The sequence below is a fragment of the Panthera tigris genome, chromosome C1, assembly GCF_018350195.1.
Source record: "Panthera tigris isolate Pti1 chromosome C1, P.tigris_Pti1_mat1.1, whole genome shotgun sequence".
NCBI classification, from domain to species: domain Eukaryota; kingdom Metazoa; phylum Chordata; class Mammalia; order Carnivora; family Felidae; genus Panthera; species Panthera tigris.
Genome location: NC_056667.1, coordinates 45,218,410 through 45,506,767, shown reverse-complemented (window position 1 = coordinate 45,506,767; position 288,358 = coordinate 45,218,410). Strand labels below are relative to the sequence as shown.

The window sequence follows — 288,358 nt, the reverse complement described above, 5'->3', positions numbered from 1 at the left end:
GGAAAGCAAAATTCCTATGGTATTAAGTGTTAGAGACTAACATAAAGCAGGCACTCAATTAGTGTTATTATTATTAATACTACAAAATGCACGTAACAGTCACAAAAAGAATAATCACCTTATATCTTTGATAGTTGCCCGTTTCAGGGGGTCAACCTGCAGCATATGCATCAACAGAGTGGCAACAGAACGATTGAGATATTCTGGGATATAAAAAACACCCCCTCGGATCTTCTTAAATAACGTAGGTACATGCTCATCGTCAAATGGGAGGGTGCCACAAAGGAGAGCATACAAGATAACACCACAGCTCCAGATATCAACTTCAGGACCTGCATACAATCTAAGAAAAAGGATGACAAAAACCTGAAATACAAGTACCACTTTTTCTCATCTCCATGTACACCCTGTTTCTTCATATACATATTACAGACTCAGTCTATACTGATTTGCAGGCCTTCAATGAGGACCATGACCACACTCCCAACAGTCAATACTTGTTCCCGTAGAGAATTGGTCTATGCAATTACTATTCAAGTTTTCCAAAAGAAAGCAGTATTTTTCTTTGTCACAAACTCACTTAACTTACTAATTGACTAATTAAAAAAAAATAAAACAGGGGCGCCTGGGTGGCTCAGTCAGTTGAGCGACCGACTTCGGCTCAGGTCATGATCTCACGGTTTGTGAGTTTGAGCCCCATGTCGGGCTTTGTGCTGACAGCTCAGAGCCTGGAGCCTGCTTCCGATTCTGGGTCTCCATCTCTCTGTCTCTGTCCTCTCCCACTCATGCTCTCTCTCTGTCTCAGAAATAAATAAACATTAAAAAAAATTTTTTTAAAAATAAAACATACTATGGTTGAATTTTTATGGAAACATCAAAGTAGATAACCATAAACTTGAAAAAAACAATACTATAATGTATACGTTAAATCCTTTTATCATAAAACTACAATAAAGAAAATGCATATACAACAGAATTTTTATCCCTGACATGCATATTTTTTACGGAATATTTGAAACATTACAATGCCTAACCAGTCCTACAGCCATCTCTTTGACAGTACTTGTCCTGTATAACATTATCCTGAGTATGACTTTCATTCCAATCACTTGTTAGGTTAACTCACAGGACTAAGGTTAGCTTTGTTACACATAACCTATGCCTGGAATATTAGTTCTTTCTTCTCTCACCTACATAAAAAATATTAAAATGCTCCTGATAGCACACTGACAAACTCAAACCTAGGTCTGAGGTAACAAAGTAAATCTATGTTATTCCAATTAAAAGAATATAATCCACTTCAAAATGGTGCTGCCCATCATTTATATCATTTGCTGTACTGTCCAAAACTCCTATATCTGTTCCTTGCAATAATAACTTTTCTGTATTTTCTCTCAGAGAATTCTGTTAAGTTTTTAAACAGACACTGGTCACTGTAGAAAGTCTTCAGTTTATCACTGCAATCTGTATGAACATTTTTTCTATATACCAATGGGTAAGCTCCAATCTCTACTTGTACAGTTTAATTTCATGAAGTGACAATACTGTCCCCCCAAAACCTCATTGTTCTAAAAACAAAACATAAAATAATGGTCTATATAGTACCTTATTAAAAATATGTTAATTATTATTTAAGGACTGTCTGATAGGAATGCTTGAATATAGCAAATGCTCTTATCTGTACTTTATCAAAATAAAATCAATATTTCTTTCAGTCATTTTTTTAATGGAAAAACTCCCTTAAAATTTTTTTCAATAATTTAGCATCATCACAGACTCATGGAACTTTGAGAACAGACAGAACAAAAGCTCACCTAAGGGTTTTATGATCATCGATATACTTCTTATCTGTTCCTTCAGCACTTTACTCTTTGCTTACATCTTTATTTTATACTCTCTTCTTTTCCTTGCAATGTCTCAGTGACTTACTTTACACCTCTGCACTCTGCACCCGGGAACCTAGGTGTTTTACATATTGCCAGCATATATAGGACCAGGGACACTAATATTGTCCTATCAGGAACTTAATGCTTGAATTCTTTTGTAAGTGTTTCCAACAAACACAACACTTATTCTCTGTTATTACTATATCAGTAATACTATCAAAAATAACTAGGAATAAAAATAATTACACCTGGAAAAAAGAAAAAATCATTAAATATACTCATAACAAAATTTAAACTGTTTAAAAAATTGTTTAATAAAACTATTCTCTCTTAAAGAATGGAAAAATCAAAAGGACAATTTGTTCCTACTGTGTTAATCTTATCCTCTAAACAGAATATATCATAATTAAATGTTATTAAGATGAACAAAAGATTATGAAAAGTTTACTCTCCACCCATCTATTATTACCTGCCTGAGATGACTTCAGGTGCTGCATAATTGGGAGATCCACAACTAGTTCGCAGAAACTCACCATCCGACATCATATTAGACAATCCTGAAAATAAGAGTAACGTTTACTTCATGCTAGATATTTTTAAAAGTAGATATAAGTACGAGGGAAAATATCTTTAATGTCCTATACATATTTTTTAATTATTAGAAAAAAAGTAGTGGAAATTATTTGTTAGACTAGAAAAAAACATTCCAGCATGCTTAAGCTCTAAAAGATAAAGCACATCATGTATGATTCGAATTCCTTTTTCTAAATAAAAATCTTGATTCACCTGACAAATATGAGGTTGTTCTAAATTATATGAACTCTTCTAAACATAAAAGCAACAAAATATTATTTGCCCATTTCTACAGTTGAAAGAATGAAATGGAACCTATTACTTTTTGTCCTATGCTTTCAAAGCCTTTAAAAATAAAATCTCTAAGTAGAAATCAGACAGGTTCTTATTTATAAAGATTATGTTCCAAAAGCTTTTAATTTGGAAAGCTTATATTCAACACAGAAAAAATAATCTACTGAACCAAAAATCTAACTGGACTATAATATTAAAGAGTTTTTTTGATTTACAAAAGAGAAGGGGCACCTTTTAAAGTTTTTTTTTTTTTAGGGGGAAGGAGTCAACATAGCAGAGCTATAAGTAAGGGGACCCAAAGTTCCCTCGTCCTTCAAACACAGCAATACTGAGGCCAGAAGACGGAATTCCAAGAATCCAGGCTACAGAGTGACAGAAATATCTCTAGGGGCCCACAGGGACAACTTGGTGGTCCATAGGTGTGTGACTGTCAACTGGGAGAGAGAAAATGGGTGGCATAGGCACAGAGGAGAGGGATCCCTTTCTCTGGAGAGACAAAAGGAAGAGAAAGAGAGGCTGTGGAAGTGTAGGGCTGTATTTGGACAAGAGAAAAACCACAGACCGGGGAATAGAAAAAATAGAGAAAGAACCAATATCTAACACGATCCAGGGTTGCAGGTCTTTCTCCGGACTGGAGCCTGCCGCCCTGTATGCACGCCTGGGGAGGAGGAGAGCCAGACCCAGGCTTGGTAGCGAGCTCAGGGGCGCAGTCGGAGAGAGTAGCCCCCTCCCTTGAGTGCTGTGGGAAGAAGGTATATATCCACTCTAAAGACAAAAGACCCTGCGGACACCTGCCACCCAGGCCCAGAGCGGCACTACCCCAGAACTGGGGCGCACGGAGCACGATCCTTTATGACATCAGGGACTGAATTTAGCCAAGTGCCTGGGAGGTGCAGGAGATGGTGGAGTGGGACAAACTGACCCTCTTTGTGTCTGCACGGCACTGTGTGGACAGCCTGAACAGAGCAGTGGGAGACATCTGGTCTGGGGAGGAGAGACAGGAGTGTCCCCATTTTTCTCCCCATCGCCAACAAGGTTGGGCTTCAGGGAAGGGACAACGGACCCACAGTGCAGGCAGGACCTGCCTACACCAAACCACGCCCCTTCGTGCCTGGTAAATGCATATCTACGGAAGCGAGACTGCCACTGAAGCAGACAGTGTTCCAGACCAGCACCGCAGTCACAGGTTCCAAGGCACCATCAGGTATCAGTCCAGTGGTTTTGCATTTTCTGATTTGACTCTTGGTCAGTTCTTATTTTATATAATTTTTTTTTCTTCATTCCTTTTATTACTTCTAATTCTGATTGGTTTATTTAAGCAGATAATTTTTAATCCATTCTTTTTACATCTCTTCTGTATCTCCTTTTTCTTTTTTTTAAAAATGTTTATTTATTCATTTATTTATTTTGAGAGACAGAAAAAGAGCAGGGGAGGGGCAGAGAGAGAGAGGGAGACAGAGAATCCCAAGTAGGCTCCACAGCTGTCAGCACAGAGCCCAATGTGGGGCTCAAACCCATGAACCGTGAGATCATGACCTGAGCCTAAGGCAGACGCTTAACCAACTGAGCCACCCAGGGGCCCCTGTATCACCTTCTCTATTTTTCTTTCTCTCTCTCTCTCTCTCTCTCTCTCTGGATTAAGCAATATAGCTTCTCTCTCTGCCTGGTCAATTTTTTGGTTGCTGTTCTTTTCTTTTTAACCACCCGTCATTTCTCTCTTTGTATGGGATAAGGCTTCTTCCACCACCACACCCATTTTTAAATTTTCTTCAGAGTTACTTCAATGAACAAATCAAAGCACGCCTAGTAGAAGGTCCAAACTACCATTACGGGTAACGAGATAAAGCAACCAGAGTCACAACAACAGAGAGCATGCAATACACTCCAAAAACACCTCCTGAAGGGCCAGGTTCTGGACAGTGTACGACCACTTTTTAATATAATTGTGCTTGCAGGTGCAGGTCATATAACAGGCTATTAAAACACATAAAGGACAGAAAACTAGCCAAAATGATGAAACGGAAGAATTCTCAAAAGAAATTCCAGGAAGAAATGACAGCTAGAGAATTGATCAAAACAGATATAAACAATCTATCTGATCAAGCATTTTGAATAACAGTCATAAGATTAATAGCTAGACTTGAAAAGAACATAGAAGACAGCAGAGAATCTACTGCTACAGAGATCAAAGAACTAAGAAATAGTCACGACGAATTGAGAAATGCTGCAAATGAGGTGCAAAATAAACGAGATGCAGTGACAGCAATAGAAGATAAAATTAGGGAAAACGATGAAGCCAAGAAAAAGAGAGATAAGAAAATGCTAGATCATGAGGGGAGAATTAGAGAACTATGTCATTCAATGAAACATAATAATATCTGTATCCTAGGAGTTCCAGCAGAAGAAGAGAGAAAGGGGCAGAAGGTTTACTTGAACAAATTATAGCAGAGAACTTCCCTAATCTGGGAAAGGAAGTGGACATCCAAATCCAGGAGGCAAAGAGAACTCCCTTCAGACTCAACAAGAATAGGTCTTCACCATGGCATATCATAATGAAACTGGCAAAAAAGAAAGATAAAGAGGGAATTCTGAAAGCAGCTAGGGACAAATGGGCCTTAACCTGTAAGGTAGACACATAACAGTAGAGGCAGACCTTTTCCCTGAAACTTGGCAGGCCAGAAGAGAATGGCAGGAAATAATCAATGTGCTGAACAGGAAAAACATGCAGCCAAGAATCCTTTATCCAGCAAGGCTGTCATTCAGAATAGAAGGAGAGATAAAGGTTTTCCCAGACAGACAAAAGCTGAAGGAGTTCACAACCACTAAACCAGCCCTGCAAGAGATCCTAAGGAGGACTCTGTGAGTGGAAAGCAGCAAAGACTATAAAAGAACAGAGATATCACCACAAGCATAAAACCTACAGATAACACAATGACACTAAATTCATATCTTTCAGTAAGAACTCTGAATGTAAATGGACTACATGCCCCAGTCAAAAGACAGAGGATATCAGAATGGATTAAAAACAAGATCCATCTTTACGCTGTCTAAAAGAGACTCATTTTAGACCTAAGGACACCTTCAGAAAGTGAGGGAATGGAGAACCTCTATCATGCTACTGGAAGTCAAAAGAAAGCTGCAGTAGTCATACTTATATCAAACAAACTAGATTTTAAACTAAAAGCTGTAACAAGATGAAGAAGGAAACTGTATTGTAATTATGGGGTCTATCCATCAAGAAGAGATAACAATTATAAATGTTTATGCCCCCAACACACAGGTTCCCAAATATAGCAATCAATTAATCACAAACGTAAGCAACCTTATTGGTAAGAATATGGTAATTGCAGGAGACTTTAATACTTCATTTATAGCAATGGACAGATCATCTAGGCAGAAAATCAATAAACGAACAATGGCCTTGAATGATACACTGGACCAGATGGACTTGACAGATATATTCAGAATTTTTCATCCAAAAGCAGCAGAATACACATTCTTCTCAAGTGCACATGGAACATTCTCCAAGACAGAACAGTTACCGGGTCACAAAACAGCCCTCAATAAACATAAAAAAACTGAGATCATACCATGCATATTTTCAGATCACAACACTATGAAACTTGAAATCAACAACAAGAAAAAGTTTGGAAAGCCTCCAAAGGCATGGAGGTTAAAAGAACATCCTACTGAAGAATAAATGGGTCTGGGAATGCAAGCTGGTGCAGCCACTCTGGAAAACAGTTTGGAGGCCCCTCAAAAAATTAAAAATAGAACTACCCTATGACCTAGCAATTGCACTACTAGGTATTTATCCAAGGGATACAAGTGTGCTGTTTCAAAGGGACACATGCACCCCAATGTTTATAGCAACACTATCAACAATAGCCAAAGTATGGAAAGAGCCCAATGTCCATGGATGGATGAATGGATAAAGAAGATGCAGTGTGTATACACACACACACACACACACACACACACACACACACACACACACATATATATAATGGAGTATTACTCGGTAATCAAAAAGAATGAAATCTTGCCATTTGCAACTACGTGGATGGAACTGGAGGGTATTATGCTAAGTGAAATTAGTCAGAGAAAGACAAATATAATATGACTCACTCATATGAGGACTTTAAGACACAGATGAACATAAGGGAAGCAAAAATAATATAAAAACAAGGAGGGGGACAAAACATGAGACTCTTAAATATGGAGAACAAACAGGGTTACTGGAGGGGTTGTGGGAGGGGGGATGAGCTAAATGGGTAAGGGGCATTAAGGAATCTACTCCTGAAATCATTGTTGCACTATATGCTAACTAATTTGGATGTAAATTTAAAAAATTAAAGTAAATAAATAGGGAAAAAAAAGAATAAATGGGTCAACCAGACAATTAAAGAAGAAATTAAAAAATATATGGAAGCAAATGAAAATGAAAACACAACAGTCCAAACCTTCTGAGATGCAGCAAAGGCAGTCATTAAGAGGAAAATACACTGCAATTTGGCCTATCTCAAGAAACCAGAAAATTCCAAATACAAACACCTAATCGCTCACCTAAAGGAACTAGAAGCAGAAGAGCAAAGAAACCCCAAAGCCAGTAGAAGAAGAGAAATAATAAAGATTAGAGCAGAAATAAACAATACAGAATCCAAAAAAAAAGAGAACAGATAAATGAATCTAAGAGTTGGTTTTTTGAAAAAATAAACCAAATTGATAAACCCCTAGCCAGACTTCTTAAAAAGAGAGATGACCCAAATAGATAAAATCACGAATGAAAAAGGACAGATCACAACCAACACCACAGAAATACATACAATTATTAGAGAATACTATTAAAAATTATATGCCAACAAATTGGACAACCTGGAAAAAATGGACAAATTTCTAGACACCCCCACACTACCAAAATTCAAACGTGAAGAAACAGAAAATTTAAACAGACCCAAATCAGCAAAGAAATTGAATCAGTTATCAAAAATCTCCCAACAGGGGTGCCTGGGTGGCTCAGTTGGTTAAGCATCTGACTTCAGCCTAGGTCATGATCTCGTTGTTCCCAAGTTTGAGCCCCACGTTGGGCTCTGTGCTGACAGCTCAGAGCCTAGAGCCTGTTTCAGATTCTGTGTGTGTGTGTGTGTGTGTGTGTGTGTGTGTGTGTGTGTGTGTGTCTCTTTCTGCCCCTCTCTCACTTGTGCGCGCTTCTCTCTCTCAAAACCAAATAAAGCATTAAAAAAAAAAAATCTCCCAACAAATAAGAGTCCTGGACCAGATGGCTTTCCCAGGGAATTCTACCAGACATTTAAAGCAGAGTTAATACCTATCCTTCTCAAGCTGTTCCAAAAAATAGAAATGAAAGGAAAACTTCTGGACTCATTCTACGAAGCCAGCATTACTTTGATTCCCGAACCAGAGACCCCACAAAAAAGGAGAATTACAGGCCAATATCCCTGATGAACATGGATGTAAAAATTCTCAACAAGATACTAGCAAATCGAATTCAATAGTCTATTAAAAGAATTATTTGCCATGATCAAGTGGAATTCATTTCTGGGCTGCAGGGCTAGTTCAATATTTGCAAATCAGTGTGATACATCACATTAATAGAAGAAAGGATAAGAACCACATGATCTCAATAGATGCAGAAAAAACATTTGACAAAATACAGCATCCTTTCATAACAAAAACTCTCAAGAAAGTCGGGATAAAAGTAACATACGTTAACATCATAAAAGCCATATATGAAAAGTCCACAGCTAGTATCATCCTCAAGGGGGAAAAACTGAGAGCTTTCCCCTGAGATCAGGAACATGACAGGGATGTCCACTCTCACCGCTGTTATTTAACATAGTGTTGGAAGTCCTAGCCTTAGCAATCAGACAACAAAATGAAATAAAAGGCATCTGAATTGGCAAAGAAGTCAAACTTTCACTTTTCACAGATGACATGATACTCTACATGGAAAATCCAAAAGACTCCATCAAAAAGCTGCTAGAATTGATACATGAATTCAGCAAAGTCACAGGATACAAAATCAATGTACAGAAATCAGTTGCAAAGATGTAAAAGATCTGTATGTTAAAAACTATATAAAACTTACGAAAGAAATTCGAGAAGACACAAAGAAATGGAAAAACATTCCATGCTCACGAATTAGAAGAACAAATACTGTTAAAATGTCAATACTACCCAAAGCAATCTACACATTCAATGCAATCCTAATCAAAATTACACTGGTATTTCTTCTCAGAACTAGAACAAATAATCCTAAAATTTGTATGGAACCACAAAAGACCCTGAATGGCCAAAGTAACGTGGAAAAAGAAAACCAAAGCAGGAAGCGTCACAATCCCAGACTTTAGCCTCTAGCACACAAAGCTGTAATCATCAAGACAGTATGCTTTTGGCACAAAAACAGATACATAGACCAATGGAATAGAGAACCCAGAAGTGGACCCACAAATGTATGGCCAACTAATCTTTGACAAAGCAGGAAAGAGTATCCAATGGAAAAAAGACCGTCTCCAGCAAACAGTGGTGGAAGAACTAGAAAGCAACATGCAGAAGAATGAAACTGCACCACTTCCTTACACTATGCACAAAAATAAACTCAAAAGGAATGAAAGACCTAAATGTGAGACAGGAAACCATCAAACCCTACAGGAGAAAACAGGCAACAACCTCTTTGACCTCAGCCGCAGCAAATTCTTACTCGACATGTCTCTGAAGGCAAGGGAAATAAAAGCAAAAATGAACTACTGGGACCTCATCAAGATAAAAACCTTCTGCACTGCAAAGGAAATAATCAACAAAACTAAAAGGCAACTGACCAAATGGGAAAAGTTATTTGCAAATGACTTATCAGATATCAGATAAAGGGTTAGTATCCAAAACCTATAAAGAACTTACAAAACTTAACACCCAAAAAACAAATAATCCAGTGAAGAAACAGGCAGAAGTCATGAATGGATATTTTCCAAAGAAGACACTCAGATGGACAACAGATGCATGAAAAGATGCTCAATGTCACTCATCATCAGGGAAATACATATCAAAACCACACTGAGATACCACCTCACACTGGTCAGAGTGACTAAAATTAACAACTCGATCAACAACAGATGTTGGCAAGGATGTGGAGAAATGGGAACCCTCTTGTACTGTTGGTGGGAATGCAAAGTGGTGCAGCCACTCTGGAAAACAGTGTGGAGGTTCCTCAAAAAATTAAAAATAGATCTACCCTATGGCCCAGAAATACCACTGCTAGGAATTTAGCCAAGGGATACAAGAGTGCTGATTCATAGGGGCACATGTACCCGAATGTTTATAGCAGCGTTTTGAACAATAGCCAAATTGCAGAAAGAACCCACATGTCCATTAACCGATGAATGGATAAAGAAGATGGACTACTACTTGGCAATGAGAAAGAATTAAATCTTTCCATTTGCAACAACATGAATGGAACTAGAGGGTATTATGCTAAGTGAAATAAGTCAGTCAGAGAAAGACAGGTATCATATATTTTCACTCATATGTAGAATTTGAGAAACTTAATGGAGGACCATGGGGAAGGGGAAAAAATAAGTTTCAAACAGAGAGGAAGGCAAACTATAACAGACCCTTAAATACAGAGAACAAACTGGGGGTTGCTGGGGGGGTGGTAAGGAGAGGGAAAAATGAGTGAAGAAAACTGAGGAGGGCACTTGTTGGGATGAGCACTGGGTGCTGTATGTAAGTAATGAATCATGGGAATCTACTCCTGAAGCCAAGAGTACACTGTATACACCGTATGTTAGCTAACTTGACAATAAATTATGAAGAAATAATTTTTTTTAATTTTAAAAAGAAAAGAAAGTGAAACAGGGAAACTAGTTTCCTTGTTTAAAAAATTTTTTTAATGTTTATTTATTTCTGGTGGGGAGGGGCAGAGAGAGGGGCGGGGGACAGAGGATCTGAAGTGAGCTCTGTGCCAACAGCACAGAGCCTGATGTGGGGTTCAAACTCATGAACTGTGAGATCATGACCTGAAGTAGGACACTTAACCAATTGAGCCACTCGGGTGTCCCAAAAGGGGCCTGCCCAAGTTTCCTAGTTTTTAAAGATTATACAAAATTAGACAATATTATTATTATTATATATTTATATATAATTATATATAAATATATAATTATATTATATATTAATATATAATCATATATAAATATATACTTATATTATATATTAATACATAATTATATATTTATATATAATTATAATATAATTATTATATTATATATTATTATATAACAATTATTACTATTAAATATATACAAAATTATTACAAAAATTATAAATAAGCACTGCTGAACTCTGGTGCCTTTCTACCTTTCTATAATCTCTCACCTCCTAATGTTTCTGCCAAACTCTCTACTATGGTACTCTTTCCAGGTTTGTTTACCCCAGAAAGTGTTCGGTGCCTTAAATTTACATTTCACCTTTTTGTTTACTCTTGACCAAAACTCCTATTCTTTTAGCAAGTTGTTAGATTTTACCCTTGATCAATTCAGAAAGACTTTAAGTCTCCAAAGCTGCATATAAATTTTCATTACCCCTCTTGAAGTACATTCATCAAAGGAAGTTTCCATATTTTCATTAGATTTTCAAAGGAGTTTGTGACCCCCACAAAAATAACAGTTAAGAATTCCTTTAGAAGGAAATGCAGATTAAATGGATTTACCTTGAAGCTAGCCCTAACTTCTCTGGAAGTATTTGCATTTTAAAAAACTGTTTAGATGAATACAATAAGGTAGCCTGGAGACTGCGCAACTAATCCCTTTTCATGGTATAGGATTTGCAAAGTTGAACCTGCAAATTCGTACCTTAACACTTGCTACTGACACATTTTGCAAAGGCAACCAGTACATTTCTGAACAACCTTGGAGTTACATACCAAAATCCGCTATCTTGGCATTCATGTGAGCATCCAACAGCACATTCTCTGGTTTCAGGTCTCGATGAACTACCATATGCCTATGACAGTAATCCACAGCTGACAGAATCTGCTGAAAGAGGCGCCTTGCTTCCACCTCTTCAACCTAGCAAGTGTAACAGAAGCTGCACTAAGAATGTTTAGGACATCTTCGTAGCAAGAGTTTCAGTTTTATAATCAACCCAAACGTAACTGTGTAAGCTAATTAGAACTGGGTCAGAATTTTCAACAAATCAGATAAACAAACCAAAAACTTGCATTAAAGGTCAACATGTTAATCAACAAGGTTTTTCTGTGCTGCTAGGAAGATTTGATTTTCAATTAATATCACTAAATGTGCACAATGTTTTAGGCAATCAACAAACATAATGTAAAACAGAACTTCTATGAAAGTGCTCCGAAAAGAAAATAATTGAAGCTTCAACATGTTATACAACAGATTTTTCATTCTGAAAACACAAATATCATGTTGGCAACTAAGTGGAACATGTTCTCTAAAATCAGTATTTCAAAAGGTGTATTTTTTTTAAGATTTTATTTTTAAGTAATCTCTACATCCAATGTGGAGCTTGAACGTACAACCCCAAGATCAAAAGTCACATGCTGCACTCACTGAGCCAGGAAGGAGCCCCTTGAAATGTGTATTTTTAAGAAAGAAAATATGTCTACTATTCTGTATCTTTAGTTGGGCTTTATTACAGAAGCAACCCTGACTTTGTAGGCATCTTTGTGGTTTACTATTTCCTACTATCCTCTTTCTTAGCTTAGGGGTTTATCGTACTAGATAATAAGTTACTCACCCGTCCATGTTTACAGATGTAGTCAAATAATTCACCACCAGACACATATTCCATTACCATAAAAAAATCTGTTGGAGTGCTGATCACCTGGTATCTTTTTTGTAAATAAAAAGAATCATAAAAAAAAATGTTAGTTTAATTTAAAAAATCAAGCTAGTATATTATTGCTACAATTTTATATTCCAGTGCTTTACAATATTTTAAGATGGCAACAAATTATCAAAACAATCACAGAGCTATAAACATAGCTTTACAAAATTCTCTCCTTTCTGAGGCTTAAGGACTTTTCTTCAGATCCTCCCTTTCGTGTTTACAAATTCTTTGAAATCCGTCATTCTTGAAAAAGTAAGCATTAATTTCTCCATTTAAACAATTTTTTTTATAGTCTGGAGATCAAGTATCATATTGAAACATAAATTAAAAATACTCTTGTTAAGGTTAAATGATACAAGAGATTTAATCAGCAAAATGCAGAAAGTGGACAAATAACCATTTCTTCAACAAATAAAACGTGAGAAAAGAAAAAGGGAGGGGGGAGCTATAGGTTAAAAGTAAATCAAGGGGCACCTGAGTGGCTCAGTCAGTTAAGCATCTGACTCCTGATTTCGGCTCAAGTTATGATGATCTATCACGGTTCATGAGATTGAGCCCCACACTGGGCTCCGCACTTAAGAGAGCGGAGGCTGCTTGGAATTCTCTTTCTCTCTTTCTGCCCACCCTGCCCTGATCTCTCTCCCTCCGTCTCTCTCTCTCTCTCTCTCAAAATAAAATAAACTTTAAAAAAAATTTATGAACCAAAGTCTGAATTATGACTGGGTGGTTGATAATATTGTTAATCACTTTAATTTTTTAGGTGTTATAATGATCTATGCTTGTGTTTTTTAAATAAAGAGTCTATATTCCAGAGCAGATAGTGAAAAGTTTAGAGATTAAAAACATAATATTTTGGGATTTACTTCAAAATAATTTGGGGTGGGAGAAGTGGAAAGAAGCAGATAAAACAGTACACTGGCAATCATTGAAGCCAAATGATGGATACATGAGGCTTTATCACTTTACTTTTTGTATACATCAAAAACGTTCCATAGTAAAAAATTAAATAGACATATATATGAATGTGTGTTTATATATATATTTCTTAAATTGACTTCTCAGCAAAGCTGAGAACATTAAAAAAATAAGAATCTTAGCTCTACTTGAAAAAAATTTCATAAAAGACTTCTCCCCATATACACAATTTTAACAAAGCTTTGAAAACAAGTTAAATACAATTATTAAAGTTTTAACTTTGTTTATAAAGGATTATCTATAATCTGATTGTGAGCAATATGTGATTTCTACTGAGTTACTATTTAGGGCCACTAAGTATAGCTGTGTAGTTTTTGCATGGCTTCCAGGCACCCAGTGAAGACACAAGTAGGAGTTGAAAAGTGGCCCAGATGCTACCCTGTTCAATGTGTCAGAAGCAGGAGACCCCTTCGGTAAATTCGTCCACCCTGATAGAGTACTTTTTACTAATGTGCACAAAAGCAAGTATATGCTACATGGTGGTTCTGGTTATTATTCCCCATTAAAAAGGAAAGGAAAATGGCCCGGTAGTTGGTCATGTAACCACATACTATATATTTTAAGAAAAGATACATCATGTGTAAATTAAACATTTGAAAAAAGTAAAATATTAAAGCTACAGTATAAAAATGATTATAGATCTTCAAAAAAATATTCCTAATAGCAATCTTTAGTCTTTTGGATGAAAAATGACACAGTAACCACTTTATATAAAATAAACTAACACCACTGAAGAATAAAGTTAAGATTACGTCAAATGAACTATGAAAAGAGAATTTTACCTGAGAACTCCAGAAGAAATGGTTCTGTAAGAGCAATCTTACCAGGCACCAAACTCTGAATAAAATGAACAGTGTGAAGCAGGAGCACCTAGTCAACTCACTGCCGGCTAATCTGGTTTATTAACAGAATTCTCTATCGCTTTTCTGCTCTGTTACATCCTTGGGGCATAACAAAAAAACAAGTGATGAAATTCTAATAAACTTAGCTGCTGATTCTTCCACGTATATCACAGGTCTTCAGTGGATACTGTTGGATTGAACTATTTCATGAAACCTCTAACTCCACAGTAGCCACGGTGCACATTAAAGGCCAATCTAGAGCGATGAAAACCACAGCCAACATTACTAATAAGCACTTATACCGTGTGCCAGACACTGAGCTATTAAATTGTGACATTTACTATTTGTTGCAAATCTACATGTATTGCACTCGGTGAGATCAATGGCTCCTGTCTCTGTGGAGCCTACACTCACTGAGGAAGACAGACATCAGACAAGTATTCTTTTCAAAACATGAATCTGTTCTTCAGTAGCCTCCTAATTAAAATCTTCAGGGAGTTCCCACTGCTCTTAGGTGCTGAGTGAATCAGGCCCCCCCCCGCCCCCCCCCCCCCCCGTGTCTACACTGTCTCATCTGTGATTCCCACCACTAGAGGGCACTATTTCTTCCATTCGTTCATTCGTGCTGCACTTGCTCCTGCCTCAGCATCTGTCTAAGCAGTGCCTACTAAGGTGAGTCCTGTACTATGACCTGTACCCGGACCTGTAACTGGCCACCAGTCAGCCTTTATATCTCCGCTTAAGCAGAGAAGGTCACTCCGTAAGCCCAGGTCACCCTTTCTGCTCTCACAGAGCACTCCCTTCCCTTCAGGGCTTGTACCTCAGCCGGTGATCTATACAGTGATTGAGTGTGCACCTAGTGAAGTATCTGTAACAAAGCAGTCATTTAAATAAGTAAATAAATAAATTAGCACTTTTATAATAATAATTGTGACCAGCTCGGAGCCAAAACCAGAATAATTAGGGCAATATTACAACAAAAATTCAATGAATAAAATTTCAGTTAACGAGAATGAAGTCAAGACAAGAAGAAACATGATTTTTAAAAGAAAGAAATCCTAAGAAAACAGTTTCTTTTTTTTTCCTTATTTTTTTTTTAATGTTTATTTATTTTTGAGACAGAGACAGAGCATGAACAGGGGAGGGGGAGAGAGAGAAGGAGACACAGAATCTGAAACAGGCTCCAGGCTCTGAGCTGTCAGCACAGAGCCTGACGTGGGGCTTGAACTCATGGACCGTGAGATCATGACCTGAGCCGAAGTCGGATGCTTGACTGAGCCACCCAGGCGCCCCTAAGAAAATAGTTTCATAGTGGGACTTAGGTAAAAAGGCAAATTCCAGGATTATGTTCATAAACCTAGCCAGGGTAAGCTAAATTTTTGTGCCTTCCAAAATAATAACCACATTGAAGCATTATAAGAAATTCAGTCATGAAACTCATTCATATCATCATTTTCTTAATACAACAGAAAAGTAAGCTAACATGCTTTAGAAACATTTTTCAGAAAAAGTATAATTAGGCAAAAAAATTCCAGTATCCCCCAAAACCTCAAGCATTCTCCAGCTAACCAAGTTATATGCATTTTTAAGCACTATCCATTTAAATAGCATACAGAACTCAGGAAAAATCTGTCTAAAGTTAGACAAAAATCAATATTCATGAGTAAACCTCTTGATGGTTACATCCATAGAGATTTAAAATTATTTATATAGCTGCATATATAGCATATTTTTCTTTATTTAGAAGTCAGTTATTAAAGAAATTAGTAATCATTATTCTTAGTTCATTTATTGGTCCATGAATGGCCTACTTTTAATTACTATTTTTAATATAAGCACCTACAAACCCATCACCCAAACAAAAACCTAGGACCTGAACAATACCTTCCAGCTAACTATACAATGCAGTCCTCTTCCCCCTTCTACTGCTTCTCCCCAAACAAGTTAGCCATCATCCTGAATCCCATTCCTGCTTCCCTTGCTTTCTCTTTTATACATTTGTGTGTGTGTGTGTGTGTGTCCCTTTATCTTCATATGTATGTAAAATTCATACTCTTACGTATATTTTTATTTTAATTGCTCTCAGCTTTAAAAAAAGGGTATCAGGCTATATGTAGTATTTTGGGACCTGTTTTATTGATCCATCCACAATGCTGTGTTTGCTATACTTATTTGATGTAACCATTATATAATATTTCATTGTATTTATTGATCTACTTCCTGTTAATGGAGAAGCTATTTATTCATCCAATCTACCACTGGAGAGTAAATTTTTTCCACAATTTTGCTACCATCAATTGCACTGCTGTGAACATTCTTATATATGGCAAGATCTTCTCTTTCATATACACCTATGAATGAAATTGCTGAGTCATAGTTTATGTGAATGTCCAATTATAGGAAATAATGCCAACTGTTTTCCAAAAACATCTTGGCAATACTAAAATGTTTAGAAAATCTGTGGATTTAGATATTCTCCAACCTTGGAAAACACCATACACATTTCTTATGAAATGCTCACTCCTGTCCTGTGCCCATTTTTATTAGGTTGATCATACTTTATTTATACATGGATATACAGAAAAAATCAGTATCTTCTCTAACATTCTAAAAGATTATTAATATGTCTTGGTTATTAACTTGATAAAAGTATACATTTTTAATCAATTCCCACTGGATTTGGCTCTCATTTTTCTCTGTAAATAGACCTATATGTATTTCTAAAAACTAACAGCCGTAAAAAATGTACGTGTATATACCCATGCAACACTGTTATCAATGCATAATTTAACAAATCACAAATGTCATCAAATATCCAAATAGGTTTCCTGATTAGTTTATAATATCTTTTTGCTTTTTGTTTTAATATTTTAATTAAGGATCCAAATATAATCAATACATTGCAACTGATTAATAATGTCTCTCATGTTTCTTTTAATTTATATATGCTCCTCTACTCTGTTTTCTTTTGCATTCTTTTGTTGAAGAAACCAGTGGCTTGTCCTGTAGAGGATTCCATGGTCTTATTTGGCTGATCCATCCTTTATGGCAACATAATGAACAATTTATAGCACCCTGTTAGATCTAGAGATTGCATCAGATTGCATTTTTTTTTTAATTTAAAAAAAAATTTTTTTTTTTTTAACATTTATTTATTTTTGAGACAGAGAGAGAGCATGAACGGGGGAGGGGCAGAGAGAGAGGGAGACACAGAATCGGAAGCAGGCTCCAGGATCTGGGCCATCAGCCCAGAGCCCGACACGGGGCTCGAACCCACGGACCGCAAGATCGTGACCTGAGCCAAAGTCGGACGCTCAACCGACTGAGCCACCCAGGCGCCCCAAATTTTTTAATGTTTAACTTTGAGACACAGAGACAGAGTGTGAGCAGGGAGGGGCAGAGACACAGGGAGACACAGAATCCAAAGAAGGCTCCAGCCTCTGAGCTGTCAGCAGAGAGCCAGATACGGGGCTCAAACTCATGAACCGTAAGATCACGACCTGAACCAAAATCGGACGCTTAACCGCTTAACTGACTGAACCACCCAGGCACCCCTAGATCAGATATCATTTTGATTTTTATTTTCCTTTGAAGGACTAGATGGTGCTGTGTACCTCCAGGCAAAGGCATATAATGTATGTCTTTCTTTTTTGAGAAATTAGCAGCCATTGCTGATCAGATCCTAGATTAATTCACACGGAAATTTTAAAAGCTAGCCAATTTGCATAATCTAATAATATATTATGATCTAAAGGGAACCCTCACTCAGGGCACCTGGGTGGCTCAGTTGGTTAAGTGTCCAGCTTTGGCTCAGGTCATGATCTTGGGGTTTGTGAGTTCAAGCGCTGCATCAGGCTCTGTGTTGGCTGGTTCAAATAACAGTGTCTCCCTCTCTCTCTCCTCCCCTGCTCACGTTCTCTCTCTCAAAAATAAATAAACCTTAAAAACAATTTTTTTAATAAAAAAAATTAAGGAAACCCTCACTCAAAACGTTCTTACTCAAAAACCCCATTGTCTCTGAAGTACAGGCCATCATCAGATTACATACCCAATACTTTTTCTTGTTACAGTCCATCAACCTATCTCCTTGCCCACTCCCTTTCATTCTGACTTAATGTCTTTTTCCCCACTGCTACTGTTGTCATCATTTAGGGTGTACATGGGAGATCTGTCCAATCAATACATGGCCTCTAATTTCCTGGACCCCCTCATCCTCCACCACACACGGCCATGCTCTCCATGGTCATTTACTATCAAAGACTAACTCTTCCAGTTACTCACTGGATTCCTTCCTCCCACCTACTAAAGGGCTTGCTTTCTGCAACGAGCTCTTCTTTCTCCTGTATCACTCTCTCCACCTTGACTGAACCATCCCCCTTGGTATACAAGCATTAATATCTTCCATCTTAAAAGTAGACCCCACATTCCCCTCTAGTTACCACTCCTATTTATCTCCTTACCTTTTAATAAAATTCCTGAATTGTATATTGTTAATAACTCCTCCTTCATCTCAAATGCTCTCCTAAGCCCCTCATAACAGGATTTATGTTATGTCCTCATTACAATTAATAGGTCCTTTTTGAAGACACCAGCAATCTCCACCTTGCCAAATCTAATGATCAATTCTCAGCACCATCTTATTCAATATTTAGCAGTGAAAGGAATAGTTAATAATCTCTCTCTCAAATATGTTCTTCACTAGGCTTCAAGATACCAGATTCTCCTGGTTTTCCTCCAACCTCATAACTGTTCATTTTCATTCTCTTCTGCTGGTTCCTCCTCATCTTGGACATCTTAACATCATAGTGCCCTACAGATGAATTCATGAACTTCTTGTTTATCTGTACTTACATCCTTGGTGATCTCATCAAGCCTTAGGGCTTTAAATATCTTAACTACTAGTTATATGGTGAGGACTTCCAAATTTCTATCTTACACGGTTCCTTAACTCCAGAATCACATATTCAGTAGCCTTTTATCTCTACTTAGATGCTTAATAAGCATCTCAATATCATAAAACCAGGGGTGGCGGGGTGGCTCAGTCAATTAAGGGTCCAACTCTTGGTTTAGGCTCAGGTCATGAGCTCATGGTTTGTGGGTCTGAGCCCCGCATCAGGCTCAGCACTGACAGTGCAGAGATTCTCTCTCTCCTTCTCTCTCTGACCCTTCCCTACTCGTGCTCACTCGCACTCTCAAAATAAAAAACTTAAAAAAAAAACAAAACGTAAAACCAAAATCAAATTCTTGATTCCACCCTCCACCTCTAACTTGTTCCTCCTACAATCTTCTCCATTTCACTTAATGGCAACTATTTCACTCTTTTATTTGCCAAAGCTAAATAACCTTGGAGTCAATCACTGACTTCTCTCCTCTCACAATCCACATCTAATCTCTCTCGGCAAATGCTATTTACCCTACCTTGAAAGCATATACAGAAGATGCTTACTTCTCAACACCCTCCAAACTATGCTCTATTCCAAGCCACCAAGAATACCGCAATGGACTCCTAACTAGCTTCCCTGCTTCAACGTAAGTCAGGTCATATCATACCTCTGATGAAAACTTTCTAATGGCTTCCCATCCCACTCAGAGTAAAAGCCAAAGTCCTTACAATGGCCTACACAGTTTGGCTCCCCTTTAGGTCTCTGTCCTCACCTCTTACTCCAATTCCCCCTGAATCACACTGCCTAGAGGACTGAATGACTCTGCTCCCTTGATCTCTGGACTGTATTTCCACCTCAGAGCCTTTGTATTTACTGTTCCCTCCATCAGTTATCTTCCTCCCCAGATAATCTGCATGGTATATTCCCTCACCTCTCCACTATCTTACAATATAGTTTACTAATATAAAGTTTACTATCTTCCCACCAACCCGCACTACACACGTACACACACAAATAGAAGCCCCATATGAGCAGAGATGCTATTATCAACTTTTTGTTTGCTGACGCATTCCAAGTGGCCTAAATGGTGCCATTTGCTGAATGAATGGATGAATAAACTAACTTTTTGGCCTTGTTTTCCTCCATTTCCCTACACATACTCTGTGCACCAGACGAGCAAGACTGTTGTTCCCAGTATACCATGTTCTTTACACTTTCATTCTTTGACTCTTGTTGTCCTCCCAGAACCATCAGGACCTTATTCAAAATGTCACCTGCCACTGTGCGAGGTGCTAGGGAGATAAACATGGTATCTAACATCTCCATTTAGATGTCTAATGGGATTCTCAACAGGGCCAAAACAACTATCCTTGATGCCCACCTGTACCCCAACATGATTCACCTCCATTCTCCCTATCTTGAAAAACAGCATCATTATCACCACTTAGCTGCTCACACCGAAATGCAAAATCTCAGTTGCTCAGGCACACGCGCGCGCGCGCACACACACACACACACAATATTTCTTATTCACTTTCTTGTCCTCAGTAATTCATTCGTTTTATCTCCAAACTACATACTGAATCCATCAATTCTCCCCACCTAGACCAGTATTGTCAAATAGAACTTTCTGCATTGACAGAAATGTTTTATGCAGTCTCTGTCCGATACAATAGCCACTAACCACATGTTGCTATTAAACACCTGAAAAACAGCTTCTGTGACCAGAGAACTAAATATTTTAATTAATTTAAATTTATGCTACATGTGGCTAGTGGCTACTATACCAGACAGCACAAATCTAGACTATCACTTTGGGTAAAGTCACCATAATCACAATGTTTCAGCTGGACTATAGCAACAGCTTCCTACCTGGTCTGCTTCCACTTCTGTCCCCACACCCATTCTACACTATAGTCATATCATGTCACTAGATGGCTAGATCTTAATCTTTTATTTATTTTTTTAATGTTTCCTTATTTTTGAGAGAGAGAGCAAACAGGGGAGAGGCAGAGAGAGAGGATGACAGAGGATCCGAAGCAGGCTCTGTGACGACAGCAGAGAGCCCAATACAGGACTCGAACTCACGAACCGTGAGATCATGACCTGAGCCAAAGTCAGATGCTCAAACAACTGAGCCACCCAGGTGCCCCAATAATCTTTCAGGTCTTAGTTCCAACTTTACCTCTTCAGGGAGGTCTTCCCCACAACCTAATCTGAATTAACACTTCTGCCTCGCTAATCACACCCTGGAACAGAACCATATGGCTTCATTCTCCTCAAAGCACGTATCACTGCCTAAAGTAATCTTGTTAATTTGATTACTCCCTATCTAGAACTGCTAGATACCTCTAGAACATAAACTCCACAAGGGCAGAAACCATGTCTTTCACCACTGTATCCCCAATGATAGAACAGTTCCTATTATATAGCAGGTGCTCAATAAAAATTTGTTAAATTGAAGAAAAAAACATAATTTCTGCTTCTAAAGAACTCGGTCTTGTGGGAGGAAACTAAAAAAAAAAAAAAAAAAAAAAAAAAAAAAGAAGAGTGAATACAATGTAATGCCCAGGACTTTAGAAAAGCTGACTGCTATGGTACAGAGAGGATGATACCTAACTCAGTCTTAGGGAGTAAAACAGGTTTTCTAGAGGCAATCACATGTAAAGCCTCAGATCTAAATGGCAAGTTGGAATTGGAAGCCTAGGGGAAGGGAGGTGTGGGAAAACTTTTCTAAGCAGAAGCAACAGCCAAAAGACAAGTAAAAGACCTAGTGACAATAAAAACAGAAAAAAATGGACAGACTCAGGAGATACTTAGGAAAAAGTAGCTTCAGAACTCAACAATTAATTATATGTGATGGAAAGGAATTAAAGATTATGTCCAAGTTTTAGGCTCAGAAAATTGCATGAATGGTACTTTTACTAAACAAACAAAAAAACAGAGAAGTGTGGAAAAGAAAGAAAAGTTCAACTTAGTTTCAGATGATTCTAGGACTTCAGAATGGAATCATCCAATAAAGAGTACATGTGTTCAGAATTCAGGAGAAATACCTGCCCAGAAATACAGGTCTAGAAGTCGTGAACACAAAGGTGACAAATGACAACCAACATAATAGATGGGGGCACCCAAAGGCGGTTCACTAAGATTACAGTTGCTCACACTGCTGAAATGCATCATTATTTAATGGCCATGCAGAGAAAGAGGCCCATAAAGAAAAGTCTTAAGAAGTGGCAAAAAAGAAAGAAAATCAGAAGACTATGATGTCACAGAAACCTAGGGACTGCAACATTTCAAGGTGATGAACAATGTTAAAGAGCTGTCTACAGGCTGAATAAGATTTAAAAAATTAAAAAATAGGCAAAACCAGCTCTACCAAATTAGGAAATATTCATCTTTTGATTAGTAAAATGAAGTTCCCCAAGAACTATGGTGGGGGGGGCGGGGGGAGACAAAAATCAAATCAACAAATTCTAGTTCATGGGTAAGTCTGGAGTTTCCTCTGAATCCTGTTTTCTCCTTTCAGTTTTCTCACAGTGATATTTTTTCAATTTGAGTTAATAGAGATATCATCCAATAAATACCCTCCATTCTTGGTTTTTGGTTTTCAAGCTTTCTTGCTAGAGAAACTAGAGGCCCATTCTGTAACAAGGGAACTATTCTTGGCAGCTAGTCCAAGACTACACAAAACAAACAAAACCACTGAAAGGATCAGGTCTCTCTCTCTATTTAAATCACTAACACTGTTAGAGGCTATGTCAATAAGCTTGTTCTAAACCAAGGATACATGAGTGCTTTTTCTTTTTTTATTTCAGTCCACAATTAAAGAGGCAATCAAGCTGAATGGATTAAGCCCAAGGCTGGAAAGCAGAGCTTTAAACATTAAATTTACCTCCACTAATTACTTTCCGATCAACCCTAAGAACATTCTATATCTCCTACACAAAACAAATAATTAAATAATTATAATTATAAGCAAATAATTAAATAATCCTAAACCAGAATGAGATAATTAGCCAAAGTAAATTTAAAATGACAAATAATTATAGAAATGAAGGCAAGAAAACACTGGTACATAGGACAACAAAAATAAGCATTTAAGGGAGGCTGGGTGGCTAAGTCAACTGAGCATCCGTCCTCGGCTCAGGTCATGATTTCACGGTTCCTGAATTCGAGTCCCACATCAAGCTCGCTGCTATCAGCGTAGGGCCCACTTCGGATCCTCTGTCCCCGTCTTTCTCTGCCCCTCCCTTGCTCACACTGTCTCTCTCAAAAATAAATAAACAGTAGAAAAAATAAGAATAATAAGCTTTTAAATCCTCATGACAGTTGCAACTGCCTCCTGACAAAATCCGATCTGTGTTTGTAGGAATAGAACAGGAACTAGGACTCATACTTTAAATGGGCAAAGTTTCCTTGGGGTCTTTCAGGGTTGGCATTCTAAAAGGGATGAGGTTAAGGAACAAGGCAAATACAGAGGTATCTCCCTTCACTCTCATTCTGGCATGTGATACTTTTAGTCTGACTTCTCAGCTTTCTCCTCTCACAGAAAGTGGCCACTCAGTAAGGAAGAGCAAAGAGATTTAGCTTAGAAGTCACTCAGTAACTAGAATAAAGTCATTATTAACATGGAGTTGAAGTCAGCTATGAACTGTTTCAAAAACAGTTAATCATGAAAGTGGACTGGAATCAGCAGGTGGGTTGCCAATTCCTGCTTTAGACCAATGTTTATCAAATACTAGGCATTATACCAGTGCAAACACATCCTCATTTTAAAGTTAAGGAAACAAAGAATAGGAGAGGTGAGTCACCAAGCTAGTAGCTAGTATTTTAATTCTTAAGATAATCTTTAAAAATCAGTATAAATGTACTCTGGATCTTCTAGAATATAGGTCTTAGATGATAACCTTATAATCAATCAGGTACTGCTGTGCAAATTCAGTGGCCTTATTTCTTGTTTATGTTTATGATCAAGTGAACTTCAAGTCAAGATCAAATGACACTGACGCTTACTGTTATGAAGGAAGTTTTCATGGTAGTGGTTTGAGAGAGAACTGAGTCGTCACAGTCACCCAATAGCACACCAAGCCCCTCCAAAAAAAGCCTTCTCTAAACAGTTGCTTATTCATGTTGTTAGTAAGATGAACGGAACATACCAATTTGCAACAGTTCACCAACAATAAATGTACGCATGTTCCAAATCCTAGCAATAAGTGGATTAGCCACTCATTTAAGGATTTCAAGAATGCTACTGTATTAGTTTCCTATTGCTGCCAATACTTCAAATTTGGTGGCTTACAACAACAAAAATGTATTATCTTGTAGTTTTATGTAAGTCTAATACACCTCACTGGGCTAAAATCAAGGTTGTCAGCAAGGCTGTATTGCCTTCTGAAGGCTCTAGGGGGAAACTTTTCTATTTTCTAACTTTCAGAGCCTGCCTACATTCCTTGGTTCATGGCCCTCTTCCTCCATCTTCAAAGTCAGCAACAGCCAATTAAGTCCTTCTCACATTTAACACTCTGACCTTGCTTCATCCTCAAACCTCTTTCTCTTAGTCTTCTGATTCCCTCTTTCACTTTTATTTTTTTTTCAATTTTTTTTTAACGTTTATTTATTTTTGAGACAGAGAGAGACAGAGCATGAACGGGGGAGGGTCAGAGAGAGGGAAACACAGAATCTGAAATAGGCTCCGGGCTCTGAGCTGTCAGCACAGAGCCCGACGCGGGGCTCGAACTCACGGACCACAAGATAATTACCTGAGCCGAAGTCGGACGCTTAACCGACTGAGCCACCCAGGCGCCCCCCTCTTTCACTTTTAAAGGCCGTTGTGATTACTATGGGCACACCCAGAAAATAAAGGAAAACCTCCCTAAAGTCAGCTGATCAGCAACCTTAAATCTATCTCTAACTTTAATTCCCATTTGCCATGTAATGTAACATAGTCAAAGAATCTAGGAAATAGGATATCTGGGGCAGGGGGATTATTCAGCCTACCACAGCTACTATGCTAGCTTTGTCACAGGCAAATAATATATCTCTATAGGTTATTGAGATGTTTCTCATTAACACTGACACCCAAAGATGACTCACTAACAAAGTTTAGGCTAAATATAATGCCTGATTATAATGAACTAGCAAATAAAATCTCAAAGATATTAAAAATGATTTTTTACGGTACAGTCATATCCACAGGCATTCTCTGCAATATTATTTGAAGGAAAAAATATATATGGCCTTGGACCTCATTCTATTAATTCTACAATTAAACTAACAATGATTTGTTTTTTGAAAACCACCATTATTTGTCACGTTATACTATAGATACTATGAATTTCAATGACTTCATTCATTGTCTTATATTTAAATTGTGAATTTATTTTAGTTTCATAGTTGTGTTGAAGCTATAAGCATATGGAGTTTATTATACCTAATTCTTTGTTTCTATATACTTAAAAAACAATACACTAAAAATAATTAAGGCAAGACCAGGCATCCACAAATTTATTTTTCCCTTAAAAGGGATTTATACAATTTTGTTTTGAGAAAAACTGAAGTAAAGCATTAACAGCATGGCATCAGCTACCAGCTCTTCAATTTACTGGCTATTTGACCTTGGACACACTGATGATACTCTAGATATGTAATTTCCCTATTTATAAACTGAAGACAATAATACCTATCCTATAGGCTCATCAAGAGGATACAGTGAAATTATATATGTAAAATTCTCAATATAGTTCCTAGTCATTATCAGGTACTCAACAAGATTAGTATTTATTTTATAAAACTCTATCCAAACTTTAAGATAAAAAATAAAGAGGGGTGCCTAGGTGGTCAGTTAAGCACCTGACTCTTGGATTCAGCTCAGGGCATGATTTCACAGTTCATGGGATCAAGCCCCATGTCAGGCTCTGCACTGGCAGTGCTTAGTCTGCTTGAGATTCTGTCTCCCTCTCTCTCTGCCCCTCCCCCACTCCCTCTGCACCTCTCTCTCTCAAAATAAACTTTAAAACAATTTTTTAGGATAAAAAATAGAGACAATTATCAGTGTTTATCAGTTAATATAAAACTGCAACTTTAAATGATTTAAAAGAACACTGTTCCATACTCAGTATCTACATTTTCTACGAGTATAATCAATTTTAAATTATTTATCTTTCAATATAATTAATCAGGTTTATCAATCTCTTCAAATTTACTTATCTTTTAAATTTGTAACTTATCCTATCAAAAAAATCCATTTGCCTCCCTAAGAGCTTTGGTATCAGTAATCACAGTAATAACTGCAGTTTTGCAAATAATATACTAGGGTGGATAATCTCTACCAGTTACTTTCTACCTTTTCCAAAAAGAAAATACTGTTATGTTAACGAAAATAGACTAGAAAAAAAATTACGAAATGACTCCAGGAATACCAAAGTCCTAAATGCCCTTTAAAGTGAATACTAGGGAAGAGTCAACTTCTAAGGCTGCATTCATCACCCGAAAACAGTAGCAATTTTGAAAAGTGACTCTTAATTATAAACTAAAAGTATACAAAAAAAGATTAATAGAGGTTAAATGAATTAATATTTGCTGAATACAAATAAAAAAAGAATTATACTTTATAAAAAGTTAACTAAAGATAAACAATTATTTATAAATTCATAGGAATTATTTCAGGACAGTTTCTTTTGCATTATCAGGTACAAAAATACTTACAGTTTGATAATATGAGGATGGCGAAAGAGTTTTAGATTTTGAATTTCTCGTTTTATTTTTCCAACAACATCTAAACTGCGAATCTTCTGTCTATTTAAGATTTTAACTGCCACTTTATGGCCTGTCAATTGATGTTCTCCAACTAAAGAAAAGAAAAAGGGAAAAACTTGCTGTCATAGCAACATAATCATTTATTCATGTTTCCTTCCACTGTAACCCCAAATTTCTTTACTCATATATACCACTTTTATATCTTTTATTGCACAGATCTTCAGTTTCCTTTCCTTCTATTTCTTCTACTGGAGTATGCACTCCTTGAAGAAAGAAACTGTATCTTAGCCTTCTCTGTATCCTCAGTACCTAACATGGAGATGTCCTTTAAATATTTGTGGAAAGGATTACTGAATTCTACATTCCTACCAAAAAAAAAAAAAAAAAGCCAAATTTGGAACATCTTTTGGATAAAGCAGAATTATGTTTTGTTAATCTCTTTATTTCTTCATTTCTGGTTAGTGCCAGTCATTGTATTATAGAAGAATAAATAATTGCTGTAATAGATGAAAAACTTACAACTGATTTCATTACTATTTCATCAGAAAATACACATGTAGCCCTTATTTTATATATTTTTTTGTCTTTTCCATAAAACCTTCCTATTTCCCCATATTTAGTGGGATCTCTTCTTCTTTCAAACTCTCACAGTATGTTTATAAAATTCATGTATCATCATTTTAGGCTATTATAAACATTTGTGGTTCTGACATATCATATGACATGAGCTATTATAGTTCACACCCACCCCCATCTTGAGTAAGGTGGTCAGTATTCATCCAAGTCTCCCAGAAGAAATAACACAGTATTTTGTACAAAATACATGCTAAATAAGTATATCTTCCATTAAATTAAACAATAATCCTTCCCCTTTCATAGAACACATTCATAGTACCCAAATACTGCTCAGATGAAAAATCCCTTCATTGGAGAACAAATCTGCCTCCCCTCTTTTTCTTTCAATTACTATTCTAAATACTGACCATTCTCCTCCAAACACTTAGTCAACCCTTGACTCCTTCCAACAAATTCCCCTTTCTTTTCTTTGGGGAAAATGAAGTCTTTAGGAGAATTTCCTCTATCTTCAAGGCTTGATTATATCCACATCTCTCTTTGTTCCAGTCTCAGATGTTTTCACCTTCCTCCTGTTTAAGACTAGTATCATCAACTTGTGGTCTTGAACCCATCTTTTCTCCATTCTCCTTATACTCAACCTTTTTTTTTTTTTAATATTTTTTTAATGCTTATTTATTCATTTTGGATAGAGAGAGAGATAGTGAGGGGAGGGGCAGAGAGGGAGGGAGACAGAGAATTCCAAGCAGGCTCCCCATTGTCAGCGCAGAACCCGATGTGGGGCTCAAACTCACAAACCATTAGATCATCATGACCTGAGCTGAAATCAAGAGTCAGATCCTTAACCAACTAAGTCACCCAGGCGCCACTCAACCTTTTTCTTTTCTAACAGCCCTTCTTAGCCCATCAATATTCTATCCTGCCCCCAAATCTTCCACTTACCCTGTATCTTCCTTTAGTTTTTAACATCTGCCTCATCAAAATTTCTCAAAACAGTAGTCTACATTTATTGTCTGTTCTTCCTCCCTTTTAACCCTTCAGAAGTCACTGCTATCTGGCTTCTACCTCTATTCCTCTACTGATACAAGAGGGTCACAAAAGACCTGTTAACTATCAAGCCATGTATACTTTCCAGTTCACAGGTTACTGTACTCTCTGTTGCATTAGACAACATTGATACCTTTCCCTTTTTTGGTGTCACTTCTCTCTCCTGGTTCTCAGACCATCTCTAACTCTCAGATTGTCTCCTTTATGGCCTCACCTATTCTTTAAGGTTTAGGGTCCCCAGGTTTCTCATCTATAACCAAAGTAGATCCTTAAGTTATTTCACCCATCTCTCATAATTTTAATTACCAGCCATACGCCAAGGACTCTGCCCTCTTCTTCAAATTTCCGTATCTCAACACTAGTATTCCACAAACATCTCAAATTCAGCATGTTCAGAAGTAAACTCAGCATTCTCCTCCACTTCCTCTACCAAACCTATGTCCTCTATTTCACTTGATGGCACACAGACTATATGCTAGAAATCAAAGAGTCAGGTGACAATATCTCCCAAGAATTTCTTGGAGTCAAGTCAAATCATTAAAACAAATACGTTAATGATGGTAAAAGTAACCATGACATTTATTGCTTATTATGTACTAAGCATTATTCTAAGTGCTAACTAACCTGCTCACTCAACCCTACAACTCTATGAAGTATCATTATCCTCCAGAGTAGAGATGAGAAACCTGAGGCACTGAGAAGTTAACTCGTCCAAAGTGATGCAGTGTGAGGTGGCACATGTCATCTCAGGTCATCATCTCCCTTCAGTTCACAGGAAGCATGTTTAACTACACATAGTGCCCCCAGTCAGAAGAATCCAAACATGAAATGGGCTGACCTAGGAAGAACTGAGTTTCCTGTCACTGGAGATTATTTTTACCTTTATAACTTTCTCAGGTAGTAAATTATCATCTCAAATGCTGTGCCGGCACATAAAACAAACTGGGAGACAGCAAATCAAGTTCAAGCGATCTAACCTAATATAACATTCTAAAATTTGCTTCCAGGACCCCAGAAAAATATTATCAATTTCAGGGACTTTCTTTTATTAATTTTTTAAATTCCAGTATAATTAACATATAATGTTACATTAATTTCAGGTGTACAATACAGTGATTCAACAATTCTATAGATTCCTCAGTGCTCTTAATCCCCTTCACCTATTTCACTCAATCCCCCGGGGTCTCTCCTCTGGTAACCACCAGTTTGTTCTCTGTATTTAAGAGTTTTTTGTCTTTTTTTTCTGTGTTCATTTTTGTCTTGTTTTCTTTGTTTTGTTTCTTAAATTCCACATACGAGTGAAATCATACGGTATTTGTCTTTCTCTGACTGACTTCACTTAGCATTATGTGCTCTAGAGCCAACCATATTGTTGCAAAGGGCAAGATTTCATTCTTCTTTATGGTGAAGTCAATTTCAGGGAGCTTCTTCTACTCAATTAAAATAACTTAAATGGTTTCTTAATGCCTCGGTAGGGTAGTATTATTCACTTTTGAGAATTTCATGATACCCAAACATCTGCTTGCATGGCCTAAAAAATATGTTTCTCCCCTCACATCCCAGATAGTCTCAGTGAGAGTAACCAATGCTGCATCCCTTGCCAATACAATTGAAAAAAAGAGTTCAATTACTCCTTCCCCATTTGATAATTGAAACTACTGACTACTGAGAACATATGGGCTCTTACCAGATCAAAGAAGTAAGACCAAAGACTCTAACAGCCAAAAAGATGGGTGTTTTGTTTTTTAATACCATATGCTTAAACTGAAAAACAAGGAAACCAGAAAGTGAGTGAAATCACTCAAAAAACAATTTAATGATAAAGTATTAATTCGCCAACAAATTCAATAAAGCTGCAGTATACAAAATCAATATACAAAAATCACTTGTATTTCTATACACTAACAATGAATTATCAGAAAGAGAAGAAGAAAACAAGCCCACGTACAACTGCATCAAAAGAATAAAATACCTAGGAATAAATTTGACAAGGAGGTGGAAAGATCTATACACTGAAAATTTTAAGACACTGATTAAAAGAAATTGAAGAAGACACAATAGATATACCACACTCACAGATTAGAAGAACTGATAATGTTAATAAGTCTATACTACTCAAAGCAACCTACAGATTCAATGCAATCCCTATCAAAACTCTAATGGCATTTTTCACAGAAATAGAAAAAACAATCCTAAAGTTTATATGGAACCACAAAAGACCCGCAAAAGCCAAAGCAATCTTGAGAAAGAACAAAGCTTAAAAAATCACACTTCCCAATTTCAACTATATTACAAAGCTACAGTAATCAAAACAGTCTAATATTGGCATAAAAACAAACACATAGATCAATAGAATAGGATACAGAACCCAGAAATAAACCTTTGCATATATGGTCAATTAGTTTACAACACAGGAGTCAAGAATATACAATGGAGAAAGGATAGTGTCTTCAATAAATGGTGCTAAGAAAACTGGATAGCCACATATAAAAGAATGAAACTAGAACCCTATCTTACGCATTATGTACAAATCAACTCAAAATAGATTAAAGACTTAAATTTAATACCTGAAACCATAAAACTTCTAGAAGAAAACATAGGTGGTAAGCTCCTCGACATAAGTCTTGATAATGATTTTTTTGGATTTGACAAAAAAAGCAAAGACAACAAAAACAAAAAGGAACAAGTGGGACTACATCAAACTAAAAAGGTTTTCAACAGAAAAGGAAACAAAATGAAAAGACAACCTACAGAATGGGAGAAAATATCCACAAATCATACATCTGACAAGGGATTGATATTCAAAATATATAAAGAACTCAATTCAAAGGCAAAAACAATAAACACTTGATTAAAAAGTGGACAGAACTGAATAAACATTTTTCCAAAGACGACATACAAATGGCCAACAAATCCATGAAAAAGTGCTCAACATCAATAATCATCAGGGAAATGCAAATCAAAAACACAATGTGTATCACCTCACACCTGCTTGAACTGCTGTCACCACAAACACAAGAGATAAATGTTGCCAAGGATGTGGGAAAAGAGGGAACCCTGTGCACTGTTGGTGGGAATATACATTGGTGCAGCTATTATAAAAAACAGTATGTAGCTTCCTTAAAAAATTCATAGAACTGCCATATGATCCAGCAATCCCATTTCTGAGTATATAGTAAAATATATATATATATATATATATATATATATATATATATATATATATATATATATATAAATTTTTTTTTACTATATACATATATATTTATTTATAGACATATATATTTATAGACATATATGTATTTATTTATATATAGTAAAATATTTATTTATTTATTTATTTATTTATAGACGTATCTGCACTTCCACATTCACTGCAGCATTATTCACAACAGCCAAGACATGGAAACCACCTGGGTATCTGTCAACAAATGAATAAAGATGATACATACACACATACATGTGTCATTCAGCCATGAGAAAGAAGGAAATCCTGTTTGTGACATAGATGGATTTTGAGGCATTATGCTAAGTAAATTAGGCCAGTTAAAGACAAATACTGCCCTGTATCACTTATCTGTAGAATCTAAAAAAAAAAAAAAAAAAAAAAAAAAAAAAAAGGTCAAACTTGTAGAAAAGTGGTTGCCAAGGGCTGGGAGATAGAGCTTAGTAAAAGTGTACAAACTTTCACCTACGAGATGAATACAAAGGTGCCTGGGTGGTTCAGTCAGTTGAGTGTCCGACTCTTCATTTTTGGCTCAGGTCATGATCTCCTGGTTCATGAGTTCGAGCCCCACATCCGGCTCTGCACTGATAGTGCCAGTCTGCTTGGGATTCTCTCTCTGCCCCTCCCCCCACTGTGCCCATGCTCTCTCTCACTCACTCTCAAAATAAATAAACTTTAAAGAAAAAAGAGTCTGAGATTGGGGGGAGGAAGATGGCAGCGAAGGAGGACGATGGGCTCACCGCGTCCTGCTGATCGCTTAGATTCCACCCACATCTGCCTAATTTACCCCGATAACCACCAGAAGACTAGCAGGACGGACTCTCTGGAGCCAAGCATAGACGAGAGGCCCACAGAAGAGGGTAGGAAGAGCGGAGAGGTGGTGCGTGCTACACGGACTGGCGGGAGGGAGCCAGGGCGGTGGAGGGGCAGCCAGCCCACCCGGCAAGGCAGAGTCCCCGAGTCTGGCTTGCAAAAGCGGAGGGGCCAGACAGAGCATGTTCTGACAGCCAGTGGGACTTAACATCTGGAATGTTATAAGTCAACAGCTCTACTCAGAGAGCGGGACGGAGAGTTGTTGAGCCCCAGAAGACAGAGCTCAGCTTGGCGGGGAACAAAGGAGCTGGGAAGCGCCATCTCCCTCGCCCATCCCCCAGCCAAAATCCCAAAGGGAGCCAGTTCCCCTCACGGAACTTGTTTGCACCCCACAAACACCCAACGCTGTGCTTCTGTGGATCCATCCCTCCAACGGGTCTGCCTCCCTCCCGGTGCCGCAGGGCCCCTCCCAAAGTGGACCACTGAAGGCAAAGCCAGCTGAGCCTGCCCCTCCCGCCCCTGTGCACCTTGCAGATCCACCCTGGATAATACGCCAGATCCCATCGAAGCAGCACCACAAGCCTGGCAGTGTGCAAGTAGCCCAGGCAGAGGCCACACCACTCCACAGTGAGTCCTGCCCCTGGGAGAGCGGAAGATAAGGTACACACCAGTCTGACTGTGGTCCCAGGGCGGGCTGGGGGCAGACATTAGGTCTGAATGCGGCCCCGCCCACCAACACAAGTTACTCCAGACAGCACAGAGGAAGAGCCCTGCAGTTCCCCGCCACTCCAGGGACTATACAAAATGACAAAAAGGAGGAATTCTCCTCAAAGGAAACCCAGGAATTAGCGACAGCTAACAATCTGATCAAAAACAATTTAAGCAATATAACAGAAAATGAATTTAGAATAATAGTCATAAAATTAACTGCTGGGCTTGAAAAAAACTATAGAGGACAACAGAGAATCTATTGCTACAGAGATCAAGGGACAAAGAAACAGTCAGGAGGAGCTAAAAAATGTTATAAATGAGCTGCAAAATAAAAGGGAGGTGAACACAATTCAGATTGAAGAGGCAGAGGAGAGAATAGGTGAACTAGAAGATAAAATTATGGAAAAAGAGGAGTAAAAGAGAGAGAAAAAAATCCAGGAGTATGAGGGGAGAATTAGAGAACTAAGTGATGCGATAAAACGCAATAACATATGCATAATTGGGATTCCAGAGGAGGAAGAGAGAGGGAAAGGTGCTGAAGGTGTACTTGAAGAAATCATAGCTGAGAACTTCCTTGAACTGGGGAAGGAAAAAGGCACTGAAATTCAAGAGGCACAGAGAACTCCCTTCAGACGTAACTTGAATCGATCTTCTGCACGACATATCATGCCAGTGAAACTGGCAAAATACAAGGATAAAAAGAATTCTGAAAGCAGCTAGGGATAAACATGCTCTAACATATAAAGGGAGACCAATAAGACTCGTGACGGATCTCTCTACTGAAACTTGGCAGGCCAGAAAGGAATGGCAGGAAATCTTCAATGTGATGAACAGAAAAAATATGCAGCCGAGAATCCTTTATCCAGCAAGTCTGTCATTTAGAATAGGAGGAGAGATAAAGGTCTTCCCAAACACACAAAAACTGAAGGAATTCATCACCACTAAACCAGCCCTACAAGAGATCCTAAGGGAGATCCTGTGAGACAAAGTACCAGAGACATCACTGCAAGCATGAAACCTACAGATTCACAATGACTCTAAACCCATATCTTTCAATAATAACACTGAAGGTAAATGGACTAAAAGCCCCAACCAAAAGACACAGGGTATCAGAATGGATAAAAAAATAAGACCCAACTATTTGCTGTCTACAAGAGACTCATTTTAGACCTGAGGACACCTTCAGATTGAAAGGGAGGAAATGGAGAACTATCTATCATGCTACTGGAAGTCAAAAGAAAGCTGGAGTAGCCATACTTATATCAGGCAAACTAGACTTCAAATTAAAGGCTGTAACAAGAGATGAAGAAGGGCATTATATAATCATTACAGGGTCTATCCATCAGGAGGAGCTAACAATTATAAATGTCTATGCACCGAATACGGGAGCCCCCAAATATATAAAACAATTAATCACAAACATAAGCAACCTTATTGATAAGAATGTGGTAATTGCAGGGGACTTTAATACTCCACTTACAACATTGGATAGACCATCTAGACACAGGATCAATAAAGAAACAAGGGCCCTGAATGATACACTGGATCAGATGGACTTGATAGAAATATTTAGAACTCTGCATCCCAAAGCAACAGAATATACTTTCTTCCCGAGTGCACATGGAACATTCTCCAAGACAGATCACATACTGGGTCACAAAAGAGCCCTTCATAAGTATACAAGAATTGAGATCATACCATGCATACTTTCAGACTACAGTGCGATGAAACTTCAAATCAACCACAAGAAAAAGTCTGGAAAACCTCCAAAAGCATGGAGGTTAAAGAACACCCTACTAAAGAATGAATGGGTCAACCAGGCAATTAGAGTAGAAATTAAAAAATATATGGAAACAAATGAAAATGAAAATACAATAATCCAAATGCTTTGGGATGCAGCGAAGGCAGTCCTGAGAGGAAAATACATTGCAATCCAGGCCTATCTCAAGAAACAAGAAAAATCCCAAATACAAAATCTAACAGCACACCTAAAGGAAATAGAAGCAGAACAGCAAAGACACCCCAAATCCAGCAGAAGTAGAGAAATAATAAAGATCAGAGCAGAAATAAACAATATAGAATCTAAAAAACTGTAGAGCAGATCAATGAAACCAAGAGTTGGTTTTTTGAAAAAATAAACAAAATTGACAAACCTCTAGCCAGGCTTCTCAAAAAGAAAAGGGAGATGACCCAAATAGATAAAATCATGAATGAAAATGGAATTATTACAACAAGTCCCTCAGAAATACAAGCAATTATCAGGGAATACTATGAAAAATTATATGCCAACAAACTGGACAACCCGGAAGAAATGGACAAATTCCTAAACACCCACACACTTCCAAAACTCAAACAGGAAGAAATAGAAAGCTTGAACAGACCCATAACCAGCGAAGAAATTGAATCAGTTATCAAAAATCTCCCAACAAATAAGAGTCCAGGACCAGATGGCTTCCCAGGGGAATTCTACCAGACATTTAAAGCAGAGATATCTATCCTTCTCAAGCTATTCCAAAAAATAGGGAAGGAAAACTTCCAGACTCATTCTATGAAGCCAGTATTACTTTGATTCCTAAACCAGACAGAGACCCAGTAAAAAAAAGAGAACTACAGGCCAATATCCCTGATGAATACAAAATGAATGCAAAATTCTCAATGAGATACTAGCAAATCAAATTCAAAAGCATATAAAAAGAATTATTCACCATGATCAAGTGGGATTCATTCCTGGAACGCAGGGCTGGTTCAACATTCGCAAATCAATCAATGTGATACATCACATTAATAAAAGATAAGAACCATATGATCCTGTCAATCGATGTAGAAAAAGCATTTGACAAAATTCAGCATCCTTTCTTAATAAAAACCCTTGAGAAAGTTGGGATAGAAGCAACATACTTACACATCATAAAAGCCATTTATGAAAAGCCCAAGCTAATATTATCCTCAATGGGGAAAAACTGAGAGCTTTCTCCCTGAGATCAGGAACACGACAGGGATGTCCACTCTCACCACTGTTGTTTAACATAGCGTTGGAGGTTCTAGCATCAGCAATCAGACAACAAAAGGAAATCAAAGGCATCAAAATTGGCAAAGACGAAGTTAAGCTTTCACTTTTTGCAGACGACATATTATACATGGAAAACCCGACAGACTCCACCATGAATTCTGCAAAGTCGCAGGATACAAAATCAATGTACAGAAATCAGTTGCATTCTTATACACTAAAAATGAAGCAACAGAAAGACAACTAAAGAAACTGATCCCATTCACAATTGCACCAAGAAGCATAAAATACCTAGGAATAAACCTGACCAAAGATGTAAAAAATCTGTATGCTGAAAACTATAGAAAGCTTATGAAGGAAACTGAAGAAGATATAAAGAAATGGAAAGACATTCCATGCTCATGGACTGGAAGAATAAATATTGTTAAAATGTAAATACTACCCAAAGCTATCTACACATTCAATGCAATCCCAATCAAAATTGCACCAGCATTCTTCTCGAAGCTATAACAAGCAATCCTAAAATTGTATGGAACCACAAAAGACCCCGAATAGCCAAAGTAATTTTGAAGAAGACCAAAGCAGGAGGCATCACAATCCCAGATTTTAGCCTCTACTACAAAGCTGTAATTATCAAGACAGCATGGTATTGGCACAAAAACAGACACACAGACCAATGCAATAGAATAGAAACCCCAGAACTAGACCCACAAAAGTATGACCAACTAATCTTTGACAAAGCAGAAAAGAATATCCAATGGAAAAAAGACAGTCTCTTTAACAAATGGTGCTGGGAGAACTGGACAGAAACATGCAGAAGGATGAAACTAGACCACTTTCTTACACCATTCACAAAAACAAACTCCAAGTGGATAAAGGACCTGAATATGAGACAGGAAACCATCAAAACCATAGAGGAGAAAGCAGGGAAAAACCTCTCTGACCTCAGCCACAGAAATTTCTTACTTGACACATCCCCAAAGGCAAAGGAATTAAAAGCAAAAATGAACTATTGGGACCTCATGAAGATAAAAACCTTTTGCACAGCAAAGGAAACAATCAACAAAACTAAAAGGCAACCAAAGCAATGGGAAAAGACATCTGCAAATGACATTATCGGACAAAGGGCTAGTATCTAAAATCTATAAAGAGCTCACCAAACTCCACACCCGAGAAACAAACAATCCAGTGAAGAAATGGGCAGAAAACATGAATAGACACTTCTCTAAAGGAGACATCCAGATGGCCAACAGGCACATGAAAAGATGCTCAACGTCACTCCTCATCAGGGAAATACAAATCAAAACCACACTCAGATATCACCTCACACCAGTCAGAGTGGCTAAAATGAACAAAACAGGAGACTATAGATGCTGGAGAGGATGTGGAGAAACGGGAACCCTCTTGCACTGTTGGTGGGAATGCAAACTGTTGCAGCCACTCTGGAAAACAGTGTGGAGGTTCCTCAAAAAATTAAAAATAGATCTACCCTATGATCTAGCAATAGCACTGCTAGGAATTTACCCAAGGGATACAGGAGTACTGGTGCATAGGGGCACTTGTACCCCAATGTTTATAGCAGCACTCTCAACAATAGCTAAATTATGGAAAGAGCCTAAATGTCCATCAACTGATGAATGGATAAAGAAATTGTGGTTTACATACACAATGGAATACTATGTGGCAATGAGAAAGAATGAAATACGGCCTTTTGTAGCAACATGGATGGAACTGGAGAGTGTTATGCTAAGTGAAATAAGTCATACAGAGAAGGACAGATTCCATATGTTTTCACCCCTGTGTGGATCCTGAGAAACTTAACAGAAGACCATGGGGGAGGGGAAGAAAAAAAATGGTTAGAGAGGGAGGGAGCCAAACCATAAGAGACTCCTAAAAACTGAGAACAAACTGAGGGTTTATGGGGGGTGAGGGGGGGGGATTATGGGGGGGATGATGGGTATTGAGGGCACCTGTTGGGATGAGCACTGGGTGTTGTACAGAAACCAATTTGACAATAAATTTCATAATAAAAAAAAGAAAAGAAAAAAGAGTCAAGTTCATCGAGGGTGCCTGGCAGGCTCAGTCAGTGGAGCATGAGACTCTTGATCTTGGGGTTATGAGTACAAGCCCCACTTTGGGTGTGGAGATTGTTAAAAATAAAATCTAAAAAAAAAAAAAAAAAAGGCAAATGCATTGAGATTGCCTCTTCTTTTTCCTGAACTAAATCAGCCCCTATTGCCTAATAACTTAAGTGAATTAGTACTGAGTAATAACTAATTAAATCCAAGTTATCTCATAATCATATTCCATCTGAAAGCCAAATGAATATTCCTAAAAATCTTTTAAGAAAAACAGATTTAAGACCAAGAATTTCTTCTGTATTAGGGCTATAGAGTAATTGAAAGGAAAGGATTGGGTTCATCAGTTTTATTTCCATGCATTTATTCAATCTAAAAACATGTACTGACTACTTCCCACATGCGAGGACTATGTTGAACAAAGGAGACATGAAAAGAGAGGAGTAACAGGACTTCCAATTTTAGTAGAGGGGGAAAAACAGCAATAAAGAAGCTAAAATAAATTCTGTATGGTATTAAACCTGTCTGCAGACTGTTAGGGATACCTTCTTTGTAAATGGAGAGCACAGATAAGAAAAAACATCAAAAAACATCAGGGATGGACGAATTTGCCACAATGTATCATGTATACAAAGTAAATATCAAGATCAATACAAGCAAGGGATGTCTATCCATGGAATGAATCCCTACTATGGTAAGCACTAAACACTTGAGACGTAAGCGGTGAACAAACTAGTTCTGTCATACGGCTCGCTAGCTCTCCCAGTATTTATTCCACCCTTCCATCCCAGACAGAAAGACTCCCAAATTACACTTGAGCACATGGCTACCCAGAGTACAGACCACATCCTAGCCTCTTTTGTTACTAGATGTGGTCATATCACCACGTTCTGATCAACAACACATTAGAAGAAATCTCCCGAACAAGCTTCTTCATCCCTTCCTGCATCATAAAGCCTGGAATTCCAAAGTCACCATCTTGTACCCTGAAGACAGGGTTAGTTAGGCAGGTGGGAGCAACAGAAAAGAGAAGCTCATGCTTTTGATGCTACTGGGCACAACAACAGTCTGAACCACCTGCTCAGACTGTTACAAGAGAGCAAAATACTATCTTAAGTCACTCTTGTTTTGAAGATGTCTGCCATTCACAGGTGAATCTACTTAATTCACTATTATTTCACTTTTACTTCAAATTTCCAATTCTGCCAAACTACCACCAATGAACTAATGGAAATAAATTATTTTATAGCCCATAAAATTTCTCGGATTAAAGAGTTCAGCAAACTTACCACTCGTTAGTGTTCTATAAACTACACAAAATATTTTGTAAAGCTATGGAATTTTATGAGAAAAAAAACCACACTATCTATACTTTCTAGGATTTTATATTTGATAAGGTGAAGAGCTGTTATACAGAAGAATGAAACTGATTTATATCATTTGAGAAGCATAACTGGGAATAACTGATAGAAATTCTTTCAATGAACAGTCACCTGCTGTAGGAATCCTCTCCACACCTCCCTTTTTCACCACTCCAGTCTATACTGAAAATTTCCCATTTAATATAACTATACCCTAAGTATACCTTTATCTCCTTTTTAAAGTCATTTTATTGAAGTTTAAAATTTACTCCTCTTAAATATAGATAGTACTATGAATTTTAAATACATTATAGTACTATGAATTACACATACATGGTCATGTAAACTATCACTAAAATCAAATGTAGCTCATTTCTATCACCATGTAAAAATTCCACTACAACCTTTTGCAGTCAGTCCCTCTCTCCACCCCAATCTCTCCCAACTACTGATCTGTTTTGTTACTACAGTACTTTTCACACTATTCTATAAATAAAACCATACAGTATGTTATCTTTCGACTCTGGCTTCTTATGCTCTAATGCTTTTGAGATTCATCCATTTTTTTAATTTTTTTTCTTTTGCATATACCAGTTTATTCCATTTTATTGTTGAGTGATATTCCATTGTATGTATATTGTACAATTTGTTTATCCATTCACCAGGTGATGGCCATATGGGTAGTTTCCAGTTTTGGGAGATTATGAAATAAGTCATCTATTTGTGTGTTTGTGGTGAGGATGGGTGGGTGGGGCCAATGTGTCTTCATTTCTTTGGGGTAGATTTCTAGGTACTGGATTGCTGGGCTGTATGGTAAGATTTTATTTAAACTGTTTCCCAGCATTATATACCATTTTGTATTCTCACCAGTAGTATATAAGGTGGCTTACTCAGCTGGATGAGCACTGACTCTTGATTTTGGCTCAGGTCATGATCCCAGGATCGTGGTATTAAGCCCCTTATCAGGTTCTGCACTGAGCGTTGAACCTACTTAAGATCTTCTCTCTCGGGGTGGCTGGGTGGCTCAGTTGGTTAAGCATCCAATTTCAGCTCAGGTCATGATCTCTTGGCTCCTGAGTTCGAGCCCCACAATGGGTTCTGTGCTAACAGCTCAGAACCTAGAGCCTGCTTCTGATTCTGATTCTCATTCTCTCTCTCTCTCTCTCTCTCTCTCTCTCTCTCTCTCTCTCTGCCACTCCTGTGCGTGCTCACATGCTCTGTCAAAAATAACAACCTTAAAAAAAATTTTTTTAAGATTTTTTTTTCTCTCTCTCCATCACCCCCCTGCTCACACTCTCTCTTTCACTAAAAAAGAGTTCTAGTTCATTCTTTACAGCATTTGGTTTGTCAGCATTTTCTTTTTTAATTTCACCCATTTCACTAGATGTGTAGTGACATCTCCTAATTTGCATTTCCCTAATGATTAGTGATGTTGAGCATCTTTTCATGTGTTTATCAGACATCTGTATCTTATTTAATGATTTGCCTGTTGAAATCTTTTGTCAATTTTTTATTTTTTACATTTTATTTTTGTCAATTTTTCATTCTACAAGGTCAGCATTACCTTCATTCCAAAACCAAAGACCCCACTAAAATGGAAAACTACAGACCAATTTCCCTGATGAACACGGATGCAAAAATTCTCAACAAAATACCAGCAAACCAGATCCAATTACATTAAAAGAATTATTCACCACAATCAAGTGGAATTTATTCTTGGGATACAGAGCTGGTTCAATATCTGCAAATCAATCAATGTTACATCACATTAATAAAAGAAAGGATAAGAACCATATGGTCCTCTCAATAGATGCAGAGAGAGCATTTGACAAAATACAACATCCTTTTTTATAAAGATCCTCAAGAAAGTGGGGACAAAAGGACCATACTTCAAGATCATAAAAGCCATATATGAAAGACCCACTGCTAAAATCACCCTCAATAGGAAAAACTGAGAGCTTGCCCCCTAAGGTCAGGAACACAACAGGGATGTCCACTCTCACCACTGTTATTCAGCATAGTGTTAGAAGTCCTACCCTCAGCAATCAGGCACAAAGAAACAAAGGCATCCAAATCAGCAAGGAGAAAGTCAAAATTTCACTCTTCGCAGATGACATGATACTCTATGTATAAAACCCAAAGGACTCCACCAAAAAGCTGCTAGAACAAATACATGAATTCAACAGAGTCACAGGATATAAAATCAATGTACAGAATCTGGTTGCATTTCTGTACACCAATAATGGAGCAGCAGAAAGAGAAATCAAGGAATCAATCCCATTTACGATTACACCAAAAACCTATGAATAAACCTAGCCAAAGTCTATTCAATGAAAACTATAGAAAGCTTATTAAAGAAATTGAAGATGACACAAAAAAATGGAAAACGTCCCATGCTCATGGATCAGAAGAACAAATATTATTCAAGGTGAGACCTTGAAATTGGACCTAGGTTTAAGGAGCAAGGGTAGAAAGTTGGGAATACATTATTAAATACTTCCGTAGCAAGAAAGATTAGTTATGAACACTTCCCAGTTGCAGACAAAGCAAGATGACTTAAATAAAAAGCAAAGGGAAGATTCAAGAACTTTTAACAATGGTGTTGGACAGAAGTTCTGGGAGACAGATCAAATTATGGTACCACACAAAATGAACGTTCCACTGATACTAGGAAGCTAGAACCTATCCTAGTATGCTCTGTACTTAGTTGGAAAACTGGAATGAGGAGATAATCTGAATGACTTATATAATGGCAGAGGCTTCACTGAGTTTCATAGATACCCAAACAGTATTTATGTAATACATATTTTGGCATATACCTACCTTTCCAGTATCATCTTTCACCATTCCCTCACCTCAAATGTTATAAATTAGTCATTTAGAGCTATTTTGAATTCCCCATCAAGCTGTGCTTTCTCTCATTTCCAGGGCTAACATATGTTTAGCTCATGATAAGCATTTAGTAAATTTCAGTGGAATTTTATTGAGTATAATAAATGAATGCAGTTAAACATGTGAACCCTTTGTGTCCCCAGTCACCAATCTCCAATGTTTCACCTGTCCAAGTTTCATTTGTCTTTAAGGTTCACTTCAAGTACTATTCCAGCAAACATTTCCTAAACACCATCCTTATTCCCCCACTCATTCCAGCAACTCAAATGTCTGGATTAAATGACCTTCCAATGTACAATCATAGCTCCTCTCCATGATGGCACTGAACATCGAGTGCTATAATTACCTATTTTGTTGCTGTTATTGATCTTCTTCTTTAAACCAATCAGATCCTTCAAAGCAGGGACTGTGTCTCATTTATCTTTGTATCCTCAGAATCTGGCACAGTGCCTGACATATAACTGGCCTTCAGTAACTATTTTCTGTATGGACTGAATGCCTGACTGACATTAATATTTGGTTGTTTGAACATACAATTTAGGTTTCATATACTCCTACTATTGCAGCTTTAGAATTTGAGAGGGGAATTCAAACTGGGTGTGCTAATCTCTCATATATGAGAAAAAACAACAACTATCTGTCAGAGAAAAAATATTATCTATACATCCCAAGGAATCTCTTGTGGTATTACATTCCAGGAGCTCCTAAATATGGAAAAGTATTGATAGAAGAATAACCATCAACTACAAGACTGCAATTTACTTAAAGTCTAGGCATTCCAGAAGAAATCAAATGTCTTCCAGGAAACTAAATTTGGAAAAGAGAAGGTGTAGATAATAAATACATGAAAAGGTGCTCAATATTTTTACTTACCAGGGAAATGTAAATTAAAACCACGATATAAGGGGCCCCTGGGTAGCTTAGTTGGTCAAGTATCTGACTTTTGATTTTGCTCAGGTGATGATCTCCCAGTTTGAGAGACTGAGCCCCACTCCCCAGGTAGATCTCTACACAGTCAGCAACAAGCTTGTTTGGGGTTTCTCCCCTCCCCTCACCTACATGTGCAAGCGTGCACACTCTCTCTCAAAAAAAAAAAAACAACCAAAAACCAAAAAACAAAAAAAAGTTCTCTATTCTGCTGGTCCATGGATTTACATTTTCAGTAGCAAAGATCTAAGAAATAAAAGCAAAAGTACAGAGTGCTGTAGAAAAGGAACCAGAGTGGGTCTCCAAAAGCAGGGTGAAAGGAGCAGACAATTCTGGGGCTCAGGAAGGAAAGCAATTTGGAGATAGGTGGCTATGGTATCAATAGGAAGAAAGGTATTTCTCAAAGGCATGTAATAATAAGTGCTTGCAACATACTGGGCACTTTGTACTTGTGTGTGTGCGTCTATGTTATTAAGTACTTTATATACATGTTCCTATTTAAATGCTACAAGGATTTTTGTGGAGAAAACTGAGGCTCATAGAACTTAAGACACTCAAAATTCATGTAAGAAATTAATGCTAGAACTGTGATTCCAGTATCTTGCTATCTCCAAAGATATTCTCGGGGGGAGGGGGAGGGCAGATTTGCTCCTTTCTCATATTTTGAGCCCTACAGAGTTCTGTGGCCACTGGCAAAGTGACTGGAAACAGCACTTAGACTAAAAACTAAACAAAACAACAACAAAAACAACAACAAAATCCTTTTCTCAAAGATATGCCATATATTCCAAATATAACCTGATTTTTTTTAACCAAAAGTTATACTCCAGAAAAGAGAGTCTTTTCAAATTCAAGGTCTCATAAACCTTTCATATTTACAAAGGTTATTTCTAAATTATCTTGAATGAAGGACTCTGTACAAAAGACACATTTGCCTAAATATGTATCAACCACGAGCTGAGAAAAAACATTTGACCAAATCAGTACACAACAACAAAAAAGATATCTGTCAGGATTTGGTAATATGACATTATTCCTGCACAATGATTTCATACTTACAAATGTAGAATATCATCCTAAATAAAATCAGCCTTCTAAAGATAAAAGATTTTTTTAAAAAGCAGTATGCTGTGTGGTTACAACATTGTGAAGTTCCTAAGCATAACTCTACAAGACAAATGAAAAAACCCAAAGCTCTCATGTTTTATTAGTGGCCACTTGTTATACTATTGTTCACAAATTCAAAATAACTTAAACAAAAGTGAATAGTTACTCTAGAAAACTACGGCAGATGATTCAAAAAGTAGCCCCAGGAATGACAAAACTCTGAAATGTAAAGTAGGAAAAAAATGGCATTTCTAAAACATTTATATGATGATTTTAAATATGCATATGTATATAGTAATATAAATAGAAAAAAAAGACTTAGAAGAATGTTTAAAGTAGCATTATTCATAATAACCAAAATATAAAAACCAGCCACATACATGCCCATCAGTATCAGAACGGATAAATAATGGTGTAGTCTCAACGTAATAGCATACAGCAATGAGAATTAACAAATTACAACTACATGCAGCAACATGGAGAATCTCACGGACATAATCTCAAGTGAAAGAAGCCAGGCGCAAATGGAACTGTTTCTACAAAGTTTAAAAATAGGTGAAACTAATCCCTGGATAGTGGTTACCCTTGGTGGGGGTGGACGATGGAAACAGTAACCAAAATGGGACACAAAGTAGGGGCTTGTGGGATACTGGTCATTTTGTGTGTGTTTAAGTAGCCGTGATATGGATACGTTTAGTTTGTGAATATTCACTGAGGATTTCGTTAAAAAACACTTACAATGCATGTACCTCTTTGTACATGCGGTGCAGCCTAATAAAAAGTTAAGAAGGAATGTTTGGATGACACCCTATCCGTACTTAGGCTACGACAGGTCTGAGAGACACTGTATGTGTTAGCAAGCGGGGCCCTGACAGGCATCAGCCACCCTTACTCATCTGTATCAAGAGCTTTCGCTCCGGGAGTCAGGAAAGTCATCTGAGGCACATGTGTTCTGATCCCTACCATCACCAGACTTTTGCCAAAATAACACAAGGCTCCTTTCTTCCTCACCCCTGGTGAAACAAAACACAGACTCACTGCTTTTCTCTACATTTCCTTTCCCTGAAAGCCCTTTACAGTTCTCTCAAGGATAGTTCTGAACAGGAAGCAAAAAACTTTATTCCTCCTTATCTACCACTGATTAAGCAAGAATTATTAAACACTTTATATACAAGTCTTATTTAATCCCCAGAATTCCATAAAGTAAATATGACTACACCCAGCTTACAGACGAAGCAATTAGGAATGAGACAACAGTGAGCGGCAAGATGGTACATCTGCCCAAGCCCAAAATTCACACTATTTTACCTCCCAATAACCAGGGTCTCTTGATTGTAACATAACAAGAGCACTTACTACATGTTAATCCTTTTATCTCTAGCCCTTGAGTTGAGAAACTAGGGTGATGAAGGGATGGAGCCTCGTTGTAGGTGATAAGCTAAGAAAGGAGAGACAAAGGACGAGAATAATCAAGTAAGAAAAATTGCTGTTAAAATGCAGGCTGGGGTAGGGCTGTAGCCTTTGCTGTGGATCAAACTAAAGGTATTCATCAAGAGCTCCAAATGTCAAGAAAATACAACACACTCCCGTAATACAATATGTAACATGCACTCCATTTTATTTCAGAGAACAAACTCCTATACCCTTGAAGACCTTTTCCTCCTGCTTGTTTTTACCCTCCGTTGGTCTGAGCATCCATTTATTCATTCATTTGACAAATATTTTCTGAGTGTCTAATGTGTACTAGACATTGCTCCAAATGCTGAGAACACAGGTACAAATGGAACTTGCATTCAGGTGGAGAACATAAACGATAAACATGCAATATGGTACTATAATGAAGTACAATGAAAATAAAGCAGAGTATGAGTGACAGGGTAGAGGTGGGAAAACGTGCTATTTTAAACAGATCAGGAAAGCCTGGAGATGAGAACATTTGGCAGACTTGTTCTTCAGCTAATTTCTTTGAAAGTGATTACGTGATATGCTGTATTCAGCTTCATTTTTAAAACTTATGTTTATACTGGCTTTACACTCTAAATGCCTTAACGTATTTCGTTAAAACTTAAAGTCAATCAAGAATTCCACACAAGAGTCAAATTACTTTTTACATAATCATGTAAGATGAATCATTTACAGAGTCATAAAAAAACATTTCTCCAGTATATATTTAAAACTGCTGGAGAGAGTATTAACATTCGGGTCAGAGAAAAGATAAAAACATGCATAGATGTCCTCATGCCATGTGAACGGTAGAATCTTCCAGTAACACTCCCAAAGCTTCTTAAACCATGCCCTCTCTTCTGTCTTTCCAACTCTGGTCTTTTTTTCTTTCTTTTTTTTTTTTTTTTTAAGGTTTACTTATTTTTGAGAGAGAGAGAAAGAGAGAGAGCGAATGGAAGAGGGGGAGAGACAGAGAGACACAGAATCCGAAGCAGGCTCCAGGCTCTGAGCTGTCAGCACAGAGCCGGATGTGGGGCTGGAACCCATGGACCATGATATCATGACCTGAGCTGAAGCTGGACGATCAACTGACTGAGCCACCCAGGTGCCCCCCCCCCCAACTCTGGTCTTTAATGTGTCTATTTTCTCTCTGTGTTTCTCTTATTCTACATGCTTTTTCTTCTCCTTATTCATCCTCCTTTCTTTTCCTATCTTCAAACACTTCCCTTTCTATGCCCATCAACTGGCCCTAACTGAATAGTTTTTTGTTTAACATATTTACTGAACATAACTTTCTGTTCCATAAAATTTCTCTTTAAAGTAAAACTGTGGGGGTGGCCTGGCTGGCTCAGTCAGTAAAGCAGGTGACTCTTGATCTCGGGATCTGAAGTTCAAGCCCCACACTGAGAGTAGAGCTTACTTAAAAAATAAAGTAAAACTGTGGAATGACTTAGCATTCTCTCCAAAACAAAATGAGAACCAAACTACTTTTTACCCCTAAGGCCTTTAGGTTTTCATTTCAATGGCTACCCCAGAGATTTCATTTTCTCTGACCCGAATGTAAGACTCTGACTTACCAGAGTCTAATATAAATTAGTATTAGTATCTTTACCATTTCCTAGACAATCAAGAATTTCAGGACACATTAGCTCTATGCTTCCTCTCCCACTTTTGCTGTTGCTGCATTTAATTCCTGCATATATTTTAAATCTCAAAAGATGTTATTATTTTGTATCATCAGTATCTGTTTAGTTACCCACATATTTACCCTTTGCAATGCTCTTCATTTCCTCCTGCTTCCATTTGGGAAAGTATCATTTTCTTTCTGCCTCAAAGAATTCCCTTTGGTATTCCCTTTACTATGGGTCTGCAGGTGAATTCCCTCAAATTATGCTCATCTGAAATGTATTTTGACTTTATTTTTGAAGGATATTTTTGTCGGGTACAAAATTATAGGCTGAACAGATGTTACAAAATTACATCACAAAATTTTACAATTTTGAAAAATATTATAAAATATTACAAAGTATTACAAAATTATAGGTTGAACAGGGGGCGCCTGGGTGGCTCAGTCAGTTAAGTGTCCGACTTCAGCTCAGGTCATGATCTCACAGCTCATGGGTTGGAGCCCCGCGTCGGGCTGTGTGCTGACAGCTCAGAGCCTAGAGCCTGGAGCCTGCTTCAGATTCTGTGTCTGCCTCTCTCTCTGTCCCTCCCCTATTCATGCTGTCTCTCTCAAAAATAAACATTAAAAAAAATTTTTTTTAATTATAGGTGGAACAGAATATTATTCTACTGTGTCCTTGCTTTGTTCAGAAAATTAGCTTATTGTTCCTTTGAAGATAGTATCTCCTGACTACTTTTAAGATTTTTTCTCAACACTTTCTCCCATTTCTGTGCAAACAGATGCAGTCCACTCCATTACAGGAAAGCCTGAAGCAAAGGGAACCAGTTTTAAGCAGTTTTTCAATAATGTACCTAGGAATGATTTTCCTACATTTATTCTGCTTGAGGTTCATAAGCTTTGAATCTATGGTTTGATGTGTTTATCAGACTTGGAAAACTGTCTGCCATTGTCTCTTCAAATACTGCTACTTCCCCAATTCCCTGTCTCCTTCCTTCTGGACCTGCACGGTGCCCCAGTCTTAGGATCATCAGTGGTCTTATGTTCAAAATAACATCCATGCTCACAGGACGCAATTGGTAGTAATCTAATACCAGTTTTAGTTTTTTAGAAAGAATTAGGACTAGAAACAGCCTATCAGTATGGCAGAAACAAACACATCTTCATCAGAAGTTAAAATATCTAATCCCTGCTTCCCAGAGCCCATATCACACAGACAGAAGAGGTTGTGGGGGATGACACTCACATGAATGGATAAAATCTACTCCAGCATTTGTAAGCCTCAAACAGTAACCACATCAAATAACTGTCCCCTCATGCAGCTTCTAAGCCTCCCACAGGGGGTGCATTGAATTAGAAGAGACATCATAAAGGGGAGCTGGAGTATCTTTTTCTACACAAGTTTAATACTGGTGAAACAGTGAGGTAGTAATACAGTTCTTTGGAGTATTACATGTCCCTTCAGAGACCTCCCAGTCCACATGTAATTCAACAATCACAGGTCATTTTCAAAGTAAACACTGGTGTGTGGTAACAGAACTGAGAAATCACATCTTGGTATCTTGGTATATGTTAAAAGAAACTACATTAAAAGAAGGTAGGAGCACTTGGGTGGCTCAACTGGTTCAGTGTCCAACTCTTGATTTCAGCTCAGGTCATGATCACACAGTTTGTGAGTTTGAGCCCCACATCGGGTTCTGTGCTGACAGCTGGGAGCCTGGAGCCTGTTTTGGTTTCTTTGTCTCCCTCTCTCTCTGCCCCTCCCCCACCTCACATTCTGTCTCTCTCCCCTTCAAAAATAAATAAACATTTAAAAAAATAAATTAAAAAAAAGAAGAAGAAAGTACGTCTGAGGTCACCTTTCTACAAGGGGGAAAAAAACCTTAAGCCTACAATGACTTTTTTCTCTACAGGTTCCATTAACACATGTTAGACTTTTCACTGTTATTTCTATAGGTCTCTTTCACTTTCTATCACTTTGTCTCCCTATGGTTCAGTCTGGATGTTTCTTCTGACTTTTCTTCCAGTTCACAATTCTCTCTGCAACACAATCTAATTTGCTTTAAAGCATCCATGGAGTCCTAACTCAATTATTATATTTTCCAGTTACAGAATTCCCTATTTTTATAGATTCTAGATCTCTGCTAAAATTCTCCATCTTTAACATATAAGTTATTTTAAAGTCCATGTCTGATAACTTTAATATCTGAATCACCCATGAGTCTGTTCCTGTTATCTTGGCCTTGTCTCCTAGAATGTTGAACACCGTACATGAAAAAACTGTACAAGCTCCAGATGATTTTATTTCCGCCAAAGAATAAAGATAGGAAGGAGATCATCTTAATAAGTGTGAAATTAAGCTGATTCTAAAAAGGATTTCGGTCCTCAGAGGGCTGCAACCAGAAACCCAACTGTTTACGAGGGGCTCTCCTTCTTGATAAGTTGTCAACTGCCTTCTCACCAAGACTCAAGTTCTGCTCATCTTTTCTGCCTTTTAGCCACTGCTATCTGTTTGGCTTTTCACATGTACCATAATTACAAATTAGCAAATGACCAAGAGAAAAGCCAAAGTATCAGATTCACTCCAATACCTTTTTCTTCTCACTGGGACACTGACCACCCAAGTCTTGGCTGACTTCAAACAGATTTTTTTCATTTCCTCCAAATTTTCTAATTGTTCTTGACTAGAAGGTTGATTTGATACAAGTTTAAAGTCACAGCAGGTGTGGAAGTTAATCACATTAGAAAAAATGTTCATGCACTAATAGAATATTGAAGCTAAAAAGAACTTTATAAATTATTTATGCCAACCTTCCATTCAAAATAGGAATTTTGTGGCAACAATTTTGATAGCTAACCATACAGGATCTAAGTAAATGTGTCAATGACAGAAATCTAACCGATCTGGGGACGTGTGGGTGGCTCAGTCGGTTGAGTGCCTGACTTCAGCTCAGGTCATGAACTGGCACTTTGTGGGTTCAAGTCCCACATCAGGCTCTGTGCTCACAACTCAGAGCCTGGAGCCTGCCTCGGATTCTGTGTCTCCCTCTTTCTCTACCTATCCCCCGCTTGTGCTTTCTCTCTCAAAAATAAACATTAAGAAAAAAATTTAAAAAAAAAAGAAACCTAACTGATTTAGAGTATAAGTTGTACCATTCCTAAACAAGCTCCTTGATAGAAAGATCCTCATTATTCTGGATTATAATTTGCCTCTTAAAATATTCACCCAATAGTACTAGCTATATCCTTCAAAACATCACTGAACATGGTGACTCCTTTTGCTAGATGATGGTACTTCAGCTATTCAAAAACATCTATCACACTGAAAATACATTTTCTATAGTATAAAAAATGTTTCCTTTACTGTATTTCACATGGCATTCTTTGGGGGCTTCCTAATTATAAGGGTCATTCTCTGAAATATGATTGGCTAAGTTTTGCATATTATAGTGCCAAAAAATGAATTCAATATTCAAAATTTAAATTAATCCCAAGTACAGAACTACACTACCTCTAAAACTACCAGCTAATATGGTCTCTATACATCTATTTTCCATGTGGTAACAATTTTTACATTTAAAGCATTCAAAACATATACTTCCTCAGCTAATAGTCAGCTAAACTCCAACATTTCAAGAACGAGTGTCAAACTGTTCTAGTCTTTTATGCACTTCTTCCTTGTTTGTAACTTAAGTGCTAGATTTTACACTTGCCCCTATTCAATTTCACCTGCTTGGTGTTTGCACAGCAGTCTAAGTGTTAATATAAATTTAAATTCTGCTTTTGTAATTTGTCTATTAATCGCCTCATCTAGCTTTGTACCATCCCAAATAGGAAATATTACTAATTAAATAGAGTCAAGGTCCAAGATTTCCCCTTAGGATGACACCTGGTTTCTTTGGGAATAGTTATTCAGCAGCAATAAACCACACACAGCACATTTCTTCATCTTATCCACAAAGTTATTGTAAGACACAAAGTCAAATTCTTGCTGAAATCAAGTTTACAACATATGGTATAACTGTTACACTGTCTAACGGTGAGTTAGTAGAGCACTAGGTAGAAGCTGATATCAATCTGAGTAAAAGGTGGATTCATCATATATTTGACTTAGAATTCAAATGTGAGACAAGATTCATTTAGGTAAATTCCCAATGAATATTTCCCACTTTGTTTTAAATTAGTAAATCAGCTGTAGCAGCATCATTGCCACATTTTTAATACTGGTAAAAATATTCTGCGTAAAATCCAAAATGACTAAGCACAGTAAATGCTAAATACATATCAGTTGTATTAACTCATTAACTAAGCCTGGGAGAAGTGAAGTATGGAATACCATATAGTGCCAAACTATATTCAAACACCTTTAAAAAGAAAATGAAATTAACTGATATTTATAGTATTTATCAAGTAAAATAAGAATTTGGAAAAAAATTATGATATATTCATATTTTTTAATTCCATGATTTTCAATTATGACGGCTAGATAAACTACCTTGTAACTAATTCATAATTTAGGAGTTAAGAGACGTTAAATGTGAACATATATTTAATACTACTGATCATGTATTTAATACTACATAAGACTGTATAAATAATATGAAGAAAATTTTCTGAAAAGAAGTATCTTAGTAAGTTAATACATGGGCATTCAGACTGAGACATGTTTATTGCAAGATTTGATCATTTTCCTTAACCATATAAAAGGTTGTTTAAAAAAAAAAAAAACCTAATGGCAGGTTTACAAAGATTACCACTTTAAAAATAAAGGCACCACCTAAAAAAATACGGTAAAATTTATCAGAGGCAAACATGGTTAAACCTAAGACAGCACTTAAGCAAGAATACTGTTCCCTTGAAGGGGTGAAAAAGGTTTCTATTATTAGCAGAGATAAGAGCTGCCTGAAATTCTTTCCTTAATACACTATACTAAAAATAAAATGGCTCACTACATTTCAAAATAAACACATTGCTTTGTATATGCATTTCAGCCATTTAACAGATAAAAATCCATTCAACCTGATTCAAGGTGCTCTTATGTTTTTATCTGATACATATACTAGGTAGATTTGCTCTACTTATAACACACTGAGTATTTTAAGAATCTTGTGCTACCCACTTACTCGTTATCTCTTAAAGGATTTGAGATTAGATCTTCTGCTAGGTCAAATTAAATTATCAGCCTGACTTAAAAAAATTACTTTCTCTATGAAATATTTTCCCTATCATCAAGGAAAGTACAAGAATCCCAGAAGAATAAATGGGTGTCACCATTACAACTACCAAATGTTTTAAGGAAAACTAACATGGATGACAAGATAAATTAATATTGTGGCATGTTTTTACCAAAACAAACAAACAAACAAAGAAACACTATAAGCAGTGCTGTGTCAGCATGGGAGAGGGATAAAGTCCACAGAACTGAAGTAATTTTACTTCAGTCTATGATCAAACTTCCAAAATCCTCTCTAAATTTACACACATATACTAAGAGAAAGTTTGGTACAAAGACATTTTGAACACAAAGTGCATTTTCTGTAGTTTAAAAAAATGAACTGTATTAATTTTGGTTCTACTCTAAGTAGAGCCTTAAAAATGACCCTTTAAAAATAAAAAATGCCAGCTGCTGCTCACATTCTTTTCCTTCTCCTAACTTCTGCCTCCTTTTCTCAAGAGATCTGTGATTGCAGCCAAAGGATCTGGAATATAAGTCAGTTACACGTTCACACCTATGCACAGGGAGTAGTGTATAGGAGAGGGTGATAGTGAGCAGTATCTAGAGACTCAGAGTTTTCTGAACACATCAGAAAAAAATATCAGAAGAGAGCTGGGAAACACTAAACAGAAGATCGTAAAGTCTTCCTCCCCCTCATTAAATAAACTTCTGGTCTCAGAACCAGATCACAGGCTATTCTCAGAATTCAACTAATTATGGGGTTTATATACATAAGACCTACTTACATAAAATTACATAAGAGTTAAGGACTTATGAGGGTCTCTTCACCTACATTTTTTCATGTTCTTCTCACAACAATGTAAGAGAACACGTGGTATTATTCCCTTTTTTTACAGATCAAGTGACTTTAGTTTAAGGCCACTCAGCGGGCATACAACATAGCAAACGTTCCACCCCAGGTCTTCCAAATCCAATGGTGTCTGTACTATATACCATGTTGCCTTTGTGCACTTACTTTGAACCTATCCACCATTTTTAACATTGTTTCTTAAGGGAAAAAACCTCTTCTGAGAGTCCCGTGAACTGATTACACAAAAGGAACAAAATCCATTCAGAAATTAAGGACCAAATTATCAATGCTGAAATCATCTATGCCATACAGAAGTCAAGGGGAAAAAAAGTCTAAATACCACATCATTTATCCAATTTTTGAGAGATACCACTGAATTGATTTTGATTCAAACACTAACCTTCTAAAAAAATTTTTTTAACATTTATTTATTTTTGAGAGAGAGACAGAGAGAGCAGGGGAGGGGCAGAGAGAGAGGGAGACACAGAATCCCAACCAGGCTCCACGCTGTCAACACAGAGTCAGACGTGGGGCTCGAACTCACAAACCATGAGATCATGACCTGAGCCAAGGTTGGACGTTTTAACTGACTTGAGCCACCCAGGAGCCCCTAAACACTAACCTTCTAGTACTTGAGTAGAAATATATCTTTATTATTTGGAACTACTGTTTAACACTTGCTTAGAATCTGAATAATTTTAAAAGTAAAATCAGTTCAGCTAGTAAGTTATATGAACATCCACTATTACTTGCCTTTTTCTTATTTTAGTCATTTTTCATGTTTGTGGGGAAAAAAATTACATGACTTACCCAAAAACAACTGCATTTCAATAAAAAAAAAATTAGTAATTATCACATAACACAAGCAAGTTAGTCATTTAGAACTTCCTTCAATGTAGGCATCCAAAAAACAGGGGCAAATTGTTACAGCTCTGTCTCCAGTCTCTATCAGAACTGAAGGCATATTTGAACACAGCAAACACTAACACTTCACAGAGAGTGCAGAATTGATTCACAACACCCATGCACCCAGGCATCTTCACAACACTGCCACTTTATCATTCTTAAAGCCATGTTATGTACCTCATTTAATCCTCATAAAAATTCTAGAAGGCAGTAGGCCGAATGCTGTTATTGCCATTTTGCAAAGGAGGAAACAGGCTCAAAGAAGGTTACTAGTTTTCCCAAAGCCATATAACTAGTGGTAAAATGGAATTAAAATCCAGGGCTAAAGACTTCTTAGACCTATGTTCCTTCTAGGACATCAAATCGTTTTTGTAAGTTCTCTTTACTTTGGTTACTAAAGGTTACTGGTAATCTTTAGTCAGGGTTACTTTCATAATAAGAAAAAAACTGAAATACCTGGTATTTACAAGGAATTTGGTTTAAAACTGTCAGAATTCAGTATATTCATCCATATAAGGAATGGATTAAGGCATTAAAGTTAGGAATATGAAAAAATAAATTTTAATCATGCATATGATGGATTTTCAAAGAACAATTTTATTCTAACTGCGAACTAAAATGAAACACCAATCTTTTTTAATATTAATACTCAATGAATACCCACAGATATGTGAAATTACATTCTTGTAGATTTAAAACTCAAAACAACACACTATGCATCTTGACTTTACACTGCATGGAACACAGACTCTGGAGTCAGAAAATCTGGCTTATGATTGCCAATTCTGCCACTTACCTAGCACTGTGACCTTGAGCAAGTCACTTAAGGTATAGGATTCTCAATTTCGTCATTTGTAAAATGGAGATAATAACAAACTCAAGATTATTCTGGGGAATAAATAAAATCAAATGGATTTTATAGTACTTAAAATATTAAAAAACTGAGTCTAGTTGTGGCTTTTTTTTTTTTTTAATGTTTATATTTGAGAGAGAGAGAGAGAGAGAGAGAGAGAGATACTGACAGACAAGAGCTTGCGCAGGGGAGGGACAGAGACAGGGAGACAAAATCTGAAGCAGGTTCCCAGCTTCGAGCTTCAAGCTGTCAGCACAGAGCCCAGGATGGGGCTCAAACTCACGAGCAGTGAGATAATGACCTGAGCTGGTCAGAGGCTTAACCAACTGAACCACCCAGATGCCCCTTGAGTTGTAGCTTTTATCACTAAATTGTTACAGATGTGTTTCCCTTTTCTTTTGTTCTCCATTACATCTACATTTCCGCTCTGGTCTTCAGTAACTCAAATTTCCATTAATCGAGAAGGAACAATTAAAAATACCCATTTGGAGGAATTAAATCTTTTTAAAAATCAGTTTAAAGTTGGAAAGGATCCAACAGATTACATGTTCCAGCACTCTCCTTTAGGAGAAAAAGAAAACAAGGCCCAGGAAGTCAAAAACAATCCCAGCAGGGGCCAGTATGCCACAGGTACAACATTCTGGTCCACCAACTGACCAGGTAGTTGTCCAATATTCAACTTATCATTTAGAACTCGTTATATTTCAAAAAATGTAACACTGCTTGTTTTTAAAAATGTAATAAAAAGCAGCACCTGGGGAGCTCACTTAAGCCTCGGACTCTTGATCTCAGCTCAGGTTTCGATCTCAGGGTCGTGGGTTCAAGCTCCACACTGGGCATGAAGCCTACTTAAAAAATGTAATAAAAATTCCATCTGCTTATCTTTCCTGTTAAGTGAGGAAACAGTAAATAAATAAGTGGGGAATTAGTACAATTTCTTGAAAGCCAAGTCTGTGGGCCATTCACAGAACTATATGAAAAACAGAGAAGGTAATTCCTTGGTGAAACTACTAGCTAGAAAAAGGCTAATGTGATTGCAAAGTATCCAGTGGTGTCTTCTGACAAAGTGTAAATATTTCATAAACCAAATCTATCAGTACTCACCTTGAAAACGCAGGCTGCTTTTCAAATAAATAATTAGCATTGTATTACATATATTCTTGAATCAGTCTTTGTATAACACAAACAACAAATCTATTCTTGTATTTCTATCATCTTTACTATTGAGATAAGTGCTGAACAAGTCCCAATCCAAGAGCTCTTAAACAGTTCTCAAGCAGTTCTACCCTACCCTGGAAAGAATATGAACTAAATCAATGTGGAGAAAAAATTTAAGTAGATAAAAAGCATTACTTTTTTTTTTTTTTTTTTTAATTTTTTTTTTTTTTTTAACGGTTTATTTATTTTTGAGACAGAGAGAGACAGAGCATGAACGGGGGAGGGGCAGAGAGAGAGGGAGACACAGAATCGGAAGCAGGCTCCAGACTCTGAGCCATCAGCCCAGAGCCCGACGCGGGGCTCGAACTCACGGACCGCGAGATCGTGACCTGAGCCGAAGTCGGACGCTTAACCGACTGAGCCACCCAGGCGCCCCTAAAAAGCATTACTTTTAAGTTCTGTCAGCCTACATCACTTGTTTCCATAGCACTTCTCTGGTAATCTAACAAAACAATGGAGAAAATCAGTTTACAACTTTTTAAATAAACCTTTCATTATTTAACAGCAAAAAGAAAAGTTCTTTACACTTTTAAAAAATGACTTGAAACAAGTGCTATCAAATGAAAATTATGCCACTTTCAATTTTTGCTTATCGTACCTAACGTTGGCCTGTAAGTTGATACACCAAGTTAAATCTTAAAAATCTGTAATTAGCCTAACAGTTAAAGAGAAAAGGCACACACCAAAATAATGCTACTTACTCTTCCATTTCCATGTTTTTAAAACCATATAAAACCAAATCACCAGGGCGCCTGAATGGCTCAGTCAGTTAAGTGTCCAACTCTTAATTTGGGCTCAGGTCATGATTTCACAGTTACTGAGGTGAACCCCACGTCGGGCTCTGTGCTGATGGCATGGAGCCTGCTTGAGATTCTCTACCTCTCTCTCTCTCTCTCAAATAAAAAACTTAAAAAAAAAAAAAAAAAAACTAAATCATCTATCATTAAGTTATTTAGTAGAAATTAAATTTACAAGGTCTAAATCTATGTAACAATTAAAAATATGTTTTCAATACATTTCAATTGTACTGGAACAACTGGGTATTCATTCAAAAAGCTGATCTTAGAACCTCCTCTTATACTCAAAAATTAACTCAAAATGGGTCATACACTTAAATGTGAGGGCTAAAACAAAGTATTTAGAAGACAACATAAGAGAAAATCCTTGAGATCTAAAGTAAAGATTTCTTGGATATAGCATCAAAAGGTCCATAAAAACAAGAATCAATAAATTGGACCTCATGAAAATTCAAAACTTTTAAACTTCAAAAGACACCGTTAAGAAAATGAAAAGTCAAACAGATTAGGAGAAAATATTTACAAACTGCATCCAATAAGGGACTTGGACCCAAAATTTGTAAAGAATTCTTATAATTCAGCTCATGAGATGAGCAAAAGATATGAAGAGATATCTCACCCAAGACAATAAATATATGGCTAATAAGTATCTGAAGATAGTATCATTAATCATTAACAAATGCAAATTAAAGCCACAATGGACACCATTTCCACCCATCAAAATGCCTTTCAAACACACAACAACAAATGTTGGTAAGGATGTAGAGAAAGGAGAACTTTCATACATTGTGGGTAGGATAGTAAAATGGTACAACCACTTTTGAAAAGTGTGCAGTTTTTCAAAAAGCTAAACATACAAACTATGATATGTCCCAACAATTCTTCTCCTAGGTACCTGACCAAGATATATGAAAACATGTGCCCAAAGATTTGCATCCAAATATTTGTGGTAGCATTATTCGTAAATTTTTTTTTAACATTTTTATCTTTGAGAGAGAGAGACAGACAGAGCGCAAACAGGGGAGGGGCAGAGAGAGAGGGAGACACAGAATCCAAAGCAGGCTCCAGGTTCTGAGCTGTCAGCACAGAGCCTGACATGGGGCTCGAACTCACAGACCGTGAGATCATGACCTGAGCCGAAGTCGGATGCTTAACTGACCGAGTCACCGAGGCATCCCTGTGGTAGCATTATTGTAATAGCCCCAAACTGAAAACAGTGTCCATCAACTGGTCAATGTACAGGCAGAAAGTGGCATGTCCACACAATGGAACATTATTTACCAATAAAAAGGAATAAACTATTGACACGTTACCTCATGCATAAGCCTAAACACATTGTTAAAGGAAATATGAAAGACTCCATATTGAATGATCCTATTTATCAGAAGTGTCCAGAGAAATAAAGTTTATTCAGACAGAAAACAGATTAGGGGTTTCCTGAGGCTGCTGGTGGGAACAAAGATGAACTGTAAATGAACATGAGGGATCTTACTGTGGTGATAAAAATGTTTTAAAGTTGATGTTGGTTCCATCTATGATGATGGCTGCATCATCAATAAAGTTACTAAAAATTAATGAATCATATATTTGAAATGGGTGAATTTTATGATACGTAGACATGCCTCAATAAAGGTGTATTTTTCTTTTTAAAAAATACATTTTTAAATGTTTATTTTTGAGAGAGAGAGAGTGGGGGAGGAGGAGAGGGAGGCAGAGGATCCCAAGCAGGCTCCACGATGACAGCAGAGAGCCTCATGTGGGCTTTGAACTCACAAACTGTGAGACCATGACCTGAGCTGGACACTGAACCGACTGAGCCACCCAGACGCCCCCAAAAATACAAGTTTTTAAAAATACGTGTACTTTTGTTTGTTGTCCCCTGAAGAATTAAATAAGACTGACTACAACAATTTCTACCATTTTTATTGAGCAACTGTACTACTTCTAATCCGGGATGGGAAATCACAGTCTAACTTTAGAGAGGCTCCAACATGGTGTTAAAAACACTCCTCCGACTGTTCATTAGACTGGGCCCTCCAGGAAAAGGATTTCTCATAAATCAGCGCACCTTCCACTGGTTTATATTTTAAGAAGCCAGTGCCTGGAAGCTGCTCAAGAGTATATACAAAAGAGATTTAAGTCGTCCTTTGACAATGGGCCAGTTGATCTGATGGGTGTTTTCGTCTACATTCAAATTATGTAAGAATTCAAAGTGACAAACATTTTAACACAGTTTCAAAGGATGCAGGGTAAGTTATATAACTTTGAGGGTATACATGCCCAGATGGCAGAGGCACAGCTTGCTTGAGTAAATGGATCATGTCATGACACGGTAGCCCTCAGTAATGACACTGAATGGCAAGTAACCTTACAGGCATGAATCTAATGCTTGGATCTTCCTATATTCATCCTAAATATATCCTCTTGGCTAGCCGCTCTAGGAAGCCTTTTATAATACCCCAGGACTTTATGGCACACGTAGTACTTCAAAGATTTTTACAAACTTTTCAGGTCTTTACACAAATACCACCTTGTCTGTGAGACTTGGCCTGACCACCTTATTGAAAACTGCTAACCTCACAAAACTCACTCTCTCCTCCCTGATTCATTCTTCTCAGTAGCACTAAACAGACTACATATTTTACACATATATTCTGATCTTTTGTCTCCTCCTACTAGAACATAAGCTCCACAAAAGGAGAGATTTTATTTAATTTTTTTTTAACGTTTATTTATCATCCAGAGACAGAGAGACACAGAGCATGAGCAGGGGAGGGGTAGAGAGAGGGGGAGACACAGAATCCAAAGTAGGCTCCAGGCTCTGAGCTGTCAGCACAGAGCCCCATGCGGGGCTTGAACTCACAGACCGCGATGCGAGATCATGACCTGAGCCAAAGTCGGTGGCTTAACCAACTGAGCCACCCAGGTGCCCCAAAGGAGAGATTTTAATGTGGCTGTGTTCCTTATTGTATCCCCACCGCCTAGAATGATGTCTAGCACACAGCAGGTGCTCGGCAAGTGCCTTCCGAATAAAACAGCATCAGACACGTGCAAGTAAATAAGATGGTCTATGCCACGGGAATGAACGAGTTCCTTCTACCTATTTAACACCTTTGACTTGAGGCTTAAAATATGAAGTTTACAGGGAACTAAAGGCCTGAGAGTAAAATCTCAGACTGCCCACAGCAAAAGAAAAAAGCTGACGTTTGACTTGTAATTCTGGATTTACAACAATCCAACGGAAAGTATTTCTAATAAGCTGGCTCTAATTCTGAAGAGAGGACAGATTAATCAAACCCCATGTGACTCCTATTAACATAAAAAAAAAGGTTCAATACTTAACTAGTAACAAGTAAAAAAAATAAAATAAAATGACATTCAAAAGCAGCCTGTTTCTCTACACCCAAAATGGGATCCCATCACCAAGAAAACAGACCTCAGCTGGACAGGTCTTAGCAGTTCTGGCCTCCTGAGCCCGGTACGCTCCGAGGGCCAACACCAAGGAACCTTTAATCTGTCCCCATTCCAGAAGCCTTCCTAGACTTCTTTCCACACACCAAGCACCCTTGAGACCCCCAGATCTAACCGAGCCCAGACCCGCTGCAGCGGCCTCCCTGCGTTCACGCCCCCACCTGCAGGCCCTGGGAACCTGCCCGAAAGCGTCCGCCCCACCAACCCGAGTCCCGGAGCACGAGCGTCGGACGGCAGGCACCTCCCGGCCTGGCCAGTGCTGGAAGACATTTTGCACCTCACCCTGCTTCTGCCAATTTCGGTGTGACCTTGGGCTCGTTCCCAAACCTCTAGGGGTCCCCGTTTTCCCACCTTCAAGGTGAGGACAACACCTGCGCCGAGTCGCCGCAAGGATGAAATGAGCTCACACGCGAAGCACCCAGCAAGGCACCTGAGGCGCTGGAAACTCGCTCACCGGCACCGGGTCTTACTCCCCGGCGCCGCCCACACCGACTCCGCTGCAAGGCACCCTGCCCCCCAGCCCGACCTCCGGCGTCACCCACCCGGGCACGGACCGCCGGTCACACCCCGGGCCCGCCGTCGTCCCCGCCGCCGCCCCCACGCCCGCCCTCGCGGGGCTCCCGGGCCCGCTCCACCTGCCGCCAGGCCCGCGCCCGCCCGCGGCCCTGGGCGCGCCGGGCTCCCGCCGCCCAGCCCGGCCTCCTGCGAGCGGACAGCCCCGCGCGGCGGCCTCCGGCGCGTACTCAACTCTTCACTTTGCCGAAGGTGCCGACGCCCAGCGTGTCACCCAGCACGTAGTGTCCGATCTTCACCCGCCCGTCGTGCTTCTGCTTCTCAGCCATCTTCGGCGCGCGCAGCCTCGCTCCGCCGCCGGCGCCTCAGTGCGAGTGCGGCCGCCGCCGCGGGCTCCTCAGTGTGGCCGCCGCCTACCCACAGTGCAGCGGGCCCGCGGCGGGGGGGTGGGGGGAGGCCCGAGTCGCCGAGGGGCGCGGGGCGGGCGCGGCGCGCGGGAGGCGGCGGCGGCGGCGGCGGCGTGGGAGCGTCCGGGCGCGAGCTGCGGCGGCGGCGGCGGCGGCGGCTGGGGGCTGGGCGGGGCGCCGGAGGGGGGCGGGGCGGGCCTGGGGGCAGCCAGGTGTGCGGAGGAGGGAGCGGGGCAGGGAGGGGGGTGGCCCCTTCCACCTGTGGGGGGCGCCTAGCGCGGGAGCAGGCTTCGGAACCCGCCGTGGGAGAAACCGAGGGGAGCTAACGTGTGAGCCGAGAGGGGCCGAGCGTCGGCGTGCGGCGACGTGGGAATCGAATTTGAAGAGAGGCAGGCCTGAGGTGTGGGGAGAGAGGGACGTGAAGTCTAAAGTGCGGGTGTAAGGGAAGTCGGGGAGGCGGCGGTGGGGAAGGGCCTCGATCGAAGGTCAGTCTGCGGAGCGCTAGGGGGAAGTTTTTCGAGTCATGGGCGGGGTGTTTCTGATGCAGGTCTTGGCACACAGAGGACGCAATACTTGTGCTCTCTTCGGTTGTTCTCCACTGTGGATTTTGTAATTCTCCGTCCTCTTGCCCTGTGGTGCAAGAGCTCTCTCCCCAAGAGCTCTCAGTTCTGATTTGCGTTTAGTTCTCCAGTAACGCACAGTCACGATTTTTGCTCGATTGTAATTTAGCACATGCTTCTATAAAGTGTAGATTTAGCTGGTCGTAGAGTTGCCCAAAGGGGGCAATAGTGAAATGAAAAGGGAAACAATGTAATGAGCAAAGCAAGTAAAATACATAAAGGACCTAGAGAATTGTGAAGAGCAAGGGCGATATAAGGACACAAATTAAAGAAAAATAAGAGATCGAAGTAGGGGAGAAGGGTGAGAGGAAACTGGAAGCGTGACACGCAGGCACAGTATTAAAGACTGACAAGAATTTCGTTACGAATTGATCTCTCCCATCCTCCCTCCCTTTCTTCCTTCCATGGGGTCTGAGTCTTCAGGGTTGCCTTTCAGTGCTTAAGAATGATTTGATGATTGGAACTGAATGTTTACGGAGTAGTTGAACATACTTAATTAACATTGTGCATAACACTAGAGTTTCAAGGTCATGCTCCTCAAACAGGAAGCCTCTTATCACACTGTTTATGTGTAAAGAGAGAAATGTATTGATCAGAAGGAATAAAATGTGATAACAGTTTATTTTCTGAGAAGTGATAGATACGCGGATGGCAAACATACATCCTTTCTTGTTCAGACACCAAGGCAATCTGATGAGAGATGATCACAGCTTATAAATTATAAATATCACAGCTGTTGAACAGAGGCTATTTTCGTTCATTCTTGGGATCATCTTTCTTGCTGACAAGAAGTATCATTTAAGAATCACTCGACCTAGCTGGCAATTGGGAGAAAACAGCCAGTTATTTTTAATGCTGAACCTTCATTTGGGTATTCGTTCAAATAAGTAAGAAAACAGAATACTTAATTTTGCTTTTGAGACAGATGATGTATGTCTCTTCTTCTGATACACCAGTAAAAGACATTGAAAAGTCTGTTAGATTGTTTTCTTGATTCGCCACGAAGGCAGATTATAAATGGAGATTTTAAAGCATTTTACACACCATCTTTACTCCTCGATAATTGCAATTTGTTATTATATACTTCATAACTATGATCCTTACCCAGCAACTGTGAACGACCTTATAGCTTTATTATTATGCCAACAAGTATATATACTTCGCTGATTAAAAAGTTCATTTGAACACAATGATCTCATTTGACTGCCATAAAAGAAACTTATTATTACCCCCATTTTGTAGATGGTAAAACTGAAATCGGCTAAGTGGCAGACTCATCAGAACCCCTATGCAGTTCTGACTTGTCCTTTGGTCTCTCTTCCATACCACAGCTGCCAAAGAAAACCAAACGTGCTGTTGTAAGAACATTTAAAATGTTCACGATTGGAGTCCCATTCTCATAGTTATGTCTAGGGCAGGCCAACAATGTATACTTCAAGCTTCTACATTTAGCTGTCTTCCTGACCTCAGTTTGGCAGCAAGATTGAACCCTAAGGGCTGAGAAGGCTGGGAAAGCACCACTCTCTCATTGGCAGGGAGCAGCCTCCTGTTGCCCTGGGGCATTTTGGATGTGGTTCCCAACTGCCTCACCCTCCCCAGGAGTACAAACCTGACTGTTCATCAGAACAAATCTCCTTGAGTGCCGTGCCCCTTGGAGGTCTCACCACCACCGACCCCCCACCACCAACAGAGATGTTCTGGTAAATAACAATATTCCCCATTTGATTATTTTCCAGTGATGCTATAGTGTCCCTATGTTCTTTAGTACCTATCTCTAGATTGGTACCCCAGATAGCCATTCAGTTCTCAACCCTGCTCCAGCTATTAACTGCTTTACCCACTGATACTGGGTCTTTGGGGTTATTTTACTTCAAATACTCGGAGCCTAAATAAGAGAATAATGGACTACCACTAGCCAAATATACTACACTAGATTCCACTGGTATTCTCAACAACCAGTTCCTTCAAGTCTTTGCTCAGTCACCTTCCCCATGAGACTTACCTGCTTTGACCACCTTATTTTAACATGGGAAGTACCAGCCCACCCATACTCTCTGCCCTGCGCGCTCTCCTTCCCCCTACCCTTCTCAACTGTTTCTTTTTCCCCCATGGCACTTACTTTCTGACATACTATTTCATTTCCTAGTTTGTTATGTTTTCGTTTTGCTTGTCACTCCTAACTAGAATGTAAGCTTCAAAGAGAGAGGGTTTTTTTTTTCTCTATTTTGTTCACTGATGGATCCTTGGCTCCCAGAATAGTGCCTAGCAAATCACAGGCACTCAAGTGGATTCACGTTGTGTGGCACCTGAAGTTTATATAATGTGCAGGACCTCTTTAAGGAAAAAAAATACAAACTTGTGTATGAAAGTGAGTATTTATTTGAAAGAGAGAACACAACTATGTACACATCCTTTGAAGCTGACAACACAAACATTCCTAAATCCAGAAAAATAACATTTTTATAAATTAATTGTCCCACACACCTCTATAATACTTTTGTACATTTTTGGAAGCATATTCTTTGATTGTCTCTTCATGTTTTATAATTTTTTATTTTCTTTTAGGGAGAGAAGGGGGGGCATGTGAGCAAGGTAGAGGAGCAAGGAAGAGGGTGAGAGAATCCCAAGCAGACTCCATGCTCAGCACTGAGCCCAGCGCAGGGCTCAATCCCACAATCCTGGGATCATGACCTGAGCCAAAATCAAGAGTCAGACCCTCAACCAACTAAGCCACCCAGGTGCCCTTAATATTCTTTATAGAGCACATAGAAAGATAATTCTGTCCTTCCTCTGACATTATTCATCAAGTTTTTGGTCACACATTTCTCTTTGGGGTCCCCATAGGACTTTCTTCATACAGCTAATAGAGCATCTATCAATTTTATTATATATTAATATCTCATGTATTTTTCATATATACTTATATATAAGTGAATATTTCATAGATAGCTACATATAAAAATTACATACCCCATCTGCTGTTCCTAGGGCCTAACAGAAAGTGGTACATCATTCCAGAAATATTTGCTGAATTGAAATAAGCAAAATAGTTACTAAACCATAGAATCAAGGAACAAGAATATAGGGAAGAGCACTTTAAAAAAAGAAGTTGGGTGCCTAGCTGGCTCAGTTCGAAAAGCATGTGACTCCCGATCTTGGGGTCGTGAGTTCGAACCCCATGTAGAGTGTGGGGATTACTTAAATGAAAACGTTTAATAAAAAAATAATAAAATTAAAAAGTCAAAATTAATAGTTTTATTTTATGCAAATACGTATTAACTACAAAGCATAATTTTCTATCTTTAGTGCAGTAGTCATTAGTGAGATTGGAAATAGGCATACGGGAGAACATGTAGGACCTTATAGATTCATCCTAAGGCATTTCTGTTATTGCTCTGAAGTTTAAAATAAGAAGAGTTGATGGGCCCCCTGGGTGGCTCACTTGGTTAAGCGTCCAACTCTTGATTTTGGCTTGGGTCATGATCTCATGGTTCTCATGGTTCGTGAGATTGAGCCCCGCATCAGGTTCTGCACTGATAGCCTGGAGCCTTGGGATTCTCTCTCTCCATTATTTTCTGCCCCTTTTCTGCACACACTCACATGTGCTCTCTCTCTAAATAAATAAACTTAAAGCATATATAAAATAAGAAGAGTTGGACATTCAGTGATTAATGAACTGCGTTGATGATATGTTTTATGTATTACAAGACCAATAATTATCTAATTTTTATTATGAAAAATTCCAAACATACACCAAATTAGGTAGTAGAAATAACCCCTACCCTTGATGATTATCAACAGTGTTAACATTTACCAATCTATCTTGGCACTTTTTAATTTGTTCCCTAAGGTATTTGAAAGCAAATAACCAGATAAAATATTTCACTGATAAAAAAAAGTACTTTAGGGGCACCTGGCTGGCTCAGTCAGTTGAATGCCCAACTCTTTATTTCAGCTCAGGTCATGATCTCACAGTTGATGGGATCGAGTCCCACGTGAAGCTCTGTGCTGATAGCATGGAGCTTGCTGGGATTAGGTCTCTCTCCCTCTCTCTCTGTCTCTTCCCAGCTCATGAGCTCTCTCACTCAAAATAAATACACTTAAAAAAAAAAAAAACCACAACATCATTTCATATCTCATTGGTAAAACTAGTAGTGTTGAAATAGATTATACTGAAAGTTCTTTTCAATTGTTAGGAAATTCAACTCCCAGTCCCCACTCCCCATTTTAAAATGAAACTATCAAAGGAAAAAGATAGGATTACAAGAAAGTACTGTAGGCTATAGCCCAAGGTATCAACAAACTACTCTTGGTGCATTATTTTCCCTATACACGTTTACCTCTTGACATTTGTTATTACTGGTTTGTAAGGTTGAGAGAATAATATTATTGGGCCCAACCTTCTCCAAAAGGATAAGTAGATGCAATATGTGTGACAATACTTGAAAACCTTTCAAGGAAATATAATATGTAACTTTGAGATGTAATTTTTAGCAGGTATCCTAGTAACAGATATTAAACTTAATGTAATCCATTTCCATTTTGTAGCTGAGTACATTTCTAAATTGCTTCAATGTGAGTCAACATTGTAATTTTCAGTGTAGCTGAGAAAAATAAAACATTTTGGATCAAATTTCTTCCAAGAGCAGATGCATTAATTGGAATAACAAAGGTTGTTTGCTTTGCTGTATAAACATTATGGATCTGACGGCATTTTTAGAATCTTGCTTTCATGTGTGTGTTGACAGCTTGCCTGAAAAAAGCTCAAACACACTTTTAGATCAGCTAAATCAATTATTTCCCTCCTGGCATGAATTCAGTGCCTATCTATACTAAATACTTTTAAATTGGTGAGGTTGAATGAGATATCAATGTCACCTTGAATTGATTATCAACTTTGTTATGGCCGTGCTTTGGAATTAAAACAACCCTTGACAAAACAATATAGTATATATATTATTTGAAGTCTTTTGTAATCCACTTTTAATGACCTCAAGTGGGTGTTAATGCTTTGGCTTGTTGGCTCAATCCTGTTAGCATTAACTGCAAAGCTTTGACATGATTAGTTAGTGCAAACTTAAGATCAATTATGTAATTTCAAAATTTCCAAATGGTCTGTAAATGACAAAATAATTCACCCTCTAAGAATAAAGACCTTTAAAAACTAACCAAAGAATTCAGTTTCTTTTCTTTCTTTTTTTTTTTTTTAATTAGAATGTGGGGCAGTAGGTGCCCTTGAAGCGTTCTTAACTCTGAAGTTGCAATTCTATGAAATTAAACATATTAATACTTTTTAAAGTATTTATTAATAAACCTTCACCCTTTGTTCTTAAAATATTGAAAGGTTTTAGAAGTGGTATAAAATTAGCTTTATCTATTAAAGATTCCCAACTTCTCTGAGTATATCATTCCTTGTTCTAAATACATTCATTTATTGAACAAAGATGTTTTGAATGCCTACTGAGAGCCACACACTCTTCTAGGATATAATTTTAAGGAAGGTAAGGTATATTTTATTATTTATATTATTATAATATTATTTATATTATTGATATATTTGTGTGTGTGTCTGTGTCTCCATCCCTATAGGATAAGGGCTATTGCACTGGGGTTTTACAGTAGGAGAGAGATTTGGCTCAATTCCAAATACAATAATGAAAAGTAGGGATTTATAGACAAGGAGCAAGATGGGAGGATCAGTGGGTAGGAAATTACTAAAAGGCTAGGGCATGTGACTCTTGATCATGGGTTCGTGAATGTGAACCCCATGTTGAGCATACAGATTACTTTTAAAAAATAGTAAAAAAAAAAAAAAAAAGTAATTCTTTGCTAAAGTGACTTAACAGGACAAGGTGATGGTAAAGATGAAGAACTTTGTTGAGTAGTGAGGGTTATTAGTCTGGCTGAACTAACTCAGTAGTATTCTTTTTTATTTTTTTATTTTTGAGACAGAGAGAGACAGAGCATGAGCAGGGGAGGGGGAGAGAGAGAGGGAGACACAGAATCTGAAGCAGGCTCCAAGCTCTGAGCTGTCAGCACAGAGCCCGATGCGGGGCTCGAATCCTTGAACCGTGAGATAATGACCTGAGCCGAAGTCGGACGCTTAACAGACTGGGCCACCCAGGCGCCCCTAACTTAGTAGTATTCTTGCCCAAGGGTGGGTGCCCAAGGGGAGAGCCTAAGGGTGCCCAAGGGTGGGGCCTAATTGGGCTCAGAGGAGTCTGACAACAATCCTGTCAAGGAGAGTGTCTTTGTCACATTCTAGGGGGAAAGCCAGACAATAAACAAGCAATCAAATATATAATCTAATGTAATATTAGTGACAAGTGCAGTAAAGAAAAATGAGCAGAGTAAATGGATGCACAGATGAGAGTGGGGAAGGGGGAAGGGTTGAACAGGCATTTTATACGGGTTGTCAGAGAAAGTCTCTCTGAGAATGTAGCATTTGAGCAGACAGCTGAGAATTATATGAAGGAAGGAACCATTGAAATGTCTGAGATCAGAGCATTGCACACAGAGGCAAAAGAGCAAAGACCCTGAGATAGTACAAATAGCATACAGAAGATACAGCAAGAAAACCGATGTGCCCAGAGTGGTGAGTACAAGAATGAGAATAGATGGCGTTGCAATTAGAATGCTTAGAGCCAGGGACACCTGGGTGGCTCAGTTGGTTAAGCGTCCATATGTGGCTCACGTCATGATCTCATGGTTCAAGGGTTTTGAGCCCCACATTGGGCTCGCTGCTGTCAGTGCAGAGCCAGCTTCAGATCCTCTGTCCCCCTCTCTCTCTGCCCTTCCCCCACTGGTTCTCTCTCTCAAAATAAATAAACTTAAAAAAAAAGAAAAGAAAAGAATGCTTACAGCCAGATCATATTGGTTAGGCTATAGTAAAAACTCCGGACTTTTTAAACAGTGTGATCACAGTTTTTGGAGGATTTTGGAACAGGAGACTGGCATGATATGAATCATAAACTTAAAGACCTCTCTGGATGGCCGTGTGGAAAAGAGTCGAAAGGGACAAGAGTTGAAGCAGAGAAACTGAGAGGCCATTGTGTAGTAGAAACAGCTGAGGGCCAATAAGCTCTTACACTAGGGTCATAGCAGTGAGGATGGGGACAACCATCCAAATTCGGCATATATTTTGATAGAATCTTCATCCAAGAGGATTTGCCAGTGGTCGGATGAGTGATGTGAGAAGAATCACAAAAAGGAATGAAACACTTTGATTTCTTTTGGCCCATACAACCAGATGGACAGGGATGCCACAGACTGACATGCAAAAGACTTCATGAGAAATCAGTTGGGACGAAGGGAAAGACAAGAGACACAATTCTGTCTTGACCATGGTGAGTGTGAGAAGTTTAACCAAATTCAAAAGGATTCGTCCAGTAAGTAGTCAACCAGAAGAATGGGAACCTCAGGGGACAGGTCCAGACAGTAAATTCAAGTTTCAAAACCATCAGTATATATACCCTAGGACTGGCGATCCCTTGGGAAATCAATATAAAGAGCAAAAGGAAGAGATTCTCACACTGAGATAGGTCAGACTTAGAGAGCTATAAAAGGAAGAGGAGTTGGGAAAAAAAAAAAAAGATACTAAGAAGGAATATCCACTAAGGTAGGAGGAAGTTTAAGAAAGTATTATCAACTGTTTCAAGACCCTATTGGCAGCCTTGCCTAATGCTACCAAGAGGTTAAGCGAGTTGGAGTTGACTATTGGATTTGACAATGGACTTGATAGTGGTATGATGATGGTGGTATGAATGGAGTGAGTTGAGGAGAAAATTGAAGACCTAGGAGAAGACGATTCCCTCCAATTCTCGGCTACGAAAGGGAGCAGAGAAATTTGTGAAGTTGGCTTTGCAGGGGGTAGTAGCAATTGGGGAATGTGGAGACAAGAGGCAATGGTTTAGGATGAGGAAAAATGCCACATGCTTGCGTGCTGATTGGTATGATCCCGTAGAAGCAGGGGGGAAATGATGGTGTAAGACAGAATGAATACCCGTGGAACGTTTAGCAGTGAATCCTGATTCGACAGTCCTGCAGGACCTCTCATACCTGGACTTATACTCTAATGGAAATCATATACACTTTAATAGATTGCAAAAATAGTGCAAGAAGTGGTATGACAAAATCATGGATAGAAGTGCCTGAAGAGTAAGGAACCGTAGGTTAGAAGGCTCTTGTATTTGACCAGGGGAAAAAAGGTTAAGGACTCGAACCACTGGCAGTTCCCGCAGGGAAGGAGAGGAAAGGGTGGATTCGAGTACTATTGAAGAGGAAGAATGAATAGGATTTAGTGACTGCTTATTTATGAATTAGGAGAGAAATGGAACAATTTTGGATGACCTCTAGGTGGATGAATCTTCCTTAAACAATTCTTAGCCTATCGCGTTCTTCCTTAAAAATGTTCAAAGACGGCTCCCTCTCTCTCTGCCCTTTCCTCACGCTCTGTTTCTGTCTGTCTCTCTCTCTCTCTCAAAAATAAATAAACATAAAAAAATATTTAAAAAGGGGTGCCTGGGTGGCTTAGTCGGTTAAGCGTCTGACTTCAGCTCAGGTCATGATCTCGCAGTTTGTGAGTTCGAGCCCCACGTCGGGCTCTGTGCTGACAGCTCAGGGCCTGGAGCCTGCTTTGGACTCTGTGTCTCCCTCTCTCTCTGCCCCTCCCCTGCTCTCACTCTGTCTCTCTGTAACTGTCTCTGTCTCTCTCTCAACAATAAACATAAAAAAATATTTTTAAAAAATGTTCAAAGACAGGGCACCTGCGGGGCTCAGTCGACTAAGCATCCAACTCTTGATTTCAGCTCTGGTCATGATCTAATGGCTGTGGGATTGAGCCCTGCGTTGGGTTCCATGCTGAGCTATGGAGCCTGCTTAATATTCTCTCTCTCTCTCTCTCTCTCTCTCTCTCTCTCTCTCTCTTCCCTGCTCGTGCACTCTCTGTCTCAAATTTTTAAAAAAATTAAAATTGAATAAATCCATAAAATAAAAATGTGCAAAGACTTTACATTGCCTAATGATTAATGTTTAAAGCTCCATAGTCTGGAATTCATGCACCCCTGAAATCTGCTTTTTTGGCATGCCCAGTACCTTTCTTAGAGACTTCATTGGAACTCAAGGACTTAGTGAATTCTACTTTGAAAAGTACTCGTCTAAAGAGTAAAATTCAAACTCTTTCAGTCTGCATTCAAGGCCCTCTCTAATCTCCTTACTAATCGCATTTCTTGCCTCATCTTTCTTACCTGTAGGTCTTTTCCATTCTGTGTACACATGAAGCTATAGCAGGCAAGTTCCTTGTTCTCATTGTCTAGAACTCCTTTAGCCGTTGGTACTCCTGATCATGGTCTGCCTAACAAATACCTCCACGGGTTTCAAAATTCGCCTCCTCGGTCCCGCCGTTCTGCAACGTCCCAGATACAGTTGACCACGCTGTCTTTAATAATGTCGTGTGCTTTATACAATTAAATCCCTCATTGTACTTACCTATTTATAGGTCTCGTTCACCGTTTGACTATTAATCCCTTGAGGGCAAGCTGTGTACACAGTACATGGTAATGGTACTTAATATATGTTGATACATGTACTTAATACATGTCAGTGGAGTGAATGAGTAACAGATGAAATCTCACTTCAGGCATAATGTTATCTGGATTCACCTCTCCCCTCCCAGGCAGCCCTAAAGGGTTCTTCCTGTTTACTCCTGTAAGGTCCTGTATCACTTCTGTTCTAGCACCATACTGTGCTCTAATGTCGTATTTTGCTCTATAGCATTGTTTCTTCTGCCTCTTTTGGTGCTTATACCCCTTCCCTGCAGTGTTCAAGTGCAAGGATTTTATCCTGTTAATCTTTGTATCCCAATCACCTAGGTTCTTAATATATGCTTTAAAAATGTATTGTTCACTGGGGCGCCTGGGTGGCGCAGTTGGTTGAGCGTCCGACTTCAGCTCAGGTCATGATCTCACAGTTTGTGAGTTCGAGCCCCGCGTCAGGCTCTGTGCTGACAGCTCGGAGCCTGGAGCCTGTTTCGGATTCTGTGTCTCCCTCTCTCTCTACCCCTCCCCTGCTCATACTCTGTCTCTCTCTCTCTGAGAAATGAATAAACTTAAAAAAAATTTTTTTAATAAAATAAAAATGTATTGTTTAATAATTAAAGCGCTATCTTGCCTTTTAAAGTCTTATATCACATAATCATGCCCACGTTTTTCCACCTTCACTAAGGATTCTCTAATGACTCTGGGCTAGAACTCCCCCGAATCTTTCGCTCAGCATTCTATTGACCTGTACCTATATCTCTTTTGTGTAATTACCACTTTCTAGGACAGTAATTGGTACAGAGTGACTACAAAAGCCTAAGAACAAGAAAAATCTTATTCTTCATTATATTCCCATACAGCTGTAATTCTCTTCTTTTTTTATACTTGAATAGCACACTAGTTCCTAGAGCCCTTGTCGTAATTCTACCCTTCCCATGGGAGAGAGCTGTAAAAACAATGCTTCTGAATCTGATATGATTTATTTTGTTAAAATAAACAATCATAAACTACTGCATTTATACTATTATTGATAACTAGTTATGCCAATCTCTTGTCTCCCTGGAAGGCTTTCTTTGAACGTTTGATGAATGAATAAAAGAAGGAAGGAATACTATTTCCATTACCAACTTCAGAGGGATTTCAGACTTTGCTTTTTGTCCAAAATTAGTCTGCTCATTTTATCTATCACTGCTTAGAGCCAAAAATAATTTATTTGTATGGGCTAGAGGAAGTTAGTATTGTCCTTTATAAGCCAAATTTGAAATAAAATAATAGTTTCACTTAAAAGAAATACGCTTCTTTTTTCCAGGCCATACTAACCTTGGAAACAAATAGAAATGTTTACAGGAACTGAGTTTTCCCTGAGGTGTTAGTATGTTCTGACCTCTCTATTCTCTGTGTAACCCAAGTAACCGCTACTCTTTCCCATTTCCCATGTTCCCCAGCACTTACTTTTCCACCTGGCGCCCACTGCTGCTTTCTTGATCCCCCAAATTGAGGAGGAGGGATTTTTTTTTCCTCCCAGTGACTACAACTCTTTAACAATTGAAAAGGTGATCTTGGGGGTGCCTGGGTGGCTCAGTCGGTTAAGCGGTTATGCGGTTAAGCAGTTAAGCGTCTGACTCTTGATTTCAGCTCAGGTCATTTAATTTCAGCTCAGGTCATGATCTCACAGTTGGTGAGTTGGAGCCCCACATCGGGCTTTGCACTGACAGTACACGGAGCCTGCTTGGGATTCTCTCCTCTCTTTCTGCCCCTTCCCCCTCTCACACATGCACGGGCTCTCTCTCAAAATAAATAAATAAACTTTAAAAAGTAAAAAAAAAAAAAAAAAAATGAAAGGCGATTTTGTTCTTTCGGTTTAGACCCCATTATACAACGCAGAACTTGAAACAAATGTCTCAGGAGGACTGAGCACCAGGAGGAAGTTATCATGCACGCTCAGCCCCAACCCATTACCCATGCAAACCATAATGGAGTAGCCCAGCCCTGGAGCACCTGTCTCTCTGCTCCTTCTACCTGCGTGGGTAATTCTCCCCTTCTCAGGGAACACATTCCACTTTTTCAAAGACTGGAGGCAGCTTTTATTTCCCCCCACTTTGTTTTTCCTCTTTGTGTGATCATCCAAGTGCCCCAGAAAGCTGCTCCTGACGCTGGGAGAAAGGGAGAAGGCACGTAGGGAGGACGTCTCTGTGCAAAGTTGACACTTGGGTTCCCTTGCCAGAATTTAGAAAGTGAGCATGTGGTTGGCATCCCCACCGTGATCCTGCTCTCATACGCTTTCATGATTTGATCCTCTTGATATCTCACATAGATCATGTAACGAAGTGTGTGGAATGTCGGGCTTACTTGGCTACAGACATAGATTAGGGATATGCTAAAAATCGTAATGCATGATGAGAAACTTATCACAGCATCTCTCATGAGTTTTTCCAGGAAAAAAAAAAAAAGAATTCAAGGCAATCTTCAACTATATTCCTGGAAATAGGTCTTTAAATTTTTCCTCAGGAGGAAAAAAAAGAAACCACCTTAAGTATCATCCTCTATTTTTTAAAATGTGTATTTCCAGCCTTTTATAATCTTTTTCAAGTCTTGTTTCGGGAACAACAAAGAAAAGAGTAAAAATAAATTTGAAGGCATTCTTTTTGTTTTGCTTTAAATCTGATTCTAATTCTCTTTAATAAAACTTACAACCATTTTTTTTTTTAGATTCAAGTTAGTTAACGTACAGTGCAGTATTGGGTTTCAGTAGAATTTAGTGATTTATCACTTACACGCAACACCCAATGATCATCCCAACAAGTGCCCTCCTTGTTGCCCATCACCTATTTAACCCATCCTCCCACCTGCCTCCCCTCTAGCAACTCTCAGTTTGCTCTCTGTATTTAAGAGTCTCTTGTGGTTTGCCTTCCTCTCTGTTTTTATCTTATTTTATTTTTCCTTCTCTTCCCCTATATTCATCTGTTTTGTTTCTTAAATTCTATATATGAGTGAAGTCATATGTTATTTGTCTTTCTCTGACTTATGTCACTTAGCATAATGCACTCTAGTTCCATCCATGTTGTCGCAAATAGCAACATTTCATTCTTTTTGATCGCCTAGTAATATTCCCTTGTGTATGGATGTGTAGACCACATCTTTATCCATTCATCAGTTGATGGACTTTTGGGCTCTTTGCATAATTTGGCTGCTGTACAATCATTTTTAATGTAGCTTTTTTTCAGGTAACTGTTATCGGGTTTATTGTAAAGGTGAATCATTGGAGGAATTCTTTTGGTAAGCTAAATGCTAATCTTTCAGAATGTCATTCAAGCCTCAAGAATTTTCTAGTGCCTACCATGCTACATACAAAAGAAGTATCCCGTGAACAATGCCCTGAAGCTCACCTTCTCAAGAAGACTTGTACTAATGAAACAATTTGTTTTTTCCATGTTTATTTATTTGTTTTGAGAGAGAGAGAGTGGGGGAGGGCAGAGAGAGAGGGAGAAAGAGAATCACAAGCAGGCTTCATGCTGTCAGTGCAGAGCCTATCTCGGGGCTCAATCCCACAAACCGTGAGATCATGACCTGCGCTGAAATCAAGAGGTTAAATCAAGCTGGTTAAATGCTTAACCAGCCGAGCCCCTCAGGTGCCCCACCATGAAACAATTTAAAAGTAAGTCATTATTTTTTGACTTATTCCTTTTTAACTCATGAATTAAAATGGCACCTCTTATTTTTTCCACCAAACTCTCTTTAGTTGCATAAGAAAGAAATCACTGGATTTTTGTTACTTTTCATTGCCTGTGACATAAATACTCTCAGAAACATGGGCTTGTAACAAAAACAGTCTGATTATACACTCTTCCTGCCCTTTTCTTTACTCCCTCACTTGAAAATCTAATGTATCTTGATGATGCCTAGAGAGAAAACGCTGAATCAAGTGGTGATAGCTTAAAATAAACAACCTGGGGGGCACGTGGGTGGCTCAGTCAAAGGTCCAACTCTTGATTTTGGCTCACATCATGATCTCACGGTTTGTGGGTTTGAGTCAGGTGTGGGTCTCTGTGCTGACAGCACGGAGCCTGCTTGGGATTCTCTGTCTCCCTCTCTCTCTGCCCCTCCCTTTCCTCTCACACAAAAATCAATAAATACACATTAAAAAAAATAACCTGAAGGCAAGGAAGATTTTTTTAGAGAGATAATTAATCAAAACTGTCTTTGATAAGTCCCATATTTCTTTTTTTTTATATTTAAAAAAAAAGTTTTTTTAACATTTATTTATTTTTGAGACAGGGAGAGACAGAGCATGAATGGGGGAGGGTCAGAGAGAGAGGGAGACACAGAATCTGAAACAGGCTCCAGGCTCTGAGCTGTCAGCACAGAGCCCGACGCGGGGCTCGAACTCACAAACTGTGAGGTCATGACCTGAGCTGAAGTCGGCCGCCTAACCGACTGAGCCACCCAGGCACCCCGATAAGTCCCATATTTCTAAGTACCAGCACTGACTATGTTTCTTGAATCCAAAACTTGGCCTCAGCCCTGAATTCCTGCTGCAAGGACTTTCCGCATTAGTTGTAAAGACACCTGTGGTTAACTCTCACCAGTTGTTCCATACTTTGCTTCTTTTGCCTCTGTAACCAGTTTGTTGATTAAGTCTGCTCTGCATTTTTTAATGTTTATTTATTTTTGAAAGAGACAGAGACAGGCTCCAGGCTCTGAGCTGTCAGCACAGAGCCCGACGCGGGGCTCGAACTCACGCGCTGAGAGATTATAGACCGGAGCGGAAGTCGGCGGCTCAACTGACTGAGCCACCCAGGTGCCCCAAGTCTGCTCTGCATTTTTATATTTACCTGTTTTTCTACGACTGCTGCATCCAAAGTCTGACAGTCTTAACAACATCCTGCTCCTCCCCCCATCAGGGCAAAATTTATTCTACAAAATATGGATGCACCCTAGCAAACTCTAGGCTTTCCCCCTAAAAAAGGTTGCCTTGTTAACGAATAAACTGGGAACATGCCCCTCTGGCAAGTTTCTCATCACACCAAGTAAACCCCCAGCTTTGTCACCCACCAGAGTTTAGCAACATTGAAAAGGAATTGTTTTTTTCCTCCTCTTCAGGAAAGAGGGTGCCATAAACACTTATTCTTGAACTTCTTTTAAAGAGTCACAAGCCTCTTGAGAGGTACAGATGAGGAAATGTTTGGATTGGTAGTAGAAGGAATGAACAGCTTTTATAAATTGGAGAAATGAATTCTTAGTTTGGTTAAAAGTACATTCTACACCTTATTTCCTGTTCAATAAATGGAACATTTTCATGGAAATAAGCCAAAGGTTTTATGAATAGCTCCTTACTTTGTCTCATCTGTTAGGAACATTTTTCAAATGTACACTAAAAAAGAAATCCCTACAAGAATTTTATGTTCTCACTCCTTTGCTGCTGGGAGCTTTATGTCATAGCTTCGTGTCACTACGTCTTAGCTGAATTTGTATCTGATAGAATCCTTAGCATAGAGAATTTGTATGTGATAGAATCCTTAGCATAGAGTCAAGCATCAGATAAAAACAGCTTGATCTTATTATATTCCAAATATTTCTCAGCATTAAGCCAAGAATTTTCAGATTTCGGGTGTTAACTATTTTGAATCACTTTACTATTTTTGCCCTGATATGTGTGAGTTTCTAAATGAAAATCTTCTGAATATTCATTACAAATCTGAGATTTCATGAAGTTGTGATTTTTGGATAATTCATTTAGTCTTTTTTTTTTACTTTTTTTTTAACGTTTATTTATTTTTGAGACAGAGAGAGACAGAGCGTGAACAGGGGAGGAGCAGAGAGAGAGGGAGACACAGAATCTGAAGCAGGCTCCGGGCTCTGAGCTGTCAGCACAGAGCCCGACGCGGGGCTCGAACTCACGGACCGCGAGATCGTGACCTGAGCCGAAGTCGGCCGCTTAACCGACTGAGCCCCATGTGATGACGGTTTAAAGACTAAATGAGGGGCGCCTGGGTGGCTCAGGCGGTTAAGCGGCCGACTTCGGCTCAGGTCACGATCTCGCGGTCCGTGAGTTCGAGCCCCGCGTCGGGCTCTGTGCTGACAGCTCAGAGCCCGGAGCCTGCTTCAGATTCTGTGTCTCCCTCTCTCTCTGCTCCTCCCCTGTTCACGCTCTGTCTCTCTCTGTCTCAAAAATAAATAAACGTTAAATAAAATAAAATAAAATAAAATAAAATAAAATAAATTGTCATCACATTTTTACCTATAAGAAAAAAAGAAGCCAAGGTGACTTGTACTAAGAAATCACACCCATTCGCGTCCTCAAAAGTTTTGTCAGGAACAATTAAGTTTCCCGCAGGAAGAGGATATGCATATGTAAAAAAAAAAACACAAGCAAATTCTGTTTCCTTTTGTTTAGCAACATAAAAATAATACTGTCTACTCTTGTCACATACCTCATCTCTCTAATATCAGCTACAGAATTGGAAAGTCATGGTTTGGAGAAGCAGGGGGAATTGCAGAGATGGTACCTCTCCATTATTTCTGAATAACTCACAAAGATGCAATTTCATATGAACTTCATTTAAAAATACTTCATGACTTCAGTGTGAGGTTTACATCAGGAAAATATACAACTGAGCCAAGTGAGTCTAACAATAATTTTATAGAAATCGAAAGGTTTATTTTATGTGCTGAATGGAAATAGAAACCAGTTTGCATTCTACTGTTTCCATTTTCATTTTTTTTTTTTGAATTATCATCACTTTCTCATTCCTGTATATTGTTGTCTGCTGTTTACTGTGAAGGGACTGCATTATACAACCTATTTGGAATCTTTTTAACTGTGTTGTTATGGTAATAGACCTCCTGACAGGCTCATAACTACATAATGTGACTCTCTGAAGGTTTTCCCAGTAAGCAAATCATAAAAGAAATAAATGTGGAAAGAAGTCGGTTCAAGAACTGATTTTCATCAATAGTGTAGTAAATGAATAGTGAATACCCTAAAGATATTTGGTAAATGTATACAATCTGTACAGATTTCTCTCTCTCTCTCTCTCTCTCTCTCTCTCTCTCTCACACACACACACACACACACACGCACAGATGTTCATGTGCACACAGCTTATCTGCAGGAAAACACTTGAGGTATATTAAACGAACCATGCTTAACTTATTTTATTTAAAATAAAATCACCTCACCGAGAGAAGGAAAAGTGAGAAGCCCCACATAGGAAACGGGGGAGAGAAAAATAACTACTTTAATTCTCCCATGATTTTAGAATTGAAAAAGATTAAGAACAACATATTCTGGTTTCCGTGTGCATGGATTCATTTAGTCATTCAAAAGACATTTATTAAGTGCTTTTTTGATGCCAGGGCTTTGACTAGGCCTTGGGTATGCAAAGATAATACATACTGCTTCTGACTTCAGAAATGAACGATCAGAAGGCATAATAATATGTAAAATGATAGAGATAAGCACAGGTGCTACGGAAGCCCCAGAAAGAAATTGATATGTTTTGTTCTGTACTTTCTTAGATTTAATTAATGTATCAGATCGCTTTCTTTAAACTACTAGCCTGGCTTCCAAACAATCACATCCTTTGTAAGTGGTTTTCCAACGAAATACTAAAATGTTACTTAAATCTGAAAGGATATTTTAGAATTTAACTCGTTTTTGTAACTCAGGGGTATGACTTGGCTCTTTAATCTGCAGTCAAGACAGATTATACTACTTTACGTTTAACCCCCAATTTTTCCTCCCCCACCTCCCCGTGTAGGAGAAGCATATACTTCCCCACCACATTGATGAGGGGCTTGGCCATGTGACTTGCTTTGACCAATGGAATGTGAGCAGATGTGACATACACCCCATCCTTGAACAGGTACTAACATGCTTGCATGGTTTGCTCTGTCCTCTTAAGCTTCTGATCTCTGCCAAACAAATAGCCTTTCTCGGATAGTCCTGAACCGAAAAAAAAAACCATATAGAGCCCATCAAAGCTGTAGGCGATGCTCAGAGGCCTGTGAGCATGAAATAAATCTATATTAATGTAAGCCACTGGAGTGTTAGGGTCGCCTGGTACTATAGCAAAAAAGAAATAACTTTTTGATCATAGCGTCCTTGTGAGAAAAACCATAAGCAATATAAACAAAAGGGGGGACTTTGAAGTGACTTTCAAAACAAAGAAGCAAATGTTACACATAGATTGTCAAATATGTGCCGTGTGTCACTCTTAACACAATGTCCGCCTTTTTGTACCAAAGTGCGTGCAAAGGATGCAAATACTTGCCATACAATAGCCTACAGGTATGCCTCTATGTTTGTATTAATAATTAATAATAATGTATCTGTCATGATTCCCCTTTTATAATAAAATTGAAAAGAAATCATTTTCACAATAAAATCCATTGCCACCAATCTAATTCAGTAAAGAAAATGACATGAGGAAGAAGAGTTTTGTCCTAATGAAATAGGACTTTAGGCTTATGAAATGCTTCAGACAGTTCTCACTCTCCACTAATGCCCACGGGAAGCAAAATAAAGGAAAGAAACTGCGTTGCAGGATTGTAACTGTGTTTTGTATAACTATACACCCAGATGCATATGGTAATAGAAATAATAATACCAAACATTAGTATTTTCTCATTTATTGGAGGGTTCTAGTTTGACCACTGAGAAAGATTTCTTGTTCAATATTGTGCATTAGTAGTAGCTGTCAAAATTTTAAAGTCGTCTGTGACTAACTCATGTTGTTTATATTTCTGTTCTACTGTATTTGCATATTATAGTTATTTGACTATCTGAAAGCAACCTCCCTGCTCCAAAATTCATTCTAATGTTGAACATTTTATGTGTGAATGGAGAGAATGTACCCATATAAAACATAATGATACTATGCCATTTCCCGCGTGACTTTGTTTATAAACTCTAAAATCATGCAAAAAAGCATATTTTTATAAATTGAGAAATGTTTTATAAGCACCAGTGGGATATAAGCTTTCTTCGCAAAAACACGCATTGGCTCATTCCAGAGCTATCTACTATTATTCATCGAAATGGAAGTTATTTTTACAGTTGATTTTTAGAGCAGGTTTTCATTGTACCCTGCAGATATATTAATGTGTTTTTATCATGTTGACATGTTATTATAAATAAATCATTTTATCTTAAACTTATGGTGTTTCTCCCATGCTTATATTAAGAGGAAGTGGGGGACTAGCGTGAATCAAAAGAAGTATCTGTAATAGTCCCTCCAGGAGTCCCTGTAGATTTTTGCCAGCTTGAGGCTGATTTTTTTAGGGGAGGGGGGGAGAAATACAGTAATCTAAAATATAAACAAAAATGTTTCCCCAAAGTTCTTTGAATCGACAGAGAAAATATGTTGGGGATGCACCATATAAATTTACTAGAATGCCTTTGCCTATTCCATGTGAACCCACAGCCAAAAAAATGAAGCTTATGGTTGCACAGCTGGAGACTTATTACTTCTTCATTTTATAAAAATAAAACCACGGGTGATTGTGTACCAGTTGGTCTGAATTTGTGCATGTAGCAAATAGCTAATGAATTACTTCCTCCACTTTCTCTAGGTGCTGAATAGATGCATTTATCATGATCCTGTCATATACTGAATGTAAGAGACTGGATATTAAGGCTGAAAATAATATTTTGAAAGGGCGTTTTGCCTATTCATTCCTTGATTTGTTCCTTTGTCCTTTTCTTCATTTATTTATTCATTCACTTAACAATAAATATTTATTGAGCGCTTCCTGTGAAGTAGGCGCTGTGCGAAGTTCTGGGAATACAGCGGTAAATAAATAAACACAGGAGGAGCTCAAAAGACAATTCCAGATCCTTCTCAGATTCACTCATCCATTTATTCACGTTTATTTCCAACACATAGTACAACGAATAGAGTCAAACAAACATGGATTTAATTTGCACTTAACAGCAGGGTGATCTCGGGCAAGTTGTTTAAATTCTCAGAGCCTCAGCTTTCATACCTGCTGTTTACCTTGAAGAATGACAGAGTGGATTACAAACATAACAGATAAAACTGCTTGACATTTTATTTTCTCCTACCCCACGCCAAAGCTCACCTGTTCCCCACATGTTAGGCCCTAGGGATACAAGATGGATAGGATGCATTTCCTAAGCACTGTGCTTAGTTGGAGCTAATATAGAGAACTATCAAATGTGGTCCTCATCTTCTGGAAAATTAAATAACAATGAGTAACATTTAATATATACCAACCATTGTCCTAAGTACTACTAGATGGATAAACTCACTCTTCTTCATACCAACCTATGAGATAGGAATTATGCACATCCTGTCTTTTTTTTTTTTTTTTAACTTTATTTCTTCTGGGAGAGAGAGAGAGCAGGACAAGGACAGGGAGAAAGAGAGAGAGAGAGAGAGAGAGAGAGAGAGAGAGAGAGAATCCCAAGCAGGCTTTGTGCTGTCAGTGCAAAGCCCCACGAGGGGCTCGAACTCACCAACCGTGAGATCATGACCTGAGCCAAAACCAAGAGTCAGACGCTTAACCTTAATCGACTGAGCCCAGGGCCCCTACATCCTGTTTTCTGTGAGGAAGCACGGGAAGATTAGGCCACTTGGCCATAGTAACACAACTAGTGAGTAGCAAGGTGGAATTCAATCCCAAGCAGCCTGTCTCTGGAATCTGTGTTCTTAGCCACTGCCTCTTTTTTTCTTTTTAATTCATTTTTTTATTCTTTAGTTTACATCCAAGTTAGTTAGCATATAGTGCTATAATGTTTCAGGAGTAGATTCCAGTGATCATCCCCTACATGTAACACCCAGTGCTATCCCAACAAGTGTCCTCCCTAATGCCCCTTAACCATTTAGCCCATGCCCCAACCCACAACCCCTCCAGCAACCCTCAGGTTGTTCTCTGTATTTAAGAGTCTCTTATGTTTTCTCCCCCTTCCTGTTTTTATATTATTTTTGGTTCCCTTCCCTTAAGTTCAGCTGTTTTGTATCTTAAAGTCCTCTTATGAGTGAAGTCATATGATATTTGTGTTTCTCTGACTAATTTCGCTTAGCATAATACCCTCTAGTTCCAACCACTTAGTTGCAAAGGGCAAGATTCCATTCTTTTTGATTGCTGAATAATACTCCATTGTATATATATACCACATCTTCTTTATCCATTCATCCGTCGATGGACATTTGGGCTCTTTCCAAAGGGTTGTAGGGTAGTTCTATTTTTTAATTTTTTGAGGAACCTCCATCCTGTTTTCCAGAGTCTTAGCCACTCCTTCTTGAAGGGAGGTTACTAATACAAAACAATATTTGGTAAACATCTTATGAGTGGTCTAAGCCGTAAGTGAATGAGGGGAGAGAAATCAGGGCGAAAGGTCAAGATCTTTAAAAATTGGTAGCACTTTAGTAGAGAGAACAGTGGATAATGATAAGAGATATTATTGGGGTTTCAAGAAGATTTAATTTTATCTCTCTAGAAAAATGATCCTTCCATATGTGTAACACAAATCTATTATGCTCCATTCTATGTAGTGGAAATGAAAACCATATTTAAAAAATAATTATAACTTTGTACTGCTTCCGATTTATAAAAGTAATATGTGCTAACATAGAAAACTAGCAAAATGGTAAAATATAAAGAAAAACACTTTAAAAATCACTCCTGGTTTCACCAACTGAAAAGATAATTGCTTTAATTTTAGGAATATTCCCTTGGATTCTCTTTTCTGTGCATATTGTATTAAATGTATTTTTACACAAAAATGGGCAATATACTTATATGCAGTTTCAGACCTGTTCTTTTCACTGAATATTTTATCCTGAGCACCAAATACTATTTTTTTATGGATGCCCAACAGTGCCTACCCTCCTTGCCTGTTTTAGCATCTCTGTAACACCTACCACCCTTGACACGCTGCAAGGTCAAATGTTACTTCTTTATTTTGTTCACCTGTTGTTCCTCCCCTCCCCACCCCCTACACACATTCAAGAAAGTAATCTCCATGAGAGCAAAAACATGTTTATTCTGTTCTCTACTGTCTCACCAGTGCCTAAAGAAGGCTTGGCACACAGTGGGTATGCTATTTATTGAATAAATAATGTCAAAGAGGAAGGGATAATAGCGCCATCACAGGAGATAATTCCTGGATTTAAAACTCAGTCAGATAATGTAGCTATGAAAACACATAGTCATGCAGCATACATAGTCAATTATTCTTACCTCTTATGTCATTTCTGGTTATTGGGGTTACACACACAGGTAACACGACGAACAATCCCTCATGAATAATGAATTAGATGGTTCTGGCTTGCATGCAATTTTTTTTCACGTAAGGAGTTCTTCTCAGAATTCTTCTGTTTTTTCCAGAGTTTTCTCTTATATCATCTTTTTTATCCTGTCTTTGCATTGTGCCTCATGCGTTCCTGATAATCCTGGTTCCCAACTCCTTCTAATTTGGGGTTTGTTTTCAGTGACCATCTGCAATATGTCACGGATACGTATTTTCTCTTTGAATTTGATTTCACTTTGATTGATGGTCTGTCTGTTGGTGCGTTCGGTTAGGCAGGTCTTGTAATGCATGCATAGACCTTCCATTAAAATTAGCCAGTTCCCTGAATTTCCTAGGCGTCTGATGGTCAGACACGGGCCTGCCTATATGAACTCCCATCTTCCTAATTAAAACCGAATCATCGTATGTTTATATTCAGTAGTCTTTTCTCTGATTTTTATCAGTAATGTTTGTTTTCTCCCATTTTTATGCATGTACGTAACAAGTACATATAACACTACCGCCTTAAACTCGACTCAATGCTAGAAAAATTATTTAGATGAGATAATGTATATGAAAGTGCTTGGTAAGCTTTCAAGCTCTTTACAAACACTATCCCGATGCAAACACCATTCACTCACAGCATCTCTGACCTTATAGCATGTCACATATTCACACCATTCTCTGTGCAAAAATCCTTCATATGCTCAAAGGCCACTAGCAAATCCTCATTCCAATTTCTAGGCTGAATCGCCCAGTTTATTTATAATTTCTTCCTATAATCTTTCCTCAAACGCCTCATGGTCTTTGTACTTTGTGACTTCTCTATCGTTTCTTCTATTGACTTCTCTATCATTTACTCTCTTTGTTAGCATGACCATCTGACAAGTGAACCTCACTGTGAAACGCAGCTCTGTGAAAATATTTAATAAATTGTGTCCTATCATACATGCACTAACTTAAATAACTTGCTACTCACTTAAACACCCTCTGCAGAGGGAAGTTAGGAAAGCACTTACATTTATGGAGTACCAAATCCGCTGCTCATGTCCAGCGTGACCTTGCTATCCAGCTTCTCTAAGCCCTGGTTCCCTCATCTGTAAGGTAGGGGCTCACCATCAACCCCTCCAGCACTGGTTTTCAAAGGTTGGGGTGCTGGAGCACATTTCAAAATGTGCAAATGTTTTCAGTCCTCACAAGGGCTGGAGGGAGGCAGGTGGGGGACGGGGACATAAATATCCCCAAATGCCAGGGAGTAGTCCCCCATAACTAGAAATTGCCCTGCCACAAAACGTCGGTAGGGCTGCCCCTGAGGACCAGATAAAGCAACTCCTTACAAACGTCCCTCTGAGATGGACACTGGATGGCAGGACAGTGAAGCGTTCTGATTAAGGGTCGGGGAGGTCAGCATTCAAAATCCATGAGATTCTTCTGCCCTGTTGAAATAATAATTTTAACATCGTTTCCTGTGTAAGTCTGCCCAAAGCAAATCTGAACTTCTCCTGCTATGTACAAAGCATCTTAAAATCTCAGATCAGCCTACCACCCTGGTTAGAGGACTTCTGTTAATGACTTTAAAAACAGCTGGTTCAGGGGCACCTGGGCGGCTCAGTCGGTTGAGTGTCCCACTTCGGCTCAGGTCATGATCTCACAGCTAGTGAGTTCGAGCCCCGCAGCGGGCTCTGTGCTGACAGCTCAGAGCCTGGAGCCTGCTTCAGCTTCTGTGTCTCCCTCTCTCTCTGCCCCTAACCCACTCGCATTCTGTCTCTGTCTCTCTCAAAAATAAATAAGCATTAAAAAAAAAACAAAAACGAAAACAAAAATCAGCTAGTTCATTTCCATCGTTGTCTGGATTTCTAAAGCGTTACTTGACTTGAGTCAAATCAGTAAGCCATATTGTGAAGTGTAAGTAATATGAGATACTTCTTTGGACGTTTCTACCTCTTAGTCCAACTCGTTAGGCATAGATGGGCAGGCCAGCTCTGTATGAGCTCTGACAAAGTTCACACAGGCCAAAGATGAAAGCACTTCACCTCCAGCCCTGCCTCCCACCCCGGCACATCCCTACTAGGGGTCCACATGCACCCGGACAGATGCAACCTGGAAGCGTAGGGGATGAAACTACGATCTCATAGATCACAGCCAATGGATAAACTCTTCCTCCTTTCTACCCCCTTCCCTGCCAAGTGGGAAGTCCTGACAAACAGCATGTCCGGATTCTTAAGAGCCTAGTCTTTGAATCCAGCAATCAATAGCACTTTGCAGCAACTGGTATATACCATTGGCACTTGGGCTTTCTCACCTTCCTTGCTTGGCTCTCTTTGTCTTTCACGCTCCTTCCCTGGGATTGTACTCCTTAATAAAATAAGAGCACACCCCCCCCCCCTCTGCTTCAGGCTCTGCTTTGGGGCGATCCAGACTAAGACATAAGGGGAGAATTGAAACCATCATCTGGTTAATTCAGACCAAACTCTTGCAGAGATCAATTTGGATTAATTTACAAGTCAGGATGTTAAATACAGGAGAATGGTAATGCCAACTGACAAGTTAAAATGAGCTGTCCACATGGGGCAACCGTCATACCACATTCCTCTTGAAAGCTCGCTTTCAAATTCTCGGGTGTCTGCTTCATAGACCCTCTAGCCTCAAACTTCTATCCCCATCACTATCGCCTTCATCTGACAACCTCTCTTCACATTTAATTGGGAAAATAGACACCATCAGATGGGCACTCTTGGGTCATCTTATCGCTAGGTCAATAAGCCCATCTGCGCCTGCCCTCCTCTCCTTTCCTCCTATTCCATCTGGTGGAGTGTCTCTTCTCCTATGGCCAGCCAATTCCTCAGTATGGATCTGATTGCCCCTGGCCTTCTCGGGGCCTTGATTCCTCATTCCCCTCCTTGTTGTGGCCATAACCCCTCTTCCTCTATTCCCGTCTGCGTTCACTGTACTTTTCCCACCTTTAAAAGACCTCCCTTCACTGCATCCAGGCCTCCAGCTATTTCTACACTCTGTACTTGCTTTCCCAGTCAAACTTCTCTGAAGCAAAACAAAGGCTGTCTCAATTTTCTTACCTTCTTTTTTTTTTTTTTAACATTTGTGCATTTTTTTGAGAGAGAGAAAGAGAGAGAACACGTAGGGGAGGGGCAGAGAGAGAGGGAGACAGAGGATGCGAAACGGGCTCTGTGCTGACAGCAGTGAACCGGAGGCGGGTCTCGAACTCACAAACTTCGAGATCATGGCCTGAGCTGAGGGGATGCTCAACTGACTGAGCCACCCAGGTGCCCCGCCACTCTCTTACCTTCTATTCTCTCCTCGACAAACTGTAGTGAGGCTTCCACTTGCGCGGGCAGTGACCTTCTAGAAGTTACTAAGGGCTCTGTTGCTCAGTCTAATGATCGTATTTTTTTGTGGCTTCATTAAACCCAACCTCAAGCAGCAATCAACACAACCAAGCATTCTCTTCTTTAACTATTCCTTCCCTGGCTTCCTTTTAATGCCCACAACGTGCTGCTGTTTCTTGATTATACATTTGTGTGCTGCTCTTCCTCTTTCTGGCAGTGAATGTCACCGGACCTTAAGACTTTATCTAGTCCTGTCCCCTCCTCATTACAATACTGGGACATTCTCATATAGACCTGTGATTCCAAATTATGTCATTAGCCGATGACTCAGAAATGTACGTCATCAACCAGTCCTTCCCACTGAATTTTATTTCCCACTTAGTGCTTACTATCTTATCTTAGAATTTCAAATGAACCTCTGGCAGCGTTTACTGCCCATGGGTCCCGTCCTGTTTAGCATAAAGTAGGGAATCCTTTTTTTTTTTAAATAATAAAAAAATATTTTTAATCTAGTCTACATACCTTGCATGTTCTGGCTCCTATATCTCCAGTTTATTTTCTTTTCCTCTTTGTGCTTCTAATTTATTAGCTTTCTTTCAGTTCCTACTCTTAGGAAATGCTTTCCCTTAGGATATCCCTTAGGGCATGATTTTGCTCTACCTAGAAAGCCCTTTCTCTAGTCAATGTCTGTTCAGTCTCCAGGTACATGTGCCTCAACATACCCATGATACGATGTGTAAGAGAGCATGTCCAAGGAGGTCACAAGAGTTTGAATTAAAGCCATGGATTTTGGGATTAGAAGTCAGAACCTGGGGCCCCTGGGTGGCTCAGTCAGTCGAGCATCCCTCTCTTGGTTTTGACTCAGGTCATAACCTCATAGTTCGTGGGTTCAAGCCCAACATTGGGATCTGTGCTGGCAGCGTGGAGCCTGCTTGGGATTCTTTCTCTCTCTCCCTCTCTCTCTCTGTCTCTCTCTGCCCTTCCCCTGCTCTCTGTCTCTCTCTTTCAAAAATAAATAAACGTCAAAAAAATTACAAAAATAAAAATATCTAGCAAAATACACATTATTTGCTCTTTGACTTAGCAGCCCCACTTCTCAGGCTCCCTCCTAAAGGTGAAGTGACAATGAAACACTGAAAACAAGTCAGAAGTCTCAATGGGGGATTCAATGAACAAGCTATAACACCTCCATATAATAGAGTACGAAGCAGATGTACAAAAAGGAATAAAATTGTCTATATATTACAATAGAGTTATCTTTAGAATATATTAAGTGTAAACAGCGAGGAGGAGAAAGCATACGGAGAACGTTATCATTTATCCAGGAAAGGGAGGAGAGGATTCAAATATATAAGCTAGTTTGCTTGTATTTAAAAAAAAGTCAAACCACAGATCCTTTGACTTACCAGATCCTTTGAGTTACCAGTAAGGGGAGGACTGTAATGCAGACCTGCCGAAGTCTGAATCAGCCTGATGAGGAGCTCTGGAGCAAAGACTAAGAGTCCTGGTTGGGTCTTGGTGGCCATACACCGATTCCATCTGCTTGGGCTGCATTAACACACTGTCATAGACGAGGGGGCTCATAGTTCCAGAGGCTGAGGAGTCCAAGATCAAAGTTAGACGGGGTTCATTTCCTCGTAAGAACTCCTTCCTGGCTTGCAAATAGCTGCCTTCTCTCTGTGTCCTCATGTGGGCTTTCCTCCATGTTCATGAGGACAAAGAGAGAGCTCTCTTTCTCCCTCTTCTATAAGGCCACTAATCACATTATGAGGGCCCCATGGTCATGACCTGATCTAACCCTAATTAACGTCAAAGTCCCCATCTCCAAATCCCACCTGTCTTAGGCTGTTCTGGCTGCTATAACAAAATGCCACAGACTGGATAGCTTATAAACAACAAAAATTTATTTTTTTCTCACGGTTCTGGAGACTGGAAGCCTGAGATCAGGATGCCAGCGTGGTCGGGCGGGAGGGTCCTCTTCTGGGTCACAGGCTTCATGCTGTGTCCTCACGTGGCAGAAAGGGCTAGGGAACTGTGTGTGCTCTAAGAACACTAATTTCATTCGTGAGAGCTCCGCCCTCATGACCAAAGGACCTCCCCTTTGTGACGTAAGCACTGCCCAAAGGCCCCACCTACTGCCATCGCATTGGGCATTATTATCTTAACATATGAATTTGGCGGGAACACAGAGACTCATATCACAGCACCATCACCTTAGGGGTTAGGGCTTCAATGTATAAATTAGTGAGAGGGGGACACAAACACTCAGTCCATAACATATCTCCATTGTGCTTAGTCGTTGGCTTGGGTTGCCTGAGAAAAGTAAGGTTTCAGTTAAGCCAAAGTGTATCCTGAAGGCACTGAAATGGAAGCTGTCAAATGACTTCAATCTTTGCAACTGTAGCTGTTCTCTCTTGAAGGGAGAGCTAAGCGGTACATCTCTGTGGCCACTGCTGTCCACTTCCGCCCTGGGAGTATCTCCCGCAGGGTTCTTTGCGGCGGGGGTGGGGATGGGGTTGAGATACCTGATTATGCAAGGTACTTGTGCCCTTCGGTTCTGTTTACGTTTGACCCCCGGTGTAACACTTTCATCTTAGGATGGATTGTTACTGAGACTGTCCACCTTTATAACCCGGTGGGTCTATCAGAGCTCCGAGGTCATTATGGGCAGTTCTGAATGCCTGGTCACTTAGTACCCTATGGTCATCGTTCTAATCTACCAGGACCCAGCAGCATACCAGGAGCAGTATTCCAGAAAGCGTATAATTCTTCGCTGTGGATCAGGGTCTTTGCTCTAGAAACCCAAGGGCCTGCATGGTGACCCTTTCACTAGAGCTTGTCACAGACTCTATGCTACAATGTCCCCACCGCTGATAGTTCCAGCACCATAGCATCTGCCAAATTGTATGGCCCAAGTGGAGTAGCTGTTTGTACCACTGCCTGGATCTGCTGCAGAGTCCTTCCCTATTCTAGACCCCGTGCAAAGCTGACAAATTTTCATGATGGACACCGGTAGAAGGGCAGTATTTCTAGATGTGGAATTTATTGCCTTCAGAACCCAAAGAAGCCTACCAGACATTGTGCTTTCCTCTTTATGGAAACGTGCAAGATGCAGCAATTTGTCTTTTGCTTTGGAGGAGACGTTCTGGGATACGCCTGACCACTGGGGTTTTAAGAACTTCACTGAAATGGCAGGCCCCTGAATTATCCGAGGATGTATGGTCCACCTGCTGGAGTACATGCACACACTTTATCAAGGCTTCCAGCGTGCTAGCCAATTCTTGCTCACCCTGTCAAATCAGAGTGATGTCGTCACTGGAATGAATGAATGTGATGTTTTGTGGGACACCCGGAAAGTTCAGATCTCTTCGGACTGTGTTAATGTCAGATAGCAGAAGAGTTAACAGAGCACACTGGCAAAACTGTGAACGTGTATAGTTCTCCACTTCATAGGGACCGATTCTGGTCCTTTTTCTTGATCAGGATAGAAAAGAATTCATCTTTCATATTAATGGCCAGATACCATGTACCTAAGGCCATAATTGATCTGCTGTAGTTAAGATACCATGGTTAGCATATTAGCTGCAATTGGGGATGTTACTTGGTTGGGCCTGCAGTGGCCTACTGTTGTTCTCCAGAATCTAGCATCTGGTTTCTGCAGAGGCAAGACTGGCTGGTCACATGGAGACAAGGTGGTGGCCACCATCACTGCATCCTTGAGATACGTTAAGGCTGATACGAATCCATTCCATCCTCCCTGGGATACAATGCTGTTTCTACCTTGATTAGGGGTGAGGATGGGGCAGTTTCAGAGGTTTTTACTTGACCTACTATCATATTTCTTATCCCCACAAGCCAAGCGTTACTTCAAATGCCAAGTAATTCGGTCTCCGTGATATAATCAAGAATTGGGGAAATAGCCACAGGGTCAGTGCACAGACATAGTATATTGATTTTAACCTATCTTGTGGCCATGGATCCACTTAATTCCTGGTTCACTTTTGCATCCACTCGGCAGAGGGTTATAATGACACCTGGTTTCTAGGTATCTGTATTAGTCAAGGTTTTTCAGGGAAACAAAATCAAAAGTGTGTGTGTGTGTGTGTGTGTGTGTGTGTTGTGTAAAGAAAGAGATTTTAAGGAACTGGCTCATGTGATTATAGGGACAGGCATATCTGCAAGGAAGGCTGGCAGTGTGGAGACCCAGGGAAGAGTTGATATGGTAGCTTAAGTCCAGAGGCAGTCTGGATGCAGAATTCCTTTTCCCTAAAGAGGACCTCGGTCTTCATTCTTAACCCCTTCGACCGATTGGATGAGGCCCACTTGGAATGATGGCGAGTAATCTGCTTTACTCGAAGTCTATTAATTTTAAATGTTAGCCACGCCTGAAAAATACCTACACCACAACATCTAGTCTGGTATTATGACAAACATCTGGGCATCAGAGCCTAGCCAAGTTGACACATAAAATTAACCATCGCGCTATCAATATCAAATAGCAGACCCTGTTCCAATAATTTTCCAAAGGTATTGGTATTTCTCTCTCCCCAGTGTATAGTCACCCAAGCAAACAGCCGTTCATCCTTTGGGAAAGAACAAAGAGAATTTGAGTATTTTGCTGTGGTACTTCAGGGTCCTTCTTCCTGGAGACAAACGACTTCGTTATTCACTGGTGTCCTAATTATCAATTGATTGCCTCTCAGCTCCAAATTTACACGTCAGTGCGTACTCTATGATCATGGATGAAATGTTTTTAAGGATTTATCCTTTGCAGTGAGCAAAATGCTAATCTTTCTCGGTGGCGGGTGCTAGAAGAATAATACAGGGAGAAGCAAGGAGCTTTTTCCACTCATTCTGGCTGCTGTGCTGTCAGTCAGTGACGCGGTCAGTGGTGCCGATCCAGCCTTGCTCCCAGAATACACAGCCCAGCCTAGCCTGATAATCTTCCCATGGCCCTCTCAATACAGATATCGTGCCTTCCAAGGCTCTTGCCTGCACCAGCACCTCCTTCTGCTGGCCTCTACCTCTCCCCCAGAGGGAGAGGACGCCAGGTTTGGTATCCCTTACAATGGCGTGACCTTCCTGACATAGACACTGTGCTCTCCAGGCATCCCATTTGCACTGGCCACTGTGGCCAACCTTCCCCCACAACGATTCTCTCCCTGCTTGCCCGGAAACTAACCAGCTCTGGCCTAGGAAAGCCAGCAGACTTCCCTGTCATTTAATGGGTTGCAACCATACCTTCGCCATCAAGATCTGAACCCCAGCCTTCAGAGAACTCCCTCCATAGAAGTCTGTCCTTCCTGGGTATTTTTCCCTCAGCCCTAGAGTACCCTTACATCTTATACTTACTTTTTGATCAGAGCCTAATTATTCTTACTCTTGAACCTGCCCTTTTAAAATCATGGTGTGGTTGCTGTCTCTCGATTGGACCCAGACTGCTACACACTGGGAATGGCTCCAGAGAGTTAGGATTTGGAATGAGATGGGTCATCCCCTGGTCTTGAGTGCAGCGCTGAACCCATTGCTAACGGGAAGCGGGATGCTAGTGACTCAGTGCATGTGATGGCATCGCGAGTAATCACACTGTCGTGGATTGTGATGGAGTGCCAGATGAAGCAAGTGCCTTAGAAACTTACGTGGCTATGGCGTTGGGCCATTATGGCAGTCTGTAAGGACTGTGGTAGAGTCCACAGATGGACCCTTTTGAAAGCACTTCAGAACTTATGGGAAAAGAAATTTAAAAAGACGCACTGAAGCCCAGTAACGTGTAGCTCCCTTATGGAAGTAGCTTTCTCCTGTACCCTGTGCGTGTCCACTGGTTGTGGCTTGTCTGTGACCCCAAGGGCTGCTTCCTGCTTGCCCAACGACTGTGGACCATCTCTGATGTGGGATGTTGGAGAATTTTTCACCACCCAGTGGACTGCAACTCTACTGTCTCCAGTGAGGTCTAAAGTCCTGTACACGTTTGTCCTGCCTTGGTTACTCTCCCTCAGCCCCAAGATCTATTTGTATCTTACAGTGACTCTTTTATCATAGCTTGATCATTCTTTGCACTGAACTTCTCCTGTTTAAATCACAGTGTAGCGGCGCCTGGGTGGCTCAATCAGGTAAGCATCTGACTTCAGCTCAGGTCATGATCTCACAGCGGGTGAGTCTGAGCCCTCCGTCGGGCTCTGTGCCGACAGCTCAGAGCCTGGAGCCCGCTTGGGATTCTGTGTCTCCCTCTCTCTCTGCCCCTCCCCTGCTCGCGCTCTGTCTCTCCCTCTCTCTTGCAAAAATAAATAAACATTTTAAAAAATTTAATTTAAAACATCACAGTGTAGTTTCTGTCTTCTGACTGGACCTGTACTGAAATGGACTCCAGGTTTGGTATCTGGCACAGGTCCAGAAACTGAGCGAGGGATGGTGAAATTTTATTAAGACAGCTTTCTGCAGCCGTCTGTTTATCCCATTCTTGCTTTCTTTTGGCTGGAGACGTAAACCAGCACAGAGTTTCCCTCCCCCCCGACCCCTTCTATTTTGTCCTGAGGGACACTGTGTTCTGTTAATAAACTCTACAGCCCTGCAGGTCACATTCTCTTGGATGCCACATCAACTTTGTCCATCATTACAATCATCGTGAACCATTGTGAAGCCTTGGCGGTTAAGCACTACCACGTGTCTTCGTCCCCTCCCATCGATGAGCCAAGTTCTCCTACCTCCCCTACTGTCAGACGGGAGCCACCGCTAAACTTCTTCGTGATGCCAATGGTTCTCTCACTGGCATAAACCTGATGGCCTTGGCAAATTGCATGACTTATGGAACCTCGTGGGACAAAACCCTCCGGTGGGTTCTTTAGCCTCCCGTGGTATATCTACTCAAGTGCGCCCATTGCCTGAGCTTTTTATTCTTCCTGTTCACCATACGCTACAGAGACTCAAGCATTTCAACTTAGCTCAGCATAAACCATTGCTTTCTTTGGTCTCCCTTGCATTGGGTTTGTACTGTCACCTGAGTTTCTTGGAAGGATGCTAAACCCAGTATCTCAAGAGAGTTACCCCAACTCAAGAAACTCTACCACGTTCAGTCTTATGTGCCAGGCCCTTTGAGAAAATTTCACAAGATCCAGTGCTCAGGTACCCTCGGTTCCATGTGGAAAATGCCGACTCACTCTCGCGGCTGTTGTGGAGTACCCTGTCCTCCCTCATCAGGCTAAACATGGACCTGGCTGTCACTCCACATACCTATTAACTTTGTAGTTTGGGCCCAGTTGCACTGTCGAAGAGAGGTAGGTCATCTTTGCAGGCTCTGAGGATTTATATAAGTCTGTGGTGCATAAATCTTCAAGAAATACGCAGATGTCCTTATCCTGTGTGTCGAGATTCCTGGGCTTCCCAAGCAGGGCCCTGACATTGGCATAATAGACCTTCTTGGGTTATATATTCAATTGTCTTTGAAGCTAGGAACTCTATTTAATTCTGAGTTTGGTTTTTAGCTTCTTCTGCCTCTCACTACAAGAGAAAAGGGGCCTGTAGGATACCAAAGAGGCTCTCTGGGCTTCGTAGTTCATTTTCTATTGTTAATTGCTCTCAGCTTTTCATTATCGTCTGTAAGACAGAGGATCTGTAAGATATAATTTCATAACAAATAGCCAATTCCAGTGTCCTTGTATTTGTGGCCTCCCAATCCCAGGCTTCAGACCAGTTTTACATACATTACAGGGGGAAGTAGTTTAGACTCTATCACCCTTCCTCCTGTCTAGATGCCCTCAAGTGATCTAGAGGTCTGATGACAAAGTCTCTGAAGAATTTAGACGGCCTTGCGGGCTTTTTAAGGCAAAGGTTTTTATTGGCTTCCATGAGCGCTCAGTCTTGTGTTTTTGCCTTTCACTCTTTCTCTTTCAGTGTATGTATTTGCCTGATATAGAATAATAAACTTCTTTTCCTCATTTGTCTACAAATTTTAGAAATTTGAGCATTTCATTTAGTTACCAAACATGAAGCATTAATCTTCCATAACAGAATGTGGTTTATAAGGAGTAATCTTATTCTGTCACTGAATTATAAGAGTTACCATTGATGGAGCAGTTTATTTCAGTGTACGTTCTTTACTTCATCTGTTCCAGAACACTGCAAAGCAGACCTAACTCTCTTATTTTACAGATCAGGAAACTCAAGGACAAGGAGCTGAGGTAACTGTCCATGATCACACACACTAGTAAGCAGTATAGCCTATCTGACTCCACACTCACAATATCAAATTTACTCAACTGAGTCTTTTAGGCAGACACCCCAGATTAAAAATTCAGAGACATGCCCCTTAAGGGTTAAGAAAATTTCCACAGACATTAGCCCTAATATTCTCTCCTGTGTTTCCTTCCCTATTTTAAGAGAGGGTATCTATTCCAAATCCTGGAACCTGAATAACTACTAACTATTCTAGGAGAATGACCTAGAAAGAATGCTCAAGGGCATGCATAAACTTTTAAGTATGATTACCTTGGGGCGGTTATCTCCACTCCAACCCACAGTTTAGGGTATCAGACAAAATACTTTGCCCAGATTCAACTACAAAATAATGCCTTCTTTATTATTATCATACCAACTGGGTAAAAAAAAAATGGAAAAACTGACTTTAAATAATATCATAAAGAAAGGAAGCCTTTTTATTTTGCTAAGGATAAATAGGCTTATCATTCTTGTAAGAGATTGAGGGACAACAAAGTTCCTTTATGTAACCTTTTCTTCTTGTTACTATGGGACTATCAGCTTAAGCCCCAAATTGACTCATGTGTCTTAATTCTTTCCTACTTGAAGATGATTTTACTCCATGAAATTAAGGATGACCTTCCTTCCTTCCTCCCTTCCTTCCTTTCTTCCTTTCTCTCTCTTCTTCTCTCTCCCTTCAGTGACCTCATAGGTGTGTATAAAATCAAAAGAGCTATCACAATATTACATAAGAGCTCAAAAGAGCAGAAAAATACCCACAGACATCAGAGGGGAAATTTTATTTTATTGTATATTAGAATTTTAAAAATTTATCATACATGGCCTGTTGGCTTGCTCATTAATTCAGTACACATTTGGGGGATGTCTGTTATTGACAAGGCCCTGAACTGAACACTATGGGAGCTGTAAAAACGAATGGGACACAATTACTGACCTCATGAAATGTATTATCTCCAAGCACACAAATAACTGTAATAACGGGCAAAATGTTACAAATGCCATAGCAGCCATGTGAGTATAGGGTTATGAGAAATTAGCAGAGGCAGCATAATTTTCATTTTGTCTACATTAAATACATATTACTCTTAGAATACCAATTTTAAAAGATTCATTTAGTTTTTATTTATATATTTTTTTAAGTTTATTTATTGAGAGAGAGAATGTGCATGAGCAGGGGAGGGGCAGAGAAAGAGAGGGAGAGAAGGAATCCCAAGCAGGCTCCACGCTCAGTGTGGAGCCTGACAGGGGGCTCGATTTCATGACTGAGATCACGACCTGAGCCAAAGTGAAAGGTCGGACACTCAACCAACTAAGCCACCCAGGCACCCCAAGATTCATTTAGTTTTTTTTTTTAATTTTTTTTTTAACGTTTATTTATTTTTGAGACAGAGAGAGACAGAGCATGAACGGGATAGGGGCAGAGAGAGAGGGAGACACAGAATCAGAAGCAGGCTCCAGGCTCTGAGCCATCAGCTCAGAGCCCGACGCGGGGCTTGAACTCACGGACTGCGAGATCGTGACCTGAGCTGAAGTTGGACGCCCAACCGACTGAGCCACCCAGGGGCCCCTAATTTTTAATGAAGAGAGATCATTAAGTTTATGGAAGAGAAGCACAAGTATGGAAGTGGCCACGGAAAGTCACAGATACAGGTCTGCCACAATTTACGGTGGGGTTACACCCTGCTAACTCATTGTAAAATGAAAATATCGCAAGTCAAAAATGCACTTTATACACTCAACCTATCAAACATCACAGCTTAGCCTGACCTGCCTTAAACATGCTCAGACACTTACAGTAGCCTATGGTTGAACAGAATCACCCAACATAAAGTGTATTTTATAAAGTGTTTATAATAAACTGTTGAATATCATGTAATTTACTGAATACTGTTCAGACAGAAAACATGGCATGGTTGTACAGGTACAGATCGGTTGCAAGCGTATTGGATACTCATCCTCGTGATCATGGGGCTGATTAGGAGCTGTGACTCACTCTTCCTGCTTAGCAGCACAAGAGAACCTCATACCATGTACAGCTGGCCCGAGGAAAGATCAAAATTCAAAATCCGAAGCATGGTTTCCAATGAATGCGTATCACTTTCACACCACCGTGAAGTTGCAGAATCGTAAGTTGAACCATTGTAGGTCGGGACTGTCTGTGTATAGAACAACTTTTTCTTTGTCCAGTGAATTACTGGGAGAAGGAAAAGTAGCTGTCTTCCCTGGTTAAGTTCCAAGGGAATGATATCACCTGAGGAAAAATCGACTTCAATTCAGATATGCAAACTGAAGAATTTTTAGGGCCAGGTGGGGGCATCTTGACTATCTTCTTGCATGACCCCCCTTTTTAAAGTTGAAGAAACTGAGGCACAGATAAGTGAAGATAGTTGCCCAAGATCAGGTAACCAGTTGGACTAGAGACAGAACTAATATTTGTGTCTCCAGACTCCACACTGCTTTCACTGATGACTGGCAATGTGTAGAATACTGTCTGAGACGTAAACAGAGTCAGATTATCTTCATTGGCTATCCGCAGTGGTGCCTTACACATAATAGGCATTCACTAATTATTTACTGAATAAATTAAAAAATTAAATTAGCGGGGCGCCTGGGTGGCTCAGTCGGTTAAGCGTCTGACTTCGGCTCAGGTCACGATCTCACGGTTCGTGGGTTCGAGCCCCGCATCCGGCTCTGTGCTGACTGCTCAGAGCCTGGAGCCCACTTCGGATTCTGTGTCTCCCCCTCTCTCTGCCCCTCTCCTGCTCATGCTCTGTCTCTCTCTGTCTCTCAATAATAAATAAACATTAAAAAAAATTAAATTAGTACTATACTATTTGATGTAATAAGGACAAATAAACTTATAATACATGCTTATCTGTCTACTTAACATCCTGAATCACTAATCGATATTTCGAATTTTTCATGTCCCGCTGAGCTCCTGCTCTACACCCCCCACCCCAGGTAGGCTTACTCAGTCTTCCTTCTCTCTATTGGTGGCAACTTTATCCTTCTAGTTACTCAGGCTAAAAACCTTGGAGTCGTTACTGATGTCTGTCTTTTTTTCCTGCCACATACCATTTTGTCAACAAATCCAGCTGGTTCTACCTTCCAAACATCTCCAGAATCCGACGTCTCTCGCCACGTTCTCTACCGCTAGCACCTTAAACCATTCCATAACCATCTCTCTCTTGGGTGACTGCAATGGTCTTCTAACCAGACTCTGCTTCTCCCTTTGTCCACACCAGTCTATTCTCAAAAAAAACAAAAAAACAAAAAAACAAAAACAAAAACAAAAACAAAAACAAAAAAAACCAAAAAAAAACAACAAAAAAAACCCCAGCCAGAACGATTCTTTCTGACCCTAGTTCTAAAACAAACTTTCATTTCGTGTCTTCTAAGGGCTACAGTCCCTTCGATGGCACAGATGTTTATAGCAGCATCATTCCTAATAAACCAAGAAGTGGAAATGGCCCAAATGTCACCAAATGGATACATCAACAACAATGTGGTATAGTCCAGAATGCAAAATCCTTGGTAAGAAAAAAAAAAAAGCGACGTACGAATATATGCGACAGCTTAGATGAGCTTCGAAAATATTATCCTAAGTGAAAGAAATCAGCCACAAGGTTGCATATTGTATTGACTCCATTTATATGAAATGTCCAGAATAAGCACACCCATAGAGATGGAAAAATGGACTAGTGGCTACCCAGGACTGGAGGGGATGGAAGAGACAGGAAGTGACTGCTAGTGGGCACAGGTTTCTTTTGGGGATGACAAAAAAATGTTCTAAAATTGACTTGTGGTTATATTTGCACATCTCTGCAAATATACCAAAACCACTGAATCGTACACTTTATTTTTTTTAAGTTGATTTATTTATTTTGAGAGAGAGAGAAAGTGTGAGTAGGGGAGGGGCAGATACAGAGGGAGAGAGAGAATCGCAAGCAAATCCCAAGAGAATCCCAATCCTCCGCTAATAGTGCAGAGCCCGACACAGGACTCGAACTCACGAACTGTGAGATCATGACCTGAGCCAAAGTCAGACGCTGAACCAACTGAGCCACCCAGGTGTCTCTGAATTGTACACTATAAACGGGTATGTTTTATGATAGGTGAATTACATCTCTTTCTCTCTCTAAACAAACAAACAAATAAACACAACAGAAGGTAATAGGAGGAAAGGACAGAACATAATAAAATGGGAGCAGAATATGTAAAGATTCCAGATTAGAAAGGAACTTAGTATCTAAAAGAAAGAGGGAAAGCCAAAATCCCCAGTGTATGAGCAAAGTGTGAAATAAGCTGGAGAGTTAGATTAAGAGTGTATCATGGAGAATTTTAAATTTTATCACAAGCCTGAAAGAAGTTTTAAGGAGCTTCAAGCAGGTAAGTGACATAATCAAATTTCCATTAAAAAAAAACAAACATTCTGGCTGGGAGAATTAGAACAGGACAAATGTAGAAATAGAGCAATTAAAAGGTTATTGCAGGAGATGCAGAAGAAAGGATTGTTGAAGTAGAGGCAGAGACGAGAGATGGATCTTAGGATCTACTTTGGAGGGATAAGTAGATAAAGTTGGTGACAGACTGATGTAGGGCATGAAGGCTCGGGGTAGAGGAGGACTCCATTCCATTAGATGGAGACCCCTACGAGAAGAGTGGCTTGGGGTCCGGGAGTTCTGGATATGCTACATTTGAGAACCACCAGGTAGAGATGTACATAGGTAGCTTGATATACAGTTCAGATTGGGTTCCAATGTTGGCTCCGCCATTTGCAAGCTATGTGACACTGCGAAAAGTTATTTTTTTCCCTGATTCCTTCATCTGGTAGTGAAGATTACAATACCCTTTAATAGCCAAATAATAACCCACTGGATTATCACAGCTTTTTGGTTAAGAACACGGACTTTGAGCCTCAACTGCCTGATTTGGATCCATGACCACAGCAGTGTAACGTGGGACAAGTTACCTCTTCGAATCCCATTTTCTTCACCCCCAAATACGGATAATAAAAGCACCTATCCCACAGGGCTATCAAATAATATATGCATTAGATAATACACACACAATGCTTTGGGCTTGGTGGACAAGCATGATGTAGGTAGTTGCTATTATTATTAAGTCACGGGGTTAACATGAAGAGAGGAGATGATACAAAAGAAGGGAACCAGTAGGTAGTAGGTGTTCGAAGAATGTTACTAAAGTTTCCTTCCTTATTTTTCCACCTGAATTTTGCCTCAGTAGAACTTCTTACTCTTATCCAGACTGGATTAACCTGAGACACTCAATATAGGAAAGCCTACTTACCTGCCCAACAGTTTAGGATGGGAGATAAAGGCCAGTTAACAGTGACCAAAGAGGGGAAAATGGAGAAAGGAATCTCGAAAAGAGGAGGCACAATCCAGGTTGAGGAGATAGAATGCACTCAGCAAATATGGAATCCAGCTTAGTGAAGCAGATGCGGTAATTATGGAAAGGTCGAGGTGGTTTGAAACACTGGCTGCTAAGAGATGAAACCCCGCATCATGTTAGGGGCGCCTGGGTGGCTCAGTCGGTTAAGCGGCCGACTTCCGCTCAGGTCACGTTCTCGCGGTCTGTGAGTTCGAGCCCCGCGTCGGGGTCTGTGCTGACAGCTCAGAGCCTGGAGCCTGTTTCAGATTCTGTGTCTCCCTCTCTCTGACCCTTCCCCGTTCATGCTCTGTCTCTCCCTGTCTCAAAAATAAATAAACGTTAAAAAAAAAAAAATTAGGGGCGCCTGGGTGGCTCGGTCGGTTGAGCTTCCGACTTCAGCTCAGGTCATGATCTCACAGACCGTGAGTTCGAGCCCCGCGTCGGGCTCTGTGCTGACAGCTCAGAGCCTGGATCCTGCTTCAGATTCTGTGTCTCCCTCTCTCTCTGCCCCTCCCCCGTTCATGCTCTGTCTCTCTCTGTCTCAAAAATAAACGTAAAAAAAAAAAAAGAAACCCCGCATCATGTCTTTTTTCTAATGAATAACAGGGAAGCAGGCTTCTTCAAGTGATTTGACAATACCTAAAATTATCATGAACTCTTCCTGCGGCCTTTGTGTCTTCCATCCCAGCTACGTATTCATTCATTCACCCGCTCATTCATTCACTTATTTACTGATTTAGGCAACAGATATTTGCACTAAGGAAACCAAAGGGAAATCAAGACAAAAATGCTTATCCTGATGGAGTTTGAAGTCTGGTCAAGGACTACAGGGAAGAAACAAGTAAAATATGTAAATTCTATGGGGACAAAGCAAGCAGTGGCGTCAGGAGAGACGTGGATATGGCGAATACAGTAAAGGCCTGAGGAGGGGAACTTCCCAACAGTGGGAGTGGTCAGTGCAAAGGCCCTGCATCGTCCTGTCTGTGTCATGCTGTGTCCCATTTCTCCACTTCTAACACTGAAAGAGAAAAGTGAAAAGTTTCTGTTGGACTGAAGAAGATAACGTACTCGATAACTCCATGTATGACTTTGTAAGGGCTACTTCAACAAATTACTACTAACCGGGGGGTTTAAAACAACAAAAATGTGTTCTCTCACAGCTCTGGAGACCAGAAAGCCAAAATCCAGCAGAACCGTGCTCTCTGTGGGGGCTTTTGGAGAGAACCCATTCCTTGCCTCTTCCAGCTCCCAGCGGCCGCCACAGAGCTTTCTGGCTGCTTCACTGTCCCCTCTTTCGCCACTGTCACAGGGTCTTCTCTTGTGTGTGTCCATGTCTTCTCTTCTGTGTCTTAAAAGGACACTTGTCTTTGGATTCTGGTCCCAACTTCGTAATGCAGGATGATCTCAAGAACCTTAATTACACCTACAAAGACGCTTTTTCCAAATAAGGTCACAATCACAGGTTCTGACAATTAGGACATAAACATATCTTTGGAGGGGTGACCATTCCAAGGTGTGAGTGGATTCATCCCCGCCAAAGGGGTGAATTACCCCTCCAAAGGGGGTGAGTCCACTATAGTCAGTGAAGTTGTCTTAGTTTTACTTTGCCTTCACGCTGGACTTCCTCACATTCCCCATCTTTTTTTCTTCAGGTTGAAAGGTTGCCTTGTAGACGTGCTTTTTGGGAAGGCAGTGCCTATGCAGAACTAGGTGAGGTGGACGACTACGAATTATCTGAGAAAGAGATGTTCATATGGCCATGGCCGTTAATGTGGTCCAAGTGCCAGGTGGGGCTGGCATCTGTTTTGGAGTTGGGATGACTAGGTAGGTTAAATTTTCAGAAGAATTATTAACTCCCTGTTGGCCAAACATCAAGTAGATAAATGTAATCCAATGATAACAATCTGGCATATTGAAGAAATTCCCCCATTTCTCCCTTTTCCCATCCATACCATACAGAACTGTTCCCTTCCTTATTCATATTTCACTTCTACTTTGGGTACCTTTTTATAGTTTAAGTCTCTTAAACTTGTGGTATAACATACAAGCAATGAAGCATAAAGCTTTATGCCCGTGTATTGATTTCATACTATTAAATTTTACATATGTGTATATCTATGTAAGCACCATTCAAATCAAGCACCCAGGAAGCTTTCACATACCTGTGCCCAGTTAATAACCCCTCCTCCCAAAGCGACCACTATTCTGAGTTCTATCACCATAGACTAGTTAACTGTTTTCACACTTCTTATAAAGCAATGTAGTATGTGTTCTTGTGTCGCTTTCTTTGTTTGACATTATGTATGAGAGATTCATCCATGGTCCTCCGTGTAGATGGAGTCCATTCTTTTTCACCACTCCATAGTATTCCATTGTGTATTATACAGTCATTCTGTTTTGATGGGTGCCTGTGTTGCTTCCATTTGTGAGCTATCATGAATAAAGCTGCTATGAATCATCTTGCACAGGTCTTTTGGTGGACATATGCCCTTATCTTCGTTGGGCACATCCCCAGGAGTGGAAGTGCTGGGCCATAGGATAAGCATATGGTTAGTGTTAGTAGATATTGCCAAAGACTTTTCCAAAGTAGCTAGACCAATTTTCACTCCAGTTGGCCCACATCCTCACCAACGCTTGATAGTGTCAGGATTTTTCATTGTAGTTATTCTGATAGGTATATAGTGGGATTTAATTGGGTCTTAATTTGCATTTCCCTAATGACTTATGATGTTGAGTACTTTGTCCTATGCTTACTGGCCACTTGTATATCCTCTTGCAAAGTGCTTGTTGAAGGTTTTTTCTGTCCCCCCCCAAAAAAAAATTGGGGTTGTCTGTATTTTTCCAACTGATTTGTAGTTCTTTATATAATCTGGATATGAGTCCTCTTTGTAAATATATGTCTTTTCCTGATCTGCCCTAATTGCCTTTTCATTTTCTCACTTGTGTATTTTTGCCGTCAGCAAACTTTTTCTATAAAGGGCCAGATGGTAATTATTTTAGACTTTGTAAGCCATGTGATCTCTGTTGCTGCTACTCAACTCTGCCACTGTAGAAAAAAAGCAGCTGTAGACAGCCATACATTAAATGAATAAGCATGGCTGTATTCCAATAAAACTTTATTTATGGACACTGATATTTTGAATTTCATGTGCATTTCACATATCATTACATATTATTCTTCCCCTGACTTTTTTCAACCACGTGAAAATATAAAAACCATTTTGAGCTCACAGGCTGTACAAAGACATATAGCAGGATGAATTTAGTACATTGGCCATAGTTTGGTGGACCCGACATGTATTTTATACACATAAGTTCTTAATTTTCATGAGTTCCAATTTATGTCTCTTCTTTAGTCATTAGTGTTTTTTATTCCTATATAAGAAATCTTTGCCTATCACAGTTCTTGAATATGTTCTCCTTTGTTTTATCCCAAAAAGCTGTATTTTATCACTCAACGTTTGCCAATGACCCGTCTAGGATTCAGTTTTGTGTATGATGTAAAGCAGAGGTTTTACACTTTTGTTTCTATGTACTCAAATTATCATACACCTTTTCCAACTCTTCTATGCAGCTGTGACTTGCCAGCCCTGAAACATTCCCTGATGGCCGAATGTGGAGCTTACAACTGTCAGCTCAGCATTCATTCAACGACTACTTTTTAAAGGCTTTTTATGCACCATGCTAGACGCAAAGGTTTGGCTTTAGTCTCAAGGCGATTATAGCCTTTTGAAGATAACAACGAAGTCCCTACAATAAAATGTGATAAGTGCCACGATTATATTGCAGGTATTTGTTTATGTTTTTTTCCTACTAAAAATTAGTCGTTTGGAGAAAGGGGCAAAAGCTTTCATTCGATTATCTCTAGCACTTTGCATGAATTCTGGTAGAAAAGAGGTGCTCATGAAAATTTCATGAGTAAATGAGTGGATAAATACCCATACATGCACAGTGATTATATGCACATACATGTATACAGTGCATATGTACACAGATTATGTACATATAAGATTTCAGTGAATATGTACACACACACACACACACACACACACAGCCTTCTACCTCTTCCTCCCAGACACACAAGCTAAAGTACCTCTTGTGCAACTACTCTTTGTGTACCTTGGTCAGAGGACAAAGTTTACGTGGTATAGCCTCATGATCAAAGTCCTGGTGGCTCCTGTATCAGACCGCCTCCATTCAAATCCAGGCTCTAACACCTAGTGGCTGTGTAATCTTAGACCAGTTGCTAAATCTTTCTGTGCCCCAGTAACCTCATCCGTAAAATGGGAAGACCTCTCTCATAGGGTTGTTTAGAATATTAAATGAGTGCATACGTATGAAACAACCAGAGACCTAAAAAGCTCAATGAGGACAGGAATTTTTGTCTGCTTTCTTCATTGCTGTACCCCTAGCTCCTAGGAGACTGGTACGCTGTAGACACTCGATAATCACGTCTGTTGCATGAATGAGAAATACGTGGATCAGGAAAATCCCGATGATTGTTGGCTGTGATTATTTCATACGTGATAGAAAAGCTCTGAATTCCAGTTCCAGCCATTCCCCATCCCCCAGTCCCCAATGATGACAATTTCACTCTTTGGGAATCATAGCATTTTTCACCAGTGACACAAGGTGGCAGCATCAGTCTCCTTTTGAGCGACCAACCGCACTAGTTTCACTATTCTAGAGAGAAATCCCGCAGCGTCTTTATGGGCAAATTCCTCCATCCATTCTAGATTCTGTTGCTTTGAATAACAACATTAACTATTTGAATTACTGTAAAGTGAGCTCTTAACTGCCCTAATTTCTAGCTAAAGAAAAGATCACCGCTGGTAAAAAGATGAAGAAGTACTGACATAATCCAGGCTGCTTTACAGTAACTGTTTTGTGCGTTCCTAAAGGTCCATTTCCGTAACAAATAACTGCTTGACAAATAATGAACCCAAGCCTTCCTTTCTGCTACACAAGGTGCAACAATGTTGTTCCTTTTCAAGTCTGTAAGAAAAAAAAAAAAAAAACAAAAGCAAATGTTCTCTGCTTTCTAAATAAAGACATGTGGCTGATTCTGCAGTCCTAAATTAATTCTGTGAAACCACTGCGCAGAAGCAGAAATTTCTGAGTACCTTTAAAGGTGAGACCTTGTGGTGTAAAGAAAAGAATCCCGGTTTAGAAATTAAGAGACCTGGGATTCTAGTGGTGCTTCAGGAATCTCCTTATCTCCAACTTTAAACAAAGTTCCTGGGGCACCTGGGTGGCTCAGTCGGTTGGGCGTCCGACTTCAGCTCAGCTCATGATCTTGCTGTCTGTGAGTTCGAGCCCCACGTCGGGCTCTGTGCTGACAGCTCAGAGCCTGGAGCCTGTTTCGTATTCTGTCTCCCTCTCTCTCTGACCCTCCCCTGTTCATGCTCTGTCTCTCTCTGTCTCAAAAATAAATAAACGTTAAACAAAGTTCCTATCTTTCCCAAATTCAGTACCTCTATTTCTAAAACAAAGATAATAATGTCTGCCTTATCTACTTGAAATGAGATCAGTGAATGTAAATACATTTATAAACTGTAAAGGGCTCTATTTTATACTGCGTGAGCTAATGTTAGAATCATTTCCATTTTACCTACGGGGAAAACCAGTTCTAGCCAGTTAAATGGGCTTGCCTCAGTTTTCTCGTCTATAAAATGGGCTGATGAAAGCAACCCCACCTACTTCAGTGACTTGTAAGGATAAAATGAGGTAATAGATGTGAAAGTGCATTTACAGTGCAAGTACTCTCACTTGTACAAGATTGTTAGTTTAAGCAAATGGCTTTTCTTGAGTTTCACAAACAATCCCGAAGACAACAACATGTAACTAAATAGGCTTTTAAAAATAAGCATGTTTGATTTACTTCAGAAATCTCAGGAAATTGTGCATCACTTCTTGGCCTTTGAGCTAAGATCAAGTGTAGTATCTGTTCTTATCAGGTTAATATCTGATATGTCCTTTATCTGAAGACAATCTAGTAAATGGATTTTTGGAGCTTGCTCAGTCTACTCCACACGGACCTGGGAATGCAGCACCTCTAGGAACTGCGCACCCCCTCAGGGCGGGGAGGAGGAGAAATCTCAGGAGATCTCACTTTTAGAAAAATAAAGACAGGAATAAAGAAGCCTAAGGTATCATTGCATTTAGGGAAGGATAAACTCAAACTAAATGGTATATTTTCAGAGTTAGTAGTTGATAAACACTTTTTGAATATGTGTGTTTAAATTAGGTGTCTTGTAGAAATAAACTGTTCGCTTAAAATACGAACATTCAACTAAACGTTTATCAACTGCCTATTTTGTATTGAGTATTCTCAAAATGTGTTCTTTCATTTTTAATGTTTTAGTCCTCAAAACCAGAGAAAAATTGAAATCAAATTGAAATTGAAATTAAAAGTTGAGAAAACTGAGATTCAGAGAAGTTGCTCAGTTTGCCTCAGGTCAAAGAGCAGATCCAAGATGTTCAGACCTCAAATCCCCTGTTCCTTCCTGCCTTTTCTTTTTAAGTTTATTTCCTTATTTTGAGAAGCAGAGAGAGGGAAAATAGGGGAGGGGCAGAGAGAGAGAAGAGTGAGAATCCCAAGCAGGCTCCACTGTCAGCACAGAGCCCATGCGGGGCTTGATCCCACATACCAAGGAGGTCATGACCCGAGTCCAAAGTCAAGAGTTGGCCCTTTAACCGCCTGAGCCACCTAGGCACCTCCTTCCTGCCTTTTCCTAGGCCCATTACTGTGGCGGCCTCTACTCACTCCTGTAGCAACACTCATGATTCCAAATCCAGCACTTACAAAAAAGCAATCTAGCAATTTTTGTTTAGTATAATCCAGAGGTGGAATGTACCAGTTTTAAAGAAACTGGATAAATGGGGTACTTCATAACCAAAACTTATCTGTCTCCTTAAGTGAATTTCAATGGCTTCCTTTGACCTTTGGACTACACACTCTCATGTAAAGGCACTCAGTTACCTTTCCTCTAAATATTTCCAGAACCAGTTCATGCCTTTTCAAAAAACAAAACAAAACAAAACAAAAGATTAATTATTAAATGTGAGGGGTTAAAGAGAAAGAGAAATAAAATAATGAGGTAACAGGAGATCTTAGAAATGAAAGCCATTTAAATCTCTTGGGAGGAATCAGTTATTTAAGAATATGATGTGCTGTGGTTGTCACACATAATAAGTTAATCTTAAAAAAGGCATTTATCCCTGCTGATGCTATAGTTCTTATACAGACTAGTTTAGTGAACTGGATGCCATTTTCAGGAGTGAGTTTTGGTAAGCCATGTTTACCAGGAATTTTAATGACTTAATTACTTTGAAATGACACCATTCTAAACTATGAAGTCTGTTCCACTGCATTTAACTTGCTAGTTAGATTGCTCAATTTTAGAGTTTAAAGCAAAGATGCCTTCACATTTACGTATCTGGTTAGGTGGTTTGATTTCCTATTATGTGAAGAATGATATTGACACTGTACTTGTGATTTGTTCAAGTCAATTTTAATGAGTGTCTCTATCATTCTGTTCCCTTGAAGAGTAATTCAAATACAATACTTGTTTGCATACAACTACAGGCTTCAATCAGCGCTATGATCTTTTTCTTATGAACAAAAGATAACCTGCAGAGCCCTGTGAATGGAAATATAAAACTTACTTCAACATCCATTCCTTTTCCCTCTTATCTGTTCTTGGAACAACAGATTTTTTTGCCTTCTTAGCAAGCAGCTGAATTCAACCTGGAGAACTTGAATGTTAGGTTCTTAGTATTCAGTCTAGTGCCGGCTAAAGTTAACAATCTCACCCAATTAATTACTTTAGGAACCGACAAGATTGAAGAGTTGTAATACCATTTAGCTACAGTAAAAGGCTGGCTTTTACAATGTTTATTCTTAAATATGTTTATTCTTAATAAAAGTCATTTCGCAGATAAGGAAAAGCATACAGGAAATGGAAAAGGAGGTAACTCTAAAATTCTAATGATAGAACAGAGTAGGATACAAGGAGCCATCTGAGTGGCACAGGTGCCCAAGGAGGGGGGAAGATAGGAGGGGTCTGAGGTTTCAACAAGACTTGGACTTACTTGCAGGTCGAAATTCCAAAGACAGGGGTTGGCGACTTAGAACTTCAAGGGTGATTATCATTACAAAGAGGGTTGAGTGGGCAAGGGAAAGACTCCAGAATCCCCGAATTCCTTTCAGAATGTCAATAATCACTTTGTATTGTTTCTGCCATTTTAACATTTCAAGAGGTGGGTCTCACTGAAAAGCTACGGAAGGAATCTGTTCTCTTAGCTATCCTGGCTTTTACTTGTTGCTATTTGAATTGAGAGTGCTGTGTGTGTGACACATCTGGATGCCCCAGCTCCAAAGCTGGCTTGGAGATTCCAGAAGATGGCGATTTTACCTTTCTTTGCCAGCCCGACTTGTCGTCCAGGCTGGACTTCACCTTAATTGAGCAGATACCAAACCCTGTGCTGGGGACGGTACAGATGCTGTGCAACTGATTTTTCCTAACTATAGCCCTAAACCAGACGGTGATAAGTGCCACGACAGTGTTCTAAACAAAGGTTGAAAGTGAAGTTAATTCTGCCCAAGGGTCAAGAACGGGCTCAGAGAGGTAACATTTCAGAGGACTCTAGAGCAACAGAAGCCTTTTGCTAGCTAGAGAAAGGATAGATGTGCGTCATAAGCAGAGGGAGTAGGAGGGCGAGAGAATGGTGTCAAAGGACTGTTCTGGAAAGGACAAGTGGTTGATGGTGGCTGGATACAGGTGTCACTGAACCCCACAACAAGTCAGTGTAAATGTATCATCAAGCTACAACTCTTTCTTGATACACAAAAAAGACAGCTGGAAAAAGTGTCTATTTATCGTCCACTGTGTGCCCAGTTCTCTGCCAAGCGCTATGGAAGATATAGGGGAAGACTCTTGCCCCGTAAATGTTGATATAGTATTCTACCTGGAAGAAAGATGAACTCATATAAAATAATGTAAAATAATATTACAGATATTGCAGAGTGGCTTGATGGCTTGGGACGCCTTCATCCCCAGAAACTGGAATAAAGGTCATGGCTAACTCTTACGTAGCATTTCTTTGTACCGGGCACCGTTCTAGATGCTTACATGGATTAACTAATTCAATCTTTACAGTTACTGTATTTGGGAGAAACAGTTAACATATGCATTTACATATGGGGAAACTAAGGCACAGAGCCACAGCCGCGATTCAAATCTACAGGCTCTGGCTCCAAAGTCGTGTCTCCAGTTCCTATCTTCAGAATCTAGCTCAGAATCCAGTGCCGGGCGTTTTTCCTTGAGCATTTTCACGATTAATACGATTCAAACCGAAATAAATCCTTGAAAGCCCCGAATCTGTAAGGGAGGAGAAATGAATGCATACAGCCTCAACTTTTGGCCGACCCAAGGGCCAGCAAGACAATGTTTTTTTATTTATATCGTTTTCCTTTTGTGACAACTTGGTGTTTCTGAACGCTAGGGGCTCCCGGATTCTCTGGTTTGAGAGTTAACTTTTCCTTTTAGGATTTTTTTTTTTTTTTTTTGAAGGGGGTGGGGGAAAATGTGGCCTTAATTATCCTACGTCTTAGGCAGTTTAAGGAAGGGGCTGTGCTTTCGGGATCTCTTCGGAGCCAAGTAAGGACCCCCCCCCCCCCCCCGCCTTCTCTTTTTAAAAGGACCTCGTGCAATAAAAGTGCAGAAACAAACACAGGCGACCACAACAGCAGCCGCTACGGCAGCAGGAGGAGGCGGAGGAAGAGGAGGGAGGAGAAGTTGGGAGTCGGGGCAGGCGCTCCGGCCGGGCTCGGAGCAGCTCCCATTCATTAAGGAAGCAGCAGCCGAGGAAGGTGGCCGAGCGCCCGCGCTGCCCACTCGCCCGCTTGCGCAGCCGGACACGCGCCAGCCCCGCGCGCCCCGGGCAGCACAGCTCTCTGCAGAAGTTTCTGCTCGGCATCTGGCTCTCGTCCCCCCGGACTCTCGCACGGCTGGGGGCTGAGAGAGGAGCGCGGAGGAGCAGCGGGGAGCCGAACACAGCCCGGGCTGCAGCGGGAAGCGCGCGGCGGGCTGCACCGTCGCCGCCGCGCCGCCAGCGGGGGCCGACCCTCCGCGTCCCCGAGCAGCCGCGGCCGGGAGGCGGGCCGGGCGCGCGGGTGTGTGGCCGCCGCCGCCGCCGCCGCCGCCGCCGGGCGTCTTCGCGGGGCCGGAGGCTCGCGCCGCAGCCAGCGCCATGCAAAACTACAAGTACGACAAGGCGATCGCCCCGGAGAGCAAGAACGGCGGCAGCCCGGCGCTCAACAACAACCCGAGGAAGGGCGGCAGCAAGCGGGCGCTGCTCATCTGCCTCGACCTCTTCTGCCTCTTCATGGGTGAGCTCGGCCCCGCGCCGTCAGCCCCGGCCCCCCACCCCCACCCCACCCCAGCCCTGTCCCGGAGCCCTCACGCCGCCCGAGCCCCGGCGCCCGCCCTTCCCCGGGCCGCCGGCTTCCCGGCCTGGAAGCGGGCGTGGGGGCGCGCTCAGGCTCCCCGGGCCACCGGAGCCCGCGGCCCCTTACAAGCCGTCTCCGGCTGGGGGCGCAGGCAGGGTCCCGCGGAAGGTGCGGGGTCGGCCTCCTTACGCAGGGCCGTGGGCGGAACCGTGACCCGGAGCCCGCGCCGATCCTGTGGCCCCGCGTCCGAGTAAAATGGATCTCCGGGGGCGCCGGGCCCCTGCCTGCAGCCGCGCTGCCTCCTCGCTGAATGTGTGTAAACACCCAACCCTTCCGCTCGTCCCGCCGCGGCCCGGCGGCTCTCGGGCTGGCCTTTCCCCGCGCGCCCCCCGGGGGGGCTGGAAGGTGCGCCCCGGGGCCTTGATGCGGGCGCCCGTTTCGCTGCAACTTGTTGGGCGCCTACTGTGTGCCAGGGGTGGGCGGTGTCGCGGCCCTGGCTTCAACCAGCCCTCGCCCTGACTCGGTGCGGGATGGGTGAGGAACCCCGTTTCACCGATTAGGAAGACCGAGGCACGGGGCAGGCAAGCCAGGATCGAGTTCATGTTGTGGCACCACGGTTAACGGCAGTCCCAGAAAGTTGAGGCGATGGTCCTTTGCTGTTTTCCCCACTAGTTGGATGCCCCCGCCGGAAGAGCGGTGGGCGTTAAAGAATGGAGCGGGGAGCGAGGAGGATTTATGAACTTGGTAGGAGGCAGGAGAAAGCTATTGACATGAATCTACAGGAGTTCCAAGGTTGAAGTCAGAGTAGAATTTTTTTTTTTTTTTTTTAAAGCGCTTCATGGCGTAATGGAAAGCGCGCAGGACTTGTCATCAGAACACTGCCACTTGCTGGGTGTGCCACCCCACTGCCTCATTGGCCTCAGTTTCCTCGTCAGTGGAGTGAGTGGGTTGAATTAGATGCTCTCCTAAGGCCCCTTCCTGCATTAAGAACTCGGATTTGGTCCAGGAGCTGTTCTGCCAACTCTGCTAACTGAAGAAACATCTGTGTTCCCAGTTCAGTTCCCTTAAAATAGAACTCCTGCACGGAGACTTAAGTCCCCTTTGAAATGGATTTGTCCGTGCACATTGTGCAAACCAGGGACAGTGGGCTGGAGGTACACTTCTCTTTGTGTTTGCTGACTCTTTCTGCAGCGAGGTCCTTACTGACGTCCGTCTGTCCTTGGCTTGACTGTCCGTAGTAAGTTTGGGAGTCAAAGAAAGATGGGACCCTTAGGATTATGAAAACATAAGAATGGTCCCCTTTGGGCCCAGGGAGACAGCTGTCCATAAAATTGTGCTCTGTGGAAGGGAAGAGAGGCACAAATCCCCTTGGCACCTCTTGCTAGAAATTGAACGTTAAGATGCTATGTAAAGGAATTGTCACTGGGGGGCCTACCTTCCTGAAGGCCGCCGGCTTATTATCCTGCACAGTAGGAAGATTAGTATTTCAAGTCTGCTGCCAAGCTATTGAATTTTTAAAAGGCCCTCCCTGGTCCTGGGGGAGTACAAGGAAAACACTAAACACATTGAAGCTGTTTGCTGTAAACTTGTCTGGGGCTTCCCAGTGTTTACTGGTGCGTGTTGTTGGCGGTAAGGTAAACTCTTCCCAGACGGTCTGTGCCCGGTACCCTCCTGCCTCCCACTTTGTGATTAGGAAAACAAAGGTAGAACATGCCTGACAGCCTTTGAACAGTTTCATTGTTCTCCTCCCCCCTTCCACTCTGCTGATTCAGAAGGCCGTCCCCAAGAGAGGATGCATTCTGAGTAAAGGGAAAAGAAGTGTGAAGGAATTTGCAAGAAGACCCAACTATCAGCTATGGTTTAGCCAGGGACCCTGTTGTGCGTGGAAGGTGCGAGTGATGTGTATGATTGTGCATTTTAGGTCATCTGCCCCAACTCTCCCTGTGCCCCCCCCCCCCCCCGGAAGCTAATATTCTCTACTTTGCTATTATGTTGACTCACTGCTGGTCTGGTTGAATAAATGATTTTGTTTACCTCAAAAAGGTGATAGCCGGACCCTGCATTTTATTATGAGGCATGTAGCTATCTATTTTAAGGGTATATGCTGTGCCATTAAAACTATGTCAACAAAGTCCTTTTCAAAGTGACTTATTGTCAGTGTCTCCCCTGTGCATAGACCAAAATACATCATCACTAACTTAATGCCTAACACCTTTAATTAATAGGAAAAGCCATAAGGTAAGCACTTGAGAAACCTATGCAGGAGAACTCTTTGACTTCCAAAAGAAAGTTAATAACCAGCATGTGATTTTAATATCCCCTACACAACGGTCCTAAAACATTGTTTCTACTTGGTTCACTTTTTGCCTCAGACTGTCAGTATGATTTAATTTTTATATAGTTTATTGATCATCTGGTCTGGATTACAGGGCACTAATATATTAAAAAGAGAAGCCTAGTTTTCTGTTTATTCTCTCACAGGAATACACAGCAAGCTTCATCTCCTTGTATCTGGAAAAAATAAAAGCTGATGTGCTACATAAGTGTTATGTGAGTGGAAATATGCTAGTGGTTGAACTCGTTTCTCATACCTTCTTGGAACGCTAAATTCTTAGGGAAAAAAAAAACAAAACAAAAGTCCACTCTTGGCTTGAAGGCCAAAAGAATCTGGTGTCTGAGGACACCAAAGGGAGTTTACCTCCCATTGAACAGCTGTCTTTGCCAACTAATTGCTTTTGTAAACACAGTTAAGAATCTTTGTGTGGTAGTCTTTCCGAAATTGGTTTTGTTTTCCTTTCAATTATGTAACATGTACCGCCTCCTGTGTTTTGTGCATGGGTTCTGGTGTAGCAGGGTACATGAGAGTGGCAGAGGACCTTCCCAGGCAAGAAGGGAGGAGCATCCACTGTCCTTCTAAGCCCTGTTCACCTCTTCTTAATATAAATGTATCTCCTCTTTGCTTTAACCTTTGTGGAGAGATCATCTCCATTTCCTAGGTGAGAAAACCAGCGTGTCAGAGAAGGGAAGGACTGAGGTTCACACTGAAGTCAATATGGGTTGAGGACTAATTCTCAGTGAGCAGGACTGGAGTCAGTCTCCTTTTCAAGCTCAGGTTTTTATTTTTTTAATTTTTTTTTTTTTAACATTTATTTTTATTTTTGAGACAGAGACAGAGCATGCACGGGGGAGGGTCAGAGAGAGAGAGAGAGACACAGAATCTGAAGCAGGCTTCAGGCTCTGAGCTGTCAGCACAGAGCCTGACGCGGGGCTCGAACCCACGGACCGCGAGATCATGACCTGAGCCGAAGTCGGACGCTTAACCGACTGAGCCACCCAGGCGCCCCTCAAGCTCAGGTTTTTAAAAAAAATGTTTACTTATTTACTTTGAGAGAGAGTGTGTGTGAGCGGGGGAGACAGAGAGGAGAGAGAGAGAGAATCCCAAGGAGACTCCACACTTAGTGCAGAGCCCTGCGTGGGGCTCGATCTCAGTGGCCTTTGAGATACATCATGACCTGAGCTGAAATGAAGAGTCAGATGCTTAACTGACTGAGTCATCCAGGCACCCCTCAAACTCAGATTCTTACAAGAAAATTCCGAAACCGTTCGCACAAAGCCCTCCCTCTCTACATTTCCCAGTTACCCATTTGCACCAAAGCAAATGGATAAACGTGACTGAACTCTTCTAATTAGTGATACGGTGTTGTGGCCCCATAGCATTGTTTTGATTTGGGGCTGGTTGTGAGTCTAAGTAGTTCACAGATTTTTGAGGGCACCTTTTTACTCTGTGCGACTGCAGTTCCAAAGAAGGAACACCAGCAGTCCGTGGCTGTAGCAAAAGGCAGAGATTTGGTAAATCCATGCGGAGCTTCTATGCCCCTGCTTTCCCTCTTTCCTGTCCCTCATCCCAGGTATTTACTGAGTGCCTCCTTCCAACACATGCACTTTGAGGTCTAGGCAGTTTGAGACAGGTCCAGCTTTTTATGCGTGGGCTTTGTTCAAGGCCCTTCATCCTTCGAGCGCAGTTAGCTAATCTGCAAAACAGTGGTCAGCCTGACCACTTCGTTACGTTGCTGCAAGGATCAGAAGAAATACTGGACGTGAAAGTTTTTTGTCCTCTCTTAAGACTTGGGCAAATGCAAGGGATTTATACCTGAGCCCTGGATGAAGGTCTTGTGGCTGTCTTCATACATTGTGTCTCAGAATAATAAGTAGATGAGACCATGAAATACTCAGGAAGAATAGTATGGTGAAGACCAGAAAGCTTCACTTCAAATAGGAGAATGTCACGTTTGCCCAGTAAGTTGAAGACAGATGATTCCCATTCATCGGGACGCTAAACTGTAGCTGAGAAAGTGGACCCTAAAACTGAGCAGAATTCTTGAGCCAACTGCTCAACAACAGCGTACCCTGAGCTCTCTTTAGAGAAAGTTGTTTGTTCAAAAAAAAAAAAAAACAACCAAACAAAAAACCCAACTGTCCTCATTTGGCTTTTGATACCCGAAGGTAGGTAAGTTGAACTTAAGGTAGGGGTGGGAGGTGTTTGAAGAAGCAGGTGCTCGGTCAGATTTAGCCTGGAAGGCTGGACTCCTGTGCCCTTCCTCGCCAGGAAATGCAGTCGATGGGTGTAGTATCACGAAGCAGAGAGAAAGAAGCTCAAACGGGTAAAAATATAGAATCTGGACACTCAGCAACTATGCTGGGTAATTTAGTGATTCCAGAATGTTCTTGGATGTTTCTTGATTTTCACTTAAACAGTGGAGGTAAAATCCTGGAACTGGTTCCATATATGGGCTACATAACACCCTCTTGTGTTATTATTAAACTACCCACTTTTAACTGTGGAAGAGAGGCAGTGTGGTGTAGTGAAGAGAGCTCCCCCTTGGAGCCAGAAAGCTTCCAGTTCCAGGGTGGCCAAAGCTACCATCCAGTTGTGTGGTTGTGGACAAGTTGGTTTTCTGTGGATCTCAGGTTTTTTTGTTTTTTTTTTTTCCCCAGTAGTAAAATGACTGGTTGGGCGGGATTATCTCTAATGTGTAAAGCTGCCTTGCAACATTCTGTGACGGATTTCTAGTAGAGAGGAGTGACACATTTGTGGAATATCTACCCTCATGGGTGCACTCTGCTTAACTCTTCATTGTCCATTATCTCAGTGAGTGACAACAGTGATGAGCCTAGAAATAGGGGTTCTGGCCTCAGACTGCCACTAGGTCACTATGTAACTGTGGAGAAAGTCACTTGACTTCCCTGGGCCTGGGTTTCTTCATTATCACAATAAAAGGAAGGGACTAGATCATCTTCTCAGATCTCTTGCAGCACTAACTGTTTTATGATTCTGTGCTGGTAGATACTGCGATGTAGAAACCCAGTTGTTCTTCTGTTGGACCATTTACCATCAACTGAAGTGTCCTCTTTTTTACCAAAGAATGAATGCTGACCATAAGGTAATATTGGTATTCTTTCTGGAAGGAAAAGTAAGCACCATTACTAAAGTTAACCCAATATGCTGAGAAACTAGCTAGATTTTTCCTTGGCCAGATGTGTCCCTTAACCTGCCTCCTGAAATGTATAGTACAGCTGACCCTTGAGCAATGCGTATGACTTTTGACTTCCCCAAAACTTTAAGAGCCTTCTGTTGACCGGAAGCCTTACTGGTAAACATAGACATCAGTTACCACGTATTTTGCATGTTATAGGTATTATATACTGTGTTCTTACGAGAAAGTGAGCTAGAGAAAAGGAAATGTTATTAGGAAAATCTTAAGAAAGAAAAGATACATTTGTAGTCCTGTACTGTATTGAAAAAAAATCTCTGTAAGTGGACCCGTGCAGTTCAAATCTGTGTTGTTCAAGAGTCGGCTGTAGTCACAAGCATACCATCACAACAGGTGACTTTTCCCTTTTTTTATTGCTCTTCTATTATATTCACTATGTGTTTTTAATAACTCAATACATTTTGATAGCTTAATCTACCATGTGAACCACAGAATGTAGAAACAGGTTTTCATTAATCCACTGGTGAACTGTCCAGCCAAGCATCCTGCGTGGGTTGAAATAAAGAAGGGAACCACCAGGGGCGCCTGGGTGGCTCAGTCGGTGAAGCGTCCGACTTCAGCTCAGGTCACGATCTCGCGGTCCGTGAGTTCGAGCCCCGCGTCGGGGCTCTGGGCTGACGGCTCAGAGCCTGGAGCCTGCTTCCGATTCTCTGTCTCCCTCTCTCTCTGCCCCTCCCCCATTCATGCTCCGTCTCTCTCTGTCTCAAAAATAAACATTAAAAAAAATAATAAAAAAAAATAAAAAAAGAAGAGAACCTCCATTTCATAGGTAAGCCATGATGACTTTTCCAGAATGGTTGAAAACCTCGGTTTCCTTAATTGTCCGAACGGCCAGGGTCTTTTTGTGCTGTTTTTGTTTAACCTTAGCTCTTTCTTCCCAAGACACCAGGGGGGGTTTAGCTGTCTTTGTGGGAGGCTGTTAAAGCCAGAGTTGGTGGCCTTTTCCACTTTTAGCCCCTTTTGATTTCCTGTCAATTTTGGATTTTTTCTTTCCCCTTCCTGTGCAGTTGTTTGGGCTGGCAAGCCCAGTTGGTCACAGCATGATGCTAATGAGATTGTAGTCGAGGACCTCTTCCCTGTGTGGGCAGTTATATTTATGGAAACACCCTACCCAGTGTGTCAATTCAACCAGCGCACATTACATGAGGGGTAATGACTTATTTGGGGGATGCCTACTATATCAGTATGTCGCAAACTCACCTAGTAAGGAAACCCATCTGATGTGAAATGGAGATTCTCAGCCTCCTTCTCAGGAGATTCAGATTCGCCAGGCTTTGGGCCAGGACCTGGGGTCCTGTTTTTTATAAAAGCTTCTGGTGATTCTCATCAAGCCAATCGGATATTAGCTATGTTGTTCAACAGCTGTGTCTTAAGGGCAGTTGGTTATGTGCTGGGCCTTTTGTCCCTGGACCGATTGTTCTGCCAGTTTTCACGTTGTTAGGTTGTCTGTAGTTTTTCCGTTGGTGGCCAGCACACCTGTCTTTCAGCAAAGATCATGAAGCTTGTTAGAACTCTTTCAAAAGGAAAAACTCCCTCTGCGTGCGGGCCTGAAGGTCTGTGATTTTTAGTGCAGGGACTAGGTGTGATGTCTTCTGATTGCCGAGAGGCCAGAATTTTTTATTTATTTCCGGGTTCTAAACTGAGTTCTGCTCAGTGGAAGTTGCCAGCCCAGTGACCACTTTGGAAACATGAAGTGTTAACTTTGTAAATATTTTCTTTTGAGATATTGAAGTTTGTGTATGAGTGACAAGCGAAATGAATAAATGTTCTTTTTTTTTTTAACGTTTATTTATTTTTGAGACAGGGAGAGACAGAGCATGAACGGGGAGGGTCAGAGAGAGAGGGAGACACAGCATCCGAAACAGGCTCCAGGCTCTGAGCTGTCAGCACAGAGCCCGACACGGGGCTTGAACTCATGGACCGCGAGATCATGACCTGAGCCGAAGTCGGACGCTTAACCGACTGAGCCACCCAGGCGCCCCTAAATGAGGTTCTTGAATAGAGCCTTCATAGGATCAAAGTTAGCCTGGCAAAGTATTGTAGAAACAATACCAGCTTTGGATTCACTCAGATCTGCCTGTGACTTGGGCAAAAGTTGTTTAACCTTTCCAGGCTTCACTTTCCTCATCTGGAAAATAAGCAAGAAACCTAGTGACCCCCTTGTCCGGTGCAACTCAGATGAGGTCATGAATCTGAAAGCACTTTGGGAAGTTAAAAAGCACTCTATCACTACCAGGTATTGTGTTGCTATTATTACTCCTGGTAATAGTAGTATTTCCCTTTCTTTCCTAGTGTTCTTACTCCCCAGGGGTGCTATGAAATCCTTGCATTTTTTGGCAGCAGAATTGCCTGAAAAATAGGCTAGGGGGAAAAAGTGGGAAGAGAATCCTAAGAAAAAACCAGGCAGAGGGAACACAAATGTTTTCCATTAGCGGAAGAAAAGCAGGGGCCGGTTTTCTGATCCCCTGTGGGGAAAGTCACAATACAGGAACCTCAGTAATGTCTGATGGCTGCTTTCTTCCCCTTTGCAAGGGACACGGCCGCATCATCTGGAGAGAAAGACAAACACACCTTAGGAAAGGTGGGAGGGAGTTTGGACAAATGGTATGTCTCAGGGTCACCTCTTATCCGTGTCTTCTGCCAGCCCAGGGAAAAATCTGACTCAAAAGAACAGCCATGATTGACAGTTTTCAAAATGCCTGTCATCCAGGGAACTCTGTATTTCTTGAGGAAGTGGGGGACCAGACGTGCTAATTATCAGATTGATTATGCAGGCCAGCCGTGTGGGGTCGGTACCAGATTCCTTTGCTAGATGAGGAAACTGCAGCTCAGATGAGGAAACACGGGTGCCTGGTGGTCATTAGTCATGCAGTTTTCCAGAGCTCTTGTCCGCTCCCATCTGCCTCGCTGCCCACTTTTCAATGCAATTAATGCAGCAAAGACTTGCTTTTTTCTAGTTCATTCTATTTCATTCATTTCAGTTTTATTGAGTCCGGATATGTACTGTATGTTCTACGGGACCCAATATAGGACATACATAGGAGTCTCTTTTTTTTTTTTTTTTTTTAATTTTTATGTTTGTTTATTTTTGAGAGAGAGAAAGTGGGGGAGGAACAGAGAGAGAGAGAGGGAGACATAAAATCCAAAGCAGGCTCCAGGCTCTGAGCTGTCAGCAGAGCCTGACGCGGGGCTCGAACTCACGAACTGCAAGATCATGACCTGAGCCGAAGTTGGACGCTTAACCCACTGAGCCACCCAGGTGCCTCGGACATAAATAGAAACCCGAAGGATCATGTTGGGCAGTGAAGAGCTAGCTGTACATAATTAATGGCAAAACAGCTCAGAGTGTGTTGAATGAGCCTTTCTGTAGGAACAGTTCTCCACTGCCTTAGATTCATGGAATCTTTAGAATTTGGAAGGGGCTTGGAGGCATGATGATCAACAATATCAAGGTCTTTTTTTTTTTAAATTTCAGTCAGAAACACAGGGCTCTTGGTCGGGAGGTCGGAGAGGGAGGCACAGGCTTTAGAGTCAGACAGATGAGAGCTTGCCTGCTAGTACTGGCTTTGTACTCTCAAGAAAGTCACTGAGGGGCACCTGGGTGGCTCAGTCGGTTGAGTGTCCGACTTCGGCTCAGGTCATGATCTCACAGTCCGTGAGTTCGAGCCCCGCGTCGGGCTCTGTGCTGACAGCTCAGAGCCTGGAGCCTGTTTCAGATTCTGCATCTCCCTCTCTCTGCCCCTTGCCGGCTCATGCTCTGTCTCTCTCTGTCTCTCAAAAATGAATAAACGTTTAAAAAAAAAATTATAAAAAAAAAGGAAAGTCACTGCATGTGTGCGAGGCCTCCGTTTTCTCCTTTGTCAGTGGGATGGTACGTGTGTTGTAGGGTTGTGAGACCCTGCCAGGCATAGTGCCTGGTGCGGGACGCTCAGCAGGTGGCGGCGGCTGCTGTCATCCTTGTCCCTGTGTCCTCATCTGGGCCCTTGATCAGATAAGAGGAGCCTGAGGCCTGAACTGGGTGGTGATCGCCTGGCCATCATGGAGGAGCAGGGCCTCCAACCAGTGTCTTGCCTTTTATGCCATTTTTCCTGTGTTGTGTAGCTGTGAGTTTGAAATCAGCATCGTTCGTGAGGTCCAGTTCTCCAGAACTTCTCTTTTTTCCCTTGCTGGCGTCAAAGGAAGAACAAGGCAAATGGGTTAACTTGTAATCTAAATCGGCAGGTCGTAGTTGAGCGAGGCCAGAGACACATGAGGCGAATTTGAAGGACAAGGCAGCTTCTCGATGCCATTTTTCTTCAAACCAGCACTTGTTCTGGAAAGTGCTCATTACCAAAGATCACTGCTGACTGATTGGAGTTTGAACAGGCGCCCACTTTTTCAAACGCTGTATCAGGAGGGAAGAAAAAGAAAACCAAGTTTGCGAAGTTTTTGCTTTTTAAAAGCTTCTTGAGGTAGAAAATATTCTCATGTGACTGAGGAGGAAACAGAGGCTCTCAGATTAAATAATTTCCTCAGGGTCATGCACTAATTACTGGTGCCAACATTCAAAAGAAAGCTGGGTCAGGTTCTCCAACATCCTCGTGGAACTCTCCTTCCTTTAGATCCAGATGTACAAATTAGAATGTGCATTAAAGTCCCCCCAATTTAAAAGCAAACCAAACAACACACATGAAATCCAGTTGGAAACTTTTGAAAGGAACTTGTTGATTTCTGTTCCTTGAAAGTATATGTTGCAATCAGAATATTGGTGGTAAGTGTGTTTTTGAGGTTTGTCACAAATTAACAAAATTATATGCCTCGAGAGGTTTGCAGAGAAATGCAAATCAGTATAAGCGCCTTGTCATAATAAGCAGTATGCTTTGGTTCCTGTTTATGTACCCCCAAAGCACATAATGCACATAATTATATTGACACGAAGGAAGCCGTTCTCATTGATGGTTTCTTTATATCTGGCCCCCAAATTAGTTTGTGGTATCAATCGGTATAATTTCTAGAGAGCCTGTTTAATTAAGTCTAGGTTTGTACCTGTCTTTCGAGTAGGGGTCTTGTCTTCCACGGATGTTCCTTGAACACCTACTATATGCTGGGTCCCTCGGGGTGTCTTGACCTTTAAGACTTCCTCAGGCTGGGGAGTGAGAAACAGACTTGCATACTTGTGCACGCTAAGTGTTGCTGATGTGGAGTGATAGAGGAGGTGCTCTAGCAGAAAAGTGAAGAGTGGGGAAGTTTGCCTGAGCGACTGGAGCTGGGTCATGCAAGAGAAATCCTGGCTTACATGCCCGGAAAGAGGAGACGGCGATCCAGCAAAGGGACCAGCAGGTGCTGAGCCGTGGAAACGGGAACATACATCCGGGAAGGGTGCGTATGTGAGGCTGGGGTGTAAGCACAGCACTGTGTGTTTGTATTGTGTGTGGGAGGGAGAATGTTGTGGATGAGGCTAGAGAGATAGCTTGGAGCCAGATTATAAAGGGGGGGCTGTGAAAGGCAGGCAGCCGAGGAACTTGAACTTTATTTTGGAGGACCAGCCGAGCAAATGAAATTTTATTTTTGTTTTCGTTTTCCTTTTTATTATGGAAAATGTCATATAGAAACCAAACACCATATATACCTAGGTGTGGAATTGCTGGGTCATATGGTAACTCCATGTTTAACTTTTTGGGGAACTGCCAAATTGTTTTTCCATGGCGGCTGCAGCATGTTTTAGAAATAGCATAACATTAGTTGAAATATGTCAGGAAAAAAATTAAAGGTTTTATAGACAACGTTTGGAATTAACATATTCATGAACCATTTTTAAGAGAGGATTCATCTACTCTGATTTGTGTTGGAGATCACTGGGTCTGAGGAGAGGGAAATTGGAGAATGAATGAGGACCAGTTATTAGGGAGGCAGAGAAGAGAAGGTAAGAAAGATGACAGAGAGGGGTGCCTGGGTGGCTCAGTTGGTTAAGCATCTGACTTTTCATTTTGGCTCAGGTCACGATCTCACAGTTTGTGAGATCGAGCCCGCTGTTGGGCTGTGTGCTCTGGGCTCTGTGCGGATAGCACAGAGCTTGCTTGGGATTCTCTCTCTCTGCCCCTCCCCCAGTGGCGCACACTCTCAAAATAAATAAATAGAAAGAAAGGGAGGGAGGGAGGGAGAAAAATTGGGTAGATAGATAGATAGGTAGAAAGAAAGAAAGAAAGAAAGCTAGATAGACAGACAGACAGACAGCTAGTTCCTGATCTCCTTGGTGGGAACCTCCGAACAGTGGTGCTACTATTCCCTCCCTCCACATTTTCAAGACAGTGTTTATATAAGACTCAATGAAACCCATCTTGTAGGACTACTAAAATGCTTCATGTTCATAACCTTACTAGACAAGTGAACTTGTGAGTTATCTCTGCACCCCTGCCTCCTGGAACTTTTAGTTTCTCAAATGCCCCTGAAAATAAATGGGCCATTGGATATCCTCCTGGTTTAGAGAAGCAATTTTTCTTGGATTGTAATGCTGTCTTTAAAACGGCATTGTTGAGGTGTAATTCAGGTACTGTGTAATTCACCCATTTAAAATGTACAGTTCACTGGCTTTCTGTATATCCTACGGACTTGGGCAACTGTCACCACATTCAATTTTTAGAACATTTTCATCCTGTAAAAAGAAACCTGTACCTGTCAGCGGTCACTCTCCATTTACCCTCCTGGTCCTGCCATTCCACGGCAAGCACTTATCAACTCTTTGCGTCTATACGCATTCACCTCTTCTGGATGTTTCATGTAAGTGGAATCGTCTATGTGGTCTTTGTGAATGGCCTCTTTCACTCAAGATAATATTTTTAGGGTTCATCCATATTGTATCACATATGAACAGCGTGTTTGTTCAGCATGTATCAATACTTCATTTACTTTTATTGCCAAATAATATTCCATTGTATGGCCATACCACATTTATCAGTCAGTAAGGCCTCTGGGTTATTTGCACTTCCTGGCTATTACGAATGCTGCTCTGAACATTCGTTGTACAGACTTTGTGTGTGGCTATGTTTTCAATTCTCTTGGGCATGTATACTTAGGAGTGGAATTGCTGGACCCCATGGTAACTCCGTGTTTAACTTCTTGAGGAAACTGCCAAACTATTTTCCATAGCGGCTGTACCATTTTGGAAATATCTTAAGATCGGGGCCGCCTGGGTGGCTCAGTGGGTTAAGCATCCGACTTCAGCGCAGGTTGTGATCTCGCACTTTACGGGTTCGAGCCCCGCGTCGGGCTCTGTGCTGACAGTTTGCGGAGCCTGGAGCCTGCTTCAGATTGTGTCTCCCTCTCTCTCTGCCCCTACCCCTCTCGCATTGTTTCTCTCTGTCTCTCTCCCTCAAAAATAAATTTAAAAAAAATATTAAAAAATTAAGGAAAATTTCTTCAGATTAATTAAAATATGTAAGGAGAAAACACAAAAGTTTTACCAAAGACCTTTGGAATTAACATATTCATGAAACCACTATAGTGTCCCTTTGTTCTCAGGGCCATTTTCCACAAAGAAGCAAAGTTTCTAATCAGTTTACTACTGTCCCTGGGTTTAAAATGAGTGGGCAGAGAACAATAAAGCTGACCGAGGAAAAAGATGCCGGGTGGTCAGCTAGACCGCTCACCCGCTGAGTAACCTATTTCCACAAACTGGGATGTTACAGGCAGATTCCTGCCTCGGCAACATGAAAACAAGGCTTGGATCTTCAGAGTCGCTTGAAAACAGTTAAAAGTGCGAATGTTAATATTAAGACCTGAGTATTCCTGAGATCTGTCTTACAGTATTTTTAAGGCTATGGAATAGAGCTGTCGTGTCTGCTAAGGTTGTTCCTTCACTCTCCCCCCTGCCCCCAGTTGTGTGGCTGTGTACATAATGATCATGTCAGAAATGAGAATTACCACCTGTCTTTTGGACTTGTGCTGGGTGCCGGAGATGGTAAAGAGCGTAAGACCCAAGCACAAATCTTTAGGAATTAGTTTAAGTATCATACTGTAAGTTGTTCTACAAATGAAACGGTAAGGGCATGAAAAACCACAGATATTACAAAAGGGTGAGGAAGAGACTCACCTTTGTTTATTTTTTAAAGTTTATTTACCTTTGAGAGAGAGAGAGAGAGAGAGAGAGAGAGACAGAACGAGGGGGGAGGGGCAGAGAGAGAGAGAGGGAGAGGGAGAGAGAATCCCAAGCAGGTTCCACGCTGTCAGTATGGAACCTGATGTGGGGCTCCAACTCCCAAACCATGAGATCATGACCTGAGCCGAAACCAAAAGTCGCATACTTAAGACTGAGCCACCCAGGCGCCCCAACACTCAGCTTTATTAATAGGAACATTAGTTGCTGTCTCGCTTGATCTCTACAATAACAGAATAAGGTAGATGTCAATGACTTGGTTTTACAACTCGGAGAGGGGAAATGATTTGGCCAAGTTCACACAGCTCATGTATGTTGGGGCTGGCCTGGGACTCAGGCCTGCCAAAATAATGTTAATTGCTGACATTTATTGAGTACTATGTCCCTCTCACTGGGTTAAGCAGTGTGCCCTCATTCTCTTATTTAATTCTCCCAATGAGCCTGTGGAGTCCTTATTACCAATATCTCCATTTTATAGGACTGAGGTTCAGAGAGGTTAAAAAATAACTTCTTAAAGATTATGGGGCAAGTGGGTGTCAGTGTTGGGGTCAGAGCTAAGCAGTCTGTCCCATAAGACCAGGCTTTACTGCTTTTGTTCTCCGGGTGCTTCTGAAGCCCCCTTTGTCCGTACTAGTCCCTGCTGGCTTTCACATTGGTGACACATGATGAATTGTCCAACATGAGTTATATTTGTGATTCTCACCCTGGGTTCTCTGGGCCTGTAAAGCTCCACTAGGGCAATTATGGGGCATCTTATGCTATTTTCTGTACTTCAAAAATAGCTAACATGTACTGCACATTTATTTACCCACAGTCAATTAGACTGGACTAACTCAGACCATCAGCCTCTGCCTAGATGAGTCAAAGCATTGGTGTTCTGTGCTGTGACTTGCATGTGTAAGGACACTTGTCCACTCACTCTGGTCCTGCTGGTTATCTCTGCTCATTCGGAGATGGGATTGGCACTGTCTATGCTTTGTTTTGCAAAAGCGGAGAAATGATGTAAAATACAGTTTACTTGGTAAGTAAGGACATCTTCCAGAGGTCACAGAGGGTCAAGAAGGAAGTGGCAGGTATCTTTGGTGGTGAAAAGGTTGAGCATTCCTGGATGGAGAAGCCGCTCTGTGAATCTAGAGCAGAGGAAACCACCAGGTCATGGGAAGGCGGCCCAAATGGAAGAGGGGCTGGAACCAAGCCTTTGTCACCGGCATCAGGCAACAGTAATGGGTTGTTGTGTTAGTGACCTTTTCGTTCCATGGGCTTGATGTGCTGTGCTTGTGGTGTGATGTAACCTTTGGGTCCCATGGAGAAATTGCGCTTTTCTGGTTAGTGGCTGTGGGTGCAGTACCTTCATTAGATGCGGTGAATAGAACTTCTCCCAATAGCCTCTTCCCCACAGATGACCCACATTTTTGTGGAGTTGGTGACCACCAACAGGAAGTTGCAGACATGCTTGTCAGCCGCACAGTGGATTTCATTAGACACTTGCCCACAGTAGCTGATTTGGTCAATTTGGCCTCCATTGGTTTCTAGGGAAGAATGACCTGATGTATTAGTTCTCATCATTGCATTGGTCTTGGCTGTCATCTTGGCCTTGATGGACATTTTGATGAAATATATAGTGTTGTCTTTTGAACAGCTGCACCTACTTTCAGCAGGCTAGGATTTTTAAAATATTGCCAAGGATGTTACCAACTTAGCCGAGTCTTTTGTTTGATGGGCTTCTCACTTAAATCTCTTTGGAGAGAGTGACTCCAATAAGTAGGCAGGAGGGATGGTCTCCACTCATTACCTGGTAAACCATTGCTTTGGAAGATCTATATCATAGGCATTGGGTGAATGCATGATTTCCAGGGGCTGGCTGGAAAATTAAAATATGCTTCTTGGGTCAAAACATTCAAACTACTGGCCTTTCAATCCCATGGGAAAGTAAGCCATCTTGATTTTTTTTTTTTCCTTTGGTTCAATTTTCCTAGGGCCACTGATGATTGAAAAACCTTTAATCAACATTTTGCCTTAAATTTGGTGTCTGCAGTCCCGCTCGTCTGGGTGGTGAAATACAGTTATTATTAATTAATAATCTCTTTCACTGAACAGTTCCATCAAATGCATTTGAGAATTTGAGCGTAAATATTTTGTTTTGCCCCAATTAATTTCTCTCATTCTAGATAGATCTCTGGCTACCTAAACCCTGAAAGCTAACAAAACAAAACACAAATACCCCCACATTCAGAATATTTTTCTCCAAATGTCAATTGGAAAAAGACTAGGAAACGAACATTTTTTGAGCCCTTCTGGTATAGTCACGCATGATGTGTATCTCATCAAATTGTGTGATGCCGAAGGGGGAGATACTACCATAACTGATTTTTAAAGACAAAGCAGTTGCCCTTTGGGGAGAGGTTGAGTGGCTTGCTGGGGATCCTGCGATAGGAAAATGGTTGAGTGCCTGGGGATAAGAAGCAATCAACACCTTCGCTCTTTCCTCCAAGAGTGAAGACTAGCATTGGAAATTGCACTGGCTTCTATTTTCAATAATAAGCTTATGAAGAAAGCAAGCAAGCCAGAAAGTTTTAGAATGAAATGATCAGGCCTTCTAAAGTGTTCAAGTGTGATTTGGGATTTAGAGCCTTTTAGTTTTGCCTGTTGCTTTGCAGATTCCTGGAGGGTCGAGATTAGACTCAAAACCTTCAGGCTGGAAGGGGGAAGGGCATGCATTTTGCTGGAGACTTATCTGGCAGGCTGTAATGCAAGGGGCTTTACAGGCATTATTAACTGACTTGAATTTCACAATAACTCTGAAGGAGCAGGTTGGAGTTCATTTTAGTTTTCTCTGAACTTAGCAATGCCTGTCTCAACTCTTTCTGGTGAGTAGTGACACAACGTATTAATAATTCAACTAGTTAATCACTAGCAAAGATTGTTTACTAAGATTCCAGGGGAAGTGCTTTTCTGGGATCTGTTTTGAGCTGGTCACTCATGCCACGCATCCGTTTTTATTGAAAATATGCAGGAGATTCTTAGCTCCAGCTCCGTAGAGCATTAAAGAAGGGCAGGGGCCTGGCAGGAGAATAGTTTGCCAATTTCATACAGAAATGGATGGACTTTTCTGTGTAGAGATCGGGGACTTCAGATTCTGTCGTCGTTGCTTATCAGTCTTGCCCAAAAGAGTTAAAAAGACCCCGGGGCAATGCAACATTTTGAGGGAAGTAGCCTACACTTTGGTTACAGGCTCTGTGTATTTCCCAGGCTATTGTAGGTTTCCTATTCATCTGGTTTTGAATGGTGGTATGATTAGCATGAGAGCAAGTGTATAAAGTAGGTCTTTTTCTCCTTTTCCTAAAAGAAGTTTTGTGGCGTTTCTTTTTCTGACAGAGTTGGCATGAAGCTTTGACAAACACAGACCCATGGAAAAGTTAAATAGGACTTAGAGCAGACCCATTTTGTACAGACCCTTCACACTTAGCATGCAGAGCAGCAAAGCAGCTGGCAAGAGGCACTTGGGATCATAGGAGTCATAGCAAGGGCTGTTCCTCCCCTGTGGACCAGTGATGAATGGGAAATACCCACAAAAAAAAAAAAAAAACAGTGAGAAAGTGCATTCTTGGCTATTGACCATTCTCTGTTGTCGGAAAACTACAGATGAGAACATTCCTGGGACTCCCGGTCTATCTTATCTATCCTTCAGTGTTTATTGAGATACATACAAAGGCTGAGAGAGACACAAAGAATCTGGAGAGGTGGATCCTGCCCTTAAGGGGCAGGTGAGAAGATGAGAAGATAGGTACACAATCAGTTGACCTAGAAAACACAGCCAGGTGTCTTGGGTGGATGATTAAATGAAAAACTTAAAATGTGGAGTCTAGGAAGCAGCTCCTTGCTGATCCTGGGCTCTCTTCCCTGCTTTGCTGTATTGGTTGGGGGTCCCCTGGCAAATCACTACAACTTTAGGAATGATACAGTGGGGTGACAATTCATTTTCTGCTGACCTGTTAGAGCTATTGAGACCAAAGGGTATGGTGTCACAAATATACAGGAAATGCCTTAGGCTGTAAAATCATGTATGTATTATGCAATGGATATATACATGTGTGTGTGTGTGTGTGTGTTCATATATATATGTATATACATGTATATGTATATATATGTATATGTATATATTTGTGTATGTATATATACATATATATGTATGTATATATATTATCTTCTGAGTTTGCTCTCTTCTCCATTCTCCCTGTTTCTATCTCATTTTAGATGCATGCTATCACATACTTGTGGCTGAAAACATTTCTTCAGAGGTTTTATTTCTGAGGTGATAGTGTCTCCCCTCCATATGCATTAAGAATAAAGGAGTGTTTCTTGGGGCGCCTGGGTGGCTCAGTCGGTTGAGCTTCCGACTTTGGCTCAGGTCATGATGTCACAGTTTGTGAGTTCGAACCTCATGTTGGGCTCTGTGCAGACAGCTCAGAGCCTGGAGCCTGCTTCGGATTCTGTGTCTCCCTCTTTCTCTGCCCCTCCCCTGCTCGTGCTCTGTCTCTCTCTGTCTCAAAAAATAAATAAAAAAAACATTACAAAAGAAAAAAAGAATGAAGGAGTGTGTCCTAAAACAGCAATTCAGATTGCATAGGCCTTTCTCTTCAGACCAGGACTTTTACGACCTCTTATTGACTGCAAAGTAACCTTTTATTTTATTTTTTTTAGGTTTTTAAAACTTGTTTTGAGGGGCGCCTGGGTGGCTCGGTCAGTTAAGCGTCAGACTTCGGCTCAGGTCATGATCTCACAGTCCGTGAGTTTGAGCCCCGTGTCAGGCTCTGTGCTGACTGCTCAGAGCCTGGAGCCTGTTTCAGATTCTGTGTCTCCCTCTCTCTCTCTGCCCCTCCCCTGTTCATGCTCTGTCTCTCTCTGTCTCAAAAATAAATAAACGTTAAAAAAAAAATTAAAAACAAAACTTGTTTTGAGAGAGAGACAGCATGAGTAGGGGAGGGCCAGAGAGAGGGAGAGAGTGAGAATCCCAACACTCCCAACACCAGCGCAGAGCCCAATGCAGGGCCCAAACCCATGAAGCCGTGAGATTGTGATCTGAGCCAAAATCAAGAGTTGGACGCTTAACCGACTGAGCCACCCAGGTGCCCCTACAAAATAAGGGTATTTGAGACCCTTCGGAGTGAGGCCCCAGCCAACTGTTTGTGTTCCTCATTCCCTTGCTTCCCATTCCCTCTCTCTTCCCCTTCTCCATGCCCTTGGCCCCCCGGCGTCTCCCTTCTATGACTGCTCACTGGCTTCCCCACTGTCATTCTTTCTCTTTGTTCACTGTATGCTATGTACCTCCCCATATTCAGTTCAAGTGCAATATCTGTGAAGCCTTACTCTATTTCCTCTGGGCAGAATTAGACCTTCTTCGGGCCCTCATAGCACTTTGTGTTGATCTTTCTCAGGTAGAGCGTTTGGTTTATTTTCACTTTTGTAAAGTTCCATCTTAATAGATTATGACTTCCTGGCATATAATAGGTGCTCAAGAAATTGTATTAAAGAAAATGTCAGCAAAAAGTTACTTTAGAAAGTAGAGACAAGAAGCAAAAAAGAAAAGTAACATTTTGCACAATCCTAAGGTAGCCGCTGGCACACTATCTCTTCTTTCTATAAATAGCTACATTATTATTAAGTATAATTATAATGCTAAACGCTGTATGCTTACTACATACTTCCTGCCAGTCAGTGTGATGAAATGGGAAAAACAAAAAAAAACAACCCTTTGCTTCCTAGACTTGTAACAGCCCATCATAAAGTACTAATGAACTTGAGAAAATTGAGAGTATGTAACAAAATTAAATGCCGCTAGATATTTTGAGTTCAGTTTCACATTCATACAGTGTTTTGTGGTCAACAGACTGAATTTGTACTAACCACGACAGCTTCTGTTTTAAAAAAAAAGTGTTTAACTTACCTTAAAAGCTAGGGCTATTTTTAAACTATTTCTTTACTTTTTTAAAAAATATTTTTTATTTTTTAGAGAGCATGAGCAAGTAAGCAGGGGAGGGGCAGAGAGAGAGAGAGAGGGAGAGGGAGAGAGAGGGAGAGAGAGGGAGAGAGAGGGAGAGAGAGGGAGAGAGAGGGAGAGGGAGAGAGAGAGAGAGAGAGAGAGAGAGAGAGAGAGAGAGAGAGACTCCCAAGCAGGCTCCACAGTATCATCGCAGGGCTCGATCTCACAACCCTGAGATCATTACCTGAGCCAAAATCAAAAGTTGATCGCTTAACCAGCCGAGCCACCCAAGTGCCCAAAAAGCCAGGGCTATTTTTAGAATGAGAGATTTTTCTCACCTGGTCCTGTCTGAAGGTAGGCTTCTACATGGAGGGAGAGAGGAGGCCTTCTGTGGAGGAAAGACATCCAAACTGGGAAAAAGAAATCTAAATCTGGGCTTCTGTTCTAACCTTCTAATTTTACTGGATCACCTTGGCCAGGTAACTTTCCTTCTCTATGACTGTTGCCTCAAAGACTATGTTAATATGCAATCTGTCTTGCTATAATTTTAATCCAGCATGAACTATGTTTGGTACTGTGTCGTTAATTATTAGCATTATTAATATTAATCAGCTTTATCACTTAAAGCCCTAGAATAAATGGTCATGATGTGTCATTTCAACAGATATTCCTTGAGCATCTTTAATGTACCAGGGAAAGCGCTAGGTGTTGGGACCTAATGATGAATCGGATGTGGTCCCTGCCCATGAGTCTTCTGGAGCGGACGCTGGGCAGATACGAATCTAGAAGTTCAACACGGACATTGTACGGGGGTGGCAGAATTGGTCTGGGGAGACCGAGGGTAGTAATAATCACAGTTGTTTGGACGGCAAATCAGGAGAAGGCTGTTAGGCACCGTTGTCAAATGAGGCATTACACCAGCAGAGTAGTTCTTCTTTCTTAGCCCTGACCTGTACTGATGACCATCCTTTAGAAAAGTCTTAGAATGCAGAAGGCATTGGGCACAAGCACCAAGGGTTTCCCCTGCCCACCCCTATTTTATGGGTGGGAAAACTAGGCTCAGAAAAGTTAACCGTCTTGGAAAATGGGTAAAACCCAGAGGAAATAAAACGCTTACCTTGTGCAGGTCCAAGTTTAAATCCAGGAAGTACTTTATTTTAAAGCATCCCTGCGCGCTATGGATTTGGTCGTTTTGCAGATCAGATACTGACCCCGTGTGTCAGTAATCTACAAAGCCTTTTAAACCTTAACACAGCATACCAGAGCACAGCGAAATATTCTTACAGTAAAAAAAAAAAAAAAAAAAAAAAAAAATCCAAAAATATGATAATGTTAAAAGGGAATAAATAACCCTCTCACCCATCATCCCTCAAAATTCTAATCCCCAGAGGCATCTACTGTTAACAGTTTCTAGTTCCTACCAGGCTTATTTTGAATACACAGGTATTCTCCTTGACATCCACATTCAGCCATATTGCTCTCATTGTTTCCTAGGCACGCCCCACAGATGGCTGCCTTCTGGCCTTTGATCACGTCTTCCCTCTTCAAAGCACCCTCCCCTTCCTCTCTGCAAGTGGGAAAGCGTATCCATTCTGATGGCTGGTTTCTGCTCATCCCACTCCCTCACTACGTCCACCTCATCTGAAGTCATCCCAGCTGTGGCACTAGTTAACAGCCTTAAAGAGAGCCCTGAACTTTGTTGGTCTAATATTCCTCACTTAAATAATGGGGCAGTTGAATTAGATGGCCTTTTTTTTTTCCTTCAAGTTTATTTATTTATATATTTCGAGAGAGAAAGAGAGAGTGAGAGCAGGGGAGGGGCAGAGTAAGAGGGAGAATCTCAAGCAGGCTCCACACTGACAGCGCTGAACCCCACTGATTGACAGGGCTTAAACTCACAAAACTGATATCATGACCTGAGCTGAAATCAACAGTCGGGCACTTAACCGACTGAGCCACCCAGGCACCCCTAGATGGTCTTTAAGATCTGCTGAGGTCATAAAATATTAAAGACTGCACCTAACACAATGCTTAGTTACTTTGGAGTCTTGACCGTATTGGATGGCTGAGTCCTGTCCCAGGATTTCAACATAAGAAGAGAGACGAAGAGATTGACCTAACAAGTTTCCCCAGTCCGGCGCTTGCCCAAAGTGTTAACATTTTATAAAAAACAATGTGCCACAATGGAAAAAGGATGTGTCTTGGGACAGTTCTGGACTCAAATCGTGGTTCCACCATTTGCTAGCTTACAACCCAAGGAAAGGATTGTAACCTCTCTGAAACTCAGTTTCCTCATCTGTAAAATGGGGGCAGTAATCCCTATCTCAGAGGTTGTCCCAGGATTGGAAGATGCCCTGGCAGACAGCAGCCTATTCCACACTGACCTCTACCTCTGCCCTGCCCCCCTAGAAACTTTTTGTTTGGAAACCGTTATCTGTCGGAGATAATTGGCAAACTTCAGAACCAGTAAGTGTGTAGAAGAGTGCTACCTGGATTTATAGCATGTGTAGTATACAAAGTGTGGATTAGACGTAGTTTATCTGATCTTTGAGAAGTAGCTTTGGAGCCCTTCCAGAGAATCCTATGGCAGCTGCACAGATAGCTACCTTGCCAGCTGCTCTTGCTAAAGGAAGGTGTTTTCCAGTTGGGAGAGAGTGTGCACGCTGGGGTTTTGTCTTTAATGCATTCCAGTGTTCTGAGGCAAAACTTGCCCAAGAGATTAAGCTGAGCATATTAACCAATATCATTTAAAGTTGATTAAAACTATCATCTTAATTAAATACAAGGGAACAAGAAGTTCTCAGTCTTCTGGTAGCAATTAAAGACTAAAGAGTCAATTTGAAGTTGTTTTTGCAACTCTTAAAATAATACTCCGTCTCCCCCCTCCCATGAAACAGAGTTTCTTAGCTATAGACATGCCCTCACATTGAGGTTTTTGAAAGCTGTTAGGACTACAGACCTGCTGGCCAACGCTTCTGCTGCCAAGGCATCGGAGTTCTCAAAAGCAAGAGGGTTCAAGCTCAGGATACGCTGATTTGGAAAGAGAGCCCAAACAAAGGGCCTTTTGAGGCAGGAAACGGGGCTTTGGCTTCAGCACAGAGCAGTGTGGGATTGGAACAGCGCCCCGGGACTTGCCGAGGAGGAGAGGGACTATGGGATCGATGGAGGAAGTATAAACTTTCCCCATACAGTGAGAGTTTATTCCAAAACCCTCGAAAGTCGGTTTCAGAAGCTGTTGTCTTTCCTCTGTCCGCTTAATCTGCACAGCCTGTATAGTGCGGACTTAACACTAGTATGTCTTTTAGCAGAAGACGGAAATGATCCGTGAAGGTACACACAGACATGACCACTCTCGCAAGGATGTCTGACCTGAGACCAAAGGTTTTCCTTTCGCCACCCAAAGTGACTGCGTTCATGAATTCATTGATTCACCCGCTTATCTGTGCAACATTTTCTCATCACCTGCTATCCGCTAGGTTGATGGAGCTGAGTTAAAGGAGTACGATTCCAGTACAAAGGAGCTTAAACTTGAGTTGACCAGAGCGCGAAGACTTGAAGTCTAGGAGACTGCCTTTCTTCATAAGCACCCACCACCGCGTTCACATACGTGTGGCCCTCTCCCAACCAACAGGCTTTTAAATTTGACCTTCCCTGAAGTGAGACTTCAGTAGTCGCCTCACAGATTTTCTAAACAGCAGCAACCCCACCAACAGATGGAGCCCTGCAGGGACGGTTCGGTTAGAGAAGGGCTATAAACATGGAGGAGACTCAGCGATATAACTCACGGAAGAGAAGATAAATTCTGGCAGAGCCCATTCATTTTTTTTTTTTCCTTTTCTTCATTTTTATGTATCTAAACAGTACCTACTAAGCAAAAACGTCCATGAGCAGTAAAGACCCACTTCCTGTCAACTGCTTCGTAAGGTTGGAGCAGGGGGCGTGGGGGTCGAGATAGAACAATGGGAACAACGAAAGGAAATGAGTGGGTTTGGCAGAACCTTTGACAACAGACAGGATTCTGGGAGGGCCTGGGTCAACCGGGACTGTCACCTAGACGAGGCGCAGCGACTCTGGGTCACACATTTGGAAAACTAAGATTTCAGGGCAACAGGACTCAGAGATGTGAGCAAGGAGGGACAGTTTTTCGTAGATTAGTGATCTTAACTATTTGTGCTCTGTGCCCCAGATGGGTGGTGTCAGTAATGTAGTCCATGCTAAGAGGCTCCTGAGAGTCAAGATCTAAGCCTCTGCCTTGTAGCATTATTTGTGGTGGCAGTTAACGAGTATTGTTCCTCCCCTAGTAGTTTCACGGACGCGCTTGACCAACAAAGTCCAGCACACTTGAATTCAGAGGTGCCAGGGCTTTGAATCTGCATCCAGGCTAGGTTATTCTCACCCTAGTTAGGTGTTGTCATGAGATGTAGGGACAGCATGTCTCTCTCTTTTGATTCAGGTGGACTTAATTCGCTTTGACAACTGGACTCAATCAGAGACATTATAACAGCTGATTGGTTTATTGAACAATGACATTTAGAAGAAAAGTGTCCCATGTGTTTGTAGATATCTGGACCACGCACACAACTTTTCTTTCCCTCTTTGAATGAGAGCATTTTGTATGGTGGTTTAAGATTTGGAGAAAATACCATATTCCTATATATATTGGGAGAGAAACAGAATAGCTATAGGTCTATGTAGAACCCTGAGAGTGAAATCTGAGGCAGGGACTTTCTCTTTTTACTTCTGTATTCCTGTTGCCTAACTCAGGGCCTGGTATACATAAATTGTTCAGTAAAAATTGAAAAAAAAAACCAAACAGATAAACTGAAGTGATTTTTACACTAGCATAAATGTTATAGCCTTTCTTTTTTTTAAATAATGTCTTTTTTTAAGTTTTTAAAAAAAAATTTTTTTTGTTTTATTTATTTTTGAGAGAGAGAGACAGCATGAGCAGGGGAGGGACAGAGAGAGAGAATCTCTCAGACACAGAATCTGAAGACAGGCTCCAGGCTCTGAGCTAGCTCTGAGCACAGAGCCTGCTGCGGGGCTCGAACTCACGAACTGCGAGATAATGTCCTGAGCCAAAGGCGGACGCTTAACTGACTGAGCCACCCAGGTGCCCCTGTAGCCTTTCTTTCTAAACCTATCAGTTTCTTTTTCATCACTGATGTTTTAAACTCGCCCAAATTTGGGAAAAAGGGAGAAAATCACTCATATCCACCACCTGACACAAATTCTACCACCATTTGGGCATATATCCTGTTAGCCATTTTTATTTGAGTTTCTTTTAATTTTTTAGGTATATATATGTAAATATATATATGTATGATTTTCTGTGTTGCAAAGAATTGCCATAATCAAAGTTATTCATCTTTACCCTTATTCAGAATTAAGGATTACCCTGTAACCCTGTACCTTTCCTCCCCGCTTCTCCCCCAGATTGATTCTCTCTCTGGGGTAGTACTGTTGGCCCTGTTTGCTAGGGCTTCTATTAACAAAGTACCACACACTGAGTGGCTTAAACAGCAGAAATCTATTGTCTTACAACTCTGGCGGCTAGAAGTCCAAGATCAAAGTGATGCACAGTGGTTCCTTCTGAGGGCTGTGAGGGAAGAGGTGTTCCATGTCTCCTTGGCCGAAGATGGTGATCTTCCTGGGCCCTTGGCGTTCTCTCTCCATGTGCCTCTCTACGTCCAGATATCCCATTTTATTAGGTCACTTGTCATGTTGGATTGGGATCCACCCTGATGACCTCACTGTGAATTACCTCTGTAAAGACCCCATCTCCAAATAAAGTCTCACACTCTGAGGTCCACACATGTTGGGGATGGGAGGAGGAGACACTTCAAGCCATAACACTCTTCCATTTATATGCGAGGAAAACAAGTCCCAAGTCAAGTAACTGGAGCTTTGAACCTAGGCTTCTGTGACTCTGAAATGTGCATTATCCTCACATCCTGTTTTCTACTCATGAATTGAGAATGCCATGAACGGTGGGAAAAAAAAAATGTCTTCCTTGATGTGATTTTGATTAGTGTGAGACAATGTTTGATGATGGTTAGTAACTGCTAAATTTAACTGCTTGACCCTTGGAACCTGGGTAATCATGTTATCTAAAAATGAAGAGAAGTACAATACACTATGCTTTGTGAAACCTTTCTATTGTTCTGCGGTGTTTGCTAAACCTGTTGCACAGATTGTTCCATTCCTCTTGGCTCCGTGGCATCCCAATGATTCCCTGGCAGTCGGATCACATTTCAGAGTGAAAAACCTATCAATATTACATAGTGGTCATCCGTTTTTATCTTGTTTCTCTTTTTCGTAGATCCCTTTTAGTTTTTCGTTCTTTGGCGTGACTATGGCCAACTAGGAGTACACACGTGCGTACGTGCTACACCCCCACATACATACTATTGGTAAGGAAAGTAACATTTATTCAGTAATGTCTAATACGTGGGCCATCCTCAAAATGGCAGAATGGGCCCAGTATGTCTTTTATAGGTGTTTTGGATCCAGGATCTAATCAAATTTCACTCAGCATATTTGATGACTGCCTCTTCAGTCTCAAAGGAGACCAACGATCTGCAGCAGATTCTTTTCTTTCTTTTTTTATAACATTGAATTTATTGAGGGGTTCTGGCGAGTTGTGCGAAAGACTGCCCCACACTTTGGGTTTTTCTGTTTCCTTATGACTCGATTCATCCAAGTTTGGCGTGAACATCACATACACCCCAATAGGCCCCAGGGAAGGCCAGACCCAGCGTAACAGTGCCCAGCTGATGTCATCAGCCAGGCCATGGTCCTGAGGATGCCATGCTCACAAGAAATCCAAGGCCCCTGTTGAAGCTATCGAGTAGAGGAGGTTGCACGGGGCCTGCTCAGCCTTCTCCATGAGGCAGGAGTGGAAATGGCCCTTAGATTCAGGCCTGGCTGACCCTGAAGCCTGTAAGTAGTGACCTTTGGGGTCGTGCTGTACATAAATACCTGAGTCCCTTTTTCACTGGGTGCGCTCGGGCAGATCACTCTTCTTTTTCTTAACTTCCTCACATGAGTTTTAAAAAAGGGTTTGACCCGGGATTACCCCCAGCTGCCCTCACATCTGTACTTTGTTCATTGTGGGTGCATAATAATATTGATTGGAAAAAAGTGAATGAAGAGAAGGTGAACCAGTAGTTTCTGTCTGTATGGAGACTATCAATATGAAGTGAAGGCCCCAGGCAGTCCCAAGGGACATTCCATTCAAACCAGCCTGCCGTGCTGAGAAAATCCCCAGTTATTTTCCGTTAGCGGGAAATAATCCAACATCCAAAAGGCAACTGGTGTTTTCGAAAACTCTGCATATGTTGTTGCCCTTGACTGCTTGAAAGGAAATGAAGAGCTCCCACTCGGGGACAAAGGACTCCCCTAATCCTCTTTCTTGGTTCTGATGGGTTTTGTAGGAAAGACCGTCAGCGATCACGATCACCTCTATGAACGGAGTGCACTGTATATATCATGCTGTATGTTTCAACCCCACACTCACCCCTCAGGAGTGGCTCAGCTAGCCCCACCTAACAGATGGCCTTACAGACTTCAGCAGCTTGCCCAACATCACAGGACTAAGAAGAAACCGATCCAAGCTTCAAATGCAAATTGAATCGACCCCAAACCCTGTGTGCTTTTTCTGATCATCTATATTGTCACTCACTCACTCACTTACTCACTCACTCACTCACTCACTCACTCACGTCTCCTCAAAAAGCCAAAGGCTTGGTGACCATCGTGGTAACATATTCGGCAACTGTACGTAAAGTAAACCGTGGCCCTCTTCGTGGGCCAGGATAACACCTGTCTCTCTCCTTGTTACAGAAGGTTCGCCATCCCATAGTCCCGATAGCAACGGTTGTTGGGCGTTTCTGTGTGCCAGGCATTGAATTAAGCATCTTTGCACCCAGTGTCTTATTCCTCTCACGTCACTGTGAGGTGTGCTGACTTGGTTAAGGTGGAGATGAGCCCCAGGCGCGTCTGACTCCCCAAATCCACCTGCTTAGAGCACCACCGAAGCCATGGTAGTTCAGTTGCCCATAGATGGATTGCCCCTTCGGCGGTCTACACCTAGGCGTGCTCCTGAATAGTGCTCTGTGTTAAGATAACCCGAGAGTCTGAACAGAGAGGCCGCAGCAGTCCGTTTCAGAGAAGTGTTTAAAAGCAAAGAGGGAAAGAGCCCCAGACTCTCCCGGAGAGCAGGCAGTGTTTATTTGAGTTGTGCTGGCCAGGACCTAGCATGGCGTCAGGGCTGTGGGAGGCCTTAATACATCTTATTCAGAATTGATGGGGATGTGTCTAAAAAATGCAGAAGGCTTTTCCTCGGGAAGGTGGTTGGTCACACCTCAGTTAGCAGGGAGCATTAGTTCTAAGGGCCCTGTGCTCCAGTCTGTCCTCCACGTGGCTGCCAGAGTCATCTTTGTAAAGCAGCCTGGCCATGCCACTGCCTAGCCTAGACCTCTTCCTTCATTTTGAGTCTCTGCTGTGTACCCAGCACTGCAGAGAATAAAGAAAAAGCCCTGTCTCTGCCGGCTAAGAAATGAGTCTTGTTTGAAAGCCGGGTACATGAAACCTAATTTTAGAGCCGGTCAGAGATCATTTAGTCGAGCTTTTCTTAGAGAGCGTTCTGGAGAGCTACAATTCTTCCAGTCTTGAAGACTCAGCAGAGAACTTTGATGAAGGCTCCAGGGAAAGGGTTTATGCTACATATGCTCTCGGGTGTGACCACAAGGTCCAGTCTCCCCTCTTTAACAGATCAGGAGGCACAATGAGGAACGGAGGCTGTAAGTTGAGAAACACTCCGACCTTGGGCTCTTTCAAAACCCAGCCCAGGGCTCTGTCTGCTGTATAGGGAACCACTCTATTTCTCTGTGTTCAGACTAGACAGGCTTAAGGCACATATTTTCTTCTGGATCTTGAAACCATATGTTTCTCAGGCTTTTCCTCCCCTTCTAAGATAGGCCTCTGATGTTTGGTGCCTGAAATCATCCTGTTGCGTTTTTGGTGCCATCTTGGCGAAGAGACTGGAAAGCAAAGTTGACCATGAGGCAAAAGAGAAAGCGAGGAAGAGCCGCGGGTTTGTAGTCTCACAGGATCCCTGGGTAAGAAAGGCTGGCTTTTCTGTTGGGATGTCACTGCATCGCTAGACAGCAAGCTCTTCTGAGGGCAGGAACCCTGTTTTTTTCCCCTCGGTTGTCCCCTTCTCTCACACAGTAGGTGCTCAGCAAACATTTGATGTTCATTGTGGTTCAAAATTGTAATCATTTGGTGTATGCATATATAAATTGCATTTTATGTATATTATTCGTCAATTTTTTTAAATTTTTTTATTAAAAAAAATTTTTTTTTAACGTTTATTTATTTTTGAGACAGAGAGAGACAGAGCATGAACAGGGGAGGGGCAGAGAGAGAGGGAGACACAGAATCCAAAACAGGCTCCAGGCTCTGAGCTGTCAGCACAGAGCCCGGCGCGGGGCTCGAACTCACAGACCGTGAGATCATGACCTGAGCCGAAGTCGGACGCTTAACCGACCAAGCCACCCAGGCGCCCCCGTCAATTTTTTTTAAAGCCCTTGAGTTCGACAGTGAAATTGCTTTTACTTTTTAGAGCAGTGATTCCCAAATCACCTGGGAATAGAATCATTTCAAAGGCTCATTAAAAATGAGAATTCTCAGGCCCTTGTCTTGGGAATTCTGATTGAGTTATTAAGTAGGTCTGGGTAGGGCCTGGAATGTATTTTTTCATGAGTGCCCCTGATGATTTTGTTGATTGGCCAGATCTGAAAGGTCGCTGTCCAGAGGATAACTTGGTTCAATCCCCAGCTTTACACTTAAAGACAGCCATGAAAATAAGCACTAGCCTTCAGGCCTGGAGCCTTGAAACAAAGCGTGCTGAGAAATGCAGAAAGGTTATGCGCAGAACAATTGGCCAGTATACCTGGTGTCAGACTGAGAGGGGGTGATGGAGAGAAATGATTTGGAACCCTAATTAGACCTGCTCCCTAGTTCTCAAACCTGCGGCTCTAAGCCCCCTGCTAATTGGCAGTCCCTTAATAGATTAGGACTTGGCATCGGGCTTGCATGTTATTATAAACCACACACAGAAAAACCCAGTGGCTGAGGAACTCCTGCCAAACCCAGGCCTGGGTTTTTGTGAAGCTTTTGAAGTGCACTGGTCTTTCAGTATTTTGTATAGTCAGTGTACTGAAAGGCATCAAACCGTTCCTTTGGATGGGATTTGTGAAGGGCCAGTTTGTTGAATACTTAATTCCCCGAGACCCATTCTGTCATCTTGATGGACAAGCAGGGGCCCACATACATGGTTTTGCTCCCAGCGGTACAAGGAGTGTGATAGGAGAGATGATTTCTCACGGTTCCTGTCCTGTGCTCAGCAATCTGTCCCCCTCCCCACCGTGCTTTGGGGGGAAGGAAGAAACAGAGGGCATCTACTCTTGTGTCATGCCCAGCTGTTTAACACCCCGTCTTAGGAAATCCTTAGAGCAGCCCTTCCAGGCTGCATGACCTCTTTTGAGGATCCGGAGGTTCTGAGAATTCACTAATCTAGGGTCACAGTGCCACAACAGAGAAGGGAGGGACTCCTATCTAGGTCCGCTAATTCCAAACTGTCACCAAACTGGACCAAACCCGGAAAACCATTTTTCGTTTTGCTTGGTGGTCAGTTGATTAAGATGGCTGTGGGGGGCGTCTGGGTCGCTCCACCGTCGGACTCTTGATTTTGTCTCAGGTCACAATCTTGCGGATCGTGAGTTCAAGACCCGCATTGGGCCCCGTACTGGCAGCATGGAGCCTGGTTGGGATTCTCTCCCTCTCTCTCTGCTCCTCCCCTTCTAATGCTCTCTCTCTCTCTTTCTCAAAATAAATAAATAAAACAAACAAAAGATGGGGTATGAAACAGTTTTCTGTCGTTGACCTCCTGAGCCAGGGATACCTGTGGGTAATATATGCACTTACAGTGTTCCCCTTTCCCCTGAAGTTCTGTAGTAGGGTCCCTACTCTGGGGTGAGGCTGCCCCTTACAGAGAGCCACATTGTGCAGGCGGATGAGTGGCTGGAGAAGGCGGGCTCTCGAGTGTGCAGAGCCCTGTTCCAGGCTTCCGAAGGCAGTCAGGTATTCCTCAGGCCTCCGAGCAGTCCCAGGGGCCTTGCTCTCTGCTCTCGTCTGCCCAATTAGGTTCCAGTTAGAGGCCCTTCCATTTCTTTCCAAGTCCATTTCCACAAAGGGAGAGCTGTAGTGGAGGCCGAGATTTCCATGAAAACCTTCCAATTTTCAGGCACACATACCAGGCAGCTCTCATGGCAATACCATGGTGAAGGGGAATAATGTTATTTGGCATTTCGCCCTTAAAAAAAATGTATGTGTGGGGGGCGGGGGGCGGGTAGGGAGGCTGTGGGAGGATGGGCAGAGAGAACAGTGGGGGCTTTGTAATTTACTGCTACAGAGAGGTCAGGTGGGCAGGGCCATGAGGGGAGGTGGGGTGCAGAGGAGGCCTGAACGCTCCCCTCTCCACCTTGGGATTCACTACCTGCTTCTCCCCTTTTGCCTGATTCACACATTTTGAGAGGTTGTAAGGAGGAAGTTGAGTAGTTTTTATGTTTCTATTTGGAAGAAGGACTCTAGACATTCTGTCCCTCTGAGGGAAGCTGGCTCCTTGCTGCTTTGCAAGGATTAAGGGCCTGGTTTCCAGTACCATTGAAGAAACATCCCAGGAACTACCCTTTTCTCTCAACAGCTGAAAAATGCATCACAGAGCAGTGGCTTCCTGGAGAGTTTTGGCAAAAGAGCTTCCCTCTGGAACAATAGGGTTCCTATAGCAAACCACCTAGGGTTTTGGTTTTTTGTTTTTTTTTTTTTTTTTTTTTTTTTTTTTTTTTTTACTGCTGCCAGTTCTCCTGTATCTGAATGCCCACATTTTGTTATCCCCATCCTAGTGGGGGGAGGGGGGCTGCCAGAGCAACTGAGGGTGGCCCCAGAGACATTTCTGGGATTTCTTACTACAGAAGGCCAGCCAGTTCACCAGAGGCACCCCCTTCTCAGTCTGGGCAAAAGCACCTAAAGATAGGAAGTGCGGTGACTGCACAGGACTGTGCAAAGCCAGTCTGACCCGGTGGCATTTCTGCTTTGCTGTTCTGTGACCGTGTTTCTGATCTTCAGTTTGGGCCTTTGCAAACCCTAGGTGGTGCCACTTATGTGGAAGGGGTTCCTAGGAGGAATAAAAGAGGCTCAGCTCTAAATCACCTAGGAGAGTATCCAGTTGGCTGCAGTAGCTGATGCGAATTCCCACCTGCTTCCAACCCACACTGCATTTTTGCTGATAACCTGCTTCTTTGACAGAGCCAAGAGCTGCCGATCATTAATTCACTTTGGATGGGAAGGCCTGCAGATTTGGGGATGTTTTCTGAAGCTCGTGTTTATAAATGAGCACCTTTGAATTCTGGAGGGTTCTGCTTGGCCAGTCTCTCTTCCCCAACTGAAAGCAGCACCGCTCCTCAGTTACCCCAGGGGCATAGCGGGCAGGTGGCGAATCCGCCCTATAAGGACGCCATGGGAATGAAGCCTGCAGTTTGTTTATAGAATGCCTATAGGCTAAAGGCAAAAACTCTCCTGAATTAGAAATGTCCCTAAGCCACCTGATGAAACCACCCCTTTCATTTTGCACATGAAGAAACAGAGCCTGAGAGAGCAGAAGTGAATCTCTGTATAGTTAGCCAGCCGCGGAATGAACACTGATGAATACGGGTCATTATTATTGTCAATTATTGTTAGTTGGTATTAGTTTTTGAGGTCGCCTTGCCAACAGAAACTTCCCTTGTACACCCAACTCACTTGTGGTAGCAGGTGTCTCTTCACCGAGTCAGGGACTAGTGTGGAGACCATTTTCTTCTCTAGGACCCTGGCTGAGCTGACCCAGCTCCGACTGCTTGAGACTTCATTAGTCAGTAGGTGAAAGGTTGCCTAATTCACTAGGATAGTCACACAGTGTAGAATGACCCTGATCCTTCTATTTGGATTTGACTTACTTCCATTTAGAGTAATCCTGGTGATTACTATAGATCCTTTCTTAAACTAGAAACCTAGTTTAAGGGTTGGGGAAACCTTCCCCTTTTGGGGGGAAACCCCAAATAAGACATTTCTTCTGGAGTGAACAACATTTTTAACTGCCAGTTCTCCCTTTGTAGCATCTTTTCAGCATCTGTGAAATTAGATGGGCTCCCTCAGACTCCTTTTCTCATTTTTCCTCAGGGTTAAAACTTGGGTAGGAAATGAGGGTAGGTTGCAACAGCAGTATTGTTAATTGGCTCGTCGGGGTGGTGGTGGGGGGGTGGTTTCCAGTTCTGAATTTTTATTTTTTTATTTTTATTTTTTTTTATTAAAATTTTTTGTGTGTGTGGCCTTACCTACATTGTTGGCGTTCAGATGACAGCAAGGAATCTTTGAAATGTGTTTACTGGATTAGTCAATAAACTGGTACTGCGCGTCTGCTGGCTTTCGCGACACGTGCTAACACATGTCCTGGACGTTCCTGTCATGCTGCATCATGAGTACGCCTCCCCAGATGCGTGTGCTGTCCCCCGAGCGTGCACTCTTAGAGGGCAGGGGCCACCTCTTATTAATTTCTGTAGCACGTAATTCTCTCAGTAAGGACCCTCCTTCAAAAGCAGCCTTTTTCTCCTTCACTTTCTTCACCACCCAGTGCAGTTCAGAAAACTCGGGGCCTACACCAAGCCTCAGATGTCGGGGAAAGAAGTTTGCCTTGTACTTTAATCAGGTGTTTTGTAATGCCATCCACTCCCTGGATACTTCTAAAAGAAAATGTGGCCCCACAAGTACAACACATAGGGAGGAAATACACTACAAATTAAAAAGTGATTAGCGCGCATTTAGGCAGAAGGTCAAAGGGATTATTTTGGACTTCAAACTTTTCAGCTTTTAGGGGCCTTGTATTCGGTTTCAGAATTGCATCCCTGAATTATTTGTGCAGGTGGCAGCTGTCAGATTTGAAGGAGGTTTCTGGGTTTTACAAAAGGAACGTTTGACAGGCTGGGGAATGGGGAGTGTGCTCCTGGCGTGAGGCTGGTCTTATCCCTGAAGCTGGAATCGCTCCAGCTTTACTGAACTCCAGTGCCGGTCCTTGTCTTGAGCTGACACAGCCCTGACCAGGGTAGTCTGGCCACCTTCTTGAGCAAACCAGTCAAGCCGGCTGATACAGCTGGATAGTAGATTTGCAGGCTGGGAGGGCAGGGAACTCACCTCTGTTAAATACCTACCATGTGATCTGTCATCCTCCCAGCTCTTCCAAGTGGGTATTGACCTCCTCTTTTGAAAATTGGGGCTCTGAGAAATTAAGCAGCTTGCTGAAGTTTGCATAGATTTCAAGCGGCAAAACTGGTTTCCAAACCCGGATCCGAGTTGCCTTCTTGAGATTTGTGCCCTTCCTCTGATTGGGAGCTCTCTCCTGGGCAGTGGCTCCCAAGAGGATCACAGGAAGTGGGTCAGAGGTGTGCTGAAATGGATCCCTTAGCCCTCGGGGTGGCCGGGCAGGGTGGGGTGGGGCGGGGCAGCTGAATCACTGAGTGGCGGCCTCTGCGGCTTACCTGGGGCTGCCCCACAAAGTGTTTTCTGATAGTTTCACTACCTGAAAAAGATGAGGAAACTGAAAATTTGGGGTCTTAGCCGTCATCCAGCCCAACAGCCAGAGGCTTGAAGCTGGTTAGGTTCCCCGTAAATAACTCCCGATGGATTTGTCTGCTCTTCATGAGGTTGTGTGGTCGTGTGTTGTTTCGGGGGATTGTGTTAGAAAAACAGGATTGGAGATGTGAGAGAGATCAGATTAAAACTCCGAAGGGTGGGGGAAAAGGATTTACAAGCCATACACTGTATCTGGGGCAGAGCCAGGTCATCTGGATTTTAGTTTATTTCCTTTATGCATTTCTCCAATATACGTTTGTGGAGCACTCGCTAGGCACCAGGAATTAGTCTTTTTGTGCGGGGTATGCAGAGATGAATAAAATATGAACCCTTTTCTGAAGAGACTATCAGCTGATGTAGGGGGCTTACAGAAAAAGGAATAATTAACGGTGCTAGGATGTGATGGATAAATCCTTGGATTTATAGTTGAACACATAGATAGGGTTAAGATGAAAACATATACATGGGTGGGGGGGGGGCCTGGGTGGCTCAGCTGGTTAAGTGTCTGAGTCTTGATGACTCCGGTCATCATCTCACGGTTTGTGAGTTCAAACCCCAGTCGTGCTCTGTGCTGACAGTGCAAAGCCTGCTTTGGATTCTCTCTCTCATTCTCTCTCTCTCCCTCTCTCTCTCTCTGCCCCTCCCCTGCTCTCTCTCTCTCTCTCTCTCTCTCTCTCTTAAATAAATACACATTTAAAAAAATTTAAGCAATGGGTGTCCAAACCGAGCATCTCTGCCAGCCAGATTTGGCCATGGGCTGCCAGTTTGTGACCTTTGACCTAGGTTGGACCATGCAGCTGGGCCCTGGTGGCCTTGGATTGCCTACCAGCGTGATTTTGTTCTCACAGCGTCTCCAGTAACACTCCAACTCTTCATTTTTGGCACCGCGTCTGGCTCCAGTCTTGCCTTTTGACTATCTCGAACTTTGGCCCTCCCAGGTGTCTGATGTCCTGCCAGTCCACATGTTGTTTATTTTACCGCCATGTGAACCTGGCGTTTTGTGTACACCTGGGCAGCGTGGCTGGGGTGGGAGCACGCCTGCTGACACATGTGTGCGTAACTGTTGGGAAAATAACATTTTTTTTCACCCTCGTGGACTTCCCTCCCATTCAGCCTTGTGCGATCCTTTGATGACACGTGGCAGGGTTCCTGCCGTGATATTTCTTCTCTGCATCAGGGTGCCAGGTCCTGCTAACCACTGCTGAAGCCCCTTCTGTTTATACAATCCCAAGAAGTCCCTGGAATTGCAGGATTTTATGAGCATGCTTTTCCCATGGGATCAGATTGCATTTGGGAAGGAGCTGGCAAACCCACAGCTGAGTGAGTGAGCTTTTGACTGAACGCTGATCACATCTTATACCTGCTTAAAAGCTTTCAGTGGCTTCCTGTCACCTACAGGAGCAGGAGCTAACACGGAGCCAGGCAATTGGATATTTTATAAACTGTGTCTTCGTGCATTGGGAACTATTGTACAGGTCCTGTTGTACGACGATGAAGCTCAGAGAGGTAAACTGACTTGCCCAAGGTCATACCATAAACATGGCAGGTGGTAGAAGTAAGACGTGAAATCCTGTCTGCTTGACTCTGGAACCTGACTTGCCCAAGGTCATACCGTAAGCGTGGCAGGTGATAGAGGTAAGAGGTGAAATCCTGTCTGCCTGACTCTGAAGTTCACAGATAAATTGAAAAAAAAGTAACTCTGCCAGAGTAGCTTACATGGCTCAGTGAATCCTTTGTAGAAGAGATATCTAAGTCTCACAGGATGAATAGGAGTTTGCCAGCGGTAGTTTAATCCACATGTTAAGACATCATTTCCTGGAGTTGTTAGGAAGATTAAATGTGGTTATTTATGTAAGAGCTAATAAAACCCCATGCACACTTGGGATTCTTGCTGTGTCCTAGCTCTGGGGAGCCATATTGGAAATAAACACATTGGGTCATAACAGAGACTGAGGCAGGAGAGTAGGTGGATCTGAGAGATCCAGAGAGATCAAGAGAGTAGGTGGTAAGTCCATCTCAACATATAAGGGAGAGCCCTGCTTTTTATCCTCGTTCAGGGTCAGCCTACACTTTTCAGAGCTTTGTAGCTTTGCTAATCTCTACATAGACATACTTCCTATGTACTTAGCAAGAAAGGCTAACTGGCCCCATCTCTGAATGAACTCTAAGGGTCTTGGTATTCTATGATATATCCTGGTTACACTGGCTATCAGCAGTGGCAAATTATAATCTCTCTGACTCTCAATTCTTTGGCTGTATATTAATAATTATTTTAGAGGATTGTTTTGAGAGTTACATCCGTTGACTTATACAGAGCTCCTGGCACGTAGTATGGGTACCCAGTGAATGCATATTACTCTCGTCCTTATTGAAAAGAGGGGTCAAAAGAGGAAGGAGGTGACCCAGTTTGACCTGGGGAAGAGAATTATAAGTCCTTTTAACTTTGGTAGTTGTGTATTACTAGAAATATCACGTCGAGGGGTGCCTGGCTGGCTTAGTCGGTAGAGCATGTGGCTCTTGATCTCAGGGTCATGAGTTCGAACCACACATTGGGTGTAGGGCTCACTCAAAAATTAGACATATCATGTCGACAAAAGAGGGCTGGGACTCTCTTCATGAAAGGTCTGAATCATGCTGTTGGCTAGTTTGTTTTTTAGGGGTGGATCTGACACCCCTTTCAAAATCCAAATGAAAAGGCCAAAATAGCGCTAAGAGTTTTAAGGTGGCTGATATTATTTTGGAGAATAAAGTGGGTTTTTTCCCTTTAAGCACTTCCAAATAAGAAAGGCCATCCAAAGTTCTTTTTCACATCCATGATTAGACTAAAGACAGATGTCCCTTTGTCATGGAACCGGAGACTTTCCAACGTTGAGAAACTCAGAAACAGTGTGGTTTCTCGATACTGTGTGTCCCCAGCACCTAACAGTGCCCAGTACTCAGGAACTGTCAGTACGTGTTTGTGGAATTGCATTGAAGGCCTTGGATTTGGGCTCAGGAAACCCGGCACCGGGACCAGATCTGCCACTAATGTCTTTGTTTCTCCCATGGAGTTGCTTTCGGTTATGACAGTCTTCTTTTTGTAAAGAAAGGTCTGGACCTTCCAGCTTTGAAGAATGACCATTTGTCAAGGCAAACCCCTAGACCCAGAATATTGCATGTTCACACCAGCCTACAGCGAGTGTTTTTCATGGCAGCCCTTTTCAAAGGTAGGAAACGCCTTCATAGTAAACTCAGTTTTGTCTCATCTGGATTGTGTCCAGTACAAAAATCTGGACAAATAATCGTAAACCAAAGAAAGTTTGCACACTTCTAAGACCAGTAGCAATTAATTACTTTAAATAGAAACCCTGTCACTTACAAGCAACATAAATATTTGTATTTTGAACCTCTAAGTAGTAGTTGGGTTGACCATTCTGGCCTTAAGCGATTAAAAAAAAAAATCAGTTGGTCATATTTTAACAAGGAATACATTTATAAAGAAAGGGAGGGTCAGGTCATGGAGTAAGAAAACATGAACCAAAAGACAGACAGACCTGGGTTCAAATCCCAGTGACCAACTGACTCAGTGTGGGAACCTTGAACATGTTACAAAACTTCTGGCCTCAGCTTTCTGTTGGGTACAGATGAAAATAATAATGCACATTTTCACAGCTGCTGTGAAAATTCAGATACATTAATTCCTAATTGGATTCCAAGTTTGAACTCAGAAGCCTAATGTCTTCCATCTATATCTATCTTTCTCTTTCTTTCTTTTTTTCTTTTCTTTTCTTTTCTTTTCTTTTCTTTTCTTTTCTTTTCTTTTCTTTTCTTTTCTTTTCTTTCTGTTCTTTTTTTTTGAGAGACAGAGAGAAGTGGGGCTCACACGGGGCTTGAGCTCACCCGATATGGAACTCGAACTCACTAACTGTGAGATCATAACCTGAGCCAAAGTCAGATGCTCCACGACTGAGCCACCCAGGCGCCCTTCCGTCACTATTTCAAACATCTGGTCCACATTGGTGCCATTTGCCGGCTTTGCATTTTAGATGAGCTGCAGTCTTCAGTCTCTGAGCTTCAGTCTTTCATTTGTAAAATGAGCACAAGAGTGAAGTCTACACTGTAGGTAAGATGTAGAAAACTTTGTTGTAGAGTTCTCCCAGCTGCCTGATTGGAGCAGTGAGCCTGCGCTTGATATCCACATACGTGGTCTGCACCCAGTATTCTTCTGTGGGTAGAAGTGTGGGCTTTCTGCAGATATTAGTTTAATTATTATTCTCACAGATCCTGGACTTTGCTTATTCTAAAGTAACCACAGATTGGATGAAATATCAAGTTGGACAACTCCGGGAAAGGCACTCGAAGGACTTGGTATATAGGAGCCACGGGCAGCCCCTTCCTGATGCTCTGAGTCAGGTCCTGCCGTGGGTCCCGCCCAAGTGCAAAGATTTCTTATTCACTCTCCCACCCCCACTCCTTCCCTTTCTAAAAAAGCACTTTGAGAGCAGGAGGCTGTGTTTAATTTTGTGCCAACGTGAAGCTGTGGCTGAAGGGAGCAGGGCTCTGGGGCTGGGTCACTTTGGTAACACTTCCCACATGACTTTATCAATGGGTGGGCCACAAAAACTTATCCTGTGTTTTTTTACACCCCACCCCCAAACCACCCAACCTGCTCAAGTGTTAGTTTTTCAAAGCCCAAGAAGTTTCAAAGGCCCGAACCCAACACAGGGGCCTTTCTTCACGCTTTGATTTTCTGCCCGTTAAGTGTTTGTCAGTGAGTTCGTATTACGCCTCCTCTGCAGCCTACATATCCCAAGAGGTCCCTGGAGGTATAGGAAGTTAATTGATCCTTGATTAAAAGAAGGAGAAGTGCTTTGAATTGGGGTCTAGAATCACCAGATGGTATGTATACACACACACACACACATACACACACACACACACACACACACACACACACACACTTCTTATTTCTACTTTGCAAAAAGCTTGTAATGTACCTTTCATTATAGATAAATCTAAATTCCAGGATATTGGCATCAGAGTGTTGGTTAAATTAGATACTGAGCACAGATGTGTATGTGGTGAATATTCAGTGAGTAATCGCCCATGCTGTTGCCTTGACTGTTCCATATAAAGCATCTTTTTCTTCAAAGGCCATGAAATTTGCTGAGCTTTAACTAATTTATCAATATACCTCGGGGCTTCCTTCTCTGTTTCAAGTGACTCGCTTACTTTAGAAAGCACTCGAAAGTCCGAGTGTCTCTGGTAAGTCACTTTAATCCCTTTGAACCTTCGGGTGACTGAATGTGTTCATTTTTATGACTGTTTCTCCCATTAGCCTTTGGGCCACTTGAAGGTTGGGACTTAAATTCCCTCAGCACAGTGACCCAGTCAGTGCCGAGAACAATAATGGGTATCCAGATTGTCCAGATGGCAGCCCTTCATGTGGGGTTCCTCAGCACAGTTCGGGCACAAAACAGTTATTTAGTAAATGTTAGCTACTCTTGCTGTTGTCTGTGTTGACTCTCTCTTTCTTCCTTTCGTTGTCTACTTGTGTGTCTCTTCCAGCTCTGGAGCCAAATCTAAAATCGTGTTCTCGTAATGGCCATCGGTTGTGATGACTGCCTTATTGAAGTCCCTAAACTACTTTGAGTTTCTTGAGCGTACTTAGTCCCTGGACCCCAGAAACCTCCTACTCACATAAGGGTTCCCTCAAGCCTCCCATCCTCTGTGGGCTATCTTTAGTGTCCCTGGTGGAGAAGTCTTATGGGCCCTCCCCGTAATCTATACATATGTCAGTCTGCCCATTTAGAAATATTTTAGTGCGCTTGTTTTTGTAACTTTCTTAAAATACCATAAGCCTCTTGAGGGCGGGTGCTGTGATGCATTCACCTCTAAGTTCCTAGTCATTAGCACTGGGAATTTTTTGGAAATTAACTGATCAAGAACTATAGTAGTTGGGTATAAAGATGGTGCCAGTGTTGGAAATGGAGATCCTGCTTTGGAAAAGAACAGCCTCTTCTCTGGGTCCTGGAGAGGCAAGGAAGGCATGGTGCTGTGTCTCTTGAGGACCAGCTACCCCGTTGGAGAAAATGCCTATGCTTTTCCCATCAACTGAAGGGAATCCGAGGTTACTCTCTCCTGGAGTGAAGTCAAGACTTGACTGGCATCACCCCCGATCATACCACACATTTTTAGAGGAAACAGGAAAAGCCATTGGGTCTTCTGAATGCTCTCTCCATGCCTTTCAAGAAAATAAACAGAACACATTCAGATCCAACTTCTTGACTGTTTGTGGGCACTGTCCACATGATCAGAACCGGAAGCTCCCCGAGCTTTAGGCAAGGGAGGACAGATGAGAAAGGATTTGGATTGCTCCCAGGTTAAGAGAGGGCAAAGGAACGGAATAAACAGATTTTCTTTACTAACTTTCTCTGTGGGATTGTTCCCCCCACCCCCTCTTGGTCCTTTTAACATTTATTGAGTGTCTGTGGTGCGTGCCAGACCCCGAGCTGACATGACCCAGTGCTGTTGCCTGGTTTCCTCCAACTAAAACCCCTTCCTGCACTGATTTTATTCCATGATGTCTTGCCGTACTAGATTGCAAGCTCCCTGAGGGCAGGGCTCGTGCCGTCTTTGTACCTCGTGTACACAGTGAAGATTGAATCAATATTTGTCGACTAAATGAATGGGTTAGTGTAGTAGTAGATGGCGTCATCCCAGCAATCCCAAAGCTAGACTGCACTCTTCCCATTGCAGAGATGAGAAGAGCGTTTTGGAGATGTGAAATAACTTGCTCAAGTAGCTGGGAGCAGAGTTGAGGTCATTAACCCAGTTCTGTCTAACTCCACAGCTCTTTTATATGTGTTTTATTGTCCTTAGAAACATATGTTTTACAGGCCTATCATGTGAACACCATTAAAAATAGAAGCTGGGGCCTAAGAGCCCAGCCCGAATGTAAGGCACTCGAGGTCTGTTCCCTTCCTGAGTTTATTAGCAACGCTTTGGCTCCCAGGCACCACAGAGGCTGCGGCCAGGCTCAGACGTGGAGCTCAAGGTTTTTATCACGATGTGTGGAGCTTTAAAAGCGGACTATTAATATCATAGTGCTGGCTTCTTGGCTACTTTTCGTAGCCAACTTGGCCACATTTCAAAATGTTTAGGCAGTGGAATGAAGATGGTTTGGGCCCGTAGGATATTTTTTTCTCTCCCAGCGCCCCACCCCCCAAAGATCAGCTGACTGTTCTTGCCCCTTCCTCGCCACAGCATTCCCTCCCTGCCTCACCTCTCCCGCTTCACTCTTTTGCAGAGACACGGTCTCAAGAGCTAATGGTTATTGCCTTCCAGGGTCCCTCTGTGTTTACTTTGAGAAGGTCAGGCACAATGCTGTGGTATGTTGCTGTTTCTTTCTTTTCAAAGCACTAGTATGAATTTGATAAAGTAAATTGTTGTTCTAGCAGGAAGCAGTTAGGGGTCACAAAATAAATAGCCGTAGAATTCAAATAAATCCAAAGAATAAAACCAAATAAATCCATGTGTGTATGCACAGTGATACATAAATACACTTTTTAGAAAGTGAGCATTTTTATCGCTGCTGGTCTGGACCAAAGTAATTGAAAAATTGTGGAGTTCGTGGTACATTTTTTTTTTAAGAGGCGGTCTGGGGCTTCGAGCAACGTGACGTGAATTCAATTCTTTTTGAAAAACACGAAAGTGGAATTTTATCTTTTCAACCACCGCTTATCTTGGGATTTTTCGGCTAATGAAATTCACAGTCGGACGAAACCAATTTGCAAAGTTAAATCAGGGATTCAGGCATTTGGGGGTAGACTAAGAGACCCTGAAGGAGCTAAATATTCTCTCGTAGTCACTGTTCTCTTCACTTGAAGGTGAACGGCACATGCTTAACCGATGGTGTAAAATGACCTCTTCAGGTTGTTGGGAGATCCAATACAGAAATGAATGAATGCCTTACACATTGTGGATGGCTCTTACATCGGTGGTGGCTGTTAACAGGATGTTTTTCTTGGTCTTCCCTAGTCCTAACATTTACTGGCTCACCTTTTACTTAGGGGAGTGGTATTGCAGCTTGGCATTGAACTTGGGTGGTAGGGGAAGAGGTCTTCCAGTCTGAGAGAAGAGTAGGAACTGAGGCAAGAGTCGCCGTGTCCTGTTTTCTTGGAGGCTGTGTCACGGGGGCCACAGACCATGAGTCAGGGAAGGGAGGTCCAGGTCGCGGGGCACTCCAGAGGTCACACTTTATCTCGTGCGGTGCAACGGCGAGCCGCGGAAGAAACTTAAGCAAGGCAGTGACGTGCTCGTGGTCAGGAAGTGAACCGGTAGATGTGTGTGAGAGGCGGTGAAGGTCAGGAGACCGATGCGGAGGCTGCTGCAGTGACCAGGCCAGAGATCTTGTAGGCCTTCGCTTTTTGCTTCAGGGTTGTGAGGAACTTTTCCTGGCAGGTGATGGAATCCATTCGCCATGACCTTTAAGAGAATGGCATCTGAGCCGAGCCACTGATAAACCAGCAGCAGCTGCGGGAGCAGCTTGGTGCTCCCAGATGCCCTTGGGCTCCGCTCCAGAGCTCCAGGCCTCAGGGCCCTCTGCTCAGCTCTACTTTGTCTTGGAAGGGACTCTTTAGTGGGAGAAAATGGTTGAAAAGGGCACCACTGAGCAGCTACCGTGTGCCAGGCGCTACGCTGGAAGTCGTGTGTGGCTGGTTCTCCTTTTGTCGTCCCTGCAACTCATGTGTGGGGAGACTGAGGCTCAGAAAGATGGAATGACAACCAGGGGTCACATTGGACCTGAGATCCAAATTCAGCTTATCTGACCCCGAGGCCTTCACGGCTCCAAGCAGCAGAGCCTTACGATGAGCCTCTCGAAGGGGGAATGGTGACGTCCGATGCACTTGGCGAACGACACATCATTAGACTCGGGGCCCTGTTGGCGATTGTCACTCGTTGGGCTTTAATGTCCGCAGGGTGTGGTCGCGCAGTGGGAAAGCTCCTCCCCGGCTCTTCCACTGCCTCCCACTGTGCCCTTGGACGAGACCAGAGAATAATGCGTTGCTCCTCCTGGGGGTGACCAGGAAGGAGAGGGCCTGCAGGTGCTGAACACTCTCTGTGGGCTGTACATAGCTGCAAATGCATGGAATTCCTGTCCCTGGCAATGGTGTTACCTGGGCTGGTCTTTGCTGCAAGTCATTCTCCGGCCTCCTTTTATTGATGTTTTCCCTTTCTCTCTCCTCTCCTTTTTTTAATTTTCCGGTGCCTATGATGGTTGCATCTGGACCAGCGGGCCTGCCCTTCCTCATCATTGAGACAAGCACCATCAAGCCTTACCACCGAGGGTTTTACTGCAATGACGAGAGCATCAAGTATCCTCTGAAAACCAGCGAGACCATAAATGATGCTGTGCTCTGCGCCGTGGGGATTGTCATCGCCATCCTCGCGGTAAGCGCCCGGGCTGCCATGTTCCACCTGTCCGACTTCCCCTGTGTCGAGTTTCAGGATATCTGAGCCAACGGAGGTTGGCCGCGCAAGCAGAATTTCATTCGGTTGATAATAGTGTGTATTTCATACGGTTAATGCTGTTACCAAAAGCATATACTAAAAGTATCATCTGTATACACACATATATACTGAACGTCTTCTAAAAGTACGCTAAGCACCCCTCTACTCTACTTTGCGTGCGTTATCCTCACAGCCATCCAGTGAGGTCCAGATACCGTCCTTGTCTTTCTTGTACAAGGTAGGAGACTGAGGTCTGCACAGTGAAAATAATTTGCCCACGCTCACTTGGAGCGGTAGAGTTGGAATTTGAACCCATCTGTCCCTTACCCCAGAGTCTGACCTCTGAGTCATGAAGGTGAGCCCCCGAGGAGGGGTATCACAGGCATGTTCTGCTGTCTTCACACTACGGCTGTGCCTTTGTAACAGTCATGCCACTGGTGTTCTCTGGCATATTGTTTACTTCTCTCATCCAGGGGCTGGGGTGGCAAAGCGAAAATAAAATTGGGACTTGGCATCAAGAGACCGAAGTTCTAGACCTGGCACCCCGCTGACAAGCTGTACGTGCTTAAAACCAGGGATGACCCCCTTGCTGCATAGTGTTGTATTGAGGAGGAAAAGAGAGCATGAGCATTGAAATAACTTGGCAAACTCCTGAATTGCTGAGCGGGTTACTCAGGTGCAAGTGTGAAGTCTCGACTTACATACAGCTCATCCCTTAAAGGATGAAGGCCTCGTTGGGAATGCACACATGTGCCACGGTCTTTGACAGAGTCCGGAATTACTTTGGAGCAATGTTAGCCTTGTGGAAATTGGGGCATGGCCTACTTGGGCTTTACTTGGGAGGTCACCACCTTTTGTTTTTAGATGTGTCCATTTGGGGTGTTTGGGAGAGTAATTGATGATAATCCACTCTCCTAATTTGTGAGTCATACATTTTCACAGACGTCCGTTCCACACCTCCAGTATTTTCTGTTCTTTGCCCTTGAACCCCAGCCATGTAGGCATAAGGGATAGGCATCATGTCCACCAAGATCATAAATTCTCCCTCTCAGATCCTTGAGTCATGTTTATATTAGCCAGAGCCTGGAAGCTTATCTTTGGCCTATATGAGAAGCTGAGAAGGAAGGAAGCTAGAGTTAAACACACTACATGTGAATTGAGTGCTAGTATTCCCATTATACAAATGGAAAATCAGAAGCTCAAAGGGGTTAAATGATACGTTCAAAGTCTACAGCAAGTAAAAATTGGGGCTCAAGCCTATCCCTGGCTTATTTCAAAGCCCTGCTTCCATTTTGCAGGTGTGATTTCAAATGCAGAGTGGCTGTTCTGTCCAAATTAATTGCTTAAGGGATCGGCATTTGTCTACTCATGCCTACTCTGGATCCGATGGAAGCTGCTGATGGTCCTGAGCCGCCATTTCATGAAGTTTTTCTTTTGACTTCCCCACTCTGGGGGTTGGTTGTAAACTTTGAGACCCCTCTTTGTTTTTTAATAACATCGTAAACCAGGCACACAATCAACAGTTTGAAATTGGGGAGGGGGGGAGGGGGGCTGGTAGAATTCTTTCCAACCTTTAACATAAAAACAGTCCATCGGGCAATGCTCGTAGTTTCTTAAAGGTGCACTGAGGATCTTTGTGTTCAGAAACTGAGAGATATAAAATCTCATTTTACTGTTTGTTCCAAATGGACAGTGTGAGGTTGAGTTCTGCAGGAAGAATGGCTTTTCCTGGAAGAGAAGTTTGTCGTAGAAGGCACATAATTGTGCAGTATCGTCTACTAAGGTTTGAACAGGTGTTTTTGACACTCGGGAGGATCAGTTAATTGAGTGCTTTTAGGAAGCTGACTGTAACCCAGGAGTGGTTAAGATAAGAATAGCACAGGGACAAAGTGTCACATGCCCTTTGCTCTTTCTGCATGCAATTGTTCTTGGCTTCGGCTTGCCTAGTGGGACTGCTCCCAGACCCAGCACGGGAGCGAGGCACTCTTCAGAGGCCGTGGCACCCCAGCTATGTGAATCAGGTGAATCACGACTCTGTCCAGCCCTCGTTTTCCTTACCTGTGTTCAGATTCACTCATGGGCCTTGCTATAAGGATCAGATGCCATCATTCGTGGGAACGGACTTTGTAGCAGATGGACATGGGGTGCCAAAGTGGCTTTTCTGAGGGCTGTGCTTCTCGTCTGTTCTTCCTTCCTCAAGCAAAACTCCTGGTCAGCAGCTCTTTCCCTGCTGTCGGTCAAGACCAGCCCCTTCTTCCTCTTGAAATGCTAGCATTTCTGAAAAAAAATCTGCTTTTAGGAGTTTAGTTTGGCTTGCTCTTCTCCTCATGTCATGTTGGTGTTTTAATTAAAAGCTGCCCTGACCTCCCAGGTTTCCTTGAAACGGTCAGTCGTGCGCTGTGACCTTGGTTATAGGATGAGCAACAGCATTGCTTCCACATCCCATACAGTGTCAGCAAAATAGGTTTGGATAGTGCTTTCCTCTAGTTCTCCGTGCTCCTCCCAACCCCCCTCCGAAGCCCAAAACAAAACAGGCAAAACAGATAATAATTAGTGTCCTTCGTTAGGTGCCACTGTGTGCCACAGAAACCTACAAACTGTGTTCAAGCATTTCACCCGTGCGGAAACCCTGACAGCTAGATAACCTGCCTCCATTTAGTCTGAAGTTAAAGGCATGTGCTCCGGTGCCTCTCTGAACTCCCGCTGTGCAGTGTGTATGTAGCCAGTGAATTAACCCCGCTGAGCCTCAGTAGGCCCATCTGTTGAATGGAGATAATACATCTCCTTATTAAGGTTTTCAGAATTAAGTGAGATGATGCATGTAAGGTAACTCAGTGCTTGGCGCCTGGGGCATCCTCGATAAATGTTAACTGTTTTCATTATAAATGACTAAACAGTCAAAAAGTGGTGGAGTGACTTTGCAAAGACCTCATGTCTAATAAAAATAGAATCAGGAAAGGAACGCCAGCCTTGGGACCCATCCTGCCGCTCCCGCTCTTTCCTTGTAGTTAATTCACTAAAACCCAGATCTCTTGACTCTTCCTCCCGTGCTCTTTGCAAAAGGACCTTTACCTCTGGATCCAGCTGGGGGCATGTGTGAGATGTGGGCTCATAACGAGGTCTGCTTACCCACTTCCCTGCCATTAAGTACTAGAGTACTCATGGAAATAAGCAGAGGCAGGACCTCAGAGGAAAAATGAGTAATTCACTTTAGTGCACCCGATTCTGGAAAAGCTATATACAGCTTAAATTAAACAACAACAACACGTTTCCCACTTTCCCATCATGACTGGTCACAGAGCCTGGCTGCCTCCATCCAGGATCTGCTTCTGATCAGAGGGCGTGAGTGACAGGGAGGGTGGGGGTGGGGAACCTGGTCTGGAAATCTAATCATCTTGATATTTGCTGCCCGGGCCTTCTCCGGCCGACCTCAGGTTTGTTTAAAACAACAAGAGAATCCTTGGCTGACTTGCATGCCCCTGCTCCAGTCTGAGTGTCCCCACAGCAAAGGAGAGGGGTGGCGGTGCCGTTTCAAATGTGACCGGGAGGTGCAAATCATCAGAAGTTATAGAGAAAGCAGACACCTTTCGATGGCAGGAGATGTGGAAAAATCTAGTCGCTTTGACTTCTTTTTCAGATGTATCTCAGATTCTGGAATTATAGCATAATAGGAATTCCTTCCAAATCCACAAAACAGCGGTTCCTATCTCTGCCTTGTAAAGGTTTAATGACTCTAGCAGCAGAGAGATTAGGAGCAAAAACAGTGAAGTATCACCCCCTACCTAGCCTCCTGTCAATTTGCCTTGTACTGCACTATGAAGAGTATCAGGGGCGAAGACTTTAATATGGAAAAATGCTCAGTATTCTTTTTAAATCAGCGTGGGCTCAGGGCTTGCTTTGGTCAGGCCCTGAAAGTGGTTTATATAGATTCTTAGCATCTAGGACTTGATGTGTGAATGAGTCACGGGTGAATCCCCTTCTCCCTCTGGCCATATAAATTTGACTTTTCCTCTCAGATCCCATTGAATGGAACTTCTGTAATAATACTCCTAACTAGAGAAAGAGCTCAGACTTTGGCATCATCTGGTTTAGGTTTATGTCCTAACTTTTGTGCTGATTATTCATTGTCAGACCCCTTTGGAAAAGAACTGTACCTTCCTTTCCTGTAAGATGGTGACAGTAGCTCCCCAACCCCCTAGGCTTTTCTGGAGGTCCAATCAAGTGACATTATGTGTGTCATTGGCGAGAATCCTCCTTGTCATTGCTGTAGTGTCATACAGTTAACAGAGTGCCCATTATGTGCACATTCCCTTATTTGCACCTGGTGGTGATTCTGGGAGGTTGACTGTTACAGTTAAGGCCACTGGGGATCAAGGATATTAAGTGACTTTCCCATAACTACTTAGTGGCAGGGCCAGACCAGGGGTCCTCTGATTCACAGGTAAGGCTTTTAAAATAATAATGATAATAATAATAATAATAATAATAATAATAATAATAATAATGGCACCATTGCTGCCTTATAAAGCCTGCCTGCCTGCCTTCCACATTCACTTGTCTAGCACCCCCGAAGTAGCAGGTGCTGGGGACCCGATGGTGAACCTGTTGCATCTCAAGCAGGCAAACAGCACCTTCAGTATTTCTGCCTGGTAATGTGATTTGTGTCTGGGTATTGTCTCCCCAGCTAGATGATAGGTCCCTGGAAGGCTGAGACCAGCCTTTTCTTCTTGCCCCTGGTATGTATTAAATAAACCCCAGTCAGACATCTCCCTCTCCAGGAAACATTCCTTGGCTGCCTCCTTCCCCACCTTCCAAAGGTCCCAGAGATCCCTGGGCTGGCCTCTGTCTTTGCAGTTACTGTGTGCAACTGTCCTATCTTTTTCTCGGTGACCCCGTTAGCTGCAGCAGAGATAGGGAGCGGCCTGATCTGATTTTAAATTGGTAGTGTCTAGTGCAAGGCACAGACTGTGGTGCTCAATACGCGTTTGTAAAAATCACAAGCCATACGTTTTGGGCAGCAAATCAAAAGCATTAGGCCAGGAGATGTCAGAGGACCTAGGCAGCCGGGCAAAGTATTCTATTTGCTTCCCTAAAATCTTAAATACGGTCCTCAATGCACGTGGGAACGGGCTGTGTAGCACACGCAGATGTCTTGCTGCAGAGACAAGAAGAAGAGCTTAATACCTCCAAGACTTGTTTATTCAGGATCGGGCTTCAGTGTGCCCACATCTGGACTTCATTACTTCCTCCCCACCCCTCCAACCCCTTTATCTGAGAGCACACTGCCAAGAAAACAAGGTTCCCCAAGATTGCCTCATTAAGGGTTAGTCGAGTTTTCAACTCTGCAAAAAGTGAAGTCGGGCTGGCCCAGCGGTGCCCCGGTAGGAGACCCGGTCCCCCAGTTTACAATCCACTAGGCCTGTGCAATTACCAGGACCACCCACAGAGAGTGGTCGCATGAATCCTTCCACTGTGTCGGTCCCTGATCAAATGGCACAGAGTTCTTCTGAGACCTTCTTATCCCTGAGGGGATGGTGGCAGGGGGCATCTATTTGCAATTTAACAAACACGGGCATCGGGATTAGGATTTAGTTTGTTCCCTTCCACACACACACACACACACACACACACATGCAGTCCATGCTCTGGCACCAGTTTTTCCTCAGGCACATGTAGCTCTGAGGGGTTAATGACCACTTGGAAAATGTCTCCAGTGTGCAAGTGGCTTTTAATTTGTCCATTAAAAAAATTTTTTTTTGATGTTTATTAATTTTTGAGAGAGACACAGAATGCGAATGGGTTGGGGCAGAGAGAGAGGGAGGCACAGAATCTGAAGCAGGCTCCAGGCTCCGAGCTGTCAGCACAGCGCCCAACGTGGGGCTCAAAGTTGGAAACCGCGAGATCATGACCTGAGTTGAAGTCGGATGCTCAACCGACTGAGCCACCCAGGCGCCCCTCATTTGTCCATTTTAAATGGATAATGCTCTGGAGGCCGAGAAGTCCATTCTGTGAATCATTGTCTGTTTGGGATTGGGGCAGAGAATCAGGTAACATTTATAAGCTATCTGATGGACGGGAAACTAATGCCTTATCTTAAATCCTCTTCTTTAGTTAGATGAGGTAGGTATTATTATTTATTCTTATTTTTATTTTTTTACGTTTATTTATTTTTGAGAGAGAGAGCATGCCCGGGGTAGGAGCAGAGAGAGGTGGGGACAGAGGATCTAAAGTGGGCTCTGCGCTGACAGGAGAGAGCCCTACGCGGGGCTCGAACTCGCAAACTGTGAGACCGTCATCTGAGCCAAAGTCGGATGCTTAATCGGTTGAGCCACCTAGGTGCCCAGAGGTAGGTGTTATTTACCCTGTTTTACAAATGAAGGAGGGCACGGAGGCTCCCAAGGGAGAAGTGGCTAGTTTAAGTTTACTCTGTTCAGTGAATGAGGGAGCAGAAATGAGAACCCAGGTCTCTGTGGCTTCAGAGCCCAGTGCCTGAACTGACATTTATTCAAGGCCTGCTCTGCCAGGAGCTATGCCGAGTGCTCTTTATTTCAGTGAGCTGTAAAACCTTTTCGTTTCTGCGCTTGGGGAGCTCAGCGTATGGCGGAAGGCAAAACGTTGAGACCGCTAGGCAGACGGCCGCCTAAGATCCTCCCGTGGACGGTGTGCGATAGCATTTTAGGCAAAGTGGCTTTTGCAGAAGGTGTTAACCTGCTGGGAGGGTGGATGTTGGGTGAGTCCCCCCCTTAGAACAAGCAGGCTTTGTGGTAGACACCTCGCCCTAGGACCCAGATGCTACCCTAGGGGTTTATGGTCTAAAGGGGAAGCAGGGCAACTACAAGACTGATAATACTGTTCCCCGCGGGGAGACTGAGGAGTTGGTCAGAGAACAGGACGGGGGCCAGAGCGCCCCCAGTGGTGCTGGTGGTGCCCCCCGGAACCGAGAGCTTCAAGGGTAAAACAGGCCAAAGGCTGTAGATGGTGTGATGTATAAATCAAGTGCTGCTGTGAAAATTCAGAGGAAGATCACTGAAGGTTACTTTCATGGGTCAAGACTGGGATCATCATTGTCCCCCTCGTCATTCATTGGGCACTGGTCCCACTTAATCATCACCACAGCCCTTGAGCTCTTGGTATTGGCATCGTCCCTTTTTCACACATGAGGAAACTGAGGGCTACAGCGCTCTGTTGTCCAGGACCCATTAAGTGAAGAGAGCCGGAACTCTCCCCCCATGCACTCGTTGATTGATGGAGCTCCGCCTTGAAGGGTGGGTGGGACTTCCATCAGAGATCCTGACCTTCTAGGCAGAAGGGCTTGCTCGGAGAATGAGAGGCTGGAACAATGGAGTGTTTTCAGGAAATGTAGAGCAACCCTGTTTGGCTGGAGAAATAAGAGTATCGGGGAGTAGATGGAGATAAGGTAGAAAAGGATCACAGCGAGATTGTGAAATTCCTTGAATGTCAAGGAGTTTTTACCCCAGTTAATCGGCTGGAGATTGTGATGAAAGCCTTTCAAGCTAGCCTCATCAGTTTTGCAGCCAAGGTGAGGAGGAGGCCTGAACCACGATGGGGCTGATGCAAGGGGGAGAGAGAGAGGGAGAGAGGGAGAGAGAGAGATGGATATGAGACTCCTTGTAGAAGTAAGATGACCGGAATTGGAAGACCGTGCGACAGCCTACAGGGTCATGTCTTTGCAGTTATATGATGGTAACTTGAGCAGGAATAAGGGGAAGAAGAGTGAGGTTTGGGGAAAAAGTGGGAATGGGTGTGACAGACTGGGTTAGGTTGACGTACGGATACCATTGGTTTGATAACTGGTTGGGAGATTTGGCAGAAGATTGGAAGAAGGCCGACCACTGGGGTAAGGGGTAAGCCGAAAGTAGAGCGGGGGGGGGGGGGGGGGGGGGCGGGGAGGGTGGGAAGAGAGAGAGGGAAGTGCCCTTTTGATGGTCGTCTTCACAGAAGTAATAATTGGAACTGTTGAAGCAGCAGAGATCAGGGCGGAAAGGCAAGGCTTCGACCCCAGGAAGACCCACATTTATCTGGGAGAACCCTGAAGGGGGGAGCCTCTGGAAGGAGAAACGCATTTGAGAAATAGGAAGAAAAGCATGGTGGTGCGATATTCAGGAAGTTCGGGGGATTCAGTGTCAAAAAAGAGCATGAGATGGGCAGCAGGCAGTGCTACAGAAAAACATTCAGGAGACCCTTATGCGGACAGGCAGAGCTAGCCATCTAGGACACCCGTGGCTTTGAGTCCCTGACTTTTGGGAAAATGACGATGCTTCGCACTTCAAATTTTTTTTTTTTTTTTTTTACATTTATTTATTTTTGAGAGACAGAGAGAGACCGCATGAGCAGGGGAGGGGCAGAGAGAGAGGGAGACACAGAATCCGAAGCAGGCTCCAAGCTCTGAGCTGTCAGCACAGAGCCCGACACGGGGCTCGAACTCGTCAACTGTGAGATCATGACCTGAGCCCAAGTTGGACGCTTAACCGACTGAACCACCCAGGCGCCCCTACGATGCTTTGCACTTCAGACTGCCTTCTTCATAAAGCTTCTGGGCTTAGGGCAGCCACTGCTGATTTCCGCCATAGCTAGCTTCTGTGGCATCTCTCTGGCCTCTTTGCTGTCTGTATTCTAGATATTGGAGTGTTGGCTTATCCACGGAGTCCAGAAACTCCACTGGTGGCCTTGGACAGAACTATGTCCTCAGTGCTTTTCCCAGTCTGCGAGGCACTACTCTTCCACCCAAGCAGGAGAAGCAGTGAAGATTAAATTTCTCATCATTTATTTCTAGTCATTAAAGATACTGCATTTTGTTGTCCTGGATGGAGCATCCAGCTTCAGAGAAAATCCAGCCACACTTCTGTCTCCGTCCCGCGAAGCGGGATCCAAATAACATAACCTTTTTCCTTTCGCTGGGGACTGAAAAAAATGATTCTCCCTTCTTTATTGTCCATCATCCAGTGTTTGTTGAATGAATCTATTCTTCTGGATGGAAAGAAGTTCACTAGTCTGCATAGCTGAGATGTGAAAGAACAGGTTGGCCCTCTGTGGCTAGCAGGGACTGAGGTGGGCAAGCGTTTGGCAAGATTACCTGACCTTCCCAGGTGTTCTAGGAGCACCTGTCTCACTGGAAACACAGACCCTGCCGCCTGCTGGGACATCTAAGAGAAAGCCAGCTTGATGCCATCGGACAGGACCCAGGAGCTAGAATGAGGAGTCCAGGCTGCAGTGACAGTTCTGCCATTGCCTGATTTCTAAGGGTGATTCCCTGGCCTCCCCGGCCTTCCCCATACTCACTTATAAGGTGTTAATAATAATTCAGTAATAGGATGTTGTGAGAAGCAGATAATGCAGTAGTTGTGAAAATGCTTTGTAAGCCATAAAGTGCTAGGCGAATATTATTATTCAAGCAGATCAAAAAATAAGGAAGTTTGTCCTTCAAACTCGGCAGGGGAAGAAGATGAGTTCTCAGTCTCTAAAAGAGGTGTTTGTTGGGCTGCTGTGCGAAAGTCTGACTTTTCTTGGGATAAGTTACAGAGTGGCATGTGACAGATGACACGAACAATGCACTAGGCTTTCCCTTGCTGCCTTGGGTTGAGACTTCTGCTTTGTCCCCCTGAAAAAGACATCCTATGGATAAAGTGGTCAAAGCCAACATATCCATACACATGTTTTCTGGTTCTACTCTGGAGGGGTAGTACTTCCAAACTCTTCACTTTGGAATGTGCTTTTCCAAGGAGCTTTTGAAAGTATCTTAGAGAAGATATTTTCAGGGCGCCTGGGTGGCTCCGTCGGTTGAGCGTCCAACTTCATCTCAGGTCATGATCTCACGGTTTTGTGAGTTCGAGCCCCGTGTCAGGCTCTACCCTGGCATCACAGAGCCTCTGCTTCTCTCTCTCTCTGTCCCTCCCCCACTCATGCTGTCTCTGTCTCTCTCAAAATAAATAAATAAACTTAAAAAAAAAAAAAGAAAAGATTTTCTACAAGTATTTGTTAATGTTTTGTTTCCTATTCCCTAAGGGGAAGAGAAAAAAATTATAAGAGAGCTCTAGGCTTTTGACATACCACCTTCTTGCGTCCCTTGGCAATCCTACCAGGTAGATGTTATTGACGTTATTTTCATAGAGGAGGAGCCCTAAGCCCAGAGAGGCGAAGTCACTTGCCTAACGTAAGATGTGCGATTCAGGCTGAGGTTTTTCTGGCTCCAAAGTCAGTGCTGCTTTGACTCTGTGCTCTCTCTTTTCCAAAAAGCCAATGCTCTCCAGATTTCCTCTCTGGAACACTTCGATATTGGTAAATATGTGGACAGTTGAGGTCTTTTACACCAGAAAGGAGAGGCAGAGAGGAGCTGTCTTGGAGTTGGGGACAAACCGTCACCGTGGTCGGGGGGCAAGAGCTGGTCGTTTTCTGTCTCCTTGTAGCTTTAATTGCGATGCTTCCCCGCTTTATTAGTTTCCAGATTCTGTGCCAAGTGCTTTAAAAGGCAGGTAGGGGAGAATTCTCCTCTGCTGCCTGGCAGCTTGCCATTACCCCCGGAATCTGTTGCTTGCTGTTTCAGAAAGGGATCAACATTGAAGGCATTTTTCTCAGTAGTGAAATTTACATATCACAGCCTTGCTGACTGAAGCAGAAATGAGGGCTCCAGGGGCTGGAGTCTGGGGGTGGGGACAGAGCCTTTGTAGGGGGAGGGAAGAGCTTATTTTATTACCCGGGAATAAAAACATTGTGAGTAATGAATAAAGTCCGAAAGCAGTAAATCTGGAACTCCGGCGTTAGGTGTGTAACGTGTCGGAGAACAATTTAAGCCTTCGCCTCTTCGGCAGAGGTGAGGTATTCGGGCCGCCTTTCACAGCCCGAATTTCATTAAATGGCCTTTTAAGGGTTAGGATTACAAGAAGCCAAGTCCGGCTGGTTCATAATGATGATTTATGGCTGTGTTGTCGACTCCCCGACCCTTCTGTACAAGGGGATAGAGAAAATACATAATTTGTTGCTCATTAACTGTAAGATCTGTCAGGGCTGCCCCAGAAGCCATGTGGTCCTGGAGTCATGTGTCTGCTAAATGGCTTCAGCCTGGCCCTGTCCTTGAAAGTACGCAGTTGCTGTTGGGCCGTGGAGATCGTTTTTAGTAACAATAGAAATACGGCTGATCCCCAACTTAGGAGGGTTTGACTTAACGATTTTTCGACTTTACGGCGGTGCACAAGCAATACCCATTCAGTAGAAACCACACTTTGATTTTGAATTTTGATTTTTTTTTTTTCCTGGGCTAGTGATCCACGGTGCTGGGCACCAGCAGTGAGCCACGGCTCCCAGTCGGCCTTGCCAGCACGAGGGTAAACAGCCGGTACTCTTCACGTCATTCTGTGCCCGTGCAACCGTTCTGGTTTTCACTGTCAGTGCAATATTTAATAAATTACGTGAGCTGTTCTACACTTTATTGTGAAATAGGCTCTTTGGTAGTGATTGTGCCCAAATGTAAGCTAACGAAAGTGTTCTGAGCACATTTAAGGTAGACCAGGCGAAGCTGTGATGTTCAGTAGGTTAGGCGTGTCCAATGCATTTCTGACTTACGATATTTTCCACTTAGGATGTGTTTATCGGGATGTAATGCCATCATAGGTTGAGGAAGATCTGTAATCAAAAATTCTCTCAATACAGTGTGTTGTGAGTCTTTGAACTTAAATATCTGGGCTCTCCTTTTAGCTCTGTCACTTAGAAGCCTCAGAACCTTCAGGTTAGTGACTCTCCCTCAGTGCCTTACCATTCTCAGCTGCAGAATGGGTATAACTTCACAGAGCCGCAGATCAAATGAAACCAAAAAGTACGAAAGAAATGTAAAAGCTTGCTGCCGTTATTAGCATTGTTTTGAGGAATCTGAGGTGCCACGAAATGCCTTCTTTACCTCTTTCTCCTCCAGTGAGAGGAGGAAGCATTTTAACTGTGTGAGACACTGTGGCACCGAACCCAAAGTTTTCAAATGAAGGGATGTTAGCACTGAAATGAGTCCTTGAGTTGTAACCAAACCCTTTCTCCCTAAAGTGACTCAAGCACAGCAGTGAATTCCCTGAGATTAATCCGTAGACTTGTGTAAGAGATGCTGATTTGCAGTGAAAAGCTACGTGTTCTTTTTCAGCATCAAATAGGAAATCGGGCTCAAACCAGGCCAGCTTAGAGTTTCTTCATTTGTGGCCGCGGTATGGTTCAAGGAACTCAGGAGCCGTCCAAGGGCGGGGATTGTGCATGGGGCCTTGGTTCTGCTCCGTGCCCGTGGCATCATCTCGGAGGGAGTACCTTACCTCTGCTACTGCTGATTACCTTTGCTTGGTTAGGAGGGTCGTGGTGAAGGTAGTATGGGAGAGTTGAAAATAAATGTCATTGTACGGGCGCCTGGGTGTCTCAGTCGTTAAGCATCTGACTTTGGTTTGGGTCATGATCTCACGGTTTGTGAGTTCGAGTCCCACCTCAGGTGAGTTCAAGCCCCGCTTCTGGTAAGCTCGTGCCCTGCTTCAGGTGAGCCCCGCTTCTCTCTCTCTCACTCCCTCTCTCTCTGCCTGTCGCTCACTTGCACCCCTCCCCCCTTTTCAAAAACAAGAAAATGTCATTGCAATGAGGAAGTGATAAATTACGGAGTCTAGTCTCCTCAATGGAGAAACTGGCTTATCTCAGGTTCACTCAGTGAGTAGAGACTCGCTCAGTGAGTAGAGAACGCTGGCTACTGTAGTTTTCTTCTCCCTGCATCCAAAGTCATGTGAGCATCATTTATAAATAAAGAAGAAGAAAGAGCATGACGGTGGTAGTGAACATCTGGAACTTGTTAGCCTGTAAGGTTACACAGGGTAAAAGTATAAACAGGTTCAAAGGGGAGTTAGACCAGGAATCGTAGGAAAAGAACGCTGGGCGGGGAGCTAGAACACCTGGGTCCAATCTTCAGTTGCAAGTTAATTTGGACCTCGGTTTCTTCCGTGTATAGGGGACCCTTTCATTTCTGACTTGCTGTGCTTCTCAGATTTTAATCTCTGCAACATGTTCTCAAAGGACTTTTGGTAATATTTAGAGGATATTTCCAACTTTGCAATAGAACAACTGCGAAACTGTGGTCCTGTTTCCATCCGTCCATTCATTCAATCAGTAGTCTGAGCACCTCTGCAAGAGCAGGTACTCATCCTGCCCCTCAGGGAATGCCTAAGCCAGGACTTTGCGTTGGACTGGCCTTTGACCATCTCTCTTTATTGTAGAATCATGCTCAGTGTGATGTGGGAGCCAAGGTGTAGCACTTAGAAATAATCAGGTATTTATAAACACAGAATCGTTGTGTAAACGTTAGCAGTGCTGGTGGCTGTTCTCGCTGCCACACCGGCTGGCCCCTGGGCCCGGCTGGCATCTCCCTGCCACCTGGCCATCCTCCCGCTAGACGTGGGAGCCCTTGAGAACTTGGATCAGTTCCCCTGCGTTGACCCCTTCCCCAGCGGTAAAAAAAAAAAAAAAAAAAGGGAGACGTTGAAAAGGAGTGCCCGGATATGTCAGTCTATTGCTTCCCTTGCGGTTGTGAACACGCTGTCTGTTCCCTGCAGCAGCAAGTGTGGCTCGTCACCCTGCCCTGGGAGGAATTGTGAAAGGAGCTTTGTGGTGTGTGATGAGTTGAACATCGCTGTCCCTGGACTGTGGTTGCAATCAGGAAGTGGCCGGGGCTGTGCTATGGAGTTAAGACAAGAGCAGCAGGCTGTGTGGTGGGGCATCACCGAAGTGGGATTGGTCCTCTGCTGTGTAGGCATCAAGGCATTTGCCTTACGGAGAGCAGGCTGGCCCCCCACTCCTAATATAAAACCAGGCGGTGTGACTTGATCTTGAGCTTCCACCGTACCTAACTCATGATTATTGTAGGCAGTTCATGAAATGAAGTGTATGAAAGCAATACCTAGTATGCAGTAGGTAATCAATAATTTTTCCCGGAGTGACAAACCTCCCCTAAGTATTAGGCGTAAACAAGGTGGGATGGAGAAAGGGTATGAAAATCCAGACTCATTGGCTGCCCTTTAGGATTGAGGACATGGGAGACAATGTGCTGAGACTTGGAAATTTGCAAACACTGAAGGGCATTGTGTTAAAAGTTCCTTGGTTTGGGGGCGCCTGGGTGGCTCAGTCTGTTAAGTCAGACTCTTGATTTCGGCTCAGGTCATGGTCTCAGGGTTCATAGGATCGAGCCCTGTGTTGGGCTCTGTGCTGTCAGTGGATTCTCTCTTTCTCCCTCTCTCTCAGCCTTTCCTTCATTCTCTCTCTCTCAAAAATAAATATAAAAAAGTAAATAAATAAAGACAGCTAAAGAAACATGCCAACTAAATACAATGCTTAATAGTTAACTGGATTCTATTTTTAAAAAAACAAAAAAAAAGCTCCTTGGTTTGTAGAGCAGTATTCTTTCATCACAGCATTCCTCTACAAAGGAAAATGAAAGAATCCCTTTCTACAACCCAGGTCGTTTCCCATCCGTGTTACCAGATTTAAGCCAACAACTCTGCAAAGGCCTGCAGCCTCCTCTCCAGGAGAAGGAGACTGAAGCTTGGAGAGGTTAAGTCATTGCTGAAGGACACCGGGCAGGTGGCAGAGCTGGGACTCACACCCAGGACATGGTCTTAGGCATCCACCCTCCTATAGAAGCCCCCACCACGGCTCAGTGTTGACACAAGGCTGAGATCCCTTACTCAAAAGCTCAGAATCCTGACATTTGCTCAGATCCTCTGACATCCTGGCCACCCTTGACCATGTCCTTGATTCTTCTATTTTTTTTTTTTTTTTCATATCTGGGTCCTTGTCTCTTTCTTTGTTTAAAAAAATACGTATATAATTTATATTATATATAATATTTATATTTTTTACATATTATCCATAATATTTATATTTTTACATATCATATGTGTTTATATATAAATATATTTAGTTGTATATTTATTTCTGCTGGGACTTTTTTTAAAAAGGAGAAAATGACCATGTTATTAGCACTTTGCTCTTTCCTCTCCTGCGTATTTCTGTCTGTATATTTCTTAAATAGAACACTGGGACTTTTCTAGATTATAGCCTGCGATTACGTACTGAACGTTCTCTCGAGTCATGAAATATCCTTTACAGCATCCACTTTGATGACGGGTCTTGAGACCACCTAATTCCCCCGATGGCTTCCTTTCAGATCATCACTGGGGAGTTCTACCGTATCTACTACCTGAAGGAGAAGTCCCGGCCAGCGATCCAGAATCCCTATGTGGCAGCCCTCTACAAGCAGGTGGGCTGCTTCCTCTTCGGCTGTGCCATCAGCCAGTCCTTCACCGACATTGCCAAAGTCTCCATTGGGCGCCTGCGTCCTCACTTCTTGAACGTCTGCAACCCCGATTTCAGCCAGATCAACTGCTCCGAGGGCTACATCCAAAACTACAAATGCAGAGGGGACGACAGCAAAGTCCAAGAGGCCAGGTGAGTCACCACCTGCCGTGGCCACAGCGTGCCTGCTTTGACACGGGCAGTTCAGGGAGCACTTGCGAAGGCGCCTGCGACATGAGGTGCCAGGCTCAGCGCTGGGCTTTGGTTTCAGTGGGTGAATGAGGCATAGTCCCCATCCTTAAGGAACTCGGGGTCAGTTGATTTAGATGCATAGGTAAATAAGCAATTATGGTAGAATACTGGTAAGTCCATTCATTCATTCATTCATTCATGGGTGCCTGCTAGGTTCTAGAAAACATGTCCCAATGGACTGCCAATGTGGCAAAACCAAACAAGACAGTGCTGATCTCAAGGTCACGGTCTAGGGAGAGAAGACAGACAGGCAGACATGTGTCAGGGATGTGCATATGGCCCTCTCATGGCCCTCTCTTGCTCTTGCAGGAAGTCCTTCTTCTCTGGCCACGCCTCCTTCTCCATGTACACTATGCTGTATTTGGTGGTAAGTACCTTCCTTCTGATTCCAATGGAGTGTACTATTGAGCCCCAGCTTAAATCTCTTCTGTGCAGAGAGCCCTCAGAATGGTTAGGGATAGACCCCATTGTGAAATCCTTGAAAAAGAAGTTAGCTAGAAGAGTTAGGTTCCGTTTTGAGCTCTGCCACAGCATTAGAAGTTGTCTTCCTTTCTAGGCTTTTCCCATTTGTCAAATAAAAATAATATTGATCATGGCTGCTTGATAAGGCTTGTGTGCCCTTTTTGAAATTATAAAGTGATAAAGACACTTGTGTAATATTTTATGGTAACGAGTACTGTCTTCTGACCATCTGTTTACTCAGTTGACCCTTCCAGGCACCCTGGGTTATAAGTTACTGTCTCCGTTGTGGGAAAGGATTACTAAACAAGGCTCCGAGAATTCAAGTCAACTGTCAGAATTGACAGGCACTAGAACTGTTGCTCAAATGCAAACCCTGTCATCAAATTCCCAGTGTTCACCATGCCAGGCTTCTTACATCCCCCGCTGATGGAAAGGCTTTAAAAATCATCAATATCCGACTACATAGAATGATTTCAAGTTTTTCAGAATACTTCTGCTCCATGAGCATACGTCACCTCATGACAGCATGGCGAAGTATGAAATATGTATCCCCACTGCTTGGAGCCAGAAACTAAGACCCAGGGAGGCTAAGCAGCACGTTGGGGGGTCCCTCAGGTAGTGGTGGGGCCATGATCTGAACCCCTGTGGCCCTGTCTGCCCCGACTTCCTAGAGGTGCTGGGAAGGGACAGGTGAGTGCCCGGTTCTTCCCCAGCTGCTGCACAGACAGCAGCTGGTCTGTTTCTCTTTGCGAGTTAAAAACCGGTCCCCTGCCTCTCCTCTCCCCTTGAATGAGGCCCCTGTGCCAAGGCACTTCCTGCTTTCGGCCCCTTTGATGCAGAGCGAGAAGGTGCTGAGAGGTCAGACATAGCTCAGGGGAGCAAAAGCTGTTTGCAAAAGAACGTTTTGATTTTGACTTATTTAAAAAACATAATTAGGATTTGGAAAACCTAGCAGAAGGTTTTTTTTGTTTTGTGTCCCCCCTCCTCCCAAAACAATCCTTTCCAAGCCTGGAGGCCTCCCGGCTTCCCGTTACCTGGGATGCGGAGCTGAAAGGTGGGCCCCAACCTATGAAAACCTCAAACATGGATTTTGTTTAAACACGAATCACACTCCCTCCATTCTTCATTTGTTGTTGTTTTGCTTTCGCTTGGCTTTTAGAAAGCTAATGTCACGAAGATCTTTCGTTTCCTATTTCATTTTTGTTTTTTTTTTTTTTTTTTTTGTATTCTACCCAGGTCTGGAAGCAATTTTACAAATGTAATTTCAGTGTTTTGCAAAGGTGCTTGGAGGAGTGGGTCTCTGTTCATTTTTCTCATGTTCCTTCATTTTCTTCCAAGAGAAAAATACTGGGTAATTTTGAAACCAACTGTGTGCACTGTGTGCTCTATGGCCGCCCAAAAGATAAAGGTGCTGACCCGTTTCTGGTGCCTTCTGTGTGCCGGGCACTGGGTCAAGCTCTCTCTTCCACACTGGTTCTCTCAATAACTCGATGAGATGCGTTTTGATTACCCCGTTTTAAGCTGAAAACAAACCAACCAACCTGACGCTAAGAAGTTTAGTAATAAAAATTCTACCTCCGGGGGCGCCTGGGTGGCCCAGTCGGTTAAGCGTCTGACTTCGGCTCAGGTCATGATCTCACGGTTCGTGAGTTCGAGCCCCGTGTCGGGCTCTGTGCTGACAGCTCAGAGGCCGGAGCCTGCTTCGGATTCCGCGTCTCCCTCTCTCCCTGTCCCTCCCCCACTCGCACTCTGTCTCTGTCTCAAAATAAGTAAACATTAAAAACAATAAAAGTTCTACCTCCTGTAAGAGGCAGAAAAGAGATTTGAAGGCTGGTCTCGATGCCACCAGGATCGCTGTCTGTTCTTTTCGTGATACTGCACTACAAACCCAAAACCAACCTCGTTGGGATAAACTTAAAGAATATAAGCTCCCGACCCTAATTTCAATTTCACCTGAAGGCGACCTGCCTTTCTTCAGAGCTGCCTTAATGGATGAGATGCCCTTCTAGCCCCCACCCTCCACCACCAGGATGATTACAGCTGGAGATCTCTGCAGGGGTGAGGAGTAAGGGGTAGTTCAGACTGGGTGTTTATTTGCATCTCTGAGGGAGGAAAAAAATTACAGTGCCTTTATGTTCCTGGAAAGAAGGAAGGGAAGGAGGGAGGGAGGAAGAGAAGAGCGTCCTTAGTCCTTCAAGTCCCTTGCATCCTGCTACACGTGCACACACAGCCATGCGCACATCACACGTTGAAGGACCCTTGCAGACAGACACAACTCGCGGACACCCACATATACAACATAGAAACACATAGCTCCATTTTTAGCTCTGAGGTTATCTTGCCCTAAGGCAACCTCTGAGGCTAAATTCCAAGGAGGACAGCGCTCATTCCCAGGGCTCTTCCTCTATGTGATGTCATACTGAAGTCTCAACCCTCTCTATGTCCAATTTGCAGAGGTTTCTAAAGCAAGTTAGAACACCACGGCTGCCCGTCAGGGTCAGTGGGAAATGCTGTAGTCGGTCAGAGCAGCCCTCAGACCCATCCCCCAGGGATGTGGAGCTTCCCAAAGTACTGGAGCTGGGCAAATGAGACCACAGGAGACCCTGGCCTCCCCCACCAGGGCAGCTTCCTTGGGGCCTTGGGGGAAAATCGCCTTTGAACCAGCTGGGTGTCGGCAGCATTGATGGCGTTTTTCTCAAGGTCAGGCAGACCTGGAAGATTCTGCCCTGGCCGTTACTAGCTCTGGAACCAGGCATTGCTCACTGAGCTTTGAAGCCTCAGTGTATTCCTCTGTAAAGTAGAGACAGTAGTGTATTTCGCAGGGTTTTCTCTACTTCACTTCTTTAGGTCCCACGTTCTCCATCTGTCCTATGAAAGAGTGGAATTAGATGGCATCTACTTCTCAATCTCTTTGAAAGGTGTTTGAACTACCCTAAACTCTGCAAGGGAAGATGGGAAGCCCTCGGGGACAAACTTATGCCCTCATGGCCCTGGCGTTCAAAGAGAGGGGCGGACAGGAAGCACTCTAGGCCTGTTGACGGCAGCTGCCATCTAGAGCCTCCCATGGCTTTGAAGGACACTCCGTATTAGGTTTTGATTTGTAAAATGGTTAGCTTGGAAAAACCATGCCCCAAACACCAAATTATCTCTGGGCATAGAAGCTTACAGATGAGGTTAAGGCATGTTAGTGATTAATGCAGATTCTAATAAGAAAAACCCACAGCATGTATAAGCACATGTGAAGCTTTCCTAGCCCGGAGTCCTGGCCCCAACCCCAGGGAACCACATCTGGACTGGCCCTGTACCCTCCCTGGTCGGGGACTGAGGATAACTTGGCTTTCTGGATAAAATGCCTATACCAGCACAGGCACTAAACCATGTAGCAACCAGACAACCTGGTGTTTCTTGTGTTGTGTCAGCACCCTGCTGCCTCCCGGGGCCCCTGACATGCATCGGACGTGGGCCCTGCCCTCCAGGGACTCAACACGGTTTCGGCATTTGGCGTTCAGCGCATATTCAGTGGGTGGCTGTTACACACCAAACAGCGTGCTAGGGGGTGGAATTACGGACATGGGGAAGTCGTGGTCACAGCCTTGGGGAGTTCAGTCTAGGGGAGCAAGGAGACAGTGACAGCGGTTGGGTACACTGTGTGCTGGGGTGGGGGTGGGGGGTGGACGTGGGATCTTATGGAAGCTCGGGGTCGTGGCACCCCCAGCCAGCCCAGAGTGGAGGGGGGCAGAGCTGGGGAAGGGTTCCTGTAGGGTAAAGATGGGCAGATTGGAAGGACCACCCGTGTGCAGGTGAAAAGGGGGACGATGGTTTGGGGTCTGCAGGTTTTCATTTCAGTCTAGCTGGGGTGGCTGGTAGGGGAGGAAGCAGGGGCGGGAGGGCGCAGTGAAAGCTGAGAGGACCTTTGGGACCAGCCACCCAGCTCCTCCTTCTCCAGCCCAGAGCAGGCAGCAAGTTGGTGGTGAGGCCTTTCCCTTGTTGCTGCGCTCCCCTCCCCAAACGTGAACCTTGGCCGCTTGCCTTTTTCAGGGTCAGAGAAGCCTTTCCTGGCCCCCTTCTGCAATACTCCCTGACTCCCCTGTGCAGCCTAATCCCTGCCCCCCTCCCCCGACCAGTTTCTCACCATCTGACATACTATATATTCTTCGCTTCTTTGTTTATCTCTGCCGGATAAATTGTAAGCTTCATGAGGGAGAGGTTTTTGTCTCGTGACTCACTCTTGTATCCCACTGCCTCAAACAGCGTCTGACACTTAGTTGCAATGAACATTTGACTAGTGAGTGAATGAATCAATCTCAGGTCTTCAACATTCCCAGGCCATGCTTCTTTCCGTTCCATGCAGATTTTGTTCCTCTCCTCATCACTGAATTGATAGATCGTGAAGGACCTATGTGGTGTAAGGAAGGCCTCTGCTGCCTCTTTGCTGAACTGTTTATGCACTGGCTCTTTACTGCAGTGCCCATGAGAAATGTTTATGTGTCAAAGGGTTTGTCAGATACCAAGGAAACAGGGAAGCGGCTGTCCTCTGACCGCCATGTTCCCTGGCCTGTGGTTGTTAGTCATTGAGGTTTTGTTCAGTGTGTTTAGAATCCTGGAGCGGTGGGGTCTGGTATGCCCACGAGACATGCCCACAGATCCTGGGAGTTTCTGGTGAAACCCCTTGTAGGTACAAGATGGCTGTTTGTAAGGGGAATAAACCACTGTACCAAATGTTTTCCAAACTCTTCCCCACCCCCATCTACATCCATCCATCCAACCACCCTTCTGTCCATCTGCCTATCCATCAGTCTGTCCATCCATTCAGCCAGCCAGCAGTTTCTGAGCCAGACCTTGTGTGAGCACCTGAGGACACGAAGAGACCTCGTATTTGGTGTGGAAATCCTGAAAGGTAAAGTCTCAGAACAGTTGGATGAGGTCCCCAATTCGGGTGGACTGAGGCACGGAGCCCCAAGGGAAGGGCTGTGAACTCCACTCTGAGGCTCACTGACTCAGTTCACAGGGTCTCCTTAGCTTATGATCAGGTCAGAGATTCTAATACCCTTACTCTTCCAAAAGCTGTATGCTTGTGTTTTGACATGGGCCTTGTAAAAGTATGTGACCGGTGAATTCAAGGAGCATGAGTGTTCACATGTTTCCTGTAGGTTGTCCTTAAGTCCACGACAAGCGGGTAGTCCCCTCAAATTGCTTTTCTCCTAAGACAAATCCAGTATAAAAGACCGTTACTTTGTGTGGAGAGCACTAATTTCCTCAAAGGAAGCCAGGCTCTGTGGTTAGACCTCAGTCTTAGAAAAAGACACATCTTACTCAGTGTAAATCGTGGCTCTTTGTTACCTTGAGCAAGTGACAGGGCCTTTTGGCCTTGATCTCTTCATCTGAAAAATGGGCACAATGGTGGTATCTACCCAACAGGATGATTGTGATAGTTGCAGGTGAGGCCGTTTAAAGCCGCGGCACTGTGTCTGAAACCGTGCTTGACAAATGGGGAGTGTATGTTTCTCCCCCTGATAGTGACAGAAAACAAGAGCTGATCCCCTTCTCAAGGAGGAGAAAAGTCGACTAAAAATTTTTCTTTTGTCCTGAAAGTAGTCGAATAGCTTCCCAAAGAGAAATGCCCGTTCTGCACCACGTAGACGAATCACCAGGCACCGGCACCAGAGCCAGGCGTGAGCCGTGGAGGAGCTGAGAGGAGGGAGAAAGTTTCTTCTCCCTGTGGGTGTCAGTGATCTGGACCGACTTCCAGGAAGAGAGCATATGCAGGGACGTAAGGAGGGACAAAAGCCTCCTTTTCACTCTGAGCAGAGCAGTCCCAAGAGCAATGGAAATGAAGTAAGAGGACAGTACCGACCTGTTTCACCAGTATGCAAATCATGTAATGAAACACAAATGACTTCGCAAGAAGGAGTGTGACTCACCCCACATGTGACTCGGCTGGTTCAGACCAGAGGAGCCAGCTTGAGTTCAGCCAGACCTCTCTAAAGAGTTTTTGTTGAATTCCACAGGACCCCAGTTTGGGAGCTAGGACCAGGAAGGAGAAGAGAACTCCATTTAGGGAGTGAGCTGGGTGTGCCAGGGACTTCCACATACATCATTTTGGGGATGGGGGTTCATGGGCAGACATAGTCCTTTCTGTTGTAAGCTACCTGTCTTCAATCAGCAGTGTTATTTTAGCAATTGGGGAGAAGAATCTTAGTAAAAGAATGAGATTTAATTAAAAAAAAAATTTTTTTTTTTTTTTTACATTTAATTCCTTTTTGAGAGAGAGAGAGAGAGAGAGACAGAGCATTAGGGGGGAGAGGCAGAGAGAGAGGGAGACACAGAATCCGAAGTAGGCTCCAGGCCCCGAGCTGTCAGCACAGAGCCCGACGCGGGGCTCAAACCCACGAACCGGGAGATCATGACCTGAGCCAAAGTCGGACACCCAACTGACTGAGCCACCCAGGCGCCCCGAGCCTTAATTTTTAATGTGAACATATTCTTTTTGCATGGAGGAACTTATTTTTTATTCATGTTTCTGTCTTTCACAATTTTGAACAGATGTACACGATATGTGTTGGAGGTTTTTTTTTTAATGAACAAATTCCCTTATTCTGTAAGAGAAAGCAGAAATTTCAGAGAAGCAGAGTCCCCCAGCTGGCCTGGAGCAGAGAAAAGATTCAAGTTTGGTTTTGCTCTGATTGCAAATCAGACACTTTTCTGCAGTGTCACACTGATGGTTAGAAGTGGATTCTCCATCCCAGAGGTCTTCACACAAAAGGGGAAGTAAAGACAGATCGGTCAGGACCTCAGGGCTGCTGACCACGAGGAGAGATCAAGGTGATTCAGCCTTTCTGGTTTTGTCCAACTCTGCTTATGTCTTTGCTAATTACTCATTCAGGGTGCCTGGGACTTTGCTGAAGCCCCTGCAGAAATTCTGATTCCGGGCAAGTCTCCTAGCTGTTTGGTCTAGGACAGGGGCCATGGGAGTGTTGTGGTCAGATGTGCGACTTCCTCCCGTGGAATGGCAGTGAACACAGCCTCTTGCCCCACGGACTGTTCCCAGGCTCAGGTTTCCGAGAGCAGGAGAACTGGGCTATGAACCAGCAGAAACTAATCCATTTAGCGGCAGGGTTGCTGGGGCATGGAGGGACTTACCAGGTCCTTCGGTCAGCCTCCAAGCCTGTTGTAACAGCTTCTCAAATCAGAATTAGCCACAAGGTGGAAGGTTATTGTGCAACCTTTTGCTTTGGTAATCTACTTGTTTTGGCGAAATCCCTCATCGTCAGCGAGTAAATGGCATTCACCAACGTAAAGGGTTGACACAGGTGTCTGAAGAGTGCCTTGAGTTCCCGTGTCACGCCAGGCACGGTCCTGTGTGTCCCATTCGATCCCGGCAACCCTGAGAGGGAGATAGTGTTGTACCTGTTCCACAGATGAGAAGTTGGGGGCCCACCCACTTAGGAGGTGACAGAGCCAGGAATGGAGTTGGGGCCGCTTCACCCCAAAATTCCCGGTGCCGCCGCCACTGTGCTTTCCCCCTGAAGCCCCAGCTGCAGACCCCAGGATCAGCCCTGAGGCCTTGAGCCATTCGTGGGTAAATGTGTTGGTTACCGATGGGAGCAGAGGAGCAAGCTTCAGCGTGCTGCCGGCCAGTCCACATCTGACTGCTTCCCAAAGGGATTCTTTTCCTGTGGCCCCTACTCCTTTTTCATTCATAAGCACTCCCTTCCTGAAGCTCTCCTGATGACTGGTCTCTTCCTCTCTCTTCAAGTTCCTCTGGTGTATTTATTTTTTTCTTTTCGTGAGCTCCAGTATCTGAGTCAGTAGAAGGGGAGATGTGGGTCGTGTCCGGTTGGGAAACCCACCCTTCCTCTGCCCCACCCTCATTTCCAAGGCCCATGACCTAAACTCTGCACAGGGAGGGAGAAGCCCTGGAGGATTCTAAAGAAGCATTTTCTGAGGATCTGCGGACTTTTCAGTTGAGGGAAAGGAGAAAATCTCAGGGCCGGGTTAAGAAATGTGGTTAGAGGGGTGCCTGGGTGGCTCAGTCGGTTAAGCGTCCGACTTCAGCTCAGGTCACGATCTCGCGGTCCGTGAGTTCGAGCCCCGCGTTGGGCTCTGGGCTGACGGCTCAGAGCCTGGAGCCTGCTTCCGATTCTGTGTCTCCCTCTCTGCCCCTCCCCCGTTCATGCTCTGTCTCTCTCTGTCTCAAAAATAAATAAACGTTAAAAAAAAAAAAGAAATGTGGTTAGAGAATAAAATCTGTGTCTTGAGCAGAACTTGGTGCCAGGCACCTCCTCTACCATAGCAGCCGTCTGTACTACAGCCTGAGAGATAGTGGCTGTTACACTTATTTTATTTGTGAGAAAACTCAAGGCTCAGTGAGATTTTCCTTTTTTTTTTTTTTTATGTTTTATTTATTTGGAGAGAGAGAGCATGAGTGTGAGCAGGGGAGGGGCAGAGGGAGAGGGAGAGAATCCCTAGCAGGCTCCACACTGTCAGCACAGAGCCCAGCGCAGGGCTCGAACCCACCACCTGTGAGATCATGACCTGAGCCAAAATCAAGAGTCCCGACGCTTAACGGACTAAGGCACCCAGGCGCCCCATCACCTCTTCTTGTAGATTTTCAACTGTTTATTTTTTATATACGAGAAACTGTTGATCTTTATCACTTGTTCAACCGTCCCCATCAGTGCCTTCTTTATTATTTCTCATTCGTTATTCTTAGATTGCCCAATAACGCATTCATAGCATTTCATAATGATTATAGAGTTGCCTGCTGTTTTCTTGGCCTGGGTTTTAAAATTGTCTTTCCGGTTAGTTGTGGATTCAGTGCTGGCCAAGTTTCCCGCCCTGTCAGGGCTGGCTCTGGAATCTTCCACCCTTCTTTCTCTTCAGGACCAGCCAGTGGCTGGTCCTTCCTGACCACCAGGAGGAAGGTGTCCCTTTGTCTCCGGCAGGGCAGAGTCCCATCCCTGCCGTCCCAGGTCCATCTTTGGGCCATCGGCTCCTCCCCTGTGCTCTCTTCCCCTTTCTCCTGGTCTCCCCCTGTGCTTGCCTTTGATTTGTCTTCGGAAGTTCCCCTTGTCCACTTGCCTTTTCCCCTTCATTTCCCAAGTTCCCACAGGAACCTGGGAAGTAGGTTGTGCCCAGAGGTTAGAACGGAAACTGCAGCCAGATAACTCCAAGGGACAATGCTCAGTTGACGTCATTTCTTTGCCTCGGCCAGAGGTGGTTTTTTTCTTTCTTCCATTTTTCTTCAGGTTACTCTTCTACTCCACCCAGCCCAGTATCTGTCAACCTCTGTGTGAAAGCTCCCTGGCATTGTCTGGTTGGTTTATGTGTTTCCTTTATATTCAAGCTCAAAAATCCATAGTTAGACTTAGACACTTGGCCTTTGGTAGGGTTGCTTTGTTTTGAAGCAGAAGCATCCCCTTGTGACTATCTCGATAACCTGTCCTATCGATCCTGCGTTTTATTTCCAACACGATCCTAAGAGGTGAGTCATGTAGGGACTGTACAGCCATATCTCCAGGAATACACACAAATGCGTGAAATGAGTTGTCACAGGTTGCAGAAAAGAAAGCTTTCCTACCCTGGTTAGTATTCTTTAGTGAGTTTCAATCAAACTTCAAATCTTCAAAAGAAAATGATGAAAAGAAAGTAGTGAACTTAGGAAGTGTCCAGTGTGTGCCAGGCTGTGGATTCTTTTTTGTTTTTTTCTTTTTAAGTTTATTTATTTATTTTGAGAGAGAAAGAGCATGTGTGCACATAAGTGGGGCAGGGACGGAAAGAGGGGGGGAGAGAGAAAATCCCAAGCGGTCTCTGCACCGCCAGCATCGAGCCCGACGCAGGGCTGGAACCCACAAACCGTGAGATCATGACCTGAACTGAAGTCAGACACTTAACCAATTGAGCCAGCCAGGCGCCCCCAGGCTGTGTATTCTAAGGCATTCCTTGCTGTCTCCATTTTAATTCTTGCTTTCTTGCTTCTTTCTTTCTTTCTTTTTCTTTCTTTCTTTCTTTCTTTCTTTCTTTCTTTCTTTCTTTCTTTCTTTCTCTCTTTCTCTCCCTTTCTTTCTTTCTTTCTTTCTTTCTTTCTTTCTTTCTTTCTCTTTCTTTTCTTTTCTTTTCTTTTCTTTTCTTTTCTTTTCTTTTCTTTTCTTTTCTTTCTTTCTTCCATATGGGAGCTGAGGCTCAAGGCTTAAATAACTGGCTTGAGGTTATATCCAAGCTGAATGCTTTTTGCAAAACATGCCACCTGAGGTCCAGATGGGTCCATTTAATGGAAGTGTAGTGTGTGTCCTCGTGGTGTTCTAATGCACTGAGCTTCTGTTCATTTTCTCTCCTCTGTCCAGCTCTACCTTCAGGCCCGCTTCACTTGGCGAGGGGCCCGCCTGCTCCGGCCCCTCCTGCAGTTCACCCTGATCATGATGGCCTTTTACACAGGACTGTCGCGTGTGTCCGACCACAAGCACCATCCCAGCGATGTGCTTGCAGGATTTGCTCAAGGAGCCCTGGTGGCCTGCTGCATAGTGAGTAGCATCGTATTCTTACTACACACGCAGAGCCCCACACCGCCTGCTTGTTAAATGTTTCCAGCTCAGTGACCAAAGCTAGGGAGCTCTCAATCCTTTTTTCTGCTTGGTGTATAAAGAGTCACCCCGCCCCAGGACCCCTTCAGTAAAAGGAAAGTCATTTCTGTTTCCTTCCAGCCTGTGAGTTTTCATTCAGCAGAGTCTGTGAGTCCTCAGGTTTGGGCTCATAGAACGTTGCAGCCGGAGATCTTTGATATTGGGCACCTTGCTCACTTTATTGATGAGAACATTTAGGGTTTGAAAGGGGAAGAAACTTGCCCCAGGTCACATGTCAGGTGACCAGCAGAGTCTGGGTCCCTGACTCAGTGCTCACGTGCTGCTTTGGTGGACACTTAAAATTGAGTTGAATTCAGAATCTTGGGAAACTTCCACCCCAGTGTGACCTTTAGGGTGACTTGGTCAGACCCTAAACGTGGTGTCGGCTAGACAAGAGGGGGCTTGGTCAAGGCTGAGCCTTACCTTGGCTAGCTAAAGGGCCTTGTACATCAAGAGAAGGCCTTGTACCTAGAGAATGGCCTCGGGATGGGCCAGGTTCTCATTTGCCCCAGGCGACTGGGTTACCCTTTTCCCATATTTCATCCCTGACTCTGTGAATGTGCATAAGGCATCCCAGCTCTCTGAGCTTCTGTCCCCTCAAGAATCTCTGCTTTTCTTGCCTGCTAAAAGTTTTGAGGGGTTTATTCAGCACACATGGTGGAGCTCCTGCTCTGATACCGTGCCTTCCTGGGCCCCACTCTGGGGAGCTCACACCAGGCCAGCGAGAATCTCAGAGCACAGTCATGGCTGGATGTTTAGGCACCACACATGCGGGTTGTGTTGTTCGTATTATCCTTGCCCACTCGCAGTAAGACTCATGAACAATAGAGATCTGGACGAGCCCTTGGCCTTTCTTCATTTCTAAACCTGCCTGCTGCCCCGAGTCTCCCTTTGATCACCTCTCCCACTCACTCCTGTGATGGCGTTTGTCACCCTGTGCTGCCATTGCAGATGTGTGTATCCCTTTAGACTGTAAATTTCCCCGGGGACAGGGACCATAGATGACACACTGTTGTTCTCCCCGTCTCCCCAGTGCCTCTCAGGGAGTCTGGCTCAGAGTAGATAAATCTTTAATCCACAGAAAGCTTGAGTCAATGGGTGGCTCTCCTCTTCCTTGAGAACACTACAAGAGACATTGTGTTGGAGGCAGAGGGATGAATAAGGCACGGGCCTTGCTTCCAAGGAAATCCCAGTCTACTCGCTCCCACCGCCTGGCCAGCACAGGGGTTAGAACACAGCACAGGGCTGTCATGGAGATACAGACAGGGTGCTTCGGCTGCAGGCGAGGGCCGGGTGCAGGGGGAAGGAAGTGGGCAGGGAGTAGTGGCGATCGAGTGGGCACCACGTAGAAAGTCGTGTCTGAGCTGCTTGTCAGTTTTGGCAGGAGAATCCTGGCCTAAGGACTTGCCTCTTTTGACGGCTTTGTTCATCACTTTCTTTCTTCCTTTTTTTTTTTTTTTTTTCAGTTAAGGTCAGAAGGGAGAGAAATTGGGGGAGCAAACCGTTAAATGAGAGCATCGGTCACCAGCCAGCTCAGTCTCTGATGCTTTAATGTGAAGTGACAGCAGGGGACGGGTGTTTGCTCGAGAGGGTAACCCTTTGCCGACTGTGGCCTTCTGAGCCGTGCTCTTGGCAGGCGCCCGGCCCACCGGCCTGCTGCTGTGTTTTCTTCCGCGTGCTGCTGTCCTAGTTAGGGCCTCCTGCACCCCCAGTTTAAAAAGGTGCAGAGATGCTTTGTAGCCTGCCTCTTTCATATCCCATAGCACTCTCCATGCACAATGAGACAGTATCTGGGAGGACCGGGGTTTATTTTCAACAAGGGAAATGAGAGGTGTCTGACTTTTGTCCTGTTTGACTCTGGCTGACTGTAGCTGAGGAGAGGAAGTTGGTACGAGCATTTACTAAGCCCCTACTCTGTGCTGGCACCATTCCAGATCCTTTACCCATGGTCGATGGCTGCTCTCAGGTGCTCCCTGACTTGAAAGCTTTGCCCTCTGCACTTGGCAAGGAAGGATGGTCACTGGGGCTGAAGGCCAACCAGAGTTAACCCGAGGCAGAACAGCACAGACCACACAGATTTATTTTCTGGCAGTTCTCGAGTTTGGAATTACAAAATAGGTCTCACTGGGCTAAGATCAAGGTGTTGGCGGGCTGCGTTCCTTCTGGAAGCTGCCTGCGTTCTTTAGCCCATGGCCCCTTCCTCCCTCTCCAGGTCTTTCTTTCCTTCTCTCTGGCCTCTGCTTCTGTCACTACATCTCCCCCTGTGATTCTGACTCTCTTGCCTCCCTCTTAGGAGGGCTCGGGAGATTCCATGGAGTCCGCCCGGTGATCCAGGGAAATCTCCCCATCTCCAGGTCTTCAACTTCATCCCATCTGCAAAGTCCGTTTGGCCATGGAGGGTAACATATTAGCAGGTTGTAGGGATTAGGACACAGGCATCTTTGGGGCACCGTTGTTTAGTCTACCACACGTTTCCCGCCATCTTCCTCGAAGACAGAATTGTCTAACTTTCTCCTCCTGTTCCCGTGGCCCTTTTCATGGTTTTCCTGCTGTGGCCTTCAGCCTGGCTTTGTTGAAGTTGCCTGCTCAAATGTCTGCCTCCCGGACCAGGCTGCCAGTGCCTTAGCAGGATCCTGTGGCTTCACCTTCCAGCTCTTTGTCATCCTCAGGCCTTATACAGTGGCTGGCACAAGGGGTGCTTGATTAGCCTTGGTTAAAGAGGGCATGTGACGAGTGAACTTGTAACCTCAGGCGAGACACTTCCCCTCTGAGCCTAGTTTTCTCATCCTGTGAATGGACCTTGGAGGCGTGATAGCTCCGGGACATTCTCCCACAGAGATTGAGAGGCACGGCCGACTTTGTAGTGAGTAAACTACCTGCCTTCACAGATGGAACCGTCTTCCTGCAGTGCCCACGAAGATGGCCTCTTTGGGGGGACTGGGACTTGTTTTTAAGTCCCAGTGGGTGCCTTGCATCACCCTAGAACGTTGGCTGAGTCACTGCAGAGCCTTGGGCAACAGGCCGTGACAGCTTAGCACTTTTACTCAGGTCTTCTGAGAGTAAGTCCTGCACAGCAAGCACATGTGTCTAGACAGAAACCACGTGTCACGCAAGAGCAGATCCGATTTCCTACCCCACTGCTCGCTAGTTGAACCTTTCCAGAGAGGGAAGCTGATGGCACTCACCACAAACAGAAAATCTATGTGGCATCACGGACTGAACACGAAGACACGGGCACACGGGGTCAGATAGGCCTGCGCACTGATGTATGTCTTTACACGTGTGGCTGGAGGTAGAGAGACCCAGAGGCGCATGGACAGACCCAGCAGTACCCAGACACGTAGACATCCATCCTTTTTCCGATCAGAACCACAGAAACACACAGTCAGGCAAGCCAATGCAAACACAGCCACATACTGACCTTCGCAGTGCCCCTCCTGCCTACACACACACACACAGTCAGCCCTACCAAGATATGAGCCCTACAGCTGGACTCACCCCCTAGAGTAACCCAGGGACTCCGACGAAGCGACAAACATCAGTTCATTTCCTGTCTGGTGACAACTTGCCTATCTGGTCACCTCTTCCCTGACCCTCTAGCAGATGGCAAACGATGGGGCCCTGGGAGGGGTCAGGGCAGGGCCAGGCCGCCATTGCTGTGGGTGCAGCAGAGGAAGCAGCTGTTTTTGAATGTCATAAACACACAGCAGAGTCTTTCCTGGTTTTCCTCTTCCCCGGGGGTGTAGCTCAGCTAGCAGTCGCTCTTTTGTGTGCTGCTGTCTTCCTCCAGGATGTAGGGAAGGGAGAGGGCGTTCTTTGTCTCTGCCCCAGTGCGGTGACCTTGGGAGAAGAGACCAGCAAGAACACAAGTGTTAAGAACTTGGTGATGATACCCCCTTGAGAGGAAATGGATGCAGAGAGGGTGTGGCACACCCAAGGACACACAGTGGCAGAGTTGGGACCAGATCCTGGCTCACAGTTCTCTCTCACAGGACTAAAACCATGAACTCCAAACATGCTTGGTCTATGCCATGAATTTGTGAGATCTCTTCCTTCTCTAATGGAAGATTCCCATCTATTCCTATTGGATTGATCACACTGTTGTCTGGGCACAGGAATATGGATGAAATGACCTTGCAAGTCTTTTCTGGCCATTCAGAAGTCTAGCCCTTTGCCCAGTAGGCCCTGGGGCTGACCTTGCCTCCTCAGGGCCCCCACTCTGAGGAGGGTAGGGGTGTCAGGACTGTGATGTGGGAAAGAGAAGGGAGCAAGGTCTGGAGACAAACTGTGGCCCCAACAGATGATGACTGGATCCTCCACCATCTTCAGTGTCCTTCGAAAATCTCGTTTCTCATTCCACTGCTGAGATGAATGAGTGATGAGTCAGAGACTCCAAAGGGAATCCCACTAGCCACCTGCTAATTAGGCATATGGGCATGTCACTTCTTCTCAGCCACCTTTCCCCATAGTGGGGTGTGGGGATGATAATAACATCCCACTCTCTTTGGATTGTGGAATCAATGAATAAAAGATGCTTGTGCTTGCCACATGCAACACATCAATTGAATGTGTATCATGGAGGAAGTACTATACTTTGTTTTAAAGATTTGGAGCTAAAAAGAGTTGGCCCTTGAAGAGTTTTAATGCAGGAGCTTCCCCAGACTTGACCACGATCCGTAATAATAAATTCATTTTCCAGGGCGCCTGCGTGGCTTGCTTGGTTAGGCTTCTGACCCTGGATTTCGGCTCAGGTCATGATCTCATGGTTCTTGAGATAGAGCCCTCATTGGACTCTGTGCAAGAAGCACTGAGTCTGCTTGGAATATTCTTTCTCATTCTCTCTCTCTCTCAATAAATAAATAAACTGTAAAAGAAGTATGTTTTCCATTATAACCCAATAGAAGCACTCACACATAACTGGAAAATTTCCCAAAATAAGACTTACCCTTACTGTGTGTGATACAGTCTAATATTTTTCATTCAACCTTTAAAAATGTTGGTAGTGTATCCAAAAAAAAACAAATGCTGGTAGTGACCACCCAGTAAATGGATTTTGTAACTTTCTCAGGACTTGTGACATGAGGTTTGAAAAACACTGATGTAGTGGGGACAATGGGGGGCACAAGAGAGGGGATAGTTCATTCTGAGGGTGTTGGAAGGCTAGAAAGAATTCCTAGAGGAGATGGAACCTTGATGAGTGGACATTTTTTTATGAGCTATGAAAGAGAAGGAAAGGCATTTCATGAAGAAAGAATGTTGCGGAGACATGGGGATGGGTGAGAACAATGGGAACACAGTGTGTCTTCTGATCCTTGAAGGCTTCAAAATGTAGGACTTCTGGAAGCAGGGCCCCTGCTTTTCCCAGCCTCTGTCATCCTTGAGCATCATGTTCCGGAAGCCCAGATCTTGCTAGATGTAGCTCCCCACTAGCTGAGCTGTTGGTGCTGTGCCGCCACCCCCCCCCCCCCCCCCCACCCCCCGCCTTCCCAGAAACCCTCCTTTGCCATAGCCTAGAAGCGCCTTCTTGGAAAGGTCCTAGGCAGGCACAGATCCCTGTTCTCCTCCAGAATTGCCCCCAACTCTCCTCCGCTGTTCCAAACACACCTTGTTTTTGTGAGACTAACTTCATCCATGACCCTCAGTAGCAGTGATGGTCATGAATGATGATAACTGAGGTAGGATTTGAGTAGCCCTACATCAGTAGGAGGTGTTTTCACGAGAATTCTCCCACTGAAGCCTGACAGCTATGGGAAGGTGAATTTTTAAATAATGCTTGCACACACATACAGAGACCATCTATCATCTGAAGTTATAAACCTCTTCATTTGGTATAAATTCAAGTCCCAACAAGAGTGTGACTTAGTCTGAGGTCACACACAGCAGGAGCAATTTTGGTACCAGATCCTGCTGCCTGATGCAAGTCTTTTCTGTGACTGTTTCCACACCATCAAGTTCCTCTCAGATATACCAGGAAACCATTCAGATGAGATGCTGGCAAGTCCCCAGTGCCAAAAGCCACTGGAAGTCCTTTTCTGAGGTCAAAAAGTGATGATTGCAACTGGGTAGCTCTCATTTAGTCAAAAGACAGGGCTGCCAAAGATGGCTTTTCTTTAGACAGCCCTTATTATACTTGGGGCACGAGGGTGAGCCGGGTCCCAAGGCTTTCTCTTGCAAAGAAAATGATTCCTTAATCCAGGAGATTGTTTATTATGGTAGAGCAGGATGCCAAAAGGAAATCCTGAGGCCAAGGCATGGGGATGGGATGTCTACAAAAAGGAACAGCACAGGGGTGCCTGGCTGGCTCAGTGGGTGGAGTGTGAGACTCTTGATCTCGGGGTTGTAGGTTCGAGCCCTGTGCTGGGCGTGGAGATTACTTGAAAAGAAAATGTTAAAAAGAAAAAGACCAGCTCATGGACTGTATCCTCCCGTGGGGGTGGAGTAGAATTTGTTGAGGGCCACAGCTGGGGTGTGAGTCGTTCATGCATTTGAGTAGCTCACAGTCTAAAGTGGAAACGTGGCATAGCATTACTCCTTAAAGCCTGTGCCCAGTGCTAAGACGGAAGGTCATTACAAGTTGAGTGTGGGTAGGGGTGCCTGGGTGGCTGAGTTGGTTGAGTGTCCAACTCTTGGTTTGGGCTCAGGTCGTGATCTCAACGTTCATGAGATCGAGCCCCGCGTCAGGCTCTCCACTGACAGCATGAAGCCTCCTTGGGAGTCCCCCTCTCAGCCCCTCCCCTGCTCACACTGTCTCTCTCAAGATAAATAGATAAATAAACTTAAAAAACGTTGAGTGTGGATAGCAAAGAGAAAATACAGGCAGCTCCGGGCAGGTATCCCGAAACCCAGTGTACAGATACAGGAGCTGCTTTCAAAGCAATTACAAGATGTGTAAGACCTTCAGCCATTAAAATGGCAGATCTAGCATTTGAGCCCATTCATAGGGTGCCCATTGGTGGTTCTCCTAACTTTAGTCTGCATAACAGACTAAAATAGGGTTTGTTAAAACCCTACACTTCCCGTAGGCCAGGGTGGGCCTAGGAATCTGCTTTTTCAAGAGGCAGCCAGCTGATTCTGAAACAGATGATCTGAGGATTACATTTGGAGAAATACCAGAATAGACAACCCTCCGTGTTCTTCTGGTTGTTAAGGTTCTAACATTCTTCTCCTTTAATATTTAGCTGCTCTGGGCTGGCATCTAAGCTCAACAGGGGCTTATAAAAATCCTTGATGTATGAGGAGGTGATTCCTATTTTCAGGGAGCTAACTTCCACATTCTCAGGAATTGAAACACTCAAGGACTCCAGAAACATTTAAAGAACACGTTTGTTGTCACAACCGAGGGTAGATTAACGAAGTGACCCTCAGAAGTTGCCGACGTGGCCATTCGCAGGCAAGTGGGAGTGGAAACCTTGCTACCGACCGGCCTTCTTGTTTCTGGCCGGCTTGGTCCTTGCTGAGCTCCAGCCAGGCCGTACCCCAGAAGGGCCTCTCTGCTCCGGGGGGCTGGCATCTCTGGGGCCAGTGAGTGCTGACAGCAAGACATCAGAGGCATCTTCCTTCTTGATTGTGCTGACTCATTCCCCAAAATAGCCTCGGAAATTATAGGACTTGGAGATCAGATTCTATCTGTCCTGTGGAAAACTCCTACCTGCGTATGATCTTCCTGTCTGGCTCGACTTTTACCTTTTGGCTTATTTATATTCTTCATCATCCATCTTCCCTGCAACCCCCCCTCCTTTTCCTTTCTTCTAGTTCCTTCTCTTGTTTCTTGTCTTCCCACACAAGGGGCGGGGAAGGAGAAGTGACCGCACAAGGGGCGGGGAAGGAGAAGTGACGTTGTGTAGGTAGGCACTGGACGCATGAGCCAGTGGCCATGGCTCCCATTTATTAACATTTATTTATTTATTTATTTATTTATTTATTTATGGTTTATTAACCACGCTGTCAACACTTGTGCCTTCTGTTACGTCACATCCTTAGAGTGACCCTCCGAGGTGGGTACTGTGTCCCTCATTTGGGTATTTTACCGAAAATGGCAGAGGCTGGATTTGAAGACAAGTCTGTCTTGCCCTTGTGGGCAAAGCTCGTTGCCAGTGCTGCATGTGCTGGACGGGGAGGGGGAGGTGATGACACAGTGGTGCGCTGGGGATGGTGGCTCCCTGTACGCTTCTTACCTCCTCTTTGTAACGAATGGGATTCCTCAGCCTGGACTTGCCTCGTTTGTGTGGAGTCTTGCTCTTGGTCGAAGGACTCCACTCTCCTGAGGGCTTGGGTACGTCAGGGCATCTTGCACACTCGGGTCCCAGAATGGCCTGGCCATTCTAACTCAGAAGAAGGCCACACCTGCTTCCCCAAGGTGCTGTCAGAGGGACCCCAAATGTTAGAAGGCAGATGAAAGCGGAGCTAGAATTTTTTTCCCCTGGCGTGGTTACCCCCGCCGCAAGAGTTTGGGGGGGAACAAGAGCAAAGATTTCTAGAGTGAGACGCGCAACTAGGAAGGAAAGCATCGCCTTTTTCCTGCACGCGTATCCACCTCCACACGTCCACACCAACCCCCGTCAATTCTTATCAACTGCAGTCTGCTCTCCACATTCCAGAAGCTCATCTCTTCTGCATCTTCACGGCTTGGTTGTAGCGCGGGACCCGTCTTCTGGACTCTGCAGGTCCTGACTTGGTGCCCTTGCCTTCAGGTTCTCCATTCCTTTTCTGACTCCTTCTGCATCTTTAGGTAACAGTCTTCTCAACAGGCTGCTTCTCTGCTACAGCCTTGACAGTGGCTCCTGAAGCCAAGAGGATGAGGTCCGAGTTCCTTAACGTGTCCTAGGAGCCTTCTCAGGATCTGGCTGTCTCCTCTGCAGCCTTATTGACCACGTGGCCGTAGCCATGCTGAGTTTCCTGCAGCTCCTGAACGTGCTGTTCTCTCTCACTCCCGTGCCTTTGCACGCACTGCTCCTCTGCCTAGAACAACATTCCTGGCGTTCGCCACCTGGCTAACTCCTATTGAGCTAAGCTCAAATATACCTCCTTTGGGGGAAGCCTTCTTTATAAAGCCCCCCACCCTCCCCTTCAGTGTGGGTTCCATGATTCTTCAACCCCCCTGGCTTCCCTCTATCATGATCTTTAAAACACTGTATCGTAACTATCTGTTTGCTTGGATCTCTCCCCCCCCCATTGCCCTGTGAGCTTGGGAGGGCAAAGGGCTCTTAGGTATATTTATCTTTATAATCTCAGGGCTTGGCACAGAGCAGATGTTCAATACGCGTTACTGGTTGCATTTTTCAAAAAAAGCACTTTATAAAATTCAAAGAATCGGAGAGATGGAATTGAAAGCAAATGCTCAGGGCAGTTTAAACAAGAGCTTTTCTTGGTGCTTAGGGTATAGATTTCCGGCTCGCTGACACTGTGTTTATTATCTAATGTTGCTCTCTTCTCACAGCAGAGATCTGTGGAAGTAGGGCTGTGGGCTGGGAGTGGTTCCCTGGACATAAGATAGCTACCTAATTTGTATAGACCCTTCCCCATCTGGGCCTCTGGGTTTTCTTTTTGGGCGGAGAGCACCTTCTGCAGGAAATGGAACTGCTCGGGGCAAGGTTTTCACTTCTGCTAGTCCTTTTTGTGCTCTGCTGTTCAAGCGTTGGGAAGACTGAGCCCTGTTTGAGTCTTGACAGGATCGAGTTTCATGATCCCAAAAAAGTGTTTGTGTAAGCTCAAGCCACGCTGAAAGCGAAATGCAGCTTTTAAAGGGGGGTTCTGCTGGACCTGACTCAACTTTTCATCTTGCCGCCTGGCCACGTACATGGCAGTGTGCGAGCGTGTGGTTCCCCAGAAGGCTGGGGGATTTGCATGTGCCGATAAGACCCAAGGCCAGCGTGCTTGCTTCCAGTAGAGAGGAGTTTAGAAATTCAACTGGGTGTTGTATGGAAACCAGTTTGACAATAAATTTCATATTAAAAAAAAAAAAGAAATTCAACAAGAATTTATTTTAGGTTTATTTATTTATTTTGAGAGAGAGAGAGAAAGAGAGTGAGCAGGGGAGGAGCAGAGAGAGAGAGAGAGAGAGAGAAGCAGGATCCCAAGCAGGCTCTGTGCCACTAGCACAGAGCCCAACATAGGGTCTCAAGCTCACGAGCCACGAGACCATGACCTGAGCCGAAGTCGGACGCTTAACCGACTGAGCCACCCAGGCGGCCTCTACGTTCTTGCCTTTAACGTCCATATTATCCCTGTCTCGCAGCTGGGAAACGGAAACCCTAATATGTGGTAGATAATGAGCTCAGAAAATTAAACTGGGAAATAAGCCAGTAGATTAAGGTGGTGTCAGATTCTCGGAGGGAAGATGTTTATTGGGGGCTGGGGGTTCATCCCCTTGCTATGTTTGCCTTCAGCAGGTGGGCTGAAGCTGGGAGAAGGATCTCTAAGAGATGGGAGCAGTGAGAGCCCTCATTTGGTGCCACTGGCAGCTGGGCAGGAAGAAGTGCAGTTGAGAGTCCGCCTCGGAGGGCTAGATTGAAGCCTTCCTCCAAAACCAAGTAAAGGAGGAAGCAGAGGGTAGTTTCCAGGTGGAGATGGGGATATTGGCTCTGCACCTGTCAGAGAAGAGTTGAAAAGTGTAATTATTTCCACATTTAACTTCAGTCACGGTCGTTAGTGCTTCCTTATACGGGAAGCACTTGCAAGCTCCTTCTGTGACCACATGTAAAGGATTCCCAGCCAGGGGGCCTCGAACCTCCTGGCAGGGTTGGGTACACATCTTTCACTTTCCTGGTTCTCGGGTTTGGCCCGGACTAGGAGCCAGGAGTTCTCACTGTTCACACCTCCTTGGAAAAGAAAGGGACAGAAGGTTTAATTTTTTTTTCTTTGCAAAATGGTACATTCTATAGCGCTGGGGCTGTAAATGTTATTAAAATGTTAACATTTCTTGGCAACATTTCACTTTCTGATAGTAGCACAGAAACATCCCAGCCATCTTTTCTTATTTATTACTTTTTTACAAATAAATAATAATTAAACCTTTGAGTAGGCGATGTATAGAATGGGTACAAAATTCAAAAGATGTCAGGGTTGGGGCACCTGTGTGGCTCAGTCGGTTAAGCGTCCGACTTCAGCTCAGGTCATGATCTCACGGTTTGTTGAGTTCGAGCCCCGAGTTGGGCTCTGTGCTGACAGCTCAGAGCCTGGAGCCCGCTTCAGATTCTGTGTCTCCCTCTGTCTGCCCCTCCGCTGCTTGCACTCTGTCTCTCACATTGTCTCCAAAGTAAATAAACATTAAAAAAAAAAATTCTTTTTTTTTTTTTTTTTTAAAAAAGCTGTCAGGGTTTTGTAGCGGCTGATAAGTCTCTATTTCCTGTTCCTCTCCTGGTCCCTTGATCTCCTGAGTAACCAGCACCACCAGTTTCTGGCTGTGCTTTCTGTGGCACTTGGTTGATGCTCTGTCTGACTATAGAAAGGACATCATGGAAGTTGGTTCGATAGGTGATCCAAGGGGTGATCCATGGACCCTTGATGCATGATCCACGGATCAGGGTATTGAGCCCCACATCTGGCTCCACACTGAGCATGCTTGCTTGGGATTGTCTCTCTCTCTCCCTCTGCCCCTCTCCCCAGCTCATACTCTCTCTCTCAAAAAAATTTGAAAAGTAACTTTTTAGCCTCTACTGTGTCGAGAACAAAGTCACAGTGCCATCATTGTTAGTGAGCGCATGACCTGTGGCAGGGCAAGGACTTTCCAATCCAGAAAGTTGGCTAGGCATAGGGAATTTGGAGGTGCTCTAGTCTCCATTTCAAAAATCTGCCCTGTGTTTCCTATTAAATGACATGACTGATAGCCGCCTCTTATGGTTACGCAATACAAACTCCTATTGCTGAATGGCTCAAGTGGATGTCTGTGTATTTATTTTGCCATGTAATACAAAGCATAAATTTTTCTTACTCCACTAACTCATCAGGCTCTTGAATCTGTCCTCGTAAGCTAATTGGGACAGGAGCTATGCCTCAGCCATCCCCGTACCTTTGCAAGTTGGGTGTCTGTAAATGTTCCTCAGTGATTGTTAAGACCCGGTGGCGTCTTGTGCTCACAAATGGGAAGGACTTTGGGAAGGAGCGATAGGAGATTGCATTGACCTCTCCTCCGGGTTAGCTGCTGACTCCCTCAGCCACAAAACCCTGGCTTCTGCACCCCCATCAAATTGTTGAGATCCGGACTTTCAGGAAAACGTGGTCACAACGGCTTCCTTCTCCACTCCTGCTGATAGGAATTCATGTTGGCTGATCTCTTGTGGTTACACCCTAGATTTCTTTGTGAGGAAAGGGAAAGTATCGTAGATTAATGAGCATGACTAATTATGACTTGCTTCCTTATGTAGGAATGTATTTTTCACTGCTGTTCATTTTCCTTGAGAAATAGGGAAGTAGCATTTTTGGTAGGAAGCACTGGACTGAGAGTCCAGAGAACAGAATTCTACTCCCCCCATGGCTGTGCATCCTGGGACATGTCACTGTCCTTCTCTGGGCTTCAGTTTCCCTACCTGTATAACACAAGTTGGTGTGTGTGTGTGTGTGTGTGTGTGTGTGTGTGTGTGTATATATATATATATATATATATATATATATATATATATATATAAAATCTCCGTAGGATCCTTCCCTAGTCAAAGATCTATGGTTTGGGGGTCCCTTTTTCCCAAAGTCTGTGCTTCTATGACCTTCCCTTTGCCTGTCCCCAGGCCCCAGGTATCAGTTATTAATTTCGATGTCTGATTTTGTGCTTCTAGGTTTTCTTTGTGTCCGACCTCTTCAAGACTAAGACGACACTCTCCCTGCCTCCCCCTGCTCTCCGGAAGGAAATCCTTTCGCCTGTGGACATTATTGACAGGAACAATCACCACAACATGGTGTAGGTGCTGCCCACCTCCTGAGCTGTTTTATAAAATGACTGCTGACAGCAAGCTCTTGCTGCTCTCCAATCTCATCAGACAGTAGAATGTAGGGAAAAACTTTTTGCCCAACTGATTTTAAAAAGGAAAAAAAAAAAAGTCTTATTTTGTGGCCTTCCAAAATAGGTAGCATTCACCTATGTGGAAACAACAGCAAACTAACACCAAGTGCCGAAATCCTGGATGTGCAATTGGTCTAAGTGTTCATGTTCTAGTGAACACGGGCTTGTTCTGGAACAGACACTAAAATGATTTGAGTAGGGTCTGCCAGTCACGCTTGTGACCCGAGGAACCCCAGGCCTGTGAGAAAAGATCAAATTCACATTGTAGCACACAATGCTAGAAGTAGCACTGAATCAAGAAAACAGCCATTGGGCGGGCTCCTGTCTCATGTCTCTCTGTCCACACCACTCTGATCTGTGCTGTGACTTTGGTTCAGGAAGGTTGGTTTTGTTTTGTTCAATATAAGGGCAGAGCAGGTGTGCTAAGTCAGGCCACGCGATCCCGAATCTGGATTCCCAGTCCTGAGGCCTTTCTCCCTCCCTCCCCCGGCCCCCAGGCCAGCAGCCACAGCCCCTCACTTTAGCGATTAGGAGACTCTTTGTGGATGAGTGAGTTTCACAAATAGCACAATTTCAAAAGCGATAGAGGGTGCTGGCCCTCCTTTGTCTTCTCTGGCCGCATCATTGTGTGATGCGGGACGTCAGCAGCGGGATGCCCCTGTTGTGTTCACCAGTCACTCGGCACCTTCACACTCTTGGTAACAGTTAGCTTCGGTCACTGCTTTCTCCCCGGAAGTCCTTGCTGTGTGCCCCCCGGGGTCTCCCGGGAGGGTCCCGACCCCAGCAAAGGCGTGCTCTGCCGTCGGCTGGCGGGAAGCAGCCTTACGTACAAGAGACGTGGGAGCGAATGGGCAAGAATGAAAAACTCACCAACCTTTTGGCTACTCAGAGTCAGAATGAGCCAGAGCAGCAGATGGTCTCGTGCCTGAGAGGCGGCCCTTCCAGATCTCGGAGCGGACGAGCGTCTCTGCGGGGGCTGCTCTTGCTAAGCTGTGTAAAGCACTATTGTCTTGGGGTTGATCTCTAGGGCAGTTCTTGGTAGGTTCTGCTGGGCAGAACACATGGGTTAAATCTCCGTAGAGTTTTTCCTCATCCTCTCTCCGTAAGTGTCCTTCCAAGCAAGGTCCCACGCGGGGCAGTAGACAGGGATCCTTTCTACTGAACCTTCGAGGAAAGGAGGAAGGAAGAAATGCTTTCAGATCGCGGGTGCAAACCTTTCAAAGGGCTAAATGTAACCACATGGATCAAGCACATGTACATCCTTACTCCAGAAGCCGTCCTTTTCATTTCCACTTCTAGCAAGCTATGATTTTTATATATAAATGTTATATAAATAATGTATAAAACATTAAAAGTTAACTATGTAAGATATTATTTCTGAAACAATTTTAGCTACATCCACTATGATTTATAAACTGTCTCGACCTGTGTTATTTACATTAGCTGCTTAAAAAAAGCATGGAGTTAATTTTTTTTTTTAATATCAACTAAAATATCGTAGTTCTGTGGTAGACATTGTTTTACAACGAAGGAAATAACTAGAGAAAACTGTATAAAAACATTAAAGTGTCAGTATTTTTGTAAGGTTCCATTTTGTAAAGAGACTATTCAAAGACTTTTGTAGAATACAAAGTGAAAACTTGTATCTGCGAAACTACACTTGTATTAAATGTGCTTTTTAAATAAAAGCTCATAACCCAACTAAGGAAGGGGCTGGAATCCTGAAATGTGTGAGGGGTGTTTGTCTCGGGTGTGTGGCAGGAGGGAGGGGGCTCGCAGGCCATCTGAGCTCTTTCAGTGGGCTGGCTTCACCTCGGGGCACCACTTCCTGATCCTTCCAGGGGGAAATACGGCGGCGGCCGTAGCTGCCTCAGCTCCTCTTTCGTCTCTGAAAGCCTGTTTGCCCAGCCAGACTCTGGCTCTGCTCTGCCTCAGGCTCTAAAGAGCGTCTGTATTCTAAAGGGGTTTGTCAAGGAGGGAGGAGCTAGTGGGTCCCCCAAAGGCAGATAAGAAGCAGGGCTCCTGATAAGGTGTGCTTGGGGAGCTCCCAAGGGAGCTCTTTACGTATCGAAAGAAGGAGGGTGGAGGGCGCTCCCCAGAGAATGGCACTTGGCCCTTGCTTTCTCTCCCGGTGTCTCCCCAGCCTGGAAGAAGAGGGGGAGCTGGACATGCCACACCCGTTGAGCACCTGTGTGCCAGGCACGTCTGCCTGTTTATCACTGCTGATCCTTCTGGCAGTTCTTACTTTGAGACCTGAGGAATGCGAAGGAGCCCAAAGATGGAACGACCTGTCTGAGATCCTGGAAGAGTAAATTGCCGGCCAAGACTTGTGTCCGTTGCCTATTGCTGCTGTAACAAGTTACCAGGAACACAGTAGCTTAAAACGGCACAGATTTACTATCTGATAGTTTTGGAGGCTCTGGGGAAGAAGCTGTTTCCTGGTCTTTTCCAGCTTCTAGAGGCCATCTGCATCCCTTGGTTTGTGGCCCTCTTTCTCCATCTGCAAAGCCAGCAGTACTGGACCAGGTCCTTTCCATTCTGCGGTCTCTGGGTCTCTACTTCTGCCACGTCTTCCACATTTAGGGCCCTGCTGATTAGATGGACCCACCTCTCTTATCCAGGATGCTCTACCTGTGTTAAGGTCAGCCGATTAGCAACCTTCATTCCATCTGCTACCTTAATTCCCTTTTGCCATGTCACAGAGCATATGCATAGAACCCAGGGATTAGTACACGGACGTCTTGCAGCGTGGTCAGACTGCCCACCACAGTTCACCCTCTAGGCCTCAAAGATTCCCATCCAGCCCATATGCAAAATAGATTCACCAGATCCGAACCTCCCCCAAAGTCTCAACCCATTACAGCATCAACTCAAATCCGAAGTCTTACCTAAATCTTGACTCCAGAGTCTCAAATCTCATCATCTAAACTAAATCATCGAAGTCAGGTAAGGATGGGGTTCTGGGTTTAGTCCATCCTGAGGCATAATTGCTCTCCAACTGTGAATGCATAACACAAGTCAGCTGCTCCCCAAAATTCAGCGATGGGACAGGCGTAGAATAACAGTTACAGGGGCGCCTGGGTGGCTCAGTCGGTTGGGCGACCGACTTCGGCTCAGGTCATGATCTCATGGTCCGTGAGTTCGAGCCCCGCATTGGGCTCTGTGCTGACAGCTCAGAGCCTGGAGCCTGTTTCAGATTCTGTGTCTCCCTCTCTCTCTGACCCTCCCCCATTCATGCTCTGTCCCTCTCTGTCTCAAAAATAAATAAATGTAAAAAAAAAATAATAACAGTTACAGACATTCCTGTTCAAAAGAGAAAATGGGAGGAAAAAAGCCGTGGATTCCAAGCACTTTGAAAATCCAAGGAGGCAAAACTTCATTTGGTTTCAGGGCATAGGGGAATAAAGCCCCCCCCCCCCCCCCAAAATCAGTCTGCTCTTCACTTCTAGATAAGCCTGCTCAGGCCCTGACACTAGCTCAGCACTTTCTCAGCATTTTCCTGCAGGCAGAAATGTACCTTTGGGCCCCAGTATGCAGCTAGGGAGACCCTCAAGGTCAGAGTCCAGATTTTCCCTTCCAATCCAGAGGAACAAAGGTCCAGATAGACAAAATAACTTGCTGGGGGGGAGAAGGCAAATTAGAGGAGGGACCAGGAGACCAAACCCCTGTACTGCTAATCCTCTAGTCTTTCCATCACACCTTTCCAGTAGCACTTGACAGACTCAACTGGTCTCAAGCAGAAAAAATCCCATTTCCTGGAGACTTAAGGGAAGATGGAGCCATGCCATAGTATGGGGCACCTCTGGGATTCAGATCCAACCCATTTCAATTATTCGTTGACTAGTATTAATTCCCTACAGTGTACTGAGCACCAGTAAACACGTAAGGTAGGATAGTGGATAAAAGGGACAGGATCTCAGTTTTAAGGAGTTTATAGGCTAGAGGAGAATGTAAAATATCAAATAATCACACAAATATGTAATCACGAATTAAGCTGTTATGAAGAAAGTAGAGGAAGCCATGAGGTGTAGGCAAAGGGAGATGTCCTATCTGAGGCTGGTTTCCCTAAGAGCTACCTTGGGCCAAAGCCTGTTTGTATCCCTCCCCGACCCCAACAGAACGAATGAAGAGTCTGCCAAATGCAGGTCTCCAGTCTTGCAGGACAAGAGACAAATGAGTAGGTAAATAATTATGGCAGTAGGATGGGGGAGGAGGGCCCTGTATAAAGTGTCCTGGGAACTTAAATGGAATGAATCAGAAAGACTGACACCCTCCATGTGGACCCTCTTCTCACCTCATATAAGCGTCCTTTCTAGAACATCCAATCCCGAAAAAGATGCTAGCTTCTGCAAGAATCCTTCCAATGATGATAATCATGCCTTTAACAGCCCTTTGCAGTTTCAAAGACCCTTGAGTGCACACAGTCCCATTTGGATTCTCCACGTCTCTTTCTAAATGACGTGGAAGGAATGGCCCCAGCCGGATATCAGAGAAAGTGTTAGTGACAGGGAGGCTTTGGTAGTTTTCTTTTGACACCCAAACAGGTTGTAGATAATAATGAATAAGAAAAAGAGACTAAAGGTCCCTAGTTTGATCCTGGGTTTGGGCAAAGAGTAGACTTATTGGAGCGCCTGGGTTGCTCAGTTGGTTATGCGTCCTACTTCAGCTCAGGCCACGATCTCATCATACGTGAGTTTGAGCCCTGTGTCAGGCTCTGTGCTGACAGCTCACAGCCTGGAACCTGCTTCAGATTCTGTGTCTCCCTCTCTCTCTGCCCCTCCTCAGCTTGCATATTCTCTCTCTCTCTCTCTCTCTCTCTCTCTCTCTCTCTCAAAAATAAACATTCAAAACCAAACCAAACTGGAACTCATGCATGGCAAATAGGAGGTAAATTGGTACAACCATTTTGGAAAACGTTGGCAGTATCTACTAAAGCCAGTTATACACATACCCTATCCCCCAGAAATTCTCCTCCTAAATAATATACACCAAATATATACACTATATATATATATATATATATATATATATATATATATATCTCCACATACTTATCAAAAGACAGGTACAAGAATGCTCATGGATGCACTACCTAAGACTGGAGACAACTCAAATTCTCATCAATTGAGTGGATAATTAAATAGCCACATGAGGAATACTATTAAACAATGAAAATTAACAAACCCCCACTATGCACAATATGAGTGAATTTCACAGAAGACTATAGAGTGAGTGAAACCAAGCCCAGCAGAATACATACTGTGTGAGTTGATTTGTATGAAGTTCAGAACTGGCAAAGCCCACAGCAAAAGAAATGATCGACAAAATGAAAAGACAACCATGGAATGGGAAAAAAAATACTTGCTAATCACATATCTGATAAGAGGTTAATACTCAAAATATATAAATACTCATGCAATTCAATAGTAAAAGACCAAATAACCCAATTTAAAAATGGCCAAAAGAGGGGCACCTGGGTGGCTCAGTTAAGTGTCTGACTCTTGATTTCAGCTCAGGTCATATCTCACAGTTCGTGCGATAGAGCCCCGCGTTGGGCTCGGCCCTGAGGGTGAGGAGCCTTCTTGGGATTCTCCCTCTCTCTCTCTCTCTCTCTCTCTCTCTCTCTGCCCCTCCCCTGCTTTCTCTCTCTCTCTCTCTCTCCCTCAACATAAATAAATAATTTTAATTTTAAAAAATGGCCAAAGGACACAAATAGACACTTTTCCAAAGAAGATATATGAATGGCCAACAGGTACATGAAAAGATGCTCAGCATCACTCATCATCAGGGAAATGCAAACCAAAGCCACAGTGATATATCACCTCACCTGTTAGAACGGCATCAAAAAGACAAGAGGTAACAAATACTGATGAGGATGTGGAAGAGAGGGAACCCTTATGCTTGTTGGTGGGATTGCAAACTGGTGCAGCCACCGTGGAAAATAGTATGGAGGTTCCTCAAAAAATTCGAGATAGAAATACCATATGATCTGGCAATTCCACTTCTGGGACGATATCTGAAGGAAGCAAAAACACTTTGTCAAAGAGATATCTGCACCCTCATGTCACTGCAGCAATATTTACAATAGCCAAGACATGGAAACCACCTAAAAGTCTATCAGTGGATGAAGAAGTTGTGGAATATATATACAATAGAACACTATTCACCTATGCAAAGGAGGAAATTCGGCCATTTGCAACAACATGGATGCACCTTGAGGGCTTAAGGCTAAGTGAACTAAACCAGAGAAAAATAAATACAGCATGATCTTGCTTATATGTGAAATGTAAAAAATAAACCAAAAAACCCAAAGCCGTAGAAAGAGATCAGATTTGTGGTACCAGAGGCTGGAGGTGGGAGGGGAAGGAATCGGACGAAGGTGGCAAAAGGTACAAACTCCAGTTATAAGATAAACAAGTAGTAGGGACGTAATGTCCAACATGATGGCTATAGTTAGCACTGCTGTGTGGCATATTTGAAAGTTGTTAAAGAATAAATCCTTTTTTTAAAAAAAACGTTTATTTATTTTGAGGAGGTGGGCAGAGAGAGGGAGAGAGAGAGAATCCCTACCAGGCTCCACAACCAGTGAAGAGCCCGATGAGGGCCTCAATCCCTGACTGTGAGATCATGACCTGAGCTGAAATCAAGGGTCGGGTGCTTGATGAACTGAGCCACCCAGGCATCCGTGTTAAAGAATAAATCTTAAATCAGCACAAGGACAAAAAAAATTTTTCTTTTTTCTTTCTTTCTTTCTTTTTTTTTTTTTTGCTATCTTTACGAGATGATAAATCTTAACTAAGCTTACTGTGGTAACTATTTCACAATGTATGTAAGTCAAATCGTCATGCTATATACCTTAAACTGACACAGTGCTGTATGTGTATTATAACTCAAAACTGGGAAACAACAAAAAATAAAACCAAACTAACAAAAATAGTTCAAGGAGCTCAATAAGAACAGAAAATTCCAGGGTAATGATTATACGTCAGACAGAAAAAGACTCTTGAACCAAAATAAATATTTGTACTACTTGATTCCTAGCATTGAAATGGCCTGGTTGGAAACCAAGGAAATTATTTAACTATCATAAGGCGCCTGGCCTAAGAAGGTTGTTCTTAACCTATCCTCCGTCATGGAGTCTAAAGAAGAGGGTCACTGGCTTTCTGAGCCTCCTTGCAGCTGCTAATATTCTATGTATTTGAGAAAACAGGAAAGCACTTGAGGAGGTGTCTCATTAGCTTGGTTATGGCTGCTTCCTTCCTTTGGCATTGTCCTGTGAGGGTATGATGTTTGGGGTTATGGCAGCCACCTTGCCAGCCATAAGGAAAGGGCCAGAACCTCACAGAGCCGTTGACCTGATGCCCTGGATGGATCAGCTCTGGAACCATCTGGATGTAGACTCTCATAATATGTGGTCACTACATGCCTTTGTTATTTTAATAAATTCAACTCAATATTTAAAAAAAAAAAAGACAGAATAAACTCATCTTCGGTGACAGAAGTCAGATTTGTGATTACATTTGGGAGTATACTGGCTGGGAGAGGATTTGACCTGGGTGGTGGTCACTTTGTGAAAACTTATTAAGCAGTATGCTTATGATTTATTCATTAGTCTATTGCCATGACATACATCAGTTGAAACGGGAAAAAAGGAAAGTTTGTAAAAAAAAAAAAAAAAAAAAAAAAAAGACCAAAGGACAAAGGAAAACGCTGATAGTATATAGGCAATTTTACTTTCAAAATTACTTTCAAACTCATCCCTTCGTCTCACTCCCTGGCCATGAACTTAGGCCAGGCCTCATTACCTCTTTCTCAGTCTACTGCAATAGCCCTGCCTCCATCTACATTATCATAACAATCCCTCCACACAAGGGCCAGAAGGAGCTTTCCAAAGCACAAAACTAACCGTGTCATTCTCCGCTCAGGGAATAAAATCTTTGCATGGCATTTATCCTTATTTGAAAATTTCAATTTATTTTAAAAATGTAATACAATACAGAGAGTAACGTGAGAACCATATAACAACCCCTCAGGTATAACAAATTTGCATTTTGCCCCATTTGTTCCAGATCAAATATTGTTATAATTTAAAAATGAACCATTAAGGTACAATTTAAGCTCAGCCCCTCTCTTCCATACAGTCTGTCCCAGAGGTAACCATTATCCTGAGTTCTAGTCCTTTCAAATCAGATCTTCGTAGTTGAACAATACATGGATGCATTCATGAATAACGTGTAGAACTATTTTATGAGCTTTAAATATACATATATGTAAAAATTATCAAAATAGTGTGTATTTTTATAATCTGCTCTAACTAGTCAGCACTGTGTTTTTGCAATTTATACATGATGCAACACAGATCTAGAATGTTCATCTTAGCCACTCTGCAGCAGCACTGTATGAGTAAACCATTCCTCATGAATCCATTATAGTGTTGAAAGACATTCAAGTTGTTTGCAGTTTTGGACTATTATACACAGTGCAGCAATGGACACCCTTATGTTTCTCTCCTTGTCCGTGTGAGATTTAGTCACGAGATCCATAGAAATGGAATCACTGGATAGAATATATGTGTATCCCTTCTTTAACAGACATTGTCAAAATACTCTCAGAAGTAGTTGTATCACACTCAAACTATTATTAGCAGCACAGATTTCCAGTTGATTTCCATCTTCAACAATTGTTGGACTTTAAAATTTTAATGATCTAATAGGTATGGATAAGTAAAATCCCTTTGCATTTTAGTTTTCATTTTGGATACTAAATAGGTTGAGCTTGTGTGGTTTATAATGTTTTTATTCTGAGCTTATCTATGGCAGGGCTTATGTTTAATGTAGGAGTGCCATGTGCCCTGGTCTTCAAAAAGTAGTTCTGTGCTTGCTCCTGCCAGGAGGGAGTCCCAGGGATTTCACAGGCCTTGGGCAATGCAAATCTAATCATGCTATTCTCTTTTTAAACTTTATTTATTTTTTCTTTTTTAAATGTTTTTATTTTTGAGAGAGAGAGAGCAAGCAGGGGAGGGGCAGAGAGAGAGGGAGACACAGAATCGGAAGCAGGTTCCAGGCTCTGAGCTGTCAGCACAGAGCCTGACGTGGGGCTCGAACCTACGAACCATGAAGTCATGACCTGAGCTTCAGTCGGATGCTTAACCGACTGAGCCACCCAGGTGCCCCATCTTTTTAAACTTTTTAAAGAGGGATTTCAGGAAAGAGTCGAGACTCTTCAGATGTATAGGACTGCGTGATTTGATGGCCACCTCTCCAACATCAACTTTAGCCTCAAGGTCTTACCTTGCTCTTATACTTCTCTTTCATTTCAGATATAGGGAACTTCTACTCATCTGGTCCATGGATTAATGGGGGCATGGAATTGTTATACTTTATTCAGTGGAGGGAGGCAGTATATTGTATTCAGTATTTCTATGTGTTTTTCTGGGAGAGGTAGTTCTACATTAGTGAAGTCTGCCATGTTGCTAGATTTGGAATATAACTTTCACGATCTGGGACTTGCCTATCCCTCTACCCCTATATTTTCCCAATGTACTTACTTTTCCCCCTTGCCCCCTAAAATCCAGCCATGCTGAACTGCTTGCAATTCTTCTAAACTCATACTGCTTTGCTTTTGTATCTGTAGCCAGTCATCCTTGAGGATCGGATCTGCCTCCACCCTCTCTGGAAAAACTCTGAGTCCAGAGGTTGGGTTGGATGGCTTTGCTGGCCTTCCAACTGCCCTTTGGTTCTGCAGTTGACCATATGTCTCCCTATCTCACTTACTGACTGAGAACTTTTTGACGGCAATGATAATGTCTCATCCTTCATTTTTCCCTTAAGATGGAGCTCAGGGGTTAGCACAGAGTTGGAACTCCATAAATAGTTTTTGATTGAATAGATGACTAGAGAGTCCCTCTTTCAGTTTATATGTGAAAGTTGTATGTGTGGGGGAGGGGGGTGGGATTGTATGTGCAAGTATGTATATGTATTTGCAGATGCGTGATTTGTATCTCTGGATATGCATGCAAATGTGAGTGTGTGCATCCAAATATATGCATGTCCATGTTCACTCTGCTTCTGAGTGGGAGACACAAACCGTTAGGTGGCATTTGTGGAGATGCTGTGATGTTTGCGGTGACAGTGGAGAGGGGAAATAAAGGATAATTGCCACTTTGGTGACCAAACTGTGGCATATGTGGTCCAAGCAACCCTCAGCCAGAAACTCTCCCTATGGAAGGTGCCTCTAATGGGGGGTGCATTCTACCTAAGCAAATACTAAACTGCTCTTACACTTAGGGTGTTGGGAGGAGGGGGAAGAATGAGTTTTGACATCAGTGGGACAGCCTCGGTGGACAACGGTTCCTATGGACCCGATCTCTTTAATGCCAATTGAAGTTTATGTGCCAAGTTTTCATTTTTCATTTTCTTTTTAATCCTTTGAGGCTAGTTCCTGCTGCACACTGGGGCCTCTTTCCATCCCATTAAGCCTCTGCCTTCTATTTCTGTGTTTCTTTTCCTCTCATTACTCTGGCATGTGTGGGCAAACAGAAACTTTCTACCAGCACTGCCATTCAACATCTTTCTCTTTCTGCTTGATTCATGGGACGCTGTCTAGGGGTCCACCTTTATTGGCAGAGGAGTTCCATGACCATGATGTCACCTCTGCTCAGTTGGAGGACCCCAGCATGAATCAAGACATCAGAGGAAATGAGTGGTGATCCCCCAAGGAGACAAGCTCATAAAGTCATCATCAGTGACAGCAAAGGAAATTAAGGAAAACCGAGGTCAAATTTATAAGAGTAATACCAGTATTTGTTTATTCATTCTCCATTCATTCAATGAAGAGTCACTGAGCTCCTATACTGTGACTTAGACATAGCTCCTGCCCTCAAGGAATTTACAGTCTAGGGAGGGAGATTGATTTATGGACAGAGAGACAGAGGTAAGCCCAGGATACTATAGAAACACAGAGAAGATGAATCTAAATGGCAAGAAGCCCAGAGAGGCAGGAAATCACACACAGTGATAAAGAATGTGGGCTTGGAAGCAGTTTAAGCCTCCATTCTGCCACTTAACAGTAGAAACCACTTACTAATGGAGACTCCATTTCTTCAGTTGGATACTGAAGATAACGTACTTGTGTGAAACGGTCTGATGAGCAAATGACATGAGTTTTTAGCAGAAGGTCTGACTCACTGCAAGCATTTAAGTGGAAGATATTTTTTTATTTTGTTTTTAGTAATTTCTATACCCAGCGTAGGGCTTGAACTCACCACCCTGAGATCAAGAGTGGCACACTCGGGTGAGCTTGGGTGGCTCAGTCGGTTAAGCATCTGACTTCGGCTCAGGTCATGATCTCGCGGTTTGTGGGTTCGAGCCCCGCTTCGGGCTCTGTGCTAACAGCTCAGAGCCTGGAGCCTGTTTCGGATTCTGTGTCTCCTCCTCTCTCTGCCCCTCCCCTGCTCATGCTCTGTCTCTCTCTGTCTCTCAATAATAAATAAACGTTAAAAATTAAAAGAGTGGCACACTCTTCCAACTGAGTCAGCCAGGCGCCACAAGTGGAAGGTATTTTATTATATCACATATAGATGATGCTTAAAGCTAAACTTTGAAGCAACATGCAAGATTGGCTAGCATAAAAGTGTTCTAGTGGTGTTCTAGACGAGGAACACAGCCTTGTCCAGAGGTGTGACACATGTAATAAACTGTTATATAGTTTGATATGGTTGAAACGAAGTGTTCACTCACAGAACAAGTGGAAGCTGAAGTCAGAGAGACAGAGGTCAAATCATGCAGTCCTGTATACCTACCTAAAAAGTCTGAACCATTTTCTGCACTCTATGTTTAGAGATTTTAAAAAGAGAATAATGTGGGGCACCTGGCTGGCTCAGTTGGTGCAGCATGGGACTCTTGATCTCAGGTTGTAAGTTCACGCCCCCACACTGGGTGTAGAGATTACTTAAAATCTTTTAAAAACACTTAAGAAGAGAAGGTGATTAGATTTGCATTATTTATTCATTAAAAAAACTTTTTAGTTTATTTATTTATTTTGAGAGAGAGAGAGAGAGAGAGAGAGCATGAGTCGGGTAGGGGCAGAGAGAGAGGGAGAGAGAATTCTACGCAGGCTCCTTGCTGTCAGTGCAGAGAGCCTGATGTGGGGCTCAAGCTCATGAACCATGAGATCATGACCTGAGCCAAAATAAAGAGTCAAACGCGTAGCCAACTGATTTGCATTTTAAAAAATTTACTCTAAGGCAAAAAAAAAAAAAAAAAAAAAAAAAAAGATAAAAGAAAGAAAGAAAAAAAAGTTACGCTCAGGCAACTTGATAAAAGTGTCAAGAGCCTTAAGCAGTTTCATATAATTTGATCTAATAATTTTACTTCTAGGAATTTATAATAAGGACATAATCAGAGATAAAGACAAAAATTTATGTGCGAGAATGCATATCGAAGACTGTTTTATAATAATGAAATTATAAATAATCTAAATGTTAAATAATTGGAAAATGATTAAGCGCATTATGATACATCCAAATGATAGAATATTTTAAATCAAATACATTCGACAACATTTAAAGGCATAGCAGGCATTCATAATAAAATGTCAATGCAAAAAGAAGAATTCAAAGTTTAAATACAATGGTTCTGGGTTTGGTTTATTTATTGATTTATTTTTAAGGTTTATTTATTTTGAGAGAGAGAGAGAAAGAACACAAACAGGGGAGGGACAGAAACAGCGAGAGAATCCACAGCTCAATCCCACCAATCTCAAGATCATGACCTTAGCTGAAGTCAAGAGTCAGATGATTAACCGACTGAGCCACTCAGGTGCCCCTGGTCTTGTTTTAAAAGAAAGAGAGAAAGGAAGAGAGGAAGAAAGGGAAGAACTACACCCGAATAAATAAATAACTGTACTTATCTCTGTGTGGAGGGATTATTGGTGATTTCTTTTCTGCTTTTCAAGTTTTTTCTGTACTTTCCAAATCTTTAGAATGGATATATAGCTTTTACAATTTAAAAATATTTTTTGAATTATCACTCTTATAGGCATGTACAGAATAGAGGCTTATGTAGGGCAGTAAGAAAAAAATGAGACAACTGATTGACTATTATACTAATCCAGGAGAGAAGGATAAGATTTTTAGCCAAGGCATAAGCAGAAGGGATATAGAGAAGCAGGGACAGATTATAGAAGATCTCATTTTCTGTTAGATATGGGTGAAATCATCAAGAAGAAATCTGGTTTCTTACTTGGGCAATCAGGTGGAGTGTGTACTGATCTTAGAGAGAAACACAAGACAGGGAAAGGGCAGTTTGGGGGACAGAGTAGCAGAGATGAGGAGGTCTGCTTTGCATGTGCTGAAGTTCAGGTGTTTGTGGGAGGTCGAGGTGAACACTTCCAGTGAATAACAGAAAAATAGGTTTGCGGTCCAGTTATCCATTCATTCAACAAATATTTATTGAGTATCTACTACATGCCACACAGTGTTTTAGTTCTCGGCATGTAGGAATGTACAAAACAAAATAGTGCTTGCATTCCAGTTGGGGGTTAGTAGGCTTTTTGGAGTCAACAACTGGCGGAGGTGGAGAAAGCCAGTAGAGGTGGATGAGACAAATGGTCCAGTGGGAGAGTATAGAAAGAGATGCGTACTTATTGGGGATCACAGTCAGGCTACTTCTTTTTCATAGTGTAGGGAATTGAACCACTTTGGTAAGCATCTGCAAACCCCCTAAATATGACTACTTTCTGGCTGTAGTCAACTTCCAACCTAGCTGCCACTTCTGTGAGAGGTGGGCAAATCACTCTCTCTTAGATTTAGTTGTCGTATCTCTAGAATAGAAGTAATATGACTTTAACCTGCATCAGTGTTAACTTTCCTGCTTCAGGACCTCTGTACTCTCCGTTCCTTCTGCCTGGAATGGCCTTCTTTTTGTTCTTCCCCTGCTTGGATCCTTCTTGGCATGTAGGTCTCTCTTTAATACTTTTGCAGAGATGACTTCCATGATCCCCCCCGCCCCAGTATAAGTCAATATAAACCCAGGCCCTTGCTACTCCAATACCCTCTTCTAATCAGGGCCTGGAATTTTACTGATTGTTGGTTCTCCCACACTCCTAGCAGAATGTGCCATGAGAGTATGGATCAAGTCTGTCTTGTTCTTTGTGATAGTCCATCTCCTAGAACAGAGCCTGGCTCAGAGAAGGCAAGCAGTAATTTTTGAATTATTTTGCATTCAAATTTTGAACTATTTGAATAATTTGGAACAAGTAAATAAGGGATTTTCCAACTTTAGGAGTAAACATTAAAAAACAATTATTGAACATTTCCATGTGCCAAATACCTTGTTCAAGTGCTGGGGATGCAGAATCAAATATTTGCTTATTTGCAAACAGGTATACAATCTCATGAGAGATACAGACCTCTACAGAGCTATCTATCATAGGAGAGTGAATAAAGGTGAGCAGAGGTTTGAGTTGGTGTGAGGACCGATCTGGAGATGTGTTGTATGCTTGGAGAATGGAACCAGGTAGTCTCAGGGCTCCAAACTGGAACACTGGGATTGTGGTGTTAACTTGATATTCTGACCCACAGCTTTGATTGATGGAATAAATAGGACAGGAGAATGGGTCAACTTTGAAGTCTACAGTAGACCGTGAACCTGACATCTGTCTGGTAGGTCATATACAAATGTGTATGTAGAAACATAGCATCTTTTGAATTAAAAAAAAATCCCATCTCAGTGTGAAATAAAATTCAGAGTTGGTATATACCTACAGTGGAATGTTATTCAGTCTTAACAAGGAAGGAAGTTCTGACATATGCTACAAATGGATGAACCTTGAGGAAATTGTGCTAAATGAAATAAACCAATCACAAGGACATACGAGATATGATCACCCTTATAGGAGTATATAGAATAGTCAAAGTAATAGAAACAAAGTAGAACAGCAGTTGCCGGAGACTGGAGGAGGAAAGAATAGAAAATTGTTTAATGGATATAGAATCTCAATTTTGTAAGATGAGAAACTTCTGGCAATTAGTTGTACAACAATGTGAATACACTTAACACTATTAAACTGTATGTACACTTAAAAATGGTTAAGATGATAAACTTTATACTATGCATATCTTACTATATTTAAAAGTTAAAAAAATAAAATAAAACTCATTGTGTGGCTGGTGATGCAGCCGTATCTGGATCTGTGTTATTCTGGTCTCCTGAGAAGTTAAAGAACTCAGAAAAGTCTGTGTTCCCAGTGAGAGCTCCTCCTGCTCCAGATTTTGTGGACCCCATGAAAGGGGAAAGGGGGAAGCTAAGGCTCAGAGAGGTTGCGTAACTTGGGCAAGCTCACACTGTCAGCAGAGACTAGGTCCCATGAGTAGAACCCAAGTTTTTTTATTATTTTTTTCTTATGTTTATTTATTTTGAGAGAGAGAGAGCGTGAGAGAGCATAAATGGGGGAGGGGCAGTGACAGAGGGGGACAGAGGATCCCAAGCAGGCTCCGCACTGACAGCAAAGAGCCCAGTGCCAGGCTCGAACTCACAAACTGTGAGATCACAACCTGAGCTGAAGTTGCTCAACCAACTGAGCCACCGGGGCACCCCAGAATCCAAGTTTTTGACTCCAGTTCAGTGCTCTTCCCATTCCACTGGCCGTCAGGGTCAGGGTCGGCCTCTGCAGTCACTTCACATCCTGATGCTGCCTGGAGACCACAGTTTTCTCCATAGCAGAGAATGCATTCCCTTGATGTCTCTGCCCAAATATCTAATAGGCACCTCACGATACCCTAAACTGAGCCCCTGATTTGTTATCCAATGATACAGTTTTGAAAACAATTTTTGATGGTAGTTCGCGATGTGGTTTTGGAACGTGCCTTAGAAGGAATTCGAAGAATTGAGTCACATTCTTACAACAAACTCTTTCCCCACATACTTATTTTTGAGAATAAGGTTTCTCACTGCTGACATCTGTAAATATGAAAAATAGGAACAGATTTGATGCTTAACCTTGTGCCATTCTAGCAATAAATATATGCCAATGGATATATGAACTGAGAAAATCCTCATAGATCTCATTATGAGATTCATTTCCAATAAAGTTTTACTTTATACGTTTCAGAATTATTTTTAAAAATCCATAGTATATTTGTCGTTTTGGTCAATTGTGTACTACTGATAATTATTATAATTCAGATGGAATTTTCTTTTTAAATGTTTTAATGTTTATTTATTTTTGAGAGAGAGAGAGAGAGAGAGAGAGAGCGAGCCCGTGAGCAGGGAAGGGGCAGAGAGAGAGGGAGACAGAACCTGAAGCAGGCTCCAGGCTCTGAGCTGTCAGCACAGGGCCCAATGATCCTGACCTGAGCCCAAGTCAGTCGCTTGATGGACTGAGCCCCCCAGGCACCCCCAGATGGAATTTTCTGATACTTTGAACCACATGGACACGGGAAGCGGAGCATTTTATATTTCCGTTTATATCCATGTTTTGTTAGATATAAGGTATGATGAATAAAAGACTTTCAATCGAATAATCTGCAGTAGGCTAAGATTCTGGAGGGGAGGTAAATAGGATAAAAATAAGAGTTCAAGGAATAAAAGGAACTATGCAAAATTTCTGATTCTTTAAATCTTTCATTCTTGCAAGCAACAGAGTGCTATATTTAAATTCACTTGGACACACTTAAAATAGTAAGTGCCTTTATAATTCCAATATTTACAAATTGCCATAAATTATCATGTTTGCAACTATTTAAACTTAAAATGAACAATTTTAGACGTTAACTTAAAAATCGGTTTTGGAGTACATGATTCGTCTATATTCTTTCAGGCGCAGGTGAACCAAACAAGTTTGACGACCACTGGCATTAAGGGTTCTTGATGAGTTGCTCTGTAAAGGGGGCAAACGGGTAGGTAGCTGGAGGAAATTAGGGCACCAAGAGAGATTTTTGGTTTTTGGCTCGGCTTTGGTTTGCTTTTGTTTTTGAAGATAGGAGAAAACTCGTGAGCCGAGGGCAATGATTTGGAAGCAAGGGGCAAATGATGGGGGGGGGGGGGGGGGGCGGGGTGGGGAGAAGGGAAGGGCATGCGCACAGAGTACCGGCGAAAGCAAGGCCTAGAAAAGGGCCGGGGCGACCCCGCAGACCACCAGGCGCGGGGGCGGGCAGAAGTCAGGCTGCCATAGACGAGGGGGTGGGGGAACTAGGTGAAAAGTGTCCTTTCTGGTCCGATTGCACCTACCTCCGCAGTAATATCCCGGCCAAACGAGCCGCTGTGAGGAGAGCGAAGGTGCTGGGCTGATAAGAGAGTAGATGTGCAATGTCCTTTAGAGGAGGGGGGAAGAATCCACTCGGGAAATCCTGAAGTTCCTCGCAGGAATTTATCGACACCAGGCAGCAAGGCAGCTTGCTCCCGTGCTGCGTTCCCGGGGCGGGACGCAGGTGAGGGCGGCCGGGGGTGGGCTTTAACCAGCTTGGGGGTTGCCAGGTGCGGCCCGGGACGGGTGTGGGGGATGGGGCACAGGAGTTGAGGCCGAGTAAAGGTGATGGAGGCTAGCCTTGGAGCTGCGGAGGGAGCGGAGGGAGGACATAGGTATGGGTGATGGGAGCGATGGATTGTTAAAGCCGTGGGGGTGAGGTATGGATTTTTCTTTTCAAAATATTCATATATATATGTGTATATATATATATATGTGTATATACATATGTGTGTGTGTGTGTATATATATATATATATATATATATATATATATACACGCCTTTGTGACTGTCCAATTCTTTTTTTTTTTTTTCCTTTTTGCAATAGCCTCTGCGGTCATTTTCCCGTGAGGACTACTCTCCGCCTTTCGGGAGAAGGTGAGTTGCGCTTTTCCTAGCACTTTTTCCGCCTGCCGCGAGACCCGCGCCCGGTGGTGGGTCTCTGCCGGCTTTCCCGCGCGCCCGCCGCCCCAGGCACTGCACTCGGGCGGCTGGAGGCGGAAGGAGGCGCTGATTGGAGGCCTGAGTGCGGGGGCGGGGCCTGCCCGGGCTGCCGGGCGCGGAGACCCCGCGGTGAGCTCGTCGCGCGCCTTTCTGGGCGTCGTGGGCGCCGGAGCCCTGCCTCCGGCCCGGGTGTCCCGGGGTGGGAGTGAGGCCGGCTGGGACCCAGTTCCCTGCTTTTCATCCCCAGGCCCACAGTTTAGACTGCGGGTGCGGAGTTCTGCGGCAGCGGCGCGCTTTCCTGGGAGCGTCTTTGGGGTGACCCCGATTACAGCAGCAGGGTTTTGTTTGGCGTGCTTTTCCCCAGCCCGCGCCTCGGGTGGGACGCTGGAGGGCGGGGCAGGCACGGGCCCAATGGGAGCAGCTCAGGGCTTCCAGCCAGGTCTGGTTTTGAAAAGAATGGGGTCAGTAGGGTGGTTGGTTGAACGTTAACTCTTTGCGGCGGTGGTTTATCCGTGGGGGAGGCGGCAGGATGATTTGGATCTCCACGCTGCACAAAGCACAGCGTGCGGTCCTCCAGCCCTGTATTTCGTGCTTTCTGCCACAGCCTGGGACGTTTCTGGAGAAAAAGGCGACTTCCAGCCCTTTCTAGGGACTTGTGCTCCAGCTCCTGGCTGTCCCTGCGTGGAATCCTCACACCCCTATGATGTAGATATTAGTCTGTCTATTTTAAGATAAGGCAGTCAAGGCTTAGAGGGTTGAAGTGACGTACCCAGTGTCATCTAGAATTCGGCTTCGCCCAGATCTGCCTTAATAGCCTGGGCACTTTGTAATACTCCACCTGGGACATGCCCTCCAGGGGTAAGGGCTTTGCAAGGGTGGGGAGAGGAGGGAAACTGATGATTAGGGAAACAGTAAGTATCTGGTGAATGCTCAAGGCAAGGGAAGATTCCAGTGGTCATTTTTGTGTGTTGGCTTGTTTCTGTGTGATACAAGGAAGCATTCCCAGACGAAGTTAAATGTAACCTGGCCACTGAAGACGAGTAGGGAGTTCCATGGCTGAGACAGGTTCCAAGGGGCATGTATCGGTACCTACAGGATGGACTGACTAGAAGACTCTTAGGGAGCCCCCACCCTTTTATTTTACTGAGGAAATAAATAGAGGCACAGAACAGGAAAGACAAAATGGCCTGGAACACAGGTTCTCTACCCTTTAAGGTGTTCTCTGGATTTCTTAATAACTGAGGGTCCGACTTCTGTAAGAGTAGTTCACTTGTTTAGCACATACTAAATAAGTTACTTTATACACTTGCATTTCTTTTAGTCCTCGTAACAACTCCATGAGGTATTGGACAAAATATAGTATTTTTACAAGTATTTTACAAAGGAGAAAATTGAGACAGAAGGAACTTACCCAAGATCACAGTGCAAATCTCAGCCCAGAGCCCAGGCTCTTGACTACTCTGTTATCTGTCATGATAAGGAAAGTAGATAAGGAAAGAAGGGCATGATGAAACAAAAAACAAAAAACCTTTCACAGTAGAAATGTGTCTCACCCCCACATTCAGATGAGGACCTGAGGCTCAGAGATGTCCAGCGGTGCCCGAGGTCGCAGAGGTCGCAGAGTGAAAAAGTGGCGGAACCGGCCCTGGAGACCAGTCCTGGGTTCTCTCTGCTCCATCTAGCGTAACCCCGCCTTAGATAGAGAATTGATCACAGCCCTCCTTCTCCTGACTCCCATCTTTCTGACACTGCCCTTGGGGATTTTGGCCTCAGCAGGTAAAATAGCTCCACTTCTGGCTCCAGTTGTAGGGTCAAATACCACTTTTCCCATGATGAATTTCCTGCTCAAACAAGACAAGGACCTGGATCTCCTGGCTGCCAACGTGGTGATTTTCTGTGTTCCTCCTCACTTTCTCCCGTGCAGCATGCCATCGGGGGATCTGGATCACATCATCCCAGAAAACCAAAGTGTGAGATGCTTTTGGCTCTGCGACCCCTTAGAGAAGCCATTTGGTAAAGCAACTTTGGTTTAGGTTTGCAGGATGAGAATCAGAGGGGCAAAGCTTGGTCAGGATAGCCGGCACCGTAGGCATGGGGCCTGCTGGAACTTAGAATCTCTTAAATCTGGGTGGAGAGTGACCAATAGATAGAGTTATGAATTGGGGGTGCAAAACTGAAGTCCCTCCCCCCAAATATTTTTGTTCACGAGTGACCCTCACTGACCTAGTGGATGAGGTGCATGCAGTTCTTAAAATTAATTTAGCCACTCTGGCTTGTCTTCACTGCTAACTAAAGTGTCTCTGAAGGCTTGGCTTCAAGAAGGGATATTTAGAAGGAGGGCTTCTACTGTGGAAGGCAGCTCTGCCCTCGATTACAGGAGGTCTGGGGGGGCTCGAGCCCGCTCTGCCGCTCACTGGCTTTGTGACCGTGGAAAAGGCAATTCCCTTGTCATTCACTAACATTTCTTGTACTACTGTGGGCCTGGCACAGTCCTGGTGGATGAGACACCTAACAAGACAGCCCCCATAGTGGACACACTCACAACCTCGAGGGGGAAACCGACAAGGCCAGACATTGTGAGTGGATCCTAAACTACCCTGGGGTATGGGAACAGAGCCCCTGGAGGAGCTGATGGCAATAGGACCACAACAACCCTAGTAGTGGAACCTTCATGAAAATTTGAAAAAGGTGCCAACCTCCGCTCCCCCCCCACCTTTTTTTTCTGGGCATCCCCATATCAGATTGCACCGCTTGGCAGGTGGAGCCCTTTGGTGCCTCCAGTCACCGCCCCCCTGGACTGGTCACTCCTGCTTTGTGAACAGCTTGCAGATCTGAACACTGCAGCCCTGAATGTCAAGACTGAGGTGTAGAGGTCCAGCAGAAGACAGAGGTGGAAGAGTCCATTTCAGGCCAAGGAATAAGCATGTGTAAAACCTGCAGGCTTGGGAAAGAGCTTCCTTCATTTGGGGACCTGCAGGTCGTTCACTGTGACCAGAAGGGAGAGTGCGTGGTGTCCTGGGGGCCTTGAAGGGATGAGGTTGGAAGATTGGCAGAGCCGTTTATTCACTTATGAAGTAAATAATCAGTGGGCGTCACTCCAAGTTCAGTATTGTAGACATGAGGGAAATAGTAGTGAACAAAGTCTTCACAGTCCCCTGCCCTGGAGGAATTTGTGTTCTAGTGAGATCCTGTTGGGCCTCTGGTGTCTGTTACAGTATCATAAGGGTCCTTCCCTCTAGGATTGTATGTAATGAGATAATGTGTGTAAAAGCCCTTTGAGAACCGGGAACTTCTGGATCATCCCTATGAGTAAACACTCTTTTTTTTTTTTTATTTATTTTTTATTTTTTACATTTATTTATTTTTGAGAAACAGAGTGAGACAAAGTGTGAGTGGGGGAGGGACAGAGAGAGAAGGAGACAGAATCTGAAGCGGGCTCCAGGCTCTGAGCCAGCGGTCAGCACAGAGCCTGATGTAGGGCTCGAACCCACGAACCGTGAGATCATGACCTGAGCCGAAGTCAGACGCTCAACCAACTGGGCCACCCAGGCACCCCTAGACACTCTTTTTAAAAAACATTTATTTACTTATTTATTTTGAGAGAGGGAGAGAGCATGTGCAAGTGGGAGAGGGGCAGAGAGAGGGGGGCAGAGAATCCCAAGTAGGCTCTGTGCTATCAGCGCAGAGTCCCATGTGGGGCTCGAACTCACGAACTGTGAGATCATGACCTGAGCTGAAATCTAGAGTTGGACACTTAACTGACTGAGCCACCCAGGTGCCCCAACACACTTTTAATCTTAATCTTTGTGGCCAACACCAGTGCCCAGGCATTTGGGGGTCTGTTCCTGACACTAGGCACCTACCTGATCCTACTTTCTGGGTAGAAGTGACCTTTGGTCATGATCACAATGCGACACCTTCCCTTATCTGTTGTCATGGCCCATCCTGCCCAGGAGAGAAACCATCTGTTTGTGGGTCAGCTGAGCAGGCTGGCTAACCTGTGACTTTCTGGGGCCTGTATGGGAATTCACCAGCTCATCCTTAGGCTGGGAGCACCTGCTGTGGTCAAAGCTGCTTTCTCTTCTGGCTGTGGAGATGGAGAGTCACTTAAAACTTATGAACAAAAGGGAAGCTCCATCTCTGGGGTAAGAGTGGGCTGAGGGACTCCAGGAGGCCTTGTTGGGTTGTCCCCAGCTTAGAAGCTGCATGGTCTGCTCAGTAGGTCAGATTCAGGTGAAAGAGGCTGCTTTTTAGGCCTGGGAACTGGGCTTCTTCCTCATTGTGTGGTTGTGGGCAAATCACTTCCTCTTTCTGGATATTAGGTCCCTTCTCTATTAGCAAGAAGGTTTCACTTAGTGACATGTGATCAGCAGAGCTCTTTGAACTCTTCTGTGGAACCCCAATATATAAACCAGATGAAAGCCATGGGGTTGTGGCCTGAGGTTCTGCTGATTTCAGCTTTAGATTTCAACTTGTCCTCCTCATCCTCTCAGGACTTTTGAGTCCTAGACATTGCCCTGGAGGTATAGTGGAATTTAGTTTGAAACAACCGAATCGAACATTTTCCCTCTAAACTGGCTTCTCGGGTCCCTGGGCTCAAGGTAGGGGTGAGGGCAATTAAAAAGTCCTGTGATAATTTTATAATTTTGTGTATACATTAAATGATTATCCAACGCTCTAGCCATTACATATAAACATAATCCAGATTATCTTGATGGCCCTCCCTCACCCCTTTTTCTCATGGATGGACATGAAATTTCAGTCGCTCCCTTGGCATTTATATGTATGACTGTGGCAGCAGCCTGAAAATATCTAAAATTTCTCCCATTTCACTTTCTGTGCAGTGTGTTTCCCAAACTGGGGAATCTGTGAATTTTTTTTCTTTAAATGGGATGTATTTGTTAGAAGACACAAACAAGATAGGAATTTATTTCTTTCTCAAATATAAAGTCCAGATAGGCATCCTAAGGGGAACGATGGCTTCTCAAGCATCAGGACCTCAGCTTTTTCCGTCATATTGCCCTGTAGTTCTCCACACATGCCTTCCATCTTGTGATCCAAGATGGCAGCCCCAGTTCCTGCCATTGAGTCTGTATTCCATCCAACAGGAAGGAGGAAAGGAGGAAAGGCAAGAGCCTACTGTTTCCTTTAAAGGGCAGAAGTTGCACATATCACTTCTTTTTATAGTTCCCTGCCCATAGTTTGGTCAAGTGGTCACCCCTACCTTCAAGGGATGCCAAGAAATCTCTTTAGCTGGACATTCTTGTGACCAACTAAAAATTCATTCATGAACAGATAAAGAGGCCAAATGGAGATAGCTGCCATAGGATTTAGCCATTCCTCAAGCTTGAGAAATGCTAATTTCTACAGTTCTTTCTAGGTATGAAATTCTGTGATGTGAGTAGACTGTAAGGGATCTCAAGAGTTTAGCTAATCTGGGGGTGTCTGTGTAGCTCAGTCAGTTGAGTTAACCAACTCTTGATTTCAGCTCGGGTCATGATGCCAGGGTCATGAGCTTGAGCCCTGAATCAGGCTTCTGCTCTGAGTGTAGAGTCTTCTTGGGATTAACTCTCTCTTTCTGTCTCTCTGCCCCTCCCCAACTCGTGTGCTCTTTCAAAATAAATAAACATTAAAAAAAAGAATTTAGCTAATCTATTCTCCTTTGTCAGATGATGAAGATATTAGGGATCCGTTTTACACGTAAGACAACCCAGGATGCACCGAGGTTAGGCAATTTGCCCAGGGTTAACTCAATAGCAAAGGGAGAAGTCAGTCACAGGGGTGGTGGGATTCCTTGGGCACGTGGAAGGGCTCATGTCTCTGTTCTTCATATTCCTACACCCATGACTACCCCTTTCCATTTACGCCATCATTTGGGAAGAATATGGTAGAGTCTGTCCCAGGGATCAGGATACCCTGAAAGGAACATGAGCTTTGGAGTCAGGTGTAGCTGACTTTCTTTTTTATTTTATTTTTTATTTTTAAATGTTTATTCACTTTTGAGAGAGAGAGAGAGAGAGAGAGAGAGAGAGAGAGAGAAAACACGAGTAGGGGAGGGGCAGAGAGAGGGAAACACAGAATCGAAGCAGGCTCCAGGCTCTGAGCTGTCAGCACAGAGCCTGATGTGGGGCTCAAACCCATAAACCATGAGGTCATGACCTGAGCTTAATCACCTGAGCCACTCAGGCGCCCCAGGCATAGCTGACTTTCAATCCCTGTTCTCTGCTTACGGTTATGTGGCCTTAGGCAAGGCGTTTCATCTCCTGGCTTTACTTTCCTCATAGTTACAGAGAGATATTATCCATCTCAAGGATTTCTTCCTCCCCCACCCCCTTCTTTCTTTCCAGTCAGGGAGTGGAATAAGTGCAGGGACCTGGTAGGGGACTTAGTACACACAAGTGAAACCAAAGGTAGTTTCCTTCCTTTCTTCCTTCCTCTTTTCTGCTCTTCTTTCATTTTCTCTCTTTTTCTTTCAGTCTCCTTTAATTGTATACTTTTTCCCACCAGCCTTAATAATCACAGGATCCAGAAGACTGAATAAGTGTAGTAGTTGGTATGCACCAGATTCTCTTCAGAATATGCGGTGCCCAGGAATAGTTTGCCCTGACTGGTGAGCTTCTAATTCCTTGTACTTTTTTTTTTTTTTTTTGCATGTTTATTTTTTTAATCAGACAAGGAGGACTTTGCAGTTGTTCTTGGGTTTCCCCCCAATCGTGTCATCGTTGGACCCTGATGAAGCCATTTCCTTCCCTTCTACATGACTTCTGGGTTCTATATAATTTCATGCTTACTGTGGGTTTTTTCTCTTCCTTGTCTTTAGCTAGAGTTTTCTGTGAGCTCCTTGAGGATAGGGAATGGACATCTGTGTATTCCTGCAGCTTGGCCCACGGCCTGGATGTGATGTCCCAGAAGTCTGTGGGGGAGCATGGATCTGGAGAAGCCATGTCTTCCCACCTTCACATGGAAGCTTGAAGCTCCATGGAGGTGAGCTTCCTTTGAGCAAGGGCTCCGTACTGCACTCTGCGTTCATCACAGTACCTGCTGGGAACAGAGGGGGAAAAGGAGTAGAGGGAAGAGGGAGCAAGAGAGAAGGTGGGAAATCACCACTGATTCAGCCCTGAAAGTGCCCGCCTTTAGGTAAATGCTATCTGACTCCATCTTGACTACAGGAATGTGAGATAATATCTGTCCTGTGGAGGGTGGGATTGAGGCCCAGGAAGGTGAAGCTTACACAGTACACAGGAAGCAGAGTGAGAAATGAAACAAGGTCTGTGAAGCCGAGGCCACGCTCTTATGCTTGAACCACGAGTCAGAGTTACTGACACGGTCAAGTGTGAGAATTAAATGGGCTGCGTAGGAAGCCAGACCACTTTAAGAAATTTCTCCCAACAACACTAAGGAAGCTACGTGACCCTGTCGAGATGTGCACTCTGTGAGTGCTCAGTCCCTCTCAGCTCTACAGTGCTGGGATTGTCTACCTCTCCCTGAATTCCTCAACCCGACAGGGTGAGCCATTTGAAAACCGATTCTTCCAGGAGCAGCAGAGTCTCTCGAATCATCAGGGTCAGGCCAAGCAGACTTATCTGGAGGTTTTGATGGGATTTCTCTTAATTGATTGGGGTGAAGAGTTCAGAGCTAAGTTGGAGGATTGGCTTTTCAGCTCCAAGCTGCAAGAGACTGGAGCTTGGCACTATTCCAGGTTGTCCGCTGAGGCTGGTCCCTGCCTCCTCTTAAGCAGCCCGCTGGAGAGCACCTACCAGCACCCTGTGCTCCCTGGAGGGTACGGAGGTGGCCACTCCACAAGGAATAAATATGTTTAGTCCCCAGAGAAACCATATCAAATTTCCGGGGCTTTCCTATTTCGATTATGCCCACTGCCCGGAGGGTTTTCTGTGTTCTTTTGTTTTGCCTCTCTCTCTCTCTGTCTCTCTGTCTGTCTCCCTCTCCCCCTCCTCCTCACTTTCTTTCTCCCCTTCTCTCTCTCCCCCTCTCCCTCCCCTTTTTTCCTTCCCTTCTTCCTTCCAGGTATTTTGTTATTCTAGCTTTAAAAACATTTAGGGCCATAAGAAATTTTGAATTATTATGCTCTCCAGAGTCTAGCTTACAGTGATTTTTATGTCTTCTGAACGTGGGTGTGTTTTGACTCTTCTTTATTCATTTAACTAAGATTCATTAATAATAGCAAGAGTTTCAATGGGGAAAACTTACTTACAGATGGATACCAGACACCAATCTTTCAGGTCCTACCAAGGACCACATTCTTTCAATCAACACATGTTTCTTGAGCATCTCGTCCTTTCCGGGCACCATCATGGAACACTGGGATTCAGCAGTGACTGGGGCAGGTCCCCTTCTTCGTGGAGCACACACTGTAGTTAGAAACACAGACAGTAGGCACGTAAACAAATACGTAACATCTTTTTCGGGTTGTGTAATTACATTTTCAAAATACCCTCACCTGCAGGTATGCAGAAATACTGAAGTGCAGACAGTGAACTCACCTGCCCAAAAAGAAAGGAGAAATTGGAATGCAGCCCAGCCTGTGGTCTTTCTAGCACCCAGTGAGGCTTCTTACTATGAGCCCAGAGGCGGATGTACTCTGAAGCTGTAAAGCTTAACTCCAGGGTCCGTCACTTGTACGGGCCCTTTCTAAATTCATATCTAATTTTTCATCCTTTTCTTAACGAGGACCTCGCAAAACCTAGACCAGTCGTCACTGACATAGGATTCAGAGACCATTTTAACTTTCCATAGGAACTCAAAACCAGTGGAGGAGACAGATATGAAAATAAATCATCCCAGTTCGTAGAGATAAGAGCTCTAAATGGAGGTGCCATGGACTGAAGTTTGTCCCCCTCCCCTAAGTTCATATATTGAAGTCCTAACCCTGAATGTGACTGTATTTGCAGGTATGACCTTTAGGGAGGTTATTACGGTTAAATGAGGTTATGAAGGTGGGTGCCTGGTCCAACAGGATTGGTGTCCTTGTAAGAAGAGGCAGAGATACCAGGAAGCTCTGTTCCCATGCACACACACAGGGAAGACCACGTGAGGTCACGAGAGAAGGCGACTGTCCCTAAGCAGCAAGAGAGCTCTCATCAGAAACTGAATCTGCCTGCATCTTGGTCATGCATTTTAGCCTTCAGAACTGTGAGGAAATAAACTTCTGTTGTTTGCACCACTCAGCCTGTGGTATTTTGCACCCCGAGCAGACTAGTATAGGAGGGATGTACAAGGAGATGGATTTGAGGAGGGGGAAGCCTTCCAGGCGTAGGAAACAGTCTGAGGAGAGGTACAGAGAGCCGAGAGAGCTCGGCATGACTGCAGACCCATGAGCAATACCGGTGCACACTTGAGGAGTATGAAGGCAGAGACCAACAATGCCAGGCAGGTGGGGGGGAATCGCAAAAGGTGTGGCGTGCCATGCTGCAGAGGTTGGGTTTTATCTGGCAGGTGTGGGAGTGCCCCCAGCTTGCTCAGAGCAGGGGAGAGTCAACACCGTCCTGGTAGCTACACGGAGGAAGATGCATGGGAGGGCGGGAGACTAGTGAGCCAGCTAACGCAATAGCCTGGCTCTGAACCAGGTCAGCGGTGGGACAGGGAGAGGCACGTATCTAGGATCTGGCAAGAGACAATAAAATTTTTTTTTTTTTAATGTTTATTTATTTTTGAGACAGAGACAGAGCATGAACGGAGGAGGGTCAGAGAGAGGGAGACACAGAATCTGAAACAGGCTCCAGGCTCTGAGCTGTCAGCACGGAGCCCGACGCGGGGCTCGAACTCATGCGAGATCATGACCTGAGCTGAAGTCGGATGCTTAACTGACTGAGCCACCCAGGCACCCCCTGGCGAGAGATAATAGAGAGAGGGAGGAGCTAGGATCACACTTGGGTTCTCATTTGGCTGTCAGGATGGATGGTGTTTAAAATGTTTTGGCCATGTCTAAAGTAACTTGACTATATACATAGACTCAATTTACTTCTGAGGAAATGGGTTTGGAAGTCTTAGGTCTTAAAGGCATATCAGTTGGAATTGTGCTCCAGTCCTAGATCTGTAGGTTTGGTCAACGGGGTGCTCTGCCATTACAAAGCATTGGAGGGAGTCAGGGTCCAGCTTGGTAACTACTTGGCTTGGCACACACAACACTTTTGTCCTGACTCTGGTCTTGGTCCTAATCCACTTGGCTGTTTACCTCTGAGTGAATCATTTGTTGTCTCTGGGCCTCAGTCTCACCTTTTCAAAAAGGAACCACTTGGGCTAAGTGATCCTTAATTTACATTTTAGTGCGTCAGTGTTTAATCAACCTTTGTGTGAATCAAGATTTGGAGAAGAGTAAAGTTTCATTTCCAAGGACAATACCTAATTTGGTCCTGAATGACAAGCTTTAATAACCCCATGTCGTTTCAGCTCCGGTTAGACTCCTAGATTCCTGGGGGACTCTAGAGGGAAGAAGAGATTTGGAAGCTAGCTGGTGCAGCTTCTTTATTCCACACTTGAAGAGACTGAGAAACGGGAAAAGCATTGTCCAAGAGCGTCATACAGCTAGTTAGAAGCAGAGCCAGGAACTGAACCCCGATTAGGCGTGGGACGGGTGTGGGGGTTGACTGTGCACTATATGACTATAGATGCTGATGTGAGTAGTAGCTCCTGGAACTATGCAAGGTGGAGGTCCTGGTCGTGACCCCTATTTTGGTGCCACCCTCACTTTGTGTATCTGATTGTTTAAAATGCCTTCTCAACCCCCATGGATACCTAGCCCCCTCTCTTCTTCCCTTTTACCTGCCTGGTAGAACTCTGTTCATCCTCTACAGCGGTAGAGGTTGCTGTTCTGCCCTTTGTACGTGCCTCTATGGCTATATGTACTTAACCCATTACATAAAAATTGGTGTTTTACTCATTTTCCTACAGTGGACCCAACAAGGGTGGGAACCGTGTCTTATTTATCTCGGTACTTCTAACATCTAGCCCAGGTACTTAATTAATGTCTGTGGAAAGAGTGAATACAACAGCTGAATAATGATGGAATGAATGAATGAATGAATGTAAACAGGTTTGCTGGAGATTATACCATCAGAAAAGGCTTAGGAAGCCATGCGCCCGCCATGAGGGGTAAAGGAGACCAGGGTTTTCCTCTCAGCTGCTTATTTCTTGGACTCACAGGTCATCACCCTCATTAAGGATAGCTCCCCTAAGCTGTAAGCAGGAAATGCCTCGATATCAGGCCCGATGGCCCATATTGAAGACATAATCCTTTGGCCCATGACTCACCAATGGATTCCAGAAGGCTCAGTGTGGGTGGCCTTCCTCAATCAATCAATGGTTGGGCGTCCTAGCTTGTGATTGGATCCCCTTCCTGCCACCCAAGCTTATAGGTCTCTCAGATGCAGCCTGTATGGAGACCTCTGGCCATGAGGCCTGCTCAATTTCTAACCACCCACCAGGAGACTCGGAATCATCCATAAAAGCTAGATTTTATGAGCACTGACACCCCTTGAGCGTGGTCATTATGATTATTTAACATTTATGAGACACCCTTGGTGCGCTGGGGGCAAGGGAAAGGCAGTTTGGCAGCTTCAACACAAACGGATGCTTCTCTGTGACCCCGCGGAGGTGCTCCCTCCCACCCAGATTAGTTCATTTGCAGCCGTGCTCAGGAGCTTCCGTAGGCCAGGGCAAAACTCACTTAATGTGTCCTATGTAACATTTAACCCGGGCATTCTCAGGAAAACCTGTTAACCAAATCCCAACCAAGGAGACCATTTAACCAGATTTTGATTCTTGCATTTCTGTTGGTTTGTTCTCTGAGTGATGTTGACGTGCAGAGTCCTTCTTTCTTTCTCATTCAATAAAATATATGGACTTCAGACTTTATGCCAGACTGTGTCTGGTCTTGGCATTATAAAAATATATAGAAATAAATACGACAGCCCGTGCCCCTAGACAACTCAAGCATGGAAAGAAAAATATGGTATTACAGGTCATATATGAGAGCCAAGTTCACAGAAGAGTGGAGGCTTACCAAGAGGGAGCAGTCACCTCCCTCTCCTGTCAGGGCACAGGCTAGGAGAGCTTTGCAGGAGGAAAAGCTCAAGGTGGCATTTGATTGATGACAATTTCAGAGTGGGTGGATGTGGACCTTACAGGCAGAGGGAATGACTGAGCAAAGGTATGAGAGGGTGAAATGGCATAGCATATTCGGGAATCCTAAACCATGCAGACAGGCTAGGATCTGCAGTGTGAGGGGGTGAGGTGGGAAGTCTAGGCAAAGACTGCATTATAAAGGGCCTTGCCCATAGTTGAAAAAGCGTGGTCGCTACTGCTGCATTTGGAAACCCTGTCATGCTTCTGGAAATGCACTCTTCACTTGATTTGGTTGACATCATTCTCTGATGGAGCAGCTTTTACCTCTCTGGCCGGTCCCCCTCTGTCATTTGCATCGGGTTGTCTTTCTCTGCCCACCTTTTAATGCCAGTGTTCTTTCAAGGTTTCCTCCACTATGTTTCTCACTCTAGACCACCCTCTGGGGAATTTTCCCACTGCATTGATTCCCCCAAATGATATCTCTTATTCGGGCGAGAGCTTTCCCTGAACTCTAGAAGCGTACATAGACCCAACTGCCTAGTGAAGTCTCTTCCTGATGTAGGTGGCTATCTGCTGCCTAAACCTTCACTCATCCTGTATTTCCTATGCTTATAAAAGTCATCACTATCCAGCCTCTTGAACTTGGAATTATCCTAGGCTCCTCATTTCCACTCATGAGTTACATCAAGTCCATTAAAGATTCTTTCCTTCATTCGGCCCTTACTCAGTTCTTACTTTCTGCCAAGGCTGTGACTAGCAGCTGGCGGTGTAGACACGAGTAGAACACAGCTCTGGCCCTTGAGGAGCTCACAGTCAAATGAGAGGAATGGCACATGAATGGCTGGCTGTCACTCTGGGTGCACCATGTCACAACAAAGGGCCGTGGGAAGATGACTTACTCGGGTCCTAAAAGGTGCTGGAAAAGGTACCTACCCTCGCCAGGTGTGCTGGGGCGGGGTGAGGGAGGCCTGGCAAGGCTTCCTCACGGGGATGATACCTGTGCTGTGCCACAAAGAATGAGAAGGAGTTAGGTAGGGGTGGGGTGGGGGTGGGGTGGGGTGAGGGAAGGGAGGTGTCCCAGGAAAAGGGAAAAACATGAGGAGATGATCGGAGATGAGAAATGGTGTGATGTGGTTTTAAGCAGTTGACAGCTGCTGGAGAGACAAGTGGAAGGCACCAGTGGTAAGAGGAGATAAAGCTGGGTTGTGCTGGGCCTTGTGGTTCCTGATAAAGAGTTTGGATGTATCCCGAGGGAAATGGGGATTTAGCAGTAGGAGCAGAGAACTGACCTGATCAGGGTAACTGTTTGGGAAGATGGCACCAACAGGGAGGGTAGGTTGCAAGTGTGTGTGTGTGTGTGTGTGTGTGTGTGTGTGTGTGTGTGTGTGTGTGGTGGGGGGAAGGAAGGTTGCTGCTGTAGTAAGAAAGCCACGAGTGAGGCGATAAGGTGCTCGCAGGAGTGCAGGTGCTCCGGGAGTGGAGAGGAAGGGATACCGGGAGACATTTCTCAAGTAGAATCAGCTACTTTTGTTCATCTTTTGAATAGGGGAATGATGCAGAGGTAAAACGAAGATGCTTAATTACTTTTCTAGCTGAATGATACATGAGTATTGGTGCTTCCTGAGAACACGGGAGTGGAAGTAAGCTTGCGGGGATAAGAGCCCTCGTTTTTAGACCAATTTTGAGGTATTTTACTCAAAAATGCTTTGTAAGCTTGAAAGATTTTTTTTTTTTTTTCCACATGGGGACTGGGGCTCTGGGATCTGACCTTGACCTCTCCAGGTGGAATCCATACCCTTGACCTGGGCACAGAGGCCCAGGACGGAACAGAGGGCTGTTTGGCAACATGGGCAGCAAGGATGGAAGTCACAGCGATATTCACACTGAGGAGAGTGACCTTTGCTGGCCTATAGGCTGCCGGCCACGCTGGGACTTGTGCTCTCTGCCATCTCCTGCTGGGAATACTGGGCCATTTGGGCAAATCCCCATCCATGTCAGTGAGGCAGGAGCTTCTGGAACTCCGTCCACCCCCACACTTATTCCTGTCCACCTCCACGTGTTTCCCTGTGGAAGGGGCTGCTCTGTTTGGCGGATTCATCGTCAGTCTGCTGTCTTCCAGCTTGATCCTCCAGAAGAGCTCTGGTCTTCCAGGGAAAGGGGCTTTGAAGACTAAAGTGCAGTTCTCTGGAAAAATGGATTTTCGGGCTATGTCTGTATCATGGTTTTCTCCTTTTTTTGTTTTGCTTCTTGTTTATTTTGTTTTAAAGGGCAGGTGTTTCCTGCTGTCTTGGAACAGAGCAGTGTGTCTCTGGTATTTGTCTGGAGTAATGGGACAGAAACTATCTAGGCTTGCACACAAACTCTACCCCCCCGAATTATAAAACAGTGTGGGACTTTGGGGAAAGCCCTGAACTCGAGGGACCTGGGAGCCCAGAGGGAAGCACGTTTAAGCTTAGTCTGTAGGTCAGCCAAGTCTGTTTCAGAGGAGATGGCATCTGACCTGAGCCTTGGAGGATGAGTCTGCCGGGTGTGAGAGTTGGGGCGCACAGGAGAGGTGGACCACCATACACACGGGCCGCATGGAATGTCTTTTCCTCATAACTTCTCATGGCGTGCTGTCTTACTTCTTCCGGGCTTCAAATGTCACCTCCCCACAGGCATTTGGTCTGAGTACTTTGGTCCCTCTATTCCTTTACCTTGATTTAGTTTCCTTAATGTCACTTATCGTGACCTGAAATCATCTTATATATATTTTTGTGGATTTACAGCCTGCCTTCCCTGTGGGAATGTAAGCGTGATGTGTGTAGGGACCTCCTCTGTCTTGTTCAGTGTGGCGTCCCCCTTGCCTCCGGCCTGATGCCGGATTAGTTTGCTCGGCCTGCCATAACAAGAGACCACAGAGTGGGCAGCTCAAACGACAGAAATGTATTTCCTCGCGTTTCTGGAGGCCAGTAGTCCCAGATCAGGGCATAGGCGGGATTGGTTCCTTCTGAGGCCCGTGAGGAAGGATCAGTTCCATGTCTTCCTCCTAGCCTCTCATGGTTTGCTGGCAGTCTTTGGTGTTCCTTTTCTTGTAAATATCTCACCCTGCTCTCTGCCTTCATCTCTATGTGGCATTACCCCTGAGTGTGTGCATCTGTGTCCAAATTTTCCCTTTTTGTGAGGACCCAATTCATATAAGATTAGGGGTGCACCCTGTTTCCGCATGACCTCAACCTGACGAATCATATCTGCGATGACCCTATTTCCAAATAAGATCATATCCTGAGATATTGGGGGCTAGGACCTCAAGATACGAATTTTGGGTGGGTGCAATTCAACCCACAAAAGGCACATAGTAGGTAGTCAAAATATATTCGTCAAATGAAGGAATGCATGGATGAAGGCACAGAGGCAAGAAGTAGCTCGGCGGGGGGCTGGTGGGGAGGCGGCCTGTAGGGAGCTCTGGGTTGTTTGGGGTTCTTGGTGCTTCGGGGGCAAGGCAGGGACTGGTGAGAGCTGACACCCAAGAGGTATGTGTGCCTCCTCCTCAGCATGGGAGAAACACTCAGTCAACGTGTTGCGTGATCCTAACTTCTGCTGGTGGGGAGGTAGGCGTGTGACTGTCTCTGGGTGTGCATCCCTGCTCCTGCAGGCCTCCCTCCACCGCACAGCGGAGCTGCGTCAGCACTTTGGGCCGGCACCGTCCTGCTTACAGAGGGCCACATGGGCCCCTGCTTACTCAGCAGGCCCCAGAGGCCGAGTCTTGTGAGAGACGCTGCCACCAGGCCGTCTCTCCTTTATATCGCAACAATAGGCTGCCCTCTGCCCTCTGATAAACAGCCCGTCCTTCATGAGCTGACATCAGGGACGGGTTGGCGGGGGTTCTGAAACATTTCCTTCAGGGTCATAACCACGGAGACACGATTTCTGATTAATCAACCCTGGTGATACAGCATGGGCAAGGTAACAGAACATAAATAGCATAGGAAACCAAGATTAATGTGGAAATGTCCCTGAGATATCAGGATAGGAAATTGCGAAGGAGCCAAGGGGGCTCCTTGGAGAATGAGCTGGAAGTCAGAGGGAGATAAACTTGGGGTGAAGTGGAAAAGAGCTCTGACTTGAGCCCAGCCTCTGCCACCTGCCAGCTGTGGGATCCAGGGGAAGTCAACCTCCTGCCGTGACTCTCGGTTCCCGCAGCCTAAAGGTGGGGATTGTGTGACCCATGACGTAGTGGAAATGAGAACACATAGATGAGACTTGAACGCAGAGGCTGGCATGTAGCAGGAGCTCAGTGCACGGCAGCTGTAATAGCTCACATAAACTGAGTGCTCACAAATGGGCGAGGCACTATTCTAAGTGATTTAACCCCACGAGGTAGGTAAGGTCAGACAACTCATTTTGCAGTTGAAGAAACAGGTTCAGGTGATTTAAGTCAGTGCCCAAGGTCACCTTGCTACCAGGTGATGGAGCTGAGATTCGGGTTGAGGCAGTCAATCCTAAAGCTTGTGCTTTGGACTATTGTGCTATGTAATTATTGGCACAGTTACAACCGGTGTTGGTATGCTTTAGCTATAAAGTGAGAATTTGGGGCATTTTCAATCAAGAAAACTGAAAGGTAGAGAAATAGCCAAAGTTATTAAGCAATTCCCAGGTGCCAGGGGATAAAATACTTATCTCCATTAACCGCCCCCCATGCAGCCTGGAAAAGATGTATTATCTACTTGCATTTTAGGAATAAGTAAATTAAGACTCAGAAATATCGAACAGCTGAGATTCACACCCAAGTTTCTCTGGGCCCGAAGCCCAAGGTCTGTCCACCGCACCCACTGCTTCCAGGAAATTTGCTCAAGTTAACACGGAAGGGGCGGCACGTCGCCGAGAGCCCTGTCCCCAAGGGGTGACTAATACATGGAGGCTCTTTTTGACTTGTGTCAGAGCTGACGGTTAGGTAAGGATGACCATTAACAAGTTTGCAAGACGCTGGGTCCAAAACGAGTAACAAGTCAGACTCCCAGAGGAAGTTAAGAGGGCAATAGGAAAAATACTGCTGGTCTGATGGTCTGTGAAGTGCAGAGGAAACATTGGTGAATAAGGAAGATGGATAGGAGAGCCTATATTTAAAACTGGCCGGAGGTAGAGAAGGAAGCCATCAACCTAATTTTAGAAAGCCTCAGACTCTGAGGCTCCTAAGGTACGAGACAAGGAACTCAGTGAAGATTACTTGTCATTTATCATCCACTGGCCTTCAGAGGAGGGGCTGGCATGGAAAAAGGACGGACTTCAAGGTCAGATAGATCTAGTGTTGAGCTATATGTGATCAAGTGACTTATTTCAGCTCTCTCAGGCTTGGTTTTCTCATCTATAAAATGGGACGGTAGTATCTGCCTGACAGAGCTTTTGTTAAGGATGAAGTGAGAAAAGGTTGAAAGGGCCTGATAAATTGCCTGGCCTGTGGTGGGCACTCAGTTAATGTTCACTGAATGAGTCTCGTGGGGAGATGAAATGTTTGTAAAAGGAAGTCTTCATTGACTCATGATCAGAGCACCACCAGGAGGATCTAATTTCTTTAGATCAGAAGAGAGATTTTCACGTCTACAATGTTCAGCCTTATTCAGGCTTACTACACACTAAAGGCTTTAAGAATGGTTATTAACTGCATGACTGTAGATGAGTGTATTCAAACCCTGGCATAAATAAAATATTGTTGCCAATTTCATAGCACACTCTGAAGTTCACGTTATAGGATTTTAACATCATTAACCTCTTTTGTCCCCAGTATTGAGGAATCTTTATGGCTTTTTTTTTTTTCTGAGTCTAAAAGTAATATAAGGTGGTTGAAAATAATTTTATTAATTCAGGATGATACGAAGTAGCAAGTGAAAGAATCCTTTCTAATTGGACTTCCCAGACATAACAATGTTTTGTCATATGCATACGCTTCCAGACTTTATTCTCTGTTCGCATAAACATGTATGTTGCAGTCTACACACATGTGGACACACACACATACACACACACCCCACTTAGTGCAGAATCTTGATTTTTAGCTGAGCATTTTGCCACCTGGAATAAAGACTACCTTTCCCAGTCTCCATTCCAGCAAGGCGTGTGCATGTGGCTAACTTCTGACCAATAGCAGATAAGCAGACAGACTGTGCAACACCGAGAAGGTTGCTTAAATGAGGCTAAGTCAGGTGGGAGGTGCATCTTTTTAGCTTATTTCCTGTCTCCTCCTAGCTACAAAACAGACGTGAAGGAGAGTTCCAGCAGTCATCCTAGGCCATGAGGGGACCCTGAGAATGGAAGCTACACGTTGGAGGCCACAAGAAAGTGTCTGAATCATTGACAGCTTAAAGGAACAGCCACACCACTTCTGATCGTCCTTCTTCAGGCTCTCTTTAACATTGGAGAATAATCCCCTGTGAGCTTAGGCCACTATGATGAAGTCATCTGCTCCTGATACTGAATGCAGTTTCTAAATGACACCTAGTTCTCTCCCACCCCTTCCGCTTAACTTTATATTGTAGATATTTTCCCTGTTAGCACATTGAAAAATCTACTGTATTCTTCCTCATGATTAAATATTCCCGCATAAGGATTTACTCAGTTCCTTATTGATCAATCTCGTAAGGTCTTTTCAATTTTTGAAAATTATAAACAGTGTGAAACATAAATCTTTGTGCCCACGGTAATGTTTCCTTAGGATAAGAAGAGGGATTTTAGGGTTAACTTGTTTGTGCACCTTCAGTTGGTAATTTAAAAATGGATAAATACACTTGTGTTTACACAAATACACAGGACACAATACAATGTGTTGCCGGATTGTCTCCAGAAAAGTTGTGAGGTATACTTCTTTAGGTGGAATTAAAAAAATTTTTTTGGTGAGATTTTTCATCCATGCGAGGCACAGAGAATAACATCAAAAACACCTGCATACTCGCTCTCCAGTTTAAGAAGTAGAACTCCTCCACAGTTCTCTGAAGTGCCCTGCGTATCTCATTCCAGTGGCATCGCCCAACTCTTCTCTCCCAGTGGGCCAGTGGCTCTCTTGATCCATCAAAGACCCCGGGGGCCAGTGGGTGAATCTGTAGGATTCTTTCACTTGTAAGTGATAGACATTCTCCCCCAACCCAAAAAAGGATGCATTGGTTCCTGCCCTTTGAATGCCCTGGGGCAGAACTTGCTAAGACGATGTCATCGGGGACCCCCTTTCTTCCCTTCCTGGGCCTTCTTTTCTCCCTGCTGGCTTCATTCCCACTTTCCACATAGTGCCAGCATGGCAGCCGGCACCTCCATGCCTGCGTTCTCTGGGTACACATCCAACAGAAAAAAGTGGTGCATCTTCCCAGCAGCTCCCTCACAAAACCCGGCTTCACCCTGACTAGATTAGCCAGGGTGATGTGCCAATCCTGAGTATATCCAGCTCCCGCTATGGATTTGTCAGCTGGAATCCATCCGGCCCTTCTGACGCTCATGTGTAGTTTTTGCCTATATTGGGTTATCAAACCCCAGGGGTGACTGCCTTATTGGTAATGTGGCCCCTGGCCACAGAGGAAGCAAGAATAACCATTGCTAGCATCTTCTGAGTGCTATCGTGTGCTGGGCGCCTTGCCTCATTCAGTCTCCCCAACAAATCTGTGAGGTGGGTACGATGTCCGTTTTATAAGTGAGGAAAATAGAGGCTTAGAGAGGGTAGATGAGTGACCTGAGCTCGGGTGGCTCGTGTGTGTTGAGACTGGGATCCAGCCCTTGGTCTACCTCACTCTCGTGTCCGGTGGAGACGGCATGCCATACCGTCTCTTGCAAGACGCTCGTGTTTACCCCACAAGGCTGTTGGAAAATGTAACACGAAACCATTGTGTGAAGCAGAGCACTTCACAAACATTCGTTCGTTGAGCTCATTGATATGTCCTAAATTTACCTCTTTCAAGCCCCCGGGGAAGGAAGGGGACAGCTGGGTAACTGGCCCAGCAATGCTGAGTAAACAGATTAAGTAAGGGATGAGGGAGACAAGTTATTCCCTGAACGATTGTTTTCTTTATTTCCACAAATATGTCTTTGCAAAGATATCTACAACGGTTTAAAGTTTTAAGAAGAACCTAAGACACTTTCAGGGATTATTTACTCTGGGCAGAGTGCTGGGAGGAGCCAGTGTGATGGAAAGTAGGATTCCGAGTGGACAGGTCTGGTTTCCAGCCTGCCTCTGGCAGCTGTTGGCCCACCGTGTGGCTTGGAGCTGGCCCAGTCTCCTTGCTGGCCTCAGTTTCCCCGTTGGTTCAAGGTGGGGTTTGGACAGACATCCCCTATCGAAAAGCCCGTGACAGTTTTTCATCTATAGAACAATTCCGGGGTGAGGGTGATGGGAGCCTAGGCTAACCAGGTATCCTCCGGGAGAATCTCAGGAGGCCAAAAAAAAAATGCCTTCCACTGGCTGCACAGCGACCTCCTTGTGGGTTGTGGAGGAGCTGAGCAACGGGACCCTAGGGGTTTTCCTGTCTCTGGAAATATGTGACTTCGCTTATTCCCCAGCCAAAAGCTTCGTGACTCCTGCAAGGGGTTGCCTGGAGCGTCTGGCCAGGCTCCAGTTTGAATGTGAGGAACATAGGTCATTAGCAAGAGACTTTAATGTCCCGTAAACCGGCTTCCTGGAGTGGAGTGCTCACCCCAGTATAATCGAGCTGTTAGCGAGAAACCCAGCCCGTTTCCAGCCAGGAGAGACTAGTTCCATGGAAGGCTAAGAAGGGGTGCAGTGCCAGAGGTAGGAGGGGCTCTGGAACTGGGGCGGGGGGAGAGTGCTAGCCCAGGCTCTGCCACGGACCCACGGACTGGAGCAAGCTCCCCTCCCTCTCTCTGGGCCTCATGGTCTTCATTTTCAAAATGAGGGGTGATGTTGGATGTCCTTTGGGACTTTCCAGCTCCGGCAAAAAACATATGAGGAGATTAAGTGAGCAGACTCAGGAACCACCTTGCCCGAATTCTGATGCAGCCTTGCCACCCACAGTCTTTGTGTTCTTAGGTAATTCGTTTAAACCGCGCCTCTGTTTTCTCATCTGTGCGATGGGAATACTCACCATACGCACCACGTGGGGTTTCCCGTTTCAGACAGTGCCTGGCATAAAGTAAAGTAAGTGGCCTGCAGGTATAAAGAGTTACTGTGATCATCACCCAACCCACAGCAGGCGATGCCCTCCGTTTCGGAGGCCACTGTGGGGCCCCGCGGTGCCCTGGGCTTCCTGTGCCAGTGGGAAGTTGACTTTAAGTCCCGATCTGGCTGTTGAGGACCCCGTGGGGAGTGATGCCTCTCACCGAGGAAATCCCGGGGTGGGGGCAAAGTGTGAGAGTCAGAGGTCTCATGGCAGGGCAAAGGGGGGGCGGCAAGAGAAAAGAAGGGAAGAGGAGGGGGGCTACTCTGCATAGTCAGGGCCCCGGGCGGGGGGGTGCCAGGCACTCTTGGCTCCCAGTCCTGGCTGTGCCGCTTACTTGCCACGGGAACCCTGGGCAAGTCTCTGGATTTGTCTGACCCTCTCGGCGCTCAGCTGTACGACGAAAGCAGAGTGCCCGGACCACAGGTCTGCGGAGGGCATGAATGAAACAACACAGTGACACAGTGTCAGCTCTCCCGGGGATGCCCGGCAAGTGTGAGCTGAATCTGAGTCAGAGGAACGGAGGATGCAGCTGGGGACAGCACCAGGGCACGTGGCTCAGTGCCCGTGAGGGTGCATGTAAGGGGTGCGTGTAAGAGAAGAGGAAGAGGAAAAGGAAAGGTATGCAGTTTCCTGAGGTTTGGGAGGCCCTTCCCTAATGACCTGTGAGAATCTCATTACCCTAAACACCACTGCTGTGGTCCAGGCCCACGCCCCTCCCATGGCGACATCCGCCGTGGCCTCTTAACGGGCCTTCCTGCCTCCAGCCCGCATGCTGCTTTCCTTCTCCTTCACACTGTGATCCATTCTTCTAGAATGATACTCCACTTAGTATAGTAATGGCTCCCTGTGGCCCCCAGGATGAATAACAAATCCCATGGCAGGGCTGTTTTCGGATTACCCCCCTATCGGTCTCCCATCTTCCCTTCTTCACCCCGCCTTGTGCCTCAAGACCCCGAGCCGTCCTGACTGTGCCAACAGAGCCTGCTTGCATGCGTGTTTCCAGTTGGGTTCAACCCCCGAAGCTCCAGGCGGTGGGAGGGGAGGAGAGAGTGGTCAGAGCATTTACCTCCTGCTTCCTTCCTGCCAGGTTCCCATGGAGGGCTGTGCCCCTGGACCACAGGCCACAGCTCCTGCCACAGTCCTGTATACTCCTCTTGCCTCTCATCTCTTCAGGCTGCTGGTGCTGCTGGTTGCTAACCCATGACCCCTACAACATCTGTTATCAGTCTCCTAGTCCCTGCCCTCACTTTGTGTGAAGTCCCTTTCTTAAGCTTTTCTTAAACTGTGCAGGCGAGCGTGCCTCCTCTCTCCTGCTGGGACCCTGGCTTACAAGGCCCTGTGCGATCCCCCCCCAACTGATCTCTTCCCTGGCCCCCTCTGTTATCACATGCACCAGCCTCCTTCTCACCCCGGGGCTTTCTGGCTCTGTTACCCCATATCTGTTTCTTCCGAGAAGTCTTCCTTGATACCCCCGGGCTCCGTCAGAACGAGCCCCTGTACGTCCCCCATCACAGCAGTATCATACTGTATACTGTCATTGTCTGCTTACTTGTCTCTCTTTCCTACCCGACCGCGAGGGCAGAAACCGTGTTTTGCCCCCAGGGAGAGGGAAGTACTGTAAAGGCTGGGAACACAGACTCTGGAGCTAGCCTGCTCAGGTTCAGAGTCCAGCTTTTTAAACCCCGGCCACGTCTGTGTAACCCAAGCAGGTTGCCTAACCCAACATAAGGATACAGAAAATATATACCTACAGGCTTGCTATGAGAATTAAATTAGGTAATATATGTAAAGCTAAGCTTTTAAAAAATATGTATTGACAAATGTAATATATGAAATGTAGTGTAGAATTGTTAACTAATTTGAGACATGGAATTAGTACCCAGTAAATTATTGCGGTCAGCTTGTGACACAAAGCGTATGCTCAACAAATAGAGAATGAATGGATTCTTTCTTACAGGTAAGTCATTGCACAATACTGTACTTTCCTGTTGAGTTTTTACAGCAGCCTTATGAGGAAAAGAGGGTAGAAAAATTCTATCTCCACTTTGTAGAAGAGGACATTGACCTTGGAGGGACTTGCCCAGGGACCCACAATTGACCCAGAGCTGAGCGGCAGGTTGGAGCCTGGATGAGCAGATCCCGCGGGGCGCCCTGCGCCCTCCCTCAGCTGCCGCAGGCGGTGAGAAGGTCTGTGGGATTCAGCTCTGGCCAGTTCTGCCCCCGGGAGAGGGGACGTTGTAGGGTTGGTAGGGTCCAGGGGCTTTAGTGGCTTCAGCTTTGGTCGCTTTCCCTGAAAGTCTCTGAGTCACCTCTGGGATTTTCCAAGTTATCGGCTCCTGGAGGGTTAAAAAAAAAAAAAAGTCCATAGTGTTGCAAGTTCTGAAGCCAGCTGCATTTATACGTTCTGTTGGTCTAAGTGTTCATCTGGGGAATGTGGGATCTGAAGGGAGAAGTCAGGAAGGGAGACTCAGAAGGGCCTTTAATGTCCCAGTGAACAGCAGTAATAATAATTTATTCTATAAATATTCTGTATTCCTAAGAACCCTGAGTGTTTATCGGTGTCACTGGGTGCACAGTCAGTTTCCTAATAACGCTTAGCATGCTGCCTGTGGTTAGTTGTGCAGGTGTCTTTTGCCCTTGTTGGTGGACACTCACATTCACCTCCCAAACCCCAGAACCTCAGTGCCTGATAGATCAGGGGAGCCCCACAAGTGGCTGTGGAATGACTGGCTAAGTACGCAACCAGATCTAATGTTCTTGGTCCTCATACAACTCCATTTTACAGATAAGGAAACTGACGTTTTGAGATGTTCAGTGCCTTGACCAAGGTGGCACAGTTAATAAGGGGAAAGACGGGGAAATTCTTGAAATTCTTCCAGGAGTCCTCATGGTTTAATGGAGAGTAACCAGAGCATTTGGGTCACAGACATAGGTTCAGATTCCCAATCTGCCAGCTGCCTGCTGTTTGATTTTGTATAAGTTACTCAACCTCTCTGAGCCTCAGGGGGCCAAAATGGTGACATGAGCATAGTAACAGTAAATATTCTAGCAAGTTGTTGTCAGGGTTCATGACTATAATGCATGCAAAGAGGGACTGGGGCATAGGTACGAAGGAAGAGCTCTGGGAATGTTGGTCACAGTTATTACTGTTCTTACTTGTCTTTAGTTTCCTATTTATTGTTATTCTTTTTTTTTTTATTAAAAAAAAATTTTTTTTTTTAACGTTTATTTATTTTTGAGACAGAGAGAGACAAAGCATGAACGGGGGAGGGTCAGAGAGAGGGAGACAGAATCTGAAACAGGCTCCAGGCTCTGAGCTGTCAGCACAGAGCCCGACGTGGGGCTCGAACTCACGGACCGCGAGATCATGACCTGAGCCGAAGTCGGCCGCCCAACCGACTGAGCCACCCAGGCACCCCTATTTATTGTTATTCTTATTAGTAGGTAAAAAATACTGCAGTATTTGTTACTTTTATTATTGAATATGTGTCTGGTATTCATTTGGTCTGCAACAAATTAGGTTTTTTTCCTTTCTCAAGCTTGGTCTGTTGCACTCTCTCCTATAACTGGTGTCCCAGGACTGATGTTTGCGAGCCCTGACTCTTGCAGGTGTCAGGGGCATGGAATTTGGGGGTGAAGAAATTGAGGGTGATGGCCTGGTAATACATCCTCAGAACCCCATCACACGAGCCCCAGGTCACCTACACTTTTCCTGCTGTGGCTGAGCGAGGTGGTGGCTACATGAGCTATTTCAGGGACTTTCCAGGGATTTCTTGAACCTTCTTCTCCCAAACACTCATACATCCCACTCTTCCTCGCCCCCCCCCCCACCCACCCCCAGCCTCTCCCTAGTGACCGACAAAACTTTTTGGGTATCTTCTGAGATATTTTCCTTACACAAAGACAGCCTAAGAGCCAGCTCTTAAACAACATTTACTTAAAACCCGACCAGGAGCCAGGTTGTCTCTCCACACGTAGAGACTGTTCTGATGGGCCTCCAATGTTTCAGATTTATAAACCTAGGAGACTCTTGCTGCCATTTTATGATTCAGAAGGGGAAACTGAGGTTGAGAGAAGCGAGTGATTTACCCCAGATCCCAGATCACACACCAGTTAGGGGTAGGGTTAGAAAGAGATTCAGACTTTGGGACTCATTGTCAGTGAGGCAGTATAAGGGGATGGGAAATGAGGACCAGCCTCAACTATCACCCGGTTCTAACATTTTTTTTTTTTTTTTTTTTTTTGAGAGAGAGAAAGAGAGAGACTCTCAAGCAGATGCTGCCCGACACAGGGCTTGAACTCCTAAACCATGAGATCGTGACCTGAGCCGAAACCAAGAGTCCCGCGTAATGGACTGAGCCACCCGGCTGGCCCCCTAGCTCTTATCACTGCATGTGTGCCCTTGGGCAAGCACTCCAGTCCTCTGAACCTCAGTCTTCTTACCTGTGAGATGAGCATGATCATACCTTTCTCACAAGAATGGTAGGAAGAATAAAGTAGATAATGGAGAGGAAGTCATCCTGCACAGTGCATGGCAGAAAATAAGTCCCCCTTTACTCCGACCTGCCCTTTCCTTCCTGAAGTGAACAGAGGCATTAGAATCAGACAGTCCTGGGGGCAAATCCTCTGAGAACTTGGGAAAAGTGTTAACTTTCCTGGGTCTTGGCTTTTCTTAACTATGAAACGGCAACAGGAATGATCACATTGAGGGCTCTTTGAAGAATTCAGACAGATGATAGATGTAGCACAGGGTGCCCTTTTGTTTTATTATTATTATTATCATCTTTTTTTTTTAATTTTTTTTTAACGTTTATTTATTTTTGAGACAGAGAGAGACAGAGCATGAACGGGGGAGGGTCAGAGAGAGAGAGACACAGAATCTAAAACAGGCTCCAGGCTCTGAGCTGTCAGCACGGAGCCCGACGCGGGGCTCGAACTCACGGACCGCGAGATCATGACCTGAGCTGAAGTCGGACGCCCAACCGACCGAGCCACCCAGGCGCCCCTATTTTTTTTTTTTTTTTTTTTGAGACAGCGAGAGACACAGCACGAGCAGGGGAGGGGCAGAGAGAGAAGGAGACACAGAATCCGAAGCAGGCTCCAGGCTCTGAGCTGTCAGCACAGAGCCTGATGTGTGGCTCGAACTCATGAGCCGTGAGATCATGACCTGAACCAACGTTGGACACTCACCTGACTGAGCCACCCAGGCACCCCTAGGATGCCCTTTCAGACGAAACTTTTATTTTTCTTTCCACCTGCCTCCAGGATTCCTTCCAGAGCATCACAGGCCAGGATCCCCTGGCCCCATGCTAAGATGGTGGGAGACTGTGAGTCTGTATGTGTCTGGCTCCTCCCCTGGGCACGGAGCAGTGAAGCCAGCTCTCTGCAGGCACAAGGGTTGGGGGTGGATGTGGGGGGTGCAGCCAGCAGAGATGATGGCTCTGGAGACAGCAGTCCTCCCTCCTAGCCCTCAGGCCACTTCAGGACACGGATCCCTTCAGGGGCGTCCAACCCAAAGAGGGTCACTGCAGCAGCTTCCAAAGGGGGTGTTGGAGACCCGGACATGTAAATAACTCTGAGGAGACAGCCCCTTGGCACCCCTTCCTGGTCGTCAGGAGTACACATTACGTTATTCAGAGAGACCCTGAGGTTTCAAACCACTTCATATTTAATCAGCAATCATGCTTCCTTCCAAAACCCATTCCAGGAAAAACATCAGTTTAGCTCTCGACAAGAAACAAAGCTTTCTGAAAACTTGCGCACATAGCCCGGGCCTTGAGGGACACACAGCCTCTTTTGAGTCAGAGGTGGTGCCAGCCTAGGACACTGTGGCCAAGGCAGTGCACATTGGTCCAGTGTTTCAGGTGTCCTCAGTCCTGAGATGAGCTCATGGTACAGCAGAGCAGGGGCTGATGAGCACATTAGACATAATTTCTTTTTTTTTTTTTTTTTTTTTAATGTTCACTTATTGAGAGAGAGTGAACATGAGCAGGGGAGAGGCAGAGAGAGAGGGAGAGAGAGAATCCCAAGCAAGCTTCACGCCCAACCCGAAGCCCAACACACACACAGCTTGATCCCGTGACCCTGGGATCATGACCTGAGCTGAGATCAAGAGCCACCCAGGCGCCCCTCATTAGACATAATTCTTACCCTCATAAACTCCACACACTCTGTGTTCCCACTGGGTATAATTGAACGAGCTATAGGCAAATTCAGCGGAACTTTGAGAATGTATAACCAGGAGGCTGGCTCTAGTTCAGACTGGGTGGGAGTTGCCTGCTCCTTTCTTTATGGTGGGAACCTGGGGATGAGTCCAGTCTTCAAAATCATTTGCAGATTTTAAGTCCATGCTATTTCTAGACACCATGCCAGCCTTTATGGTGTAGCCACAGATCAAGAAGAGAGGAAGATGAGGCCAGAAAGAGTACCAACCCTCAAGCTGAGGTGACGTTGACTAAAGCCCTGAACCTCACGGTGTTTTGGGGCGTCCTCCTGTTTCCCGTGGAGAGGCATTCCCAGGGCCTCCCTGTTTTGCACCAGGAAGTGAGCTCAGAGACTCTGTCTGTGTTGCTTGGTTTTGAGCTCTGTCCCACATCTGCAAAACAGGGACAATAAGAGTCTCTGGCTCTGGGACGCCTGGGTGGCTCAGTCGGTTAGGCGGCCGACTTTTGATTTTGGCCCAGGTCATCATCTCGTGGTTCATGGGATCGAGCCCCACGTCGGGCTCTGCGCTGACAGTGCGGAAGCTGCTTGGGATTCCCTTTGTCCCTCTCTGTCTGCCCCTCCCCCCCAACCCCCCCTTGGACACACACTCTCTCTTTCTCAAAAAAAAAAAATCTCTGCTTTGCCGCCGTGTGGTGAGAATGCCTCTGGAATACCAAGCGGAAGTGCCCAGCCCCAGCTCCCAGCTTGTAGTACCTGAGGGACGCTCGCCTGCTTCTTCCAGGAAACTTGTCCACACGAGACTGAGGCACTCTGTGGCACAGGCCGGGCTTCAGCTACGTGTGTGTGATTCCTAGTCCAGAGCCCCCTGCCCCGCTGTACCATGAGCTCATCTCAGGATAAATGGTGGAAAATTCTAGCAGACCTTAACTTTATGCTTTGAATTTGAACTTCATTTGGGAGATATTAGGGATACGCTGAAGCTCTTTAAACTGAAAGTCATATGACAAAGCTGCTTTTGGATGTGGGGCGACCAGGGTAGATATGGGGACTGAGGATGCAATGAAAACTGGGGAGTAAGAATCTGCTTTATTTTGACTGTCCCACGCAGTTGGGTCTTGAGGAATAGCTACTCCTGAACTGGGGCAGGGCGAGGCTGGGAAGGACAGACTGGACAGGGGTCATCTCCCCCTGCAAAGCACTTAGTGGTTGCCTGTGTAATTTGAGCCTGGCTCTGATTTAATCTCTGTGGCCCATCAGCTGTGCCCACAGCATCTACCTCAGCATCCGCTTGCTACGATGTCGGCTGGCGATTATACCCTTCCACCCTTTGAAGAAGACGAGGGCTTCAGACGCCGAATTTAAATCGCTGCCATTCAAGGTCAAAGTGGTAATCGTTCTGCCGGTCACCCGTGAGGAATTATGTCATAGTTGTTCTTCTTGCCAGGAGCTTTCCAGATATTATCTCTCATTCTCCCAGCAACCCTGAATAATGGGTATTATTATTTATACTTCATGGAAAAGGAAACTGAAGCTCTGAGGTTCCTTTCAACAACATGCAAGGAAACAGTTTGCTAAAGGAAAGAAGTAGAAAATGATCCTAGCCTGCTCTGAGTGTGAAACTTACTGCTTTCTGCCCAACCACCTTTTACAGATGATCCATTTTTCCAGATGAGGAAACTGAAGCTCAGAAAAGCTAGGTGAATTACCCAAGATCATGCAGCTGATACAATAGCTAAGTAACAGCTAACTTTTATAGAGTGTGCTCTATGACCCCGGGCGGTGGGCTTAGGGCCTAATGTACATTCTCTCATTTAATCTACCTAACAGCCTGCCTTACATCACCAATAAATGCCAGAACTGGTATTTATGATCAGGTCTACCTCTGCTCAGAGCTTTCTTCTGCCCAGTTCTGCTCTAAGGAGACTGATGGGGATTGATATAAATCCCAGGTTTTCAATGGAGGAAAGCTAATGTTGGCTAAGAAATGTGACACCTAATCAGAATTTATGGGTGAAGTTGTCATGAATGCAATTCCTGTCCATTTCTAAGTGATGGATGGATGGAGGTCAGAGCACCAAGGATCAGGAATCTCTGGCCTCACGTAATGGACATTTGAGTGAAGGGCACCAGTCAGTCTCTGCGATGGATGAACAGATAAAACCCCTGAGACACCCGGGATGGCTGAGATGAGATGGATGAACGCAGGCTGCCTCTCTGGGATCTTTCTTTCCCAAGGAAGTTGATGGAAGATGTGTCAGGTTTCGCTCACTGCATTCCAGCCCAAAGGGTCAGCTGTCCAAAACCCGAGAGCGTCCCATACCCAGAGGTGAGGGGGCTGGGGAAGGGTGCTCACAGTCTCTGCCCCAGTCCTGGAGGCGAGGTGCTGTCTGCTCTGTCAGTACCGCAGACATTCCTGGGAGGTGAAAGGCAGTTCCACAGGCAGTCCTGGGAGCCCCTCCGAACCCCAGGAAGGCCCTGCTCATCCTGGCTGGCTCTCCCTTGAAACAATGATGGAAAATGCAGGGCCTGCTGTGAAGAGTGGCGGAGGCCGGAAGGCAGCAGCTGTATCAGGAGCCCAGTTATTTTCTCCATGCAACCCCGGGAGAGTCATCACGTCATAGAGTTGGAAGGCTAATCAGAAAATTAGTGGACTTTGGTGGAAATTTTTGGAATTATAATGAGTGCTCGCAGATCCACAGTTTCCTTTCTCTGCCCCAGTAGCCCAGTGAGGAGTGCATTGTTATTCTACCCATTTTTATAAACGAGGTGACCGAGGCCTCGTAAGGGCAAGTCATTTGTCCTTATGCCTTGGCTGCTAAGTAATGCAGCCGGGTTTTGTGTGCAGGGCTCCTAACTCTGGCTCACCTTTTTCCTGCAATGTGACTTAGATATCACCTGGTTCAGCCTCTGACTGTTTCTACCAACTTTGCTTGAACATCCAACGTGGCCCATTCTAGGGTCAGACAGTTATAACCGAGTGTTAAAAATGATACCATTTTTTGAGTCCCTGTTATACACCAAGAAGTATTCTAAATGTACAGTGACCCTCCTATGAGCCATACATGGTTTAAATTTGTGGGAATTGAGTTTCATAGAACACAAGTGACTTGCTTAAGGTCACACAACCAGTAAGTGATGGAGCAGGAATTCAAACTCAAGTCCATCTTATGTCAAACCCATGGCACCATATGTTCTCCTTATGTTGAATTAAAATCATCTCTAATTTCCATATGGATATTCTTTAAAATTTTTTTTAATGTGTATTTATTTTTGAGAGAGACCAAGACAGAATGCGAGTGGGTTAGAGGCAGAGAGAGAGGGAGACCCAGAATCCGAAGCAGGCTCCAGGCTCCGAGCTGTCAGCTTAGAGCCCGACGCGGGGCTCGAACTCACGAGCTGTGAGATCATGACCTGAACCAAAGTCGGACGCTTAACTGTTGTCTGAGCCACCCAGGTGCCCCTTCCATATAGATGTTATTGCTTGCTTTTGCATCAGGCAATCTGTTGTCCTGGCATGTGCTGGAAGAAATGTTTGCTTTCTAAGTCTTCTCTCCTCCAGGTCCAGAATTCCCGGTTCCTCCAGTTCTTTCTGATGAGATGTGGCTGTCAGATGGTCCGATGGTCCGTGCTCCTGTCATTCACATTGTATCAGGAAGCACAGAGTGGTAGAACAGGCATGGGCCTTGAGGCCTGAAGAAGTGGCCTCTGCTTTAGTTCTGGGTTTACGAGCTGTGTTTCATTACTTGCTTCTGGGATCCTTATCTACTCCAGGTGAATACTACCTAATTCTCAAGGTTGTTTCAAGAATACTGTGTAGGAAATTAAGGCAGTGATAGTCAATTACGAATTATAACAGACCTACAATTAAAAGCCATCCACAATAAAACAGAAAACAGAACTAACCTAAACGTTCACAGCAGAATGGTTAAATAGCAAAGGTACATCATGTCAATGGGATAATATGCCGCTATTAAAGTTTCTTTAAAAAAAAAAAGCCTATGATAAAATGCTAATCAAATCAAGCAATATATGTCAGTTATACCTCAATGAAGCTAAAAACCAAAACAAAACAAACAAGATATAAAACATTATCTCTAGTATGATTTCCGCTCAACATAAAGTAAGCCTGGAATAAAATATATCCCGACATTAATCATCGTTCCAACGATATCTTGAGATGATAGGCTAACAAAGAGCACGCACGTGTGTAAATATGTATGTGTGTACATGTGTACATTCTTTACATTTTTCTGTTTTCCAAATTTTCTGCAATGCGCATGGTCATTTTGAAAAGCAACCCAAAATATGGGGCTCAGAATGGGGCACAGTGAGCTCCCAGATAGGGCCTCAGTGGCCCAGAGATCAATTAGCACCTTTTCAAAACTATTTTGTTTTTCTGACTGTGCCAAAGTGCCATTTCAGCGGCTCTCCTCTGCTTACTCATCTCTTTTGGCATCACTATCTTGATTTGACTGGATTCAAAGAGGAAGCAAATACAACAGACTAAAGCCAGTCTTTAGGAACTGCCTGGGCTCAGATTGCAAAAACGATATGCTGATATAGTCTTTAGAAGAAAACCACAGAATCTCTTTAGCATCTCACCAAGAAAGCAGCAAGATGAGAAGTTGCCTCGTCACCTGCTCCTGGAGGGTTAGCTGTTTGGGGCATGCCAAGGCAGGTTGCCAGATGGATGAATCTTGCCTAAAATACCCAGTGGGTGACCTGGGGACAGTTAAGTCTTGTCAGGGTGGCTCCCTAAGTTATGTCTTCTTTGCCTGATAATAATAAAACTGATTGCCTCTAAGCAAAACGTGGCTCCCACTTGCTGGGTAGGGCAGGAGGGGAAAGGTAAGGAAAAGAATGTTTTCTGGAGTTGCTTCAAGTACAGATTCAGAGGAACAGCAGGAAGCTGAGCCCTTGGAGGGTGTTGGTGTGACTGGTTCTGAAAATAGCAGAACCTTAGCCTTCTTCCTGTCTTGCCATTGGAGTGACCACTGCCGAGGAATTTATTTTTTTTTCTATTTACACAATGGAACTATGCAAGAAGAAAAGGAATGTAGATATTATGGGATGCAGGGTACATCCCATTTGTTGTTACCAAGGAGAAGGCATCAAGGTATTGCCAAGGCCATCTAGGTGGCAAGGCAGGGTTAGAACTTTACACCCTATTTAGGGGCGCCTGGGTGGCTCAGTCGGTTAAGCATCCAACTTCGGCTCAGGTCATGATCTCACAGTTCATGAGTTCTGGCCCCATGTCGGGCTCTGTGCTGACAGCTCAGAGCCTGGAGCCTGCTCCCGATTCTGTCTTCCCCCCTTCTCTCTGCCCCTCTCCGGCTTGTGCTCTGTCTCTCTCTCTCTGTCAAAAATAAATAATAAACATTAAAAAAAAAAAAGAATTCTAGTTACATAATATTTTAAGAAAAAAAAATTTTTAACGTTTATTTTTGAGACAGAGAGAGACAGAGCATGAATGGGGGAGGGTCAGAGAGAGAAGGAGACACAGAATCCGAAACAGGCTCCAGGCTCTGAACTGTCAGCACGGAGCCCGATGCGGGGCTCGAACCCACGAACTGTGAGATCATGACCTAAGCCAAAGTCGGACGCTTAACCGACTGAGCCACCCAGGCGCCCCTAGTTGCACAATATTAAATGAGGGACACTGAGAGGTCAGAGAGGTTCTGATTTGCCAAAAGACATGGTACCCCAAGTGAATTTCCATGCCTTGGGAGAGCTCACTCTACACCATTTGTTGCTTTGTTCGTTCAACAAACTGTTTACCCATCCCTGTCCTCTTATGCCAGGCAATGCATTTACAACATGATTAAGAAATGGTCTTAGCCTCCATATGGTCACAGTCTGGTAAGGGAGGCAGGCATTGACCCTGATAGTAATAATTTAGCGTGATCAGTGCTGTAACTAGAAGCAGGCACCCGTGTGGGGGCATCGTACGGCAGGGTTCATTGGTCCTGGTGTGTGGGGTCACAGAGGGCAGAGAGGAGGCAGCTCTTGAACTGAAGCCTGAGTACGTACACTTCAGAGAAAAGGAGGGGAGGGGCAGGGTAGGTAGAGGAAAAACCTGAGGGAAGGCCTAGAAGGGATAGAACATGGCTGGCCCAGGGAAGAGCAGTTAGGCTGTGGGGAGGGGAGGCGGGAAAGAGGTGTGGGCTGCAAAGGAGGCGCATGCTTGCTCTCTGGAGACCTTTGCAAAAGGAGGAGGAGAACAGGTTGTCATTCTTACCCTGCTGGGACTCAGCTTTTGTCCCTTGTCTGGGCCTCACTCTCTTTGATCCCAGCAAGGCCATTGTTTCCCCAGCACTGGCTTCTCTGCTTCCAGGGGAAAATGTGGTCTTTGTTCTCCCGAGAGAGACTTTTCATCCCAGTCCTGCCCTGGTGGGGACCAGCCAGGGAGGGGCTCTGTGTGAGGAGCCAGTCCCTGGCAGCTGGGGGGACAAGGGCCGCCCCTGTCCCCGTTCCCCGCCTTGTGTGGGTTGCATAGAGCTCTCAGAATCTGCTTGCTCACTTGGTACAAATCCCGCTGTGTTGGGGGTGGAGAGGGAGTTCTGGGCAAACAGCTTCAGCTTCTTTATTTTGAAAAATTGCCTTTGTTAACGTTTTCAGCCTGATCTTAATATGAAGCAAATGCAGCGAGGCCTGGTGAAAACCTGGGTTCGAATCCTAGTTCCACCGTTTACTGGCTGTTGGCTGGGGGAAGACATTTCTGTCCCTGGGAGTCTTAGTAGCCGCTCTGAAAAATCAGGAAAACGATATTTACCCCACAGCATTGCCATGAGGTTTTATGTGCTCATTCAGTAGCATGTTACATACTTACTATGTGGCAGGTGCCAAAGAAATCTGGGGAAAGAGGGAGACTTGACCTACCCATCATGAAGCTTACCAGCAGGGAAGAGACTCAACACAGCCTTGTAAGTGTTGCCAGAAGAAATGTGGCTTGCCAAGGTGGTGTGTAACAGGACTTCGCTGAGTCTTGGGGGGTGGGTCACGAGAGGGGCCCCCAGAAAGGTGGTGCTCATGCTGAGGTTTGCTGTACATACAGGGAGCCTGGGATGTGGGAGATGGTTGGTGAATGCTCACTCCCACCCCCTGCCTTGGATCACACCTCTCTCATCAACACCCACCAGGTTTCTGTGGGTTGATGAAACCCCTTCCCCTCTAGGGAGCTTACTCAGCTGAAAAGAAGTGGATGCTGGGGGCCGCTTCCAGTGGCCTGGAAATTGATGAAGACACATACTAGGGAAGGACCACGGCCAGGTGGGAGACTTCTCCATGCCTTAATGAGAAGTGCGGACGCTGTGCTACTCAGAGCGGAGCTCTGGGCCCAGCTCACCAGGCTAGAGAAGGGGGGCAGCCTCCAGACCGCAGTGCTTTGTGAGGGGAAACAAACGGACCTGTAACTTGATCGAGGTGGCCAGGGAGGCTACAAGAGCTGTAAGGATGAAGAAGACCTTTCAGAAGCATGTCAGGAGGTGGAGGCAGCTTCCTTTCTTCCAGTGAGGGGGTGTGCAGCACGGAGCTGCCCCTTGGAGTGGCCCTGAACCCGGGGCGTGGGTGGTGCTGCTTTGGGCATCTTTGGGCTGTAGTGCTCACCTGTATGGAGCACCTTCCATAGGCCAGGGACATTTACAGAGCGTGCACGTTCATTAGTCCTTGCAGCAACCTGTCTGCTGGGGAGCATTTTTACCCCCGTTTGGCACATGAGAGAGCTGAGGCTCAGAGAAGTGAAGTGACTTGCCTGAGGTCACACGGCCAGTAAGTGGTGAAGTTGGGACTTAGGTCCAGTTTTGAATGTCTTCGAATCCATAGTTCTTCCACCGTATTATGCTGCCGGATAACTTCTTGGACAATATTTCCTTCTGAATTTTCTACATATAGTAATGATAAGAAGAATCCCCTTTATGTAATTTGTGTTACAAAGCAGGCGTGCAAATGACATTTCCCAGGGTCCTCGTTGCCCCGTCTCTGTGAGGTGCAGTGTTATCACATTCGGGAAGTTCAGCCAGGCAGGTGGCTCCCCCACTGTCCCGCAGCAGGGAAGCCACGGAGCTGGGGTGGGGGGATGCCAAACCCTGTGCACTCTCAACCGTTGTCTTGAGACCCACGTGGGCTCCTCAGGTATCCCCTGATAGCCAGACCATCTCCAGATCCTTAAGATAAAAGCCCAAACACAAACCGTGTGTTTTTCTAACAAGCTCAAAGCCTTCACTTTGTTTCTAATGCTTGATGCCCAAATCCCCTTTCCTGGGACCCCTCCTGCCTAGAAAGGGCTGGCTGGCCATGTGTATTTTTCACAGGGCTCCCACAAAGAATGTTGCATGTAATAGGAAACATGTGTCATTGGTGTTTGCTGGAGTGCTGCACCCCATGCCCTTTGCTTCGCAGCTGGTAGCCCCTTCTGCTGAAGCTCTAGGTGGAGGGGACCCCTAGAGAGATTTCCTCCCCCAGAACAGCCCCTCCTGCAGGCAGAGCCGGGCACTGAGCTCACCCAGCCCTCTTGTCTCACTTCCCCACGGGAGCCCTTGCTCCCCTTGAGGCTCAGATGTCTCTGAGTTCAAGCTGGAAACGTGCATCATATGTACTCAATCCTATTGGGGGGGGGGGTAAAGTACAGAATGAACCCGGGCACAGACCATTCTGCCTTCTGTCTCCAGGCAGCCGGTGTGTCGTGATTTTTGTTGGAGGAGAGACTAAAGTTCACTGTGATGGAGACCTTCATGTCAGTGTGTTTCTGGAGAACTCTGCAGCTTAAGGAAGGGTGTTAGTACTTTGTCCTTTCCCTTCTTAGAAGACAGGGTCACATGAAAGCACTGATTCTTGAACTTGGATGTGTATTAGAATCACCTGGCAGACTTAAGCACAGATGGTGCCCGCCCCCCCCCCCCCCCGCCCTGTCCTGGGGTTTCAGATTCTGTGGCTTGGGTACAGCCCCATAATAAGCACTTTTCTTTTTTAAGTTCATTTATTTATTTTGAGAGAGAGTTGGGTGGGGGGCAGAGAAGGAGAGAGGGAATCCTAAGCAGGCTCTGTGCTGAAAGCTTTCAGCACAGAGCCTGATGCAGGGCTCCATCTCACAATGTGTGAGATCGTGACCTGAGCTGAGATCAAGAGTTGGACGCTTAACCGCCTGAGCCACCCAGGTGCCCCTGCACTTTTAACAGATTCCCAGTTGACATGTTGCTGCTGGTTCACAGCCATGCCTCGAGCACTGCTGGTCTGCAGGAAGGGTGGAGGTCGTGAATGAGTTTGTCAAAGAGGAGGATAGGAAATGAGATTGTACTGCGCTGAGAGACATCTTTCTAGAAATCAGACTTGGGCACATGCCTCACATACTCAGAGGTCTCCACGGCCCCCCCCCCCCCCCCCCCCCCCCCCCCCCCCCCCCCCGCTGCCTGCAGGATCAGGGCTCAGGTGCGGCACCTGGCAGTGTGAGGACCCTCCTACTTGGGCTCTGCCTTCCTCTCAAGCCCTGTTGCCTCCACTCCCCTCTTGGACTCCATATGCCCATGACCCTGGGCTTCTCATCCTGCCCTTAGTGTAGTGACCTTTTTCCTCCTTCCCTGTCTTTACACATGCTGCTTCTACTACTACCTGGGTCAGCCCGGTCCTCTTTCCTAAACCTAGGAAACTCCTCCTTATCTGAACGGACCCCTCAGCTGCTACTGCTGAGAAACCTTCCCTGATTGTCCCAGATGAAGCTTTGGCTTCCTTCCCCGTCCTGATGCGGCAGTGATGTATCTCCACCCAGGGCTCCCTCCCCATACCCTACAGCTGTCTCCTGTCCCCCTCAGCCTGGGATCATTCTTTCCTGGGATCTAGTTCTGTGCCTGACACCTCAAGGGATGGGCTGGAGCCGAGATGGCATGGCATTCGGTGCGAATGTGTTGTGAATTGAGTGCAATCACTGCAAGGTCGGGTAGTTCATGGTAGGTCATTCGTGCACCTGCCCCAGGTAGGCACCACGCTGGGTGCTGGGGATATATCTCTGCCCTGGCTCTCATGTAGTTTATTGTCAGAGGGGGAGGAAGGCATGAACTGGTTAGTTTCAGCATCGGTAAGAGGAGTAATGGGGGAAACGGTATAAAAAGGGCTCGTGGTAAAAGTACTCCGTCTGAGGGGAGTTAGAGGCAAAGGACAAAGGAAGGCTTCCAAAGGGGGTGACGTGTAAACCAAAGCTCGAAAGATAGACAAGCTGGGGTATGGCACGTTTAGGGACTGAAATCATCATATCAGAGGGCAGAGATGAAGTGGCCTTGATTTACAGTGGGGATTGGGGGGTAGAGGGAAGTCCCTTGGAAGTGATGATACGGTGAACACCCAAGGGCCTTTGTCCTGGTGAGGTGAGGGTGAAGCAGAACAGAAAAAACATGGAAGAGGCAGAGTGACCGTCTTACGGCGTGGTCCAGTCTGAGACGTCTTGAGGGTGTGAGATCAGTGCAGGCTGGCCATCAGGAGGGCTTCCTGGAGACAAGGTTGTCAAGGATGGGCAGGATGTGGAAGGTAAAAGGAAGAAGGGAGGGCTCTGGGTCGGGGGTAAGGGGAGCCTGTAGGAAGGCACGGAGGTGCGCGTCTAGGTTGGCAGAGGCACGGAGATGGAACCGACCTTCCTCATCAGGGGTGCCCTGGATGCCCCTGCAGGCCTGTTCACACAGCCCCAGCAGCTCTGGCAGGGCAGAGGTTGTGATACACTTCCCTTGTTCCATAGGAGGCAGCCAGCACAGAGATTCATGGCAATTGTAGCAGGGGTCACCGGGCCACAAGGTTTGGTGGTTTGTTCTCTTCCAAGGGGTTAACTGTCCCCCTGCTCCAGAAGCTCTTCTGGCCGCCTCATCAGGGGCAAACAACACGGTTGGCTCTGTGGCATGCATCACGGTTCCTTTCACCTGAATTTTTCCCATTCCATGATCAATACAGAAACCACTCTTTTTCTGCCTAAGCCATTTGCCAGTGGTTCTCTTCCTGGTTCCCTGACACCTGTTGGGTTCACACCATAGTCATGAGGAAAGGGAGGGAGGGCAGAAATGGATTGAAAGCTCACTGTGCATCAGGATCAGGCTAGGCCCAGGCGTGCATGATATTAGTCCTCACCACCAGTGGCTGATGGTGTTTATGGACAAGGACACGGAAGCTCATGACAATGGTGAAGCTCAAGTTCAAGATGAAGCCCCTTACCTGAACCCGTATTGTTAGGTGGTAGGCTGAGATCCAATCTCTGATCTGTTTGAACAAGCAGAATAAACAATACCAGCTGGAAAAAAAAGCTCAGAAGCCAGAGCCTTACCTGAGGGTCAGTGTGCAGTGGGAGAGTGTTTCTGGAACATGATACATGTTCATACGTGCCAGCCTCCTTCCTGTACTTTCCAGCCTCCTCTCCCCCACCAGCTCTTGCTCATGTTTTAAGCATCCTCATGATGCCTGTGTTAGGCGCCCCTCTTCCACCTTCCGATTTCTTTGTACTTATCCTTCACGTAGAATTTAGCACAATGTACCATAATGGATGTTGTTTCCCTGGACTTTTTTTTTTTTTTTTTTCAATTGACTATAAACTGCCGGAAGCAGGGTTCATGATGAATCTCTGAATCCTCAATGCCTACACAGCCCTTGGCACACAGAAGATGCATGAGTAGATTCTGGTTGGGTGAAAGAATGAACAAGTAAAGGGATGAACCTTGTCCCCAGATTCATTTTACCACAGTTGACCTAGAAAGTCCCATCCTCTACATTAGGAGGTTCAGGGAGATGTGGCGACATGTGTGAAGTACCACGGGTAGCCAGATGAAAGCCAGCCAGAACAAAACGAAACAAAGCAGCCACCACCCCCACCACTGCCCAGGGTCCCCTGTCCTCCAACACTTCGCAGCGATCAACCACCCAGATCTCCTGTCTGGAACTCACGTTATTCTCTAACGATCAGCTCCAAAACTGTAGCAGAGATTGCAGGCTGCCTGCCTCATACCCGTTCTCTTTGTCTTGCTTACTAATTTAAATGAATTGGGAGTTGCAAAATGCCCAGTTTAAAACAGACATTTCCCAGCCTCCTTAGCAGCAAGGTGTGGTCCTGTGATGAAGTTCTGGCCAATGAGATATAAGGAGTTTGGGGATGGGGTGTGTGGGAAATCTCTTTAAAAAAGGAGAGGGGAAGGGGTCGCCTGGCTGGCTCAGTTGGTAGAGCATGTGATTCTTGATCTCGGGGGGTGTGGGTTTGAGACCCTCATTGGGTATAGAGCCTACCTGAAAAAAAAAGGAGAGGATAAGAAAGATAAAGGTCTTTTTTGTTGTTGGTTTTGCTTTTCCCTTTTCCTTTCCGAATGTTGACATAATGATAATGGTAGTTGTGGAAGTGATTTTGGACCATGAAATAATCTTGAGGATGGAGGGGCAGAGAGATAGAAGGAACTTGACTTCTTCAGGACCGTGGAGCCCTGGGTTGCTTGCTTCTGGACTTCTTATGTGGGGAAAAAACACACCTCTTTGTTTAAGTCACTCTTATCAGTTGCTGTTTATTTATTGAAAGATGCAGGAAGGAAAGTCAGGGGTCATCAGCTCTGAGCCTGGTGGGTGAGGCTGTTTTTAGAAATAGAATCTAGAAAGCTGTCAGAGGTGCACCTGGCTGAACGGGTGTCCTGCGGCCGGAGGAGAGTTCAGTGATGGTGTAGAGTCTGGCTTCACTCACCAGCACCACCTCCCATCTAGTCCATCTACTAGGAACAGGGTAGGGCGTGGAGACTGGGCAGGGGCAGGGTGTCTCAGTTCCTCCTGTGGGGCTCTGTGACCTTGGGCTGATCTCATCATTGCACTTCGGGGTTCGAGTGGACTTCAGAGATCCAGAGACTGTGTCAGATGCTGAAGGTTACCTGCCCCGAAGTCATTTCTGCTTTGGTTCTTGTTATCAGAGCACTGATTTTGTTGCTCATGATGGTAATTCCCTTTTCTTTTTCCTGATTGTTTAGTTAAGAGGCATGTGATCACCCTCCTCCCCCTGCCTCCCGCCCCCACCATGAAAAACAAGGGGGTACATCTGGGAAATTTTCCTCATTCTTTTCTTAAGGGAGGCCCAAGGCAAACACTCAGCTCTTCTTGCCTTTGGGCATTGCTGAGTGGGGGTGTGAAGTTTGGAGCTGCAGGAGCTGTCTTGACACCATTAAAGAATGACCTAGAAACTGGTTGTGGCCCTGATCCCTTTGAGGCCCTGTAATACCAAGCCCAGGACCCCTATATCTGGGCTTCTTGCTGTGAGATAACAAATCGAGTTACTGATTATCACTTTTTTTTTTCCTCTTAGGCATGAGCATCTCAACTTAAAAAGAATCTGATCTCTTTTTTTGATAAGAGTGGAGAATGAGGCTCAGGGAGGGAAAGCAACTTGCCCAAGGTCACACTGTAGGTGCAACAGTGACAACTTGGAATCCTATCTTCCTCTCTAATGAAAAAAAGTCTTTCTTTTTCCTGCATAGAGCACGTGGGGTCCCCTCAAGAATCGAGCGAGATTCCACACGTTTGGCATACACGGAGAGCATTTTACTGGTTCTTTTCTTTCTCTCTTGATAGGTGAGCCACAGATGTGGCACCAAGTCCAATTCTACCACGATGAACATCCTCCCACATGACAACAAAAAGAATAATCGTTCTTCACGTTTATAGAGCACTTGATCATTTATATAGCGTGTCAGCATTTGACAAGGTTTTTCAAATCCATAATTTTGTTAGATTTTCACAACACCGCGGGGTGGGCCAGACAGGGATTATTATTCCCATTTTACAGATGAGGACCTTGAGCGTCAGACAGGCTGATTCACCTCAGGGAAATCCGGGCCTTGAAACTGAAGTGTGAGTGGAATAAGTACAAGCCTAGAGCAGGGAGTTCCAATGTCAGTGTTCTTTGCTGTTCACAATGCCCTGTGTCCTTCTGTGGTCTGGGTTAAGATCCACGAGGACTCGGGGCGCCTGGGTGGCTCATTCGGTTGAGTGTCCGACTTCGGCTCAGGTCACGATCTCGTGGTCCGTGAGTTCGAGCTCCGCGTCGGGCTCTGTGCTCATGGCTCAGAGCCTGGAGCCTGTTTCCGATTCTGTGTCTCCCTCTCTCTCTGCCCCTCCCCCGTTCATGCTCTGTCTCTCTCTGTCTCAAAAAAAAATTAAAAAAAACGTTAAAAAAAAAATAAAAAAAAAAAAAAGATCCACGAGGACTCTGTGGGGTAGGCCAAGTGAGTATTCATCCCCACTTTACAGAGGAACAAGTAGAGGCTTGGAGAGGTAGATGGAGGTCCCCGAACCAGGTCATTGTGGCAATAAGCTGTCATCCTTCCCTGACTCCACAGCATTTTCTAGAATCATTCCTGATATGAATATCTGACCTGGTGGCGAGAAGGGCAGATATGGCCGTCTAAGTAGCAAGTCACAGGGGCCAAGAGAAGCTAAGTGGCCTGGCTGAGATGACTGTGCCTATAGCCAAAGTACAGATCTGGGCTTCCTGGCTCCCTGTCCATAGTTCTTCATCCTCCTCCTCCACCTCCACAGTGACAGGTGTTACTGGCTTATGTCACCTCTCTAAGGAATCATATTTCCCCTTGTCTGTCCTGGGAACATGCTCATCCCTCCACTGCTGTAACCTGTTCGCTGGAATGGTGTCTGTCTCGATAAATATTTCTTAAGTGAATAAATGAATCTCTACATTCCAAGCAAATATTTATTGATGGTCAGATGCCTGGTGGGCCTTGTGGGGAGGACAGGGGCCAGGCTCAGCAGTAACAAAGTACATGTGAGAGTCTACCTTTGAGTTCTCATTGTCCCCACTGCCCTGTGACCTTGGGGGCCCAAAGTGATATCCTAGGCATGGTTTAGACCTGAGCCGCTCTGGGCAGCTCTAGCGTTAGCCCTACGGGGGTTGACAATAGGGATTGCTGTCAATGAAGCCTGAAGACCTATTCATTCACTTTACTTATTCCTGCCTTCATTCATTCCATCCATTCATTCACTTGCAATAAACAGACCTGCTCTTGGCTCCTGGGGTTACCAAGACAGAGAGTTGCTGCCCATGAGTTGCTTCCTGTCTCGTTGGACCACAGATAATGAGCAGATATTAAAAGAGATGAACGACAACTATAGGGATATGCACAGGGTGCTGTCGGAGTGTAGGGGAGGGCCATCTAATCCAGTCGGGGGTCTAGGAATGCTTCATATGCACCCACAGCCACCGTTCACTAAGAGCTCTCCCTCTGCCTAGGTCTGTGCCAAGCGTTTCACGTTTACTACATCTCGTAACAACTGTGTGAAGGAGCTGTTACCATTCCCATTTTACAGATGAGCCAACTGAGGCTCAGACCTGGGAGGTGACTTTCCCGAAGTCACACAGCGCATTTGTGCTAGGGCTTCAACTGGAAAGCCCGGGCTCCTGACAGCTGTCCTGCATGCCTGCTGTGCAGATGGCCTCTGTGTCAGAGAGGTGACACCTGGCTTGTATTCTGAAGGAGAAGTGTGAGTCCCGTAGGCAAATTGGCTGTGGCGAGGTTGGTGGCTGGAGGGGTCTCACGTGAGGGTGTGGTTTGGGGAATGGCCAAAGGCGGTTCAGACCAAAGGGAAGCGCACCGGCAAAGACAGAAGCAGCAGTGAATGGAAGGCGGGTCCTCCCCACCCATGTTTATGGAGAGATTATACAGGGATCTTCCTGCTCCATGGGGCCAGGGGTGACTTTTCTCATAACCCTGATAGCCCTGCAGTGATTGCGTCCTTTGGGTGACAGGTTGAGTTCAACATCACACAGGAAAGTGCTGCTGGAGAGACCATAGCCAGGCTTTTTGAATTTGGAAAGATTTTGGCCAGGAGGACTAAGAAAACATGTGGAACTTGCACCCAGGGGGAGGAGTGAGATCGCGGTCTGCCTGGCAGCTGCGGGGGTATGACAGTTATCTGGGTGAGCTGCTCTTGGGAAGAGGGGTTCTGTTTCTTTCTCTCCCCTTCCATCTTTCTTCCCGTTTTCCACACGTTCTCACTGAACACCCGCTGTATGTCTAGCGTGGCACCATGGTGGATGCATGGATGAGTCGATCCTGGTCGCTGCCCTTGGAGTGCCTACAGTCTAGAGGGGAGATGGGGCGTACCGGTAGATAGGCTGGTTCGTGACCCCAGAGGGGGCACCAGCTACAAAGCGTTCTTAGTTTGATCTGTGTTTCTAGGAACCCATGGGTGGCCAGATAAGTGAGGGCAAAGATAAATACTATGGGGCCCTAATTTCTGGGCAGCCACCCTGCCCCCCTTAAAAGGAGAGAAACTGGAAAGACGGAGGGTAAAGATGGAGGCACGTGTAAGGTGCCGCAGAGCGCGGACGAGGAAGGAGGAAGAGGGCAGGAAGCCACAGATGTGAGACGACATTCGAGCCAGGCCTTCATCCCAGCCAGGGGAAGTCCCATTCATGCTTCATGCCCATGCTCTCTGAGGACATGAGTTTTCAGTAATTTCTCAGAACCCTGCACGAGTCCGTGAAATCCATGCAGTGAACTGTTGAGGGAGCTGAGGCCCAGAGAAGTGAAGTAACCCACCAGAGGTCACACAGCTGGCATGTGGCAGGGCTGGGAGCAGACCCAGGTCTTTTGGCTCATGTTCTTTTTAAGACACCCTGCTGCCTCTACAAATAACACAAGGGAGAGAGTGACAAGTGCTGTGTGCCCATGCGCCGTCTACTTTTAGCCCCTTCGTTGGACCGAGGCCCAGAAAGTGTCCCATTGTGTCACATCTGTTCAAGGCTGCGGGTGATCTGTGGGCTCAGGCTTAATCCAGTAGGAGGATTTAGTAACACAGGTTGCCCGGCCTCTCAGTGGGAGAGCTGGTTAATCCTGCAAAACCCCCTGTCCCCGCTCCATCCTTCAGTCACGCCGCCGATCAGGCTGGGGCTCGGAGGAGCCCCCTGTTTTGGAGTCTTTGAAATGTGAATGGCAGTGGTCACCCCAACGCTCTCCCTGAAGATGAGCCGGGGTTCGGGGCATAAGCGGGGCATGGGGCGGAGCAGCCTTATCCGAGGCAGTGAGGCATGTAAAGCGGGTGGGGGCACTTTGAAGCCGGTGCAAGAAAAGGGAAGGAAAGTTTTAACACTGACTGGCTTAGCACCCTGTGCTGACTGTTTTACATACATCTGGGAGGAGGCGTTTGCTACCAGAAGGACCTGAAGTCTTTGCAGCAAGCTTGGAAGGCCAGTCCCGATGGCCGTTTTTCTGCCGGAATAGCAGCGTCTGTCAAACCACGAGGGTGGAGGCAGCCCCGTCCAACCCCACCTAGAGTCCTCTGACTCCTGTTTTGCAGAGGAGAGGAAAGTGGCCCCGAGAGGTCAGGCAGGAGGACAGGGCTAGTCGCTGGGGAAGCAGAGAAAAAAAACTTGAGGCCTTGGACTCCAGGATGGCATGTGGGAAAAGGGGCCACTAACCCTGAGGAGGAGGGTGGAGCTGGGGGTCCCCGCCTGTACACAGGAATGCTCGCTGAATGCGTGAAATCCAGATGGGGTGGGTGGGGAGCAGAGAGGCTCCTGTGCCTGGCGCTGGGCTCTGAAAGCCCCGCTGTCACACAGAGATGCCTGCGGCCCCCACTCCTTCCAGAGGAGCCAGTCAGATCCTAGCTCTGAAGGGCAGAGGCCATTCCTCTGAGAGAATGACCTCTTTCTCTCATGAAGCTGCCTCTTTCAGAGCTGTGGCTACCCCAGCCCCAGCCACTGAATGCAACTGCACCAAGAAATACATGGTTCTCACGGCCGGAGAGACGCTCCCGCGCAGTTTAACTTGGCGTAATTATAAGGTTCCTCGGGACGTTTTATTATGTGCATTGTTGTTGCAGCAAAAATTGTCTTGACCTACAAAGTTTTTTTGTTTTTTTTTTTTTATCATCGGTAATTTTTTTTCAGGTTCTGTATCATCCCTTCGAGCTAGTTCTCCCCCCACATTCACACGCTTCAGTGATAGGCACTTCCCGGGGTTGCTCCTTCCCTTTCTCTAGTTGATGCTTCAAAGAGGGAGGGAAGCCTAAATTACATGGTAGGGTTCTAGAGGCTGCGAAGCCGGGGAAGGCCAGGTCAGCAGGCAGCGGGGGAGGGGGTGCCTCCTTGTGCTGCAGGCTATGTCTGGCCAAGGACCCCGGCACACCTACTGTACCCCGCAGGTCCCCAGGAGCACTGCTTTGGGAGTCTGCTCATTCAGGAATCAGATCCTGAACCTGCAGCTTGCTAGCTGCGTGACACTAGCCAGGTTCCTTCTCGTTGCCTCTTCCTTCAGTCCAGTTTGTTTTCCAAACTGAGGTATGAACGAATATTCTTAGAAAGAGCGTGTCACTGCTGGGGGGTGCAAAGTCACCCACTCAATAAATATGAAATTTCCTAGTGAGGCATTAGTTTTATCATAGTGTTGGTGGTGTGCGTGCATGCGTGTGTGTGTGTGTGTGTGTGTTCCAGCAACAATAATGTCAGTAATATAATATTTATATTAAACTCATAAGCATCTGACTCTTGATTTCGACTCAGGTCAGGATATCACCGTTAGTGAGTTCGAGGCCCCTCAGCGGGCTCTGCGCTGACAGCGGGGGGCCTGCTTGGGATTCTCTGTCTCCTCTCTGCCACTCCCCTGCTCTCTCTCCTTCTCTCAAAAATACAGAAACATTAAAAAAAGTCAAACAAACAAACAAACAAACACCTCAGCTTTGGGGCGCCTGGGTGGCTCGTTTCCTTGAGCGTCTGACTCTTGACTTGAGCTCAGGTCCTGGGATGGAGACTCACGTTGGGCTCGATGCTGAGCGTGCACTCTGTTTAAGATTCCATCTCCGTCTCTCTGCCCCTCTCCCGCCCCCACTACCGCGCGCGCGCCCTCTCTGAAACTAAAAACACCACAAACTGAGCTGGGTAGTGGAGGAGATGGTCAACAGGCTCAAATTTTAAGGCTGAATAGGGAACTTCGAAGACACGTGGTATTTGTCTTGGCCTGCTACCCATTCTCCTTTAGTTCTTACCTGTCCTCTTTTTCGCCTGTTTAGAGGTACTTCAGAGAAAAGCGTGTCAGGCAGCCACTCTCTCTGTGACATGGGTGTAACGCCCCTTGCCTCAGAGCACTGGTGTCAGGATTACAGAAGAGAACACGTTTAAAATCCTTCGGGGCGTGGCAGTGCGTTTCCAGATATAACATCCAAGGTGTGGCCTGGGAAAGGGAAAGCAGGTAACTTGGACTTTATTCTTCTAGGAGCGCCTGGGTGGCTCAGTCGGATGGGCGGCCGACTTCGGCTCAGGTCATGATCTCATGTCCTGGGAGTTCGGGCCCCGCGTCGGGCTCTGGGCTGACGGCTCAGAGCCTGGAGCCTGCTTCGGGTTCTGTGTCTCCCTCTCTCTCTCTCTGCCCCTCCCTTGCTCATACTCTGTCTCTCTTGCTCTTATAAATCAACATAAAAATTTTTTTTTTAAATTTCCAAAAAAATGGAAAACGTCTTCTCTGTGAAAGACACCATTAAGATAGGCAAAAGATGAGCCACAGAATGAGAGGAAATATTTGCAACACACATGTCTGATAAAGGACTTCTATTCAAAATATACTAGAACACTTAAAACTCAACAATATGAAAATGGGCAGCAGATCTAAACAGACACCTCATCAGAGAAGGTAACCCATGGAAAGATGATCAACATCATTTGTCATTAGGAAATTTCGAGTTAAAACGATAATGAGATATCACTGCACACCTATAAGAATGGCCCAGATTTAAAACATCGACTGCACCAAATACTGGTGAGGACAGTATAGCAACAGAAGCTCTCCTTTATTGCTGATAGGAATGCAAAATGGCTCGACCACTTTAGAAGACAGTCTTGCGGTTTCTTACTCTCTGATCCAGCAGCTGCCCTTCTAGGTATTTTTCTAACTAATGTGGAAACTCAACATGCAAACAAAAGCCTGCACACTAGTATTCATAATTGCCCCAAACTGGATCCTCCCCACCCCGCCCCCCGCACACACCCAAGGTGTTCCTCACTGGATGGATAAACTGTGGTATGTACATGCAATGAGATATTATTCCACAGTAAGAGAACAAAATATAAAAGAGCTATTAAGCCTTGAAAAGATACGGATGACTCTTAAATGCATACTGCTGAGTGAAGGAAGGGTACTCAGGTTGCATGCTCTATGGTTCCAATTGTATATGCTATTCTAGAAAAGGTGAAACTAAAGTAGGGCTAAAAACATCTGTAGAGGGGGTACCTGGGTAGCTCAGTTGGTTAAGTATCTGACTCTTGATATCAGCTCAGGTCTTGATCTCGGGGTTGTGAATTTGAGCCCCACGTTAAAAAAAAATCTGTAGTTGTCAGGCACTAGGGTGGGGGTAAGTAGGTGAAGCTTAGTGGGTTTTTTTAGAGTATGATACCGTAACTGTGGGTAAATGACATTATGCACTTATCAAAACACATCGAACTTGATAGCACAGAGCGAACCTTAACATATACACAGTAAAGGAACATCATTGAGACGTCAAGGGATCTGGGATGGGATGAGAATGTGGCAGAACAGTTTAATTGTATTACACGTGTATGACACAACTTTAGTGAAAGGGGTGAAGGAAAAAGTCACTGAACTAAGTAACTTTGGAAATGAGTGGAGTTTGTAAAACTAAAGGCAGAAGGAACTGTGTATAAACACTGCACTTCCGTTAAAAACTTGGTTCCCAGGGAATATGGGTCAACAGTTCTGATATTGCTATAGAAATACAGTTGACCCTTGAACAACACGGGTTTGAAATTTGTGAGTACACTTACATGTAGATTTTTTACCATACGGTACTGTAAATGTGTTTTCTCATCTTTATGGTTTTTCTTAATAGCGTTTCCTTTTCTCTAGCTTACCTAATTGGAAGAATAGAGTATATAATACATGTAACATACAAAATGTATGTTAGTCGACTGTTTGTGTTACCAGTAAGGTATCTAGTCCACAGTAGGCTACTAGTAGTTAAGTTTTTGGAGAATCAGAAGTTATATGGGCATTTTGGACTGCGTGGAGATTGGTGTCCCTAACCCATATTGTTCAAGGGTCATCGGTATACTGGAATTGAACAATTAAATAAATGGATGGTAGGAGCCAGCTTTCTTCTTCCTGGAGTGAGAGTACATAGTTGAGCAAGAGGAGGAAGCTGGAATGAGCCATGTGGTAATAATGGATTAGAGTTGAGGACATTAGTGTCCACAGTGTTCAGCTTAATACAGATACCGATGGCTACGCTTATAAGTATTCATAGATATGTATAAATACATGGGTTACAGTTAGCATACACACAAAAATTTCCTCACTCGGTCAACTGAGAGAGCCTAAAAGCAAGGACACTGCAGTCATAGTGAGCACATCTAGTGCCCAGATCTTGGTTGCTAACACCGTTCTACAATAAAAGGAATCAGTTTTCCTTAGAGACATGGCCGAATCTAAGACCGGGGCAGGAAATTTATAAGATGAGCTTAGGGCATCTCATAGTACCGGGATATGAGGAAGTGTTCAAAAGTAAAACAAAAGGAAGCAAACCAGTGACGGAATATGGTGAAGGGATGCACGAATCAAGTGAAAGAGCTCACAATGATCGAAGCTGGAGTAATTTGAACAACAGAATAAATAAGTTAAGATTTTGACTGTAACAGGAGCCCCTACTGGTATAACCAAATTATTGAATAAATAAGTCAACAGAGGAGAATATACAAATTTCCCATATAGGAGAATTCCAAATACTTGATATAGATACTGTGCCATCAAGGAGGTGAAGCACATCTCCCTGCTCAAGTGTGGACTGCATGGAGTGGTTTCCTTCTAAAGAGTGTGGATGGAAAGGGAGAAAACAAGAGTAACTTTACAGTGGAGAAATCTGGCAAACACTACCTCAGCCAGGTCTTCAAGGTCAGCATCAACAATGATAAGTTATATTGGTATAGGGTGATATGATATGATCAAAATGACACTTGCTTTCTGCAGTCTTCCTTCTCAAAACCCAGTCTCTCAAATTATAAGAAAAACATCAGACAATGGCTAATTGAGGAACTGTCTGTAAAATACCTGACTGGTTCTCCTCAAAACTGTCAAGGTCATCAAAAACAAGGAGATTCCTCTGAAACTGTCACAGCCAAGACAGGCCTAGGAGGCAAGACAACTAAATATAATATGCTATCCTCGATAGGATCCTGAAACCTAAAAAGACATTAGGTAAAATATAACGATGTATGTGTAAATACAGATATATCAGTTAATGTGCTATATCAGCCTTGGCTCATTAATTGTAACAAATGTACCACATTCACGTGCAATGTTAATACCTGGGGGATCCGAGTGTGAGATATATGGCAATTCTGTACTATCTTGGTAATTTTCCTGTAAATCTAAAACTATCCTAAAATAGGAAGTTTATTAAAAAAAACGGAATAATACCATCAAACATTATTTAGTAAGTGGTTGCTATTAAATGGGAATAAATGATAATGAGACTGAGAAATTTTTATTCATTCAAATGGCCTACAGGGAGAGCACTTAGAGGAATGCCTGACAAGGCCATTTCCCATAGGAGCTAAAATTTCAAGGGCATGGATACTGGCTGAGGCCAAGGTTTCAGAGAAGGGGTACCATTATTCTTTATGAGACAAGGAAGGGTTTTTTGTTTTTTCCCTTCTGAAGGGGAGGAGGAAGCAGAATAAACAATAATGGGCATTTATTGAGTACTGAATCGTGCCAAATGCTTTATCTATTCTAAGTGCTTTATCTCACTGAATCTTGATGAGGTAGGTACCACTGTTTCCCTAGAAAGAAGGAAAGAGAGAAAAAACTGAGGCCCGGAGACCTTGACCTGCCCAATAACATACAGTTAAGAAGGGATAGGGAGTATGAAGTAGGATTTGAACCCAGGAAGCTTGGCTCCAGAGCCGTCTCCGCGAGGCTACTTGCCAAGAAATATGTCGGTGCCCTGTGACCACTCAAATTCCACTGCAGTGTTTCTAAATTCCTGGAATGTGTGGTGTGAGCTTATTTTCTGTACAAACAAGAAAAGGGTTGAATTTTCTATCTTTGATGACTTTGGACTATCAAAGGCCAGTGAGAGTTGAGGTCAAGTTTACTTAGATCTCTGAGTCTCAGGACAAGGGGGTGGGGTGGGGGCTTAGTACTTAGCTGACACTGGATAACACTATTATTACTACTGTTCATTGCCTTCCTGCCCCACTACCTACCCACCCCTCACTCAGTACCCTAGAGGCCCCTTCAAGTTGGGCTACTTCCTTAGGGGAAACAGGATGTCTCTTCTACAGGCTTAGGCCAGGTCTCTGGGGGTTTGGGGTGGGAAGAGGCTGTCTAATTGGTTAACACGGAGCTAGGCACCAGAGAGGAAGTAATGTTTCCGGGACTTGAGGAAACTGCCATTTCCTCCTCCAGCAGGAAGCGCCCTTGGCTATTCTCAGCACCCTGTGGCCATGTGGGGCAATGGAAATCACAGCCTGGCAGTGTCTCAGATTTGCCTCCTGCAGTTTAACAGTCTCCCAGTCAAAATAAACTGGCTCCTTCAGTCTCCAGGGCACGGTTAAGGTAATAATTGAGAGAGAGAAGCCAGAGACCTGGCTGTTGCACAAAGGCATGGAAAGACTTTTATATCAGACTGGTATTGGCTGCTTGTGCCTCATTAAAGTGGTTTAATTGAAGCATTGTGAAGACAAACAAACCAAGAGATTCAGTTACGGTTTCTCGAATAGCTAGTCTCCGCCTCAGGAGAATCTGTACTGATGGGGGTAAGGGAGATCGTTGCTCCCTTAAGCGTGTATGTGGGTAAGTTTTAAACAGGAAAGCAGCACGATTCTGGAGAAAGGGAACTGGAAAATGGATCATAGAGAGTTGGGTTCAAATTTGAACTTCACCAGACATGCTGTTTTGTGACAGTCACAACATGGCTGACCTGTGGTTTCTTCAGGTGGCAAAACCTGCCCTGTTTACCTCACGGCGTTACTCTAAAATCAACCTTGATTTCCTTCCGTGCCTTATCTCCTCATGTCCGCCAGTTCTGAAGCCTTGGAGACTCCCTCCCTCCTCCCCTCCCTCCTTTCTTCTATCATTCCTCCTGTAAAAGTTCACCGAGTACCTACTTAATGTTTGGAAGTGATCTTGCCTTTGGGGAATTCCACAGGGAATGATAGAGAATTTACGTTCATTTGAGAAAGCGGATAACAAACAAATAAATACAAACACATGAGATAATTTTGTAGCGTGATCAGAGCTATGGAAGAAAATACACATATGTGTCAACAGAAAGCAGTTCTGTGGGGAGGGGTCGCTCTACACGAGGGGGTGGCGGCCTCTCTGAGGAGGTCATATTTGAATAATTGCCTAACTGGGACGCCTGGGTGGCTCCGTCAGTGGAGCATATGACTCTTGATTTCGGCTCAGGTCATAATCCTGGGGTTGTGGGACTGAGCCCCGAGTTGGCTGAGTGTGGGGCATGCTTAAGATTCTCTCTCTCCCTCTGCCCCTCTCCCCAGCTCTCTCTCATAATTAAAAATAAATAAATAAAATGAATGATGCTTAAAAAAAAAAAATGAATGATGCCTAACTGATGAGACAAAGTCAGCTGTTTCAGGGGGTGGGTCCCTGGGAGGGGGCAGGGCAGCTGATCACTGATAATTTGTGTGTATTAGGGGATTCTCGATACCAGAGATGTGGTGATGAGGCAGAGAGTTTCGGTCTGTGCTTTTATGGAGTTTATGTTTGAGAAGAAGGGACAGAGAAAAATAAACACACAGGTAAGTAAAATCAGTTATTGATCAACAGTCTGCAGAGAATTAGGACAAAGGTTGTTCGGAGAGTAGAGTAACTGGGTGACCAGGCAGAGGAAGCAGCCGTGCAGAGGGCTCAGGGCAGGAAGGGCCTGCTGGTCAGATAAACAAAAGGAATAAAATGTTCCTCTGACCCATGCCTGAATGTTCTTTATGCCCCACTGCCCGGATCATGATGGCTAGGAGTCCCCTCCCCACTTGCTCGTGGGAGTTCCAGCCTGTTCCAGAGGTTCTCCTTGGGCAAGGGGGGTGGGGGGTGAGGGGGAAGGTCCACAGCTTAGGCGATGCTGGGATGCTGCCTCCTCCGGGAGTGTCTGGCCATCAGAGGCACAGCTTGACATCCTCACATTCAGAAGGGCCAAGCCCTCCCTGATGGTGGTGTCCCCAAGGACACTCATGGGGGAGCTGAATGTCTAATAAAACTGATGTCCAGCAGAATGCGGCTGACTTGCAGAGAGGCCGGTCCAGTATGCGATGCAGTGGGACGCCAGTGGGACCACCTGCCTTCGGGAAGCAGATAATGTAGTAGAGAGACACCTGGCTTCATAGGCTCCAAAAACAAATTTTATTTTATTTTTTTTTTATTTTTATTTTTTTTAGAGTGCCTGCTACGTGTTAGACTGATGTTAGGGGCTGGCAGTACCAGGGTAGATGAAAGTCCAGTCCTTGCCCTCACCTCTCATTGATCTTGGAGGTTAGTGGGCCTTTAATACCAAGGTAGGGCATCTGGATGCAATTCAAAGTGCCCTGGGAGGCATTCGAACCTCTTAGGAGACTTTCTGTGGCAGGTTACAGGGAACCTAATGCACGCCGGCTTGAATAATAAAGAGGGTTTATTGGCACACCATAACTAGAAGGCTGAAACGTAGAGAGTCCTCAGATGTGGTGCAGCCGAGGCTCCAACTCTGTCTCTGTGATCCCCTTGGCTCCGTGCTCCTCTCGTGAAGCTCAGTGCCTCCCTCCCAAGGTGGCTTCCCGCAGGCACGGAGGCTGTGCTTTTTCATTCATGTTCTGGAGTAAGAAAGACACAGTGACAGAGACAGAGATAGAGACAGGGACGGAGACAGAGAGCCCCAGAATGAAAACAGAACATTATTGCTGAACTTCTGACTAATGGCCTCTCCTAACACCTTGCTCAATCTCTGCAGCGACGAGAATGCAGTGCCTGGATTACCAATTCCTACAGCAGGGCTCTTGGGACTCCCCAGATTAGTTAACTAGGCTCACCAAACCACGGGATTGCTGGCAGGATGGATGCTGGGAAGTAGCAACAACCCCTGTTACGGGTGGGAAGATTTCAAGCAGATTTCAGGAAGGTTGACATAACTGGTTTGCATTTTTAAAGACCTCCCTGCATTGGAGGAGGGAAAAAGAGGAAGCTGGGAGAACCATTTGGAGCTACTCCAAAGAGAGATGATGGTGGCTGAGCCCGGGAGGAGGGAGGCAGGTGAGATAGGGCAGAAAGGACATAATTGAACCTGGTCACTTAGCAGTTGAGTGGCAGTGACACGGCTCTTAACTTCTCTACATCATTTTCCAAATCCATAGTATGGTTGTATCAATTCTTAGCTCTCAGGATTATAAAAATACATTAAGTGTATCTACCACAGTGAAGGTCCCCAATAATTGGCATTATTAGTATTAACATCCAAACTCCTTATGTGACATGCAAGTCCCTTTGTGTTCTGGACTCGAATAACTCTAGGTGGAAGGGAAGGGGAGTGTCTCCCATGTTCAGCCGATACAGGTGTTTTTCCCATCCTGTGGTGGAACCTTCCAAAATGGGAAAAAGTTGTCCTATAGCCAGTCATGAAACTTCTTCTTTTGGTCCCAGGGGATTTTTGTCCCTAGTCCCATCATTCAGCATCCATATCTTGACCAGCACAGAGAGCAGTTTGTCATGTCTTCAGTCTGCAAATATTGACAAAAGAATGAGAGTTGGCCCAATGCACTTTAATGAGTAAGAAACAAACAAGCTTGCTCAAATTTCCAGGAATTTTCTCCCGAACCGAGTTGCAATGTGGTTTTTGCCACTCCCCAAAACCAATGTCCTAAGCTCAGGAAAGCCCCCTGTTATTGCTGTCACTCCAAAATGTTTTCACCAAAATCAGTGGGTTGAGTGATTTCCTTGAGAATAATAACTTTGCACAATACAGACAGAGCCTCAGTCTGCCATGGAGATATGCATTCCTGGCAGAAAGTGAGTCCACACCTAGTAGAGAGGCTGTAGAATGTTGTTTGTTGCAGGAGGGTGGGGAGGAGTTGGGGGGGGACCAAGGGGATGGGGGGTAGCACTACCTGTCTGTAGGTTTCAGTGGGGATGGGGGGAACCCGTGAGTTTAGGAATTAGAGTGCCCTGGGTTTTAATCTCATTTCTGCCATTCATTAGCTATGAGATTGTTCATTCATTCAAAACAGGCCAGATAATGGGGACAGTACAAGACCTACTCTTAAGAAATGACTGTCTAACAATTGCTACAGAGAACTGGATTACAATAGAGTAGGGCAATGGGGAAAACATGGAAGTGGCTTTATGGGAGCACAAAAAGGGGCACCAGATCCAGCCTTGCCATAGGGTAGGAGGCAGGAAGAGCATCCCGAAAGAAGGATAGAAGCATAGAGCGTTGGGAAGGAGAACGTTAGCCTGGAGGAAAGGGCCGGCAGCAGGGACTGTGCTCCAGGCAGAAGGAAGCGCACCCAAATTCTGGAGGCAAAAGTGAATTGGAGTGTGATGGGGCAGTGTGGGGCAGATCAGGTTGGGAGGTAAGCAGGGTCAGGTGGTGAATGTGCTGAGAGCCACTGTTGTTTCAACCCCGCGGACAAGGGGAGCTGTGGAGGGGCTGACGCCGGGGAAAGGCACGGGCACATAAGTACCTGAAAGCCTTGTTGGTAGCTTGAAGGGGCTCAGAGGGGAACAAGATAGGAAGCAGGGACAGGAGCGCTGAGGCTGTCCTGTAGTCCAGGGGAGAGACGGCAGCCTGGATTAGGTCGTGGCGTTGGAGAGAGAAAGTAATACAGGGAGTTGAGGGATATATATATATATATATATATATATATATATATATATAATTTATTTATTTATTTATTTATTTACTAATGTTTATTTATTTTTGAGAGAGACAGAGAGAGAGCACTAGAGGCAGAGAGAGAAGGAGACACAGAACCCGAAGCAGGCTCCAGGCTCTGAGCTGTCAGCACAGAGCCCGATGCGGGGCTCAAACACGCAGACCTCGAATTCACGGACTGTGAGATTGTGACCTGAGCTGAAGTCGGACGCTTAACCGACTGAGCCACCCAGGCACCCCTATATATATATATGTGTGTGTGTGTGTGTGTGTGTGTGTGTGTGTGTGTGTGTGTGTATGTATATATATATGTGTGTATATATATATGTGTGTGTGTATATATATGTGTGTGTATATATATGTGTGTGTGTATATATATGTATGTATATATATATATACATATATATATATATATATTTTAATGTTTGTTTATTTTTAAAGGAGAGAGGGACAGAGTGTGAGCAGGGGGGGTGGGTGGCAGAGAGAGAGGGAGACACAGAATCCGAAGCAGGCTCCAGGCTCTGAGCTGTCAGCACAGAGCCCGATGCCGGGCTCGAACTCGTGGACCTCGAACTCACGGACCGCGAGATCATGACCTGAGCCGTAGTCGGATGCTTAATCGACGGAGCCACCCAGCTGCCCCGAGGGATATTTGAGTAGTGGTTATTTGATCTCAGAGACAGAATGTGCCTGACACTCTAATTGCTTCATTCTATTTCTTACAACGTCCCTGTGAGGTAGATATGGTTCCAGGTCAAGCAACTTGTCCACCACTAGTGAGTGCAGAGGCAGAATTCAAACCCAGGTCTGTGGGCCCCCAAACCCCAAACACTACTAGATTATGTGGCTTTCCTAAGTCAAATATGACCATTTCTTGCTTACCCTGTTTAAATTAAGGCCCATAGAAGTTATACCAATTCGGAAGGATTTAAGTGGAATGATACAGCACAGACTGAAGAAGGTTGATGCCTTGGTATCTTTGGGAGTACTCACGCTGACCATCGACATCCACCTCCCATCTGTCAAACCCCTCCCTGCACCGTCCTCCCTGGGAGTTTAACTAGGTCAACTGCCACCTTCCGGAGGAAGCGTCCTGGGTGCACCCGCTTCCCCAACAGAATCCATAGCATCGTTGCTTTCCTATCCTTGCCTGTTCACAAGTCCGTTTTGCCCACTGGCCTGGAAGCTCCTGGAGGGCACAAGCGGTGTTGTCATCCCTGAGATCTTCCCAGTGCCTAGCCAACGACCATGGACTTGTTACATATGGGATGAAGGAGTGATTGCAGGAAGATCATGGTCACACCACGATAGAACAACAACCTGTTTGTTTTGGTGGAATGCGTGAGTGGAGGCTCTGTTGGCGTCCATTGTGCCAACTGCTTTGCCCTTCCTTGTGCCGAGTGCTGTTCCTTCTCTTGTCCTGAGAAATCTTGCTGTCTGTCTGCGGCCCCACCTCCCCTGGGAGCCAGCACCGCAGGGTCCCCTTGGTACGTGCTCAGCACTGTTCTTCCTTAGCTGCTGTTCGCTCGGTTCTTTTGCACAAATTACATGTTTCTTCCAGCTTTAATCAACACAACCTTGAATCCTCATCAGACTCTCTGCCCTCTCTCCAACCAGTGCTTAAAGGACACTCTTCCCCTCAGCAGAGATGGTATAATTTTCATAAACATGGGTCATTTCCCCCTTGCATCAATGTCAGATACGAAACCACCACTTAACAAGACGTACCAGAAACGCAGAATGTCTGAACAAAGGCTGGGGACAATAGTATTTTCTTTTCTTTTTTTCCTTTCTCTAGTTCTGTTAAATTGCTCTCCCAAAATAATCCTAATGCTTTATTTACTTCAGCTCTGGGTTTATTTTGAGATGAACTTTCCTGAAGCGGAGTCTTAGGATGTGATTCTTATCCTGGTCACATCCTGGGGAGTTGTTTTGTGACTTGTTTGAATGGGCTCTGGCTTTTCCAGGGAGCCCCCTGGCACCGAGGAAGAGGCCAGAGGATGTCAACTCCCGTGTGCAGTACAAAGACAGAGATGGCAAACCGTCAGCTTTGGGTGGAAGTGCTCCCCAGAGGAAAGCCTCGTCTCCTGGGCTCATGCACGACAGACACCGGCAGAAGCGAACTCAGCTCAGACTTTATCAGTTATCCGTTCCGGAGACTGAGGTGTCTCATAGTTTCCAACATCTGAGTGATTTGTGAACGTTAGGAATTCAGACGCTGGATGATTAAAACGGCCAGTGCTGGGAATTTTCTCATTTCAGGAAATTTTGGTCGTGAGGCATGCTGGAACCTCCCCAGCAGGCAGACCCGAAGGGCAGGAAGTCCAGACCGGGGGTGGGGATGAGACTGTGAGAATGGACCAGAAGGCGGCGCGAGCCTTCACTATCATGTCAGACAGATCTGTGTGGGAATCCTGCTTCCCTGGGCCTCAGTTTCTTCACTGGCAAAATGGGGATGATAATGTCTACCTCACAGGAGTGTCGTGACAATTAAATCCGATAACGTCATGCCTGGCACACAGTCAGGGCCCGGGGCATGTGAATTCCCCTCCGTTTCTATAGGTGGATGACAAGCGGTGGTGAGTGGTGCATCCGAGCGGGAAGCTGGAGGTCAAGGGACTGGGGCTGACTCTTGGAGGTTGTGGGGGAAGGGGCTGGCCAAGCCATGCGGGCTGTTGCAGTCATGAGGCTCAGGGCAGGGTTTCAGTCCAAACTTTGATCTGCAGGAGGAAGCTCCTACAGCCGCAGGTTGATCCCGGGTCTGTTGTATAAAGCAGTGGTTCTCCAAGTGTAGTCTGAGGGCCCTGGAGGAACCTGACACACAGTTACTTTGCTACAGTAGCAATCACTCTGGGACTCACCCCCGCGCGTGCACAGTAAACAAAGAAAAAAACCAAAAGCCAGTCTTCAGAGTGTTGCTTGGTGAAGCGGTGAAAGTGACCACATTTATTAAATGTCAACACTTGAGTACTTGGCTTTAAAAAATTCTTTTTTAAAACGTTTATTTATTTTGAGAGAGAGAGACAGAGTGTGAGCAGGGCAGGGGCAGAGAGAGAAGGAGACACAGAATCCGAAGAAGGCTCCAGGCTCTGAGCTGTCAGCACAGAGCTGGACATGGGGCTCGAACTCACGAGCTGTGAGATCATGACCTGAGCTGACGTTGGACCCTGAACTGACCGAGCCACCCAGGTGCCCCGAGTACTTATCTTTTTAATGCTTTGTGTGATGAAATGGGAAGTATTCATAAGCTATTTCTGCTGCCCACCACAGTACCCTGGCACCCTCAAGGAAGCATGCGGGCACAGTTGTTTGAACTGGGAACTGAGCTAGCCACTTTTTTTCTGAGAACACAGTTTTCCCTTTAAAGAATGACTGATACACACACTGTGGCTATCAGACTTGGGTAGTTGGCAGATTTTGGGGGGCTGTCACTTCACAGAAAACAAGACCATATTTGAGAGTACAAATTAAAAATGAGAATTTTGGAAGATTTATATCCTCCACTGTGAACTGTCAAATTCCGTCCATCCTTTAAGAAACCACCCACTGCCTGTCGAGTGTTGGTATAGTATCAAAGAAGAATATCCACAGTTCCCTGAATAAGCTGCTAAAATAGGTCTCCCTTAGTCAACTCCACCATCTGTGTGTGAGGCCACATTTCTTCTTATCTTTCAGCTGTTGAACTGATTAAACAAAGAGGCCATTAGGCTAAGGTCATTCTTTTTTTGTTTGTTTTTTTTGAGTTTTTAAAAATTTACATTCAAATTAGCATAGAGTGCAGCAGTGATTTCAGGAGTGCCCCTTCCCCATTTAGCCCATCCCCCCTCCCACACCCCCTCCAGCAACCCTCGGTTTGTTCTCCATGTTTAAGAGTCTCTGATGTTTTGTCCCCCTCCCTGTTTTTATATTATTTTTGTTTCCCTCCCCTTATGTTCATCTGTTCTGTGTCTTAAAGTCCTCGTATGAGTGAAGTCATATGATCTATGTCTTTCTCTGACCCACTAATTTCACTTAGCATAATACCCTCCAGTTCCATCCACGTAGCTGCAAATGGCAAGATTTCATTCTTTTTGATTGCCGAGTAATACTCCAGTGTGTGTGTGTGTGTGTGTGTGTGTGTGTGTGTGTGTGTGTGTATACATACCACATCTTCTTTATCCATTCATCCATCAGTGGACATTTGGGCTCTTTCCACACTTTGGCTATTGTTGATAGTGCTGCTATAAACATTGGGGTGCATGTGTCCCTTTGAAACAGCACACCTGTATCCCTTTGATGAACACCTAGTAGTGCAATGGCTGGGTGGGAGGGTAGTCCTATTTTTAGTTTTTTGAGGAACCTCCATACTGTTTTCCAGGGTGGCTGCACGAGCTTGCATTCCCACCAACAGTGCAAAAGAGATCCTCTTTCTCGCATCCTCGCCAACATCTGTTGTTGCCTGAGTTGTTAATGTTATAGGCTAAGGTCATTCTAATGCCTTTGTATCCTAGGCAAGCAAACCAAAATTTAAGCCTTTAAATGCCTCAAGTTTAAGAAATCAAAACCTAAGGATAATCAATCCCAGCCTAATAGGCTTTCCCAAATAAGGCAACCATTGCTTAAGCCAGGGCCAATCCAGTAATTCCCTAGCCATACTTCCTTGTCTTCTCTGCGAACGTCTTGCCCCCAGCTCCTCCATGGGAGCACTCCTGCCATGGGAGCACTGCTAATCACTACCGGTTTGGTGCTGCCTCATTCAAATTGATTTTTACTCAAATAAGCCCATTTTTTTTCTTATTTAAACATTTTTAAAGTTTATTTCTTTATTTTGAGAAAGAGAGAAGGAGAGAGAGAGAGAGAGAGAGAGAGAAGAATCCCGAGCAGCCTGTGCACCGTCAGTACCCCTCAAAGCTCTTAAAATGTTTACTGTCCCCAGCTTATCTTTTCACACAACCAAATACCATATCATCATAGACTGAATGCAAAAGAGGATGGGTGTGAAGCCTACTTAATAAAAAAAAAAAAAAAAAAAAAAAAGAAGAGGAGGGGCCCCTGGGTGGCTCAGTCCATTAGGCATCTGACTTTTGCTTTTGGCTCAGGTCATGATCTCATGGTTCGTGGGTTTGACCCCTGCACTGGGCTCTAGAGACTGCTGGGGATTCTCTGTCTTCTTTTCCTTTTTAAAATTTTTTTGAATGTTTATTTATTTTTTGAGAGAGACAGAGACAGAATGCAAGTGGGTTAGGGGCAGAGAGAGGGAGAGACACAGAATCCGAAGCGGGCTCCAGGCTCTGGGCTGTCAGCACCGGAGCCCTATGCGGGGCTCGAACTCACTTGCTGTGAGATCATGACCTGAGCCAAAGTTGGACACTCAACCGAGTGAGCCACCCAGGTGCCCCAATTCTCTCTCTTCTTCCTTTCTTTCCTTTTCTCTCTGCCCTTCCCCCACTTGCCCGTGCGTTTGCACTCTCTTTTTCTCGAAATGAATAAACTTAAAAAAAAAAGAGGCTACAGAAATCCACCTGTATGCTAATAAATCAGACATTAAAGGGATTTGTAAACTTGTGAAACAATGCCATTCTTCTCGCTAATTTTCATATAGATTTTTTCACTTAACGTGTTATTTAGATTAATGTGTAGTGGGTTTGGTATTATTGTAAAGAAATTAATAAATGTTTTTAACTTTTTTTTTTTTAACATTTATTTATTTTGAGACAGAGACAGAGCATGAACGGGGGAGGGGCAGAGAGAGAGGGAGACACAGAACCAGAAGCAGGCTCCAGGCTTTGAGCCATCAGCCCAGAGCCCGATGTGGGGCTCGAACTCACGGACCGCGAGATGGTGACCTGAGCCGAAGTCAGACGCTTAACCGACTGAGCCACCCAGGCGCCCCAATAAATGTTTTTAAAAGCATAGGGCAAGTGCTACAAGTATGATATTAATAGTCACTATACCACAGCATATAGTGTTGCTGTCAGTTCTCCCCCCGGACTGTGAGGCCCCCCAGAGCAGGGCCTGTCTCTGATTCATCCTGTGTCTTAGTGCTGAGCTTCGTATCCGTTAGGGGGGCGTCAAGTTTGGAGAGTGAATGAATGAGAAGCTGAAAGAAGACAGGGCAGATCCCAGATGGATTCCTGATGGATAGCTAGACTCATGAACCTGGGAGCTCAAGTCCAAAATGCTAAGAGTGGGACGTGAATGGGACCTGGATGAAGATGGGAGCATGTAGGGCCCGGAGAGGAGGGTCCCAGTGTCTGCAGTCAGTCTGGTGGGATAGCCTTCCGTGAGCTGTGTCCAGTGCTGGCCAGTGGGTACAGCAGGCTGTCTATAGACACAGGATGGAGACCGGCCCCACCTGCTGCTGGGGCTGGGTAACACAGCCTGCCTGATTCCACCTGGGTTGCCAACCTACGGGGCTCCGTGTGTGCCACCGTGCGGGCTTGGGGAGATCAGAGCTGAAAAAATTAAGCCCGGAGCATTAAACACGAGTCTTTCCTAAGTTTCCAAACTACGTTTTACATAATTAGGTGCGTGTTTGACCATCTTGTCTTTGTGAATTGTTATTCCGAGGTATTTTTGGACATCCGGGAAGGAAGGGAAAAATGTCATCAATGTCTACGTGGTGCCAGGCACTTTATTTATGTTTCCTCATTTAATCCTTGCAAATGCCTCATGAGGAAGGTGCTAGGATCGACTTTTGGGATATGAGGAAACTGAGGTTCAGGGAGTGTAAGTAATGTCTTTGTGGTCTAGCTGGGACTTGAACCTGAGTCTGTGTGAGTATTAAGTCCACACCCTTGAAAAAACCCAAATTCATTCATTCATTCATTCATTCATTCATTCTACCTATCTATCTATCTATTTATTTTTGCCACTAATATATATTTACTGCCTAAAAATGAGAAAATACTGAAACAAGTGAAAAATAAAAATTACCCATTAATTCTATCATCCAAAAATAAAAATTATTGTCACGTTGGTATGTCTTTTCAGACTTCTCCCCCATGTATATTTGTAACGTGTTTTTCTGCTTAACAATATATATTATAAACATCTTTCTGCATCTATAAATACGTTTCTGTATAATTTAAAAAGGGCTGCCTCGTAGTTTGTTCTATGAATGTGCCATTCATTGAACCAATCCTCTGTTAAATATTTAGTTTGATGTAATTTGTCACTAGTGTTAAAAAATGCTGCAGTGAGCCTCTTTGCAGTTCAATCTGTGTGTACATCTTTGCTTCCTTAGGCTAGAATCCTAAAAATGCAGTTGATGATTTAAAGTACATTTCAGTTTTTTTTTATTTTTTTTTAACGTTTATTTATTTTTGAGACAGAGAGAGACAGAGCATGAACAGGGGAGGGTCAGAGAGAGAGGGAGACACAGACTCTGAAACAGGCTCCAGGCTCTGAGCGGTCAGCACAGAGCCCGACGTGGGGCTCGAACTCACGGACCGCGAGATCATGACCTGAGCCAAAGTTGGACACTTAACTGACTGAGCCACCCAGGTGCCCCAAGCATACGACTCTTTTTTTTTTTTTTTTTTAATTTTTTTTTCTAACGTTTATTTATTTTTGAGACAGAGAGAGACAGAGCATGAACGGGGGAGGGTCAGAGAGAGAGGGAGACACAGAATCTGAAACAGGCTACAGGCTCTGAGTGGTCAGCACAGAGCCCGATGCAGGGCTCGAACTCACGGACCGTGAGATCATGACCTGAGCTGAAGCTGGCCGCTTAACCGACTGAGCCACTCAGGCGCCCCTAGTACATTTCAGTTTTAAAGACATTTCCGTATACCGTATTGTCAAGTTATCCCCCCGGAAAGCTGTAAAAATTTTTAATTGCTGCTAGCACTGGGTGAACATTCCTGCTTCCCTTTTCCCTCAACAAGTGGTATCAAAGGATGCCTGCCAGTTGGATACCCAAACACAAAATATCTATTGTAGTAAATCTGTGTTCTTCCAGTGCCACCTTCTTGTTTTTTTTCCATCCAGTTTGAGTAGTGCTGTATACTAGGAAATGAACATTTTTAATATGTTAATTACCCGAGGAGACACATTTCTATTTCCTGTATGAGCTGGGTGGGGGTGGCGGTGGCCAGGGAGCCACATGGGAGGGAAGGTGTGGCTCTGACTTTGGTTAGGTAGTGGGACAGGTTGCACGGAGAGGGATTGGGTACTGGTAATCATTCTCACCAACTGGTAATCATTCTCACCAACGGGGTGTTGGCTGTTAGTGAGAGTCTGGCCCAACTACACAGGGGAAGGGTGAGTCCCGTCAAGGTGTGCTTGCTCCCCAGGGACTGTGGTGGGCAGTCCAGACTGAGAACAGGTGCCTAGAAATCCACCAGGGTGAGTGGGGTGTACGGGGAGAGGGGTGGACAGGCATCCCGATAGGGGACAGATAATAGGGTAAACAGCCGTGCACTCTTGTGGATGCCAGCCTCAGGAGGACTGGGGAGAAGTGGAATTTCACATGTAGAAAAGAACGCTCTCTTTGGCAGCTACATGTCCTACCCACTGATCCCCAATGGCTTGGCCACCAAAGGGTCTTACAGTTTGTCAATCGTGCGGTGAATTCTCCACAACCGTGCTGGCTTTCAGGACGTAGACATCTACTTTGTGAGGTCTCTGGCAGTGTATCTTTGACTCAAGGGGAGACTGTTAATGAGATTGAAGGGTCTCAGAAGCCCAATTGTTCATGTAACTTGCTAATTCAAGGTTGCAGGAATGGAATGTTCCCACCGGCATAATAAGCTCATGCTTTCCCTGAAAGCAGACCTACCGGTAAAACTAACCCCTAGGTGCAAGGTTGTGTGGCAAGCATGAAATAGGAACAAGGAGAATTAGGTCCCTATAACATCTTCATGAGACCCATCAGTTATTGACCACACAGTAGGGGCAGTCTGCCAGTGGGGCTGTAAATGCTGGAAATTGTTCGGCTGAATCTTCTCCATAGGCGGTGTCCTTTGGTTTGACTTTGTAACCTTCTCTTTTTTTCAGTTGAAATGGTCAGCCAGCTCCCTTGCAGTGTGACCTGCCTTCCTTTAGAAGTCATCGGGGTTTTCAGCCTCTCCTGCCTGGGAGCCCATCTAGGTCTTTCAGATGACTTTGCATATTTCTGTTCTCATCCACTGATGTGAAGGGTCAAATCTGAGTGCAGTCGTCGTTCATTTACCTCCAAGTTGTCCCACGTTGTGCTTACCTCTAAAGGCCTTGGGGTTGGCTGCAGGACAGGGTCTGGCGAGAGCAAAGGCCCAATCCTGAAAAGAACCTGGGGGCTGGCGGGACGCCTCAGCAGAGGGTAGGCACAGGGACAGGTGGGGACTGAGGCTCTGACATTGGTCTGCAGAAGCACCATGAGCACCTTCACTGAAATCGGGGCCACCCTCTGCGTGAGCTCAGCAGGCTGATCTGCTTGAACCGCCAGACCCCGACTGCCCATATCTGGGCTCCTCAGTGTCCCTAATTAGTGAACCTGGAGGCCTGGTGGGAGAGGGCAAGTGGCCCCAACTGCAGGGATGAGAGGGCGTTCGAGGCAGGGGCCTCACACAAAGTGAGGACGGAAACCAGTCACTGGCCCAGCAGTGTCTGAGCTTAAGTAGGTGTGGAGTGGGGAACTGCCCCGTCCTGTGCCTTGTTGCAAAATGCACGAAGGCAGCCTACTTACACAGAGACACTCCGACCTGTGAGATAAAGTACACTTCGAGTCAAGAGTGGCAAAGCGAGGGGAAAGGTGAGACAGGAGGAGTAGGCTGTGGGCAGGTGAGGTAAATTCAGACAGCACCCCTGCTCACAAGCCCATCCTGTTGCTGCCGGAGAGCCACTCACCCTGGCCAGTGTTGCTGGCAGTCTAGGGTACGAGGGGCCCAGCAAACCCATTCTTCAGAGCCCAGCTCCTGTGTCTCACCTGGCCGAAGAAGTTCTACCAAACCTAAAGGGACACAAGGCACATATTTTGAGATGTAAACATAACTTCTCTGAAAGACTCCAGTTGGCTGAAAGCAGAGACTCTGTGTGTGTCTTATTTGCTCTGGAAGGACAAGCCTTGGGAGATAGGATTTGGGCATTAGAGCTGAGTTCCATCCCGGTTCTGCAACATCACCTATGTGACCTTAGAAAGCGCTTTAACTTCTCTGAGCTTCAAGAAGCTGCCGAGAGGATTTAAGGGGGAAGGTTTTTTTTTTTTGTTTCGGTTTGTTTTTTTAATATAATTTTTTGTCAAGTTAGCTAACATACCAGTGTATACAGTGTGCTCTTGGTTTTGGGGGTAGATTCCCGTGATCCACTGCTCACCCACAACACCCAGTGCTCCTCCCAAAGGGGGGAAGGAGTTTTGGGCTGGTTTTCATGGACGGAGAATCTGGCACTCAGTGAAGGCACAACTTGTCGGGGTTCTCTACTTGCTCTGTATGCGGCAGGTTCAGATCTAACTGACCTCATGGGCTCTCGGCAAAGGAGGCTCCAGAAAGCTTCAGTGGCTTGTCAGAGACCCCAAAGCTGGATGCAGGGAGCCAAACCTGGACCTTCTGGTTTCACAGTCCTTGCTTTTTCTACTCTGCATACGGCCTCTCCCCAGCACCCTCTGTTCAGCTGTCTGCCAGAGAAGTTGCCTTTCAGAAAGGGTCCCAAGTTAGCAGAAATGTCATGGGGTCGACAAGACAAGTGCCTGCTTGTCCTTGGGGTGCTTCTGACCTTTGCTTCATGCCACCACTCTGGGCTATTTTGGACCTTGGGGATGTAAGGAGGGTCTGTGATGGGAAGACAGCTGGTACGGCCGCTTCATGCTGCCAAGAGCCATCGAGAGAACCTTTGCATTGGAGCCTGCCGAGTGCACTCAAGCCTGCTGGCTTTGCTGAACAGCCAAGAATCCCCCACCCTTGGGAGAAAACTTAGAAGTAGAACCTTTCCAGGAGGCATTCTGAAACGAAGGCGAGGGGGAACAGAAGCTAGACGGGGCGCCAGGAGACCTCATTGTTGTGGAACATGGTAGAGGAAGTGGGCGTCAGACGGCCGGGTGCCGGGGAGTAAGACCAGGGTGGGCTTGGTGTTGAGGTGGCCCCCACAGGGAGTCGAGTTCCTGTGCAAGCGGACATTCACTTACCCTCAGGATCTCTCGGGACTGTCTGGGTGTGTGGGTTCAGACTAGAAAAACATCTCCTTGGCTGCAGGCTCTCAGTGGCTACTAGCTATTTTCTCCTTCTCCAACCAGGGCAGGCTTCGTGCTCAAGGACTCAGCCTTGCAGACACGGGCTACGGAGGGAGCCCCAGCCCAGCCACGTAACCCCGCAGCCCTAGGGACTGCTTTCGCAAGGTCCAGGGCCGCTGAGGTTCGGTGGCTGAGAGCACAGTGATGTCGCTTAGTTTTTTCCTTCACAGAAAGAAGAGAAGTTTACACAAACGGGATTAGGTCCCAATCGGGAAGACGTTGTCCATGCTATTAATTAGTGAAATGATACAGTCACTGTTTATGGAGTGTCCACTCTGTGTCGGGGTGACCCTGGGTGATAGGAGCACAAAAACGAGGAAGGTAGAGGCCGTGCCTTAAAGAGTCCTGTGATGGGGACAGGTATCTACACAGGTGAGGAGGCAAGCTGTGGTCCTGCAGGGCCTTGTGGGCAGACCAAGGACGCATGGAGCTTCACCAGTGCTGGTAAAACAACTGACGGGTTCTTAGCGGACAAGTGGCAAGCTCTCCGGCTACTTGGGGGTGAATTGGAGTGGAACAAGCCTGAAAGCAGGTAGACCCCCAGATTTCAGAAACATTCAGGAATTTAAGAAAGACATGCGGTTATAGGCAGCCTAATCCTGGAAGTATTAACTGCCATCCAACTTTAATGAGAACCTATATTGATTTTTCACTTGGCACTTTATGAACCGTATTTACAGCTCTTTTGAGCCTCCTGAAACTCCCTTTCGGCATCCCTGAGGTTTCCCCAGTTGTCCGCTCGTATGAGGTTCAGACTCAATTCCTGAGAGGTTCACGGTGCCTTTCTTTACAAGTGGGATGGCTGGGATTTCCCCCTCACGAAGAGCATGAGGGCACCTTTCTGTTCCTTCCAGATTTCACTGGGTTTCCTCTTAACGCTCCTTACTCTTTTCTGGTTCCTGAGTTTGGGTGGCCTTTTGGGTATGTAACTCACGAAGGGTGGGGTTGTTGAATGTGGGAAGCCCCAGGGCACGGCCAAACCAGTAGAAGTATTTACCTGAAACAGTTCAGGCTGGGAGGGGAGAACCAGAATGTTGTTAGCTGGGAGGTGATCTCAACATCTGGGGGGAGCAAGTAGAGGGTCAAGTTTATAAGGCAAGGCGAAGATATAAATGGAAAGTGGGCCATGCAATTAGAATCTAGGAGCTTCAGGAGCAGCATGGAGTCAGGGTGGAGAGAGAGACAAAGACATATAGTTCAGGACTAGGCACACAAGAAACAAGATTGTGCCCTGTGTGCCCCTTTCTCTGTGGTTCCATGCACGAGGGGTTCAGGCACTGTGGCTCAGTAGAAGCAGGCAGATCAATGAGGCAAAAGATAAGCTTGAATAGGAATACAGGTTTAATAGTGTTTTTAGACAGAAGCGGAAAAAAAAGTAATCAAAGAAAAATAGGATTCTAGTAAAAAGCAGAAAGCAAAGGATAAGTAGTGTTAACACCCACTTGTGTTTATGAACTGTGGCGGCTGAGACTCTGTTTCATACATGACATTCAACACCAAACCTCTACTCATATTAGATAGACCTGGCAATGGAAGGAACGGTGAGTACAGGCCTGCCATAGTAAGGTCTAGGAACGGAGATGCTGGGGGGAGTTTTGTGAAAATAGGTACGTTCACACCAGCCAGTTTGAAGCTTCTAAAAAAACTTTGTTTTTTCTTGATGGTGTAGGTGTTTCCAGTTAAGCATGTCAGTGAAAGCAGATTTACGAGTCTTTCCTCCGCCTTTCTCCACTGGTGCGAGGGTGGGTTTCTAGTTAGGGATTGCTCATTTTGGGATGTTTTTAACTTAGATCGGGGAGGATAGTGGTCACGGCTGCCTTGACCGCTCTCCTTGCCTCTTGCTATCATCCAAGCTGACGGAGACCATTCTGTGGCCCACTGAAAGGGGGCTCCATGACCTGAGGGACACTGTGAAGGTATTCCCTGTGCAGAGGTAGCTCCGGGAAAGAAATGCAGCCCATGTTCAGCTTGCTAAACCACGTGCACTGGCATAGTGGAGGCGGTGCCTTTTTCTAATGTACATGAAAACATCATACGGGCCAGCGGTGGCCTTGTCCTGACGTCATGTGTGATACTCTTCAGCCAATCACATTTGCTATTCATAGCGGTCGGGTGAATCAGAGGGATGTGGATTATTATGTTGCCCAACTTCAGGTGACTTCCTTGGGCTGTTCACTCTGTTCGCCAGAGCCGGAAGTTGAACCCACTGAAGTTTAATCATAAATCCAGTGTTCTTTCCATGGTGCCGCCTGCCGGCACCTGCCCCTCACCACGCTCCCATCACGGGAATTCCCAGCAAGCAGGGACTCAGAGGTGCTGCCAGGACAGGGGTCCTAGTTCAGCAGCACACGGCCTGGTGGAAGTGCACGCTTCTCCGAAACACAGCAGCGGGCTGGTGCCCGTGCCCGCGTGGGAAGTGCTCGCTGAACATCTGACCCCGTCTGCCTCAAATTCTTCTCAACCCTTTTTAGCAACTTTTAGGCTTTTCCCTTGCAGGGTGGGGTAGAGAGAGGCAAGGGTGGGGGTGGTGGTGGGGGGGCGGGGGGCGGAACTGGGTGGGTTTGCAAAACATTAATGAATATAATCTGTGCCTTTTCCCTGACCCAGCTTGGCCAGCTGTACTGGTCTGAAATTCCACATTCCATTGTCCTTCTAAGAAAACAGAATTGGCTCTGTTCAGCCCTCGGAATTGTCTGTGTAGACTTGTTTGAGAGAATTTGCAAACCAGATGGATTTACTGTTTACTGTCTCTTCTAGTCCCAGGGAAAAACAGTATTTCCAGAGACCATCAGCAGCATGTTCTGAAAGGTTTCCCAACCATTATTGTTCACGTTGTGGTCAATACTCCAGCTTAATCCAGTTTTCTCACCTCTTACCTCTCTGTATGCACACGTATCACACCCTAGCCTAGTGGTCAGCTGTTGGGTTTACTACCCAGATCCTTTCTCTGCAAACTAGCCTTCTTTGTCCATCTGTATGGTTCCAGTAATGGGGCTCTGGTAGCCGCTTGTACAACGCCATCCCCACGATTGTCCCGCTCACAGGTGATTAGACCGGAGGCGTGCACCCCACTCAAGCAAGTCTTGGGAACTTTGGGACTGGGACAGTGAGGAAGGTTCTGTCTGTCTTTGGGTTGCTCGCTCTGCATGGCATAACTTAGAAGAAGCTGCCTGCCATGTGGTCTGTCACTAGACGGCAGGTGGGGGTGGGGGGCAGATTCAGAAGCTGGTATAAACAGAAGGAGAAAAATGAAGCAACTTTCAAAGAGAAGCTGAGGATGAAAGCTAGGCATAGAGCTTCCAGACGTGTTTGACTCAATCGCGTTCTGTCCTTTGGGTTCCCTGATATCCATGTGATAAAATGCTCTTTTTCTTTTTTTTTTTTTCTCCTCCTCAAATTACCCTCAGTTGGGTTCTATTAACTACAATTAAGAGTCTTTTCTGTTACTGTAGCCAGATTTTTCTCAAAATGTAATCCCGGGACCAACATCAGCATCTTTACCGGAGAACATGTTAAAGGGGCAAATTCTCAGGCTGCATCCCAGACCTGCTGAATCAGAAAATCTGGAGGGGAGGCCCAGCAATGTGGGTTTTAACAAGCCCTGCAGACATCTCAAGTTTGAGAACCACTGGCCTCGCCGTCTCTTGGCGTGGATGGAAGAGCATGGACCTAGAGGCACAATGGCCTGGATTTGGATCCTGGACCTGTGCGCTGGTGATATGATTGGGTAAGTCACCTCATCTCTTGGAGACTCCGCTTTCTCAGCAGTGAAATGGAGGGTAACGATTGTTTATATTGTATAGCAGCTGTAAGAGAAGCACACACTTCTCTGGGCATGTGAAGAGCAGTGGTTTCAATCTTGCCTCTGTGGACCCTGTTCTGACATGAGAAGAGAAGCCGATTCACCCAGGTCGTGCCCCATGGAGACAAAACCTGAGTTGTTGTGTGTGTGTGTTTTTTTTTTTTAAGAACTCATCACCCTAACAGAACAGGTTACTGTTTGGAGTTTATACCAAGTCTGTGCCCCCAGATCTTAGTATTGGTACTAGACTCCCCTAGGCTATCGCTGGATGGTTGGGAATTAAGCCCGATTAATCTGAAACTCATTGTGATTCCCCAGGTTTCGCTGGCCTATTTTCCTGCTATGTTACGAGAACTATGCGGTCTGGGCCATCCTAGAATAAAACGAGATCAGGAGATCAGCTGGCTTATATTCGAAGAAGGAAAGTGCAGGCTTCCATTCATTAATTTATTCCTTTACTTATGCATCCACTTACTCATTCACTGATTCATTCACTGACTCATTCATTCATTCATTCATTCATCCGCCTGACACTCACTGAGCTACTTCTCTGTCGAGACACCATGCTAGATACTAGAGACTTATGGATAAGGCCATTGTGTCCCCCTACCCCCAACTACTAATTGTTGACAGATGACAGTATGAGCAAAGACCCAGAGGTGGGAAATGGTCGTGGCATGAGGAGATCGGAGCCAGGAGACAGGTCTTGCTGAAGCAAAGAGTGAGTGTTAGGAAGTTATTGAGGCACGAGAATCAGAGACGGTTAGAGAATGGGAATCAACATCTGCTTCGGTTTCCACAGCACACTGTCCTGTAATTAACAGTGGTGAGTGTTTCGCAAGGACCTCCCGGTTCTTTGGGCCGCATTTGAGCCGATCCCGGATGGATGACCCTACAGTAGGTAGATTCATCTGCCAAATACTGCTCATGCTGTTCATACCCCACGAGGAGTGGGCTGGTTAGCTCTCATTAAAAAGGAATCCTTGTGCCTGCTACTGCTTGACAGCTGAATCCGTCCAACCCCAAGTGAACTCTTTCTGGTATCCAGAAAGTCTGGCTATTGTCTGGACGAATCTCCACCCAGTTCTTGGCTTTCATATCACTGGAACCTCCAGTTATATGCAAAATGGGGCAAAAACATCCAACGTCTCCCCAGACAGCTCTGCAGGAAATACATCCAATTGGATGCTTCCTCAGACATATCCTTTAGGGAAGTCTGAGACTAGGAGTTCAGATGCAGAAGAGGTGTGGCTGGTCTGGGAGGGAAGATGGCTACTCAGTGGTTGAGTGTGAAACACTGCCTCCCATTTTACAGGTGGTTTTTCTCTTTGTGTCAACTAAAGAACGGCCTAATGACAGTAAAATTATACCCTTCTTATTCCCAGACTTTAAAGAAAAGAACAGAAATAATGACTAGCTTGTCACATGGGGTTGATAACATCCTTGACCTCATTTGACCCTTGCCACTACCCTAGTGGAGGTTACGAGCATTTTATTCCCCCTTACCGGATGACGAGAGGAGGTCCATTCCACGCAAGTGTCTGAGCCTCTTTTTAATCCCAATTTCTTGACTGTAGATTTTATGCTCATTCTACCGTACCAGGCTGTTCTCAAGTAAAACCTTTGTTGCCAGTACTTAGGATTACAAGGAACTTCCTGGGGGGGGGGCCTCTCAGAAATATGGAAACAAGATTATCCTTTGAGAGTTAAAGTTTAAGACAGGCACAAGAGGATTAGTGAGGAGACAGGATGGCTCCCAGGATTCTGAGAGTCAACTGATCTTAATCCGGCCATAGATCTCCAATATATTTGAAGAAGGAAGGAAAACAGAGTCAGAGAGGGAAATTTTGGCACTCTGTCCATGCTGCGTGCTAGGAATCACATAAGACTATCTTAATTGGGTGCTATTAGATAGTGTAGTCATGTAACTCCTCCTGCGCTGATCCCTAGGTCACTCGGTGATCGTCAGCGTGTCTAATGTGACATCCCAAGCCGTGTGGCCCAGAAGGTAGAGAATGTACTAGTCGTGTTGATGTGTGGATTCTACTTCCATGTTATGGTACCTTCCTGCGCTCACTGTCCAATAACACACGAGCGATCTGGTTTCCAGATTAGCCCTTGGTGTGCAGGAGAGAAAGATCGGCTCTTGGGGGCTGACAACACAGTGTTTCTTAGCCTTTGCACCTATAGGATAAATCCACAACTTGGGCAAATTCGGTAAGGGAGTGAATAAAATGCTCGCCTGGAAGACATCTGGGAAGACTTAACCGTGTACTGCCTTCCCTTGACAATGTGTCTTCTTTGCTTCGCGGATGCAAGCCTGAGGCCTGTGGCCATTCCCATAGGCTTGGCCTTGTTCTTACTAGAAGCCAGTAGCGCTCGCACATCCAGGCCTAATGTCAATTCCTACCCAGATCACTGGCTGATCACCTGATGAATTCACGATAACTTCCTAGGAACTCTGAGGAAGGCAGGATGAGTGGGACAAGGTCTCTCCAATTCAAGTGCCTAATCTTGCAGTAGAGACAGGTTTGTGCCTAGGTAACTTTAATCATTTCGGTGGTTTTCTGTATTCCCTGAATTCACCAGCCATCTACAAAACATTATGCTATGTGGTTTCATTTGCTTTTCACAAGTAGCCCATGAACAGATGCAAACATAGAGTCTCAAGAAGTGAAGGGGTCACAGAGCTGGTACACGACCAAACGTAGCTTCGACGCCCAAGACATCAGCTGTGGGCAAAGGGTGTCACTGGCATTAGATAGGAGGGTAGAGCAAGGGACTGAAATTGCTCTTCTGGTAATTTCCACTCACCACTCTCGTTCTCTTTTGGGAGCTCATCAGAATTGTCCCTAGGCAATTTGTATGCCTTCATTGGTATACAAGAGATCTGGCCAATCACATGGATCCCGGTCTGGAGTTCTCGTCTAATATGAATTAACAAAGAGAGTCTAGGAACCATTTACGATAACAAAATATTATAATGGAAGTTATGTCTTTATCTCAGATGATGCAGCACACACTGATGAAGCTGTTTTGGCTGTCCCACTTCTTTTGAGAGTTTCATTCTAGGGAGGGAAGCCTATCTGTGAAACTTTTTTTTTTTTAAAGTGAACTCTGTGCCCAACGTGGGGTTGGCAAACTCATGACTCCAAGATCAAGAGTCACATACTCTACCGGCTGAGCCAGCCAAGCACCCCCTTCCATAGCTAAATAAGCATTTTAAAACATTTTCTTTCAAACTTATAACAATAATACATTCTCACTGCAAACAATTCAAATAGCAGAGAGTATTTATTTTTTAGCTGCTGGAGAGCCATTGAAGGATTTTTACGCTGGGGCCTATATGCAGGAGGATTGGCATTCGGAAAGATCCTCCTGGCTGCAGAGTAGAGGTTGGCTCATAGCTGGTCCTGGCTGGAGGCAGGAAGCCTGGGATACCAGCAAGGAGGCCACAGTGTGATTTCAGCCGGAGATGGCAGCGGGGCTGAGCCAGGCAGAGGCTGCTGAAGCGGATTTCAGAGATCATTGGGCGGAAAAGCGTGTGTTGGGTGACTGAAGAAGAAGGAAAATAAAACAACTTTGACTTCAGAAAGTGGCCTTGCTAGACAAGCCTTTTCACAAGCTCTTCTCTTGGAAAGGGCCTTGAAGGCACAGCTAACCAAACAACCATCCCTCCTGGGCAAGGGCTCCCCACGAGGTAAATGGTTTGCCGTATTTCCGATTCCAGGAACTGGCTGGAATAACACTTATGCAATGGGAACACACGAGGCCCACCTCCAGGAGCCTGGCTGGGGCAGAACTTGGCAAGGCTGGAATCCTCCATGCAGTGGAAAGTCCTCCTGATCTGCTACAAAAGAGCGTCCCTTGGATGTGTGACTTTGAGGGGACGTCAGAGCTAGCCGCGTGGATGGCTGCGTGGGCCTGGAGCCGCTGGCAAGGAGGAGCTCAGGGTGTGCGTCAGACCCAACAGGACAATGCACAGGCGGGAAACTCTGCTGCCTCTCCCATGCCGTGGATGGAGTGAGCGCTCAGGAGCCACCATAGCCTGCCGTGTCACTTCAGCACCGTGTGACCCCGGGCAAGTCACTTAACCTCTTTGATCCTCAGTGTCCTTGTGTGTGAAATGGGATCTGCGTAGCAGCCATCTCCTGGGCTGTTGCAAGAGTAGGAAACGTGAGGGAACACTGCTAATACTGTGCCCAGCCCCTTGGGGAAAGTCAGTACTTGGTGGTTACTGGTTGAAAGATCGTGACTCTCAGGGCGCCCGGGTGGCTCAGTCCGTTGAGCCTCCGACTTTGGCTCAGGTCATGATCTCACGGTCTGTGAGTTCGAGCCCTGTGTCGGGCTCTGTGCTGACAGCTCAGAGCCTGGCACCTGCTTCAGATTCTGTGTCTCCTTCTCTCTCTGCCCCTCCCCTACTCATGCTCTGTCTCTCTTGCTCTGTCTCTGTCTCTCTCTCAAAAATAAATAAACAAAAAATTTATAAGAAAGATCGTGACTCTCTAACAAATACAGCTCTCAGGAGATTGAGGGGCCGGGGGGCAGGGGAGACAGAAGGCCATCTGTCAAATCAAAGAATAAGTAAGAATAAACTTGCAACAATAAGGGCAGGCTCAGTGTATGCGTGTGAGGTGGGTAGGCTCCTGAATAGTTGTCTGCAGTCCAAATGTATGCAAATCAAATCATTCTCAAAGCCTCAAGGCAGTTGCTTACATCCAGATATCCCAGAGGGGGATCTTTCTGTAAAGTTGCTACCGCTGATTATTATAATATGGTGCTACTGTCTCACCTGGAGCTCTT

The 288,358-nt window shown here is 44.2% G+C and overlaps 2 protein-coding genes, 2 long non-coding RNA genes and 1 pseudogene across 6 annotated transcripts in view; 3 read left to right on the top strand and 2 right to left on the bottom strand.

Moving 5' to 3' along the window:
- Positions 1-62,077, bottom strand: part of PRKAA2 (protein kinase AMP-activated catalytic subunit alpha 2) — a 78,770-nt gene extending 16,693 nt beyond the window's left edge. The window contains exons 1-6 of the mRNA XM_042997363.1: positions 61,904-62,077; positions 27,025-27,166; positions 12,528-12,621; positions 11,689-11,833; positions 2,356-2,443; positions 119-343 (exon numbers count right to left, since the gene is read on the bottom strand). Of these exons, the coding sequence (XP_042853297.1) occupies positions 119-343; positions 2,356-2,443; positions 11,689-11,833; positions 12,528-12,621; positions 27,025-27,166; positions 61,904-61,997 (788 nt within the window). The 5' untranslated portion in view covers positions 61,998-62,077. The remainder of the gene's footprint in view (positions 1-118; positions 344-2,355; positions 2,444-11,688; positions 11,834-12,527; positions 12,622-27,024; positions 27,167-61,903) is intronic.
- A 22,125-nt stretch (positions 62,078-84,202) lies between these two features.
- LOC122241175 lies at positions 84,203-89,849 on the bottom strand. 2 transcript variants are annotated; one of them, XR_006221170.1, is made up of 4 exons: positions 89,750-89,849; positions 89,238-89,426; positions 85,507-85,923; positions 84,203-84,696 (listed from the first exon to the last, which is right to left on the bottom strand). It is a non-coding gene; the product is annotated as an uncharacterized LOC122241175 (long non-coding RNA). The 2 variants fall into 2 exon arrangements; XR_006221169.1 differs by lacking the exon at positions 84,203-84,696 and having other exon boundaries at positions 85,132-85,923.
- Positions 89,850-107,341: 17,492 nt separating this feature from the next.
- LOC122241796 lies at positions 107,342-107,511 on the top strand (annotated as a pseudogene).
- Positions 107,512-111,613: 4,102 nt separating this feature from the next.
- Positions 111,614-197,140, top strand: PLPP3 (phospholipid phosphatase 3). 2 transcript variants are annotated; one of them, XM_007089883.2, is made up of 7 exons: positions 138,106-138,110; positions 145,892-145,894; positions 155,554-155,711; positions 170,959-171,239; positions 171,648-171,705; positions 182,144-182,320; positions 195,190-197,140. In XM_007089883.2, coding segments are annotated over exons 1-7 (804 nt in total). In that variant the 5' UTR covers positions 138,106-138,109; the 3' UTR covers positions 195,316-197,140. The 2 variants fall into 2 exon arrangements, with proteins under 2 accessions (XP_042853296.1, XP_007089945.1); XM_042997362.1 differs by lacking the exons at positions 138,106-138,110; positions 145,892-145,894 and adding an exon at positions 111,614-111,829.
- A 15,461-nt stretch (positions 197,141-212,601) lies between these two features.
- LOC122241229 lies at positions 212,602-231,878 on the top strand. Its single transcript, XR_006221264.1, has 3 exons — positions 212,602-212,841; positions 213,206-213,255; positions 231,625-231,878. It is a non-coding gene; the product is annotated as an uncharacterized LOC122241229 (long non-coding RNA).
- The last annotated feature ends 56,480 nt before the right edge of the window (positions 231,879-288,358 follow it).

Bases quoted from the DNA above. Each gene is read 5' to 3' on its own strand.
- PLPP3 (XM_042997362.1), top strand. From the start codon at position 111,691: ATGCAAAACTACAAGTACGACAAGGCGATCGCCCCGGAGAGCAAGAAC. The intron at 111,830-155,553 runs GTGAGCTCGGCC...CATCTGGACCAG, and splicing joins CCTCTTCTGCCTCTTCATGG to CGGGCCTGCCCTTCCTCATC. The intron at 171,706-182,143 runs GTAAGTACCTTC...TCCTCTGTCCAG, and splicing joins ACACTATGCTGTATTTGGTG to CTCTACCTTCAGGCCCGCTT.